Below are 230,490 nucleotides of genomic sequence, written 5' to 3'. Positions count from 1 at the left end.
TATGGGGCTGGGGTGAAAGGTCAACCCGGACTTAGTCTGCGTGTTCCTGTTCCCTCCCAAGTTTCAAGCAAGACATTTATAAGGGCTGAGCTCTGAGCCCCTCCTGGAACAGCACCGGGGAAGCCCCTGGTCTGGAACACACAAAAAACGATAGGCACCTACCTGGAGTGCGGGAAGGGTGTTGGCTGGGGCAATGCTGCTGCCACCCGGTGAGCAGACCCTGCCGCCAGCCTCGCGGCTGCTTGGCCCCGCCGGCCTTAGCCACTGGCTGTCCTGGCGCAGCGGCAGCCCGCGAGGGTGCGTAAGTGTGTGCGCGCCTCAAGCCACTGCAGCATCTCTGCATCAGGATGCGCTCCTCCCTCTCGCCGGCTCCGCTCACTGGCTGGCTCGGCTCCTCAGCCAACGCTCGGCCGGAGACGGCTTCCTCTGCCCCCTCCCACCCCGCCGTCCCCACCCTCCCGGCCCTACCTCATTTGCTGTCATTTAAGGACCAGGGAGCGGCCTGGAGCACCGCCGTCTTCCATCAAGCTTGGCCAGCTCAGTGCCCAGCCCAGAATTGACGGACTGCAGAGGGGTGCGCTAAGGAGGCACAAAGAAAAGTGTCTCTTGTTCCTGAAATCCTGGCGACACATGAGCACCCGGCTTCTTGCTTTGCTCCTTCCCTAATCCCTTGTTAAGAAAATGGAATCCAAATCAAACCTCCAATTTTCTGTGTGGGGCAGCTGGATGGAGTGGTCCGCCTCTGTCGCCCCTGTCCCCTCACCCATCACATTCCTCTTCCTTGTCTTTGCCCAGAAGTAACATGGGATTTTTTTTGTCTCAAATTGGTTAGACCATTAAAGAAATTAAAAATAGATAGTAAAAGTCCCCAAGCTCCATTCTTAATAAATTTGAGTACCAGCCTCTTTCTTTATATTTTCACTTGCATTACATGGGTTATTAGGATCAGTTTATGAAAACGGGATCACAAAATACATCAAAATTTGCAAACTATATTTGACTATGTAATTGAACTTGGTCCCCTTTGCACACCACTACACCTAGATCCAGCTCATTTTCAACCAGCTAATGGTGTGACTTCACGAAAAGCCAATGGGACTGGAGTCTGAGTACCTCTGAGTACAGGGTCCACTCTGGGCTTTGTTACGGATGGATGGTGTGTTTGGGTAAGTGCTTTGCTTCCTTGGAGCCTCACTGGTAACCTAAAAGTTAAAGATGACCAAGGCATCTGTTGGCTCTGAGATACCGGGGGCTCACCCTGGGTAGTAGTGTGCCTCTCCTGCCCTGTTCCTGTCGTGTGGGGACGTGCCCGGGAAGACTGAAGCCTGCAGGCAGAGGGACCTGCCATCTGCAGCACCAGTCAGCCCTGACAGGCTGTCTCTGTTGTCTCACCCCACTCTGGTCTGCCTGCTGTCCAGGGCAAAACTGGCTGGTGGCCCAGATGCTGCAACAGCTGGCAAGGCTAGCCAGCCTCTGAGTTTTAAATGCTATACCTGTCAACATGAACATGTCTCCATATCTTGCTGACCGGCCGGTGATTGTGGGCCTGGGGAGGAGAAGGGATCCAAATGTTTGTCAGAGAGACTCATGCCCCTCCTCTTTCGGTGCCCCTCCTGAGGGCGGGCACACCTAGGAAGCACAACTTTGTTCTGGTGCAGAGATGCCTAACCTCTACCAAGCTGTTTCTCACGTAATCTTAAATTTGTGATGAGACAGTCACATCCTCTCCCTCCAGTGTGTCCCACCAGTGATACTGTGGTACTACCTGTCTGTCTGGGGCAAGCGTGCTGGCGCCAAGGTCCCGAGGTACGTCACACAGCTAACACTCCCAAGTCAGCCTTGCTCTACCCAGGGTCTTGCAAGGTGTCTCTAGCAGAAGACAGTAGAACAGATCCTTGCCAAGCAGGTGATGTGTCTGTGGCTGTGGCCTGCTGAACCATGGTATGGAGCTGCTTACAGGATCGTTTTAGACAGAGACAGCTGTCTTTGCGACTCTATTTTAGGACAATTTTTGCCCTTGTGGTGGGGACCAGGTCTCTGGGAGAGGGTCATTAGTGTCAGCAAATTTGTTCTCAAAGACTCCCTCAGATCCCCTTACAGCCAGTCTGCCCCACCACAAGTGGGTCCTGACAGGCATAGTAGAAAGAAGAACATTTACCTAGTTAGGACCTCAGTTTATAAAGACAGCCCCCAAGTTTGCCTTCTCCCTTGTATAGGGTGCTCAGCTGAGCCTGGTCCAGACAAGTTGGAGGTGGGCACTAGGGACCTTCAGTAACAGCTTCCGAAATTCTTTTATTCTGGGGAGTGCCTGAGGTAGGCATGCGAGGATTCAGGCAGAGCTTTGTCATGGGCTCCATTAGTTTGATAAGAACAGAAGTGTTGTATGTCTCCAGGAGGCTAGGAGCGCTGCTAAGAGCTTGACCCGACATCTAGGAGGTGCTCGCATTACCCTCCCCTTGTCCCTCCTCCTCCTTTCACCTAAGATGCTGGCCATATGCAGCTACAGCAGCAGAGTGGCTGACTTAGAGCTCCTGGCTTAACTCTGCTGAGCATGCCAGTCGCCTGCTCTTGATGGGATGGAGGATGTAGAATAGAGGACAGGGTCGCAATGACTGGGGTGCCTGTTGTTGTGTCATTGCCTGGAATCCCCACTGCGGCTGGCTGTCAAGGCAACTTTTTTTTTCGTGGAGAATCAAATTCTGATATGTCCAGAGCATCTGAAGCTGAGTCTCCACAGACTCTCAGATGGGGTGAAAAGGGCCAGAGGATGATAGCCAAGTAGCCACCGTTTTGACTGTAAACATTGGAGCCCCCTGGGAAGACTCAGGAGGCACTCCGAGGACCATTCAATCCTTCCAAGACCATCTGCTCTTCTCTGCTTTAGCCCCACCAGATCAATAGCATTGGAGTCCGAGGACTCCCTCAGTTCACAAGGGTCTGTGTCCATGACAAGGAACATTTTTTGTTTCTCCCTCTCTGCTGTAATGAATAGGGCGGCTGCAGCTCCGCCATTGAGAGAACAGCCTGTCCTAGCTCAGCGACTCCGACCTTGAGACCTTGATGATATTAGGCAAGCCACTGAATAAGACTTGATTGCTCTAGGAATCTATTCTCCTGAAAAAGCAAATAAACAAATTAAAAACAAAAGCTAGGGTCTCTAAGCAGCCCAGACTAGCCTTGAACTGGTTAAGTGACTCAGGATGACCTTGCAATTGTGATTCTCCTTCCTCTACCTTCCCAGTGCCGGAATTACAGCTGTGAAACGCCACTTCTGGCTTTATTTGGTCCTGGAGATGGAACCCAGTTGTGCAGACTAGGCAAGCACTCCCTCAATGGGCATGCATTTCCAGTTTCCATCCCCATAACCCATTCTGTAAAGTGGAAATGATGTTGCTTCTGTTTAGGACAGTCGTGTGGCCATGTGGGCTAACCAGTAAATTTCTAAAGGATTCCAAGAATTGCCCGGGGCTCTCCGAGTTCCCATTGCTATTCTATTGCTATATTGGCCATGCAGTATCTGGAGGAAGAGGTCGTCTTAGCACAGTGCCCAGTACGTGGCAGAAACCCAGTAAAACAAGCTGACTGGGTGAAGAGTGGACAGTGCCCAGGTACCTGTCAGAGGGTGAGGATGGGGTGGGCAGAGGTAGATGAAGGCTTCTGTGGGACAGAGAGAAGTGGCTCCTTGATCAGACTGGACAGACGAGGGGAAAGTCAGGGATGCTTTTCTGGCACAGGGCATGGGGGTGGGAGGAGCCGGACTATGCAGGGAGTAGGAGTTAGGTAGTGTCAGGAGGAGTTAGGTTGACCTGAGTAGGGGTCCAGACAGAAAATCTTCATATTCTATCCTTCTTGCATTTGCCTTCCTAATTTCACTTAAGGGCCTGGAGGGGTCTATGGCCCAGAGGGGCCTAATTATTCTGTTTGCCATTTCAACCCTGGGCTCCCGAAGCTTTTTTTTTTTAAGGCTTATAATAGACAATGCTAATGTCATTATTAATATTTAATGGTAATGATGCTAATAATGCCTGCATTTATGTGGCCTCTCCACTACCTCAAAGAACCCTGAGTTCTTCTTCTTCTTTTTTTGAAACAATTTGGCAGAGGACAGGGACAAGGGAGTGGAGAGGGATCAAGGCACCAGGAAGCTGGAGCCAGAAAAGCGCAGTGACCAGGCCAGGGCAGCTGAGCAGTGGGACGAGGCTGGACGAGGGCTGGTGCTAGTGTACCCTGCCTGAGTTCTGCCTTGCACTGAGAGCTGGGGGGCACAGGTCTGGTACAGGCACCTTCTGGTTCTGGCGAGAAGCATGCTCTCCCGGGCACGGGTGGAGATGAGGTATCAAGTTTAGGGGTAGTGGTGATTCTGAAGTAGGCAGGTGGCCTTTGAATGTTCTTTCTTTTTAAGCCCTTATTATCTATCTTAGTTATTTTCGTACATGTGCATGATGGAGTTTGCTCACTCCTTCCTGCTAATCTTCTACTTCTCAACTAGCCTCCCTTCTACTTTAATGTCATTTATTTATTTATTTATTGTGGTGATTCAGTGTATTTTGTTAGGGTTATTTACAGGCACATGGTGAGAGTTTGTTTACAGGGGGATCTTATAAGTCGCTATGCTAATGAAGATGTGCTTCTCCTCCCATCTCATCAACCATTAACTAATCTATAAATTTGAGGAGGAGCGGGGTCCCCTGAGCTCATCCCCCTTCCATAAAAGGATGTTGTTGGGCCCAATCTCATGCAGATCAGGTTATCAGAGATGCTGTGAGTTCAAGAATACCACAGCCGTGTCATTCCCGGGAAGTCCGGGTCCCACATGACTTCCCCTATTTCTTCAACTCTTATATTCTTTCCTCCCCTTCTTCTGGGATCTTCTCTGAGCCTCGGAGGGGTGACAGAGATGTCCCAATATGCTTGGGTGGTCATCATTTAGCCTTAGGACTTTGACTTTGGAGCCGAATGGTGGTGGCACACGCCTTTAATCCCAGCACCCAGGAAGCAGAGGCATGTGGATCTCTGTGAGTTTGAGGTCTGGTCTGCAGGAGTGAGTTCCAGGACAGGCTCCAAAGCTACAGAGAAACCCTGTCTTGAAAAAAGAGAACTTTGACTTTGGCAATCTTATGACTACATTATGTCCTTTAGCAAAACAGCAGTAGTAGCTTCCACCCTAGGACCTATAACTTTGGACTGGGCCTATTATAGCATATGTGAATTTCTTCTGTGGAGCCTGCATCAGAACCAATCAGAATGCAATTGTTAACTCACGTAACAGACTTGCCACTAAGGCACCGATGGGATCATTTTGCTTGTCAGTTGGCATTGTTGCACAGAGTCTGCAGCTAACTGAGACTATTGATGGCAACTGTCCCTCAGCAGACTCATAGCCCTTTCTGGCAGTGTGAGGGCTAGCCAAGAGGGAGGAGGCTTCCAGGCCAGTTCCAGCTTGAGTTCTTTCTGTACTGCAAGCAGTGCCGGTGGCGTCTTCAGCAATTGGGTCTTACCACCTAGTTCTGATTGGCAACCAAAAGCTAGGGTGATTGCCTATGTTGTTTTAGGGACCTCAGGGGATTTCTGGACCAACAACTTGTAGGCACTAGGATTTTCGTTTAATAACCTGTGGTTTCTGATCAACTTTATCCACCCACTCAGAGTACTTCTGTCAAACTCTTTTGTTTTGTTTTGTTTTTAATGCCTAGGTGGATTAGTTGGAATTGGCCAGCTCCATGTTCAACATTAGACCCCGATTCAACACAAAAGAGTGGCGAGCTGGAACCAGAGAGATGGATCAGTGGGTAAAGACACTTGCTGCCAAGCCACATGACCTGAGCTTGAACCCTAGCACCCGCATGCTAGAAGGTGAGAATTGACCCCATTAAGTGCCCACACATACATACACACAGGCACATAGACATACAAATAAATGAATTTAATTTTAAAATTCGTTTTTGTTTGTTTGTTTGCTTGTTTTTCTTTTTTTTTCAGCTACAAGAATTTTTATTTTCAAATTTAATTTTTCAAGGTATAATGGATAATGGGTATAAAACATTATTTGGTTGCTAGTTTCTTTTTTTTTTCATTTTTTTTTTATTGAGAATAAGAAAAAAAAAAGTTTCCGCCTCCTCCCAGCCTCCCTGTTTGCTTGTTTTTCAAGACAGGGTTTCTCTGTGGCTTTGGAGCCTGTCCTGGAACTAGCTCTGTAGACTAGGCTGGTATCGAACTCACAGTGATCTGCCTGCCTCTGCCTCCTGAGTGCTGGGATTAAAGGTGTGCGCCACCATCGCCCGGTCTAAAATTCTTTTAAAATGGAGAACAATAGAGGAAGACCCCAACACAAACTTTGGCCTCCACACATATACACACACATGTGCATCTTCATGCCCACATTCATGTGTGTCAATAAATGTAAGAATATGAGTACATACATGCAGACCACGTACTCATAATATTATTTTTATTGGCTCATCAAATATCAGATTTCCTTATGGCCTGTTCATACTTTCTTAACTTTGGCTGACCCTCATTCTCTCTATTGTCCCTCACTGCACAGACCTTTGTACACCTGCGTCCCCTTCAACTTTTGTATTACACGTGTTCTGCCACCCTCCTCCTTTAAAGCACCGTTTCTCTTCTTGTGGCCCCTTTCTTGATTTCTTGCTCTACACATACTTGTTCCCACACAACCACTCGCATAGCCAGTCAGGAGCTGGGATCTACAGATGAGAGAATGCTTGCATAGCCAGTCAGCTGCTAGGATCTACAGATGAGAGAAATATCTGCTCTTTGTTTTGGAGGACTTGGGTTATTTAATATTTTCCAGTTTCATCCAGTTTCCTGAAAATTTCATTTTTCTTTATAGCTGAATAAAACTGCACTGCCCATGTCTACCACATTTTCATTTTTCCTTCATCAGTTGGTAGACATTTAAGCTGTTTGCAACAGTATACATGGATGTGTGAGGGTCTGTGGTAGGAGGCGGAGTCCTTCCCGCATATGCTCTGGAGTAGTACAGCTGAGTTACATGGAAGTTCTGTTGTTACTTTTCTGAGAAACCTCCATGCTGATTTCCACAGTTGCTGCACAGGTCAGCACTCCCACCAACAGTGAATTTGCCTTCCACTTTTCCACCTTCCCCAGCCTTTGCTGTCTTTGCATTTCACTGGGGTAAGGTGGAATCTCAAGGTCAATTTAATTTCCCTGATGGTGAAGGATGAACATCTAAAGACTATTTATTGGCCATTGTACTTCTTCCTTTGAGAGGTCTGTGTTCAGTTTGTTATTCCATTGGTTCACGGGGTTCTTTGTTTCTTGTTTATTTAGTTAGTTCTTTGTAAAGTCTGGATACTAATCCTACGGCAGATGGATAGCTGGCGAAGACTGCCTCCCTCTCTGCTGGCACTTTCTTCACCTGATTAGCTGTTTGCTGTACAGAGCTTTTGAATCTTGTGACGTACCTTATTTGTGGATGGCTGGTCTTTTCCCTGAGTGACTCCGGTACTCTTCAGGAGCGCCTCACCGATGACTGTGTCTTCCTTATTTCTGGAGTTTCAGGTCTTACTTTAAGGTCTCTGATCCATTTGGAGTTGATTTTCATGCAGAGTGAGAGATGAGACTCTTGTTTCATTCTTCTACTTGTCGTGATCCAGTTTCCCCAGAAGTGTTTGTTAAAGACACTGCCTTCTCTCTAACGTGTGCTTCCAACACCTTTGTGGACAGCCAAGGGAAGGTGCGGAGTGACTTATACCTGGGCCCTCTATTCTATCCCGTTTGTTCTGTATGTCTGTCCTTGTGCTAGTACTGTGCACTTTTTCTTCCTGTTTTCTGTACTTCAGTACAATTACTTGATTCTTTTTTTTTTTTTTTTTGGCATTCATCTTTTTGCTCAGGATTACTTTGGCTATGCGGAATCTTTTGTACTTTCACATGGATTAATTTTTTTTCTATATTTTGAAGGATGACACAGAAATTTGAATGGGGATTACACTGTATCTGCAGATGCTTTTGGTAGGATGGTTATTTCACAATATTAATCCTCCCAAACTATGAGCCTGGCTCTTTGAATCCTTCGTTATCTTCCTCACCCTCCTCCTGCAGTGTCTTAAACTTATCACTGTAGAGCTCTCTCATACCCTTGGTGAGATTGATTTGGGAGACTACTGTGAATGGGACTGTTTCCTTGATTTCTTCTTCAGCAAGCTGACATAGGAAGACACTGTGCTTGTTTGAATGAGAATGACCCACCTCATATATTTGAATGCTTAAACTGTCCAACCCCACCTCGCTTAAGATAAATTGTTTGAGAAGGACTAGGAGGCGTGGCCTTGTTGGAGGAAGTGTGTCACTGGAAGTGGGTTTTTAGGTTTTAAAAAGCCAGGCCCAGTTTTTCTTTCTTTGCCTGGGGATGAGGTTGTAAAGCTCTCTGCTACTGCCCCAGCACCAGCCTTTCTGTCCACCACCTCTCTGCCCTGAGGATAATGAGCTAAGCCTCACTTAAATGCTTTCCCTTTTAAGAGTTGTTTTGGTCATGGTGTCTCTGCACAGCAATAGAATGCTGAGACAGCCACTGTCGTTTGTATGCTAATTTTGTGTACTGCTGACAGTGTTTATCAGCTCTAAGAGTTTTCTGGTGGCGTCTTAGGGTTGCTTATGTATATAGAACCAATACTTTGACTTCTTTCCTTATTTGTGTGCTTTTTATCCCTTTTCTCTAGCTAAAGACTTAAAAGTCATATATGACTAGGAGTGGAGAAAGAGGACATTGTTGTTTTGTTTGTAACCTTAGTGGAGATACTTTGAGTTTTTCTCCACTTGGCATGATATTGGCTATAGGTTTTTCATACATATTGTGTCTTTTTTGTGTTGAAATATGTTCCCTCCATTTCTATTCTCTTCAGGGTTTTTAATAATCAAGGGATGTTTAGATTTTCCATTTTAATAGAATGTATGTTTGAGGATCTGTCCTTAGGATGATCTGAATTTCACTGGTATCTGTTGTGATGTCTCATTATTGAAGCTCTAATTTATTTCTTAGGGTCTTCTCTTTCATTTGGTTAGTTTGGGAAAGGGTTTGTCAGTTTCGTTTATCTTTTCAAAGAACCAATTCATCCTTTTATTGATTTTTTATGTTTGCTTTTATTTTATTGATTTATAATCCTAATCTTAATTATGCTTTTAATTATGTCTAAATATATCTATAGCTTTTGAGTTTGATTTGTTTTTTTTCCTAAGACCCTAAGATAAACCATTAAGTTATTCACTTGAAACTTCTCTAATTTTGTAAATGTAGGTACTTTCAGCTATGAGGGTCCCTCTTGGGATTGCTTTCATCATGTTCCATATGTTTTGGTATGCTCTATCTTCATTTTTCATTCAATTATGACAATCCTTTTTTCTTGATATCTTCAATGACTCACTTATCATTTGATAGTTTGTTATTTAATCTCCATGAGTTTGTGTGAATTATCTGTACTTTCTTTTGCTATTGGTTTCTATATTTATCACATTGATATCAGATAAAATGCAAATGGTTACTCTAATTTTTCTATATTTTTCAGACTTGCTCTGTATCTTAATACAGGAAACATTTTTTGAGAAAGTTCCCTGGGCTGCAAAGAATGCATATTCCACAATATTAGGATAGAATGTTCTATAGAAGTCTGTTAAGTCTATTGGGTCTATGATGTCATTCAACTTTAATGTTTATTTTTTTAATCAGGATGATCTATCTATGAGGAAGAATGGGGTATTGAAGCCACTTATATTATAGATTAATCTGTGATTTTAGACTCATCTGTGTTTGATGTGTAGAACTGTAATGTCCTGTTGAGGGACTGTTCACCCAATCAGCATGAAATGACCTTCTTCATCTCTTCTAATTTGCCTTGGTTTGAAATCTATTTTGTCAGCTATTAGAACATAGACACCTGCATGTTTTTTAACTTTAATTCATTTGAAATATTCCTTTTTATTCGTTCAACAAATATATGTATCTTACGTTTTGATTCAGTCTGTTTTCCATGCCTTTCATTAGGAAAATGAGATCACTATTATTCAGAGTTATTATTGACAGGTTTGCATTAATTTCTGTCATTTGGTTGATTTTTAGTGTTAGGTGTTTTCCTAGTCCTCGTTTAATTACTGCTCAACTATCTGCCCTCCCAAAGCCTACTTGATGTGTTAATTACTCTCTCCAGTCTGAAGAGCTCCTTCTGGTATCCTCTATAGAGTTATTTTCTTGGCCATCAGCTTCTTTAGCCTGCTTGTATCATTATACGCTTTTCTTTCTCCATAGATTATGACATATAGTTTTTCTGGTTATTTTCTTAGTCTAGATTTGTAGCTGTGATCTTTTGGAACTCGAAACACATGATTATGTACCTTTCTGGCTTTTAAAGTTTCTGTTGAGAAGTCAGTTTCTGTTGTTTCTCTCTTGCTGCTCTCAAGACACCTTCCCCCCCCCCCCTCTGTATATTTAGTGCTTTAATTGTTAATATGATGAGGGAGTTTCTTTTTGGTTCTGCTTTATTTGGTGTTTTACGTGTTTCTTTTTAAAAAATACTTCTTATGGTTTATTTAACTTTATTTTATGTGCATTGGTGTGAAGGTGTCAGATCCCCTGGAACTGGATTTTCAGAAAGTTGTAAACTGCCATGTGGGTGCTGGGAATTGAACCCGGATCCTCTGACAGGGCAGTCAGTGCTCTTAACCACTGAGCCATATCTCCAGCCCCTTCTACATGTTTCTTTAGCTAGGTGTGACTCTCTTTCCTTCGATTTAGGAAATTTTCTGTGATTATTGTATTGAAAATGTTTCCTATGCCTTTAGCATGGTAATCTTCTTCATGCCCATAATTCATAGATTTGTTCTTATACTGGTATTCCAAAAACTTGCATTTTTGCAGCCATAGGTTTAAAAGATACTGTTGCCTTGACTGAATTACCAATTCCTCTACCTTGTCCACGGGCCTTGATATTCTGGCTTCCCCTTGATCTATTCTGTTGGGGATACTTTCCAGTGCACTTTAAGTAATTTTTTCCATTATTTATTTTGTGTTATAGGGTGCATACCATGGCCTATGTGTGGAGGCTGGAGGTCCACGTGCAGGAGTCAGCTCTCTCCTTTCACCACGCGGGTCCTAGAGATTGAACTCAGGTCGTTAAGTTTGGTGACAATGACCTTTACCCACTGAGTCATCTTGTCAGACCTTCCTCTGTGCTTATTGACATTTTCATTTCCTGCATCTTTTCAATTTGTTTTCTTTCTTACTATTTCTATCTTGCTATTGATTACATTTTCATACCCTGCATTGATTTCCTTCCCTTTTCAGCTGTTTGAGTTTCTCCATGTCCCATTTCATTTCTTTGAGCAGATTCAGCATCGTTCTTTCGAATTCTTTGGGCTTTCATCTCAATCACTCTCACTGGGGGCCGTTAGCTTCTGGAGGAGACATGTTCTCTTGGTTTTTCATATTACGTGTGCTTTTGTGTTGAGACTTGCCCATCAGGAGTTAGATCATTCGTTGATTTTCTTTTTGAAAATTTAGGTCACTTCTCTTCTTTCAGTGTGTTTGTTCTATTCACGAGGGAGTGGGTTATAGCAGGACTGAAGTCCTCTGATGTTCTCCAGCCCATCTCCCCCAGTGAGCAGAATACATCTGCATCAAAAGCTACTATCCAGGAGTAGACCCCTCACGAAAACAAAGTAGTAATCAACCATAAAAATTGATAAGGACCCTGTAAATGCTAACTATTTTATGGAGCAAAGAGACCTAGCCAATCCTATATGTGGTAACGCATTAGTTGTTATGGGTATGGGTAGAAAGAAAGGATAGCAAGGAACAGTAAGGCTACTGATTTTCATTGGGATGGCAGAGAGCAAGTAAAAGGGGGGATGTAAATAGAGGAAATTGAAGGACCAACAAAGTGGAGGATGGCGATAAGGAAATTTTGGTTAAAGACCAAAGAGAGAGTGGTGGAGATTCTACCAGATGGTACAGAACAGTCCCATCTCTCTGGAGACCGAGGTACAAAGACCCGCAAACCAGGCCATTGTTAGGGAAGATTATTTTAAGGTATGTTGCTTTTGTTTGTGCTGCATTTGTTTAACTCTGTGAATCCGTGATTCTTTGCCTGTCTAAAACACCTGATGGTCTCCTAATAAAGACCTGAACGGCCAATAACGAGGCAGGAGCAAGGAGAGGCAGGGCTGGCAGGCAGAGAGAATAAACAGAAGGAGAACAAGAAGAGATGGGAGGATGCTAGGGGCCAGTCACCCAGCCACACAGCCAGCCACGGAGCGAGAGTGAAAGTAAGATGTATAGAAGTCAGAAAAGAGTTACAAAAAAAAAAAAAAAAAAAAAAAAAAGGGAAAAAGCCCAGAGGCAAAAGGTCAGGATAATTTAAGAAAACCTGGCAAGTAAAGCCAAGATAAGGCTGGGAATTTATAACTAAGAATAAGCCTCCGTGTGTGATTTATTTGGGAACTGGGTGGCAGGCCACTCAAAAATCCAAACGAGTAAAATAAACAACAACAGGCCACAATGTTTTCTGTGGAAGAGGAGAGGAGTAAAGAGAAAAGACAAGAAGAAAACAGGAAAAAACACAGGGCAAGAACAGAGCAAGGCCGATCTGGGCTACTAAAATCACACTGAGAATTAACAAAGATGGAACATACTTAGAGGGAGAGAGTCTGGTGGAGGAGATACGGGGCACGGGCAGGAGAGAGTCTGATGGAGACACCAGACATTGAAACTGGCCTGTGGACCGACTTTCATCTGGACTCCCAGGCTCCTTCTTCACTGTCTCTGTGGGGTCACCCACGATTTTATTTCGAGGATCTTTTATTTCAGAGGCTCCCTTTTACATCTGGAGTGAGTATCAGGACCTGGCAAGGCCTTATCAGACACTGTATTACCTTTGGTGCCTCTTTAAGAGGCAGCAGAGCCACACTGATCCTGAAGGAAGGCTGGAGCTGGAGCCTTGGCAGGACAGGAGGCTCCGATTGGCAGACTCCTTGGCCACACCCACCTCCTCGAAGTTCTATGGCTGTGGGCTGGTGGAAAACCCCAGGGAACACAAACCCTGAGCTATAATGGTCACTTTTAAGGGCCCATGTGCTTGGGTTTGCTTATTCAAAACCCCACAAATTCTGGTGGGTCTGTGAGGCATTTGGTAGATGTGACCAATGTCTGCAATCAATCAACTTCAGTAAGGACGTGACCTTTGACAAGGGGACAGGGCTTTATCCAGTGAATTAATAGGCTTTAAGACCAAGACTGCTCTATACCTGAGAAATACCTGATGGAGACACCAGACATTGAAACTGGCCTGTGGACCACCTGACAGAACTCTGCGACATTCATTATTATTTTGTTTTGTTTATTTTGTTTTCGGACATAGGGTCTCATGAAGCTGAGGCTGGCCTTGAACTCTTGATCTCATGTCTCCTACTGCATGTCTTTGTACTGCTTCTGGCTTGGAATAGTGGTCTCCTTTGTGTTCACTGGCTGTTTCCCTCGCTTTCATGCACTAGGCCCACATCAACCCTACCGGTTCTGCCCTTATCACACCGTAGGCTACTACTGTATTGTGATGAATGTCTTCACTGCATCTTGTATCATTGCCCTCTTGGTTTAGTGTCTGATGCTCAGCATATATTTGACGTCCATTTCTCTTTAGGGGACCAGGATGGAGGTAGATAGCATCATGTTTGCAAATAGGGGTATTTCTTTTCCTATACTGGCACTGGTGCCCTGAACAAGCTATATTGTACAATGCCCTCCGAGCAAGCGCAGCTGGTACATGGGTGCAGGACCAAGTCCAGAATGAGGTTGAGGGCAGAGAGAGGATAAAGAAGATGGGAAAGCTTAAAGCATGCCGTTTGTGAAGTCAGAATGTTGTAGTCTTCACAGCTTGGCAAGAGGAGCAGGGCGCAACTTAGTAGCCCATTCAGCATCTCAGCCTGCTGCAGGATGTCACAGCGTAGCCTAAAGGGACATGAAGGACTGTCCTCCAGGGTCACAGCCAGCTGGATGCACCACCAGGTCCTTGTCTGCTGGAAGGCTGTGGCGATATAGGCCTCTCTGGGAGGAAGGCCAAGGTTGGAGTGGATTTCATGGGTGCAGCCTGGCTTGAACCTCTTCTATTTCCATCTTGGCATTCAGAATAAGTTTTAGACAAGGACCTCACTTTGCAGTGGGTGCTGGAAGTGTGTTGTTCCTGAGATCAGTGGGGCTAGAAACAGTACCTGGGTCAAATTAGGAGCAAGAAATCCTGTTTCCACCCCTAGAGGACCAGGCCTCCTCAGCAACTTCAATCTCCGTCCTTGACCTTATGACAGTCCCCAAAAGGTCTGCCAGAGATCTCTGAGGTCTTTAATACCAGGGCTATCGTCCTTGTGCTAGGGATGCATTGTGATTTTTAAATGCTGGAAAAAATCGGAACGCTTCATGACAGTGAAAATAGCATTCATTTGACATCGGGTGCTCAGAAACGAGGTGGACTGGCTCACAGCCACATGCCCACATGTTTGTTTCATGCCGCTCTAGCTGATAAGTGCTTACAATGGAGGCTGTGTGGTTGCAAAAAAGAAATATTAATTACCTGGTCCCTTATAGGAAACGCTTGCCAACACTTGCATCAAGACATTTCTCTGTCATTTGGAACTTAGATCCAAAACTACAGAGTGCCAGTCTCTGACACTTAGGAGCTGGGTCTCTTTTGATTTCGCTTAGTGGTTGTCAACCAGAGAACATTTGGCAATGTCTAGAGACATTTGGGGTTGTCATGATAGGGTGTGTGTGTCAGGGGATGGGGAGTATGTTGGCATCTCTGGAGTGGAGTCAGGATGTTGCTAGGCACCCTCCACTCCAAGGAGGGTCCTTTATATCCAGTTCCCTGACCCCAAATGTCCCCAGTGCTGGGCTGAGATGTTCTGTGGCACAGCAGGGGGCAGGGTCAGACAGACCCTTGCAGGTTATCTGGGCTGGGGTCCAGCCTTAACTTCCCCTATCCCGGAACTTAACAGAAGGAAGATGATGATCATGGAGGGGTAATAGGAAGCCCTGTGGCTCCTAGACCTGCTAGGACCCAGGGTGAATCTCAGATGGGGAAAGAGCATATTTTCTCAGTCCCCGAAGGACCCAGCCCAGGTGCTCATGGGCTTGGTCAGGTGAGCTTGATGAAGGAAGACTTTAGTCGTGGACACAGATGTAGGGAGAGCTGCGGAGGCTCTTACTTAGACAAGGAGGGTAGGGGGCCTGGATTCAGATCCGCATGGAAGGAGTGTGAGGCTGGGGTAACTGTGGGGAGGAGGCTGGCACGGATCCCACCAGGCTTCTGGGAAGTGTGAGGAACAGATGCTGTGGCTGTCAGACGAGAGGCTCCTGGCACTTTCGAAAATTGCAGAATGAACAAAAGGATGGTTGCTTTGAGGGAACACAAGCAGGGGGCACAGGGGGCACAGCTGGGATGGCCTCTGGGACTCCCTTCCCTTGTAGGCGAAGAACAGGGCTTCTCCTGCCTAGCCTCTGGGCTGCTTATGGATAGAGTTGGGGGAGGGAGGGCAGAGGTGGCTGAGTCATCGGGCTTGGGGCCAGAACAAGGTCAGGCTAGAGCCAGAGCCAGGGCCAAGGCTGCCAATAGCTTGGAGTCTTGAAAGTGACAGGGCTGTCTGGAGGTCATCTCATCTATCTTTCTGCTTTTGGCCTCGGCCCCAGCAGATGGCTTCTTGCCGACCAGGACCCAGGCAGAGGGGCCCTCAGCAGGAATGAGAATTCACCAGCTGTTCTTTGCAAAGGACCCAGAAGCGGCAGCCAGATCTTTGGAAGCTTTGTGGATGAAAGGGCGCGTGTCTGAGGGCCTGCAGGGAACCTGCATTATTTTGGTGGAGGTGAGGGGAGTGGGCAGCCAAAACAGCTTCATTGAGGATGTTGGTCTGCCTTGCAAAAACAGCAGCCTTGCACTGCTGCAGGATCTGGAGAGAGGTGGGGCGGATCTGGTTGGCTGGGTTCTCCTGAGAGTTGGGGAGGTTGGCGTCTGTGAGCTTAAAATCCATTAAAGGTATAGGAAAAGAGAAAGGTGATAAGCAATTTCTTGTGTGGATAGCTCTAATGCAATTTAGAATTAACTTAGCTCCAAAGAAAGCTCTTCCCGATCTGAGGTGTGAGACAGAGATATGCATGAGGGCTGTTGCGTTCTTCCCAGGTGTCAGGAACAGTCTGATCCGGTGGTAGAGGACTAGATAGAGGTCCCCCAGCCCAGTGGCCTGTCATCTCTTTGTCCACTCCATTTAACCCTAGTGATTTCTTGCCCTAAGAACTACAGCAGCTGAAGTATAGGGCAGTCAATGAGGGCAAGAAAGCCCTGGATGCCTAACACTCTTAATGTCGCCGGGAAGTGGGTGAGCCCTTAGCCAAGCAGACTGCCTGTCCATCCAGGCAGTGAACCGGCTATTGCTTACGTCGATGACTGGGATGGTGAACCAGGCCAGAGGGCAAGGAGCAGCAGACAGATGCAAGAGATCATGCCCCTCATTTGCTGAGTGCCATTCCTCTCTGTCAAGCCTCTCCAGGGGTAACTGACAGATGCGCCGCGGTGGAGGGCAGGGGAGCCTCTTCCTTATTGGACTGCACCCTGGCCTCTTCCCCCTTTCCTGCCAGATTCCCCTAAGCCGCCTGCATTGTTAGCTGGAGGCCCTGGGGGACAGACTTCGAAGCAAGGAAGCCCGATGTGTGTGTTGGTTTTGTGGAGAGAGTCTCTGAACCAAGAACCTATTTGGCTAATGAAGTCTTAATTACTCCCGGCTCACTAATAGGATGAAAGCTGGGGGCTCAGTTAAAAGCCACTGATGGACCCCCGAGAGTCATCTGCTGGCTCTAGAAAGGGGCTGGAGAATCGGAAGTGGAAAGGGGTGGGGGTGGGGAGAGGAGGAGTCCAGGAGCTGCCCATGGTGCATTGCTCTGAGGCCCTGGACTAGTTTAGTCCAGTTAGCTTTGACTACCTGGCTGTGCCAGGCAGGGCCCTGCAGAGAACTAGGGAAAGAGTCCGAGGCTATGGCTCAGAAGGACTTTGGTTTTGTTGTTCATGGATGTTATGCTGGAACCTGATAGTTCGGCAGTGGTTAGCCTCCCTCTCTTCTGTCTGTTTAAAGCAGGCATTTGGTGTATAGCTCAGGCTGACCTTGAACTCCTAGGTAGGAAAGGCTGGCTGAATTGACAATGGTCTTTGTCAGTCTCCCTGAGGACAGGTGTTAGATGGGAGGGACCCTCAGTCCCATGTCCATGGTCTGTAAGTAGCTACCAGCCTGAGAGTTATGCTCCAAGACTCAGTGTACAGTCCCCAGGGGAGTAGCTACTCTAATTGCATCAAAGCCAGTGTTGTTATACCTTGTGGAAGGAGTGCTGGCTGAGTCCTACCCTGTGGTCAGTTACCCGGGACAGGCCCAGGCCTTCTACTTGTCCTGGGTAACTGACCACAGGACAGGACATCTAGCCATATTTCCTTTAACCACGCAGGCTCTATTTGTAGGGAACCAAAGTCAGCTCAAGACTCCCAAGACAAAGTTTTCAGCATAACAGAGATTTATTTGTCCCAGGGGCAAAGAGTAGGGATAAGGGACAAAGACAGGAGATAGAGGATGAGGGAGACGGGAGAGGGGAGAAAGAGGGCAAGGGAGAAGGGAAAGGGCTATTTGCCCCAGAGGGACAAAGGACTGCTTCTGGACAGATAGGAGACAGATGTGGTCCATTGAAAAAAAAAGGCAGTTTATAAAGGTAAAAGGGGAAACCTGTGTTAGGATGAAGGGTTTAATTTAAATGGGTATGTTAACCAGGTGAGCCAAAGAGGGCTTTTGATTGCTTCAATACTCTGGTAGCTGGACCTTGATAGTCAGTCTCAGGAGGAGGAATTGTATATATATATATCTTGGGGGTCTAGCTTTAAGAACATAATCTAGTGGTTTTTAGCAAGGCGGAGGGATGGGGGAGAAGGGCAAGGGCTGCCAGAGCCACACACTCTAATGGGCTGGAGTTCCTTCATTACCCAGCCAGACCAGTACTGGACACAGTGGGGAGCAGAGGTGAAAAATGAATGGTGCCTTTGGATAAATGAGTGTGAGTTCCTAGGCCTGGACGAGAGACAAGATGCTTGGGGGACTCTGGGAGAGTTAATTAATGGGGCTGCAGGACAAGCCTTCGACTCCGGACAGTCGTCACTACTCCCACCCCACTGGAACTGCTGAATTTTAGTCAGAAAGGCACACTTCTTCCCCAACCCACAGTGACTAAACCACACAGGCGGTATGGACGCTCACGCTGACAGCTTAAACAGCAACAGCTCCTGGTAGCTTTGGGGACCACTGGTCTCAAAGATCAGTCAACGTGAGCTTATGGATCATCCAGTGTCCCTAGTGAGGAGCAGGCTGGGAACCACGCTGGGGTAGGAGGCACGGGGCACTGGCTGTGCTCTCCAGGGGCTTGCAGCCTGGCTAGGCATGGAAGAGATGCATTGCTGTAGACCATGGGGTTTGTGCTGAAAGCCAAGGGCAGTGGGGAGCGAGAGAGGAGAAAGCCCCCGGGACAGGCAGGACTGGGGTTGTTGTAAACAATTGGATTTGAGCATGCTATAAAGGGCAGGAAGGGCTTCTGAAGGCAGAGTTCAGGCCGGGAAGGACATTTTCTTTTTTTAGGTAGGAGCGACAAAAAGTGTAATTGCACATTGTAATCCTCACTGACCTGACCCTTATGACTGCCTGTGCTGTAGTTACAAAGACTGTCCCTGTTTTGTGCATGAGAAAATTCAGCCAAAGAGAGGGTAAGTGACTTGTCAGAGGCCACACAGCTAGAGCCCGATCTAGCTGCAGGAGCTCAGCTCTTCCTGGAGCTCATGGTAGGTTAGAGAAGGACAGGACCTACTGCTTCGCTGCCTTGTTGGCTACTGCCCAGGTCTTCTCTTGGACACCCTCGGCTCTGCAGGGTGAAGATGGGTGGATTGCTGCTGGAGCAGACTGAAAGGTTTGCAGGATCACCCTGGCACAATGCCCTGAACTGTCCATTTCGGGGTGATCTTTCAGATGACCATTCATGCCCCAAGTGTAGTGGGCTGGCCTGGCACCTTCTTCTGGCATTTTCCTTTACCCTGGGTACACTATCCTGCTGTTTGGGAGCAGTTCTTGCACATGGACTAGGATATAGCTGCCTGCCTCAAAGGTCTGTGGGAAAGTTAAAAGGGACCCCTTAGGGTTGAGGATATAGTTTAGTGTTAGAGTGCTTGCCTAGCATGAGAAACGCCTTGATTTTGATCCCCAGCCCTGCCAGAAAGCAAAAGAATAGGGGCCATGCACATAAAGTGCACATCACAGTGGTAGCTGTCTGCATTATTGGTTCCCCTTTTCTTAACGTGACCGTACTGTCACCCAAAGCCCATCTGGTACCCTCTTGCCTCTTCGTCATCAGTATTACAAATAGCTCAATTCTCTGCAAGTTGCACGCCTTGAGAAAGCCAAAGGGTCTCCCATATTTTCTGGGCACTCTTGAGGGCTCCAGCCCAGACTCCTTCTTCACAACCTTCCTTTCTTTCTGGAGGCAGAATTCACCAATTTGGCTAAAACTTACTCAAAGCAAATTCACGAACGGAGTAGGATGCCTGTCAGTGTGGAGGGTAGGAGAGGTGCTGGCTTCTCGCTCTCCCCTCTCCTTCAAGCCGCAGCCAGTATCCCCTGCATGAGGAAGGTTTTTATAGCATGTACCAGAGCTTCTGATATGCTAGACCTGGGAATTTTTAATGTCTCCCTGTTCCCAAGAGATCCTGGTATGCCTTGGGCTGGGAACAACACATGGACAGCGTTGTTCTGATCTTTCCTCTGCCTGTCTCAACTATTCCAATGCTGGTATTTAGACTGCCTAATCTCCCTTCTATTAAACAGGACCACCACCATCACACACACCCACACACCCACACACCCACACCCACACACACACAGAGAGAGAGAGAGAGAGAGAGAGAGAGAGAGAGAGAGAGAGAGAGAGAGAGAGAGCTGCTATTTGTCAGCTCCCAGTCAATCCTGGGAGCTTTTAAATCCATACTGAGAGTCCTTTGTCTTAGAGTGAAGTCAGCCCACTCTCTGACTGCTGCTGGCTCCCTGCAGTCAGGATGGCTGTTTGGGTTTCATTGTGGTGAATTCCTAATAAGTCAAAGCTAGGGATCAAGGCTCATGTGTCCTGAGTCTGGGTCAACCGTGTCCTGTTTCTCTGTGCTGGGGTCTAGACAGATCAGTAGCCAATTATGGGGTAGGGATGGAGATGAGGGTTGGGGCTGGGCTGTCGGGCCGCAGCTGTGGCTCCAAATTGCTATGAGGCCCACGGCCTAGTCCTTATTCCAGTAGGAACTGGCATCAAACAAATGGGCCCTGATGCGTTAAGTTGTGTGTATGGGGGAGGAGGGTTCGCAGTGGCTGTGCCGGCTTTTCTGCATGTAATATACTGCTGAGCAGTGGGGGCAGAATGAATTCCCTGATTGCAGGATTGGGGGCAGCTGGGAAATAGCTGGTACAGACTTTGCTCTTAATAAACATCCGAAGATGGCTCTGTCTCCTCCCTACTGGGTCTGTTAAACCAACTCCAAGCTGGAGATTAGCATTTTTAATGGGCTGGGAGGCACAGCCTTCAGGAGACAGGGATGAAGGATGACATATTCAGGGGTCCCCTGGGGTCCCAAGAGAGGCAGGTGCTTTGTCTGGCCTCCATCAAATGGAGGTTAGCTTTCTTCAAAAATCCTTTTGTCTCTTCCTTTCTCTCTCCTTGGATGGTTCTGCACAATGGCCAATGGACTTCACATCCTGAGGTCCACTCTGAAATGCCATTGCTTGTTCAATATTTATCTATCCAGTACCGGCAGAGAAGAAAACAGATGCTTATATTTACCCAGCTACTTTTTTTTTCCCCACAGGAATGGCGGTCTTACTCATCAACGAACTCACTCATCTAGTCCAGTGCCAGGCATTGGTCTCTGGAAGCAGCGATGGGGGGAAAAGATCTTTTGTACTTAGGATATTCACAGTTTAGTCAAAGAAAGAGACAATCTCATACATCAAACCCCGTTATGCATAAAGTAAATGCTAGGGAGGCAGCAGAGGGGATGGGAACCCTGAATGCAGAGCTGTTGGGGAAGACTCCTTGAGATGGTGTCACCAGAGCTGATGGCTGAAGATGCGTGAAGGAGGACTGCCTGGGCCCCAGAGTTGCAGACCAGCATAGTGAGAACCAGTGTGTGTGTGTGTGTGTGTGTGTGTGTGTGTGTGTGTGAGAGAGAGAGAGAGAGAGAGAGAGAGAGAGAGAGAGCCTAGAACTATGGCTACAGCTGCCTTCAGAGAGTCTGAGAGGAATGATCTAGAAGGTTTAACAAGAAAAGCATTTAGAATGGCCTAAGGAAGAGGCAGGGTCTGGAATCAAGTGAACGAGGCCACAAGTGGGGGTGGGGTGGGGAGGGAGGTCATGTGCAGAGCTTTGGGCTATAGTCTGCACTGTGAACTCTCCTCTTGGGACTCTATCGGCTTGCACCAAGGGCGAGACAGATGCAAACCCACATAAGAAACCAATTCTAGAGAGATTTTGTTCATTTGGGAGTGACAAGAAGGTTCAGAGGTGTGACAAGCCAGTGAGCTACCTCACCTGGAAATAAAGGTCACAGTCCAGTGAGACAGCGGCCCCTCAAGTCAGTGATCCACTGGGCAGCCCCTCGGAAGGAAGGAGGGGAAGCCAGGGAGTTGAAGCTTACTTGCTGATTCTTTGCTCAGGAGAGTTGGGTCTACATTTTGTGGGGGTCCTTTGGCCTTTGTTTCTCATTTCTACCTATGAACTACCAGTTCTCTTTCCTCCGAGCAGATTGTCCTGGCAGCTGCTTACACCAGGCTAAGGACAAAGGGGGATATGCTAGTGTCTCCCCGCGCACAGAGTGTGGGAAGAGTATGAAGAGGAGACAGGGTGCCGGCGCCGATTCCTTCCCCAGCACGAGGCTTTTTAGGTGGAGTGTGCACACAGTTACACCTAATCAGAAGGTGTCTCCTTGACCATACTCAACCCCATCTCAGTCACTCTATGTTTAAAACACAAAATCGTGCAAATGAGTTTTCCAAATAGACTAGCTTCTAGATGGGGCTGGAATGGCAGAATTCTATAACAGAAAATGCTGCCTGGTGCCTGTGGAAAATCCTTCGATTCCTCTTTGTTGTTGTTTTCGGTTCTTGCTACGTAGCCCAGGTTGACTTTGGTTCTTGCAATGTAGCCCAGGTTGACCTTGAATTTACGAACTATATAGCTCAATTCCTTGAGCCTCTTGCTTCAGCCTCCTGAGTGCTGGGATTATTTGCATGCGTCAAATTTGACATCAAAATAATCCTTATGTCTAACTCTTAGATTCACTTCTGTCATTAATCTTTTGACATCTCTCTTACTTTCAAAGAAAAGAAACAAATCACATGACTAAAGTCCATTTTGAACAACTTTTATTATACGTTTAGTGTTCTCTATACAAAAGAAATCAGTTTTTTTTTACAGTGATTCAAAAAAAATCTGTATATTTTGGCCTTTTCATTGCTCATGCAGTCAGTTTATAAGTCCATGTATTAGACAGTCCTCCATGGCCCAGAAGTCCCTGCTGAAGGTCGTGCGCGCGTGACACCCTCAGATACACATCTGTCGCTGACAAGGTTGGTTAATGACAAGTAACTCACAAGAAGGGGAGGAGGCAATGTGAGAGGGATTAACGTGGGCTTGCCATGGAGAGTTAAATGTGTAACCAAAGGAGAAAAAGTTAGACCAACTCGCGTGTGTAGGAGCGTGGGGGCAGGATGGAGACACGGGGAACACCATGGTGGAAGGCAGAGATGTGTATGTGGTTGGGGGCAGAGCAAGAGGTCCTCCAAGATCCAGCATGGTTGAGGTGGGGACCAGGACGGAAAGCGGCATGTGACAGACAGGTGACTGATAACAGCTCAGAAGGAGTTGGCAAAGAGCTGGGAAGCTGGGCAGAGGGGAAACACTGACTTAGGATATCACATCTGAGACCCAGAAGAGCAAGCAGGTCAGGTCATCTGATCTGCAGCCACTTTGAAAGAAAAAACAAAACAGGAGTGCACAAAATTCTGGATATCCACTCCCAGACTTTTGTGTTTATTGCTTCATGGAAGTCTTTACATCTGCTGAACTCCAACTCTGCAGATCCCAGGGTGGTAAGCTTGCCTGGGTCCCCCCCCCCCACCCGCTATCCTCAGCACCTGCAGACTCTGCGGTCAAGGGCAGAATGGACAGAGACCCCCTCCATGCCCTCACTTCTGGGGAATACCGTTAGCTGATGAAGCAAGAGACACCATTCTGGGGCCCAGTCCGGGTTTCACCGGAGCAAACACAGTGGGCTGGCTCGTCATCCCCCCTTCTGGCCGGGGCTGCTTGTAACTCCCTGGCTGAGTTAACCATGGGCTGGCTGAGCTCGGACTAAGGAGAAGCCTTTTTGTTGTCCACTGGGAGGTTCTGGGAGCAGAAGAATAATGGTAGAGAGAGGTGGCAGGGTGATAAACAGGACAGATCTCAAGCGACACCTACCGAGGCAGCTGCGGTGGGGATGAAAGAACACTGGACACGGAGTCAGAAGGCCCTAAAGTACCCTCGCTCACCAGCTCTCCTCCCTGCACGTCTGCACCATGAGTCATTTCAATTAGATCAGCTCTGAGGTTCCTTCACAAGGGGAATCCGATTCTGTCCTAAGCAAGATGCCTTGGATCTACTTCATCGCCGTCTCCCGTCTCATGGCAGCGGCTGCTCTTATCAGCATATTAGGATTAAAAGGCATTTGGCCACTGAGTTGAAGGGAAGCTCTGCCCAGTCCACCTGTGTCCCCCCAGGGCATTGAGGCTCCTGACACGCCACATTCTCTGTTGCTGGACTGCCGGCATGGACTTCCTAGGCTACCTTGGGAAATTCTCATGAGGACTTTTGCTTCGGGGAAAAAAGGGAGCACTGTGGCCCAGCTGGGTGAACCCAACCCTGGCCATTGGCTTGTGCTTGACAGAGGCTGCTGCTGCTGAAGGACTTGGTTGGAGGACAGACATCCCACCCCGAGGTGACAGAAATGAGGAATGGGCTCTGGGGTGACACCTGAGCAACCTACTATCCTCCTGCTGAGAAGTGAACCTTGGCCTCAGCCACAGACCATGGAGGGACCAAGCTGTTTTACCTCTGCAGAGCAACAATGAAACCGCTTCATAAATAGCAAGGAGACCTTGCTTTCCCCATCATGTCGGGGGGCGAGGGGGCTCTAGGACAGCCAGGCTTAACCAGGAGCTCTCAGGAGGGGCCAGGAAATGTCTCTCTTCCTGATCTCTTCTCTACATTCTGCTCACAGGAGTCGCAAAAATAAGGCCCAACCCAGAGAATCTCTCCCTTCCCAAAGTCCCCCTCCCCCAGGCCTTAGTAGCTCATGTCATGTGAGCCAGACACGGACTCACATCCTGTGAGATGATGCATGATCTGGGCTGTTCCCTGCTGGAAACAGTGCTCTGCAACAGGGTGTGTGCCTGCTGTGTGCGTGTGTGCGTGTGCACAGGTGTGTGGTGGGTGGGGAGGCTGTCCGGAAACTCTACAAATACCCATGGATGTTTCTATCCCCTTCTGAACACTGACTGTGTTCAGGGAAACCGGGGACACACTCTCTTATTCCCTGTTAGCTGAGTCACTGGCTGATTCTAGGCTCATCGATCATTCCAGATCTCATAGGGAGGAAGTGGTCCCTCCTACCCTGACCTCTGGGGGCAGAGGAAATAGGCATGGGCAGGAGCCAGCCGGGTTTTCCCTCTATCAACTCAGCTCTCTGCCCAAGCAGAGACCCATGTATCCTGTTTACCATATCCCAGGCGGCAGCGGGGGGTGGGGGGTGGGGGTGGGAGGGAGGACAGCTGATCCTGACATGTACATCCAATCCACCTCTGAACAGGAGTATTCAAAGAGGGGCTAAATGGGGGAGACAGACACCCCAAGGAAGCACAATACTGGCTGCTGAACCCTGCTCATCTTGACTGCCACGTCCCACCCAGATTTGCCGGCCCAAAGGACCAGGTTTTCCCTTGGAAGCTTCTCTTTTCTGACTTGAAGCATTCGGTAGTCTAAGCAAACAAGAACACTATGCTTCCAACAGAATGGTCACTGTGTCCCAGTAATTCATCTACGCATTTCCAATAACATCAGCCCTGTGTGGGCAGGGGCCACATCTGACCTCACTGGTTAACATGGTACTCAGGGCTCAAGCCTTGGCCCAGACTCAATGAGCATTCAATAAACACTCAGCATCGCTGCAAGATGACTGCATTCTTCCCCTGCTCCCACCAGACAGGTGAAGCCCTAGCAGGACTAGGTATCGCTTTGGGATGGCTGCTTGGGATCCAGGCGCAGGGAGGGGGCAATACTGCTCTCCTGCTGAGTTGGGGTACACTCCGGCAGGCTGTGTGGAAAGTGGCCTCTCCCCTCCCTGGAAGGAGCTGCCTCCTCTACCTTGCACCCCCACATCGCTGAGCCTGGTCTGTGGGCACCTGCCATCTCTACTTGAGAGAAACTGGTTCTTCAGCCCAGATCTGTCCCTCCTACGAGAGCTATATGATCAGTGGCAGTGGGGGCCCCTATCAGCACCCACAAAGCAGTTTGAGAGAAAGGTTCATAACCTTCTCTTTATATACAGAGGAGGAGGGTACTGAGCATGCCAGCACTCCAGAACGGGGCACAAAGAAGTCTAAGGATTCACTTCTCCCCCCAGACCCCTAAGACCAAAGCAGCCCTCTCCGGGTTGTCTGTGGCAGGGACATCTAAGAGTCTCTTCCTCTAAAAGCCTGCTGTCGGTGCAACGGGTTCACTATCCGGTGGTGCCACGTGAATGAGGTCTGAGAAACTGACCACTCTGCCCAGATCCAAAGTGTTTTCTGGAAAGGGTGGTGCTTCACTTAGGCTGACAGGCACATTTCCCCAGCCCTCCCTCCAGGGACGGTGGCCTACACCGCAGCAATGCCCTGCTGCATTCAAGAAGAGCTAGACTGGAACCGGGGAAGGGGACCCTGAGCACATCCCCGTCCCCAGCCTTCTGCTGTTTACCCTGTCCCCTTTCACCATGAGAGCTGTCCCTCGGGCCTCCAGGCAGCAGTGCTGGCCATGGGTTGAGCCAAAGAACCAAGACACACTCTCAGGCTCAAACATTATTGGCTCATCTCTGGGATGTGGTTCCTTACCTGCAGAGAGTGTGTGCCTATGGGCTTGACCTTCAATCGGATGCTTATCAAGGTATGGAAGCATTGCTAATACCTCTGCGGCTTAAACATATGGCAAATGACGCTTTTGAAAAGTCTCTGAAGGGCGCAGCCCTGGTCCTGCCTAGGCCCCTAATTGCTAAAGTTGGAGGCCGTGCCAATGGCAGCTGATCCATTTGCAGTGGTCGACCTTTCCCTCCCACAGCTGCCAGGGCGACACTCTGGCTCAAGATCTCCCATCTCTTTGTGTCGTTGAGGCAAGGTACCTTTGGTTTCAAAAGTGGATTAGGTGGGGATGAAGGCAGCACCTTCAGGCTGAGAACTTCAGGCCTGTGAGTGTCTCCATTCGGGTGGTGGGGGGAAGGGCAAGTGTGGAGTGGCTGCTTCTGGTCCCAAGGGGACGCTTGCATAGGCTGCCCTGGTCCCGAGACATACATCACTGGAGGCATCAAGGCTTGCAGAGTAGGGCTAGGGATCTGGGAACTGCAGGGTTAGATCAGAGCTGCGTAAGGCATACGAAGAGCTTTGTCCTTCCAGTCAGGGGCGTCACAGCACTGTTAGCACGGTGCACCTCATGGTCCCCTGGTATGTATGTGTACCCTAATGAAAGGACAGATAGGCTCAGTCTGGGGGCAGCAGGTCCCCATTCATATACCATGTCAGACACAACTGAGCAAGGACTGGATGGGAGGGGGAGCAGCATTGTTACCCCCAGATACACCAGCCACGCCTCTGTATCACAGGGATTCAGCTCGTCTGGGTAGCAGCGTAGACCCTGGCTGGGTGGGCAGCTGTGGACCTCTCTCTTCCACTCTGGGTTTCACTACCAGAGACAAAAGAGGTCCAGACCCAGCCCTTTCTTTCCAGAGGTTTGCTCTGTCACCCGGGAATCACACTCTCACTTGTTTCGGCACGGGGCTCAGCCCTTCTCATCGGTACCTATTCTTCATCCTCATCTTCTGTGCAGCTCACTCTCAGACTCTCTGGCAGCAGGGGCAGAGTAAGAATGAGTAGCAAGAGGTAAACCCCACTCCCAACCAAACCAGAGTGCGGCAAGGAGTCCTGTCCACCCTCTCCCTGCCAAAAAAAAAAACACTGTCATTTTCCAGAAAGGAGCCAAACCCAGCTCAGCACGGACAAGGCCGAGGCAGATGGGTGGGGAGTGGGGGTGGGGGAGGCATATGGCGAAAGGCATCCTTCGGAAACACACTGGCCTGGTGGCAGCTTGAATACTGCAGCTTTTCTGCATGTTGTGTTACGGATCAATCCTTTTTGCCCATCTTTTCGGTTCCTGGGGGAGAGCCCACTTAGTCTTTTTCCAGGGACTTTTTTTTTTTTTCAAAAAAGTAAAAGAAAATGGAGACAATGGATTGGAAGGAGAAGATACACAAAGCAAAAAAAAAAAAAAAAAAATGAAGACAGTGAAAAGATTGTAAGCAATAGGAATGGATGAGTGTGTGCCGAGATCAAGGCTGGCCATTGTGGTGGAGTGCTCAGGGTGGCCATGAGATAGGGCAAGAAACTAGCGCTCCCTCCAACGAGTGTAGCTCTAGCTTTCCCATCTAGTGACACCCACTGGCGTTGGGGTATCACTGGGAGGGGGTTGTGAATAGCCGGGTCGCCACTGGTCCTCACAGCTTGGCAGACCCCATGTTGAACCCTTGTCCCTGAAGGTGGTTGTGGCTTTGTGGTAGGTCTGCGGTCTTTTTCTCCCCTTCTCCCCTCCTACTTGCAAAGTAGTGTGCTGTGCCTGGGGCGCTCCGTCAGGCCAGAGAGTAGATGGCATTGACCGGCGATGTGGCCTCGGAGCTCTCATTGCCCTCTGTCTCCTCCTTGTCCTTTTTGACCGTGTACTGGCCGATGAAGGAGCCGTCTTCATTGAACTGGCCCTCGCCACCTTCACCGTAGTCCACCAGGCTGTCATCACTCTCCTGCTGCTTGATGGTGCCGTCCAGGGATGTCTGGCTGCCCTGCAGGGGCTTGTTGTCCTCATCGCTGGCCAGAAAGAGACAGAGTCAGACCCACATGGCTGGCACAGCCTAAACCGTGTGTGTGTGTGTGTGTGTGTGTGTGTGTGTGTGTGTGCGCGCGCGCGCGTGTGTGGGAGAGGGTAGCGGGCTTCCTACCAATGCAGGAGGATGAGAATTGGAGATCACCCAGTGTCACCCTCTCTTGCTTAGAAGACTCTACCAAAGGGAAACTGAGGCACAGAGAGGACCGGCATCTTCCCCAAAGCAGATGACATGCTGGGAAAGATCAGGTGTTAGAGCAACGCTAATGCTTTGTACCTTGCAAGTAAAAGAGGCAGGAAGTGGGAGGGAGGAGCATCAGGGAAGCATGTGAGTCCTGATGATTTGAGAAGACACTAGCAAGGCCATTAGCCCCTTCTAAGCCCTGTCCTTAAGGCCCTCCTGGGTGACAAGAGTTCTGGGCCTTGGAGATATAGTGGCAACAGCCTTCAAGCCCATATATCAGCTAGGGCAGAGGTTCTCAACTGGGGTCATGACCCATGAGTCACAACCATCAGAAAACACATATTTCCAACAGTCTTAGGAACCCCCATCCATGAACTTGCTTTCGTTGCCACTTTGTAACTGTAATTTTGCTACTGAGCGGTGTCTCTGTTCTTAAGACCATTGGTACTATGTATTTGCCAATGGTTGCGACCCACAGGTTGAGAACTACTTCTCTAGGACACTAAGGGGCTGCTCCTCCAAGCTGGTGGGGCACCCTTCCTCCTGATAAAGAGACCAGGTGCTGCTGGTCACATGTCACAGGTGACACAGGCTCCCAGGCAGGAAGCAGCTTTGGGTCAGCTGTGGAGGCCTGGAGGCCTGCAGAAGGAACCACGGTGGTGCCAGGGAGTCTGAGCAGGTACACCACACCCTCTGCACCCCTAGGCATTCGTCCTTCCCTGGCTAAGCTGCCATTTGAACAGTCGGTGAGTTCTAACAGTAGCCTCGGGTAGGTGGCAACCAGGAAGGGGCCTTAGATGGAGCTGGAACGGAGCATGAACAGATGGGGCCAGCCTGCCAGGCAGCTGGCTCGCCCGGGCACTCTTCCATTCAAGTCTCCGGAAGAAAGTCCCATTCTTCTAGACCACGGTCCCTTTCCTCTCAAGAGCCTCACATGCTGACTCTGGGGGTCTGTGTCTGCCCAGGGCTGCATTTAGTTGAGGTACCTGGACCCTGTACAGGAATCCCCAGACCACCTGACGCAGCTCTCTTGCCCTGAAGTGGCATGTGGGGTGAACATTCACCCCTTTTACTTGCTAGCCCCAAAGCATTAGCATTGCTTTGCCCAGGCAAGCAATGCCAAGATAGAAGTGGAAAGGCAGGGGCAGTTTCCTTGACATGCTCACTTCTTGTCAAAGACAGGTCCTGTAGTCAGAGGCCATGGGTGCTCCAGCTCCTCTTGATGGACAGGTCCCAAAGCCACAGGTCCACACCTACCATATGCTGGGTGATTGTGACCTGCTATGGTGGACTATCTATGTGCTCTGATGGCCATGCCACAGCAGGGACGGTGGGGACAGAGTGGGGCAAGTGAATCTGAATTCAGGCTGGGCTGAGTTTGGGCAGGAGGTGGATTACAGTCAGGCTTCTTCCCCAGCATGCCACTTCAGGGCATGAAGGCTCCATTAGGTGCTCTAGAGGTCCCTGTACAGGGTCCAGGAACTTCAGCTTAGTATAGCGCTGGGCAGAGACAGCCCTGCAGAGTCAGTATGTGGGGCTCTTGAGAGGAAAGGGACCTTGGTCTAGAGGAATGGGACTTTCCTCAGGAGGTTTGAGTGGAAGGACTCCTCGCCTAACCAACTGCCTGCCTGTCTGCCTGTCTGCCTGTGTGCCTCCCTATGTCTCAGACCTGCAAGGCCCAAGAGGACAGACATGGGAAGAGGCAGGCCTCATGAGAAGGGAATCCAGCTACAGGCCAAGAGCAGAGCAAGAGAGCCTTGTTCCCAGGCACATTCCCTTAGAAACTTAGCTCCTCTGACGTCCTAATTTTAGCCTTTCCCCAGCAGGATTCTTGAACTCATTCAATGCAGGTTCTAGGAGCAGAGCCTGCAGAACCAATGCTGGCCCTGAGGAGGAGAGGTGAAGGTGGAAACAGCTTATCCTGTGTTCACCCCCACTCCGTCGGGCTGCACAGAGGGCATGGAGGAAAAAAAATGCCCACAGTCTTTTAACTGGGGGCCGGAGGTAGCTCTCAGCCCACAGCGAGGCTCAACCCTGCCAGGTGATCCCAGGCCAGCCAGAGATGGGGGAGGAGACGCTCACAGGGATGTCAGGCTGGATGGGCAGCTGCGGCCGTAAGCTGCCAGATGGCTTCTGGGCAGGCAGCAGCTCCTACCCATTGACCTGGTGCTGTTTGCCAGGCTCCTGAAGAGCAGGTAACAGAGGTGAGGGAGGAGGAGAGGTCAGAGGACAATGGCTTGACCTGAGCAGAGTTAACAGGGTCGGATGGGGCAGGACAGCTGTTTTCTGATATTTTCTCCCACCCCAAATGGTCTTGGATGAGATTCCATGACCTACCCTGACCCATTCCTGAGCTCAGAATACACTGGCCATCCAGATGGGCCAGGGACAACCTGGCAAAACCTTGCCTGAAATGTCTGTTCAGATCTGAGAGGGAGCGCCGGCGCAGGGCAGAAGCACCAGCTGGCAGCCCAGCCCCGGCTCCTTCAGCACTGCCACCGGCTCACAGAGGGGTGAGACTTCCTGGGCCACTCATTCTCTTGGGGGTTAGGAGTGGGATGTCGGCTGGAAGGAGGCCTGATGGCCAAGCTCACTTCATGATAAAGGGTCCCAGGGCTGGACGTCCTGTCCAGTAGGGGGTACCAGGGCTTCTTAGCCTCTCAGAGTGCATACACACAGCCAAATGGCTGCCACAGAGGTAAAGCAGCAGTTCCGTGGGCTGGAGGGATGTGGACATAGTGATCCTGTGGCTGCTATAAGGGAGCCACCTTGGGCAGCAAGGCCAATGCCCTGGGGAGGGAGGGAGATCAGTCACCTGTAGTCAAATGAGCCATCTTCTTCTTTAGGGTCTTCAGGGCCCAGAGGGACATCCTTCTTTTCTCGCACTGGTTGGTAAGAGAAAGGAAGACAGACAGACGGACAGAATGATTAAGGAGGACATCTATTCTCCAGGGTGCTTCTGAACACACGGCCCAAAGACATCACCCCGGGGGCTGGAGAGGTGGCTCGGTGGCTGAGAGCGCTTGCTGAGTTTGAGACGATAGCACCCATGTGAAAAGCCAGGTGTTGCTGTGTGTGCCTGTAACCCTGGAGCTGTGGGGTGGACACATAGGATTGCTGGGACTAGCCTAGCTCCAGGCTCAGTGAGAGACCCTGTCTCACAGGAGTAAGGCAGAGGATGACGGAGCAGAGCGACCAATACCCTCTTTTGGTATCTGTGTACAAGTGCACACACCCACCCACACCACACCCCAGACACCATCTTGGGCTCAGTGACAAGCTTCCTTTTAATAAGGCACTATTAGTGCCCCCAGGCTCAATCAGTTGCTAAGAAGATTCTGCCTCCTTCACACCCCAAGGAGTCTTTACACCCCAGCTGACAAACCTCTCAACTCCCTGCCATTTCTCCATCAAGTTGTTCCCATATATCAGAGATGTCATCCCTTTCTCTGCCAAAGGCAAATACTCCCTTGTCTGCCCCTTTCTCAGTTGGTTCTGCATTATACTTTTATATATTTCGTCACTGATGACAGAAGTTAGCTTTCTTCTTTCTGGTGGGGGATTGTGCTTCTCCAAAGCTCCAAGCAGAGTTGGAGGGGGGCTGCCCCTTTTGTCTGTGGGATGGAGCTGCTCTCCTATGAGCCTCTCTCGTTGACTCCCTCTCCCTATATGGCTCTCTGGGACCATGGCGTAACCAAGGCCTTTCCTGCTATGATGTGGTCGGTCCCTCTGAGCTAACTGAATGTTGAAGCCAGTTATCTTTCCCACTGTATTCTCAGTACCCAGCCCAGAACCTGGCATACAGCAGGTGCTTGCATGAGGGGTTTGTTGATGTTTGAACGGGATGATCAGCTCACGTGAGAGCCGAGAATAGGCCACAAAACCAGTAGTTGCAGGAAGAGCCCTGGCTCCTTGGTTGCCTGTCTTCTTACTGTATGAGGTGCTTATCCCATAGTTGGAGGGAAGGGGGCTGCCTTTAGAGAACTTTCTGGAAGAGCAAAGGCAGACTCTGCGTTTGTATGGTGGGTTCCTCAGGGGTCCAGGTGCCCCTGACTCAGTAGGACCTCCGTGTCTGGACCTCTATCCAGCTCTGACTTTCTCTCTTGCAGAAGAAAAAGTCTAGATATGGTGGAACAAAGTCAAAGAGTTCCCTGCTCACTGAGGAATGGCATCCCTACTCTCCCTCACCTAGCGGGGGCAGAGCTTCAGGACCCAAGGATCTGTGGGCACTGGGCAGGGAACGAGGGAGACTCCATCGTTCCTCCTCCTACTTGCTTCATCTAAGTTTGCCTGTCCGTGCCCCAAGAGAAAGGAGCATTGGGACTGTGTCTGGTGCTGGGGCTCTCAGGCAGAAGGAGGTTCAGCCTCGGCTTACACAGGATGGCTTACTCTCAGGCTGTCTGTCCTTCTGGTTATTGGCCTTTGTCGCCTGATCCACCCTGCCACAGCCCGATGGCTCTCTTGCTCATTTGAAAAACAAATCATTATTTTCTGAAACAGGAATGGAGGGGTCCTCCCCTTTGGCACTTAAGACCCTTGGGGTACAGAAGAGACGTGTTTCTGTGGGACTTGAAGGGCCAGGGTGCCATTAGCACAGCCTGTCTCCAGCCTCTCCCTGCTTGTCCCCAGAGCTGCTAAATCTGTCGTGACAGGCGCTGAGACAAGCCTCAGCAGGGTGTGGCCCACTATGTGGATTCTCTCGGGATTAGGCTGCTTCTCCCGAGCCCCCTGCTCTCCATCTCTAACATGGTCACCCCACTTCCTTATCTCTGCCCTGGCAGGGTGTCTTAATGATTCTCAAGCCAAAGAACGCCACTTTGCCAAGAAGATAAGAGGTAAACCAAGGGAAGGCAGGTCATCTCAGTAGGAGCCAGGGTTCCTTCCTTGCCTCTCTGGAGCTGCCTAGACTGCACCATCCATTCACCCGGCGCAAATATAATTAACTCACTTTTTTTTTTTTCTGGTAGCTTCTAAGAAGTAGGTCAAATTTGCCACAGGCCTGAAGTTCTAACACTAAAAGAGCAGAGGCCAGAGCCCTGGATCTGGTTGGAAGGGCCTTCCCACCTGCCCATCTCACCTGGGTACTTGCCGCCACGGCTCCTCTTGATGAAGCAGACGATGAGCAGGATCAGAACCAGAAGGGCGATGGCACACATGAGCCCAATGAACCAGCCCTGGGTGGCGATGTCTGCCTGGTTATTGGTGTAAGCTGGCGGGGAGGGTGGGAGGCAAACCATGAGCCATTGCTTGGGGAGCAGGTGAAGACGAAGGTGGGGGAGGCACACAGCAATTGGGCAGATTTGTCCTAGGGCCTGTTGCTACCGCCTAGCAGCTCTCTGGCTCGAGCTACTCCGCTCAAAGGGATGAAAGAAAAATGGTTAAGGAACCAAGGGCCAAAAGATCGGAAAAGAGGCAAAGAAAAGGGTGCAGGGAGCAGAGAAGCAGCAGGCTGAGCAGGCCCTGGAGGATGGAAACATTCACTATAGAGAAGGTGTGGTGTTGCTATGGACTGCACGCGCTGGGACGGCCTGGCGGGACTGCGTGGTGCAGCGTGGCAGCAGGGTCCTGGTGAACGGGCCTGCGCGGTACCTGTCAGGAGGCTGAGCGTTTTCACACTGCCTAATCCTGCTGGAGAACACCTTGCAGGCACAGCCTCTTTGTCCACCAGGCTTTGGCAGTGGCTCCTGGGCCAGATGGAAGTTCAGGTGGCCCAGCTGGACTGTGTGCTTTCTGACAGCAGGCAGATAATTCAGGCCCAGGTGCCCAGGTCACGCAGGCAGTGACTCTGAGTCACCTCACAGGGGATGCTCCTGGTGGGCTGTGACAAGCCAACTTGCCTTTTTTTCTGTGGAGATCATCTCACAGATCCCTTTGCGGTCTGAAGGGAATCCATGTGTGTCTACGAGCAGGAGCCCAAGAGTTTTCTGATGGTGTTTATGCTGTCCAGGGGCTGGGGATTTGGTTTTTGGGAGAGTCTGCTAAGTACCCACTACCCCTTCTTTCTGTGGACTACAGGACAAAGGGGGTAGTTCCTGAAACACAGCCATCATGGGACCTGAGCCTCAAGAAGGGAAGGCTCCAGGGACTGCCTTCCCAGGGCAATACCCAGAGAAGCCCAGAGGGGGCAGCCCGTGGAGTAAGTCATAGCATCAAGCCTCCTCCTAGGAGACACACGGATGGGATCTGTGACACCCTGTGTACATGTTACCCTTTGCCTATATAGGATGCAGAATCAGTTTCATCGTCTTCTCAGGGCCAAGCCAAACACACTATGACAGGAAGGCCCTCTCCATCAGCACTAAGGAGTGATGAGCAGGCCCTCGGTGGCACCCCAGTCCTAGCTGCCCTGCTGTAAAGATGCCTTGCCCACAGGACCCGTGACTGTTAGCACCTTGATCTGTGTATGCCGGGGGGGGGGGGAAGGCCCCTCCCTGTTTCCATCCCTGCTCCTGTCTGGTGTTCCCTACACAGCGACCCCAGGCCCCACAAAGTGTTAAATATTCCCTTGCTTCAACATCTCCAAAACTCCTCATTGCCGTGGGAGGACACCCTGCATTCCTCATCAGGAGGCTCTGACAGACAGCTGGCCCCATCACCTATAGCTCTGCATCCCTCTCCATACTCCAATCCCTCCTCCACTTGCATTCCTGCCCCAGGCCTTTGCACCAACTGTTCTTTCTACTGGAAAAGATCAGAGAGTCTCTCGCAATGACTTCACTGCTTAGCCCTTGTCCCTGCACTAGAGGAAGACATAGACTATCTCATCACAACGTCACGTCATCATTTTGCTGGACTTTGCTGCTCAAGGTCAAGGATTCCCCTCATCCCTCCCCCATTGCCCTCTAGACCGCCCACCCTTCCCTTGATCCTTCCTGGGACCTGGAGAGCCCGAACCTACACAGCCTCTGCAGCTGTCCCTTCCTTAGGTGTCAAAGGTCTTTTCTCCTCTCTCCCCCGCCAAGTTTACTTGGGATGCAACACCTTGGTCCTTCATTCCTGTAAGGTCCTCTGGACTCCCAGCATGTTCCATTTATTCATCTTTGCTCGTTTCTTTGTGTGTCTTAAAACACAAACCTGGAGGAACCTGTCGGACCTTCTGAGATGTCCCATGCCCTGTTCTGATCAGATGGTCCTATCATCTCTCATGGCTTCCAGGTCCTGCCCTGTTCTGATCAAGTAGATCCACCATCTCTCACGGCCTCCAAGTCCTGCCAAGTCGGCTCCTCACAGGAAGCTGGCTTCACGATGCTGTAACAGCCATGTCTCAGTTACTGTTTCGAGCGAGCTGACCTCTCCCACATCTTCCTCCCCACCCTGACTCTGACCTCAGGCAAGCCTTAACTTTGAGTTGGCAATCCTTTGTCCCCACAGCCAACTCCACAGCTGTGAGTTCAACACTCTTCCCTAACCTGTTGGCCTGAATTTCCATGCATGTTCTACATTTAAGGGCTGTTGCCAAGCCCTCCAAAGCAACTCTGATACTGATGTACTGCACCCATGCATGTCAGTACCCGGGGTGCAGCAAGGCTAGTAGGACCACTCCCACATGCCATTCAGACAATGCTTCTCTCATTTCCTGCCTGTCTGGCCTTCTTTGTGCCTTGTTCCCACACCACCTAAGACTGTAGACTGGCACCTGGCACCCTTCACATTCTCTCCTCCCTCCAGATCTTCAATGAGGGCCCCAGTCTCTGGACTAGACTCTCACTCTTCCTATTCCACACAAATGAACATTTAATTGTTTCATTTCCAATTGTGTTACTCCAGTCTTGAGAGCAGGGTGTCGGGACCCTCCCAGTATGCAGGATAATGAGATCACGTAATGAGTGAGCAGTGACTACTTACAGATTAACACAGTCACTTAATCCTAAGGTAAGCAAGATAAACTGAGACCCCACTGGGTTTTCCCCACACCAGCCAGTGGCCACGTGGCTCCTCCTTTCTACGTACCATGCCTAGGCAGTAGGTGAGGGGATTACTTCACTTGTGTTTGGACAGTGGCACCCATATTTTGCAGAGAGGTTGGTTTGCATCTCTGCAACGACCCGTTTGCACCCCCATCTTCCTTGTGTTTGTTCTGATACTCTGGCAGACATCTCCACGACATGCCCTTTCTCTTCAGAAAGAAGGTCATGAGGCCTGGGGAAAGTGGTTACAGGGGCAGTTTAGAAAGCAAAGGCAGAGTTCCCCTCCTGACAGTACCAGGCAAAGTTGAAATGTAGCTTCAGAGTTGATAGGAAAATGTAAAAATAAAAATAAAAATTCTTGCAAACCTCAGACACAAAACCAAGTGGGGCCAACTGACAACACCTTACTACGAAGTAAGTTGGTTCCTCAAGAATAGAAAGCAGTAGAACAATAGAACGATCTCAGCTTAGACTGAGAGCAGGTCATTTTAGTGGGGCTCCAGAGGTACTATACTTGACCACCAACGCCACACTCATTGATCTGCGGAACTGGCCTGGAGATGCCAACACTATCAACCTCCAGAGACAGCATTCATACTTCCCACCTCCAACCAGAAACGACAGCAGCTTCTCTTTTTTCCTAGTAAGTCCAAGTCCAAATGCCGCCTTCTAAGCCATACCTGAAGCAAGACTAGTCTTCCCTATGGCAGCCAGAGGGACTGCCTTGGAGCAAGCTTCCATCTAACTATTCTATATACCACACTTTGCAAAATTAGCCAGCCTTCCCAGGGTTGGGCTATGTTTTTGAGACTGGAACGGATTATATTAGAAACATAACTTTCTCAGTCTGCTTTTGTCTGTGCCTTACGTTGACTGAGCCTATAGTCACCTATACTGCCTTAACCCTGGGCGGTGCACCAAAACCACATTTGTGTCAGTCCTGCTGGAGACTCAGAGTCAAATCAAGTATTAGGCTTGGTACTAGGGGAAGTTGGCAACTTGGAGAAAATGCATTTGTCCATAGTTGTTAACCTCTCTTCAAATGGTTGCTAACAAACTCATTTTATTCAAACATAATACGAATGAGTCATTCCATGGGCCTTGGTGCCAATTCCAATTTGGACAGATGTTAATTTTACTTCTCCCTGGAAAACTTCATGAAACCTCCAACCTGCTTTTAAGAGATGGGAGGTTCACTAGCTAACCAGACAGTTCCACTGGACTCCCATGTGTGGCTAGAGGAATCTGGCTTGGCCATACACAACAGGCTCATCATTGAAAATCACTCTATAAATGGATGAGCCACTACTATAACAGCGATGACTTTTCCTCACACACAGTGAGGTTGTCCTTCCTCAAGTCCCATGTCACCTTTCCCCATACACCCTGTCCATCCTACAGTGTCTCTGGTCTCCATTAGGTCCGCGTTGTCTGCTGCCTGATTCCAATGCTTATGCCAGCTCCAACGTCCCAGTGGGGAAGCATGGATGGGCCTGTTAGCATCTAGGGTCATGTATTTGTATCTGGCTTCAGATGCTTTAACAAGGGGTGATTGAGTTCCCAGTGTGATCTTTCTGCTGAGGGTTAGAAATCCTGCCAGCATCCCCAGAAGTCCTTTCTCCTTCCTTCCTGAACCACGGCAGCATGTCATCTCCAGACTAAAGTGACGGCCTGTGGTGGTGGGGGCCCAGCAACGTTCAGAAAGCTCTGCTTTGATGAAACACAGAGAGGGTTTGTGTGGACTTGCCTCTGGAGTCCACCTACAGGAAACTGTTTTGACACAGGTTTGCAGGCACACGCAGACTTTAGAGACTTAAAACATTTTCTTTTCTGTGTGTGGTTTGCACACAGTTTTAGCTGGCCTAGGAGGAAGCAAGAAGCCTGAAATCAGAGACAGGGGACTGAGTGTGGATGCTCCAGCTTGCCTGAGAAGGGGTCTGGGAGGACTTGTGAATGCTACCCGCTTCTGTGGATCTTAAGGCAGGGAAGCAGACAGGGCCTCTCCAGATTCAGCGCAGGGAAAGAAACACAGGTATTGATGACAATATTCAGAACCAAGTATCAGCGGCCATTATTCAACCCCCAGCCTCTAATACTGCATGCTTAATACTTGAAAAAGATTGGGCCAAACCCAAAGGGAGGGTCTGGTCCTTTTCTCCCTGGCTCTCTCTGGTCCTTATCCACAGCACCAGAGAGGCAGAGCTCTCAAGACAGGTGGTGCTGGCCTCGCCAGCCTTTCTAGGATGGAGTTCTACCCTCAGGTATCATCTCTGCTTCTTACCCATGAGCTAGACTCAAGTCTATAAAGAAACAAAATCCAACACATCCAAGAGTTTGGGATCTCCAACCAGGTCAGAGTCCAGCTACCTGTTCTACTTCGTCAGCTGCCTAGACGCATGGCTTCCCATGTAACAAAACGGCCTGGTTGGTCACTCAGATGCCCTGCCCGAGTGCACCTGGCTCATCTTAAGCAAGGAGCTGCACACTCAGATTCTGTGGGCTGGACTGGTAGAGGCACAGCAGGGAAGACACACCAGGAGGGGCCAGGCCAGCAGAGGCAGAGCGAGCGGGATGCAGATGGACAGTGGCTCCCTACAGACAAGTTCCCAGCATTGGCCTCATGTGGCTGGCCGAGGGAACGGTCATGAATATTCAAGCCAGCATTCAGAAATTCACATAAATCATTGTGGGGCTCCCCCATCCTGTGCGTCTAATAACCCGCATCTGACTAGGCCATCCCTAGAGGCGAAGGCTGATCCTTTTCTCTCTTAATCCCTTTCCCTACCTCCGCTTAGCCCCAGGGCTTCAACTTGGCTGTGTCTCTGATAGGAAAGATACACACAAACCCACACCCGCAGACAAACAAGAGCCTCTGTGCTCTGCAGATTCCCAGCTACCCCCACCAGAAAAGAAATGTCTAAGCCCGGCCCCTTCTAGGTCCCTAGGGCTCCAGGTCACCTAGCCATTTGCTCTAAAGATGATGCTTCTCTCTCCAGGCTGAAGCTCCTACAGAGCCAGACTGTCATCCTGTCCTAACATGATTAAAAATCAGAAACAACAGCCCAAACCCACTTACTTTTAGGCAGGACAAACTTGGAGGGACATTAAATAAAAACAAAACACACTGATGTCGGCAAGGCAACAACACACACATTGGTCCCAGGTTTGGATACTGGGGAGACTTATGAACCCAGACCCCGGGCTGCCCTCTTTCCCTCATTCTGTCTGGAGAGAGCAAGCTCCCAAACAGTGGTGCAGACCCTCCGGCATTCCCCGGGGCCCACACACACAGTGCATGCACTGAGTTCTTTGTTAGACATAGTGAGGAACCAGGCATCCCCTGTCCTCATTATTCCGTCCTTTGTTTCCCACTTAGCCCCCCCCTGGCCCAGAGTCTGCCTTGCTTTCCACCGAGGCATGCACACCGGACTCTTCTGACTTCCTGCAGGCCAGAGGCACGCCATGCAAGGCAAGGAATGGGGTGGAGATGAGACCTGTTCCCAAGAAGAGACAAGCAGGAAGCTGGGGATGAGGATGAGATGCCCATGCTTGCGGGGGATGGCAAGGCCAGATCCCCTCTCACCTGTACTGGTCATAAAGGTGATGACGGTACTGCTGATGCCCTCGTTGTCCCGGGAATACACCCGCAACGTGTACGTCATCCCGGGATAGAGGTCTGTCAGCTGTATAGGCTGGGCCTGGGCCTTAACAGGGACAGTTTTTTTCGTATGGTTGCCTGGGGAACAGAAACCTAGGTCAGCTTACAGCCAGGCACCAGGAGCTGGAGAGAGTGTTTAGGTCCCTGTTCACCTGTCAAAAGCAGAGAGGTGGGGTAAGGGGGCTAAGGCTCCCAGAGTTTTCAGTCCACCACACAGAACAGGCAGCTCCCTGGCGTCCCAGCATGCAACTCTCTTATGTGAAGTCTCCCCCTGAAGTCTTCCTTCCTCACCAGTCTTAGCACTAGGCATATCAAGACTGGCTGCTTTGGCCTTGACGTATGTCAGCTGCTTTGGAAGTGGCTCGCTTTCTGTGTGAGGGCTTCCTGGAGAGCCAGCATGCTGGCGAACGCATCACATGGTTAGTGTCTCGCACGGAGGCGAGACGGGATCCTTGGCTTTCACCTCATTCTCTTGGTTTCACCTCTAACTCTTTGCCACATCGCAAAGTCACACATCAGACAACATAGCTATATTGCTGGGTTGTGGGAGGGAAGGATGGTGGCAGGAAGTGGAAACCATCCAGACCTAAGTAGGGACTGCAGACCCTGAGGATCTGAAGCCCTCCTCCGATCACAGAACCCAGCATCGGGGTCTTGTTTCCTGAGAGTTCTTGGGGAGAGGGACTACTTCAGCTGTGTTCTCTGGTTGGAAGCTTATTGGCTTCACTGCTTCTAGCACAGGTTAGAAAGGTGTGGGCTTCACCCTGCAGAACCAGGTGCCCTTGCCACCTTCTGCATTCCATTCAGTGTTTGTGTGTTTGTTTGTCTGAATCCCAAGCTCTGAGAGAGTGCCCAGCTCATCTTGAACCACTGGCTGTCTGGTCTGTGTCTGCTGCTTCCCACTACTCTGTGAACAGAGAGCCGCTGCAGCTCAGGTCTGTGCCCGGGACCATGTAGCGAAGGCATCAGAACACCCAGAGTCTCAGGCAGGAGAGTAACTCAGAAACAAGAACCAGCTCACTTTCGGATACTCAGAATCCTCATTCTGGACAAGAGTGGATGCAGGTCACAGTCCACAGGCCCTCTACAACACATGCATTCGCTAATGGCTTTGGAAGTCCCTTCCTGTGCAAGTCTGCTCCTTCCACCTCTGCTCTCTCTGGCGAGATCGATTTCACGAGACCACAATGAAGCCAGACTAAAAGGCTTCTACGCCTGGGGGACTTCAACAGGATCTCCTTAATGGGCATCTACCACTTCCCGCCACTGCTGCACCATTGCCGCCACCCCCACCCCACATAGCAATGCTTACTGTCGATGTACTCAACCACAAAGTCAGTTCCAGGCCTGAAATTGTGCTTCCAGGTGATGTTGGCCCATTTACTGTTGGGGAGCACCGTGACGTTCCAAATGGACTGTTCATCGGGGGCTGGCGGACGGGTTAGAAGAGGAGTTAGTGGTGAGGAGAGAGGCACGCAGCCCAGGCGACTCAGAGAGGCACGTTTGTTCACATGCGTGCATACTCTCACACCCAGAGTCTGCTGGGAAAGGGAGGAGTCAGGAACAGCTGTGCTACACCGGGCCCAACAGAGCTACAGGCTGTGGTCTTGACTGCCAGGCCAAAGGTACCCAGTGATGCCCAGGAGCAGCAGCCAGGGAACCTGTCTGCAGGTGACGGGGGATCAGGAAGTTGTCTCTCACTCCTCACAGGAAGGGGTTAGGAACAAGGGCGGGTTTTCAGTCCTACCACCTGAAACTCTAATCTGGGTTTATTCCCTCGTTGGATCCCTTGTCAGAGTTTGAACCCGTGCAAGGAAAGAGGCAAAGAAATTGCCCCATGGTCAGGATGCTGGTGGGGGGTGATGGTGGTGGAGGGGGGAGGCTTTCCTCATTCAACTGGAAGGAGGGGAGCTGCAGGCATATGGCTCAGTACAGGATGCTTCCTGGGCATGCGGGTTCCATTCCCAGCACCACCAGAAGAAAATCATGTAAGAATGGGTTAGTATGAGTGACTAAACACAGGGAAACCCTCCTGGCTTTCTGATCCTAGAGAATACTCATCGGGTAACTTTGATCTGAGGCCCTCGGGTTAATGAGAGCCTGGATGACCTGTATTGTGCCCTAGACCCTCAGGGTCCCTGGTACAGTCAGAGCCGATGTCCCTGACACAGGCTAGATGGGACCAAAAGAGGATGAGCTTTCCTTGGCATCCAGCCCTTTAGTGTCCTCTATATGAGGAGAATCCTGCTTGTTGAGAGCCGTCGTTGAGGCTTGATTGCCTCATAACAGAGAGGACGTTAATTATCAGGCCCCCCAGGGGGCTGGGAGCCACTTTATCAAAGCCAAGGTGCTGTCTGCAACCGTAGCCCACATGCAGGAGAATGGCAGTAGCCTTCAGATGCCAGAGTCCCAGAAGCCTGATTACCACATTTCCCAGCAAAGATGGAGCAGCAAAGGAATTGCAAGGATGCTTGTAGTTCGAGGGCTTTACAAACGTGGCTCCTGCAAATTTAATTAGAATGCAAGGGGGGCACTGTCACCAACTGGGTTGTCAGGCCTAAATGAATAGAGTATATTGGCGATGCATTTATTCATTATCTAGCTGACATGTGATTGAGTCTGCAGGGCTGAGGAAGTGATAAAAGATTTCCCGATTTTCACTTCAAAGAAGTGTTTTTTTTTTTTTTTTTCCTACTGCAACCCTGTCAGGTGTTGTTTGCCCCAGGTGAACACAATGTGCGGCAAGTGAGGGGCTGAGAAAAAGGCTCTACTAGTGGCAAGAAGGCCTGCTGCCTGGGAGGGAGGGAGCCAGGCTTCTTTTCTGCTGCGTGTTCCGTTTTGATCACACTGGCTGCTTTAGTAATTCACTCGTCCTGCAAGTTCAAGGATCTTGTAATAGTCACAAAGTTGATTGGTCCTGATTTGGGGGATCTTTCTTGCTCCTTACCTCTGGACCCTGTACCTCGAGACTTTGCACCTAAACAGCCTGACCCCTAGGGTAATACTGAGCCAAACCGAGGGAATGAGGAGCAGGTGATGCTAGGGAGAGACAGAAGTGAGTAAAATGCTTGGCGTGCCAGCCTGTCAGACTGAGTGTGGATCTCCACGCTCAAATAAAAGCTGAGCACAGGAGCACACGTGTCTGTTACCGCAGACCAAGAGATGGGATGTGGATACTCGCAGGCTAGCGTGTGCAGCAAGCAGCAAAGGGCCAGAGACCCTGCCTCAAATCCAGATAGTTGGAAAGCCAGCGCCTACTCTCAAGGTTGTTCTCTCGTCTTCATGTATGGTCCTGCATTCACACATACTAACATACATGCAGTAACACGCAGGCATGCACACTCATGCATGCATACGTGCAGGCAAGCACACACACACATCATACACACACAGAGAAAAGAAAAGCCCAAGCAATAGGAGACCGAGATGATTTTGGGGTGGGAACCATACAGAAGGGTCCGGATGATGACTGCTAAAGAACTGGGGTGCTCAGAGGAGGGGACCGTGAAGGTGAGCACTCAGCACTTTTGAAACCAAAAGGAGGCTATGATTAACATGCACTGTTCCACGGATTCCTAGCACACCAAAACTAGGGAGTAGCACCCAAATCTAAAAACAACACAAAGGACGACACCCTGAAAAGGTGTTATGAAACACTGCATGTTAAGATTTAAGACAAGATGAAGATGAATTTCATCTAAAAGATTCCTGGGGAGCTGAGAAACCTCACAGCTGTCCCCAAGCTCTCAGGGCTGTGGCCAGGCCCTCTGCAACTTCAGACGGGGTCTAAACCTGAGCTGTGAGTCATAGGGCCAGTCCTGCCTGGTTTAAGAGTGATGTTTCTAGGTCAGGAATTGCCAGGGAGCAAGACTCATTGTTTCTGAATTCTTGGCTCACTTCTGTGAATTCAAAGCACTTTAAGGATTCAAAGGCCTGAAAAAGATGCTTCACTATGCCCTAGAGGGCAGCAGCCCCTAAGGCACTGACAGCATCTGATTGTGCAGAAGGCATCTCCTGAGTTGACTTCCCCCCGAATTTCATGTTTATGTTCTAGCATTGTGCCTGTAAAACACATCAGCATTTCCGAGTGCTGAGGAACACATTGGCTGTGAATCACTGCCTCTGCCTGAGGTTCCCTTAACACCACATCGTTGAGCTAGAGCGAATACTAACAGGGACATCATCTACATCCAGAGGCTGAGAAGTGAGTGTTGGGAGGCAGTGAGGCTGGGGGAATGGGAGCATCCCAGGCATTTCCTGGCAGTCTTTTTCCAGCTGCCCTCTGGGCCCAGGAAGGTCGAGACCCTCTGCTCTACGATAATAGGAGACTGATGCTTGATATTCAGAAATGACTGAATTCTCCAAGGCTCTTCTATTCTCAAAGTCCAGGGACCCTAAAGGCCATCCCAGAACTCCTGCAGTTCTTCCTCCAGGTATACATTTTAGCGGTGTATGGAAAAGAAATGGAGCATTGTTGGGCACTAAGACAAGACCTGGGAACACCGTTTCCTGCATGCTCTAACTTTCGAAAAGAAATATCTGCAAGAATTCCTTGAGGACAGAGGTGCAAGGAAGGGGCAGGGGCTCCAGGGCGAAGCAGCATGGCGTGACAGCCACTCCCTCCTCCTCTTCTAGTCTCTGGCCCTAGAGGTGGACAAACACGGTGCAGCCAGAAGCTCTCTGGGCCAGGCGCACAACCACTAGATCCTTCCCTTCTCACCACATCTGTTCCTGAGTACCCATCCCTAAACTGACGATTTGGCATACGATTGAGGTTCTCTCTGTCGAAGAACGGCAGGATCTGACTAACATAAGAAGTGCTGAGTGGTGGGCGACCGCCCCTGTGTGCTCAGGGTGGGGACTCTGGGCCCCGTGTACAAAGTAAAGCATAGGTGGGACTAGTCAACATCACCCCAGAGCCCACCGCTCAGCTGGAGAAGTCTGGGGTTGTCTGGAGAAACTAGGAGGTGGGCTCAGAGGGGCCAGGAGCATGGACGATGCACCATACCGGTTTCGTGAATCTTAGTCCCAATGGTGGTAGTGAGAGGACTCTCCGTGGTAGTGGTGGTGGTGGTGGTGGTGGTAGTGGTGTTTGCGACAGTGGTTGTAGTAGTTGTGGCGACAGTGGTGGCGATGGTGGTAGGTACGGCAGTTGGGATGATGGGGACTGTAGTGGCTTCACTGGTGGCAGCAAGGGCAGTAGCATCAGTACTGCTCACTAGGCCTGTGGCACCCACAGTAGTCGGGGGCAACGTGGGAGGAGCTAAGAGGGAAATGGGAAATAACCGAGTCTGGTTGGTCTGGTAGCCCCCAGCTAGCACATCCGGCCCCCACGTGCAAGGCAGGCAGCCCAGTGGGAAGATGGGTTCAGAAGTCAGAAGCCTCCCCAAGCATCCGCACTGGTCCAGGAGGACCCCAGCAACTGATATACAGCCATGGAGGGGAAGAGAATGAAGCCGGTGTGGGCTTCATTTTCTTCTCATGGTCTGTGTAGTTTGAAGCACCCAGCATGCATCCAACCAGGGACCAGGATAGTGGCCGAAGAACACACTCACTGAATCACTTGAATCCCAAGGATGGCACAGAGTATGGGCCCCCACACCACCCAGAAATACTATGTGGGTCCAGTCCTGGAGCCTCAACTCAGAGGAGATGTGGGCAGGTGACTGGGATCTGCCCAGCAGCATGCCTCTTCTAACCCTTCACTCCAAAGTCCCTCTTTTATCATCATTGTGGTTTCTGTCCGCCTCTCTCATCTCCCCCTTCTTTGTCTATTGGCAGCTGCCCCCACCCCTGCACCGAAACTTCTAGTGCTGCCTTTCTGTCTAGGATGCTTAGGGTCCATGCACCCCAAGTCCTTCCTGTTCACATTAGAACCTAGAGACAACCTTAGTCTCCCAGCCACACAAAGACACACAAATCATAGCAACAAAGGACTTGAGTGCCAGGCTCCCTCTCTGTGGAAGTCTTCATCTGGGTCACAGCCAGGCTCCTATGTGGCCTGACTTGCTCATTCTCCACCTCCATCGAAAGTTGACTTTTCATATTAGTTGGCCCTGGGGCCTAGTCCACAGATGCAGGCACTTTTCCATACTGTTCCTCTTCTACAGAACTGTCAGGGAAACTAGCGAGGGGACTGCTCTCCATATGTTCAGGGTCAGGACTTGTTCAGTCTCATAGTGTGAGGGTGACCAGGCTCTCTCTTGTGATGTCACTGCTAATGATCTGACCTCTGTTTACTCTGTGGCGTTGGCAGTAGGCAGGGACTTAGACATAAACAGTAACCCAAACTTCTGAGGAATCGTGATGTCTCACTCTGCCTCAGATCTCCAGAAATACTGAAAAATAATCCCCCCATGCATCTCCCATCCTAACAGAAGAGGGCTAGGCCAGGGATGGAAGGGGGAGAACTTTCCCCAGAAGAGTCAGGCTCCTGAGCCTAAGCCGTTTCAACTAGAACCTGACATATTGAACTTCCCTGGGGTCTGGTGTTATAAGCCCTTACTGGGAAGAAGGACACATTTTCAAGGCCCCTGAAGCTTCCCTACTTGCAAAATCAGAGCTATTAATGGCCCTAAGTGTGGGGACCACAACATCACACTGGGAAGATGACTGTCCATTACATCTCAGCGAATTCAAGGAACGTTCAGGGTCAATAACACTGCATCCCCCACCTCTAGCAACTTCCAGGCATCAAGAAGGCACAGGGAGGAGAGGGCAGAGTGGGGGACAGGGGGCGGAGAGAAGCCTTCCTCCCTTAACTTTTTTTTTCCAGGAGTTGTGTTCAGCCCTAGGCCAGAAAGTCACCTCAGCATGAAGGGACTGACTTATCCTACCCACCTACATGCTTGGAGAAGCAGGGATTCACGACCAGAAAAGCGGACAGACTGGGAAGTTCATGAAGCTTAGCTGCCTCAGGGCTGGCCCCATATCCACCATGACCTTGGTCATAAGCGACAGACAGGAAGAGATTTTGTCCCTCTGAGCAAAGCAGCTCTCATTTAGCTCTTTATGAATGATGTGTTTTCTAGTACCTTCTGCCAGATGAAATGTTCACCAGGCCCTCTTCTCTCTGGCTATCCATAAGGTGTCATGAGAAAATACTCCTAGTCATGGGAGCCACTTGCCCTGTCCCATCACACAGCCCGGGGACCTGCGTTTCCTTTCCCTCAGGTACAATAGCTGCTTGTTTCCCAGGGCCCATGAGTGCAAGTCCATTTTCCTCTGGGTCCTCCTGTGACCGCATCCTTTAACACACAGGGATGCACGCTCGCATCTCTCCTATTCCCTCTGAGCCACGTTTCCCAGGGCAGTCCAGCAAATGTCCTGGGACAGAGATGCTGAGAGGTTAGAACAGGCTTCCAACTTTGTTCTGCAGCTTGGAGACAAGGGTGAGAGGGGACTATGTGGACGCTCCTACCAAGTATAAAGTATATTCTCTGTGGTGATAGTACCTGGGTACTTTCCCCTGGGCTCTGAGGCAAGCGTCAGGGTGTAAGTGAGAAGGAGAGTTGGGGAGGGAGGGCAGGAGCTACTGGCAGCCTCGAGGGGTGCCCCCAGCGAGGTTCTATAAGAAGGAGATCCTTAGAGACCACAGCTGGCAATTCAGCATGCCCTGGCGCACTCACTGCTGGGTCCATTATCTCCAGGATGGAGGGCTATAGGATACAGGGAGGGCAGAGGCCAAGGGGAAGGCACTGGAGCCAGAGAGAGAATGGTCCAAAGCTTGGGACAGGTACGAAGCCTGAAACAGGTAGGAAGGAAGGGATGAACTTTACACAAAGAAACTGGGATAGCCCAGGCCATTCAGAGCATTTGAATCCTGGACTGAGCTGGAGAGACAGTGGAAGACTGGTGAGCCCTGAAACAGGGCTGGCATAAACGGAAGGGACTACAGGATAGGCAGACATATTCCTATGCTAGAATGTCATTTTTAGTCACAGAAGGAACTGTGAGTTTGGTACTGATTGGTGGTCACAGCAGGCCAGCAACTAGAGGGAGCAGTGAGTGTCAAGTCCCTAAGATGGTTTTAGGGCAGTCTAGATCTAGAAGCCAGGAGTCGGCCAAAATAGGATGGGCCAACCTTATAGACCATCTAAGGTCCCAAGGAAGTTACAGGGCTAAGGACCTGAGTACTGGGGGGAGAACTGTGCAGAGATGGAGAGATGGCATATCTTGCTCCTTTTCTCGTCCTCCTAAACCTGCCACGGAGCCGAGTTTCTATCAGCTACCCACCCACCATTTGCAGATCTGCGTCAAAGACAAGAACAGCTCCCAGACATTCCAAGATGGAATGTTCGCTCCCAGATTGTCCACATGGTATGAAGACTACCCCAGCCAAGTCACAGATTGTTAGACAGATGGGCCGCAACCCTAGCAGACTGAAGATACAGGTGGACGAGAGGGATTATCTTCACTGGGCAATATAAGAACCGATCAATCTCGGGGGAAGCGCCGAGGTTTGGTGAGGATGAGAGGGAAGAGGATGGTGTGCTGGACGCTGCTGCTCCTTTGGAAAACGTACCCAAGCTCTACTGCCCCCTGAAGGCGTTGTGTACACAAAACTGAGAACATCTGATATTACTGGCATGGCTCCGCTACAGAAAGGTACAATCTGCCCTTCCCAGAGCTTCATGTGGAAACGGAGCCTGGGAAACATTCTTGATTGACAGCAGAGACCCTGGGCCCACTCTGCATGGTGTGATGAGTTTAGATCTTTTAAAATTGGAAGGAAGAAGTGGAAGGGGGGTTGGAATGGCACCTCTCATTCGCCCTGCGTTGGCAGCTCACAGAAGGACTGCAGAGACTGCCCTCTGCACGTGGCAGACTTCTTGCTACTGGATCCGGTACATTGGGTCTGGAGTGCCAGAATGGGGAGGGAGGCAGAAAGATGCTTTGAGTTGACTTGTCCCAAGTATCTGCTGTCACAATTGTGGAAGAGATTCACACAGGAAGACAGGGCATTCGTCCCTCTAGTGTGGCAAGAATTGTTTGCTCTATGGTCCCCAGACCTCAGACAACTCTGTATCTCACATCCTGGAAGAGGGCTTTAGGTCTTGTGGGGAAGCACTGACCTGGGTGGCTGGCCTAGTTGCTGGTGGGGGAGTAGGGTTGAGGGAAGGAAGCTTGGTGGTGTTTTTTTAATTACTGGCAGATCTAGCTGGCAAACCATGAAAACATAAGGAGGGTATGCAACAGAAGCAGAACCAACTTAGGAAGGAGCGGGGGTGGGGGAATAAATGGGCATAGGTAGGAAAAAAACCCAAGAGGACTAAGCAATACATAGCAAACTCAGATTCCTACCTGGCTCTTGATTCCCTCACCCAAAGCTTGTGTCTTTCCAAAGCTTGTATCTTCCTAGAGCTTGCTTCTGCAGGTACCAGTGTGTCCTGGCTTCTAGCCTTTGTAATATCCTAGGCATTCTGTCCTCAGCTCCCAACTCATGGAAAAATTCAAGCTCAGAGGACCAGGAAAGGATCCCTGGCGTCCCTCGCCTAGTTCTCTGGCTTGAGGCCTGCCCTCTACAGTAGAGCCCTTTGACCAACGACATGAGGACTGAAGGGTGACATTGTTAGCAGGTGCCCAGCTCCTGACCCCAAAAGGAGAGGTCTCTCTCTACACCACATACTGAGGAGCTGAGTTTCTGGGTCAAGGAAATCTTCAGTCCCTGACACCCAGTGAGACTCCAGGCCCTGGAGCCTGCTTCACTCACAGACATGCTTGCTTATTCTCACTGAGCAGAACATATGCTAGCTGGTGGAATGGCGCTGGGTCCCCTCCCCTCCCATGCAGCATGCAAGGCTAGCATGCAGCGTGTGCTCACCCTTTCAGGGGACTGTGGCACCATCAGGGCCAGGAGCCAGCTGTTCCCGCTATAGTACGTCTTCTAGAGCTATCTATATGCTCAGAGATGGCAGGTCCAGCAAGACTCGGGTGGCCACAATAGGTAATCTACACACGAGACTCCTTCCAAGCCAGTCTCCAAAGTAGGGGCATGCATTATGTGAAAGGAGGGGGCATGGTCACCTCCTCCAGCCACCTTACTTCCCAGTCTGGCTTCTCCACTGAAAGGGTGAGCCTGGAGCATGCTTTCAGCCCGAGTCACTGTCTCTTGCTGGGCTCTGGCCAGCATGGGCTCCACCTGCACTGCCCCATGCCGTGCCCGTTACCTCTGTTGCTGGTACAATACCTGCAGTTGGAGTAGCTTCAGATACAGCACCCAAGATGGCCAGAGAGAGAGAGAGAGGGAGAGAGAGGGAGGGAGGGGAGAGGATGAGAGGGAAGAGAAAACATAGGTGAAACCACAGAAGACAGCAGAAAGGGTCTGGCTCAAACCTGACTCCAGCGCTATTACTATGGATGCTAAATGGTGCTCTGGGAGTCATGCTCAACCCCGCTGGAGTTGGGTGGGTTCATTATCATTTGTCTGGGGCTTAGAGACCTTTCTGATACATCACATCTCTGCCCATATTCAAGGATTTGCCACGTAAGAGGTAGCTGGAGGCACAGGTCAGGCAAAATGTTGTATTTACAGCTCCTTTTCCAAGGGTGTGTCCTGTGCTGGCTGGGTTAAGTGACCCCCTAAGATGCTAGGAATTGAGGATGTAGATGTAGGTGGTGCACGAGCAACCGGCTAGGCACAACGATAGCCTCTGCACCTTCACAGTAAGTGCTGGGCAGCAGCAGGGGAGGGGTCATCTGTAGTGACATTACATTTGTATTGTAATAAATAGAGCTTATCTGAAGTTCAGAGAGCAAAACAGCCACCCCGGTCAGCCTTACAGACCAGGCAGTGGTGACACACACTTTTAATCCCAGTTTTAATTGGGCACACTAGTTTGCCACAAAAACCAGGCAGTAGTGTTGTACGCCTTTAATCCCAGGACTAGAGAGGAATATAATATGGGAGGAGACAGCTCTCACTCTCAGTTTCATTCTGAGATTCCTGGAGGCAGGATCGCCATTTCGGACTGAGGTAGAGGTAAGAGCCAGTGGCTGGATGTTTTGCTTTTCTGAACTTCAGGTTGAACCCCATTATCTGTCTCTGGGTTTTTATTAATTGTGCTACAGCCACCCCCATCTCAGACTTTCAAAGTATATTGGAGCTCTGCAAGCACCTGGCCTGGTTCCCCACGACCTCAGTCTCCCCCAGTAATTCTACTTCATGAAAATAGGAGCCAAATATGACCAAGAGTTCTGGAACAAATCTCTAAAGAGTTCCACAAATTCCAAAACATCTGTTTTCTTGCTCCCTGAAGTTGCAGGATTCTCCCTATCATGGTCACTGAAGTTGGGCAAAGACTTTGTCTTCTGTCCTGTGCTGGGCAGAGAGGCTTTCTGCATCTCTAGAACTATAAAGAATGTGCCATAGCCTGGCAGTCTCTGGCAACAGATCCAACCAGATACTTACCTGAAGTCCACCAGCACTAACCAACTTCCTGTGTGTCAGGAGGCTGGAAGAGGACACCAGGATTGGGAGGAGACCAGAGAGGGACACTGGGGACCGGCAGTCTTCTAGCTTCTGCTAGGTGCTGGCCTGCTGGCCAGAGGAACTCAGGGCTGCTGAGGCAGCATGGCCTGGTGGCCCCCTTGGGAAGCACAATGCTTGCCTTCGATCAGAAGACCCTATCTGGACCGGAACCAGACCACAGGACCCGAGCCTCTCGGGAGGCAAGTATGAGTCTGGATCATGCAGCAATCGCAGGCATATTACCTCTTTTTTATCTCTCCCTTGCATATTAAATCCCCTAAACTTCCTGCCCAAGGCAGCACCTTCATTAGGGCAGAAAGACAACCAGACATTCTTGTAGATGTCTCTAGACTTTATGAAATTTTATTACCTTTATGTCCCTTGCTTCTAGTGCAGTGTCCGACGTGGTACATGTGGGTGGGTGCTCGAGAAATGGTTGTTGCATAGACCACTGTGCCTCTGGAAAGGCAGCGAGCGGGTCCCCACCATTTTAGAAGACGCTGCCAAAGTTTTAAGGCTTCTGCAGGTTACACTGAAGCCAGCATTCATGCAAGTGAGCCAAGAGCGCCCTCTAGTGTACGATTAAGTCAGGTGCAGCTCTTGAGAGGGATCTTAGCAGTGGGGACTTGCCATGACTTAGGGTATCAGTTCACTTGCTCTTTGTGAAGCTGGCTTGGCAAAGGGTTGTCCCAGCTTCTACTCCTCTGTAGCCAGACACCTCACCTTATTCAGGCTGCGAAGGGATAACATATTTCCCGATCTACTCTTAATCTAGTAAAGCAACTTTGATCACTGCCCTTCGTCCTGTCTCCTTGGCCCTTGGCAAAAGGCAGGATGTCCGCAGAGCCCTCAGGGAGGACTCTCAGTTACATTCTTGCCTCCCTCAGTGGATGAGCTGTTTGCCTCTTCGGAGTTGATCAGAACAGTTATTTCTCATGTTTCCCCTGACCTCTTCCCACGTCCTTCCTTATTCCCCTATGAGGACAGACGTTGATGCTAAGCAGCTGAGCAAGTCATGGCATAGTGGAGGGCAAGGTCTGCCTGCATGTCTAAGAGTGATGACTTTTTCAGATACAATACTGGTACCCATCTCTCAGCAACCAAGACAGGCCACCTCTTGCGGTGGGCGAGGCTGAAGATTTGTGGCCTCACTTCCTCTCCATCCTGGAAGGCCAAACCCAGCTTCTGGTGTTTCTCTAGGGTCTTTCCCTCCAAGGGCTGTTACCATGGACCTACCTTCATTCGGAGGTGCTGGGGTCTCCTCTGTGGCTGCTTCTCCAGAGCCCACCTGCGTCCTGGCACTGAGGGAGAAGCGGTAGCGGGACACAGGGTCTGCCCTCTGCACCGAGAACTTAGTCTGGTTGGGAGAGAAGTTTTCCACCAGCTGCTTTCCCAGTTTGGTTCCGTTAACTGGAGAGAGAGGCAAGTGGAAGGTTTAGTACCTACATGGGTTCTAGAAGCGGTGGCCTGAGAAGTTTCTGGAGTTTCTGTCAGGGGACTGGGCACAGGCTCCCTCCCTGTGGAAGCACTGAGGTACTTCCGTTGTTTCCCCCCACCCCAGTCCCTGTCTCTAGCTTCCTGAAAGTCACGTGGTCAGTTCTGAAAGACCCGTTTACACTTCCCAAGCCCTCCGACAAGGTCAAATCTCTGGAATTCTTCTTTTCAAACAGGACTGGGAAAAGTTCCCAGGGCTTTTGAATGCTATTGCCTCATTTGTAAAAGGCCGCCTTCTTCAAAAGGGTCAGTCCAGAGATCGATCAGAGCAGCAGGGAGGGTCCAGGGAGGGCCTGTGGTTGGTTGTTAAAGTGTCAACAACACGTCACCTGGCCCTTTGGTCTTCCCTGTGAGGGGCAGCACTGTCTACACGCTAACAATCTTGAAGTGTGGAGACATTCCTGTTCCACCTGGAGATCCTGAGCTCTGTGGTAAGGACTTCCTGGCCCAGGCCCCCAGTTCAAATCATCCCACAGTAGTCTGCCAGACTACTTTACCAAAGTATGCCTGCTTACAGTGTCTCTGAGCATCCTTGGATGCCTGTGCACACACTGTCTGCCCATAAGATGAAAGTGCCAGTGGGGGAGGGACTCTCCTCCTTAGACTTGTTGATGCTGGAGACTACAAGCTCTCTGAGGGTTGGGATGGTCTCTCTCAATGGACCAGAGGATGCTTTGTCTCCCTCCTGCAGAAGGAGCTGTGTAAGAAGAGCAGGGATTGGGTCTTGCCTGCCCCCTTTAATGACCAGGAACTTTTCCTTGGTACTATTCCCTATGCCATGCCTTCTGCACCCATCCAATGGATGGAGGCTTCCAATCTCCAGCCCTCAAGAAAATGGTGAGAAAGGGTTTGCGATTACATCTGATTGAGAAAAAAAAAAAAAAGCAAAAGGGCAGAACATACAGGCCACGTATTTGAGAGTGTATCCAATCAGGATTCCATTGGGGTGTTCCGGGTGATCCCACTCCAGGTTGATGGTCTCCAGGTTGGGCTGTCGGACTCTGAAACGCCTTGGGGCACTGGGTACTTGGGTAAGGAGTAGGGAGCCAGGAGATGAGGGCAGGGAGGATGAGGAGAACACAGAAAACAAAACACAGGCATGAAGGCATGACCTCAGGTATCCTGAGCTGGACCACTGCTGAAACAGGCCCTAGAACCTTGAGGGCAGAGCCTGCTGCCTGCCTGGTAGGTATTTTCACCTGGTATGAAGCCAAGGGGGCTCGGATACTGCTGATGAGGTGGGGGAAGATGTCAAATGAGTTTTCCTTTAGCAACTACCCTGGACTTAGCACACACTAGGCTGCTTCAACCCTGCAAATATAACTCCAAATCATAGAGCAGCTCCCAGGCGGGGAGCCAACCATAACTGTCTGGTGGCAAGGGTGCAGTTCTCAGTCCCCAGCCAAGGGCTCTCACCACTGGGTGCAGCAGCAGGCTCCAGCTTCTGAGCTGGGAAATATGGATTCTCTGGGGGAGGAGAGAGTGACTCAGGATGGAGCACCTGGAAAAGGGTGGGGGTGAGGGGGAGAGGTTGATGATGGGAACCAAACTGAGGAAGGAGAGACAGGGATAAAGAAAACAAGAGGGAAGAACAAAGGAGAAGAGAAAGAGAAGAGAAGAAGAAAAATGGAACCAGTTAAGGAGGGAGGGAGGCGAAACAGAAGGCAAAGCTCACGCTAAGTGGATAAAAGAAGCTATGGGGAACCAGGATGTGACTAGAACTTTGTAGATGTTTGAGCCACAGGGTTAGCTCAAACCATAAACCCACAGGAGGACGGGTGACACTTGGCAGTACTCCGTACACACAGGCCAACTTCCTGGGAGTGTTTCTTGATGCCGAGGGGAGGCTTGTGCAAGTCTTGGGTGCTGGTACGCAGGACATTGAGGTGGCCAGATGCACGTGTGACCTTCGCCTCAGAGAAGGTGCTGAGGTCAGTCTGAACATCCTGTGTCTGGAACGCATTGGCACACCACACGGATCTCTTCAGACACAAGTTTTGGTAAGGATGGGCCACCTTGGTGATGGTCATCAGCTTGCTGAGGTCACCCCGGCTGTCGTGCCAAACCATGCTGGCGCTGCTCCAGGCACTACCCTCATCCTACCCCACCTTGAAGAGCTGCAGGTCAGACCTACCTCCTTCCGGGGTGGTGAATTCCTTGGTCTCACTGCGAGGCCCATCACCTCTCCCGTTGACCACAACCATCTCCAGCTTGTAGTTACTGTAGGGGAAGAGATGAGCCACCACGCCCCGGGGGCGGTCACCAGGGAAGCTGGCCTGCTGTCTCTTCTGAGACACCCACAGGTTCTTCAGCAAGCTGCTTTCCCTCCAGTAGTAAGCCTTTGAGACAGAGGCAGGCTGGTGAGGAGCCAGGCAGCAAGGCCAGGTTAGTGGTTAGTGGTGGTAGTGACTGGTCCTCCCTTTGCTTACTACAGTGTCCCAGTCTCAAAAGACCTCATCCGCCCCATGCAGGCTGGGGGGACAGCCTTACAGTCCTCACTCACTAGCCACTCATGAAGAGAATGATGCTGACCCTGAAACAGGAGTGTGGTTTCACTCATTTTTGGAGCCATGCCACCTCTTTGGAGATTATGTCCCAGCCGGGTAACGTGCTGAGTGGGGAGAGTCCAGGCCAGAACCACAAATGCGAATCAGGGATCCTGGCGCTGAAAACTCAAAGGCCACCTCGGTTTCAGTTGGATTAGTACAGTGTAGGGAGGCTGCAGGTGGGCATGCAAGGAGCAGGCTGTTCCCAACAGTCGGAGTACGGGCAGCAGTTGGTTTAATTCTCCGAAGCCAAATGATTTCTGTATGGTTGAAGATCTTTAGAGACGGCAGACACATGTCCAGGTAAGTTGGGGCACAGGGCTGTGCAGCAGCAGAGCTTGGATGGGCAGGGTGGCCTCGGAGGGTGGCAGAGGCGAAGGGTATAATGAAGGTCATATTAGCAGTGGGTGAGAAACCACAGGGCAGTTTGCCCCAGCGGCGTCACCAGCGGAGTGGCGAGGAAGTCCAGACTTGCGCAGCTTTGGTAAGTACTTCAGTAAGAAAACTTTCCAGGTTGGTAGGTTAAGGGTTAAAAGTTAACGGTTGGGGAGGAGCTAGGTCAGGGGCACTCAGCCTTCTTTTCTTTCCTTCACTGCCAAGTCCCAATAAGGGACTGACCCCTTCTGTCTGTCCCCAGCTGTCCATCAGCCAACTCTTGATGACCTCAGAAGTCACAGACCCAGTGGAACCCATGGCTACACCCTCCTCACTGCCAGCCAGCTGAAATGCAGCTACCCTCCTGAGGGAAAATCCTACCATTGCTCCCCCCAACCTCAGCCCAGCCCTCTGAGGACACACTACTTGACAGAAACTGCTCCCAGGCCGAAAGCACAAGAGGCCAGGGCCTTCGGAATCTGTGTCGGGTAGCAGAGTTGGCTGCGGCCAAAGGGAGACAGCTTAGAGCCCTTCAGTGGCTTTTCCTGTTAGTGTGGCTTTCTGAAACCAGGTCGGGGAAGCAAACAGCTCAGCAGGAGTCTCTGAGGGCAAGGCAGTAGCTCAGAGGTGCTTCAGTGAGGCACACGAAGATACACATGTTTGTTCAAACGTGCACACCAAACACATGTGTTCTACAGTACCAGCTCAAAGCCAGCACCCTCCTAAGGAGTTCTAGCTGGACTGGACCTTCAGTACACCACGTGTGCTCATGACTGCATGAACATGAGTGTGATGCTCTTCCCAGCAAGGGACCGTGAATAAGATTCTTTCACTAGTGATGGTGCTGCAGCCACCATGATGTCACATTACCCTATATGTGTAGTGATGCTGCGTAAACAGGTCTACTGGGCTGCCAGTGACAAAATCAAAGCAATATGATTGGACTGCTCAGTAAGGAACATCACCAGGTTACTGCTTTACACATTTATAATAAATATTCTCTACGCTTCGTATTTACTCAATACTCTCATTTTCCTGTGTAGTGCCGGGAACTGAACCCAGGTTCATGAATGTGAGGCGAGCACTCTACCACTGAGCTACGCCCCTAGGCCTAACTTTATACTTTATCTTATTTTAAAATGCAGCCTACTGTAAAAACAGTTTTCAGTGTTACATTGGCAACGGCCTCACACAGCTTAAGCTTGCTGTGTGTGTTGACTGCGGTAAGCAGCCATGCTGAGGCACTGGCTTATATCACCTAGGTTTGTCTCAGTACACAGCACGATGCTGGCACTGAGACAAAATTGCCTAATGATGCATTTCTCAGAATATGCCCCTGTTGCTAGGTGAAACATGAACATTTGAATAATATTCATAATTATATGTATGCATGCATATGTGTGCCCCACTGGGTAATTTTGAACTCCAGAAAGCATCTTGAATCAACTTGAGACCCATGAGCGTTCCTAGGGTCCCTCCCAGATCCCCTACACACGCGGCTGCTGCCCCGTGCCCTGGTTAGCGAGCAGGTGGTTAGGCGGGGCTGGGGGCTGGCCTCCTCACTCGGTACTCTCTGAGCTGGCCTTGGACCGTGTCAGAGTAGACCCGGTTCCACTGAAGGCTGATGGCTGTGCTGTTCAAGACTCGGATTTTAACTTCAGTGGGTGCAGCTCTGGGATCTGCAATATGTAGGGACAGAGAGCTGGTTATACAGGTGAGGCTGGTGCTCGGATTCTCGCATCCCCTCTGATGTATTCTGATGGCCTGTTCCTCCACTTTCCTGCAGATGGGCCACTCCAGACAACAGGGACGTCTCAGGACAAGAGGGTGACAATCCAGGCGACCAGAACGAGCATTTGTGGCACCTAGGTGCTGGGCATCTACCTTCCCTTTCATTCTTTAGCTGCTCCCGCTGCTCTGCAGCCTAAGACGCTGCTCTCTTAGCAGCCAAGTACCCTTTCCTCAGGCCTCTTGAGGAGCTTGGCCAATAGGAGGTGCCAACATGAGGGGCCAAGGTGAGAGTAAAGTGGGCATGGCCATTGCCTCCCCTGGCTTCCTCTGCAGGGCTGCAGCCTGACACTGCTGTGCCCCTCTACCCACAGCCACAGCTCCTAGGGCGATGCCCACAAGTGGTGGTGATTCACGTGATCCCCTGCCCCTTTGAGGTTCAAAGGGAAATCACAGGTTCCGGGTGCCCTCAAGAGGCCCAGAGACCTTAGTGTTTTCCTCCAATACTCTTCATATATTTTCAGTAATCAATTCGGCATGCACCAACAGAAACACTATCTGCAGACAGGAGGTGCCCCAGTTTTGTTCAGAAAAGAAGCATGGCTCTGGACCCCTGCTCCGCAACCAGAACAAAGCTTCCACAGTGACGCACAGGTCCCAGGGTGGACAGATGCAGTGGAAACTATGGGGTCATCCAGGAAGCAGGAAATCACACTTACTGACAGACTCCCGTAGGGAATCATCTTCTACCTTAGAGGTGGGCTGGGATAGGCCCCTCTGCTCATTCCCAGTGAGCCCAATCCATGACTGCTCCTGGGCCTTGGTCCTCCCTGCATCCCACTTCACCATCCCTGGACCACACGTGGAGCCCAGTCTTGCCTCCTGCATTCACGCCTACTAAGATCTGCCCTGGCCCTTCCCTCTGCTCATCCCACCACTGCCTTCATCTCTTCTTGGATCAGACACAGACCCAGCTGTTGAGTCTGTATTTTGCTCAGGAGCTGTGGGGCTGACGATGCACCAGGCAGAGGCCATGCATACGCTTTCACGTAGAGGTCTAGAATGTTGGTTTGCTCATACTCAGCCCCCTAAGAAAAGCCAATTGCATGTTCAATTCCAAGGACTGGGAGCAGTTCTGGAATGCTGGGAGATGTGGTGGGTCAGGAAGACTCTGGCTGGTGTTCACTGCCTACCAATCCCCTGCTGTGGGAGTCTAGCCTATGTCCATCTTCCTTGGAGCATCTAAATGGCCCTTTTGAACAGTAGTTCTGATGCCTTCCTTAGTGCCAGCAAGACTTAGCAGTAAAGCAACCTGTCTGGGGACCTGGGAACCTGGGGATCTGGGTTCTATTTTCAAGTGTGACCATTTGTTTGAAATCCTGGACAGGGCTGTTCTAGACTCAGTTTTTACAGCTGTAAAGCTTCAGTTCTGAGCTAAGTGGGGATGTGTTCAAAGACAATTCTCTCCCTGGTGTTACCAGTGATACACGGTCTAGGCCACAGTAGCGTAGTCCTGTCTCCATGGCTGCCCTCCCATGACATATCCTGAGGTTCTCGACCCATGAGAGTGGCCACGTAATAGTTGGCAGTGAGGGTCCTGTTGGGGAAGGGACGTGGGCAGATACTCACAATCTTCTCCTGAGTACCCAATGACGGTGTCAGGCTCGGGACCCTTCCCAAAGTCATTTTCAGCCTGGACTCGGATCTCATAGGGCACGTAGACAGGGGTCTGCCCCACCACGTAGCGAGAGCCCCACACTGTGACATTGTTCCAGGTTTCTCGGGTCTCTCTCCGCCGCCACTTGACAATGTAGCGCAGGTTGGGGCCAAAGGCGGAGGTAGCATTCATGGGCTGTGCAGGGTGAGACAGACAGGCAGACAGGGTAGACGGGGTATTGGCAGAGCCACCCATAGTTTGCCCTCTCCATCTGTACCAAACTCTCTACTCTGCTGCCCTGCTACCGGCCAGCTCCGTTCCAGTATAGATGATGGTATCCTGCATCTGCTGAGCCCCAAAGAGCCTAACATCCCAGGAACTGTGGAGCACTCAGATTTTCTATGACAATAGGTTCACCAGAGACTTAATCACTTTGACTGCGAGCACCACCCACACTGCAGGTGCACCGGGAACAAATGCTTTACTTAGGGCAAACTTCCTCCTACGACAGAAAGAGCAGCGAGCCAAAGGCTGACAGTCATGATCTCCAGAGTCAGAGAGGGGACCCCCAGCTAATCAAGCTACTCCCCTGCTAATGAGCTCAAAATTCCCGAACTGACTTCAGTTCTACCAAAGCTGCAAATCAGTCTTGCCCTTCTCCATGGGAGCTTGTTAAAGAGGACTGGAGCTCATTCACCCTAAGGACCTGGCTCAGGAACCAGGCTCCCAGAGCTGGCCACACAGCGCCCATAGACCAGCTGTCCAGATTTCAAGTTCAGTCCAAAGCCGTTGGCCTAGGATGCTGGAGGGCCAGGCTTCAGAGAGACAGAGCCGACGGGGACTCTGAGGAGCACTGCGTCTCTGAGTGTTACCACTTCAGTGACCTAGTTTTCAGCTTTTAGAAGTGGTCTAAAAAAAGTCAGTTTCTAAGCATATATCCCAGTTATAATTTGGAAAGTGTAGTCAGGGAACCAGGGTGAAGAGGAGAACTGACGGTCCCAGCCCGAAGGAAGCCTCTCAGCTCATCTAGCCCAGGCTGTAGAAAGACCTGAACTTTGTAATGGTCCAGCGCCTCCGACAGACACCACACAGAGCCAGTACACGCTACACTCAGCATCGATGTTCTGCACGTCTCTCTTTCCTGAAGCCTGAGTCCCTCCTTCAACATCAGAATATCTATTTTGGTGGCTTTCTTGATGAATTTTGCTAAACTGGCAGTCTGTGGAATTGGATGACCTCCGCTCCCCTCTCTGTTCTGAACTCCTGCTCCCAGGACGTTGTCCTGTTTGGTTTCTGAATGCCCAGCTCTGAGACTAGCTTGTTTCTCAGAGGTCAGTGGTCCCAATCAGTTACATAGTCTGTAACATACCATGGCCCCAGAGGGTAAGGAATGGGGGCTCCTGGGTGCCTGCTCCTAGGTGAGCGTGGGGTAGGGAGGTCCTCTTACCGTCCACGTGATCTCCATATTATTCTTTCTTGTCCCTTCTCCCTTCACATCGCTGGGATTGGACTCAGGAGCTGGAACCCAAACAGATAAAGCTGAAGTCAAACCCGAACCTGTTCAGAGCACCCTGTTTATTGCCCACCTAGCTGCCCTCTTGTGTACTCTGGCTCTTCGCAGCTCCCGACTCTCTTTTCCTCCCATGCATGATACATCTTCCTTGCTAAGATTTAAACCCCAAAGTAGACCTAGTTTCTTTAATCCTCTATCAGTTAACCCCTATTATAGACCTTTCCACACTGCAGGTGGCCATTGTGCTAACGCCGTGCGCTGTTCCCTTCACAGACCATCCGCCAGTGTGTTTTGTGACATGCTTATCCTGGTATTTAATATTTTGGGGCAAGCATTTCTGCCTCCATGAGCTGGTGTGATCTCATAAACTTAAACATTATTAGGAAGAGAAATCCGACATAAGCCCAGATTATCTATCTTTATGTGCGCCTCTGCCACCGCTCTGCCCCTTCCAGCAGACAATAAAGAATCATTAACAGTAATAAAAATGTCAGTTAAGATTAATTATGTGCTTATCACACGACAGGCACCACAGTAAGTGCATGGCAATGCATTTTCTCTTTTCCTTCACGTGCATCGGTGTGTGCACACGTGTGGAGGCCGGGGGTCAACACTGGGTGTGGTCCTTAATCACTCTCCATTTTAGCTTTTGAGACAGGGTCTCTCGCTGTACCTGGAGATCAGTGATTCAGCTCCAGTGGCTGACCAGCAAGTCCCAGGCATCCTCCTGTCCCCACTTCCCCAGTGCTGGTGTTACAGACGAGTGCCACTGTACCCAGCTTTTCCATAGGTTCTGGGGATTGGATTTAGGTCTTCATGCTTCACGACAAGCAGTATACAAACTGAACTATCTTCCTGGCTTCCAGGAAGACACATTTTCTTCTTAAAATCTTTATCTATCTATCTATCTATCTATCTATCTATCTATCTATCTATCTATCTGGTGGTGTATGTGTGAGTTCACACGTACCATAGCTCATGTGCGAAGGCCAGAGGAGAACTTTTGGGAGTCAATCATCTCCACCCACCATTTGGTAGCAGGGATCAAACTCAGGTCACCAGACTTGGCAGCTAGTGCCACACCCTAAGCTATCTCTCTGGCTTTTTCTAGCAGGTGTCCTCACCATCGCCTTGAGAAGTCTGTGTTATTGTGTAAGGTGAGGACAGGTCTCGGACAGGCAAGTGACCTGCCTAAGTTCCCGTGGCTGGGAGCTGGGAGGGGTTCAGTGCACACAGGGCCCCTGGAGCTCAAGTACTCACGGGCCCCACTGGTTCTGTAGCGCTCAGACGGAAGGCTGGGATGGCTGCTCCCAACCTCTTTGACAGCGATGACCCGGAACTGGTAGTTGACATATGGGGACAGTTGGAGGACAGCAGAGTTGACACTGCCTGGGAACTTGGAGTGGTCGTGCCAGACCCCCGGTTGGAACTGGTCCTCTTCAAACTGGATGACGTAGTCTGAGTGGACAAGGAGGACAGGGCTGTTCTGGGAGTCACAAAGCCCTGCTTTAGAAGCACATCCTTCTCGGCTTCCGTTTATCTCCACCATCTCCCCAGGATAGACAGTGGCCCGTGAAGAAGTCTTCCCAAGATACGGGAGGGAATCAGGGCCGTGTCCCGAGGCAGGGGTGGGAGCAGACTCCGAGGGGCCCTAGTCCAAGGCTGTTATGTCCCCAGCTCTCTCTGGCTTTGGACCACAGGGCCCTGGGCTGACCTGTGATGGGGCTGTTGTTATCATCCCCTGGGATCCAGGTCAGCCTCACGCTCCTCTCAGCCAGGTCAGTGAGCTCCAGGTCCCTGGGTCGGTCTGGCCGTCCTGGCAGCAGAGGTAAAAGACATTACTCTGAGCTCGCAAGCGAGAGTCCGTCCCTCTCCTTGGGGTGGGTGGTGCTCACCCTTACAGGTCCCTGAAGGAGTTGGGTCTCTACTGCCAGCAGATCAAACCCAACCTACTCTGGAGGGCTAATGCAGGGACCACCCCCTTCCCTCCAGGAGACGAGGAAGAACCAAGAATCCTACAGACTGTGGAACAAGGAAATAAAGAGCATCAGGTGGGGCGGAGTGAACAGGAGCCGAGTCTTCCTGTTTCTTCTGCTCTTTTAGAACACACACTTTGGGAAAGGCTGTTGCTCCCAGAAGAGAGACTGCAGGGAGGTGTGGAACATCTCATTTCTCAGGATTACTACTTGTTTCTCTGGCTGCCAGGACCCTCAGGACCAGAGCCCAGGAGAGTGCCGCAGTACTGAGCAGGGCAGACAGATGAGGGCAGTGGGGAGGGTCCAGAGGAAGACCAGGCACATCAGGAGGAGACTTAGTTTGGATTCAGTGAGGGAGTAGAATAGAGGGGCCCAGAGGTATCTACACAGGAGTAAGGGAAGTGCCTTTGAGGGACGGTGGTTTCTACTCTCCTGGCTTTGGAAGGGAGCCATCCAGCCACAGAATACAGGTAGACAAGTTCCCCCACATCTTACCTCCTGAACCAGCTATTATGTTTTGGGTGGTTGGGAGGACCTAGACAGTGAGTCTCTTAAGTTCATATTAGTGGTGTGCATGTGTGTGTGTGTGTGTGTGTGTGTGTGTGTGTGTGTGTGTGTGCGTGTTTATGTGTGTTGGGGGAGGGAGGACCTAGATGAATAGCAGTAGGTGTGTGGTGGTCTATAAATTGATGAGCCTGGAAGGGATAATCTGAGGAAGCAGCCTTCCTGACTGGCCATTAGGCACTTCTGAGGTGTAGCAAGGGGCAGACAGCAGGAACCTCAAGTGAGGGCTAAGTGGAGCCCGAGGAAAAGAGATAAAGTGCAGTCCAGGCTTCAGAGTCTAGCCTGCAGAAGGAGCCCAGGGCAGGGTTGTGAGATGGTCTGGGGAGGCAGGTGGCTATGGATTCCTGAGGGCCAGGGGTCATGTGGGGCAGGCAGAGTGTTGTCCACCGGTTTGTAATGTGCAGTCATCTCCTGAGACACATTCCTCCTCAAGAACCCACCCCTGGGCACCAGAGCTCCCATTAGTACAAATTACCTTTGGGCAGGTCAGCAAAATGGTTAGTTGGAGTGGCCTGATCAGCTGCAACAGTAAGACGGGTTATCCAGGTTAGCAGGTTAGCAGGGTTAAAGGGTTCTAGAAGGATGAGGCTTTCACAGCTGTCCCTGTGCTGGGGGCCCCAAGCTCGGCTACACTCTCCCTTCCACGGACGGTCCCGCCTCCCAGGCAACTCCTTGGGTTTTTTCACGGCCTAAGAGTGGTGTCTCTGGCGTCTTCCTGTCCAGATATATTGGCACATCTAGGCCGTTCATGGCCAGCGAGCTGTGACCTCCACTGCAGGAGTTCAGAGAGAGAAAGCAGAGGACCTGCTTCACTGGAGAGGCGTAGCTGCCTCCCCTTCTGTTTAGGGTGCTTTGGTATTTGCAGTCCAGCTTGGACATCTGGACAAGAAGGGGTAGAGTCATTTTGTTCAGTGCGTGGCACAATGTGAAATGCCACTAAAACCCAGGACAGCATGGGAGGAAAAGAAAGCTGGAGGAAGTATTGGAAGCAGGCACAAACACACACATACCACATATACACCACACACATAATACCACACCACATATACATATATACACATACCACAACATACATACACATACCAAACACATACCACATACATGCTATACACACATGCATACACATACACACCACATCACATAATATTACCACATATACTACACCACATATACACACACATACGCACACCACACATATACATACACATGCCAAACACATACCACATACATGCTATACACACATACACACATACCACATACATGCTATACACACATACACCACACACACACCAAACACATACACACATCACACACACCCCCAAACACATACACAAACACCACGTATACAACACACACCACACACAATACCACATACACACCGATACACACCACACCCCCAACACCAAATACATACATAGACCACAAACATCACATATAAAACACACACACACTTGCTCCAGCATTGCTGGGGGTGGCTTTAGTCAGCTTGGCGGTGTGGAAGGCGCTGTAAGAGAGAGCAGAAGAGGCAGAAGTCGCTCCGCTTTCTGCATTCCACACCTTTCAGCTGGGGTTGGGAGGTCAAGAACTTCACTCAGGCCAAATTGTCCTCCTCAGCTGACTGGAGAGTGGCAGCTTCCTAATCCAGAGACCTGAGGAGGTCATGACCCCTGACTGCTGCTTACTGGGCATTGCCCTGGGGCCCACCCAGCACTCACAGCCGCTTTGGCTGCTGGGAAGCAGGGAGAAGGGTGGTTAGTGCTGACGTAGGTGGCAGCCGTTACCTAGAACAGTGAGGTAGGCCTTGGCCAGGTCTTGGTCCAGCTCGGTGCTGGCCATGCACGTGTAACTGCCTTGGTCCCGCTCTGCCACACCAAAGATGGTCAGGGAGTCATCTTCCTTCTTCATCCTGCAAGGTGCCGGACTGCGGTTAGCAGGAGGGTGGCTCCCCTATGGTACATATCTGCTACTCTCGTCCCATAAGGGGTCAGTGAGAAGATAAAGGAGGTGGCAGGGCCCGGGGAGAGCTACAACTCCTTGGAGGGGTGTGAGGCGCCATCTCAACACTCTGATGTAGGAGAAGAGAAAGCAGAGGGGATGCTCCTCAGCATCCACACTGCACTGTGCATCTCTGAGACTTTCTCGTGTTGCACACACTTCCCAAATTAGGGCACCATCACCCCGACACACCTAAGACAGGCTGGTGTTGTTTCTCTTCCCCTGCACGTGTTTTGTCCTGTGTACCAGTTTGGGTGTTCTGTCTCTGGGCTCCTCTGACCTGTGTCCACCAGAGGGAGGAGCGTCCCAGAGAAATGCAAGATCGTAGTAGAACTGTCAGCACCAATGAGTGCTGGATGCCCATGCACTGAGGCAGGGTGCGGCCCTGCACGAAGCTGGGTGAGACTGGGAGTGGATGATGCCTTACTGCCTAGAAGAGAGATAGCAAAGAGAGTCCCAGGAAGGGGGATGGGGATCAGTGGCTCTCAATCCTAACTGCCCGTTACAAAACACCCAGGGCACCTTCCAGTACCATCAGCGCCCTTACACAAATAAAGCCTGAACTGGTGTGGGAGGGGTAGGCGGGGCACCAGCAAAGCACCCAGAAGATCTAGGAGCTGAGAACCACCAGGCATTGCAAGGGATGTGATAGCTGGGGTCAGTCCTGCCCTCTACTGGGGAAGAAGGGTACTACAAGCAGAGTTGAGAGGATTGGAATGTGGACGGCAGGAGACGTGTGGAGGGGGTAGGGAGGAAAATGAGATATAAAAGATGGGAGGAAGGAAAGCGAGAGGGGGGTGAAGGAGAGAGCGACAGAGAAAAGAGAAGAGAGAAGAGTGGTTCCTGAGGCTGTCCCCGAGGAAAGGGCCACCAGGGCCATCACCACTAGTAGCCCCCTAGTGGCACGCATGACCCTGAAAGGAAGAGCAAACTGCTTCTTCAATGTGCGTCAGGAATTGAGATGAGAGCAGACACCTGTTCCCAATGTACAGCGGCTCATCGTCCTTCAGCCAGGAGACCGTGAGCTTCAAGGAGGGGTCATGCTTCACACGACATTCCAGCTGCACCGTCGTGCCCCTCTTGACCACCTGGTCCTCGGGCATCCTGTAGATCCTGGTGGGATCTGTGACAACAATTGGAAAGCTGGCACGGACCCCTCTTCTGCCCACCAGCCCCAATGTGGCCATGTAGTGTGACACCCCTGACCTTGAGGTGTCAAACACAGTACAGCCAGCTGGAAGAATGGCGAGGAGGTTCTGTGTGTGTGTGTGTGTGGGCGGGGATAATCGAAATCTTAAAGAGTTCTCAGGCTCAGAAGTCCAGCATGTGCGTGGTGGTGAGGGGAAGCGGGTGAGTTTCTGGATCAGGCTGATAAGGGGCCTCAGCGTTCCCACATTTAGGTTAGCTAGAGCCACTGAGAGGACGTGGTGTCCACCAGACCTCGGGCAGGGGCGTCTCTGGAGAACCCCCTTGCTTACCTTTTACCTCCAGGCGGACTTGATTTTCAGCTTTGCCCAGGATGTTGGTGGCCACACAGGTGTAGATGCCTTGGTCCTCTTTGCGGATCATCTTGATTTCCAGGCTGCCGTTTTCGTAGACGTGGTAGTTACCACCATCCAGGTTGCTTCCTTGCCCATTCTTAAACCTCACAATAGAGCAGCGAACACAGCATACTGAGAAAGGACTGGCCCAAGGGAGCTAGGAAGCAGCAAAGTCCACGGTGGGGTGGGGGGTTGGGGAGCGTGAGGTAGACACATGGAGTCCTGAGTTTTGCAAGCTCTGCCTATAACTACTAGCTGGCTCTGGAGAGACACGGCTCCTGGGAGACATAGCTCTGGGAGTTCACCCAGATGGCCAGCTTGGACTGTTTAAGGATCCCATTTGGGCAGATGGGAGTAAAATAACAAATGACTTCCGCTGGGGAGACCTGGTCTTCTGGGACTTACCATCGGAGTGTTGGAATAGGAGACCCGAAGAATGGACAGTCCAACCGTGTCCGATTGTAAAGGATTACCCTGATGAGCTGGTTCCGGGGAGACAGCATCCGAGGAGGCACATCTGAAAGCCCAGAGGGTCGGTTTGCCATTATGGGTGTGGCGCACAACCCTTCCCCTCCCTGGTGTCACCACAGTATGCTTCCAGCTTCCGGCCACTTTCCAGACATCTGGATACCCGCCCCTTTCTTTTGCAAGCCTCGTCTAAGGGAAACTGTTCAAACTACAGCCCCTGCGGTTCAGGTGTCCCAGGATCATCGCAAATGCTTTGTAGACCACAGTCATGTTACAATGTCAAGGGATGAGACATCCTTGCTGGAAGGTTTAGGTGAGGAAGGGGTATATTTATCCATCTGCCTCACATCCAAACAAGCTTTCTGCAAAGGGTTTCCCCAAATTATCCCATAAGTTCTGGAGCTGATCCCCTGTAGCTCTGAGACACCTTGTATCTACCGGTTCCCACGGCCCTCTCCTTGCTCAAGAAATGGGTCCTGTGGTCACCTGCTTGGTGGGGTTCAAATCCTCTATTCTCCCCACAAACCCCACCTCCATGCTCCACGCCTACCCAAGTCTGCCTAGTGTGCCTGGGCTCCAGAGAAGAGAATGTACCCAATGGTATCACTACACCCCAGGAAGACCCCACTGCCAGCGGGCAGAGTCGGCTATGAGGGTGTGCTCACCCAACACACTGACGAAGGCATTGGCCAGCAGGTAGCCATGTTCATTGGATGTATTGCATTGGTACACTGCCCTGCTGCTGATCTGAGTGTCCCGGAAGATGATAGTGTCCCCGGCCACCTCACGGTTGGGGTTGGGCGGTGCCGCTACAGGTAAGAAAAAGAGATTTCCCATAAGAAATGGAACCAGGTAGAGTGAGGGGCAAGCAGGGCTCTGGATAGGGTCCCAAACATGCTTAGCATTCTATGGAAGAGGCAGCAGGGTGGACCCAGGTAGACCCAGCTTTCAGTTTCAGCACCGCATGACCCTGTGACCTGGGCCCTCCGGGAGTTTGTTTCTCAATCCATCATCTGGTCAGAATCCGAATCTTTGCTTTATCCAAGCAATAGCTGGGGAGCTATGGATGAAGACATGAGCTATGGAAAGACTAACTTTGAAAACAGGAATCGAGCTGCATCTCCAGTCAGCATTATTCGCCGTCTGCTTCAGATCCTGGTCTGTGGGACAAGCCGTGACCATCTCATGACAATATCCTGAGACTTTCCATATAGGTACAAAGTTAACGGTGGAAGGCCCAGCAACATTGCTACTGTTTTCACTCGATTTATTTAGTTAGTTAATTTTCCAAGACAGGGTCTCATTATGTAGCTCTTGCTGACCTTGAACTTCCCATGTGGCCCAGATTGGCCTTAAACACGTGGCAATCCTCCTGCCTTAGCCTCCCAATTTACAGACATGAGTAAGTCATTGTCCAGACACCCATTCATTATGATTTTAACCCAATGTGCACTGACAAAAATATGGCAACATATGAATAGCCCAAACACGCAGTTCTCCCATCCTCTGGGCAGAACCTCACTCACAAAAAAGCTACCCACCAACCAGAGCTTCAAGTCAACTGAAGTAGCCTACAAGAGAGGCCATTCTTGCCTATATTTCTCCTGATATTACTGGCCTTGGGGAGCTGCAGGCCCTGCTCATAACTCTGAGACTTGGGGCAAATCAATACATCTGGGAGAGCATCATTCCCATCTTCCCTCTGAGAAGGAAGAATGAGGAGAGAAAGAGAGAAGGGGTTATAAAACAAAAACTTTCCAGAAAAGTGAAGAACAGCCACTTCTCTCGTTTGCAGCCAATGGAAATATCTGGACTTGGGAGCAAATGCTTTGGCAGAGGCCATGTGTTCACTGGGATTGCTCAGACCTGCAAGGCGAACGGTAGTCTGGCCCTATGGCGCCACTCAACAGATAGAGAATCTGGGGACTCAGCAGAAGGTAAATTAAGGCATGCATAGTCAGTGTCCTATCATCTACCCTGGGACCTACTCAGCAAAAAGGTACCTGGAGCGTGGCACCACCAACCTGAACACCTCCTAGTCTGGCCACTTTCCTGAAGCCAATTTCCACTTCTCTTAGGCTTCCTGCAGGGGCTGACAGATGAGCTCAGAGCCAAGGCTCAGCTGCCAGCCCTCGGCTGCTGCTACAGCACAGTGCTACCAAGTGCACCACCACTGCCTGCTTCCCCCAAAGTCTACAAAGACGGAAGACTGTGGCCAGAGGGCTGCGACTACATCTCTGCTCATGGTGGGATAATGAGTCCTCTGGGACAGCCACAGACTGTTCTAGCCCTCTGCAGTTCAATGCAGGCCGCAGTTCCCGCCTCCGGTGGCCTCCTGCAATCCAGAACCTACTTTCCTCACCTTCTGGGGTTTAAAGAGCACAGACACAGCGCCTAGCCAGCTGCCTCCCCTTCACCTGTCTCCAATTCTGCACCTGTTCCTTTCCTTAACTACTTTTAAAATGATTTTTCTACTTAGCATATGAAAATTACGGGATGATATTCTCATGTAAAAAAAAAAAACAAACCAATGAGCTTGGATCATCTTCTCCCAACTACACTCCCATTCCCCCCTGCTCCCCTTGTTCCCAGCCCCACAACCTCCTTTCTGCTTTTCATATCACATAGACTTGTGTTTATATTCAACTATGTGAGATTTTTATCTTTCTCCCCCTCCTATTGCCTTCTCTTATCTCCCCTCCCTTCCTTTTAAATATTCCTCCCCTTTTACAGACTTCTACCTACCTATGTGATCTTCACACATGTATGTATGTAAGTCCAGATTCCACACATGAGAACACACAGGACACCTGTGTGAGTATGACTTATTTCACTTAGCATGATGCCAAGAGCTGGAATAAAACAGCTGGTTTTATTCTTTATGTCAGGATAAGACACCACTGTGTCTCTGTACTGTTATTCCGTCTGCTCGTCTGCGGATGTGCAAAGCGGCTGCTTCTGTCTCCTGGCTACTGTGAATAGTGCAGCGAAAGCATGGGTCTTCAAGAATCTCCGTGGTGTGCTGACTCGGATTCCTCTGAGCACATATGTGATCAGGAATGGTGTCGCTTATTATGCGGTAGTTTTATTTCTAGTTTTCTAAAGGTATTTTATTTTGTGCGTATCTGCTTGGGTGTATACGTGCCACAGTGCAGGTGTAGAGGTCAGAGGGCAACTTCTGGGAGTTGGTTCTCTCCTCCTACCATGTGAGCCTTAGGGTTCACACTCAAGCTCTCGGGCTGGGCAGCAGGTTCTGAATCTTCTGAGCCACCTCACCAGCCAAGTACAAGATGTTAGAAAGAGACGAAGGCTGCTTTATCTGTGATGTGTGTGGGGACAGGTCTGCCACCACACGGGTGGTCAGAGGACAACTTTGTGGATTTGGTTCTCCCCTTCCATTATTTTAACTATTTAATTATTTATTATGTATACAATATTCTGTCTGTGTGTATGCCTGCAGGCCAGAAGAGGACACCAGACCCCATTACAGATGGTTGTGAGCCACCATGTGGTGCAGGCCAGAAGAGGACACCAGACCCCATTACAGATGGTTGTGAGCCACCATGTGGTTGCTGGGAATTGAACTCAGGACCTTTGGAAGAGCAGGCAATGCTCTTAACCTCTGAGCCATCTCTTCAGCCCCTCTCCTTCCATTTTTATCTGGGTTCTAGGGATGTAACCCAGGCTTGTGCAGCAAGTACCTTCACCTGCTGAGTCACCTCAACAACTCCATTTTCAGGGTGTGTGTGTGTGTAGACAAAGATCTCAATATGTAACAACTCTGTTCTCAGTGTGTGTGTGTGTGTGTGTGTGTGTACACAAAGATCTCATTATGTAGCCTGAATTGGCTTGGAACTCACTCAGTAGCCCAGGCTGCCCTCAAACTCACAGAGATCTTCCTGCCTCTGCCTCCCGAGTACGTGCACCACCCCCAGCACCTATTTTAGTTTTTTTTTTTTTTTTTTTTTGGTTTTTCTTGACAGGGTTTCTCTGTAGCTTTTGGTTCCTGTCCTGGAACTAGCTCTTGTAGACCAGGCTGGCCTCAAACTCACAGAGATCCGCCTGCCTCTGCCTCCCGAGTGCTGGGATTAAAGGCGTGCGCCACCACCGCCCGTCCCTACTTTAGTTTTCTGAGGAACTTCCACGGCTGATTTCTCAGCGGCAGCCCAGCTGACAGTGCCGCCAGCAGCGCATATGCGGGTTCCTCCTTCCTCACACTCTAACCTGCATTGTTTTTTGTCTCATTCTGGTTGTTGTTTTAATTTGCATCTTCTTGATGGATGGGGGTGTTAAATGTGTTTTCCATGTATTTGTTGGTCATTCATATTTTTTTGAGAACTACCTGTTCAGTTAGTTTGCCTGTTTGTTGATTGGATGGCTTGTTTTCCTGGTGCTAAATCTTGGAGTTCTTTACAGAGTTTAGATATTAATCCTGTTAGATGTACAGTTGGCGGATACAGTCCCCCATTATGTGTCTGTCTCTCCACTCTGCCTGCCCCCCCCAGCATTTCTTAGTTATGTTCCTACTCAGCTGGTCCCCCTCCCCACTCTGCTACCTCTACCCCCATTCTGCAGGCCATCTCTCCACTCTGCTCCCCCCATTCTGCAGGCTGTCTCTCCACTCTGCCTGTCCCCCCATTCCGTGGTTATGTCTCCACTCGTCTGGTTGTCCCACCACTGTACAGAAGCTTTTATCCTACACACACCTGATCTGTCAGTTCCTGGAATGATTTCCCGAGATGCTGAGAACTTTTGCAGAAGGCCCTTGCCTATGGCCACATCTTCAAAACCACGAAACACTGTTTTCCTCTAACAGTTTTAGGCTTTACATGAAGATCTTTGAACTATTTTGCATTAAATTTTGTACAAGAGATGGATCTAGGATCATTCGTTTACATCCAGGGTCTCCAGGACCATTAGTTAAAGAGGCTGTCTTCTTGACAATGAACGTTTGTGCCAACTTTGTCAAAAATTAGGTGGCTGTGGTTGAGAGTTTATATCAGGGTTATGTATGCTAATTCATTGGTCTATTTACATTTTGTTCCAGAACCATGCTTTTTTTTTATTACTATAACTCTGTAGTATAGTTTGAGATCAGGTATAGTGATGTCTCCAGCCCCTCCCCCTCCTATTTGGGATCTTTTTTCCCCACATGATTTTAAAGACTCCCCTCCAATTCTGTCATTAAGATTTAGGTGAGGAAGCAGTAGACTTGTCATTGATTTTGGTATTAATATTCATGGTATTACTCTTGCCAAACCATGAACATGGGAGGTTGAGATGGTTAGTGTTATACACTTGACAGGTTCTAGAATTCATAGGCGACAAGACTTAAGGCATGCCTGTGAGTGAGTATACAGACCAGATGGGTGGAGGTTGGGAAGACCAACCTTAACTGTGAATCCTTCCACAGCTGGGGTTCTGGCCTGAACAAAAAGTAGAAAGAGAGCTGACACCATCGGCCATCTCTCTGTCGACTGCAAATGCAGCCGCCTCCAGTTCGGACTGCCACGAACTCCCAGCTAAGGTGGACCATATCCTCGAACTGTGAACCAAGCAAACCTCCCTTAGATTGCCTCTGTCTGGTCGCTGCAGTGACAAAACAAGGAACTACCCCAAAGGTCCTCCCGATTGTTAGGGTCGTCTTTAATGACTTTCTTCAGAGTTCTGAGTTTAGTCGTGGCAGCTTTCACCTTCCTGGTTAGAATTATCACTGGGGTTTTGTTTTGTTGTTTGTTTGTTTTGGGCTTCGTTTTGTTTTTGTTTATTTTTGCTTCTTTTGTTGTTTGTTTTTCTTTGTTTATTGTTTCATTGTTGGTTTTCTTTCCTTCTCAGAAAGTTTGCTATTAGAATGATTTTAGCTTGCAATTGTTTTACTGAAAATTGATAACTCTTCCTTCTATGTTTATCAGGGAAACGCGTGCGGCGTGTGTGTGTGTGTGTGTGTGTGTGTGTGTGTGTGTGTGGTGTGTGTGTGTTCTTTTCAAGCTCGATAACAGAGTTAATGAGTCTGGTAGTATCCCTTTCTTTTTTGTTTCACGAACAGTTTGAGAAGCACTGGTCTTAGCGCTCCTTAAAGTTCTGGTAAATTCTGCAGCAGTGAATCTTGCCTGGTCCAGGCTTTCAGTCTTGTGGCTTCTTTGGGGTTTGTTTAACTTGCTTATACATTCTTGATTTAATTTAGGTAGGTCATATGCATCTAGACTTTATCCATTTCTTCTAGGTTTTTCAAAATATATATGTTTTTCCTAAACATTCTCTAGATTTCATTGAAACCTGTGGTAATGTCCCCCTTTTATTTGTAATTTTATTAATTTTGGTATCCTCTCTTTCCTTCGGTTCATTTGGACAACAAATTGTCATTTGTTTTTCAAGAGAACCAACTCTTCGTTTCACCGAGTTTCTTTCCTGACTTTTCACTACTCCTTTCCATCCTCCAGTTTTGGGTGTGAATTGTTCTGATTTCCCCAAGACCTGGAGGTTCATCTGTGGGTGATTTAGGTGAGATCTTTCAGAAAAGGAGTCATAGCTATGAGTGTTCCTCTTAGAACGGCCTTTGTTATGGCTCAAAGGTTCTGATAAGTTGTGCTTTTTTTCTCATTCGATTCTCAGAATTTATTTTTTTTTCTCCAAGATTTCTTCAATGACCCACTGCTCGCTCAAGAGTGCACTTGTGAGCTCCTGCCTTTTTTCTCTTTATTGATTTCTGGTCATATTTCACTGCACTCTGAAAAGATACAGAAGCTGTTTCAATTACTTTATATTGTTATAACTTTCTGATGGCATAAAATATGATCTAAATGTGATCAACTTTAGTGGAAGTTTCATGGATTGCAGAGACGAATGTGTTTTTGCAGTGTTGAGAGGAATGTTCTGTAAATGCCTGCCAAGTCCATTCGATCTTGGGTGTGGATTAACCCTGAAGTTTCTTTAGTGACTTCAGGTCTGGATGGCCTACCTATTGCTGAGATGGGACATTATGGTCACCCACCACTGTATTTGAACCAGCTGTTGCTTTATATTCGTGGTGTTTGTTCTATGAAACTGGAAGTCCCAGCATTCAATGCATATGTATTTACAACATGCTCTCTTCTTGATGGAATGTTCCTTTTACTACTATGTAGTGGCGTCCTTTATTGTCCTCACCAATTTTGATAGAGAGTGTACTTTAACAGCTTTGAGAACAGCTGTACCAGCTTGTTTTCAGCTTCTGTTTGTTTGTCAAATTCCTATCTTTCACTTTCACACTAAGTGTGTCTTTGTCAGTGGTCTGTGTTTTGTTTTGGTTTGTTTTTGAGAAAACAGAGAGTTGAATCTTTTTTCTTTTTTTAACCCAGCCAATTAATCTGTGACTTTTTATTGATGAGTTCAGGCCACTTGCATTTAGTGTTATTAAGGAGACTTTGCTAATTCCTGAAACTGTTGGTTATTTTTCTGGTTACGGAATTATTGTTTGCTCTTTTTTTCTTTTCTCCATTCATATTAGGGGTTTGTTAGTTGACTGTGTTGGACACGGTGGATTCTTTCTGAGTTTCCCTTATTCAACTATTCTAGATGATAAAGTTGCATTCTTTTATGGGCTCTCTTAGTTGAGACTTTATTCTTCATGTTGAAGATGTCCTCAAGCATTTTTGCAGTGGTCAAGAAGTGCTTTAATTTGTGTTTGTCTTGAAATGTCCTTACGTCTCCATGAACTTATTTTTGTAAATATTTTTTACATTTATTTAGTGCGTGTGGAGGGAGGGTATGCGTGTGTCGTGTATATATCTGGAGGTCAGATGAGAACTTGTAGGAGTTGGTACTCTCCTTCCACCATGTGTTATCAAATTTAGGTTGTCAAATTCATATTGCCAGTTCCTCTCCATGAATTTTATAAGATAATTTGATGTATATAGTAATTTTGGTTGACAGTTTCAATGATAGAAACAGATTAACCTACATTTTCCTGGTCATTTTTAAGGTTTGTGTTGAAGTCGAATGTTACTCTCATGTGTTTGTGAGTTGATATTTTTCTCTTACAGCTTTTAATTTCATTGAATAGATTCTCTATACTTTAGTTTTATTTATTTATTTATTTACTTATTTTAAATCTCAGCTCTTTCTGTTGCATCTGGATTCTTAGTTTTATCTCTTGGTTGGATCTCAGGATTTTAGAAAGCTGTTGTCAGGCTATTTTTTTTTTTAGTTTTAGGATGATGATTTCCTTGATGTTCCCTTCTATTCCTGGTAGTCTTTCTTCTTGGTGCGGTCTGTTGATGATTTTCACTGTGCTACTTTACTTGACTTGTTGAGTTTTCATTTCAGCATTTCTATTTTATTGAAACGCTCTCCCTTCCCTTGCTCTTCCCTGGTGCTGGCTTTCCTGTGTCTCCGACTTTCTCATCTATCCTGCTGGCTCCCGTCTCTTGATCTGGCCTGATTTCCTCACTTCGTACAGCTGCTTGTATCAGTTCCCCTTGAGGCCACGGATCGTTTCACATGTAAACATTTGAATTTTTCACCTGCCATTTACTAATTTCACGTCTTTGAGTTCAGTAGCTGAGGAATCAAGATCTTTTGCAGGAGTCGGGCTGACATGGTTTTTGTTTTGCTTTGATTGTTTTTTATGTTTCTCGTGTCTGAGCCACGATTTACGCATCTGTTGGCTTTGGTTTTGATAGCTCCTCCAGTTCTATTTGGGCATCTTCTTACTGAGCTTGTTTGTTTGTTTGTTTGTTTTGGTTTTTCAAGACAAGGTTTCTCTGTGCAACCATGACTTTTTCTGGAACTCGCTCTGTAGACCAGATCCACCTGCCTCTGCCTCCCCAGTGCTGGGACTAAAGGTGTGCGCCACCACCGCTCTGCTTGTATTGAGTTTTTAAGGCACAATTCCCAGTACCATTCAGAGAGGAGATAACAAGCTGCCGTGGGAGCAACAACACCAAGCCAGCACCTGGTACAGAAATATACTTAACATTGGGTAAAAGTCCACAGATACATCCCCAATGACTGTCAAACAGAAAATGGTAAAATAATGTAACTTGTGCTATGAAGTTGAAAATTAGAGTACATACAGAAATAGCAAATAAATGACATAAAGAAAGGGAAAATACAAGAAAGCAAGGTTAGACAGGAGAAATTAGAAAGAAATGGAGTACAGCAGGATGTTGTGAAGAGGAAGGGGAAAGGAAAGATTAAATAAAGATCACTGATGAAAACGTCTGAAAAAAATAAGACCGATGTAAGGACGGGAATAAAACATAACATAAAAGACTTCGTTTAGGGCTGAGAAAACTGCTTGGCTAGTAAATTGCTTGTTTGATCTCAGAGTACACGTAAAAAGGCCAGACAGAGTGACGTAGAGCATGCTTATAATCCCAGCACCGCGAAGGCAGAGGCAGGCGCACCTCTGGGGCTCCCCAGCTGGCTAGCCTACTCTACTTGGCAGTTCTGGCCAGTGAAAGACCTTGTCTCAAATAACACGATAATGGCTCCTGATGAAGAACACTCAAAGTTGTTTTCTAGCCTTTACCGGCAGGCACATATGTGAATCTGCGTGCATACACACACACACACACACACACACACACACACACACACACACACGCACGCACAGTCTTTATTTGAAAACTAAGATAAAGTCTAGTAAAGGTAGAAGAAAAATGAAAAAGTGGAAATACAAGATGTCAATAAACATAAAATATTAACAATGAAAAATACATAAGTGCAAGTAGTTAAGAACAGAATATTAAAACATAAAAGTTTAAAGAAATAAACTGAACTAAATAAACTGCTAAAAGTACAGTAAAAAGACAGACAAATTCCCCCAAGCACTTAAGGAGAAGTTCCACCTCATGTTCAGCTACAGCCTTCACACTGTCACGTGACCCTGTCTTTTCACTGGCCCTTGCTAGAGAGTAAGACTTAGATTCATCACTGGTTAACGACAGTCGGGATTTCTATCTTCTAAGCCCCCACCACCACTTGAAGCCAAACCTGAGATGAAGTGAAGTGCCCAGGCTCTAAACTGGGCTCGAGAATTTATTGGGCAGAAAGCAAAGGTTAAGAAAACCACAAAGAAGCAGAAATCCCTAAACAGAGGACCGTAACCATAGGCTCTAGGCTACTTATCCTCCTGTTCTCTCAGAAAAATAAGGAAGGCTTCCTTTACCCCTGAGATGCCTGCAGAGGAAGGCTGCTGGAAGTACCACCAATGAGCCATCCATTCCTGTCACTTTGGGGACATATGACCCACCAACACAGCCTCTGGGGAGTGGAGGGAACAAGCGGAGGAGGACTCACACTGCAAAGGCTCCCCATTCACCATCCACTGGACAGTTGGCTTTGGGTTCCCGTTGGCTCTGCATACCAGCCTCCCGTCCTCACCAGGAGCCAGGATCAGGTTCTTGGGCTCATCCAGCCAGTATGGAGCAGCTGAAAGACAAGGCAGGCAGAGGTAGATGGCACAGGCTAGGCATGAGAAGTCAGGTGGGTTCCTGTGTGAGGGTGACCCCACATCAAAGCCCCTATCTTTCACCCTTAGGGTGATGACTCAACCCAGTCCGCAGGTGGCTAGTTGGTCGAGCCCACGGAACAGAGGTGACTTGTTAGAATTCCCCATTGGGCTTTTAAAATACAGGGATGCCGGGGCTCATCTACACCTACTGCATCTGAGCTGCCAAGGGACCAAGAGGCTGAAGCCTAAAGAGGTCATAGGCATTGCTGGAGCCCTTGGATGCACCCCTTAGGATTCCCTTGTTATAAGAACAGAGGTCTAGGAAAGATCTGAACTGTTTTCTTTTTGGCACTGAACTTTAGGTAAGAGCAGTTCTTGGCTATTCACCCCTTCCCATTATTTGGACAATTTTGCAAACACATGAATTTTTCTGAGAAAAGAAACTTCTGGATCGAAGTATCAAAAAATCTCGTTATTCACCCCAAAGGATCAGAACCCACTCATGTGTGTATCGTGCTGGAGGCAAGGGCATCCGATCAGTCAACTGTATGCTTAGAAAGTTCTTGTTCTCAGCCTTCAGCCCTCGACCTCCCAGTCTGCAAGGAGCCCTGGGCTGAGAAGCGATTCACACAGCCCATCCCATAGCCAAGAACCACAGTGACAGGAACTCTAGTGTCGCAACGGCTCATGTGGGCCGTGTCTGCTTTGAGGGGACGGAAGTGGCTTAAAAATAGCTTGGTCCATGATGATTTCCATCCTCTAGAAGAAGTAGCGCCATGCACACAACACAGACAGCACAGGCTAAGACGACATACCACAGATGGGAATGCAAAATGAAAGAGAAGGCTCTGGGAGGAATGCCGCTTGCAGAGAGAGCCCGAAGCTGGGCAAACGTTAAGGTGAGTATCCTTTCCTCAGTGTACACGCTCATGAGTGCATACAGTCACACGTGCAAGGGTGACACCACCATGTCACACAGGATGTTCCCCACTCCCTCTGTCTCCTCGCCACACGGGGAAGGTGGTCTTATTTGTGTTCAGGGCCAGCAACATAATCATAATGAGAAATACACACAACGTACCCTTTACTCTCACCGAGATCGTGTGCCGGATGCTGCCCATCTTGTTGGAGGCCAGGCAGAAGTATTCCCCGGAGTCTTCTTCAGAGACATTGGTGATGCGCAGGGCCTTGTTAAAGTTCTCAAACTTGGTCTTGTCAGATGGGAGGTCCCCACCTTTCTTGTACCATGCAATGTCTGGTGTTGGGCTAGTCAAGGGGCCAAGGAGGAAACAGAGGGTTTGTTACTGAATGTAGCTCTTGTCTTCGAAAGAGCCCAATACCCAGATACCCTAAAAGTGAACTTGGGCCCACGAGGGAGGTGCATACTCTCTAAAATATGGGCTTTCCTAAACAGAGGAAGCTGTTTGGCTACAGGGTCTCCACAGAAAGACAGAGCTAAGATTCTGTGTGATCAGTATTCCCAGCCCTTGCCTTTTCTCTTTTCCCAAAGCAGGGACGGCCATAGTGGGATGCGGATGACAGACACGCAGTGTTCTGCTCACGGAGCTGCTTGCTTCCCTCTCACTGTGTCCTGCTGTGCCTGCAAATGTGCGGACTGATGCCCACCCCCTCCAACAGCAGGGCTAGAAGATGGTGCAGACCTTACGTACACCCCAGAGGCAATGCAGTCCAGCAGCAGGTCCATACCACGAAGCACCATCTTGCTGCTCGAGGTTCCCTGCGGATACATGAAGCTAGGCGTTCTTTCGGCCACCCCTCGGGCTGAAACAGGACAGAACAAACTTCTATGAGCCTCCTGCCCAGACGTCCCAGAACTGTTGGGTTAGAGAGAAATGTCATTATGTCCCATTCCTGAGTCCTTTGAGCGCAAGCCACCCCCAGGATCTGGGCATCTTTAAGAGATGTATTTGAAAGATGGAGACTCTGCCCCACCAGCACATGTATGCACCAGCTCCAGGTTCTGTTGAGAAGAGCCCAGAGTCCTATCTGGGACAGGGAGGGGTTGTCAAGCAGTGAGAGGTCCATTCTCTGTCATCTGTGTTGGGATGGAGGGGCCACTGAGGTAGCCCCCAGGGCAGGCCATCTCCGCATCAGTCTATCCCCCCCTGATAGGGACATGGAAGGAAGAAAAGGGGTAGGCTGGGGACACAGGACAAGCAACCTGCTCTTAGTGACTTGATAAGGAGCTGGGATGAAGCAATACATTCCCAGATAAACAATGGACATGCTGGGAGAATTATTAATGGCGTAGCAAAGACACGAAGAGAATGAACAAGAGATGACTGGCGAGCTCTCTGGGGCCAAGGTGCTTTACCTCCTAACTCTTGACTAACGGCACGAGAGATGGGGGTGGGTGTCGGTGGGAGGAATGGCAGCCAAGGTGGAGGGGGATGATCAACAGTCAACTGGGCTGGAACAGCCGTGAGAGAGGCAGAAATCTCCCATAGAGGTTTTAGAGGCTAGGTGGTCCACACACCGATGCTGACATCAGGCTGTTCCCAATGGAAGGCGCCATGCCAATCAGGGTGCAACCTTGGACAGTGGTCCTCACTTTGCCCAAGTCTTACTTCTTTCCTACACTCTTTGCATAACTCTACAGAAATGGGTAAAGGAAAAAAATCAAAGATGGTCCACCAGAAACCCCAGGTCAAAAGGGAAACTGGAGGAGGCACTACCGCAGACAGACACATGAAGACGGAAAGACGGCCAGAAGCTGAGGCTGCCACGGGTCTTAGGCTCAGTTGGACAGGTGGGAAGTAGAGGGGAGGCAGAGCTGCCAGGAGCTAGGAGCCCTTGGAGATGCCTGGAGTGGGGAGGAGGGCATTCTTCTGGGTTTAGCTGGTGCTGGTGGGGTGAGGACTGGCTGGTGGGGATCCAAACTGTGTTACTGTGCTTCCTACGGGAGCTGGCTGCATCTGCAGCTGTCTGGCTGGATCAGGAAGGCTCCTGTCTGGGGATGCTCAGTTTCTCTTCATTAGGCACTGGGAAGCATCCCACAGAGTTCACCTGTCTTTTATCTTTTTGTCAGGGGAAGAAAGGTTAAAACATATACTGGCTCCTGGCACATTACAATGTATGACATATGGCATGCGTTCAGTAGATATTTGTGGGATAAACAAGTTAAAGAAGGAGAAGAAACAGAAAAGGAATCAACGGTTTACCCCCAAACACTGTGGTTATCCTCACAGCACACCAGCGCACAGACATAGAGCAGTGGCAAATGCAGGGTTAATCTATTAAGTGATTAGTTGGTTACGGTCTATCCCTGTGGACCTAGCAGCACCCAGCTCTCAGTATCCAGGAAGCTGTAGCTTCCTCCCACCCTCATCACACAGTCACGGGCACCAAAGGTTAGGGAGCTTCCAAGGCAGAGGGTTCGTATCAAGTGGGTGAGTCTGTCCAGCGTAGCAAACCCCACAAACGAGGTGGAAAAGATCCCCTCTCAGTCATCATACTCATTCCACACAAGAAAGTAAGCCTGCAGGGGCCAGCCTGTGACCCTCCGGACTCTTAAGTCATCCACAGCATGCAGCACAAAACCCAGGGCAAGGGAAGCCGGAAGGATGTGGAGCAGGAAGATTAGCACAGAGTCCTGCTCGGGGCATCAGGGCACACTGGAACACGACCAGAGAGAAGCTACACAGCACCACATTTGTAGGATGTGGGCTACCAACCCACAGAGGCATCTTAGGGAGGAAGCAGCAGCTGGAAAGGAGGCACGTTCAAAGGAAGGGAAAGACTACCCTGCCAGTCAGAGGGCACCATCACCTCTCAGTGTGGAGCTAATGGGGCCAAGTGCTGTGATTGGTTGGCCCGCAGCACCTCGTGCTTAAGCCTCAAAACATATTCTGTCAGGGTCACTTCTGTGTGTTTAGCAGAGGAAAGAAACTGAGTTTCTATGACGTCAACAGGCTTGCCCAAGCTCACAGGTTCACTCTGTTTTGGATTTTGAGCTGTGCTGTGAGGTTTCTCTCAACTGACTCTGCCTGAAGCTGAAGATGCCAGTTGTCCCCATTTGGGCCAGGCAATTTCAGAATAGATTTCTAATAACCCCAGTCAAATAAACCCAAAATCCAAAGGTCAAGAGGTGAAGCAGAAAGGCATTTTGTCCTTGTGAACTGCTCTGGTCTTTTTTATGCTTCTCACCATCTAAGATCCCAGCTCTCCTTGGTGGCAACCGATAAAGCCGGGGAGGGAAAGAGGAGGCTCCAGGCCTCTCAACTAGATTCTTAGGCTATGTGACTCTGGCAGGAGGAACATGGTAACTAGTGGCTGGACAGAGCAGCGAGAAGGCTGGCGCTGAAGGGAGGTTATGAAGAAATGCCGGGAGGGACTGCATGAACACTTAAGGACCTGGCCCGTGACTTTGGGAGCCCCTGTTCCTGAGGAAGGGTGGGTACCTAGTTGCTTTCCCTGGAGGAGACACAGAAACCAGTAACTTCAAAGATGAAGGTAACTATTTCAGGAAGCTCTGTGTAGTGAAAGATGTCCCTTTAGATAGGACCACTCTTTTCACTTGGAGATAGGGTTGCTTCTGTCCATTTCCAGTCTTCAAGTTGGGGTCTATCCTGATACCGAGAAGCTCCAGGATCCAGAAGCCAGGCTCAAACCTGCATACATTCAAGAAGAGCTGCCCAAGGGTGGCTCAGAGAGGAGTCACGGACCTCCAGAGCCAGATGGTCGGTCAGGGGACCTTAGGGCATGACCCCACTTTAGCCAGATTGGCTTTGAGGGTCAAATGAGAAACAGTTTCTGGCTGTCTTCTATTGAGAAAAGGTCAGAAGTGCTGACAAACTTAGCTGTTCCCTTCACTCAGCGCCGCCTGCCAGCAGAACAATGGTTCAATACAGCAGATGCATCTGGGAACCTTTGCCAAATGCAGCTCTCTACGGCAGCTGGACCCTACACCCCATCCTCTCTGCTGCCTTCAGTTCTCAGAACTGAGAACCAGAAACCTGAGAGGCAGGTTTCCGGGCACCTTGTTTATCTTTCTGGCCCTAGGAATGACTGAGCAAAAGGTATTGGAGGGGTGGGTGGGGTCTCTTGCTCTAGAAACATTTGTTGTGCCTTGCTGTTAGGAAAATTCTTCTATAAATTTAACTCAAATCCTGCCTGCAATAGATGCAGCTTTTCTTCTTACCCAGTTCTTAGCAGAGCTAGCAATCTGGGCAGCTTTCACCCCTCCAGCGTACTCTCTCTCGCTCTCTCTCTCTCTCTCCCTCCCTCCCCCACCCACCCCTCTCTCTCTCTGTGTGGAGTACTTCTCCTCCTATAACCGTGCCTGCCTTTCTCTCTCGGGCTTCTCTTCCAATTCTCTGCATCTCCCTTAATTTAGAAACAGATGGCCTATATACAATCTAGTCCACATAAACCTTCCCCTTTAAGTCCAATAACGGGTTATATATTAACACTGCCAATGTGTACAGCAGCTTAGCAGGCTATGGGCACACGATCCTCTTTAACCTTCACAACCATCTTGGAGGCGAGGCATCTGCCTGTTTGTGGAAGAGGAAATCAAAGTTCTAAGGCATTAAATGACTTGCCCCGTGTTACCCGGTAGTGTGTGCTAGCGACTGGATTTGACTTGAGGCAGTGCACCTCCATGTACACACTATATAAAACCCCTGATTTCTGGCCTGGATGAAACCAAAGTCGCTTTCTCTGCCAATCAGAGGGGAGGTGGCTTCTGGCCCATCTCCAGTGGATGCCAACTCTGTGCAAAACAAAACAAAAGGACTGGGTGGCCCTGCTGCTGGAAAAGAGATGTCAGATTTCAGAGCCAAACAGAGGTGTATACCGGACATTTATGGCTGACGATTTTCCTTGGCTGGCAGCTCTGTGCACCCAGGAAGAACTTCCTTGCTTTCTTATTTTTCCCTTCTTTCTAAAACCATCAGCCTGGTTATTCTTTGTTCGATATGTGCCTTGTTTGAATGTTGTGTCCTTCCCAGCAGCTTCTGGCTATGTCAGCCATGTCCAGCTGTGGATTGAGTGTTCAGGGCTCAGTCTCAATATGAGCTCTGTAGCTTTCAAAGTCCTGAGCGATTCTCACAAATCTCACTTATTTTCTTCTTAAAAAAAATCCTGACCTCTGGAGATAAGCTGGGCTATATATGGCTGAAGTCACGCAGTCATCTTCCATGGATCAAACAACTACATTTCCCTGATTTACATAAAGAAATTGAGCCAGGTGACCTCTAAGGGCTCAGACACATTCTGGATTTCAGAACACTTCCTACAATAGATTTCTGGGGTTCATTTTAGAAAAAGACACATTCCACAGCAGTGCTGTGGGACTTTTGACACAACAGTGGCTAGCCCCATTATCTTGAAAACAAATAATCCCCAGAACTTAACAAAGGCCCCAGCTTCCTTGGGCAGTAAATCTCTTTGGCAGATTCTCAGCATGGTTTTCACTGCTGGTGCCAAGTTGGAACCTTTGTTTTCCCTTGGCTCTCATTTCTTGTCCCATCCTCCACTCCAGACACTGATCGTTGCTTATATTAGCAATCTCAGCAAAGACATTCCTACCTATTTGAGCTCCCAACGATCCCCTCAGGGACCTGAACTCAGCTCAGAAGCATAGCTGATGACGGGACCAGCTGCCTTGCCAAAGCCAGCGAATGCTGAATCCTATGGCTGCTGAAGGAACACCAAGCATTCTGAAGCCACAGTGAGGGGGAGCCTCAGGTGTGGGAATAGCCAGTTTCCCTATTAACCAGACCTAGCAGCCAGCTGTGGTTTGTTAGAATGCAGCTCTCATTGTGATCATTCCATGACTTGCAGACGTGGCTGGTGGCCACTGGATTTGCAGGAGCAGCCAGAAAGGTGGAAAGGCACAGGCGTCAGGGACAGGGAGGGACAACTTTATTCACAGCCTGGGAAGAGAACTCTGACCTGGGATCTTAATACCATTTTCTGGGGAAACCATATATCTTTTTTAAAAAGATTTACTTATTTGTGTTTTATGTATATGCATATTTTGCCTGCATGTATGTAAGAGCACCATGTGCTAATACCTGTGGAGACCAGAAGAGGGTGTCAGATTTTCTGAAACTGGGGTTACAGACGGTCCTAAGTCAGCATGTAGGTGCTGGGAAATTAAACCTGGATCCTGTGCAATAGCGGTCAGAGCTCTTAACTGCATGAGCCATCTCTCCAGTGCATTAGGAAAACTTTAAAGAGAGATGGGCCTGGGCTGTACCAATACTCTCAGGAAGTAAAGCGCAGTTACAGAACAGGCAATTCATATCCAGACACTGAAGAGTTAATCAGTTAAAGCTGTCTGTGCTCTTTATACTACCAGAAGGAACTGGTATTTCCTGTTTCCTCCTAACTGGGCCCTCTCACCTATTATCAAATGTCCTTTGTTAAGGCTGAAACTGAAAGGGACCCCTGCCCGTGTTCATGCCTGTTCCTCATCCTTAACACGATTAAGGGCAGGTGTAATGTCCAGGAGGTGAGGTCCAGCTGATAGAGGCAAGTAGCTAGAGGTGGGCCTTTGAAGGACATCTGACCCTTGGTTATTTTTTTTAACAACCCCCTTTTTAAAATTTATTTATTATGTATACAATATTCTGTCTGTGTGTATGCTTGAAGGCCAGAAGAGGGCACCAGACTTCTTTACAGATGGTTGTGAGCTACCATGTGGTTGCCGGGAATTGAACTCAGGACCTTTGGAAGAGCAGGCAATGCTCTTAACCACTGAGCCATCTCTCCAGCCCCTGACCTTTGGCTATTGCCTTGCTCTCTGCTTCCTAGTCTGTTGTGATGTGAACAGTCTGCATATATGCCTGCCAATCTTGAACGAAGCTACCGCACCTGCGTCCCTGCTGTGAAGGACCAAAAATGCTCTGAAACCGTAAGCCGACAAATCTCTGATCTCTCAAGTCGTTTCTCAGATAATTCGGACAGAGTGATGCCAAAGTCCATTTTCCATCATCTGCCACTGATCTTTGAGTCTCTGCTGAGTCCCCTGTGGAGCTCCACCCTGTTGGAAACTACCTTCTAAGAGTTTAGCAAATGGAGACTCCCACATTGGAGGAGCAAGGAGGAAACACTTCCAATATGAGCCATCCCGCACTGGCCACCTTGCTCCATGTGGGCAGTGTCCTGAGGTGTCCCTTTGGCACCTTGCCTGACCAGCTGTCCACTCTGCCACCCCGCAGGAGTTAATGTCACGGTATCAGTCAAGTTAGCCAAAGTGGATTAGGACAGGAGCAGTCACTCCCCGGACTCACCACTATACATGTCAGGGTGGTTTCTTAAGGACGAGTCATTATAAGGGTTGTCTGCAATAAACAAAAGAGGGTGAGCAAACAGGGAGGCCCTGAGCAGCTGTGGGCGCAAACAGGAGGAGGATGAGAACAGAAATGCAAAGCCGCATTGCAACCGAGGAGAGCGCCAGTGGGGTTTTGTGAAAGGAAACGGTGCAAAAAAGGAATGCGCTCGGGAGAGAACAGCCAACACAAAACAACTCAAAAGGGAACAAAAACGGTTAACTCCTGCGAAAGAAGGCAATAATAAAATGAGATTATTTTGAAAATAAAGAAATTAGGCTTGAACTCTGCTTGGTCCATCTAGATTTTGAACAAATGAGGTAAGGAAGGATTAGTGTCTTGTAGCATCTTGTGGCTGATTCTGAACCAGCTTCTCCCCGGGGCCCAGGACTCCACATCAGACCAGCTAGAGAAAAAGGAGTGTTAGTGAGTCCTATGGAGGACAGCAAAGCCCTGCCTGGCAGTAGCGAGACTGCAGGGGTAGGTGTGTGTGTGTGTGTGTGTGTGTGTGTGTGTGTGTGTACGCATATACACAGGGGGCCCTTTGCAGGGCCCAGCAGCAAGAGCATCCTAATTTGACCAGGTGGGCATCACTGTAGACCCTGTCAGACATCTTCTGGGAGACCCTGGTGGAGGTTCCTGCAGGGGAGTTGGGGTCAGGGCAGCAAGATGAAGGGATGACTCCTACACCTGAGACCTGGATCTCTCTGGACAGCATGGGTACAGGGACTTTCTTTAAAAAGCAAGTTCACTGGCTGCCATTTCAGTGTAAGGCGGCTGAAGCCCTGGGTCCTCTAGTCTTCAGTGAAGCCATTTTAGAACAGGACACATAAACATACCACTCTCCTTAGGTAGCTTTTTACTCCCTACCCATACCCTTGAGGGCTCAAATTCTGACAGTGCCCACAGGGGACAGAAGCCAAGGAGACAACCTCCAAGAAGCCAGGACACAGTCCAACTTCCAGGAGAAATAGTGGCTGTGTTAGAACATTTGCATTCTTAAAAGCAGATCAAATCCCATCACAAGTAATTATAAGAGGTTATGCAAATTCTTTTCTGGGCCTGGCATTGAACTGCACCCCCAAACTGTTTTACAGGCAGCAATGGAATGATTTTGACTCCCAGAACTGCTTCTCGCTATGGGGCTGGTTGAGACAGACCTAGCTGCTTTGGAAGTCAGTTTGGATGGACCTGGCTGGAAGGTGGGAACTGGTCCACAGTGGGATGAAGGGATAGGTGGTACCAGGGAGAGGGTGCTGAGGCAGTGCTTGGGAGAGGGCGTCTGTCCCCCAGGGGAGCAAAGTGCCATGCTCAGCCAAAGGGGGTCCTTCTCTTTCACTCCCATGGTACCAGGTGGAACAGGGGCTTTCTCTCTTCTACGAAAAGACCAATGTGCATATCCATCCTCACTGTAGCTTTGGCAACATGCGGAAGAGATCTAGGGAGATTCTGTCCTCGAAATGCCATCTGAACGCTAGCAGGAAGTGTAGCGTGCCCTCCATTGTCCGCCTTGGCAGACCCCCTCCTCTCTAACCAGGGTGTCTCTAACAGTAGCAATGGAGACCTTGTGCCTGTCACACTATGGACAAAGATGTCACAGATGTGTCTTTATTGGCTTGATTCTCCTGCTTATCTTTTACTTCATCCTAAAGCAAGTTAAAAATGATTTTTAGGTTGCTTGATATTTTGTTATATGCATGTAAATATATGTATATATCTTTCTCCCCTTCGTTGGATGCAACTAACAAAACAGTGTAAGGAGACCAATTTTGTCCCCAAAGGCAGAATACAGGCAGACTGCTTGGCTTCCCATCCAGACCTGGTTCTGAAGACGGCAGAGAAAGCCTGTGCCCTTTCTAGACAGGAAAGTCAACAGAGCCCAACTGTGCTATTTTAAGAAACTATGCCCAATGCTAGGCTGGCTCAGATGCCCAGGACTTGCTTCCAGCCAAAGTTGCTCTTGGGAGGACTCCAGGAAGCTGGCAGGACTCTGTTCGGGTCACCATGAGGGGTTCTTGTCATTAGGAGGAGAGCGCTTCCAACAGGACAGGCAACTCAGGATGAGGCAAAAGCAAGCATCCCTTCCGTACTCTAGAAAAAAGATTGTTCTGGAAAGTTCCATTGCTAAGTGTCATTTAACCTGAACCTGCTCCCAGACTCTGTCCAGAACAGCATGAAGCCTGGCTCAGACCCTGGAGCTGCAGGCTGATTCCAGGATACCCTTTCCAGGTGGATGTGAAGGCTGTTCAAGGTCATCCTCTTGACAGCACTGTTCTTCCTCATTGCAAGCTGGCTGAGGGTACTCAGAGGACCTGGGCAGGCCACCTCATCCTCCTTCATTCAGCCAATTGGCAGATAGCCACCTGAAGTCACCTAGGGAGGCCCAGCAGGTGAATCAATTTCCTGTCCCAGGGGTCTCCTGGGGTTGGTTCAGGAGTCAGAAAGCCAGCACCTCTGCAGCAGCAGGCAGGGCTCTTTGCTGGGGTCTGAGCAATCCCATGGGCTGTCTGTCCTGTCATGGGTGACAAAACCCATGGGCAAAGGCATATCACAGACCAGGAGGCAGGTGACCAGAGGGAGTGGTCAGAGGGAAAGACTAGCAAGAAAAGAAAGCTAGGAAGAGGGAGAAAGAACAGAGAAAGGAAATGAAAAGAAGAAAATGAAAAAAAAAAAAAGGAGGAAGAAACCATGAGAAGCAAACAAGAGAAAGTTTCTCCATATGGGTGGGCGTTCCGGAACGTCCCTGAGGAGAAGGATAGAGAGAGGTCTCTGTCGGTGCCTAACAAGCCTACCCAGGCTTTCCCCAGGGGACTGTGCAGGGCAGCATCAGTCCGTGGAGGTAACCTTGGGACGTCAAGGCTCAGCCTCAGTGTGACCTGGGGTCCTCCCTTTTCTCACCATCCACAGCACAGCACTGACAATGACATTCACAACACGAGCCAGACAGATTAGACTCTTTAGAAGGTCCTCTTCCAGCTATGTCACATGTCCATGGTGTAAACAAACCCAGGCGACATCTTGAAGAAGCTGAGGGCTGTAGCTGAAAACTCTGCCTGACTTGTGCTTGCATGACCACTGTAGTGGGTCAGGGAATGCTAATTTGCTTCAGTTTTAGCCCGAAACAATCAGGGGGTAAAAACTAACCCCTACAAAGCAAAACATAAATCTGCAGTTTGTGATACAACACATCCATTACTTTACAGAACGAAACACAATTTGTTCTGTGTGTCCGCTGGTCCTGGCATCTTATGCACTGGCTTTCTGGAAACACATAACCAATGACTAGAAACAAAAGGAATAAGCTGACTGTACCATAGGGATCCTGATTTGATGGTCATCTCAAACTCCAGGAGTATTTGAATGAGAACTGAGGGCCCCAGACAGCCCAAGCCTGCCGAGGTAAGACAGGGCTGGACCTTGGTATGTGACTCTGATTCCAACCGAAGAGCAAGCGCTGGTTTAGCACAGGACCAAGTCTGACTCAAGACTTCTGCATCCAGAGATGCTGCATAAGGCAGCCACAGTGGCTCAGGCATAATGAGCCAGAGAAGAATTCTGGGTGAGCCGTGGGTATGCACGATGTGGGGGCTTAGGGCCTGTTTCCTGTGGCCCCCAGCCCTGAGCAGGGCCCACACTTACTGGTAAGGACCTTGAGGGTGAACGGATTCTTCTGCTGGATGGTGTGGGTGAAATGGAAGCGTGCATTGCAGCTGTAGTCGGTCTGCATGTCCTGCAGCATGACGTTGGAGAAGTAGAGGTCCCCATTGTGGCCCTGGGAGACACGCTTGTCCTGAGTGATGGGCTCCATGGCTGTGGGGAAGCAGAGGGATGACGGGAAGTTAGCAGACCGACTCAGTGATAATCAGCTCTTCTGATGAGGAGACCAGATGCAGGCTGGAGCTTGCTACCATTTAGTCAGCTCCTCCCAATCCTGCAGCAGGGTGTGTCCACTCCTTATAGCAAAGGGAAGGACTGAATCCATCCAAGGGGTACATTTAAACCCAGATGGTCATGTTCCCTTTGCCCAGGCTCTGTGGCCACACTTTTCTGATCTCAGTTCATACCACAGCCTGACTGACCTCAAGGCCAGAGGGAGAGAACACAAGCCACCTGTGATTGTTCCTCGAGTCAGGAGCCAAGTGCACACACAGGGAACACTGTGCGGGCAACAGCCAATGCTCCTTCATCCTCATAATCAGTACCCCGCTGGGGCCAGAGCACACAAGAGCTCCCAATAGTGTGTTATGGATATCTGATCTTGGCCTTGTTGCATTTAAGCAAAATTCATAATCATCAATTATAGTATGGACTTTTATTTTGTTGACAAAGATAGCGATTCTCAATTATAGTTGTCAGATGTATGCCGACTGATGGTGTGCACTGCTGATTTTAAGAGGTCTTCTGGTTATAGAGATAGTGAAGTCCAGGATTGAGAATGAATGGTATCCCGGGTGGCCGAGGATGTGATATCCCTATATTTTTCAGGACCTAGTGTTGATATACAACGTCGGCTCTCCAGCCCATCAGGAGTGACCTACACTTCAGCTAATCTACTTCCTGTTCCCACAACTGCTTCTTCATGTCAGTGACGCTAACTGTCCCCCAACAGGTGCTTGGTCCTTCAAATCTCTCCTCAAAGATATGCTGAAGGCCTACTGCGTGCCAGGTCACATGTTCTGGGGTTGGTGAAAGAAAAACAAACCCTCAGTATAGCAGGAGAGAAGGAAGGGGTGGTGTGGAGAGGACAGGGCACCGGGGAGGGAGGGCGGGGCAGCAGAAGGGACCCTGTCCTCTGGGGAGTCCTGACAGAAGCCTGTCATGTCTGTGTCAGGCACAGAAGACAGAGATGCTACAATGTCCCGAGAAGCTAGATGAGTGTGTCTGAGACTGAAATGTCATGGCCTAGCCCAGAGCTGAGGTGCATAAGGATGAGGGAGAAGGGCTGGAGAAGGACTGGGTCATGAAGGAGGCCTCTCCAAGTCAAGGAGTCCAGGCTTGTCCTGAAGTGAGAGAGGAGCCGGAGAAAGCAGGCAATCGAGGCTACCTGAGGCTGTGTTTAAGGCTATGAATGAGATTGTAAAGCAGGGGAAGGCACACAGGGCTCTGGGCTGGGGAGATAATAGTGAGGACAGGAAAAAGAGGGCCATGAGATCTGCTCAAGAGAGGGCATGAACCTAACTCAGTGATAAATATGGTGTTATAGATGCCCACCAGCGACAGCCTGGCATCGTTCCCCACACAGGTAAGAAAAAAGGGAGTGACAGGGTCTGTGTACAAAGCCATCCTCTCCTGTGAAACGGCTCACAGTACTGCCTTCCCGCACAGCCCCGCTGGGAACAGGCTGGGCAATTAAGGGTAGATGGACTGATGGACGGCAGGCAGGTAGGTGGACGGATTTACAGGATAATGGATGGGTGACTAGATGGATAGGTGGATGGATGGATGGACAGTGGAGGGAGGGGCAAAATGAGGGAGAGCAGAGGCAGGCAGGTGGGCATGAAGGGAGAGGGGTGGGAAATCCAGGGAGATGGGCAGGGGTGAGAGCCAGAGAGCGGGAGCAGGGCCAGGGTGGAGGGCAGGGAATGTTCATCTCTTCTTTATTAGTGTTTCCCTATTATCTTAACTGAGAATGGGGGAAACACCGAAGCCTTTCCAGAGCTAGGTGAGCATCAGTGCACAACTGATTCACAACAATCTCTGGGTGTTGTTACCTGGCTCCTGCTCCAAATTCTGTCTCCCTTCAGCACCTATGGAAAGCGTCACTCTGGAACTCACGTCCTGACTTAAGTGTGGGGACTGGAGTAAAGCCAGACAGACCAAGGATGAAACAAGACTGTTACCACTGGTTATCCTCTGGGAAACATTCACTTCCTTCTTCTGTTATTCTTTATCTTCATCAGTGCAGTTACCAAGGACGTCCTGCGTGTGTGGTCCGGCTCCGAACCCTTCTTCCCTTCACATCCCTGCCCCCTGCCCTGCACACAGTTCTGTTTTTTTTTTGTTTTTTTTTTGTTTTTTTTTTAGATTTATTTATTTATTATGTATACAACATTCTGCCTCGATGTATGCCCGCACACCAGAGGAGGGCGCCAGATATCAATACAGATGGTTGTGAGCCACCATGTGGTTGCTGGGAATTGAACTCTGAACCTCTGGAAGAGCAGCCAGTGCTCTTAACCTCTGAGCCATCTCTCCAGCCCCCAAAAGATGCTTGTGAGCCACCATGTGGTTGCCGGGAATTGAACTCAGGACCTTTGGAAGAGCAGGCAATACTCTTAACCACTGAGCCATCTCTCCAGCCACAGTTCTGTTTTATTTTCAGAAGAGGGAACAGAGGCTCAGAGATTTTTTTAAAAAATTTTTTTTGGTTTGTTTTCGTTTTTGATAGCCCTGGCTATCCTGGAACTCACTCTGTAGACCAGACTGGCCTCAGACTCACAGAGATCAGCCTGCCTCTGCCTCCTGAGTGCTGGAATCAAAGGTGCGTGCCACCTTCACCCAGCTAGAGGCTCGGAGCTCTGAAGCAACTTGCTCGTGACCACACGGCAATAGCAGCTGATGTGGGAGTGATTTCTTTCTAATCTGTTGCTTTCATTGGTTAATTAATAAAGAAACTGCCTAGGCCCATTTGATAGGCCAACCCTTAGGTGGGTGGAGTAAACAGAACAGAATGCTGGGAGAAAGAAAGCTGAGTCAGTGAGTTGCCATGATTTTCCCGCTCAAGACAGAAGCAGGTTAAGATCTTTCCTGGTAAGCCACCTCGTGTGCTACACAGAATATTAGAAATGGGTTAGATCAATATGTAAGAGCTAGCCAATAAGAGGCTGGAACTAATGGGCCAGGTAGTGTTTAAAAGAATACAGTTTCCGTGTAATTATTTCGGGGCATAAGCTAGCCATGCGGGCGGCTGGGTGCCGGGGGCGCAGCCTGCCGCTTCCCCTTACAACAAGCAGCCCCTGTGCACAGATGTTTTGTACCACGTGGCCACTTCACATCTGCTTCTCACAAGTTGGTCTCCCCACCCACTGAGCCCTCGTGTTAGTTTCCATAGTGGCAGCATCTCTCTTGACCAAACTTAAAGCAGGGTTTTGTTGCTGTTGCTTTTATTGTGTTTTTGTTTTGGCTTAAAGATTCAGGGGTAGCCTACCATGGTGGGGAGGACATGGTGGCAGAAGCATGAAGCGGTTGGTCACACAGCATTCACAGCTAGTGAGCAGAGGTGCAGGCTACTTCTTGGCTTGATATCTCCTTTTTATTTAATCTAGGATCCCAGCCCATGAAATGGTCACCATCCATAATTTAGGGTGGCCTTGTTTGTTTGTTTCAATTAACCTACCTAGAAACCCCTTACAGACAGGGATTTGTCTCCACGAAGATTCTAGAGCCCCACAAGTTCACATTTAACAGTGACCATCACATCTTCCACTCAACCGACCCACCACACCCCCTGGCACTGGGCTCTTGGTGAGGCCAGGCTTCCGCACTCACAGCTGCTCATCCAGAAGATGACTGGAGATGGGAGGCCGGGTGGGGGGTTGCACTGCAGCGTCAAGGGGGCACCCTCTTGAACCACGACGGGGTCTAGGTTTTCCTTGGGCCACAGAGGAGACTCTAAAGAGAAACGGGAGGGGGAAGTGAAGCTGATGGCCAGAACTGGGCAGGCTCAAGAGAAGGGGAAGTGGGAGAAAAGGGGAGGCAAGAGAGAGGATGCGGAGGGTGGATCCTGAAAGGAGGGAGGCGTTTTTTGTGACAGTGGACGCTCGTCTCCAGCTGGCCCCCCTCTCCCCTTCTCTGGTTCTGGAGTGGGAGAGACCCATGGAGGGCAGGGCCTCCTGCATGCCCCCCACCCACCAGGGAGCCAGCAGCAGCCCTGTTCCTGGCACTCACTGGACACCTGGAGGCGGATTCGGTTGCTGAGCGCCGTGCCGAATTTGTTTCGGGCGAAGCACTGGTACTCCCCTTCGTACTCCTCAGGCCGGCCGCCACTGCGGAAGTCAATCACCAAGGTCCCAGATCGCCTCCTCATGGACACCCGGGGGTCCTTGGCAATGTTGAAGAATCTGCTGTTTCGAGTCCAGTGAAAGCTGCGGATGATAAGGGCCAGACCACTCATATGTACGGGGCTGGAATGGGTCAGTTCCTCGGCCCCAGCTCAGTGGCAGGTTTCTACTCCACCACCCTACCTCTGTGCCAATGGACCCAGCCCTGGCTGGAAAGAGCCACCGGATAAGCTTGGGAGAATGCAAAGGCCCAGGTCATGTCTACTGCGACTGCACCTCTGTGAGCGCTGCCACTAGCTAAGGCTGGTGACGGGTATCATGTGTCCAGCTTCCCCAGCAGGTTCTGGTCTATGAGAACATAACTCAGGGGTAAACAATGGTGTCTTCAAAAACCAAGACAAAACAAAAACAGAGCCAGCCACTTTCCTGACCTTGTGACATTCCTAGTCTCCTCCTAGGAATGCAGACTCCTTAGTTCACCAACCCACATGTGCCACGGGGCCAGCTCGGCTCTGCCACGCTTTAGTAGTATAATCTGCTCTGAAGACATGCGTGGCAGAGGCTGCCTGCTCCTTGATTGACAATTGCTTCATGAAGACCACGAAACAGCAGCATGGGGACCACGGCAGGGTAGCTTTGGAGGAACTGGCAGGCTAATGCAATAGAGCTTCAAAGAGCCTAAAATGTACCCCGACTCCGGGCTTGGGGGTGGGGGCTCAGAAGCAGAGCACTTGTCTAGCATGGCAAAGGTGGCATCACCACCACCACCATGTCCCTCAGCTTGTCCTGGGAGAAGGCTGCAGCCAGCCACACACATTCTTGGCTCCCTGTGCTGATGTGGTACAGCAATGGCTGCTTAGAGTCGTTGTCCCCACAGAGGTCCCAAGTGGAAATGACCAATCTTAGAGGCATGCTCACTAGCGCCCTGACTGGCCTTACAGGGTGACTCCCACTTGGGATGAGGGAATTCCTGCTGGTTCTGGGCTCATCAATCTTGGTCTGATTGTCTCACACAAACCCAGAGGCAGAGCAAACCTCCACCTTGCATGGTCCCCCGATGCCGGACACACTCTGCCACTTTAAAAATGGAACATATTATTTAAATCTTCACTTTGCCAGAATATGTCGTTCAGCAGAAACAGATCTGGCCTTGGCGGTCAAGGAGTAGGTCTAAACCCTGGTTCAATCAAGCTGGAGACTGGGGGGGGGCATTTAAAATCACCACCTCTCCTCAGGAAGACACTGGCCCTGCCACAGAGGAAGAGGGGCGGATGAATAAGACCAGCTAACAGCACGTCACAGTCTGGATAGGACAGGCTTTTTCTTCCTGTCTACTGACTTCACATCTGAGACAAACACAAGCTCAGAATGAAAGCCTTGAGTTAGCTAGGTAGAGGGACTTCCCATAAACTGAGCATGGCTGGAGGATGGCCACACAGGACAGCAAAGCACATTACACCAAAAGTCTGAAAATAACATCGAGTTGAGTCTAGGGCACACACCTAGTACTTAGGAGGGGAGACTGAGACAGGAGAGTGATGAGTTTGAGGCCAGCCTGGGATGCACACTGAGACTGCAGGGTTTCATTGCAACAGAAACAGCCTTCTAATATCTTCATTCTGATTTCCTAGTGAGGTAAATTCCCTGCTTTGCTGAATCTGTTAAAAGCCCCATAATACAAGAGCAGTTCTGTTATTCCCAGAGGTGGCAATGGAGGCTCGGAGCTATGAAGCAACTTTCTCATGAGCCTCTGTGCACAGCTGTTTTGAGCCACGTGGCCACTTCACATCTGTTTCTCACAAGCCGGCCCTCCTGTGTGGCACCTGGTGAATGTCAGTGGAGAGTTTCTGTGTGGATGAACCAGACATTTTAGAAAGGATTTGTTTTACTTTTAAGTATGTGTGGGTGTGTGGGGGGTATGTTTATGGGGGGTGTGGGTATGTGTAGATGGGCGGGGGTATGTGTGTGTGGGTAGGGGTATGTGTGTGTGGGTATATGTGGGTGTGTGAGGGGGTATGTGTGGTTGGGTGTGGATGGGCGGGGCTATGTGTGTATGTGTGGGTGTGGGTATGTGTGTGTACGGGTGTGTGTCCAGGTATGTGGGTATGTGTGGGTGTGTGTGCATGTGATTGCCTAAGAGGTCAGGAGCAGCTCATGCTCCTGGAGCTGGAGTGACAGGTGATTGTGCGCATCCTAACAAGGATGCTTGGAACTGAGCTCAGGTCCTCTGCAAGGGCAGCACTCACTAGTAACCATCGAGCCATCTCTCAAGCTCTGTGCCAAACTTCTCAGTTTGCTTGCCTTACTTCTGACCAAGAAGTGGGTCATTTCAACAGTGACTTCCAGGCCCCTCCCCCTGCACTCACCTGGGGGCGGGGTTCCCTTTAGCTTCACATTCAATCAGGATGTTATCACGGGGGTCCACGATGTGGTCCTTCACCGACTGCTTGGTGATAGTCGGGGGCTGGGTCACTGCAACAGGACACGTGGCAAGGGTCAGAACTTCAGGGACCTACCCTGGACTTGGTTTAGGGTGTGGCTAAAGACAAGAGCACCAGGAGTCACCTGGGCAAGCAGGTATGAATAGTACCCTATTCTAAAGATGCAGCATCTTAAACAGGGCCGCAGGATAGGGGTGGATATCGCAGGTGGAGCACAGGAACCCTTTAAAGAAGATCCAGGCTCCCTCTGATCACCCAGGATCACATCCCAGTGCCCAGTACATTGCACAGGGTACCACAGTCCCCGCTGAATGTGTGCTGAGTGGATACAGGAACGAAACCAGCCATGACTGCAGAACTTAGGACTGTGATGGTTCTGAGCCACGAGTCTCAACAGATGGCCAGACTGCTGAGGCAAGAGCCAAAAGAGGATTCAGTCCCTTGTAGCTTCACAAGGGCTTCCCTGTGGACCAGCAGGCTGGTGTTCTGCCCAGGGGTGCAGTGCCAGTCACCATAGTAGCTGTGGCAATCCCAGCTGCCATCTGTAGACCATCTTCTGCCCACTTACCCATCCTCCCTGCTCTGGGCACATTATCTTCCATTGGCAGAGGACTCACTATAGGGCTCTAGGCTTGAGCAGCACCCACAGGCAATAAAGAGGCCAGGCCTTCCACCCTCCCTCCAACCTCCCAGAGGCTCCAGGGCATGGAGACACACGAGGCACTTACGCTCATTCTGAATGCTTGCTGTTAGTTCCAGTGGGTTAGCATTGGGAGGGGGGAGAGAAGGAGAACACTGTTAATGCACACGATTGACCAGATAACTGCTGGCCATCCTCCTGTCCTAGCACACAGGGTTGGGGTGAGGAGACGCGGGAACAGCACTGGGTGTGGGGATTTCTCCCAGATGCAGAGTTTGACAGAAGAGCCAGGCCAGGTTGGAGAACAGACCTACATATACTTCATGGAAAAGGTGTATCACTGGGAAGATGGAGACTCCACAGTAGGGCAGGACCAGTAACCACCAGAGATGTTACCAGGGAAATCCAAATGTCCTTAAATGACAAGGCTGTCTGAAAGGGACCCTTCAGATGGTGCCTGGCACCTGACACCATTGAGAGAGGAGGGAGTCTTGGTGCACAGGGTCAGCATGGAGGTACTGGGGAGCGAGGAGAAGAGTGGACTTTAATCACTTCTGCAGGACAAAGGCCTAACATATAAGCACTGAGGACCCAGCACTCCGGTCCCTCATACACTGTTTGTCTCTTACAGAAAAGCATGTTCTATGGAAGTTCCTGGGGTGACAGTATCCCAGCATGTGGCCAGCCCACCATTCTTTGTGTCTTCCACAAAGACGACAGAGAGGCACACATCCTCACCAGCCCCGTCTGCACACACTGCACACTTGGGCCATGCACAGGTGTGCTCCTGCTTCTCACACTCTAACCAGCAGGCTGCTCACTGCAGCTAGAGAAGATGCAGGCTGTGGCTCCGAGTGCCTGCTGAGAGCCTGGATTCTCCCCCGTTACTTTCTTTTAATGCTGGAAGTAGAACCGGGCTGGTGCTCAACTACGGAACCCTACCCTTTCCAAGTCCCACATTTCCAACAAATCCCTCTGTGGGGCTGAGGCCTACAAACTGTGCCTTGGATAGTAAGGTTTCAGACATGGAAAGCAAGGCTCGGCTCCAACAGATGTGGAGAAAAGACAAAGCATGTCTCTAGTACTCTCCAATTTCTTCTCTTAGGATGGCATGAGGAAGCAACATGACATCGTCACGTCACGCTGGTGTGGAGGTCAGGCATGCACGGGCACTGTGGGCTGCCTCTTCAGAGCGAGCGCTGTTGGGGAGAGCAGGAGGTAGGGGCTTTGGAGCAGAGCCACGGAGACTTGATGTCTTCCCACCAGTGTGAAGAGACTCAGAGGAGGTGCAGGCTCAGAAAGGGCAGCCTTCAGGGAGCCAGGGCTCACCTAGGCCCAAGAGAGTCGGGGAGGCAGAGAAAAGGACATGAAGAAGGGATGGTATGTGGCAGGAATGAGCAGGGCATGCAGGCTGTTAGCAAAAGAGTCTCCATGGTATGGCTTTTAAAAAGGTTCCGTGAACAAGGTGGTGTGGCCTTCAGAGCAATCAAGAGATATTCTGCTTTTTACTTGTCCGGGTCTGCCTGGGCTGGAAACAAAGGAACGAAAAGCCCGAGAGCAAAGGCAGGAGGCTCCATGGAGCTCCCCGCCACGGCACTTTCCTCTGTATGTGATCTCTCTGCCAAGACCAGTAATTCTGAAAAGACTGAAAGCCAGTGGGGCTGGGACAGGAGTCCAGGGAGGGAGGGGCCAGTCTCCAGACAGGTAGGGCTGGCCCTTGAGTACTTTTGACCACCAGCAGGGCTCCGGCTTCATTTCAGGACACAATGATGCCTCTTGGTCCTGATGCACCCTGCTTCCAGGCTCTGACCCCCTTCTACGACATCTTGAATTCAAGGGTGGATGATCTCACGGCTACAGTCGCGTGGACGCTGGCTTCGGAGACAGAATATGACTAGCGTCCCCAGAGGTTGTTGCAGAGCTTTCAAAATCCATCCTTAGTGAGCGAGCTGGAGGCAGGCCTCGTGACATCACTGTCCTTGACATTGCGGACAACGGGGATCCTTCAGTGAGTGGAGATTCCAAGTCGCCTTAGAGCGGGCTGGCTGCTGATGCTACAGGCTGCCTGCCTGGCTAAGGGCCTATTGAGCATCTACTTGCCTAGTGGGACAATGACATCTCAGTCACCACTCTGCTCCCAAGGGATTTATTGCAGGGACAGAATCAAGCCAGAAGACAAACCATGACGGAGAGAAGGTAATGGGGACAACCTGTCTGAGGGCAAGGACAATGGTGCTCCTCTTTGTCACCCCACCACGCGCTCCTCCTTCCTTTCACAGAACTTGCTGTCTGATGATGTCGGATAGAGGATGAATTTATGCTTTTGGTTTCCAAGGGGGGAGAAAATGGGCCCCTACTCCATCTCTGTCCTGGCTCCAGGGCTCGACCTTCATGCCTCTCTTTTCTTCCTGGGCTCTATCCCGGGATGATGGAGGATGCGGGGCGGGCGTGTTACTGAGGCCACCTCATATGGGGGTGGGAAGGAGCATCTCTCCACTTTGCTGTTCACTTCTGTGGGCTCCGAGGGGGGGATGCTGAATCCTCTTGAGTGGAAGGAGGATGGAGGTAAATGCCAGCAAGCCTCCAGGAGACTCACTGTTTGGCAAGGCCATTCTGACTGAGGAGGTGACCCATTACTTTTTTTTTTTTTTTAAGGTCATTCTGTTCTCCACTGGGCTAATGGGAGGGAGGTGGCGTGTGACTTCACTGGCAAGGCAATTGGAGCCAGAGGCTGGGCGCGTCAATAAGGGATTGTACAGCCATCCAGGGTGCTGCTCCAGAAAGCTGCCGTGCCAAGCGCCAGAGTGGAAGCAGTGTCCCTGCCCTAGAGGCACAGAGAATGCCCTGAAGGGACAAGTGAGTAAGCACCCGGCAGGATGGTCTCTCTTCCGATATCCCCAGCCCCACCCTCCCAGCAAAGGGGTAAGTTAGGAACACCTGACTGGTCCTAAGCCCGGATGGCAGGGTTGTGGTTAAGTCAGGGGAGGAACCTGCTGAGGAAATCCGTGTCCTTGCTATGTCCTTGTTCTGAGGTCAGCTTCTATAGACGAGTCATTGAAATGGGTCCACAGCAACCAGAAGGCACGATGCTTTGTGGGGTGTCCATCCTGACATATCTGGAACCAACTACAGCCATGTGGTAGAGGCTCCTCTCAGAGAGGTGCAGCTGTCAGGCGCCAGCTCTGCCTCTTCCCTGCTTCCTAACCCGTCAGCTAAAGGGTGGCATCGACATTTAGACTTCCTGTGAGAACCACACACACTGAGATCATCACTGCTCTTGGGTCTTTGGCCTAGGGCAGCTGCAATTCTAGTGAGGTCCACGGACTAAAAGAAAGCAGGACCAACGTTCCATAGCACAGGCAAGAGACCCAGATTCCATTCTGCTTTTATCACCACGACAGCTGTGACCCTAAGCAAGGAAGGGCTTGATCTGCATAGACAACATAAAAGGATCGGTCCCCAATCCCCTCCTGGATGCTGGGATGGAGAATCATTGGTGAGGAAGTTAGGGCCCTCAGCCTTAAGTACATGGGTTTCCTATTGTATTCCCGTCTCCAGTAGAGCTTAGAAATCCGTATTTTCAGTATAGAAGCCCAAACCATCTATTTCTAGGTTCACGCTGCAGGAGCCCCTCCCCCACCAGACCCGCGTATCTAACGGCAGCTGAGTGAGAAGTGGCAGAAGGGAAATGAGCCTTCACCATGTTCTCGATAACCTGATTTCCTCCGCGCCCTCCTCTCCAGGGACACGCCCTTATCAAGCCTATTAAGACTGTCTGCCTGGCTGTTAATGAGAATCTCCTTGAGCCGGCCACAGACGGTCACCATGGGAACGCTGGTCTCATAGCTCTCCTCTCTTCCCCCTTCCCCGTATAGATGCTCGGGCAGGAGTGGTCTTGGCCAGCTTGCTTCTGGGATCAATTCATAGTTATCACTGGTCTCTGCCATCCAGAAGTGCAGACTCCTTTGGGGTAGCTGTTACTGGAGGTCTGGCTTTAGAGCTCCGTGGGGCCTTCTTGGAGGCCATCGTCACCTCCCATCTCCTTCGTCCATCTGTTAACTGGAGAGAGTCCAAGTCTATCTTGGCATCACATGGACTCCATGAATTCCTTGAGCCTGAGAATAGGGGGCAGAGGGGCTATGCCTATATGTTAGTGCTAGGATGCAAAGATATCCGGCACGTGTCCAAACGGTGTATGCTTACACACAGGGCCAGGAAATAAGGAGCCAGTCAATAGCCACCAGGGAACACAGTACCAGAGAGGGTGGATAGAGAAGCAGACATCAGCGTGGCAGGTCAGGTTCAGACAGGCACTACCACCATGAACAGAAATGAGCCCCATATTTTGATAGTTCCGAGGGAATCCTGGGATAGAAAGAACCTGTGCCTGGCTCTCCCATGGTAACACGTTATGGCTCATGTCTTACTTGGCTGTGTCTTTTACAAAGAAAACGCCCTGGCCAATCCTCTCCCAGGCTATCCACCAGCATCCTTATTACTCCAGCCAAGCCTGGGCATTGGCTCTGGGTGGATCAAGTCAGAGAGACTAGTAAGGACACCCTACCACACCTGATCCTGGAAACTGCTTTTAGAAGGGGTAAGTCAAGGCTAAGGCCAGGTGGGTAAGTACGAGGAGCGAGGAGAACTCCAGGTGGCTCTCTGAATTCCCAACTGTGTCACCCTCCGTTCCACTTAGCAGGTTCCAGGCAACACAGAGCCCAGCTTATCCACAGCCCTAAGAAGAGGCCTGCATCTTAGTTTCCAGTTTCCCAGTGGGAGCCTACATCAAGTCTTTGGAGAAAAGCCCAGTTCCGAAGCTTGGAATCCACTGTTACCCCTCTTCCTCTCATCTCCCTGACCTCCCTCCCCAACGCCGACTCCTCCAATATCAGGAGTAAGATGAAAAGAGGGCACAGAACTCACGATCCATTGGAATCTCAATGGCCCCTCCGGGGCTGAGGAGGAAGAGGATGAGGGCTGTGTGGACCCAGGGTAGTGCCTGCTGCCTGTCCATCCTCAGCACCGGGCCTTGCTCCCAGCTGCCCAGCCCGCGGGCTCTCGACGCCTTGTGCCACTCCACGGGGGGCTTTTCAGACAGTGCTCAGCTAGAAAAAGAAAACAACAGCAAGTGAGTTTCTCTTGAACTCGTGTTTTGCTCTACTCCCCCACACACACCAGGGTCTCAAAAGACTTGAGTCTCCCGGCCACAGAGTTTGAGAATCTCCTGGACCACAGTTTCTAACCTTGGAATCCATGGCTTTCCTATATACTGTAGGGTTTGGAAGCACCACTGGTCTCTACCTACCCCATGTCAGTAGACCCAGCCAGCCCTGTCGCCAATCAGAAACATTTCTGGACATTGCTGCTTGTGCCAGATATCTCGAATGCTGCAGGTGGCATCTCCAGAGGACAAATCCACCAGTGATTAAGACCCAGTATGGAATAAAGGTAACTGCATAGAGGAATCGTTAGAACACACACTGGCCTAGAGGTCCCCAACAGATAGATGTACCCAGCTCAAAGTTTCCCTGGACTTGGCCCTACTCTCCCTGCGAGTCTCAAAAACAAAAAACAAAACAAAACAAAAACAAAAACAAAAAAAAACTCAAGGGGCCTGGAGCAAAATGTGTTTGGGTGAGGACACAGGAATAAAATCTTGTTGATGTTCTTCAACCCTACGGGGAGGCAGGAGCATTGTCCAAGGAGAAGGGATGGGCTGGGACTCAAGTCCAGTACTCTGAGACTGCCTGGAGCTCCGACTACTCCAGCCTGCCAGCATTATGGGGCCACGTCAAGGGGGAAGGCCGCAGATGGAGACGCCAGAATCCCTTCAGCTTGCCTCAGCAAACATCTACATAGGCTCAACACACAGCTCCACTCCTGCTTTATGTGGCTGGAGCCACAGTCAGCTACACCCACCCACCCATCCATCTAAGAAGGTAGAGGACAGAGCCCAGGCAAGAGCTCCTCGGAGGTGAGGCCATCGTTCTGGAGTCCTGTAGTAGGAAGCATCACCAGTCACTACTTCCCTATGCCAGAATGAGGGATCTGACTCATATTTCAGCAGCTGAGCACAAAACTAGCCTCTCCCCGCCATGTGTGTGTGCATGCGTGCGTGCACGTGGTGTGTGTGTGTGTGCATGAGTGTGTGCATGCGTGTGTGTGGTGTGTGTGTGTGTTGTCTGGCCTCCATCTACTTGCCTCCCTTCCCATGTCCACCTCCTTGGCTTGGACCACCAGGGTTCCAGGCCAGAGTGACTGCAATGGCTCCCTGTGTATCCCTGCTGCTCCCACCTCTGCCCCCACTCGTCCTCTGTCCACGACCAGAACTGTTATTTCTAAAGCAGAAACACAAACATGCCACTCCTCGTCACCTCTCTCTCTTGTCCCCAAGTTAACGCTAACTTCCTTTACTGGCTTGACACCCCAAATCATGTGTCCCCTTGGCCTCTCCCACTCTCCCCTGGCATGCTGGTCCTAAGGGCCTCTGTGTATGCTGTTCTGACCCCTGGGAAAGAGCAACCTGTGTGCAGGACAGTCTGTGCTCTTGGCTCTCTCGTTAGGATTTGCTAAGTGTTACTTAGGAGTTCCCTGAATATCTACTTCAACTCCCATGATGGTATCCTTGGCTTTGTATTCATCCCAAAATGTCACTTGAAGGCTCAACAAATGGGAAAGTTTCATTATTATCCAGTCATAGGAATTTACCACAGGACCATATAGTCCCTCAAAATGTGTGACAGATGGACATAAGGGTGGGTAAGAAAAAAAAATGAACAAGTAAATGTATAATTGAAATAAGTTGCCTAGATGACATTATTTTAAAATATATTTTATTATTTGAGAATTCTATAAAATGTATTTTGAACATCTTCATCCTCTTCCCCACCTACTCCCATATCTCATCTCCATTCCTTACCTACACAAGGCAGAGTTTTCTTCTTTTATTAATCCCACCCAGTCCAGTTTGTGCTGCCCAGTTACTTCTGGGAGTGGAGCTGCCCTGGCCTTACTGAGGGGTGCATCATTAAAGAAAACTGGCCCTTTCTCCCAGCAGCTAACAAATGCCAATCACTCCTCAGCTAGTAGTGCTTTTGTGCTCACCTCCCCCACTCCATGTGGGATTTTGTCTGGCTGGAGCTTGCATGGGTCTAGTGCCTGTTATCACAGCCATGATGCATGAGTGATTGCAATTGCGCTGCTGTGCCCGGAAAACACTGCTTCATGGGGTTGTCGGCCACTTCTGGCTCTTACAATCCTTCAGTCCCTCTTCTGTGAAGATCCCTGAGTCCGTGTGTGTGTGTGTGTGTGTGTGTGTGTGTGTGTGTGTGTGATCCTCTAGAAAACCACTAGGTGGCACAAGAAAGCACAAGTTGGAGAGTGACTTAGGTGGGAAGAACCTCCTCTCTACAGGTCAGATGCCAGGAGTTCAGTGAGCTGGAAGAAGACAGAGTAGGAAATCTTCCAAGGATGGGGCCCTGTGGCTAGAAGGCATCACAAGGGTTAACTCTCCGGGATGGTCCTTACACTGTCCTTCAGAAAGGCCACTAACACTTCACCTTGCCTTACCCATCTCCAAAGATCAGCCTGAGTTTCTGGTTGAAGCCCCAGTGTGGAGGGAGCTTGCACCAGGGAAGGCATGGCCTTCTTTCCGGGGAGGGGTAGAAGGGCATGGTTTGGGCTCACTGACCACTGTTTGGCTCAGGACCTGCCAAGTGGTAGAGTGACGGGAAAGAGACAGGTGTTCATCCTGGGAATCTTGATCAACTAGGAAGCCAGAAATTAGTCATTAATCAGAAACACATTGGCAGGGAAAAGCCCAGCTGTTGGGGATGTTTGGAATTCACAGTTTAACAGCAGGGTAGATAAACGACATCAGGATAACCACGTTCTGCTCCTGATAAATCCCTTCTTTGTTCTCAGGAACCCATCCCCCTCCCCCACAACCAAATGTTGGAAGAAAAAAAGCTCAGAGGTTATTTTAGTTTATACAGGCTACTTAATTTTAAACAACTCCCTCACTTTTTAGATGAAGAATTAGTAGCAAAGGAGGGCAAGAGGCTTGCTTAGGATCACCCAGCTGGTTAGTGCAAAGCTAGGAAAAGAATCCCGGAATCCTGCGGTCTAGACCAGGACTTTTCTATCCAGCTTCCTTGTCTTTGTTACACAGCAAAGTCCCAAAGTAAAGATGTTATTTTAAAAGTCAGTATAATTTGTCAGTTTTCCCGAAACTTAAACAGAAAACTATCCATGACCCTTCAATTTTACTAGGTATATGTGCCAAGGATTTAAAACAGGTTCTTAAGCAAGTACATGTGAACAGCTGTTCACCAGAGCATCACCTACAATGGCCAAACAGTGGAAAGAGCCCAAACATCCGTCCGAGGGGGATGGAGAAGTGGATGGGTGGATTTTTGGACGATTATCCATCCACAGAAAAGAATGAAATATTGACATAAGCTATTCTGTGAATGTGTTTAGTGAAAGAGCCCACACTGTCACATACAAATGACCCCATGTATAGATTTCCTATAAATACCCAGAATCAGTAATTGCAGAGACAGACACCACTGGTGCCAGCCAGACCCTGGGGGATGCCACAGGGAGTGACTGCTAGTGGCATGGGTTTCCTCTGAGAAATAAAGGTGGTTTGGAACTAGACTAGAGGCATACGCTGTGGATGTACTGATTGTCAGTAACTTGTGTACTTAAGGTGGTTTTCTTTTTAGATAAATTTCATACCAATAAAAGAAGGGTATAACATTGGTCTCTGTAACATTCTCATGGAGATGGAAAGAGGCAGAGGAAGGTGGGTGACTGGAAATAGAGACATAGCAGCCACCCCACCCCCCTCAGCACAGAAGACAGGCACAGAGTGTGTGTGTGTGTGACCCTTCCCACACACTCTGTCCACCAGAGTCAAGGGGATGGGAGCTTAGAGTTCTAGCTTTGAGAATAGAAGACCAGAGCACAGTGAGGCAGAGCGGTCTGCCACAGTCCTCACATCAGCATGGCCCACGGTTCCCCCAGCCTGATAACCAGGGAAAAGGAGGCAAGAGGACGGGGCTCCAGGCCTACAGCAACGACATCCACATCTCTAAAGACTGCCTGATTTAATGTCAACCACAGTGGCACAGCCTTCAGTCCATGGCCAAGGCATGTCATCTCCTAGGTCCCTTTGCAGGCCTTCCCAGTAACATAACGGGTGTATTCACTTAGCTTCCTATTGCTATAATAAGCACCCCCCTCCTGACAAAAGAGTTTGTTTCATCTCACAGTTACAGATTACAGTTTCTCTCTAGAGGAAGTCACAGCAACAGGAGCTTTGAGGAACTAGTCACATCCATAGTCAAGAGCAATTCAAAACCCCCTGCCCAGAGGAGGTGTCACAGTGGGCGGGTCTTCCCACCTACATTGACCAAGGTAATCCCTGACAGACACGTCTACAGGCCAATCTAATCTAGACATCCATCACTTCGACTCTCTTCCCAGGCTATTCTAGACTGTATCCAGTTGACAACAGAAACCAACCATCACAAGGATTAATGCATTAGGGAGATGATGGGTGTGTGGGCTCTGGTAAGAGCCCCTAGGTGGGATGAGGAAGTCTCATTCCTGGTTCCCTGTAGGGAAATTAAAGAGTGAGGGAAGGTGGAGGCTGAAGACCACCCACTGGCCACCGGAGTCTTTCAATGTTGGAATACAGAACAAAACGTTTTTGTTTAGCATCACAGGGGTACAACCAGGACCAGGAAGGAGGAAGTGTCAGAGAGGAGGTTGCAAGGAGAAGCCACCCATCAGCCATAGCCACCACATACCATCCACGAAGAATAACCCATCTGAGCAGAACGGCAGGTACCACTCAAAAGTCTTAAACGTCTTAAACGTCTGGGGGAGGGGCCAAATCAAGTTTCAGATTTTTTTTTTCACCTTGTGAACATGGATGCCGAAGAACTTCTGTGACCTTGTTCAGAAACAGTCCGCACCCTTGAGCGACCTGCCTGAGCATCTGTGAGCCTCCTGAGCGACTTAGATTTGAAATGTGAATTTGGTCCTGATGGGCCACCAGGGAGGATGCCGGCATGGTGGCTCTTGGTCTAGTTCAAGGTCACTAGCCACACATTCGGACTGCCTGCTTTAATGTCATATCCCCACTCTCAAGGCAGAGGCCCCGGCCTCACAGCTTTTTGCTTCTCTTCTGATAGGTGGAGATAATCCTACCCCAGAAGCACGTCCCCAGAGAACCACGCAGCATTCACTGTGCACACAGCAAAAGCATCCCATATGCTTGCTGCTGCCATGGATCAGGCCTTCTCCTCCCAGGGATGAAGGGTGTGCACACACTGGCAGCCTGTGTGACTATCCACAAGGGCTGAGCAGCTACACGAATTATCCACTTATTGTCACAGCTTGCTTTCCTATTCCCCCCTTTTGTTTTTCTGGGTCCCGGTGGCTCCCCCCGCCCCCATATTGAAGGCCCCTGGTGTTGATCCTACAAGCTGTCTCTGGCAGATGGAATAGGTGCCCACAACTCCCTCCTTCAAGCTGTTGCCTTCAGGAGCAACATCCCCACAGCCCTGTCTCAGGCAGGCTATGACAGAGGTACAATATGTCTGACGTGACAGAGAAAGACAGGCAGCCTGGAGATATGGCTCAGCTGGTGGCTCTGGTCCCCTGAGCAGCGGCTGCCACAGGCTTTCGGGCAGCAGACATTCATCCACGCTGCAGCCCCACCTGGGGCACGCACTGAGCTAGGGAGCTCACACGTGGGTGGAAACAAGGTTTGTCCACTCTCGCGTAGTGGGGACACTTCCAAGGCGATCACAGGAAATGGCCCAAATGAAGTGACCAGGAGGCTTAAGTTCAAGGATGAAAACGCCATCCACGCACACATGCTGTAGCAGCTCTATCGAGCAGGCGCAGAAGCGTGAGGGTGCCTTCCCGTAGGCAAAGGAAATCCATTAACTGTGGCACAGGAGGGTGGTGGCGCATTGTTCAAAACTGAATGGAAATGAGCTACCAAGACATGACAAGATGGAGAAGATGCTTGGATGGATAGTACAAAGTGAACGAGTCCAACTGCACGTCATTCCGAAAAGGGCAGGAAATGCAGTCAGTGAGATCAGAGGGCGCCAGGAGGTGAGAGACATAAATCTGGATCACACCATACTTGCGGACTGTAGACTGGCACCATTACAAAAATTTCAGACCCAAGAAATACACGATAGCAAGTTTGGTTCCTGCTCTACTGAGGGCTCTGGTGATAATGGTACATGGCTCCAGGACTATCATGGGATCCAGCAAAGGACAGCACTGATGGAAAGCCTCTGCCGTGGGGTCAGCAAGTGTCGGGGAGTTCTCTGTACCAACTCAGTTCTGCCAGGAAGCTAAAACTGCTCTTTAAAAATTTATTTAAGGAGGAGGAGAAGAAGGAGGAGGAGAGGAAGAGGAAGAGGAAGAATAGAAGAGGAGGAGGAAGAGGAGGAAGAGGAGGAGGAGGAGGAAGAGGAGGAGGAGGAGGAGGAGGAAGAGGAGGAGGAGGAGGAGGAAGCCACAATAGGATGATGTTGGGAAAGCCTGGGTTGAGGAAGGCCTTTGGAAGAAGGTGATATCTGGCCAAGCCCTGATGTGGCATCCTGAGTGTCAAGAAGGAGCCAATCTTGTAAAGGTGGGTCAGAAAAAGCATCCTATGGAGGGAGAATTACTTGTGCCAAGGCCCCGTGTCGACCAGGAGATTGGACATGCAAGGGATCGAAAGAAGACAATGTGGCCGAAGTGTGCACAAGGACAGGGACACGACACTGTCAGGAAGACGAACGTCTACTCAGAGGCTCTGATGGCCAGCATCAGGACCTGAAACTATATCCCAGGCATCCCAGGTTTTCAGCAGGAATGACGCCCTGGTGAGATCTGTGTGCAAAGGCCACCCTGGTTGTAGTGTGGAGGGACCAGATGGAAACACAGAGTCACTTTGGCTCCGCAGTCTCTGGGCGAGGCCAGTCTTCAGTTCCTACCCTCACATCACCCAAACCTGGTGCAGCCCACTTCCCAGCCCTGAGGGACTTTGCACCAAGTGTTCAGGGGTGAGGATGGAGCTGACATTTTCTCAAGACCCTTAGGTCCAAGTCTCACATCAGGCAAGTGGAGCATTCTTTGGAAGATCTTCAGGAGCCTGTTCCGAGGGAGGTACAGGAGGATGCTGGGTGTCCGGTTTCCACAGCTACTCCTCAGGCAGAATGCCACTGGGATGGGCACTTAATGACTGGGTTTTGTCCCCAAAGCCTAGTTCACTAAGAGATCAGCAGCTCTGCTCCGTCCCCTTCCCCACATTGGTCTACTTCTCAGTCTCAGAAATACTGGAACCAGGTGACCACAGACTTCATCCTCAGAAACTGGGAGCTGAAATAAATCTTTCTTGCTTCAAGTCAAGTTTCTCGGCATTTGTCACAACAATGGAAAAAATGATTAACTTCATTAGTGACTTCGGTTTCCCTCTTCAGACCTCTGGTCCCATTTTAGGACCAAGCAGGGAAGCTGTGCATATTCTTCAGTCTCCCAAGACTGCAGGGATGTCCTCCAGCTTTCCCACCCACCCGGAGCCTTCCTTTTCCCATGCTGAAGCCTGCCCTCTCCTAGTCTGGCCTAGGCCCTGCCACATGCAAGGGATGGAAGCTGGCTCCCGATCCAGCTCGGAATCCATAGGTTCTCCTGTTTGCCCTCCCTCTGGGTGGTCACTGATGGCTCCACACTCTTTTTACACAAATCGCTGTCTTCCAAGTTTGCCTGGATCAGCTTTCCTTCTCACTTTACTCATCACTGATCACCCAGGCTTAGGTCCCAGGGCAACCTCTCTACCCAGAAGGCTTCCTTAGCCTTCCCTGGCCACTCCCTCCCGCCAAGTCTGCAGGAGGGCCTCACCTTCTATGCTCTAAAAGCATTCTGGGATAGTCTCACTGTAATGAATGTGACTTCTTGGTGCCAGCGAAATGCCTGTCTCCCCAGCTGTACCCCGAGTTTCTTGTGGTTGCAGGCAGCATCTTGTCCAACCAGAAGGATGCCTGCAAGCACGTACGAGGTGCTCACTCATATCCAGGCTCTTCACTCATCCACAACACTGCTCCCTTCCTCGGAGAATTTCCCACCCTTCCTAAGAGGGGCTTACTCCACCCCAGTTCCAGAGCTGGGCCCAAGATTCGACACAATCAGCACTGCCCAACACACCCCAACTATTTAGGAACAGACACCTGCTGGTCCTTGGTGACGTTCACCAAGACAGCTGGGGAAGACACGTTCCCTCTCTCTTGGGAGAGACCTTTCAGGGTCTCACGAGGGTATATGTAGACTGCAGGTAGATAGCTGGGTGGGGCTTAGTGGCAGACTGTTTGTCCTAATGGATCCCCCTACTCTGTGGGTGCAGCCCGGGAGGGATGCTGCTCAGAGGTCTCCTCTCCTTGTGTGACCACTTCCTGTCAGCTCCAGATCCGCAGGGGACCTGGGAAGGGTGGGAGGGGGGAATGTCATATTCCAGGATGTCTGTCCCATCTCCAAGGCCTTCCTGAGATTTGAGGGTTCCCAGGTCATGACGGGCAGGCTCTGATGACTGACTGGCGGGGGACAGAAGCTTGCATGGAGAATCCCAGGATGGAAAGTGTGGATTAGCTGCTGCTGTTAACTGGCACCGAGAACACAGAAGGAGGAGCAAGCAGGCTCAGGGTCGGGGGTGCAGAGAGACTGGGCTTGGCGCAGGGGGTAAGTTCCACTGGAAATGCCTCAGAGCCATGAATAACAGTCTTGTAAGCTCTCCCAGGCTGTATGTGAATTGATGTCTAGGGATATACTAACAGAGAGAGCTGGGGCCACATGCCAGCAATTAACTCTTGGAATAAGCTAATCAAGGGACTAGAATAGTACTACAAGAACCAACTAAGGAACACATTCGCACATCACTACCACGGGAAACTGTGGGGGAGCAGAGAGATAATAAAAGCCCCCAGTGCCAACGCAAACCCCAGCTACTCCCATTAACAAGACAGGCAGCAAGGCTGATCACGACAGCTGCCTGGAAACAACCTGCTTAGGAATCAGAAAGGAGCCGGATAGGGGGAATCAGAGACGCATCTGAGCATGGGGTAGGAGTTTTGTCAGGGCTCAGATTCATCCCACGAGGCTGGAGAGTCCTGTGTGGACTAGCAAGCCCTCCCCTGCTGGAACAGAGGACACCGGCAAACCACTCCTAATACGAACCCACGCCATTCTCAGACGGTTTAGACATAAAAACAAACCCCAGGGCTCAGGCCATCACCAGAATCACATTCTCACCCAACTTTTTTTTTCCTCTCCCCTCCTTGAAGGACAAAGAGCCATGTGTGCTGGTCTGCGAGAAAAAAAGCTGAAGGGCTAAGCCCACTTTCCCATCCACAGTCAACCCCCCATACTCAGAGCACCGTGTCCCCCTGTCCAGCCTACTCACACCTACCCTTTCCAAGCCCCAAATCCATGCCGGTATTCACTGTGCTGACTTACTCCGGTGTTCAGGGTCCTCACTGACTCCTCCGAGTCTCTGCCATTTCCCCTGCTCCCCAGGGTACCCTATGCTCATCCCTGTGGTGGTCACGGCCTCCTGCACTGTGGGAAGAGCTATTACTGTGTCAGTGCCCTAAAGACTCCGAGTCCTGGTTGGCCTGCGTCTTGTCTCCCTCTGCGGTGAGACAGTGGTAACTTCTCACGAGCTGGTTGAGCAGCCATTGTTTCTGATGCTTCCTATTACTGGGAGGTATTTGGCTTATCAATAAGTCTGCCTAATAAATCCCCAATTAATAAAAGGCCTGGTGAACCTGCTATTAGTGGCTGTGTGGAGCAGCAAGGCACCAGCAATCACTGGGCAGTGTTGACTTGGCAGCCTCAGAGGAGAGCCTGGTCCTGCCTAGCAGACACCCTAGATGTATTTGTTTCCCAGAATGCTTCCCTTCTCCTTTCTCAGCGTTCTGTCTGAACTCAGGTAAGACTATCCTCAGAGCCATCTTCACAGGCTTTCAGAATGAGGTTGTGCAGGTGTCCTGTCCAGTCACCCACCATTCACTCTAGGACATCAGCACTAGGTTTTGAAGATGCCCTGAAGTAAGGGGGTCAGCCTGGGACACCTGAGGTCCCACTCTGTGAGTCCAGGGACACACATTCCAATCTGGCACTGCAAGGAAACCCAATGGATACAGGGGGCCGCATCCCTTAGTCCAATAAGCCAACCAAGAGTCACTAGGCCTTATCTATGCTACGATCCAGCCAGCCATCAAGAGTTCTTTGGGAATGCATTTTTTTGCCATTGCTGCTTCTCTTGTCCTTTGAAGGACAGAACTAGAAAAGACATGATGGTAGCCATCAGTGTCCATCCTCGTAGCCGATGTTAGTCAGCCAGACCCTATGTCCCCAAAGTTCCACACACTTATAGACCAGTATCACCAGCTGGAGACCAGCACAAGCCCCAGGGTAAACATTTCACACTCAGACCATAACCTGGGGTTACGGGAAGCCTATCCCAGGGAGACGGAGCAGCAAGTATGGAGAAGAAAGGCGGAGAAACTTCTGAAAGAGCAGGCAGGGTTCCAGCTGTCTCCCCAGCACGCCGTCGTTAAAGGGAGTGGCTCGGAGGAATGCTAGGGAGACAGTGATAATAATCCGGTGTGACAGACTTGAGGGTGAGCGGGGCTCAACAGTTACATCTGATAAGGAGGGACCCAGATGGGATAGAAGGTGGAGTTAGAACACCATAAAGAAAGGGATCCCTGGAATTACTATTAGAAGACTTGGGGCTCCTCATAGAGAGATGTGTAGAGTTCCCACACGAGGTGGTCGTCATGCAAACAAAGCACAGTCTGGACTCAGCCAGTGACTGGAATGCAGGGCATATGCATTGCAGCTTGGAGAAGTCTCAGTAACCAGACACAAGGACTACCTAGTGCATGGTTTCATATATATGAAATCTCCAGAACCATGGTGGAGTCAAGGACATGGAAAGCAGACTAGTGACTGCTCAGGCTTGGGGACAGAGTGGGGACAGAACCCGGCTGCTAATGAAATGTATGACTTTGGGGAGAGGGGTGTACTGGGAATACAATTACAAAAATTCAATGGTTGGGAGCTGTCCAACACTAGACCCCAGCAAAACACTGTGTACATGAACCAGCATTGAGCTGTATTGTTATATGGATACATTTCTAGTATGTGAATTACACCTCACTAAAGCAGTTAATAAAAGCATTAACAAGAGAACTTAGAGGCCTTTGCTTTAGAAAAATGTGATACTTCATAAAGGAAAATGATTAAATTTACAAATCAGGTTTCAAATGTTGGAAGGAATTAAATCGACTGTATATTAACAGCACCAAAAATAATGTTAAGGAGAAAATTATAAAATTGGAAATAAAAGGTTAAGAGAGCATGAGATTTTGAGATAAAAGGAAGAAGACTCTTGGACAGCCACTCCTTTAAGGAAGTCAGCCGAGCAAGTCCCCTTGCCCTCTCTGTTCCAAAGCTCGGTGCCCCACTCCCAACACTGCATGGTAGATTCTCAGGCTTGCCCAGTGGTGTCCTCTTGAGGTCCAGACCATGGTCCACCTGAGGACACCTCTGTTGATGACACACACACACACACACACACACACACACACACACTATGTGGGGGAATCCAAGCCTAGTGTGGCAGGCCCTGTTCTAAAGCCAGTTGGAAACCAGGCTGATCCTAGCAGAGACAAAATTATAGAAGAACGTGGGGTGGGGGAAGAGAGGTGACCTTCACTTCCGTAACCAGATTATGAGCTTTCTGTGAGCAAGAGAGATGTCTTCTATGTCCCCAGCCCATGGCAGAGTTAAATGTCAGTGCAGAACTGAACAGAATTGAGCTTAATAACTAGCCAGGAGCCGTACAGAAAAGAGGGCTATGCCAGATTCCGACTTGGAGATTTAACGTTAAGAAGTGATATGTGATCTCCATGGCACACGAAGGGCCTGGGCTTAGAGTTGCAGGCTCACCCCAGCCGGGCAGACACTTGCTGTTTCCTCTCAGAGTCACGGTCCCCCTGTCTGTAGGAGAGGGGCTATACACTCATTTATTGCAGGGTCGCTATGACGGTTATTAAATCCATCCGTGAGCTTCTAACCCAAGCCTCTATCTAACTCCAGCACACCTTATTTTCAGGAAATGCCAGATTTTTATCCTTTCCGCCAAGTCACAACTGAACCTGACGTACTTCATTACCTGGTTTTGGGCTTTCAAATCTATTCATACACCTGTCAGTGAGACAGTGCCTGTGCCAACACTGTCTGGCCTGATGCCCAAGGAGCCACCATTCACTCTCAGGACCAGCACCAGTCTATTGGCACAAATAGTACCTGGTCCACTCAATAAGAACAGGATGCCCCTGAAGGCTCCCAGACTGGCCACTACAACCTTGCTCTCCTCCTTCCTGCTCTGACACACCTGTCTCCAAAGCAGCCCATACTCCTCTTCCCCCAGCTCCTTTGGCCATCAAGAGAGAGTGGAGTCGGTTCTGACGGGACTCCATTCAGAGCCAATAGCGGGTTTGCTAATGATATTCCATTGCATTTTTTAAATTCCTGTCTGCTGTGACAACTGGGGCACAGAAGGAAAGGATGGAGCCAGCGGGAGGGAGCTACAACTGCCCATCCTCCTCCCTCTGGCTTTCCTCCCTCTGCCTTCTGCATTTACATCCCGGGCAGACAGCAGCCTGAATCCAACTGCCATTCCCTCAAGCAAGCAGGCTCCTACAGACAGGAAGAATGTGAAAACAGGAGGTGGGGAGGGGGTTGCAAAAGTGGGGGGAGGCAACGGAAAGGGGGAGATTTTTCCCAAGTTAAGTCGCACCATTTGGCCAGGAGTCTGGTTGTGAGAAGGCTGTGTGTGCCACCAGACATCGGAGAGAAGCTTCGCCACAATCTCTGGCTGTCTTATTAGAAACCAGAACTCAGGGTGGACACAGTATCTCTAGGCTCTGTTAGTGAGATGGGCTTGGGTTAGCAGAAAGGGCCAAGGAGAAGCCAGGTGAGCCTGTTATCTCAGCGCTTGGGAAGAAGAGGCAAGAAGACTGTGAGGTCGAAGCCAGCCTGGACTACAGGTGAAACCGGCTTAAAAGAAAAAAGAGGAGAAAATTTGTAAAGAGCTAAAAAAGGAGCCTAGATGTGACCACAACGTTTTTGCTAAAAGAAGGTAGAAACAGGAGCTCCTAGGCCCCAGCTGTCACTGCTGCCAACCATACATGATATCTATTCCTGTCTGTCTCAGCACCCATGGGCAAAGGTGGCTAAATGCTGATAGCCTGGAATCAATTTTGGGAAGTCAAATCGTCCCCAGTGAAGTGTTTACAGCCCTGGTCCCGTATATCCACAGCTGTGGGTCCTGCGCATGCTCTGTGTCTGTGCAGCCTGGGGTGAGGAGGCCGTCTGTGGCTGACAGGCAGTGGGGCTTAGGGATAGGAGTGCAATTAACCAAATGGATCCATTTGTGAAATCGAAGGCCTGGGGAAGCTGGGTGGTTTCCCTGCATGAGTCAGAAGACAGGTGTCTGCTCTGAGTGACCCCAGATGACAATGAGTTGGGGCACTGGGCACAGGAAGGGTTCCTCCTGCTGGGAGGGGAGGAGAAGGGAAAGGGCAAAGCGCAAGAGCAGATGCCTGGGGCAGCTCCAGATGGCAGGGGGCTGAGAACAAAGAGAGAAGAGACAGAGAAGACCTGAAGGGCAGGGCTCTTTCCTGAGAAGGCTTTCCAGCTGGAGCCACCACGTCGGAGTCACATCTGGGACCTGGAGGACACCGCTCAGGATCACCATGCAGTGTTCTCAGGAACCTGGACAAACCAAGCTGGGAACACCCTTAGCCCCAAACCTAAAGTGAGCTGCTGAGAACTAGAGTCGGACTGTGGGGACCCAGCCGCGGGTGTGGCGCTGTCTCAGGTCCTTAACCTCTGTGACTTTGATTTCGTCATCAGAGAAAGCTGAGTACTAAGGATTTTTGTCTCAAAAGGGCTGCTGCGAGAGAACACGGAAGCTGCATGCGTGTGCAAAGCACGGGCCCCACATACAGAAGCACTCCAATATACACTGTGATAAGTATGACCATTGCCACTGGCCAAACACCCGAGCAAGCGGGTCCTGGTCTCGCAACAGTCACGTGTCTGTCTACATACAGTCTCCGCACTCTTTCAGCTTCTGTCCGTCCGTCTTCGTAAGATGTTTCCTCCTCATTACATCTGGCTGTGCAGTGTGACGTCATGACGATAAAACCAGCCCTAGACGGCGCACTTAACGAATGTGATGAAAGGGAAACTGAGGCAGGACTGAGGACTGCCGGCTAGGCAGACACATCTGAGACACAGCTGGACTGAGCATCCTCTGATCAGGATCTCACAGACAGTGGGCTCCAGGCTCCAGGGTGTTTGTGTCCCAAGGAGGCCAGGAAGGGGTGCTAAAGAGAGGAGATTAGAGAGTGGGACTGGCTATTGAAAAGGTGCCCGAAGAGGACCACGGAGGCTGAAAGATGAACCAAGTCTTCGGCGCTGCTGAATCTTGGAGAACTGTCCCCATACCCTGTTCTGCCCAACTCCGAGAAACCAGCATGGCTTTTGCTGTCAGTCTTCCACATGTAGTAGAGGGAAAAGGGAAAGGGGGTATCGTTCATGTTCCGTTCTTAACAATGGTGGGTGAAAAAGACCCCATCAGCTGGGTTTTCCTGGGGGTTCCCTAAGCCGGTAGTTCTGAAGCTCAAAGGGGGCCCTCCTGGAGACCGCTGGGACCCCCGCACCATGTCACTTTCACGTTCTGTCTTTGACATCTCTTTCTCTGCCTCCTCAGCCGCTGGTAAGGCAGAAACTCCTGGGAGGCTGGGGTAAAAAAGACATGAGGCAGAGAGGACCAAACTCAAAAAGAAAAGACCTTTCTCTGAGCAGGTGTCTGGGCCGCTCTCCCCCACAGCCTCCTGGTAGTGGGCTGTCGTCTTCCATCAGTTGCGCTGACAAAAGGGAAGCCCTCACTTCTTGTGTGTTAGCCTCTACCCTCTGTGGGGAAGGCAGGTGCTGCCAATGCAGAAGACACTCTACTCCAGAAGGGAACAATGCAGACCCTGGATACAGGGCGTGGCCGCAGTGCTGTGAGCTTCCTTGCTCTTTGCACCCTGGACAGCCATCCATCTGCCAAGGCCTTGATCCCCACCCAGAGGAGGGGCTCTCGGACTGCCCCCCATATGCCAGGGCTGTCGCTCAGGAAGTAGCCAGGGTGTGGGGGCCCAGGCAAAGAGGTAAGAGCCATTAACAAAGTTGTTTTCCAATGTTTCAACTAAAGTGGACAGGAGAGACAATGACAGCAACTAATGTCAGCCAACTGCCCCTCCTAGAGCAGGAGCCAGGGCTGCCCCAGCATAGCCTCCGTGGAGGGCAGGCCTCATCAGGGCTGTGGCTCTGCAGCGGACTCCTGGGGAGAAGGAAGGAGCTGTGTTCTTGAAGATTCCTGGTTAGGTAAAGAGCTTGGGAGAGGGGGCGACAATGTCCACTCCTACCCCACCCTCCAACTCATGCTCAGGCGGGAGCCCCATGCGTACCTTCTCTGCCTCATTCGGCCTGCTTTTTGTAACACCGGTGGAGGCTCTGCTCCAGTCTGCAGAGGGCGAGGAAACTCCAGGCTCCCAATCTGCACATAAGTCAATCAACCTGTTTCAAAGCAAACACAAGCAAAAGGCCCAGGGTTACTCCAGGTATGTGTGTGGGAAGGCTGCGGGTTTTGAACTTGTTAATTTACTCAGGAAATGGCATCTCTGCCCACATCCATTTGCAGTTTCGGAGGATGTAATGGCATCTTTGTTCACTCTGCAAGAAATGGACAGAGTGCACAAGGCTCTTAAGCCGGCCTTGGGATTGGCAATTAGCTCTACCATCCACGAATTCAACTCTTTATGTTCTTACACCACAATCCAATTGCTAATTCCCCAATCTCCTAGCAGAGTTAAGTTATGGACAGAAGAAGTGTGTCTCTCTCTTTCCTACACTCAAGGGAGAATTTACCCATAAATACCGCATTAATGTCTTAACTTCCTTAGGGGAACCACTGTGTTTTTCTCCCCTACCTACTGAAAAGCAAACAGGCTCATCACAAACAAATCCATAGCACGTTGGAAAGAGATCACACTTTATGGCTGGGAGCCAGAGGTTCTCAGTTCTAGCACGCGGCATATCTCTCAACAAGAGTGGGTCTTTGCCTATGTGTTTGCTAGCTTTTCATCTGCAAGATGGGGAGAGGATATGGTACTGTGAACCAGTGAGATCACTGGGTCACTAGTTCGCATCAGAGGCTCAAGTCCCTAAAAATGAAAATAAGATGTCACACCTAGAGAAATTAAAACATGGTAATTTGACTATATTTTATTTGGCAGATGTGTCTTCAGGAAGCCCCTCCCCCTCCATGAACGGGTTTCCATTAATGGTTATTGATGCACCTCCTTTTTTTTTTTTTTTTTTTACACCCAAAGAAATGGTGCAAAACATCCATTAAAAATCCGACATGGTGGTGCTTGCCTGTAATGCCAGGACTCAGAAGAGTGGAGAGTTCCAGGCCAGCCTGGCAGCACAGTCAAACCCCATCTCAATAAAGCGAATAAACACCAAATGAGAGAATCCATTGGTTAAGGATTGAGACCCTCTTGTTTGCATCTGCAGTTGGCTCTTTAGAGAGGACCACGGTATACCTTTCCCTTGCGGGTCTGAAGGCAGGAGACAATTTACAGGAAAGTACTTGGGGAATAAATCTGCACATAAATATTTGCTGCTGGTTCAAAACTAGAGATCAGTTCTTCTTCATGGAACTGTAGTGAGATCTTCCCAGTGCCCTTAGTCTGGTTCTCCCACCTAACCTGATCCTGTCCAGCTATCGGCCAGCCAGGTTCTTTATTAAACCAATCACAGCAACATGTATTTATGCAGTGTAAAGAAACAGTGTACATTTTATTTCAGTTATTGTTTGAGTAGCTAAACCTATATACTCAAATACAAAAGAGTACATTGTAAAAATAGATTTTATTAGCAAATCTCCTTGCCAAGCCTGCCTCCATCCAGCTTCCTAAGCCCTACTCACTCGGCTGTTGCTGGTCAACTGCTGTCACCAGATGTGTGCATCCTTCAAGAGTGAGTGTGTGCACACATAAACGGAGATAAACAGAGTAGCCGGCTACAGGATCACAGTCTCAATCCTGGCACTCAGGAGGTGGAGGAAGAAAGCCAGATGGAAGGTCAGCTTGAGATACATGGGGAGTTTGAGGCCATCTTAGGCTAGCCACACAATGAGACTTAAGTCTCAAAAAAAAAAAAAAAACCAATATTGGGTCTGGAGATATGGCTCAGCGTTTAAGAGCATTGCAGAGGACCTGGGTTTAGTTTCCAGCACCCACAACTGTCCTTAACTTGAGTTCTAGGTGACTTAGCACCTTCTTTTGGCATCTCCAGGTATCAGGTATATACGTACACAGATGTGCACGCATGTGCACACGTGTACACATTCAGGCAAAAATTCACATATAAAACCAGAATAATAATTCTTTAAATAAAATAAATATGAAGCATGGTTTTCCTACTTTGTTCTCCAACCCCAGTAAATAAATATCCTGAGTATTATTCTGTATTAGTTCACATAAAACTACCACATTAATAGAAGCCGAGTGTTACAAGATGTGAGCGTATCAGGTGCTTACCCTGTCCTCTCTTGAGCGACAATCGGATGGCTTATAATCATTTGACATGGAAAGTGGCTTTGACACTTGTCTTTGGGTAAATGTGAATTCTTGCCTTTGCAAGATTACATTTAGGATCAAATCACTGACACAATGTTTTTATTTTATTTATTATTGGGTCTCTGCGTGTACACGAAGTGTGTGAGTGTGTGCACACAGGTGCCATGGTAACTGTGTGGAGGACACCTCTGGTGAGTTTGAAACCCAAGGATCAAACTCAATTGCTAAGTTTGCACAGCTTGACCCACTGAGTCATCTCACCTGCTCTTCAGGATCAAATCATGAATGCAGACTTTTGAATAGCAGAGAATTTGGCTAAATTATTCTCCATGAGTCACATATAAAGAATCACACTTATTCCCCCACAGCAGTGGAAAGGAGGGGTTCCTGATTCTACATCGTTAGCTTTTGTCTTTTTGTTTCTAGCAGTCTGACACATATAAATTGGTATCTGTTTTATGGTTTTCTTCCTATGATGAGATGGGGTGGACATCTTCATTTCCTTTAAATTGTCCCTGTTCTATTTGTTCTTACAGGTTTGCAGGAATCTTATGATGAAAATTACCACTTTGTAAGGGAGATAAAAATCACTATATCATGCACTGTTTTGCTGTGAAAAATGTTTTCCTAGTTCATTGGATCTTTCATTTTGTCACTATTTTGTGTCATACACAGGCTTTCTTTATTTCAAAGCTATCTTTAAGCAGTTCCATGTTTTTTGCTAAGATTTAGATCCTGTCATTTTCTGTGATTAATCTTTTATCCATCTGAAACCTCCTTTGAACTTACATGAGAGAATAAGCTAATGGTATCAAGACTGTTTTCCCAGCACTGGGCACTGAAGAGTTCACCTTTTACATTCTGGTTTAAGTGATATCTTTGGGTCAGTAAAGGTAGCTCAATGGGTAAAGTTACTTGCCATACCAGTATTAGAAACCAAGTCCAGATCCCCAGGACCCATGTAAAGCTGGACCTGGAAGCACACTCCTCTCATTCCAGCACTCTTACAGAGAGATGGGAGGCAGAGATCGAAGAATTCTTGAAAGTCACAGGCCAGCTAGCCTAGGGTACATAGCAGTGAGTGGAAAGACCCTGTCTCAAACAAGGTGGGAGGTGAGGATCAAACCAAAGCTGTCCTCTGACCTTATGTGTGCCATGGATGTGCCTGCTTATACTCACACACTCAAACATGCACACAGTCACACATGTCTCTCACACTACACACACATGGGTAAAAGGAAAGCAATACATAAGTAGAATAATGTCTTTAAAACCTTAAGGGACATTATATAGGACATATATTAGTTAATTAATATTATAAGATTATAGGACGGAGTACTAGGGGTGGAAAAGGGTTAAGCAGGGATGGGGAGAAAAGGAGATGGGGGAAAAGCTAACCCAAAATGAAGGACATATGGAAAAGTCATTTGTAAACCTACCATTTTTAAAAGCCAATTAAAAACTACAATTATCTTTAAAAGAACTTGAGGGAGATATCCTGAAGAGGTGGATAATGTAGCTTCCATAAACCACAGGTGATTAAGTGAAAACCCAGTGTAAGACACCTTCCTATGAGCTGTTTGCTGGGGAGACCTAGAGCCTCCAAAGCAACATGGGCTATCTCCATGGATGCCTGGGGCTGGGTTGAAGCCTGAACCCAAACATCCCAAACTCGTTGGATATATGGATGCCAGGAACTGAGGTGAGGCTTCCACCCAAACAATACTATGTAATTTTCTTTTAAGAATTAGGGAATGTGGATGCTCTGGAGGTAGCTCACCCAGTGATGTGCTTGCGTGAAAAGAGCTAACTCAATCCTGTTCCAAATCCTGTTGTGGGATTCCTTTCTGAATGCTGTGAATACCATTGGTTAATAAAGAAACTGGTTTGGCCTGATAGGTCTGCATAGAGTGAGGCAGGGAAAACTAAACTGAATGCTGGGAGAAAGAAGGCAGAGTCAGTGAGAAGCCATATAGCCCTGCCAGAGATAGACACTGGAACTTTGCCCAGTAAACCACAGCCTCATGGCAATACACAGATTAATGGAGATGGGTTAATTTAAGATATGAGTTAGCCAGAGATATGCTTAAGCTATTGGCCAAAAAGCATTAAAAATAATATAGTTTCTGTGTGATTAGTTCATGGGTCGGAGCAATCAGGAATGAACAAGCAACTCCTACAACAAATTGGTACTCCAAAGTGGTCGACTATATCCATGTAAAACCTGAGAAAGCTTGGAAAGGAACTCTAGACACACACAAAAAACAAAGTTTAGCCATATTTTTTTCAGCTGGTGGCATGCCAGCTGAAAGAGAGATCTTTCTGATTCATCAGTAGCAGAAAACAAAAAACACGGTTTCAAAATGGTTCTTCCTGGGCCATGCTGCCAGCACTAACTCTGGCTCTGTCAGGAGGTCTAGCACCTGAATGGGGTTTGTAAGTAGCAGGTTACAATCTACCTAATGGTGCAACATAGACCCACTGCATACCTAGAACTGGGGCAATGTGCATGGCTCTTAGAGACAGCAAACATGTCTCCGCCATGTCAGACTGGGCAGAGCCAAAAGGCAAAGCAGCCTTAGTACTAGTCAAGCCATTTAACATTTTAAGAAGTGATTCTGGTCATAAAAGGATTACGGACGCACAATAAAGACTAATTCAGATGAAAAAAGATCTCTAAATGGGTCACAGTGTTGGATAAATGTACAGAGGCTTGGGGGAGAGAAAAAAAGAGTAAAAAGAAGCAAATTGTTTTTAAAAAATAAAGCTAAGTCTTCAAAGAGACAGAATAAACTTGTAGAAAAAGTAATAGTAAGAAAAATAAGCCACATAAAGATGGAAAATACAGAGAGTCTGGATTGTGTACACTATTATGTTTTCTTTGAATTTTTTTGACTGTGAATGAGCTAAATACAGAAAGACATTTCATTGCACAGACTGTTAAACTAAACCAGAATATACACTCTAAAGATATCTTGACTTCAAAATTTGAATCTAAGGATATATTGCTTTGGAAAAGAGGTTCTTGTTTTGTTTCTACAAAGGATGGAAACCTGTAAAATCCTTCCAGAGTAATGTGCTTTGATAGACTAAGACCCCCTGAAAGGTTGCCTTAAACACCCCTAAAAAATTACTTCACCCAATAAACAGCAGGGATCAGTTTGGAGAGAACTACGCCCATATTCCCCAAAATTGTTTGTAAATGTTTCTTTACATTTAAAGGAGGATATGCTCTAGAGATTTGCATTGTTATGGATCTTGGTCTATTGATACAAATTTAAGGTCAATTTTGTTACATGTACGTTTCTGCTCTTGATTAAGGTATTATGTTTGTGTACCTCATTTAAAAATGTAATGCGTAATTAAGAAATATAGCTTAACAGCTAATCATCTATAATAGTCAAACTTCTAGTCATGTTAGTTAGGTTTTTTAGATATATAAAGATATATTTCGGTTAGATTGGTATGCTTCAAATCTTTCAGAGATCTTCAGAATATGGCATTTAAAATGTTTTAAAAACTTGAGAATTTTTCATGACAGTGGGACTCATCTGCTCCTGGCAGCACCAATTTACTTCAAGAGGATGATGGGCATTGAAGAGGCTCCTTATGAAGTTTGTTAGCCCTTTAGGCAAGAAACTGTTTTTGTCTGGATTGCTTGATGGTATGCTGTATGAACTGAACATATAAGACCCACAGAGAAATGACTGTTGAACTTGCCTAAATGTAAGACCATCCTTCAGGATTCCTGGTTCATGAAAGAACAAAAGGAGTCTGCTAGACATTCTACAGGACACAAAAGAAAGCAACTGATGGACTTTGCCATTACAAGGCAGAACAGATCTTCAAATTTCCTGCTTCATGGAAAAGTCTACTGGATACTATGGGCCTGTAGGTTGAAGATGGGTGCCCCAAAGATATAGAAGAACTTTGCGTGACTGTCCAGGCAATGAGTTGTTTCTGTCATTTCTAGAGTTTTGGAAGTTGCTTACAATACACTTCCTGTTTACTTAGGTAATATTATATCCTTCTGGAGTCTTTGATGGAGTTGAAGAATAGATGGTTAAAATTATAGTTTTCCTTAGTTATGATAAGACCCAGTAGATATAAATATTGTAACTATAATTCTTATTTGATAACTGTTTTATGTAATTTTACTATGTTAAAGTTAAAACCTTCCTTTTTATTTATACAGAAATGGGGAGGCGATATGGGATTTCCCTCTGTATGCTGTGAATACCATTGGTTAATAAAGAAACTGGCTTGGCCTGATAGAGCAGAGTAGAGCCAGGCAGGGGAAACTAGACTGAATGCTGGGAGAAAGAAGACAGAGTCAGTGAGAAACCATGAGACAGATGCCAGAACTTTACCTGGTAATCCACAGCTTCGTGGCAATACACAGATTAATGGAGATGGGTTAATTTAAGATATGAGTTAGCCAGAAATATGCTTAAGCTATTGGCCAAACAGTATTGAAAATAATATGGTTTCTGTTTGATTATTTCAGGGGTCTGAGCAACTAGGAACAAACAAGCAACCTCCTGCAACAATCTCCTTCAGATTGAAAAAGAAAAAGTTCACTTTCCAACCAATTCTATGAAACTAGTGTGACCCTGAGACTAAAACCAGGCGTCTAAAACAAAAGAAGCCAAAGAATACAGACCAAATAATACTTTTCAAAAATAGGTTAAAAAATCCATAATAAAATACTAGCAAACAGGAATCAGTGGTACCTAAAAACAATTCTTCACCACGGACAAATAAGGTTCACTCTAGTGAGGCAAGTCAATATTTTTAAATGAACTAGTTCAATCCATCACATTAATGGACTAAAGGAAAAAATCAGGGGCCCATATCAATCAATACAGAATCAACCCCTGACAAAATTCAGCAGCATTCATAGTGAGAACCACAGACACTGAAAGAAACTTCCTAAACTTGGTTTTCTCTTTGTTTGTTTTTACAAACATCTGCGAAAATCCACAGCTAAGATCATAGTGGGTGGTGAAAACGTGACTCCTGTCCTGTTAGTGGGGACAGGCAAGTGTGCCTTCCAACACTGTCGCTAAGCACAGGATTGCTGTCCCAGCCAGTGATAATTCAAGAAGAGAAAATGCATGGCACAAAACTCATAAAGGAAAACATAAAACTATTTCTAATTTCATATGATAGTGTACAATCCCACTATTAAAGCATTCTTCGAACTAATAAATAAATTCATCAAGATTGTGTGATAATGGATAAACATATAAAATTAATTGCATTTCTACATGAAAGTCATAACCGTAAGGAAACAAACATTTAACATACAGTATCATTTACAATCCCTCAAATATCCTTAGGTATAAAATAAACTGAACATGTAAATGACTCAAGCTGGGCATAGTGGTGTCCACCTCTAATCCTAGCACTTGAGGCACTTAGGCAGGAAGACTGCCATGGTTCGAGGCCAGCCTGGGCTACAGAGCGAGTTCTAGGACAGCCTGGGCTACAGAGCGAAACCTTGCCTCAAATGACAACATCAACAGCAAAATATGCACAAGACCTATGTGAACATTTTAGAAAATTTATAAAAAATTAAAAATAATAGGAATAAATAAATACCATACTCATGGATTTGACTCAACACAGCAAAGAGGCAAATTAATCCCAAATTGACATACTAGTTTTATGTAATCCTTCAAATTTTTCTACATGATTGTCAGTAGAAATAGACAAGATTATCCTTAAACTTACACAGAAAAATTAAAGTAATTGGAATTGCTTAAACAATTTGAAAAAAATCAAGAAGCAGAATCAATTAATCCAGGTAAGAGACTAACTATGTAGATATAGAAGTAAGCATTATGTATGAAGGACAAAGGAACAGATCAAGAAGATTAACAAAAAGGGGAGCACGAGAACTTTCTGCAATGATGAACACTCTCTGTATCTTAATTATAGTGGTGCTACCAAATCACGTGGGCATGGCAAAATCCACTGGACTGTAGATCCAACAAAGGAGAATGTCATTCTCTATAAATTATAACTCAACACACCTTCAGGTACATGCATTGTGATGCATCAGAACCTGGCAGGGCACCTTACAGAGAGAGGGCACACATGCACAGAGAAGATAGACACCCCACTCTATAACTAACCCTTTCCCCAAATAACAACATCGCCTGCCTATGAAGCAGAGCTATTGTGACTTAAGCACCTTGTGTTAGTACCACAGTACTTTATGTTGGCAGATAAATTTCAACACCAGAGGACAAAACCAGTGACCTCAGTGTGCTTAATGAGATGGTGATTGACCAGTCCCCTAGTCACCATCTTTCTTGAGCTAATAGGGATGGTCACTGTGTCCTCTTTGTCACATCTTCCCTTGTCAACTTTAAATACCGCCTTTAAGTCTCCTTTTCTTTCTCAATCCTCTATTCTCTCAATTTCCTGGTGCTGAGAGCATAGGCTGCACCCCAGGAACTCCTCTTACACACACACACACACACACACACACACACACACACACACACACCCTGCTCCGGTGTCCTGAATGCAGTCACACCCCGAGTTCCACCCTTATGTTGCAAACCTCCAACTTTAAATCTAACTCAAACTTCTTCACTTTCAAACCTACACAGCCACCTGTCCATATGACAGCTTTGGTGGTCTTTCTAACAAGTCTCTGGGAGCCAACAAATCTCAGGTTCTTCTCTAGCGCCCTGTCAAACACAGTCTGTGCTGTGATACCCTGAGAGTCCAGTCCTCTCCGTCTCTGCTCTCACAACTGAACTAGAGCAAATTCTGCCACCTCAGAGCCTCAGAGCCCCACACTCCTCCATCCTCCTCTCCTGCTACCCTTCACCCCAATAATCCCGAACCCCAACCTGCTTTATTTTATAACCAGTTCCTTAGCACTTAGCTAACACATCCCCATCTTTTACTGTGTCTTTCCCCATGAAAATATAGGATGCTTGAAAGACAGAGGTTTTATCTGTTTTATTCACGTCTGTATTGCTGAAATCTGAAACAATGCTAACACTATAGAAAGTGTAATCTGTGATGATTAATCCTCATGATCAAGTTGATTTGATTTGCCTTAGAGCCACCTAGACACACCTCTGGCTTATCTGAGGAGGGAAGACCCACCCAGAATGTGGATGGCATCACCCCATGAACTGGGGGTCCAGACGTAATACAACAGAAAAAACAAGTTGAGCAGCGGCATTTACCTCTCTGCCTCCTGACCACGGAGGCTTTGTGCGCTTACCACACCTTTCACACCCTGAGGGACTGTGTTCCCTCAGTGAGACAATAAATCCCCGTAAGGTGCTTTTATCAAGCATTTTGTCCCATCAATGAGTGAAGTAACTGTTACAGATACAGTGGTCCAAATCATCTGTTGTAAAATAAGTGCATCACACTTCAGCAAAGACCAAACTTCCTGTATGTACTCAGGTTTCCTCAGTCTCTCTGGAGTTCCCAGCACTTAGGGTTTCAAGTATGGCCTTCCATACGAGGCAGTACTGGTACCAAGCTAAGCTCTCATTGTCCTGAGGGGTTCTGAGTCTTCCAAAGCTTAGCTCTTGAGTCTACTAGTTTATTTGTGTGTGTTGTGCATGTGTGTGTGTGTGTGCGCACATACGCGCACATGCTTGTTTGTAGGTCAGAGAACAACTTTTGGAAGTCAGTTCTCTTTTCCGCCCACCATGTGGGTTCTAGGAATTAATCTCAGTTCATCCAGCTTGCTGGCAAGGGCTTTATTCCACGAGCCCCCTCGCTGCCCCCATTTATTTATCTTTCATAGCCCCTTCACCCCAAGCACATGAGTTGGCTGTTCCTACAACTCAAGTTCTGACAGACTATTCAGTTTGGCTAGTATGAATCTCATATTTACTAAACACGTTTTTTACACCTGATCCCCCTCCTTTTCAATGTTATCAGCATAACACCCCGTGAGGACAAGGATGGGTATCTGTCTCCTCTTCATGAGCTCTGAACAATCCCACTTTCTGAAACATTCCAGCATGTTCACAGTAGCTGGGTTCAGTGTACATCACCCTCATACGGTAGCGAGATTTCGTGTACCATCACCCTCATACGGTAGCGGGATTTCGTGTACCATCACCCTCATACGGTAGCGGGATTTCGTGTACCATCACCCTCATACGGTATCCAGGTTCAGTGTACATCACTCCCACTTGGTAGCTGGATTTAGTGTACATCACACTCCCATGTCATAACTAATACTAAAGCTCAAACAATTTTCAAAACCTTTTCTCTGAGGAAAAACAGAATCACCTCGCCTGAGATCACACACTCAGGGGGGAGCCAGGAGCTGAAGTGGGGCACACTGATTTAGGTCAGATGACCGTCCCTCTTTGCCATCCTTCTTATTTTAACACTGACTGGAAAGCAGAGGACTTGCTCAAGGTGGCATGGGAGTCACTTGTGGGATGAAGAAAGAGGCTGGTTGATCAACAGCCTTCTCGGCAGACTTCGGGTTCTCTTTCTTGTTCCCACAACTGCAGTCATAGTTCCAAGAAGAGGTGTCAAGGAGGAAGGGTGCTGAGACAGGAGAATGCCATTTTGCCAAAGCCAACAAATACACCACATGCTAGACAGTGCTTTGGAAGGCCCAGCTGTTCTCCACAGGTGGGAACCAACAGCTGTGCCAGAGACTGGCACCACCAGCCTTGGCTTTAAGATGGACAGGAAGAGAGACGGCCAAGTGTTGCCAGCTACCCACCTCAGTCTCAAGAGGGTCCCCTGGTTCTGGCTTACGGCAGAGGACCCCCTCATCATTAATAGCAGCATCTCTGCTCCAATTCCTCCCCCCCCATGCCTGCGCTTTCTGTTTCTCCCATTGGCCTGGAAGTCTCCGGCAGCAGTCTGGACTTTGTGGGGATGGACACAATTCCTCCCTCATTCTACTTAGAGCTGTCTGAAAATAAGGGCAAGGCTTATACCATGATGAAAGTTTCCATCATGGCCAAAGGTAGCCAAAGGTAGCTTCAGAATCACCTGAGCTCTTTTATCTCCCTCTCCACCGAGGACACGTGCGCTTTCATCCCTCCCTGCAGAGACCACAATGGCCAGTTTGACCGTGAGAGACCTGGTGACTGTGGTCAGCAAAGGTATCTCGGTGTTGAGTCTGAGCAGGTGCCAGTGCTCAAGCCTCACATATCTGCACCGAGACGCAGAGAGATGAGGTCTGGGTCTCTCAGAGAGCTGGGTCTCTCATCCTATCTGTATTCCTGCCGTTAGAGCTGCTGCATACCCCCCATCGGCAAACAGACAGAAAGAAATGGTAGAAGAACTGGCCCAGGCCACAGCACAGAAGCAAAGAGCCCCCCCCCCAAAGCCACAAAGTGATCTGCCTTCCCAGTGGCTTGGTCCAAGCTGCTTACAGAACAACGGCAGGGAACAGGATTCCTGGGAAGAAGTCTACACTTGTGAATGGCAAATACTATTCTCCTTTAATACCACAAATAGACTTATGACTTTTCTTGGTCCGTGGGAATAATAATCTTGTGTTAGTTAAGCTATTTTATTATAAAATTCATCAAATGTTAAGCAATAAAGATGAACAATGATATCATGTGGAGTTGGAGAGATGGCTCATTGGTAAGAGCACACACTGTTCTTTCCAGAGGACCGGGGCTCGCTCCCTGAACCCATGTGGCAGCTCACAACTATCTGTAACTCCAGTTTCAGGGGATCCCACACCCTCTTCTGGCCTCTTAGGACACCAGACAAACATGATGCACATGGACATACATGTAGGTAAAAATTCCCATACACATAAATATTAACAAAAATGAAATCATGTTTATATTTTGTCTCCTTATGGCCTTAGTGTAGAGAATCTGGAAATGGGCTTTGAGATTACAGATCAAGGTAAAAATTCCAGTTTGTGTCTGATTATCTGCAAGTGACCATCTACATGATTTTGGGTGAATTACTCAACCTATTGGTGTTTTGGTGTCCCTGTTTCTAAATGAGGGGCACTATTCCTTTTCGGTCCCACACGTATCTAAACTCTTTGGCCAACACAGCCTTTCCCAGCTGGCCCTGCCTCAGCTGTCATTGCCTGGGGCTCTGCAGCCCCAGCCTGTCCATACCCCCATTCACCTGGCATTATCTCTTCCACAGGCCTCCCGCTCACTCCTCACACAGCAACAGGGAAGGCACTTCCATGGAGAGGCCTTCCCTTGTCCCCTCAACTAGTCCTGGTTAAATCAGTCTTCCCAGCAGAGCCCCGGAGAAGTCAGTGTGCAAACCAACGGATGGCCTCTTGTAACCTTGTCAAAATGAGCAGGTGATAGTTTCTGATGAGCTAGGGTGTGGTCCCGCTAGTGTGACTATTTCTAACAAGTTCTGGGTGATCTGATGCTCCCGGAAGGAGAATGACCCCTTAGACACCCACAATTGGTTCGTCAACATTATTTGTATTTCCTGCCTGACTCAGGCCCTGGATATCCCTCTGCCCTGCTCAGCCTTTGCTGCCTGGTTGAGAAAGATTCCAGAAAGATCTAATGACTCAATGGAGCAACAGCCGCAATGCGGGCAGCCTGGTTTCTGGTCAGAGTTAAAGAGAGGCTATCACAATATACATGCTACATGCTGCAGATAGATCTTAAAGCAAGGGCCACATCTTCTGCCTCTTCCCCACTCCAACTCATTCCTGGGATGTCTTGGGCCCATCGCTCAGTTCTTGGAAGCGTTTTTGCTGAGTGGACGACTAATCAAGCACACACATCAGAGGCTCTGTGGCCCATGGTCCTTTAGGGGCAGGCAACACATGCAGAATGGGGCAGTTTGCCCATCACTGTCTCTCCCTATAGCCCAAACCTGGCCTTTACCAGAGGGGTCAAGAACACAGAATTTAAATATAGGTCCCAAAGACCAAAGAGTCACCAAGCATTCCTCAGGCAAACAAACAAGTAACAGAGCCCAGGAAGGAGGGTTATTGTTTTAAAAATTATTTCCGTAGTCCTCAAAGAACTGGAACAAAGCGGAATTGTCGTGGCTGCCTCCCCTGCAAGAATTCACATTCTAGACTCTTCTAAATGCCAGTGCAAATGCTGCTCAGAACACGATTATTAAACCCAGCAAGCAGCTGACACCCCGAGGGCGGGGGCTGGGAGTCTCCCTCCTTCCATTCTGCAGCGGCTTTGAGCAAAGAATCTTCTCTGCTTTCAGTGTTTCTACTGCCCAGCCCCAGTTCCCTTCCTCGTTATCGTTCCCTCTGGCCTACTCCATGCTGCCTCCCCCAAGGTAGAGAGTGGGTGAGCTATGTGTGCAGTGTGGAGGCTTCTGGGAGAAAAATGATCTCATGGAAGCTAGTAGACTGGGCTGGTTCTGGGATATCAAACCCATTGGCAAAGCCCATTCCCTCCCTTCTCAACCTCCAGGAGACCCGGAAGAAAGCAAAAACCAGGAGATTTTATCTGAGATTTAAGATTCTTCAAGGGGATCACGGAGTTAGAGGAGCTACTCATACAAAAGGGGGTTGGGAACTTCCACACTCAAACTCAAATGTTGGGTCTTGAATACTTAAAAGTGAAAAATTACAGCATGGTATTGAAGTGGTACCCCAGGCTACACTATCAGAGGTATTACATGCAGAGGTCACGTGACTCATGCAGCTGTCCTGGTTAACTGGCAGCATGCAGCTGTACTCTTATCCAGATGAAGCACTCTGGGCCAGCACCCTACCACTGAGCTACATCTCCAACCCCTTGTGCATTTTAAACTCTGAGACAGGTTCTTACAAAGTCACCCAGACTGGCCTTAACCTCTATTAGTAGCTCAGGCAGACTTTGAACTTGTGATTCTCCTGCCTCAGCCTACTGAGTAGCTGGGATTACAGATCTGTACCATCAGCTTGGAGACCAAAGGCAGATACCCCGGTTGCCTGCCATTCTGTTGATTCTGGCCACATCGAGTGTCATCGCTGAATGGACAAGGGTGGCGAGAATGAATGCACGCCCTCTAAACAGCTCCCAAAGAGCAGAGGTGAATGATACAAAAGGGCCAGCCATGTCCACCGCCTGCCAGATCCCTGATGACTGGCAGACAAAGGGACAGCTCTACGTTCATTCAAAAGAGGTAGAGACCGGGGGAGGTTTCCAGGCAATGCAGGCCATTGGGTATATTAGACCGTTTAGGTTCAAAATGCTTGAAGAAGGAGTAGGAATTGGGTAAGCCGGGGGTGGGGGTGGGGAGATCATGTGACATTAGGAGGCGGTTTCAGCAACAGCTCAGCTCTGGTCTGAGGGCAAGAGGGACACAGTTTGAGCAGAGAAACAAGTTTGCACGGCAGATAAGTGGGAGAACTGGAGAGAATGTGGGAAGCTTTGAATGCCAGGCCAGGGTGTTCTCTGTTATCAACTGTGTGAACAACATGAGGTGTTCCTACAGCAAGAGGCCTGGGTGAGCCAGCAAAGCTAATACTCCTTCAACACTCTCCTCTCTCACCCAAGTCCCTTCTCAAGCCATTATTGCTATTAGCCTAGAAGCTGTCTTTCTGGCAGACAGAAGAACTCAAGCTATAGGACATGTGAACCTCCGGAAGTTCCTGAACCAAGGCTTGTGTTCAAGAGGGAAACCGACGGTAGAAATGACAGGTAAATCTTGAGAAGCGAGTCCAACAAGGCATGAGATGGAGGTGAGCTAATGAGATGGAGGAGCATGAAGGATGGAGGAAGAAAGCTAATAGGCTTGCAGTGGTACCCAAACTGACCAGTGGGAATTCATGCTGTGGGTGTTGCTTGGAGATAGAAGAAGAGAAGGGGCATTTTTGAAAGGTAAGAATTGAGGAGAGTCAGCTGAGTGATGGTGTCACACACCTTTAATCCCAGCACTTGGGAGGCAGAAACAGGCAAATCTCTGAGTTTGAGGCCAGCCTGGTCTACAGAGCAAGTTTCAGGACAGGCTCCAAAGGTACAGAGAAACCCTGTCAAAAAAATAAAAAACAAAAAATAAATAAAAAAATAAAAAATAATTGAAGGAGAGTCTAAGGCAGTGATTCTCAACCTTCCTGATGCTGAAGTCCCTTAACACAGTTCTCCATGGTGTGATGAACCCACACCCTTAAAATTATTTTGTTGCTACTTCATAACAGTGATTTTGCTACTGTTATGAATCATAAGTATCTGACATGCCTGATATCTGATATGCAATCCCCAAGGGGGTTGTGACTCACGGTTGAGAACCACTGATCTAGAAGTGCAGAGGCAAGGAACAGTTTCTATTATAAATGGAACAAAGATGGTTGGATTTAGGGTTTTCAAAGAATTTATCACACCAACCAAGAGAGTAAGAGAGCTCTCCCTGGGGCTCAGGACATAGCTCAGTGGCAGAGGACGTGCCTAGCAGACACAGTGACCTGGGATCTATCCCTACCTAGCACCTACAAAAAAAGAATCAGCAATAATACCAGTTCAGAACTGAATAGAACCTGGAGAACTGCCCCAGTAGCTCAATCAGGAAAAATCTCTAGGAACAAGAATGGCCAAGAAGAGGTGGTAGGAAGGACTACTCCAAATTTTAAAATCTGAAAGCTGGGCCAGGTGGTCACTGTGCATGCCTTTAAACCTAGCACCCATGAGGCAGAGGCAGGCAGATCTCTGAGTTCGAGGCCAGCCTGGTCTACAGAGTGAGTTTCAGGACAGCTAGGGTTACACAGAGAAACTCTGTCTTGAAAAACCAAAATAATGATCATGATGACAACACTACTACTACTACTACTACTACTACTACTACTACTACTACTAATAATAATAATAATAAATATCTGAGAGCTGGGCAGAATGGCACAAGCCTGTTTTCCCAGATTCTCAGAAGAGAAGGCCACAGATAGCATTGGCCCAGAAGTTTGAAGTCAGCCATGGAAGCACAGTGAGACCTTATGTCAAAGAAAGGAGAACATAAAACTATGTGCTGCTGTCTTCCTCAGTGGCAAAATAATGGTTCTTGATGCACAGTTATGTACTAGGAGCTGAAAGCTTTCAATCTAAATTAAAAAGACTAAAGTTAAAAACAAACAAAACTAGGCATAGGAAACTGGCTTCCAAATCCTCAGGCCTCCCTTCTCCTTCCCTGGCTCCAAGAAAGGAGGTGGTTTGACCAAGCCAAGCAAACAGTGATGCCACTTCCCCTTGCTAGTCGTTGGCTTAGGGACAGGCACGTGGCTCAGCTGGTCAATGAAACACAAACTAGTAAACTGAGGAAACTTCTGACAAGTATTTTGTCTCCATAAAGCATGCAGCAGAGGCATGGCATTTTATTCCCACCAGAACTTAGCTGTTTTAGGATATATGTTTAGGATAAGGCATCCATTTTGTAACTATGAGGTCTGGGCACTAAGAAGCATCAAGTCAAAGATATCAAAGCAGAAAAAAAAAAAAAAGCCAGTTCCTAAAACCTAAGTCTTACTCCAAACTGGAGTGCAACTCTCTTGAGGCCAGAAGGCAATTAATGGTCGCTTGTTGAGTACACACTGCTTGGGTGCTCTGTTAAGTCGTGTAAGGCAGGCAAGTGAGAACTGTACGGTATCTTCACCTGCTTTCCCCGAGACTCTAAAATACGTGACAGATGGTGAAGTTTCTCCTGCGTCCTGCACTTAGTGAGCAGGAGAGGTGAACGGAGCAGCTAGGCGGAGTCAGGAAAAGCCTGACCCTGCAAAAGCAACCCAGGAAGCTGCAAGGTTGACTGACTGGCTCAATTCAGCCCAGCAGAACACAGTGCAATTTACTCTGTCTAGCTCAACGAACACTAACTGCACAATCTCTGTGTCCAAGTCCCTTAGGAGGAGAAAATGGCGCACAACTGTGAAGGTCAGTCTTCACGGTCAATTGTATGTAACTTAGAATCACCGAATAAACAAATCTGGGAGACCTCACCTTTGAGGGATTATCTAGATTGGTTAATTAGACCCTCCCAATATGTGTGGTCATATTCCTTGGGCAAGACGGAATAAAAAGAGAGTTGAGTGCAAACATCCATCACTCTGGTTCCTGATTGCGGATGCAGCTTGACCAGCTGCCTGAGACTCATGCCATTAAGACTTCAGGGACTTGATGGACATAAATCATTCCTTCCTGAAGTTGCTTCTGTCAGGTGTTTTGATACAATAGCAAGTCACACGGAACAAGTAAGTTCTAAGAACTAAGTGCTAAGACGTGAGAGCATTCTTAGGCCTTTGGAACTAGCTTGTGGGGGGAACATAGAAAAGTTTAGATCTGACTGCTGTAAGCCAAGGTTAAGGGACCATTCTGGTGGGGACTTGGAAGACAAGAAAATGCCAAGAGAAATGTGGACAGTGGAGGCTTGGTTCAAGATGTTTAAAAGTGGAACACGAACTCTCCCAGGAATTAGGCTAGAGTTCAACCTTGCGACATTCTAGTGGAGAATGTCTTCCTTCAGTCTGTATCCTGAGAACGAACATGTGTCAGGCTGAATACAGAAGTAATGAGCTAATTTGTTTGGAGGGGGAGATTTCAAGACGAGACAGCATTTAAGCTGCACAGGGATGGCTACAGCTATCTGCTCTCATCCAGATCTACAGTGAGAGATAGCAGGAAGATATTTAAAATGTGCAGTCTGTTGAGGGAACTGCAAGTTAGTTTAACCTTCCAGCCAAGCAAGGTTTGGGAGCAGCTATCATTGTTAAAGAGATTAGCACTGTTAACGAGAAACCTGGAACTTGTCCCTGGAGCCACAAGAAAGGTATCCTGAGGTCAAGCCCCCAGGAGAATCAAAGGATCTGGGAAAAAGTGAACTCGTTTGTAAGTGGAGAGGGTAAACTAAGAATGCCACCGAATGGGTTCTGTGAGGGTTAACTTCTAATTACCAACTCCACCCAAGCTAGACTCTCGGGGAAGGAGTCTCATGGAGTGTTGCCTGGATTAGAATGGCCTGTGGCATGTCTGAAGAGAATAATCTTGATTGCATTAATTGAAATGAGGAGACCCGTCCACCGTTGATGGCACCATTCCCTGGGTAGGGGATTTGGGGTCACACTAAAATATGGAAACGAGCCAAGCACTAGCATGTCTATGTTAACCCACTGCTCTCTGCCCTTGGCTGCGGATGCAAGCTGATTTGCTGCTTCAAGTTTCCGCTGCCTTGACTTTCCCACTGATGGACTGTAAGCTGGAATTATGAGCCAAATAAACTCTTCCTCCCTTCAGTTGCTCTTGTTTTTTATCACAGCTAAACCCCCTACTTAAAAATGGCCTCTTAGGAAGCTGTTTCCTCAAGGCCAATGCAGCTGTGGCCAGGTGCAGGGTGGGCTCCATCCCAAGCTGGCAGCAGAACTTGGTAGCATCATCATCATCTACGTGCTACTGGTTTTGCAGGCATGAGGATGGAGGACTGAGGAGGTCATCGACTCTTGCATCACAGTTCCAGGGAGTTGCTATATGGGGTCTCACATAGCGGTAGAGCCCAGGTTACTGCCAACTCCAGCCCAGCTCTGTAGCAGCTCCTGGATGAATGGGTGGAGGAAGGAGTTGTTACCAAGGAGACATCTCACAACCGCCATCCCAGGGATCTCAAGTAATGGAGTAACTGTGGGTCTTACAGGAAAGCCAGACAGTTTACCCCTGCGCTTGCCTCTTCCTCAGCAGACCTGGGGAGCCCTCAGGCCTTTCCACCCTCACCTGATGATTCTGTTAGACTTGCCTCCTTTCTCTTTCGCACACAGAAACCCAGGATGGGTGAGGCAGCTGTCAGTGCCGGGAAATTGCTCTTTCAAGCTCGGTGCTGAGAAAAGGTAGATTCTGGTTACAATCAGCAACACATCTTAATGGATTCTACAAATTTGTCGTCTGAAGACCCGATGACAGCTCCCAGCCGCCAGATAAATGTCACCAATTACCACCTTGTGGATTTGCCTTCCCTGATTATTCCTGGGACCTGGGAACTGCCTGGAGTCTCCAGTTTAACCTGAGGGAAAGGAAGGGGGCTTATGCCCACGAGCGTGTGTGGGGAGATGTCTGGCTGCCTTGATCTGGAAAAGATGATGCATAGGAAAAGAAACACAGAAGCAGAAACAAGAGGCCTTTTTAGGGTTTGCTTCCCAACGGATTCTGGTTTATCTCAGGAGGAAGGCCAGCCCCAAGATCCCAATCAACCTGAGGCTGGTAATAAGAAATGTATCAGGCTTCAACCCTAAAAGGACAGTAACTTTGGAACAACTGATTTTATATATATATATATATATATATATATATATATATATACACACACACACACACACACACACACACACACACACACACACAGAGTTATGTGTATGTTTTGTCTGTGCACCATATTTATACAGAGCCTGCCCAGGCCACAGAGGGTATTGGATCCTGGGAATGTAGGAATGTAGTTATGGACAATTGCTAGCTGCCATGTGGTTGCTGGGAATTGAACCTGGGTCCTCTGGAAGCACAGTCAGTGCTCTTAACCAGTGAGCCATCTCTCCCCTTCCTGTTTCCTGTCCCCCCTCCACTTCTTTTCTGCTATCTGATTTTACAGTCACAAATAAAAGCTTTTAAACTAAATTCCCGAATTTTTGCCTTTTGATCCCGTTTCGTTCTGCTCTTCAGTGAAAAGAATTTGTGGCACTGGCTGGAGAGGACGGACAGAAATACAATAGATTAATGCCCAAAGGCACAAACAAGACAAATGTGAACAGAGAAAATCCAAGTGACCATTTGCAAGCCCTGGTTGTGGACTGTGGATAACAAGGTCACTCTATGGCGAGGCCTTAGGGTGGTCAAAGCCCATTTAGCAGCAGCAGATGGGGAGGAGCTCCGGTCTTTTCCAGGCTGCTTCCCCATCATTTATTATTTGCAGATAATATTTCCAACCTCAAACTTCCAGAATCCAAAGCAAATAAAACCTAAGCAGATTTATTCCATGATCCAGCAAGCCTGTTTCCACATTTGTACTCAAAAGACTTGTGAACAGGACCTTGAGAGGTACTGCACAGAGTGAACTTCTATGTGCTCGGTGTGTGTTTGTGTAGGCATGTGTGTGAGCACAGGTGTGAGCACGTGTATGTGCAGGTCCAAGGTTGATATCAGGAGTTATTGATTTCTCTCTATGTTGTTCATGAGGACACGGTTTCTTTTTTTTTTGTTTGTTTGTTTGTTTATTTGTTCATTTATGAGTCAGGGTCTCAATGGATATCCATGACAGGAGACCAGACTGGCTTGGAACTCTCAGAGACCTACAGGCCTTTGCCTCCCAAGGGCTAGTATTAGAGGGGTGTTCTACCATACTCTGCATCAGGCAGGGGCTCTTAACTGAACCCCGAGCTTGCTCATAGGCCTGGTCTGGCTAACCAGCTTGTTCTAGGGATCCTCACTGCCATCTTCTGAGGGCTGGAATTATAGGCAGGCCACCACATCCACGAGGCCTTTACGTGGGCTCTGGGGGTGGGAACCTGACTCTGATCCTCACACTTGCATAGCAAACTGCTTTCCCAACTGAGCCATCTCTCCAGCCCACAGAAGGATTTTTCATGAGCGCTCAAAGATGGAAACAACCCAGATGCCCACCGAGCAGCGATGGGTAGAGGTGAGGCAATGCATTCAAGCCCCCACTAGACAGTCGCAGGAGTGGCAAGCTAAGGCGTGTGTCGACAGGGGTAAACGTCCAGGTCGTGCTAAGTTAAACCACTCACTGAATGCACTGTGCGGCTCCACTTACGTGAGCTTCCTAGAGTGTTCGCATTCATCAAGTAGGAACACAAAACAGTGGCTGCCAAGGACGGTGGGAGGAGGAGCGGGAGTTATTATACAGTGGGTAGAGTTTCAGTTTGGGAAGTCGAGGAGGCTCTGGCGGCTGGGGCAGGAGGATGGGGAGTTTCAGGTCAGCTGGGGCTACGTGGCAATACGCCATTTCAGAAAACCAACCAACCAAACTGAACTGAGAACAGGCTGGATGGTGACTACGATGATGTAATGACAGAGTGTGCTTCCCAACACAGCTGCCTGCCTTAAAGTTCGGGAAATGTTAGATTACGAATATGACATTATAATTTAAAAAAATCAACACAGGCTTTGCCCTGATGAAATAAAGACAGGGCAAGGAGATAATAAGAGACCAGTGTATCTGAAGCCAAAAAAGCCCCACAAGATGGTCAAAACCTGTAGTCGTATAAACACTTCCTCAGTAGTTTAGACTCTGCATGAGGACTGTCTGGGCTCCCGGCTGTATCATTACCAATTATGTGATACCGAGAGAATCATTTTTCCCCTGGGCCTCAGTTTGTTGAGTTGTACAAGGGGTTGGACTAGATGACCAAAGGCCCTTCTAGTTAGGCCGAGGGATCTAAACCCAGGATGCTGGAGTGGCACCTGGGAGCGTAGTAAAATGCAAGTCACTGCATCTCATTCCAGACTTTGAGTCAGAACCCCTGTGTGGACACAGCAGTTTGGGTCCCATAACCTGCATTCTGTTTGAAAACCACAGGGATAAGATATTTTGTTTTTATAAAGACCCGGGTAAAGAAGCTTTAGGAAAATAAAGAAGACGAAACTCTAAAGAAATGCATTGCCGCGTGAATAGCATTAAATGGTTCCCTTTTCAAAAGTCAGCTCTAGAGACAAAGCAGCAAATAATTTAAAAACTTAATTAATAGACACAAAAGACTGCTGTCCTTAGACGTTAGAGTCTGCCACCTGCCGCTCTAACCCTGTGGCCATTGCTCAAAACATTTCGAAATTTTATTTACACCTTATAGCCTCATTTGTTTGGAACTAAGTCTCTTCATTCTGTTTGATACACTGACTCAATTAGCAGCTTCTAAAAACCAAATCTCCCCTCAAGGGTCCTCCTGAGGTTAATCAAAGACACACGAGGGCTAGGGTGGCTGAGCGGTTCATCTAAATCTAACCCAAGAGGAAATAGAAGTTTACTTCCTAAGAACCTGCCCAGGCCAACTGCTTGTGGACCTGGGACCAGGGAACAGGACCAGACGAAATCCCCACCCACCAGGCTGTGATGTCAAATCAGAAGATGAAGCTCCCAGTCTGGCTACTTTCTTTGTAAACAAGGCTCTTTTGAATTTACTGAATATTTTGGCACCAGCTTTGGTCAATTCTTTCTCCTTTAGTGGGCTGAAAACTATTTCTAGCAACCCACATAACCCAGCGAGGACAGCGGGTGGAGGATTCTTTATCCACCCAGCCATACAGAGCTTCTGGTCTCTGGTAAAGGGGTGCCCAGCAGATGGTGCCTGGGGAGAAAAAGAGCGGGGAGGCTCCAGAGCTTCTGCCTGGCTCTGGCTGGCAGGCTCCCTGCTCGTTACCTTGGCATGTAAGATCTTCGTGTGGCAACACACAGGGACATTTTTATAATCCTACCCTCACTGCTCCTACCGCCTTTGAAGTCACCTCCCGCAGCATCCTCACAGGTGACCCCACGCATCGGTGGGTCATGTATAGCCAGCCCTCTTCTTTTCTATGTCATAGAATGACCCTGGGAAATCAAGGACTGGAATGTGACTCTCTTTATTTTTCATGCCACCAACCGTAGTGGCAGACACTGTAAGGACATTCAACCGTTGTGCTGATGAGGAGGACAAAGCCCATTTTCATGCATACCTACCGTGTGCCGGGCACATAGGTGAGGGCCCTCCTTAGCGCGTCATCTCGGTTAACTGAGTATTAGTACTACGCGAGACTAATTCCCCCAAACCATGGTTCCAAAAGGTCAAATAAAGAGCCTATTCCAGGCCAAGGGAAAGAGTTCAGGGGCAATCCCTGAACATTGACTACCCTGCTCCCATAGTCAAAGGCTAGACCGGTGCCTAGATTCTGCCTGAAGTTCCTTCTCCATCCTACTGCCATTTTGCTCACCTCCCTGCCAAATCCTCTGAGGGTGAGGACAGGATGGAGCTCAATACACATGGGTAGGTGATGTATGCCTGTCACTTCAACATTTAGGAGGCTGAAGCAGGAGGATGGTAAGTTTCTAAGCCTGCCTGGACCACATAGAGATACTGCCTCAAAACAAGCAAGACCAAAACTTTACAAGGATGAATGTGATTTTAAGAACCACCACGAGCTCACTGGGCATGGAGAGTGGGAGCTGACAGATAAAGCAGGTAGGGCCTTAAGTGACACAGGCCTCCCTCATCCTCAGGCCAACTGCCTATCATTCCAGGTCATGTTACACGTGGGTGTTACCCTTTGGCCTCAATGTTCTTAGAACACAGTGCTGACTGGAGCCCAGCGCCATCTACCACCCCTGAAGCGCCCGGAAGTGAGATGGTGAAGGAGCCACATCGATACCGCTGTGCAGAAGAGCTGTCTCTCTGCTACCAAGCCCTGATTGCAATCCAAACCAAGCTTACTGCTTTCAGGGAGGCGCAACAGGATCCTAAGGTGCTGGGGGCACTGCAGCCATGCTTGCTGCCAAGCTCTCCTGGACCCTAAAGGAGCAAGGCATCAGGACACCAGGTTCAGCTAGCTCTTCCAGAAGCTGGTCTTCAGGTCCTTCATCCTTAGAATGAGGTTCCAGTGTGGCTTCTGGAAAGCCTCTTCAGTGCTCAGATACATAGCCCTGGAACCAGGTTGCAGAAGCTGCAATGCCAGACACACGCCGACACTGGCCAGACTATATGCAGTGAAGAAATGATGGCGATAGGACCTTATCCCAGTCAGCTCTCTGGAAACCTGACCCTGCCCTCCCACCACCCCCACCAACCACAGCAAGCTCTGATATCTAGCAGGGAAAATGCTGACCTCTGACCTGACAGGTTCCCAACTAAACAAAGAACTGCAAGCTGCGGAGGCGAGAGCCGTCCTCCTGAGGGCTGGGTCATCCTCCACCTGCCAGCTGACTCTTGTGCACACAGATGCCCTACAACCCAGCTGTAGAGGCTGTGGGAGGAGGCTCAGTGCTCCCCAGAGGGGCCATCATGCTAACATAACTTCAAAGGGACATAAATGACTGGGAAGGGGCCAGAGAGCAGAGTTCATGGGTCACCGCCCTGGTGCAGTCCCAGCCCCATACAGCCTGTCACTCAAATGCAGGCCTTCAGAGCCCTCAACCTCTTTACCTTGTTCCAGCCAAGCTCAGTCTCCATCTGGGCCAGGCAGATCTGTTCCCCGGTGCGCACAAGGGCTTGCAAGATACACGTGGCTCCTCAACGTTTGCATAAGCCAAGGTCCCTGCTGTACACTGCCCAGAACGCTTCCTGTCTTGTACTAAACTGCTCAAGATCTGCTTTCCAGAAGAGCCTCTGGTGGCTGTCTCCAGTGCACCCTGTCTCAAGCTCTTACATGTGCCAGTTTTCTACGTGGACTGATGTGCGGATACCCACCGAAGGAACAAACCCTGTGATCACCTCAGGGAGTCCCCCCCTCTCCCTCCCACCAGGGGTCTACATAATGCAATGTGAGTGACATTAACTTTAACCTGAATTTCCTTTCATGAAAAAACATCTTTCAATTGCAGATTCGAATTGCAAATGAGAAGTATTGCCTTTATTATGGGGAAGACAATAGAAAAACATATTGCAAACCTTCTCCTGGAATTCGATGAACATGCACTGAGCTACAGTTTGTCACTCATTCATTAGTTACTGAGTAGCTCCTGTGTGCCAGGCAGAGGCCTTGGCAATGAGATCCAGGGGCAAGCGAGACATTACCTCAGGACTCAGGGAACTTACGGTTTGAGTGGGTGTCATAGGCAATAAACCAGTGATACATAAACAACCCAAGTACAGGTAACAGGAATATTAAACCAAGCAGAGATCTGTCTAAAGTGAAGGCTGAGAGGCAATGGGAAGATAGATCAAGGCAGAGTAGCAAAGAAAAACCCCAGGGCTGACATCAGCCCGAAGACTAGTGCGGTGTGCAGAATGAGGCCGATGGGGAGAGACGAGTGGGGTGGGCCAGGTCATGTGGCCATGGGGATGAGTCTGATCACCCTGCTGAGGCACAAAGAGACATCACTGGGGTTTGAAATCTGGGACACTTGTTAAAACGAAGAAGATGGAGTTTACTCAGGACCGCTAAGATGAGAAGACAGATCACTGCGGCAGGATGGTGCGGTAGGGGAGAGACTGGGCTCCTTTCTAATAGAGAGCTTGGACAGTGGTGGGAGGGGCTGTGCATGGGGGCTGCCAAAAGAAAGCTTGAGCTAGACTGACCTAGTATGTTTCTTGCCGCAGACAGGCCAGGGAGAACAGACATTACTACGGAGACGATGGACACTGAGGACCCGGTCAGGTAAGAAGCAAGGTGGTCAGATACTGAAATGGAGGGTCTTACAAAGAACTCAGCAGGCCCCATGCTAAAACAGAATTTTCCAAGGAAATACATAGGTAGGCCTGGGAAGAGGCCCTGGAACCTGACTAAGGTCTGATACAGCAAAGAAACTTTAGAGGGTGGAGGCTGTGATTGGATACAATCCTGTTACGTGGCCTTGTGTTATTGGTCCTTCTACCTCAACTTGAGCAACCTTCTACAAACTTGAGCAACCGCACCCAGCAAATAAAGAATCTTTATCCCACACAGAGAAGCCATCTGTTTCTCTGCCTCTCGTTGTCTATTCTCCCGTGTATTTTACTCAAGTGCCCCTGGTTGTGCCACCAGAGAGGCAGTTCGCTGTGGGCCGGATCTGTGTCCCTTCTATGGGCACTCCCCGATGACACGAACTGTACCTCCCCTGGCTTCCAGGACAGAGTCCCACTCACAGAAAGCTAACTTGTGTCCCTCAGTTCAGGGACGCACTCCAGGGAACACTGTCTCAGTTCTGTTGCCTCCAGAACAAGAAAGGCAGAGTGGCCACTGATGGACAGGTCTCCCTAACCTGGCAGCCCACTCCTGCTCAGGCACACACCCTCCTGGGTGGCTTGGCTGTGGGTTAGGTTCCCGGGGGCTAAGGTGGTGTGCATGCAAAGCCAGCCCCGCGTCTGTGAAGTTGTATTTCTGCAGCCACAACAGCTTGCCTGGCTTCCACCACAGCCATGCTGCCATAACCCCAGGAGAGCCTCAGTTGCCTGTATCCATAGCAACCAGCATTTGTGAGCTACAGCCCCAGGAGGGAGGGCAGGAGGGCTGCTGCTCTGGAGTTAGCTTATGTGGTGAGGAGACATAATTTCTCAGGCCAGTAGGAAAGCCCGTGGTTCTTGAAAGAGATGCCCTCTTCCCTTTTTTAGCTACTTCCTCTCCCAGTAGCAAGGATCACGTGGGCATGATGGGTGTGTGGGTTCGAACCTCCTCCTAAGTTCGTTTTGAAGGTGAGCCTCTTGCTTGGCCAACACTTGGAAACTCTGGGTAAGGGAGGACAACTAGGAAAACTACAGAAATCCGAATCACACAGCTGGAAGGATCTGGAAAGGAGCCGCTACCCTATCCCGGAGTCAGGCTATCTCACCCTATCAGTGAAGGACCTCGAGCCTTTGCTTGCAAAAGTAAGTGCTAAAATGAGACAAAGCAAATGAAGATACTAAAAACCAAACTGCTTAGAGATACCAGCTATTCCTAGGGCTCCCACTGTGACGGTTCACCCCATTCCCACCCCCTAGGCCTGCAGCAGCACCCTAAGTTTAACCCTGTGCTCTCCCCCTTGAAAGCTTAGGTTTAAATGTGGGCAGGAAAGTAGCTGCCTGCAACAATTGGGAAGAAAGCCCAGAGGTTTTGCTTTGATCATTTACTTCTGTATCTGCCAGAGTAGCTGAGTCTGTCTTCTGTCCCCTAAGACACTGAAACTCAGAAGGTAGGCCTCAGGAAAAACTGGGCACGCATCCCCAGCTTCTCATCCCGCCACCACCCCAAACCAGCTGATCCCAGGACAGAAACTGCCCCTGCTTTGCCCCTCTCACTCTCTCTATCCTCACTATTCACCTTGGACAAAAGCTAAACCTATTAAATAAACCGGAGCAAAGCCAGTTGGATTCCCTCCTCTTCACCCGTTTCAGGCACTGGTCTCCATTCTTTCCCTCTCCCCAAAGAACTACTCTGTTTTCTAAATAAGAATAAGCACCTCGGTCCTTTATTTGGTCAAGAAATATGTGTCGTTTGGTTGCTCCCCGACTCCGCAAGGGCACACACATCTGGTGGGGGCTTGCGGAATCACATTCCTGCCACTTGACGTGCCTGTCACCTCTCCTCTCCTTCCCATCTTCCCTTCCCTGTACCTCAGACCTGCGCTGCATAAGGGGAGCAAGAAGCCACCATCCCAGTTCTCTCTGAAGGAGCCGAGAGCACCCTGAGCCGGTTCCTCCTGTGAAATGGACTTTGCTATTTTACCAATTGCTGGGATCAGGTGGGGTGAATAGAAACTGTCAGATGTCCGCAACATTCCCTGTCGCACTATTGCTACTAGCCATTCCTCCCGTGGACCACAGACTTTCTGAGAAGGGATTACTGACTTGTGTTCTCAGTTTTCTGTCACTACTTGGCACACTGTCAATACTTCCAGGTTATTTCCTCTGTTTTATCAAATCAGTACAGATGGATGTGGAGGCTTACCCCTGTAATCCCAACACTCAGGAAGCTGAGGATCTCAAGTATGAGACCAGTTTGGGTCACACGGGCAAGGCCTGATCTCAGAAACAAACAAATATATATTTTGCTGAGTATAGCTGGCTTCCTGCTGGTCCATAAAACCAGCAGCTCCACCATATTCCCGTAGAGTGAAGGTTGTCCTCACTTGAACTCTTCCCACTCAAAAAAATCTCCAATAAAATCTATCTACAGGGAGAGAATGCTTTAAAAAAGGGAAACGTCTCTGCAAACCAGCCCAGCAGGGCCGGCTGGCCTCTCAGATCCGCTCCCCCACCCCAGCCTCCTGGACAGTGGTCAAGAACCGGGCGAAAGAAGCAGGGACTCTGGCCTGGAGCAATCAACACTCTGCCAGCTGGGGAGGGTCTTGCTGCAGGATACCCAGATTTGTCCATTTTCCTGCCCTCATCCAGAAAACACCAACTGCTACCCCATGATTTGGGACCCCAGATCAAAGAAGAGACTCAGAGAGGAAAGGAGATGGGCCAAGCAGAGATTACTGTTGGCACCAGGTACTGGGCACATGAGGAATCAGGGTTCTGCTCTCCCTACCTTTTATATATTATAAAACAAAACAAACCCTTAATTATAAGTCTATATTTTGCAAGAAGTAGGACAAGGAAGCCCCACAAGTTTTTCTTTCAAGTCATAGAGGGAATCCCAGGCTTGAGTTCCTATCCGAAAAGAGAAGCTCAGGAAATTTCCCTGGTTCACTTGCCTTGGGAACCCAGGGAGTTACTTAGGAATGCAGAGGAAGAATGTCAGCCTGTGTGAACTGGAGCTCTGAAACTCTCCTCAGATCTGCTGGTGAGACCCAGGCTCCCACCCTACGTCGCAAAACCACCATATGAAAGATGGCACTCGTAGGACCGTGCGTCACTGCTAGTAACTGCAGGGGACGCTTGATGACGTATACGCTCATTTCCTTTCTGGATAAAGTAATGATGGTCTCTCATAGTCTTGTTTGTAATCACACCCCAGAAGTCAGTTGGTAGCCGAGACAATGGGGAAGGAAGCTTCTAGAAAAAGAATCACAAACCCCCATTGCCTAAAACCCAGAGTCCCCATTATCCACCAAGGCTGATGAATCTATCTCAGATCATCTGCTGGAGGCACTGGCCAGAGGCACAGAGCAGGTGTGGGCATGAATGCACAGCGCTCAAGGCCATTGAGTTTCCGAAGACTGAAACAGAAGGAGAGGCCAGGAGGGAGCTGAACATCGGTGGCTGCAGTGACCTGAACAGATACATGGACGCCAATGTCCGCCGGAGCGGCAGATTTCCGAAAGCAACTTAGCCGTCTGTCCACCAACAGATGGAAAACCAAAAGTGACATGCACATTGTTGTGGTCGGATATTAAATGTCCTCCACTGGTGCACATGGAGGGTGTGTTGTCCCCAGAAGGAAGCACTATTTCAGGAAGTGAGAAACTTCAGGAGCTGGAGAAAGCATGAGACCGTGGGGTGTGCCCTTGAAGAGTCCACCGGTATCTACTTTCTCCTCACTTCCCCGCAGTTTCCTGGCTACTGTGATGCTCTTGGTGGCTTTGCTCCACCACATCTCGCCTGCCGTGATGGACTGAGGCCTCTGAAAATGAGAGCTACTCCTTCCTTCCTTAAGTGGCTTCTCTTAGGGCGTTTGTCAGAACATAAAGACTAGCACAGAGGTGCAAGGCAGCGCTAGCACACTTTAGAAAGAATTCTGACACTAGCTGAAACCCACGGAGCTGAACACGATGTGAAGGGAAACTGAGGAAGAAGAAACACAAAGTCACGGAACTGATGTTACAAAGGATTTACCGATAGGTCTGCTTAGAGACGTTAAATCACACAAAATAGAGCTTTGCTAAGGGCATGCCGCTTCCAAAACACCCAAAAGGTAACTGGTATGCTAGGTATAGTTGCTAGAGATAAGCAACATTTATCAACACTAGGATGTAAATGTTTGACCATCAGGATTGACCAATTATTAGGCCCATCCGCAAAGAACATACTTCTAGCAGGAAGTGCAAGACAGCAGCACAGGGGCACAGCCACTGGTAAGTCCTGGCCTGCCACAAAGGTCTCAGCTCTCTTCTTGAGAAAAGCAAAATTCTGCCAATGGGCAAGATGACCCCAGGTGATAATTATTCCGAAAGAACAACACTGGTGTGTTTAAGAGATAATTCTGGGAATATCTTTGCTGTGTAAATCTCCCATCTAACCAAGAGTCCAGACTCAGAATCTCTTGTCTCTTTTTAAGCTGTTTAAAGTGTGACCTGGGGTTGGGACCTAAGAGATGTAAGGGCGGCAGCAGATGTCAATGCATAAGCCTAACTGTATATAAGTTAGCAAAATCTCCTGCTCAAGGCCGCCTCCCGTCTGAGCCTCAGCCAGAGCTGCATATGCGCTATGAAAGAGCCTTTACTTGATTTCTCACTGGAAAGGATATTATTTCTTTTTTTTTATTTATTAAAAATTTTCACCTCCTCTCCTCCTCCCATTTCCCTCCCACTCCCCCTACTCCCACTCCCCCTCCCTCTCCAGTCCTAAGAGCAGTCAGGGTTCCCTGCCCTGTGGGAAGTCCAAGGTCCTCCCTGCTTCAACCAGTTCTAGGAAGGTGAGCATCCAAACAGACTAGGCTCCCACAAAGTCAGTCTACGCAGTAGAATCAAAACCCAGTGCCATTGTCCTTGGCTTCTCAGTCAGCCCCCATTGTCAGTCACACTCAGAGAGTCCGGTTTGATCACATGCTCCTTCAGTCCCAGTCCAGCTGGCCTTGGTGAGCTCCCATTAGAGCAGTCCCACTGTCTCCGTGGGTGGACGCACCCCTCGCGGTCCTGACTTCTTTGCTCATGTTCTCCCTCCTTCTGCTCTTCATCTGGACCTTGGGAGCTCAGTCCAGTGCTCCAATGTGGGTCTCTGTCTCTATCTCCATCCATCGCCAAATGAGGGTTCTGTCTGGATGGAACTCCTCAGCCATGGATATTATTTCTATAACAAAATAAGCCAAACGCAAAAGGACAAATATCGTCTGACTGAGTTCCTGATATTAATTAATTAATTTTATTCACAGAGGCAGAATGAAGAATGGTGGTTGCCGGGAGATGGGAGGAAGGAAAATAGTTAATGTCTGATGAGCCTGGTTTCAACTTGGGGGTGAGACAGTGAGAGACGGGGAAAATTGAAAAGACACAGGAAGAGAAGAACCGCTTTACTGTTAGATCCGCTGAGCAGCCAGAACTTCAGCCTAACTGATAAGGTCCGGGATTACGTGCAGAGACCAGCTGTCTGAGAGATAGCTCAAGGATATTAAAAACAACTAACTATGCCTAGTCAAGTCAAGGCATCTCTCTCATCCCTACCCCTAAACAATGTGTCTCATACAACTGCCTTACAATGCATGTATAAAAGGAAGTCATGAAAGAAAAATGGGTATGCCAGCTCTTACTTAATTTTAAAATTCTATTTCAGTTTTACACTTTGAACTTTAAACTTTCTTATAAATTATATCCTTTAAGTGTTAATGTAACTTAGTAAGCCACAGAATTACACGCACTTGTGTGTACACCCACGCGCGCGCTTGCACACACACACACACACACACACACAAGTCCTCTCTCTTGGGAAGCTGACCCCCATGTTTGGGGCGCACTGACTTTTCTTATTCTAATCTCTAATGACCTAATGCACTCACTTTGCTCCACTGCTGATCCTAAAGATATTTCCAGATACTGATGTGACTTTACCTGAGATGAGGTCTCTGAGGGGAATAAGAAGTAACACAAAGAACCGTCTTTTTTATTGGACACTGAATCCATTTATATGAAAGAAACATCTTCAGTAACAAAGCCATCAGTTTATCTGGGGCCAGGAACTGTGGGAAGGAAAACTGACTGCTCGTGGGATGGGGGAACTAAACACTGTTTTCACTGGGATGGTGGGCATTTCAGCTTGATATATATGTGTGTGTGTACACACACACACACATCCATCCATATATATATATATCAAGTCTACCTGACTCCTCATCTATAAAATAAGGACTATGGTATCTACCTCACCATGCTGCTGAAGGGACTACTGGAGATAAATATATATTTGATATATATTTATATATGTCAAAGCTCACCTACTGTGATCTTAACAAACGCCCATTTTCCTGAGAGTTACAGTAACTCAGTACAGTTGACTTTGAAAGTGAAGAGAAGGGTGTAGCTGAGAGGAAGAGGGAGTGCTTAGTGTCTGAGAGGCTCCAACACCAAAGAGTCAACAACAAAACAACAACAACAACTAAAGTACACCTGGCACTGCTTAGCCAGCCCATTATCAGTCTTTGACCTCACAGTAGCCACAGCAGGGGGGCTGAGGGGTGTGTGGAGGGATGAGCTAGCACCCCGGTGTCCCACCCCACTGTAGGCCAAAGCCGTCAGCCACTCAGGATCGCACAAGTTCCCGGCCCTATGGCCTCTTGGATAATCTGCAAGCATTTTGCTGAATGCTCCCTCCCAGCCTGCTTTTGAAGAAAGAAATACCTTATCTGTTAATACTATATTTGTATTACTTGGCCACCTCCAGATTCCCATCTCTGTCCTCAGCCAGTTTCCCTACCCCACCCCCACCCCCAACAACCGCTTACTGAGAGGTGAACAGCCTTTCCTCCCCATCCTTGTCTGACCTTAAGACCTCCAGGGACCCTGGAAAGCTCCATCCTCCCCTCCGTCTTCAGGCTAGTCTGTGTGAGAAAGGGACCTGTGGCCATGGGTCTAGGCGTCTGGAGGAAGGACCACAGCAAAAGGTTTGGATTTGCTCACTTAGAAACCCAGTGCCTGTGTAACAGAAATTCAGATGTGTTGATATTAATCTTCTTTAATCCACACCTTCTAGAGGCCCAGTGGTTCCCAGGGAAACGCAAAGACCCATGCTTAAGTCCTTGCTCTCCCACCTAATCACTGTGTGGCAGGCCATAGGCAAGTCAGTCAGTCCACCTGCCTCCTCGTCTATAAAATAAGGACTGTGGCACCTACCTCACCGGGCTGCTGACGGGACTACTGGAGAATGTATGTCGAAAGAATACAGCAGTGGAAATTTCCTTGACCAGCGTGAGGGACACACACTGTGTTCACGCCGTGAATCTCCCAGACCAGCTGAGTTCACACCAGCACACAGATGTGGGTCCTCACAAATTTTTTAAGTTGAGAGAAGATCTTTTGAGGGATGGAAAGGATGCTTGAGTCTCGGGAAAGTGCACACTGGGGTGAGGGTCAAACCAGGTGGGAGGCTGCAGAAGAAAGGGAGAGGAGAAGGTACAGGCTGAGAAGGACAGGAGGTGGGGCAGGTGCCATCAGGACAAGAGCCAGGGGGTGGAGAGGGGGCGGAGGATCCAGAATGACTGCTGGGGATGCAAGACCTGGAGGCGGGGCCCCAGGGAGCCTGTCATAGCACAAAAAGGGTATGGAATAAAGCCAGGTCCCCAGGCAGTGGAGACACTGCTGAGCTGTGAGGAAGACAGGGGAAGTCAGAACTGGCACCAAAGGCAAGAGAGCTCACCTCCAGAGACCCCAAAGAGGATCGAAGACATTCTGGGCAGAACTAGCCCACAGTGGGCATGTGGCCCAGCGCTTTCTCCCCCAACTATGGGGTGCGGCAGGAAGCAGGTAAGTGGGCTGGAGTTAGGAGCCTGAGCCAGGCTTGGCTGTGGGCATGTGTTGGTACATGAGGGCACATCTACAGAGTCTGTACTCTAGTATGAAGTGGCTTGGGGCTGAGGAAGCCATGGGCACACGGATGGGAGCACTCCCTCCTCCTCCTTCCTCCTGTGCTCCTGGTTTCAGGAATCAGTTTATCAGCCATGGCAAAGTTCAAGAGGCAGGTAATATCACCCTCATCAGAGAGGAGACTGGGGATCACACAGCTGTCAGGAAGCTGGAGAGAGGAGAAAAACACCTCCTTGGAGCTGCTGGCTTACCTCTGCAGCAGCAGAGAGGAAGAAGCCATTAGAGGAGCCCCAGAGCCACCTGGACCGCTCTCAGGTCCCAGTCAAGGCCTTTTCCTCTCACTTTTCAGACCACAGCAGCTTCCCTAGCACATGCAATAGGGCGCTGGGTTCTCCTTACAGACGCAGAGCACAGCCGTAGCTTTATGATGGGAATCAGGGGAACAGAGGGAGGCAGAAGCCTAGGGCTTCTTTCTATGTAATAGACACACCCTGCTGAAGGTGTAATGACCATCAAGTCCAGGCTACTCTCCAGTTCCTCAGGGGTGGTTTCCCCCTCTCTAGGAATTCTCCAGCAACTGTGGCCTTTCTCTAGATCCAACATCCCAGCATGGGTCTTAGAATGTCCTATATTTACTGACCCACAGTCAGGCATCTCATATAGACACTTAACTGCTGGTATAAAGTCCAGAACACAGCGGCCGTGATGCTCAGAAAGAAAACCTCTGAGTGGTCGTCAATCCAGAGTCAAGCCTGCGGCAGTGCCTAAAGAAGAATCGTTCTCCAAGCTCCCTAAGGAAGAACACTCCACACAGCCCCCTCGCTGGCAGGAAGTATTTCTTCGCATCAGACTTAGTCTTATTAGTGGTCACCAAGATAATCCACTCTGTTGCCCAGCCCTGAGAAGTCAGGATAAGAGGTTCTAGAATGTATGCTCCTGTGCCTGGTCACCGGCTGCGACATCAGGCAGTATGCTAACTTTTCTGGGTTTCTGTTTCCTTGATTCTAAGTTGTTGGGAGCACTGTAAAAATATGGATATCAGTGCTCAGGGAAAGGCCTGTCCTGGGGTAAAACCTCAGGGGAGCAAAAACAGTGGCTAAAGTCATCATGACTCACTCCTGACTTTGTTTCCACCATGGGGAAATAGACTTCCCTGGTTCCTTCCAGTATACCATGAGCCTCGACCTCAGAGAAAGAACTGACCAGCAACTTGACCTACTTCAGCCTCTATGCAGAAGGTCTTGTCTGGGTTCCTAATCCTTCCTGTAACTTCCCACAATAACTGGCAAGCATATGACAGAGCCAATAGTTCCCACTCTTGCCCCTGAAAGGCACGTCAGAGGTCACTGGGTCATTCCTCCAAGCCAGGTGTCTTCCAGGCAGCCTGTGGTTGATTGACAACACAGGCCACATCGTCTCTAGACAGAAACTCAGATGTCCTGGCATGTACATCAGAGAAAGAGCCTGTTCCCAGAACCGGCAGGTGCTTTCTCGGACTGTGGGGGCTGGGAGAACTGTGATTCTGTGGATGTCTCTTCCTTAGGCCCCGTGGAAGCTGGGTAAGGGTGTGCTGGGCCCTACTTTGTTCTTCATGGTGAGAGAGCATCCTAGGTGTCCCCATTTCCTGACACTGCCCTTGGGGAAGGATGCAAATGCCTTTAGGGAGGCTGAGCCTTCAGGCTTCAGTGAGTGACAGGAATGTTCCTCCAGGACTTGGGGTCTATTCCTTCTGGACCTAACACAGCCTTTCTGAGTTAGACAAGGTCACTGAGTCTTCAACCCAAAGGCAACTTTCAAATCACTGTATCTAAACTTCTGCCTCAAAAAGCCTGTCCCCATGAGGTTAAGACAGACTGCCCTCCTGCAGTCTTCACAAACACACACACACACACACACACACACACACACACACACACACACCACCTCCTCTTAGACAATGCTGTCCTGGGAATGAGGTTTTTCACCCCAGAAGAATGACAGGCAAGAGCTGACCCATAGGACAAGGACCAGGTGATGGCCATCGGGTTCCAACAGAGTCACATGACTTAATCTGGTTCCCTGTTCTCATTCAAAACTGACAGGAATCAAGGTTTCTCAGATTCAGCACTTGTTCTCTTCACAAGGAATCAACCAACAAAACACACAATCCCCAGCTCTTCCCAACTGCAGCCCTGCAGCTCTGCCCTGACATCCAGAGGCACCAACACTGAGTCAGCCTTGGCTGGAGGGAGAGGTGGCTTGGGATCCGAATGCCCAGAGTAGAGGGTGGAGAACTGTGGCAGAGGATGTTCCCCAGAGTGAAAGAGCCAGAGCCAACCCAGTCCTTGTAACAGGGTGTGCACCCTCAAATCGTTCCCTGACAGCTCTCCAGCGGTTCTCTTTCCTGGACGGCCCTCATTCACAGACCAAGTTGCCTCTGCCCACCCTCCTCAGGGCTTTCAGACTCGACCCTTGCCTTGTTCCTTATGAAATTTTAGCTTGTTAAGAACACAAGACCCTCATCATCGTTCTCTGCCTGTCTGCTAACCCTGATCAAACCACCCCTGGGTTAGGAGGTCCCACCATACACCTCCAGGGAGCCTCGGAAGGTCAGAGCAGAATGGGGGAGGAATGGGCAGGAGGCCAAGTGTAGAGGGGAGCTTACCATTCACCGCTCCTGGCTTGTCTGGCGGCGTCTCGTCAGGAGCTGTCCTTGTGGACAGTTTGACACAGAAAGCTGACTTTTCTTAGGCCCTGGGCAAACTGAAGCCTGAATAAAATCCCAGCTAGACCCTCTCCCCTGAGTGCTGGCCTTCTGTAGAGAAGCAAAGACAGCAGCCCTACCCCCAGGAGGAATCAAAATCATTCCTGGTGCCCCTGCTCCCTGCCAGCCCCCACTTGCCACCTCCCAGGCCTGTGTAACATAAACAGAGCTTTATTATCTCAAGCCCACCACGTCCTCTGAGAGTGCTGTAAATGGAACACCACACAATAACTTGTTTATTAATAATGGCCTGTCCTCTCCCTCAGCCTGGCTCACTTGCTCACCGCTGGGTCCCCCCTCATGCATAATGGAGGAGCTGTGTGGCCTGTGACACAAGCCAGGCTGTGCTCTTCAGGCTGAGCGGATAGATGGGGAGAGGTACCAGGCTGGGCCAGGCTCCCTAAGGTGGGGGCAGTGGGGAGCAGACCCCCCCAGTTATAATTCAAAGCCGTAATGTTAGTGGGGGAGGGAGTGCTGAGTGGTGGCTCTGGGGCCAGCCCTGCCCGATACGCACATCCTACGTAAACCCATGCTAGGGCTACCCAACATCAATCCTGTTCTACCCAGGGCACACAAGGCTCTCTGCAGCCTCCACACACCGGCTCACTTCTGTATAAAGGTCTGGGGACAGACTTCTCTCTTCCATTCAACACTCCATGACACTTTAGATTCGAGTGAGACCGCCTCACCAGCCCCTTTTGTGGACTGAGCAACTCCCATCCCAGCAGTGACCCTTCAGGAACCAACTTCCTCCCCCACCACCCTGCTTTCCCTCTGATGGGCAAGCTGGAGTGAGTCGTAGTTTCTGGAGAGTAGATCTCAGCAACAGCCTCCTGGAGGAAGTCTAGAACATCTAAACATCTTTAAAATGTTTACACTCTTTGTCCTGAGCTTCATTTCTGGAAGTGAATCTTAAATGAAAAATATCAAGGGTGATAGGAATATTTAAATCAGAGCTCATGCAAAGGCAGACACCCTCAGAGTCTGTGGGAGCAATGTTCTAAGCCCTGCAGACACCCAGACCAACAGACACATAAGCTCCAACAGACACGCAAGCGCCCTTCATGTTCGATGCTGTCTGCATAGCACCTGTGCCTGCTATTACTCATTCCCACAGTACTTATAATTCCTAGAACAATCTAAACAACGTGTTAATCATTGCTCTACCATACTGTTTAAGGAACTATGGCAAGAAAAAAGTCCACACATGTTCATACAGACAGATTTTTTGAACATTAGTTGGACCCATAATTTCAAACCTATATACATGAAAGGATATTTTCATAAAGGCAAAAAATGGAAGTAATAGAACACAGCTATTGCTAGGGAAAATGACAATTACAGTATGTCCGCAGTTTGAAAGGAAATAGAAATGGAAATTCTGAAACCAAAGAACCTGGGTTCAAAATTTGTCTCTGTCTTTTATAGGCTGTGTTACTGTGGAAAAGGTACTTAGCTTCTCTGGGCCTTCATTATTTCCTTATTTACATGTCAAATTATAAGTACTCAATGAATGACAGGGCCTGAGGTACATGGCGAATATTTTATAAGTTTAAACTATCATCATAAGCAATGAAACATGATGATGAAATAATATCAGACACTATCTTAACGAAATAGAAAACTAAGAGGAAAATGTAAATGATGAAAGCAGAATGTTGTCGCTGAGAGTGAAGTTATGGATAATGTGCAGGCTCCCCTTGTGTCCACAGTTTCTACACTTTCTGGAATGGAAACAGCTGTCAACAAGAAAAACTGTCCACAGGAGTATGGTGGTTGGAGCACTGGAGATGGTGGCCTCAGTTTGGATATGGCCGTCCCTGAGGGACATGCTTATCCTGGGTGACCTGTCTGTCCACCACACCGGGCACCTATCAGGTCAACAGCTCTTGCCTCTGGATTCTCCAAGCCCGTGTCCTACCCCAAGCCCTGCTTCTCTCCAGGGCTGGTGACGAGCCATTCCTCTGGCCTACAGCAAACACAGCCAGTGACATTTGAAGAACACAGCCAGGGACAGATGGAGAAGAGTACATGGGGAGGGGACTTAGGGCTCAGAGTCGGAACAGAGCAGGTGCCCTGGGTGTGGCTGGGTGGCTGAGTCTGTCTCTCTCTTCCAGATGAATGGGGGGAGGGGGAATAATGCCAAACCCAGACTTAGCCCACAGTCAAGAGAAACAGACATGGAGGTGGGCTTCTGAGGAGCTGTGTGTACAATCAGGTGAGTTCCCCTGGTGGCTGCGGAGTGGGGGGGGGACCCAGAAAGTACCTGCTCCCCTCACTACCTCCCACTTCCCCGCTGCAGGAGTTCAGCTCAGCCATGTTTTGCCATTCCCCTGGCTTTTGTCCGGCAGCCTACTAGCCCCCTCTCAAGACCTCCTGGAGGTACGTCTCCTTTCCCAGCCCAGGGAGCTGACTCCCCAGAAGGTAAGCGGGGAGGGGGAGAGCGGGAGTGGAGAGGAATAGCAGGCAGCAGAGGAATGCGGGCAAAGGAGAGAGCTGCCAGTCCACCTGAATGTGGGTCACATTTGCAGAGGACAGCAGGCAAGCCAGTTCAGGATGGCTGTGGTGACAGCTGGCGGGCCTGGAGGAACACTCATGCTATCCTGGCCAGGCAGCTGAGTCACACTCTCTACTGCTTCCCATCCTCAGGGTCACTTGCCTGCTGGCCATACCCTCCCCCTCCAGGTAACCTCATGCACCAAGTCCAACCTGCTGGTTCCCTCTGTGGGATCGGAGCTACAATACCATGACTTAGGGGGTTGCTGGCTTTTGTGGCTAAAGACTGCCAGACAGAGGGAACAGGGGTAGGCTGAGCAAGCCAGAAGCCTCCACCCATTCCTGTTAGCTGATGGCTGACTTCATCTCTGGGTACAAACTCTGGTCCAGATTGGAAGTCAAATGTTATTACAATGGGGAATCTGAAATCACAAAAAGTTCTGTCTGAAGAGCTTAGGCAGAAGGTGGGTAGCCCTCTCAGAGCTGCAGAAAGCTTGGCACTGAGGGGCAGGTGGGGGCAGGTGGGCCACAACCGTCCCTGAGGTCTTGTCCCGGACTGAACTAGTGTGCACAGGGCTCGCAGTGGCTGTGGGGAAGTCCGTCACTGAAGCCAGCCAAGTCAATGTGCTGTCGTGACTGTCTACTTGATAGGAATGGGAAAGCCCTAGGAGAGTGATGAAACACATCTCTGGGAATGTCTTGGAACGTGTTTATGGAGGGGATGAACCAAGGGGAAGGCCCAGCCTGAGCCCATTCGCTGGGCTGTGTTCCTGGCTGGAATCAAGGGTAAAGGGAAAAAGTTCCTGCAGACATCATGTTTCCTGGTTGCTGTGAGAACTGTTCTGCTCTGCCATGTTTCCATGCTGGACCTACATCTCTGGAGCCACAGGCAAAACAAGCAAGTCCTCTCTTGAGCTGTGTCCCGGTCTTGTGAAGATCTGACTAGCACAAGCTTCTTGAGCTGTCATGGCCAAGAAGGGACCACATGTACCTGTCCCTGTCTCTGCTCAGGTGTGGTCATATGGGTCGGTCTGCGGCTGTGTCAATGTGTGGCTGCGCAATTGTGAGTCTGTGGGAGGCATGGTGTGTGTCTCTGGGGAAATGTTTCAGTCTTTCTGCGTGTATGCATGGGTGCTCCAGTGGATGTGTGCATGTGTGGCCCAGGGAGTAAAGTGTCTGTGTGCACCTGGCTGGTGTGTGGGTACATCTGTTCTAGGATATCTGACTGTCTTGTTGTAAGTATGCGTCTTAGTATGACTCAGTATACATGGGTTCAAGTCTGTCTCAGGTGTATACAAACATTTCGGTAGACGTGTATGCAGCTGGGTTTACAGGCTACTCTTGCTAGTGTTAGTGGTATATATGTGTGTGTCTGGTGTGGTGTGCTGGATAAACCTGTGTTCTAAAATTGAGTCTTCCACATTTTCTTTATCCATTCTTCGGTTGAGGGGCATCTAGGTTGTTTCCAGGTTCTGGCTATGACAAATAATGCTGCAATGAACATAGCTGAACAGATGCCTTTATAGTATGATTGAGTATCTTTTGGACATATGCCCAAGAGTGGTATCGCTGTATCCTGAGGTAGGTTGATTTCCAATTTTCTGAGAAACCGCCAAAGTGGTTGTACAAGTTTGCATTCCCACCAGCAATGGATGAGTGTTCCCCTTACTCCACATCCTCTCGAGTATAATGAGCTATCATTGGTGTTTTTGATCTTAGTCATTCTGACAGGTGTAAGATGGTATCTCAGTGTTATTTTGATTTGTATTTCCCTGATGGCTAAGGATGTGAACATTTCCTTAAGTGTCTTTTGGCCATTTGAGATTCGTCTGTTGAGAATTATCTGTTTAGTTCTGTACCCAATTTTTAAATTGGGTTATTTAGAATTTTAATGTCTAAACTAGTCCCTCTGGATGTGGTTGACAGTTGAATTGCTGGGGCACACTAAGGGGGCACTGGCAGTAGCACCAGGCTTTATCCCTATTGTATGCACTGGCTTTTGGGGATCCTTTTCTCTTTGGATGTATACCTTGATCAGCCTAGATATAGTAGGGAGGGCCTTGTACCTTCCCCAAAGCAATGTGCCTTACCCTCTCTGAGGATTGGATGGGGTGGGGTGAGAGGGTATGTGGAGGGAATGGGAGGAGGGGAGGGAGTGGGAACTTGGATTGGTAGTTTTTAAAAATCTAATAAATAAAATAAAATTGAGTCTTCCAGTCTTGATATGATTTCCATTCTAGTTCCTGTATATGTGCTTGTTGGATGCATGTCTACCTTGACCTATGTCTCCATGTGTGCATGGTGCATGTGTGTGTGTGCATGTGTATGTGGCCCATGGTATATGTGCGTATATGTACCCATGGTATCTGTAGAGGCAGAAGCTAAGGATGGGAGGACTCGCAGCTCCACAGTCTCCCTGTTATTACCAGGATGTTCTCCAGTTGAAAACAGAACAGCACTGAGAAACTCTTCGACAGGTGACCCCTAGGGACCTCCTGTTCTGCAGATTACAACCCACCTGCCCCAAGTAAACATCCAGAGGTCTCACTGCCAACAACAGTAATCAAATGTGCTGTTTTCTCCCAGAGGCAGAGGAAGGCCATGTCCACACCTTGTCCTTTTCTGATCCTAAGTCTCTCACTTCATCTCTTCTAGGAGAGCCCTGACTGGGCCCGTCCTGTAGGGCCAAGTGCTGTGCTCCCTCCTCCATGAGGTCTGTCCAGCCCTTCAGTTGGAGGTGAGCAGCCTCACTCTTGGTTCCCAGAGCAAGTCCTTTATGTCCTCTCTAAGCACAGGCTCCACTCTCCTTCTGTTGTGGTAATTAGCAGCCCACCATAATTGCCGTCAGGAAGCCTGCCTTATCTTTGCTGTTTCTTGGCGACCTCAGCTGATGTCTTGTACTGACCTACGATGTCAACAAGCTGGAGAGGGAAGAGCAGGTACCATCTGAAGCTATGAAAGCTGGTAGGGACAAGGTGAGAGCCGGAAAGTCACCAGGTCAGACATACTGCAGGGCCAGGAAAGGCCTTTCTATGTCTCTGGACTCAAACTCTGCATGTGAAGAAGGCAGCTTCTTCATTCTCAAGAGACATGACTACCTGAGAACTGACCTCCCTCATGGACTTGGCATGGCTCCAAGGTCCCATCCATACTGGAATTTACTTCTGTCTCCTGCCACCAACATGGCTGCCTCACCAGACGCACTCACCAAGGCTGAGGTTCTCCTGCATGGGCTGAGCTTCATCTCTGCAAAGGTGGGCTTGGCTGGTCTCCATCCACGACCATTTAGACATGACAGTTTCCAGAGCAGAGCAAACCCTGACAGTCGCTGGCAGAGAGGGGACAGGAAGTCCTTTCTAAGGCCTGGTGCTAGAAACAGTTTCTTGACAAACTAAATAGAGAGGTACCATGTAACAAGCAGTTTTACCCCTAGATGTGTATACCCCAAAGAACTGGAAACAGGAATCTGGATATTTACACACAAATGCTCATTTCACCTTGATTCATAACAGCAACAGGTGAAAACAACTGGACTATCCTCAAGAACAAGAGGAAAATACGATATTCTATCTATCTATCTATCTATCTATCTATCTATCAGCAGAATATTACCTAGTCATAAAAAAGATAAAGGGGCTGGGCATGTGGCTCAGTCGATACGGCACTTGCCTACTTGGATTTGGTCCCCCACTAGCATAGATAAATGAAGAGAGAATGAAGTTCAGATACATGCTATAATGTGGATGAACCCTAAAAACATTATGTCGGGATTAGAGAGATAGTTTAGGGTTAAGAGTGCTGGCTGCTCTTCCAAGAGACCCAGGGTGGATTCCCAGCACCCACATGGTACCTTACAACTGTCTGTAACTCCAGCTCCAGGGATCCAATGTCTTCTGTTCTACCGGATCCTGCACGCATGTGGAACACAGAGCTCATACAGCCCCATGCGTATATATAAAAATAAAAGATAAACACTTCAAAAAATAAAATCTTAAAAAAAATTATGCCAAGTGAAAAAAAAAACAAAACAGACACAAAGGGACAAAGCTGGTATGATTTTCCCGACCATGGATGAGCCAAAATAAGCGATCCCTAGAGACGAGAACTGGGCTAAAAAGGAGGGTGGGGAAAGGGTAGCTACTGCTTGATGGCTCGGGTGTCTAGCTGCAGAACTTTGGAAGGTGAGGGTGGCAACTGCTGCCAGGTGCTCTGGATATAAAAAATGCCAGTCTATTATAAACTTGAAATGACTAAAATCATTTAAGTGTCTGTATAGCCATAATTTCAAACTTAGAAAGAAAAGGCTGCAGCATCCTGCCCTGCTTTGCCAGCCAGCACTAATATGTGACCCCAAAGAAATGACTCCTGGGAAAGCATTTTCCGAGGAGCTACTTCCCCTGGGGGCAGGATTCTTCAAACCTTGGAGTGAGTTACCGTGGTGACGAGTAGCAAGGGGACCTATACTTGGCTCTGAAATTCCCCTGACCTTGTCATCTACTTTCAGTCCTGGTTGCAAATGAGGACAGTGTCACCATCCTCCGGTGCCTCTGACATTTCCTAAGAAGCTGACAGAGCCTCTTTAGACATCCCCCCTCCCCCAGGCCACTCCCTGGACCCCCATCCGCCATCTCTGTCTTTGCCAGCTTTGGGCTTCCAACAAGGAGGAGATTCACTCCACCCACTTGGTCAAACATCCTGGCACACTGGCTTAGGTGCTTTGCCCAACGTTACTTTTCCAGAACATCCCAAAGCTGGCTAAAATGCTTCCCTTTTGAAGGTCATCCCTGACAGTCCAGGTATAAGGTAGGAGGCATGCTATCTAAAAACATTCAGAACTTAACTCACCAGCCTCCCTTCTCTTCACATTGCCCCCCTACACACCCAAAGGCAGAAGGACAAATGCAGCAGTGTTTTTTGTACAGTCCCCTCCCAGGCGGCCTCCTTAGGTTCCCTTGCATCCTTAGTAAGATGGGCACACCTGTTCTAAGTCTGGGTCCCTCGCTGGCTCTTTCCAGAGAACCCAGTGTTGGTATCAACCATATCAACCACACTTCTTGGTTCTATTTTAGACTTCATTCCCTTAAAACTCCTGAAACTCAAATCTTCCTTTCATTTCCTAAAGGCGTACATAATTCAATAACCATTCATAGCAGCTTTTATTATAAACCTAGAAAGCTGTCTGACTCGTCTCTCAAATGAATTGGAATTTATACATTTAAATGAGTGTTGTCTTCTTCAGAGAGGTCCCCGGGGAGCCTCTCTACACAGCTGACAATGTGCTGTTCAAGCTTAGAGCAGGAGTTTCCTTTTCTTTCCTTCTTTCTTTGCTTTTCTTTTTTAGCTCTCTCTGTGGCACCGCCTTCAAAGCCTACTGCACACTTTGTAGCGGGCCCCATGGAGGAGGTATGATTGCATCCCACAGAGTACACGCGATTTCTTTTCCTTGGGCAGAAAGATGGAGCTGAGGATAGGAGAGACGGAGAGGGGTGGTGCAGCCAGCAATGGCGTTCACTGCCAAAAGCAAAGGAAGACAGGGGAAGCTTTCAAGGCTACGGCCCGAGAAGATGAAATTATATTCTGCGTGCTGGCTTCGATAAAGAAACAACGTGCAGCTTCAGGTGGTGGCAGCGCGTAAGTGAATCAGTTCCCATGGCTATGAAAAGTGGCGAGAAAGAACTCCACCACTGTCCCGACATTTCCCAAGAGTGCTTCAGCCATGGTATTTGGTTTTGACCAGGGACTCGGAACCAGAAACTTCTCTCAAGTGGCCCCCAGTCATGAGCCTGAGGGCAGCACAGGGAGCAGCAGATGGTCTCCAAAACAGACGTGAAAAGGTAAGCTAGAATTGCCCGTCCTTCTGGAATTAAACACTGAACCACCACGTGACCCGGCCCTGCTGCTGAGTGCGCCCCCAAAGAGTTGAAAACGGTACCCAAAGGAAGCTTGCACACGGAAGTGCTCACGAAAGTGGCTTTTCCATCAGTCAGGAGGGTAGAAATGGCCAAACCGCCTGTCAACAGACGAGTGGATAAGTGGGCCATTTGGACGAGGGCATCAAGTATGATTCTCACCAGATCAATGGTTTAAGCCGTGCAAACACAATGAGTGGAAGAGGCCAGACACCCAAAGTCACATTAATGATTCTAGTTACACATGTCCAGAGCAGCAGAGTGTGCAGAGGCAGAACAAGAGGCTGCCAGGGACTAGCAACCAGAAAGGAAAATGACTGCTTAACTGGCAGGGGGTTTCCTCTGGAGGCAGTTGAGGTCCTGGGACTAAACGTCAATGAATTATAGACTTGTATACACTTGAGCTCGGCACTAGAAGGCTGGCATGTGAAAGGCCCCGGGTTCAAACCCCAACAGTGAAGAGAAAAACAAGACAAATGTAAACTCTATGTATATGTTTTTCTACAAGAAAGAAAGGGATAGAGTCTGTTCCGCATACTATCAGAAGATGTCTGCAAACAGGAGAACAGTAACTGTGGAACCCAGTTAGCAACTCTCCCAGGCAGGAGGACTGAGACCCTCAAAAGCAGCAAAGTGGACAGGGCAATTTAGAGGATGCTGCCCAGCAACAATCAGCACCACACCCCGCCATTTCCCGCCTCAAACCATCAGGCCTGTCATAAACACTGTTTGAAGAGGACTGTGGGGCCATGTGTGGGAGAAGATCTCCAGGAGAGGGGGAGGCAGGGGGAGCCCCTGAGCAAAGTGAGCAGAGACCTCTGTAGTATACCTGTGGCTCCCACTCGCCCTAAACCTGCCTGAGCATCATGGCCGTCAGATTACCAACTGCAAACTGCAGTGGGGGAGGGAAGGGACTGGCAGCAATGCCATTCTGCCCGCCAGCCGCTGGTGGTCACCAGAGCCACCCAGCCTCACTCTCCTGCTGCCATTCCTTCCTATCCCGCCCCCGCCAATGCCCACAGAAGATCCTGGTGTGTATCCACATCCCAGCTCTGGCCTTAGCAGGAGCGGACCATCACAGCAGCGGCTGAGCCTACTCGCCAGCCTGCCAGCTTTTATGGCAGCGTCTAGCCCAGAGTATCTCTCCCTAATCTTTATGCAGCAGGTTTACCAAGACAAGACCCTTAGCAGTAATTACAAGACTAATAATGTGAAGTCCTACGTGATTATTATGGGTCCAAGTCTCTTATTAGTTATGAAAACCAACGTATCAAGGGAGCAGCGAATTCTAAAGGTTGAGACAATACCTTGAAATTTCCAATGGTCTCGTTTAGTAGAGCTAAGGGAGCCCCTGGAAATAGTGGCAGAGAAGCTCAGGAACAAGCCCGCTCAAGGGCTTCTGTCCCCCTACTCCATAACCACACAGACATTTCCGGGGCTCCTACTGTGTGGCACTAAGGCAAAGTCCCTGTCACAGCAATTACTGGGGCAGAGTGTGGGACCCAGGGACTGGTGAGCTGCATGCTGACCATCCATAGGAACCAGGGAGTAATGAAGGACTGGCTGCCGTAGTCAGCAGTGGGATTATGCCCTGCTCATAAGTCACGATGAGCCCAAGGGAACCTGTCACAGGGAGCCAAGTGTGGCTAGAGTCAGTACAGTCAGTTAGGGGAGGCCACCAGACTACCCAGGGTTCCTGTGTTAAGGCTAGAGGCCTGGGGGTCAGCCAGTGAAAGCACCCCTTACTTTTTAGAAACAGAAGTAAAGGTCATAGCCCTAGTGGAGACAGTTGTCACAACCACTGAGGGCCCAAAAGTCCCTGCAGTGACGGATGTGTAATGAAGTGGGCCCATGTGCAGGCAGGCTGGACTTCACAAAAAGATTCTGAAGACAGAAGAAAACTGAACCGGGGGGAGGGGAGGGGGAGGATGTCAACTAGAAAGCAAGGCAAGAGAGAAAGAGAGAGAGAGGGAGGGAGGAAGCTGAGTAGAGAAGGGCTGCTCCAAGAGGTAACAGTCAAGAAGGCCTGTTGCCATGGCAACACCCTCCTGCCTGGTACCCAGGAATAAATTATTGATTGGGATAGTGGTTCTCTCCCCTTCACAAAGCCCCCAGTGCCCTCTTCAAGGCCATCATCTTCTCGCCCCCACTCCACTTGCTCTGCATTTGCCTGCATGAGTCACTCTGAGACCCAACAGGAGTCCAGAGCATCACAAGGTCTTTTCCACAAGCCCCAGGCTGTCTCTGGCCACCACGCAGCTTTGCTGTTGCCGCCGCCTGTTAGAGATGAATTGTGTGGTCTTCAAACTCACACTGAAATGCTAACACACTGGCCCTTAGACTGAGAGGCAAGCTAGGTAATAGGCAGTCACTATTGTGGACTCATCTAATAATAGCCTGGTAGGACAGGGGACACAGACAGGCACAGAAAGAAAAGGGTGTGAAGACACACAGAGGAGGTAGCCACCTATAGCCACAGGAAGAGCTCTCAGAGGAAATCATCCCTGGGGACATCGTCACCTCACACGCTAGCTTCGAACTGGGAGGAAATGAGTGTCTGTCACTGAAGCCACCTGCTCTATAATACTTGGTTTGGGTAGCCCTAGAAAATCAGTACACCACCATCTACAGGCTCTGCAGGACTGAAAACTATCTCAGCATGGGGTCAGAGGACAGTGAGATGCCTTGAGCTCCAGGAGAGAGGCCACCAGAAAGGCAGGACAACTAGGCCTGAACCCAGTCACAGTCCGGGCAGCAGGTGGGCAGGGCTGACAGGGCAGGAGACAGCGTCTGTCCTACATCACAAACCATCCAGTTTCTGGGGGGCGAGGGTTCCATCCTCTGGCCTACGAAGGCAGAGCAGAGTGAGACACAACAGCATGGGGAAGAGGAAGAACAGTCAAGGCCCAGGCCCCTGCAGATGAGCTAGGGCTTGTTTTCAGGAAGACGGAGAGCCCACTGTCCAACTCTAGTGGCAGAAGTGGTGGGGAGACCTTAGCTCAAGAGATAAGCATCAGGCAGCAAGAACGCACAGGTCAGAGTTCCACACAAGGCCAGTGTGGCTATAAAGTAGCCACAGCATGATGGATGGCAGGATTGCCATGTGACCCTCAGTTCATCCCCAGCAGTATCCCCTCTAGAACCAGAAATGGGCACGCTACTCGCACAAGCACCGTGCCTCTGCTCACAACAGCATCGTTCATGCAGCCAAAGGTCCACCAGCTGGTGACCGGCGAAGGAAGCTGCGTGCAAAACCCAATGCAAAAATCCCAGCCCTCGGAGGAAGTATGGATGCACGCCATAGCGCTGGTGACCCTCAGGGGTATCAGCAAAAAGTGAGCAAAACCAGACACAAGGAGTGTGTTCTCTGTGCTTTTGCTAGGGTGAAATACCCATCTCTTAAATCTGTGCAGAGAAAGCACACAAATGGCCACCGGGGACTGAGAACAAGGGTAGGGATGCTGCTCACTGGGCATAAGACATCCTCTGCAGTAAGGAAGGTTTGAAACTAGAAAGGGACGAAGGTGTGTAGCACAGCAAATCTACAGAGTGTCAATTAATTGTTCACTTTTAAATTATTGGCTTTTTTGGAAGGGTGCACCAAGAATTGAACCAAGGGCCTCATGCATGTGAGGCTCGTTTTTAATCACTGCACTATAGCCACGCGTTTTTGTTTTGTTCTTGTTTTTGAAACAAGGTCTCAAGACTGGCTTTCAGCTTATTCTGTCCAGTCAGGTCCTGAACTTCTAATGTCCCTCCCTGAATCTCCCCTTAGTGGGCCTGACTAGACATGGCAGAAATTGGTGCATATAAGGCGTGAGAACTTAGCCTCAGCACTGTGTATGTGGGAGACCGTCATCATCCTTCTGTCTTTGCCTATGCTTCGAAGGGTCCTGTGTACACACCCTTGCCCTTCCCCTTACAAACAGAGAGGCAGCAAAGCCCTGGAGCCATGTACAGGTTGGACACCCCTAATGAAAGTGTTCTGGAATCGGAAACTCTTGCATGCGGCTCTGGTACACTCATCTGTCATCAAGCTGCAGCTCGGACAGTGAGAAGAGCACTGTGCCAATTATGTGGGCGGATTTTGCTTCTATCCCTCATTTAATGACTGAGCCTAAGTCCCAGGAATCCTGCTTGAGTGCTCCCAATCTGAGCACCTGGCGGTACCATTAAGAGGTTGAGATGAGGGTCTCTATGCAGGTAAAGGGACACTGGACACCATAAGGCACAAGGGGAAATAAGGTGGCATTGGGAAATTACTGACACTCTGTGTGCTGATAACCGTGTCTGGCACGGTACCTTCAGGACCTCAGCATCCTTGCCGTAGTGGGTCTAAAGATCAGTTGCCTGGCTACCCAGAAAAGACTCAGCAAGAACTTCCCAGGGGACTGACCTGCTCCTGCCAAGACAGGGCTGGAATAGGACCTTAGCTAGATAGACCGATCTCTTGGTGCCAGGCAAAAGGAAGAATCCTCCTGTCCAGGTGCTAGGCTGAGCTGCCTGACTGTCTCCGGGATGTATGCCTGGCTGGCGGGGGGGGGGGGGGGGGGGGGGGGGGGGGGGGGGGGGGGGGGGGGGGGGGGGGGGGGGGGGGGGGGGGGGGGGAGCACTGGCAGGCTGGAAGGCTCCAGAGGGGTTCACACTCACAAGGACAGGCAGCCTAGTGAAAGGAGGCAGAACCAGAGGGTTAATCCCAGGGTATGAACGACTGTCTAAGGGTCCCCTCTCTGCTTACGCTGCAGCATCTGCTGGGAAGCCACAGGTAATTAGGACAGCTTAGAGGATTGCCCAGGTCAGGAGGTTGGGAGGAGGTGACCTAACTGGGCTCTGTCAGGGCTGAGCTGGACTGGGTTGAATGCCATCCGAAAAGGAAGGGACCCCATGTCCCAAAAATAGAGGTAGGCAAGGCTACTCACCCGCAGCCCCACGTATACATCCCCTCAATGAACTCAAGGCCCAGAGGAGAAGTGGGGGAGGGGCACAGGAGCTATCCAGGAATTCAGCTTCTGCTGAGTGTTCGAGATCAGACAGGAAGGCTGGGTGGGAGAGGACAGCAAAGTGACAGCCGCAGAGGTTAGGCTGGTCAAAGAAGTTAGGCTAGTGGCCGAGGTTAGACTAGTGGCTGAGGTTAGGCCAGTGGCCGAGGTTAGGCCAGTGGCCGAGGTTAGGCCGGTGGTAGAGGTTAGGCTAGTGGTCGAGGTTAGGCCGGTGGCCGATGTTAGGCCAGTGGTAGAGGTTAGGCCGGTGGTCGAAATCAGGCTAGCGGGCAAGTCTAGGATTATGAGACAAGTCAGAAAGTTCACCACCTAGAATTCCCCTAAAAGAAGAACAGAAAAAGACCGTGTAGAAACTCCTGCAGCTGATTCTCCTGAGTCCTCTCTTTCCTCTGCTCCCCACAGGCAAGCTATCTCCTGCCAGGAGAGACCCAAAAGAATATGGGACTGGCCCAAGGGGTGGGAGCCAAAGAAAGAGAGTTGTAAGAAGCCCAGCTGAGAAATTCATTCACACCCACACCACGGGGATTCCCTTCCCCAAGTGAGGCAAGCCAAGGCCATCAGAGACTTCTCTCGACTTGTCAGGACACAGAGAGTGCTGGTAGAGACGTGTCATGAGACCAAGAGCCATGTGACCAGCCGAGCTCAGGGCACACACAGCATAGGTCTCCCACAGACAGGGGCAGAACGCAAGGAATCTGTTCACTGAACGTGTCCAATCTCACTCACAACAACAAATCCTGAGGTCCTGCTGCTTCACGACAACACCCCAAAATACTCAGGAAGCCTAAGACAGGCCTAGTAATAGAGGGTGCAGAAAGAAGGCTCTAGACTGGTGCTTAAGAGGCGCTCAGGCTAAGTGGGACACATGCAGCCTCTCACACAGAGATAGGGAGGGTGGGGATGACCAAAACTGCTGATTAACATATAAAACTGCAAGCTAATGCGATCATGGAAACTAAAAGCTATCCTCAACTATCTGCAGCAAATGTCAGCCCCAGGCCAGCTTACCCCAGAGCCTAAATGTAGTCCAAGCCGGCCACTTTCAGTGCAGATTCCAAGTACATAAAAGCATTTGTTTTTTAGTCTTAACCAAAGAAAAAGTAGAAAGGATAATCCAGGTACATTAACAAAATTGTATCAAGTCATTTGCTCCTAAAATGTGAGCTATGGAATATCCGGGATGGGCTTCCCCCAGCCTGCTGCCCATCTGTCACTGCAGCCATGAAAACACCAAGCCAGGATGGTAGGAAGCCACCCGGGGACCGGACTTGTGGCAGAGCTGAAGATATTCTGGGCTCAGTGAGACCTAGGTGTGTCCTGAAATCAGACCCATGAGAAATTCTCGGGCCCTCACCTGAACACAGACCCAGTCTTCTTCCAGAGGTCTCTGCAGCCACCCCCCAAAGTACCTAAAATTTCTTTCTGTTTATATGTTTTTCATTTGTTATTTTCCTTTGTTTTGAGACAGGACCTTGCTATATAGCCCAGTTATCTTGGAGCTCACTGTGCAGCCCAGGCTGACCTCACACTCACAAGTGCCAGGATTACAGGTGTGTAGCTCCATGCCGGCTTCCTTAGATCAGGCATGTCCAGGAAGGTGGCAAGAGCCACTTGGCACTATATCCAGTGCTCCTGGGAAACCCAGTGCCAGGCCCCATCTAAGGACTAAATTTCACTGAAGAAATTGTAGCCTCAGGGAGAGAGGGCTCCACTCTGGTCTGAGCTTTTGGCGGCTCCAACGTTGGAGCCACATCATCCCAGGCTCAAGGTTGACAGCCCCAGCTGCAGCACTGCCAAGATGCAGAAGTGGCCGGCCATTTCAGCTTTCTCTCCACCTGTCCGGGGACAGCTCTGCTAGATCTGCTCTCAAAAGTTTCCTCCAGTCAAGCAGCCGATGCTCTAGTGGTGAGAAAGCTGTCTGCTAGTCTGGAGAGGAAATCGCTCTCTGGCAAGTGAGTTCTCCCATCTCACTCATGACAACAGTTCAGGGCTAACAATGTGCCCCTGTTCCTGTCCAAAACACTACACTTGGGGTTTCCAGGCTCTTCTGTATTTTAGGATCCAGAATGGTAGAGCCAGGAGGATCCCAGAGATTGCTCATCTTCTCATCTTTGACTCGTCCTGGAAACTGTGTGCATCTGCTTGAGTTTTGTCTGTTAAATACTTATTTATGTATGTGTATGTATCTATGTGTATTTATGTGCGCATGTGTGGCCAGGGAGGGTCCTTTGTTGCTGGAGTTACAGGCATTTGTGAGTCTCTCTACATGGGTGCTAAGAACCAAAGTCATCTTCATGACTGAGGAGCAAGCACTCTTAACCTGAGCCAGCTCTCCAACCCTGCTTGTTTTTGAGATAGGGCCTCACTATGTAGCTAGTCCATGCCAAGCATGGTCTCACTGTGTAGCTCAGGCTAACCTTAAACATATAATCTTCCTGCCTCATCTTCCTGAGTGCTGGCATTACAGGCATGAAGTGCCATTCTTAGACTTAAAAATATAAATACGTCGATAACTTTGGTTATTCTATGTTTAAAATATGCTGTTTTAGATCAGTTTGTTTTTAATTTTTATGAGGTATGATTTTAACATGATATTGACTAGTAATTATTATACTCATAAAAGCAAATTTCAACTTTTCTCCCATTTAGTAAAGGCAAATCCCATTTAATTTGTCTCAGATTAATTAGATAAGAAAAAAAGCAAAACATTTTTGGATGCCTTATCACACCAGGCTCAGGGGTCAAACTGCATTCTAATGGCTTTATCAGGTGTTAATGGATAAAAATAATCCAAGACAAAAAATAATCCAAGATTTCTCTCAGACCCACACCTGGGAAAGTGCATATTTGCTGCCGTGTATGTTTTCAGGCGTGTTTCTAAAAGCGGCCGGCTTGAAGCTGTCTACACGCACATCTGTATTATAGATATTTACTTGCAAGAAAACCCACTTTTGACATAACTGTCATCTTTTAAAGCACTGGCAACATTCTAATGCTAACATAATAACTGCCACTTAGTGAATACAATCTGGTAAGCACCATCTTAAAACACATTTGTGGGAGCCGTCGGGTGTGCTCCTCCTTAACTCCAAGAAGTCCCATTTGATCCGCAGGAATGGCCATGCCAGGGGCAGTGGGGCTGTGCACACCCCTCCGACCCTCCTCAGGTGAACAAGAAAACAGGGTTAAAAGTGTTCGTTGAGGGGCTGGAGAAATGGCTCAGAGGTTAAGAGCATCTGACACTTTTCTAGAATCAGTTTTGGTTCCCAGCACCCACATGAAGATTCACAACTGTCTGTAACTCCAATTCCAGGGGATTCAGTGTCCTTCTCTGTCCTCCCTGGGCACACACATGATGCACAGACATATATGCAGGCAACACACATGCACATACACACACACAAATTAATTAATAATTTTTGAGGTTTTCATTGCTTACGAGTGGAAATGAAGTCAAACACTGTCACAAGCAGTTTGATAGCCCAGTTCCAGAGTCACAGGCTGGGAAAGGAGTGTTGGTAACTACTCTTCATTCATTACCACACTGAAGTTTCTAGAAGAAATTGAGTGAGCTGGCTGAAGCCACCTGGTGTCAGCAGCACAGGCATTAGTACCGGGTTTCCCAGCTGTGAATTCTCTCTCCTCAAGATGTCTGCTAGGGAAAGAAGGGCTCCAAAGCCCCATTGGAGGGTGGGGAGTGGGGCACCAAGGCAGTGTCACAAGGTCAGACAGGGAACACGTGCACAGGCACCTCAGAACTCAAAACAATGCCTGTATGCCTAGGGGCTCTTGGGGCCGGGCACCTTTTCCCCATAGAAGGCACTTGGTAAATGTTTCCTGGATAAATAAATGGACGCGTGAACAAATCCCGGGAAAGATGTCTGTCATCCGGAGCAGAATCTGGCGCCTGGTCCCAGAATCTTGCTGTGACGGCTTGTGTCCACTTTTCTGAGTTGGGACAGTTTCAAGTTCAGGAAAAGAGATCCCCACCCTCTGCTGCTGGCCCTTCTGAGAGCAGAGGCCAGAAAAGAGCTGGGAGTTGGGGAACCCCGGCTTGGTCCTAGCTCTGGACCCGCAGCCTGAGCATCACCTGGGACTGTGACAGAAAGGCAGTCTTGTGTTGGACTCAAACCTTAGAGACTGGGGTGGGCATATTTGAGCTCTAACAAGCCCCACAGGTAATTCAGATGCAAGTTAAAGCTATGGTCATAGACAACCTGCTGAGGCGTCTCTTGCGCAGTTTTGACACTGTCTACCCCAGCCTGGCCAGTAAGAGGAAAATGCCCTTGATGATGACCGGAATCACCAGCCACATGACACATCAGGTCTCACATCAAGGTGACGAGCACACATGCTAGCATAGCTTGTAAGAGAATTAGAGAGTCCTGAAGATGCTGATATCAGAATCAGGAACAGGCAGAGTCTCTAACAATGGGCTGCATCACCCCACTTGGGATACCCACCCTGTAAGCTTTGATCAGAACTTCCAAAAAGGTTGCCCGAAAAGAGCAGGTCACAGGCACGGGCATCAGCACAAACATACCTAAGCATACACTTGCCTGGATCTCCCTGTCCCGGCCCCGCACTCTCTTCTCCACAAGTCACACCTGACTTTTATATTTTGAACACAATACTCTTCTGCAGTTAACTGCTGCTGAGGTGATGTGTGTTAGCTTTAGTGAGAGTGGATCCTACTTCCAAGGTGCAGTTGGAAGCCAGAAGATGGAGGTGTTGGAGGAGTCGTGGGGGGCTGCATTCGGGGGCTGGAGAGTATGGTGGCGTATGGACTGAGCATGCTCAAGTTCTGGGTCCCAGCGCTGTAAAACACAGCGAAGGAAGCCATGGCTAGGAACACTGGTGTGTGAGCCAGGCCGGCTGTGGTTGCTCCTGGCTTGGCTCTTAGGTTAGTCCACAATTTTGAGCAAGCCCCTTCCTCATGCTCACTTCCTCCCAGGTAAAATGAAGGACTTAAACCCAAAGTGTCCTGAGCTCAGGACCTGTAATTTCCATAAGCTATCGGCAGCCTACCACTAGCACAGCAAGGACAGTCAAACCTGCATCTTCCTTCTACTGAGACTCAGCAGGAAGAGATGGATATAGGGGTGGTCATGGTGGGTCCCCTGCCTGGGAAGGCTCTTCTCAGGATATCTCCACCAAACTGGATGAAAAGATCTGATTCAAGCCCCTGTGTTTGTTTCCTCGCTCAATTACACAGGGGGAAACCACTCAAGTGCCCTGCACTTTCGTTATGCGACACTCAAGCAGTGCTGACCGCACGTCAGAGGTGGAGTGGGGTGCCATGACATAGACCTAGCACGCAGGAAGCTCTAAACACCTGCAGCTCATTCTTCGGTCTCACTGCTATTACTGTTGCTTCTGCTTTAATACAGTTCAGGAACGGCGAGGTAAAAGGTCATGACCTCAGCATACCCCATCCCTAATCACAGTGTTCAGACTAAGTTGTCGTGGCCAGTTATCTAAGTCTAGAATCACACAACTGAAGACTACTTTCCAGTTGACTTAATGCTTTCATTTCTCCTTCTTCGACACACACACACAGAGAGAGAGAGAGAGAGAGAGAGAGAGAGAGAGAGAGAGAGAGAGGAGAGAGACAGAGACAGAGACAGAGACAAACAGAGAGAAAGACAGAGAGAGAAGCCTTCTACAAGTACCACTGGAAATTCTATAGTAAAAGTTGAACAAGTGCCAACCGCCCAGCTGTGGCTGAATATATGGCTCATAGCTCCCTTCATCAAGGCAACAATGAACAAGCCAGCCAGCCTGTAGCCACATAGCCAGGAGCGAGGCACGGAAACAATGGGTTCTTCCTAGGCTTGGCTACCAAGTCCCGTGGCTGCTGAGACCAGGCCTTGGGACCCTGCCAGCACTAGGAGAGTACAGTGCTGGTCACATGGTGTTCTGGGTCTTATTCACTTGAAGGGGTCTGTCACTGGGTGATTGTTCTCCACCCCCACGTAGGAACCAAGGTCCTGCTTCACACTAGACAGACAGACATCCACAGGCCAAGATCCGGGCTCACCTCACCTTGCCTTACATGCTGGATGCTCAACAGATCAACATTCTGGACTGCACGTTCACAATAATAATTACACCATGGCTTGGTGGACCAAGCTGGCATGGAATAAGGATAGCTTCAGATCACAGGGAATGGCTTGCTATGGGAAGTGGACCCCAAACCCACGTCCTGAAACATGCACCTCACTTCTGCTTCAGTTTTGTTGATTGACATTCTAGGATCATTTTTTTCTCATCCTCTCGGTCTCTGTTTAAAATCAGAAAAGTCATTCCATCTTCCTCTCCAGCCTCTGACCCTGTGAGTGCGGCCAGCAAGAAAGAAATGTAGGCTTGATTTTTGTCACCTCACTGGGAGCAGAGCCAGAACTCCACCTTTCACGGTTCCACTCTAAGTGTCCCTCGGAGTCTTTCCAGACGCCGCCGATCAAAATGTTCCCAGTCGCTGTTCAGCGGAGGGAGTTCTTGGGGAGGGGCCGCTCATTTGCATTTATATTTTATTATTTTGCGTAGTGAGCCATCTGCACCATATGCCAGGGCTGCCGGGAAAGCTTCCTCAGCTAGGGTACAAAGTTGTTTAAGTGAAAACTGCCTATTGTCTCCTCTGCAATTCTCAAAGTGCCTGGCATACAACTGAACACCTACCCAAGGCTCAAAGATGTTTTGATTGCTGCATTGCTGACCACAGCCATCTGGGTGCTGTCGGGAAGCAGTGTGGGGAAGTGGAGGCAACAGCTGGCTTTCACTGTGCACGGGGGTTTCTGGGCCTTCTGGGCTGTAATCCTAACGACTCCTTGCAGGGTAAGCAGCATTTAACTCCCTGGTTTGTAGACGAAACTAGAAAAGATGGAAGTCATTTGCCAAAGGCCACACCAGCGACTCAGGCACCAGCACAGGCCCAGGCAGCCTGACTCTGAGGCCCTGCTCCCACACTGGGTGCTCTCAGGCATTTCCCACTGTGAGCTTGGAACAACAAACCTGAGGAGACAACAGAGGAGAGGCAGAGAAACCATGTGGTGCCATATCTGCCTGAGAAACACATGGGGAAAGGGGGTAAGAAGGACGGCAAAGCCGAAGTGGGAGAGGCGGTACCAGCGCCGACATCCTGGCTGTGGGAGCGTATGAGAGCTTTGCGAGTTGTGACCACTGGGGAACTGTAAAGGCCTTCATTCCACTCCACCATTTCCTACAAGTGCATGAGGGTCAATTATCTCCGTAAAAATGTTTCAATAGTAAAACTAATAAAGGAACCACAGTCCTAACAAACAGAATGTCCCCTCTCCTCGGAGGGGTCGCCGATACTGATTTGTCCCCAGATACTGACTGGCATCTGGGGACCCCAGGTGACGTTAAAAAATAAGAATGAGTATTCTAGGTCTGAAGAGCTCTAGTCAAAACTTTTTCTAGTATCATCTAAAAGCTCCCTCTTTTTTTTCACAAAGAACATAAAAGAACCATGGGAAATGTGCAGAGATGGTTTTCCCAGTCTGGATCCAGAATGAGGCCCAGCTTTGGCCCCAACCCTGACCCGATCCTATAGCAGCCTTCCAAACCTCTCCTGGGGGACCCATACACAAAACACTCACAGCTGGATGATACAGACCTCTTTTAGGCCCCAGCGTCTCTACTTGTGCACGCCCAATGTCAGGGCAGCACAACAACACACTGATGGCCTTAAGACTGAAGGCCATCAGATTGAAGATGGCATGAGGCAGCCCTGGATGTCACGAGCCCATCTCATTGCAATTCCCGAGTCCAGTAGGCTCAACATGGCTCCCCACAATATTCAGAGCAGGTGATAAAAGGGCAGCGCAGGACATGGGTAGCAGAAAAGGTCAGCATCAAAACTTCCACCATTAAACTGCCCTTCGTGGTCTTGTATGCCATGAATCATGGGTGGCCAGGCTATGGGTAACACGGTACCCATTTGTACCCCAGCCTACCTGGAAATCTACTTCTGCTGGGGATAGCATAGTCCAGGACAGAGAAGAGAGTTCTAAGACACAGAAGACTCTGGGGACACCATAGGAATGGAGCTCTGGCAGAAAATCTACTGAAGCAGAATAGCGTGTGACCCTCTGCGCGGAAAATCACACAGAAACAAATCACAAGCAAAACTTCAGGAAGCCCAGGTGTCATCATACTGATCCTGATACAAGAATCAGCATCCCAGCACACGACACAAGAGAAAAGCCAGCCGAGGCAGAAGCTGGACAGAGAACAAACACAACTGGCTGCACCTCAGCCAGAACGCTAGAGTGATTAAGCTTAGCCTCAGCATGGTACTAACCCTGTTTGGTCATTGTCCCAGGTATAAAGGAGTTGGAATCTGGACTAGGCAGCTCCTCCCTCTAACAGACCATGCAAACTGGTCCTCCTGCCCCCTTTTACTGACCAGCCTGGCCAAGGTAACTTCTGCTAGGATGTATTCTATGACACAGGCATGGGCATGGCAGCGGAAGCAAGGAGGGTGAGCAACAGGTGGGCAGACATTATGGCCTCCGCTCAGTACTGGAGATGGGTAACCTGATACCTCTACCAGGGAGAGACTCCAGCAACACATGGAGAAACCGCCCAAAGATGTCACACTTGGAAGTAGGGTGGACAAGGGAGCCCAAGGGACTGTCTCCCCTTCAAGTTCCCGCTTTCTTTTACTACCAGAATAGAAAGTGAAACGAGACAAACAGAACACACCAGGCAGGTTCAGGGGTTCTGTTGAGCAGAGAGGGATCTCTGGGGCAGGTGGTGACGCTCTGAGGAAGGTGTACAGCCTCAGACTCAGAGTTTGGAAAGGGCTGAGGACCGATCAGTGGCTGGATGATGTGGCAACAGCTAGGCCTCAGACAACGCCGATGTTCAGACTCTCACACTCTCCACAGACTGGACTTTCTGGGGTCCCCAGGCCTCACCTCACTTGCACAAAAGGGATCATTAGCAAGGCCAGAGCCCACAGCTGTTGGGAGCTGATAATTATGGTTAGGGGACTTCCGAACGAGAAAGACCCAGATCTTGTCCAGCTCTGACACAGATGGGCAAGGGCTCACTCTAATGGAGACCGAGTGTCTGACTCAAGGGCTGTCACTCAGTAAGACGGCATGAACATTTAATAGGTCTCTGATGTGGATACTGATAGCCCCGACCTTAATCTGAGAGAATGAAAGCCAGAGAGGGTCAAATGGCTTGCTCTACGCATTTGCCTTGATTGACAGCACCCTAGTCATTGGCTTTTCTGCCACCCTACACTGGAATCATCCTCGCTCACTGATAGACACAGGATGCTTACTAAGTTCCTGGCTCTGAAACATCCACTGTGAGCTGCTGTTCCCCAAGCAGAATGAGCCTGCTCTAAGTAACCAGACTCTGTGATCCCACTTGACTAACAGCCACGGGAGCTAAGACCAGAGCCACCGGTGCACATGGGCTGTGGCACCAAGTGACAGCATTTAAGCATCCTGTAACCAGCTGAGCCTTGCTCTGTTGACTGCGAACTTCTGTAAGCCAAGCATCAGCGATATGCTTCAGGACACCTTGCCTCTGAGCCACTCACAGTGTCCTGGGGTAAGGAAGGGAGAGGCAGATGGAAGAGAAAACCAACCAACCAGCAAAGTAGGTTGCATATTAGACTAGCCTGGGGGTGGGGAGCTTCGTGCACACCAGAACATGGCCCACCCTGCAGAAGCTGGGATTGACGGTGGGGGTTAGGACTCAGTCTTGATGTCTTGTAAACCGCCCCCCAAACCCAGAAGAGGTTTTCTAACATCTTGGCAGGATTCCCTCCAGTGCCCTCGGCACGAAGACGTGAGCTCTGGATAGCACCGCCTTGCTTAGCCTTAGTGACACGACACTGCCTGATCACCCATAAAGACAGCACTGTCGCATCAGGCATGGAGCTGGCTGGTACCAGCCCAGCTCGTGAAGGAGGGAATCCTCTGAGATGGCCAGACAGAGGCACATACATCATTCACCCTCCTCCAGCATCCTGCACTCCAGCCCCGATGCCACATCCCAGCGTCTTTGTCTCTCTCTGTCATCACTGTGTGTGTCATTGCTCACACGTGCCGGCCTTTGCACTCCCACGAGACTGGGAGCGACCACGCTCAGCTCCTCTTTTGTCCACAGTACCGAGCACGGAGACTCACACCCGGCAGAGGCTCGATAAATACCGTGTGTATTCACGTGCACTCTCGGGGGTTGAACCCCTCGCTCCAGGCTAACAAAGAGTTACTCACAAGAAAGCATTTGTTAAGGATGGCTCACAGCACACTGGGTTTCTGTAAGAGAAACAGGATGGCGTTGAGGTGTCCCGAGAAAAGGCGTGCACTCTGGCTTGAAAGAACACACACACACACACACACACACACACACACACACACTGTGGTAAGCCAAGGCTAGAGACCCAAGGAGGTCAGGAGGCCAACCATATCTGATCACAGATAAGACAGGCAGTCTGACCCACCACAGAGGAAGTTTCCTTTGATAGTGGTTGGCATTTGTTAACTTTTCTCCACAGTACCTTTCCCACTCACCCTCCACCACCCTAAGCCACGCCCACTATAGCATGTGACCAGGATGGGAATAAAGATCCCTAGAGTCAGAATCAGGGTTACAGGAAGACCAGAACCTTGTCACCAGAACCAGCTGGTGCTGGGAATGTGATACAGGTGCACCTCATCTGTGCTCACTTTCCCCAGGACCAGGATCCCAGGGCTAGACACACTGCGGCATTTCCCTATCCAAAGCTCCAGAAAGACCTTGGATTGGGCCCTGCATATCGAGCCAGAGTTTAAGGTACCCTCATTCTGGGTTTTGTGAGCAGGAGTGCAGGGCAATGGTCAGCCTGCTCCCACTGTAAGACAGTTGTAAAGGGGACCCGTGCAGCCACCCACTGCTGTGGTTTCAGCATGAATCAGTCTCCAGCAGCATCAAATGCCTGCTTTGCCCTGTGCCAAAGAAATCAAGGAACATGAGACCAAAAAGCAAGGATTGGTGGCCTTACCCAAGGATTCTGACTATTCCGAAAGCTCTACCCACACATGCTTACTTACATTTGACTCAATTCAAAATTCAAATCTTTCAGTTTTTAAAACACACATTTGGGGTGGCGTCTGTGGCAAAACGCACATGCAGCCTTTAGAGGCCTTGTGGATCCCGGGATTCGACGCAGGACATCAGGCGTGGAGACAAGCACCTTCAATTAGTTCATCCCCCTCCAAAATTTAAACCTTGAGCATACGTGTCATTTCGGAATTTAAGAGACACGGGGAGGAGGACTGTGATTTCAAAACCAGGGTGGGCTACATAGCGAGACCCTGTCTCAAAAGGAAAAGGTCTGGTCAAACCTTCAGTCCCACGAGTCACTTTTCAAGTGATTGGCAGTCACTCAGCACCAGCAGCCACCATTCTGGACGTTACGGGCACAGAGCACTTCCAGCAGGCGTGGAAGCGGAAAGTTCTGCCAGACAGTTGCGTGCACCAAGCATGCGCGCATGGCCTTAGGGAATTCCCGTTTTGCCTGGATCTGCCAGAGGGATATTGGGCGTTGTGGTGGAAACTGAGGCAAGGTGGTACATCTTCTCAGCTACTCTCACACGAAGACTCTAAAGTGAAACTTGCGGGCTCACTTTTGGGTGATCTTAGAGCATGTGGATGCGCATGCACCTGGCACTCACAGTGTCCTTCAAGGGACACGTCCTTTCGCTTTCATCACAAGGGCTGTGAAGCTGCTGTGACTAGCTGGATTCTATATAAAATCACTTTCTGAGTGCTTTGGATGATTCTAAGCACCCCTGACTTTCCTTCAGCCTGGCCTCACAGGGGAGCAGATAATAAAAACCTCAGGTCAGCACTGAGGACAGCGACACACTCCCTTTGAGTGAAGCAGAAACTTTCAGCAGAGCTCCCAACACTTTCTAACTCTCCTGAGAAACCACTAGAAGTGTGTGTTTCCTACCCATCCTCAAGCCACGCCCTTGCTGTCTTCAAGGCAAGACCAGGTCATTTAAGAAGCTTCAAAAGTTGCTCCCCACAAGGCCTCGGGCTGAAAGGTAGGTTTCTCGCCAGTGCTGCCCTAACTGTACCTTCCACTGCCCTGCAGCCCAGCTCACCATGATGGCCACAGTACTGCTTCCTCCTGCTTTCATGGCTACGCTTTTGTTCCTGGAAGGACCACTGCTCTACCTCTGCCTCTCAAGAGACACAAGCCAGCCCCAGCGCTCTTCAAAACCTCCCCAAGGGCTGCAATCTTCACCAATTTCTTCCCTTCTCTGACACCCCAAGGCATACCTAGTTCACATGGTACTTTAGGGGCTTAATTATGCATCATCTGGCATAAGTACGAGGTTAGCATGCAGCTTTTAAGGTTACAGGCGGGCCCAAATGCAGAAGAACTAGCTTTGCCAGCAACCAGCGGCACGGCCACATAGAAGTCACCCCACAGTTTCAAGACTCCACTGCTCGACCAGAAGAATGATGACCTTGGACTAAGACATCTCTAACACTCATGACGCATGCGTTCTCCCAAAACAAGTTGCCTATGAAATTGCTATGCACATAACAGGGGCTACAAAGAAGACTTCAGATGCCACAAACAGTACATAAAAGCAAAGGCGGAGGCCAAGCTGGACTTAGTCAGAGAATCCTGAGTAAATTCCCACCTCAGGTTTCAAAGGCTTCAGTTCCACTCTGTCCGTGATGACGACCGGAAAGAGATCTGTTTCTGTTCTTTCCTACTCCAGGATTGGAAAACTGCTGATGTCCTCAGAGGCATTTTCCTAAAGAAGTCACCAGCAAATGGAAAGATACCCACACATAGTGGGTTCTTCAACGATGTCTCACACATGGATATTTCCCTCACCGGAGTGGATGGGCAGCCTGCGGTAGAGTACCGACTCCATTGCTGCCTCTGCAGAAGCCAAGCAGGTGTGACCTAAAGCCTAAATGTTAGCAGTGCCCCCATAAAGCTGGCTGGTCTCCTAAGTCAAGGCATTGCAAGAACGAGGGAGATGCTGGCTTCAGATGCCAGCTCAATGGTCTGGTCCCTGTCAAAACGAGAGTTCTAAACCTCCTCCTATTTACACCCTGTTCTCAGAGTACTCACTCTATCTACACACAGTGAGGTATAGGGTGATTGTTTTCCACTTGCGTGAAGAGAAATTACTGCCAGGAATTTTTGATGATATTTATACAGCAAATGAAGACCAAACTAGAAGTCTAATCGAGCTGGAGTCATTTCATCAACATAAGCAGTACATGCACACATGTGCACACACATGCACATATGCACACATACACTAACATATTCACAACTAATATAGAACTTGTAGTAACAAAACGAAGTGAGTTCTAAAACTCACTGAACTCAGAACTGGAAATTTCCATTAAATGCTTGGTTTTTTTTTTTTAAATTGCTCCTGGAGTCAACTAGCCAGCCATCAGTGGTTAGGAATTCTCATCACTGGGGAAAGTCCTCAGAATTGGCCTGCCAGCCATTCACTCTCATCCCAGAAAGTCACAAGATCTGAGCACCAAACTTAGCACCAAGCATCCCAGCTGGCCTGATCTGCATCCAGGAAAGTTAGTTCTACATGAAGCCAGAACTTTTCTATTCCAGGAGGCTTGCCCCAAGATGGCTAAGCTATGTGCTCAGAGAAACAAGGTGGGGAGACCCCAATATGACTGGGGAAGAGGAAGAGAGAGACTCCTGTATTTGGGGTTCCTGTATCTTTTCTCCTAGCAGCTCTGATCAGTGAATTTTCAGGTGTTCCTACCTTAAGACCCACAGCAGGTACTGCCTCTCAGGTGACGAAGGCCAATACCACAGTCCATAAATCATATCGTCTGAAATTAGCCACTGTCCCTTAGATCTGAACCTACGGGATACAGACAGGGTCTGAGAAGCCTCCGTGTTGCTGTAGGGAGATGGTTAACCCTGAACCAGCAGCAAGAGTCTCAGACTAGTCAGGCACTGCTGCTCAGAATGCTCACACGTCATTTAAGGCAGAAGGAGGCAAGAAACTAAGGATATGGTGCTGGGGGGTGGGTGGGTTAAACAGTGCCAAGATGGAGACCCCACGGAGGGCAAGAGCCCCTGCAGCCTTCCTCCATCTCCAGGTGCCCAGGTCTTATCCTAAGAGCGACAGAGAAACACCCCCACCCCCAGCTGATCGAGGGCGTTTTATCTTGCTAACTTTGTTTATGGTGATCCTGTAAGAGGTTCTGAAGCCCTCCAAGCCCCTCTCTAATTAAATTCATTAGAACAGATTGGGGCTTTCTTTCTGGGTCTCAGAAAAATTAACAACACAATTAGCATCATAATGATGAGAGAGAGGGGGGCCACCAGGGAGGCCCATGGCAGGGGTGGGGTGGGGGTGGGAGGCGCCTGGGCCAAAGGGAGGGAAGAGGAGAGGAGCAGGTGAAGGAAGGGAGGCAGACAGCCGACGTGGCAGCTGCTTCTCCGAGGACAGAGCTGCAGGAGTAGAGGGGATGTCCCCACAGTGTCCCCAGCCCTCCAGGTCTTTTCTTTTGAGACAGTAAGGACAGCAAGAGATTAATCAATGACGTAAACCCCAGAGACGAGAACTCACAGGAATCTTCCAATTTTACAGAGAAAAGAAACACAGTTAAGTTCTATCAGTGATGGAACCAGCACAGGCCTTTTATGGCACTGCCCCACCCCCACCCCCATGCTGGTCTGCGTGTCAGAAAGTCCCTGGAGAGCAGGCATAGGGAGCCAGGTCACTCCTTTCACCGAGAACCTAAAGCTGCCAAGTGTCCATCGGATGGCTGGCCTGCTTGACCTCAAGGCTGACCTCCCTAAGTCCCCTGGTGTCCCTTTAGCCTGACTGAGAGATCACACCTTTCTGAGAATCAACAGTCTAGGCTAGGTTCTGAGCAGCAAAGAAAGCTTAATCACTGTACACAGTGCTGCTCACAGGTGTTTCCTGTGTCCCCCAGCTTCTGTCTCTGAGGAAAAAGGAGGTACACAAAGTGCACTCTGAGTCACTTTGTCTTTATTGCTCTGCCAGGGCTTGGAAGCTCAGTCTCGTATGTAAAAGAGAGATAGAGATAGGCTTTTAGTGTAAACCACATAGATCAAAATTCTAGTTCTGCAAACTAACCCGTTCTGTAATCTTCAACCAGCAACAATCTCTGGGGGAGTCTGTTGTTATCTGCAAACCGGAATCCTGAAAACCACCTGTTTGGGCAAATTCTCATGAGGACCAGGTGAGAGGGTGCAGATAAAGCACACAGTGGGATGTCCAGCACACAGTGAGCATTCAACTCTGAAGACTCTGCTACTATGCTGCTGGCCCCGAGACCTAAGGTAAGGAGAGCGCTCCAGAGTTCTCAGGCGATGCCTTGGATCAGCATCACTGTGGAAGTGCCTACTTAAGCTTTTAGGGCAGCCAATGGCTTCCAGGATTCCCTGATGTCACAGAAGCCAATCATAAGCGTTCAACCTCTACCCTGTGGTAAAATCCCGGCCTTCGCTGGCCACTGAGTCACTGCTCAAAGGTTTGCCATCCAACTCTTTTAGCCAAGTCAGGGGTCCAGCCAAAGAGTGCTGCCATCACCACAGGTTCTGTCTACTGGGACCCCCACCCCCAGTCATGCTGCTACAATACCAGGAACTCTCCAACCTCTGTCACGGCATTTCTTAGGAAAAGATTTGGATGAATTTCACTCCTTTCCAACTGATCACCCAACACCTTGCACAGATCCTGACACGGGTTCGAAGGTTCAGGGCACACTACCGAAACGAATGGCATTGGATGTGTGGGAGCCCGGGGGGCTACCCACGTGAAAGTGGGTTCTCTACTCTGGATCTTTTGCCAGAGCATCTATGGAGGATCGTGACAACCTGCTCAGGTACATAACTTTGAAGGATCTCCCTGCTCATCACCTCTCCTCCCTATGGACAGCCATGATCCTGGTGCCTGATTCTGGCCTCCTTATGCCCCTAAGACCCTCCCACCCCACCTCATGCATCAACTCACTGTTTTCCGACCGTGTGCAATACTCAGACTACTCCTTTGTCAGACTGGGGACCCCCTCTGACATTCCAAGCACTTATGAACCATGGACCATACTTTGGCCGTAAAATACATGTTCGTGGGAGATGGGCTTGGGAAAGCTAACTAGCCTCCATCTTGTCCCAGAATTCTTAGAGGCGTTTCCCCCTCAAACTGCAGCAGCTCCACTCAGAACAACCACCGTCTTGCTGCTTAAGCTGGGGATCAGATAGCACCTTGAATCTCACCTCCACCCCCACCCTTTCCTAGGCAGTAAATGTCAAGATCAGCTCTGAGCTACCATTCCAGATGGCTGTGGGCAAGAAGGACTGGCACCAGGAATTGGGGATCCTGTGGTTCAGCGTCCTCATCTGCACATACTCACTCAGGCTCCTCTGTGCGATTTATCTGACGACCTGTCTCCCTCCTCCATTATACCAGGGCACTGAAGCACCTGGCCCTGGCCTCGCTTTTCCTCTCTGGTCTCAGTGACGGCACATCACAGGGCTTAGTGAGCGTTTGTGACAAGAGCCACTGTACACCCAGTCTAACTCAAGTTTCTCTGCTTTGCCCGCCACGGCCTCCCTCCAGCCAAACAAAGTAAGGACAGGCGATTCTGCCCCTTCCCTTATGACTTTCTAAATAGTCTCTTAAAGTCAGAGAGAGAGAGAGAGAGAGAGAGAGAGAGAGAGAGAGAGAGAGAGAGAGAGAGAGAGANAGAGAGAGAGAGAGAGAGAGAGAGAGAGAGAGAGAGAGAGAGAGAGAGAGAGAGAGAGATGTTCACACTGCCAACGGTTGGGTGATCTCAGAGATCTCTGACCTCCACACCAGCCAGGGAGAGAATTATGTCTCCAGAAGTGGGAGTGGATTGTGACAGATGATCAGGGGCATCCTGTCCCCACGTCACGGCAAAAGCAGGACCCTCCTGCGATCTGCCCCAACTGAAAGCCTAAAGTGAACCTCCGGATCTCAGCCACCTCCTCAACGTGCCGCTGAGAGGATAGGCCGTTGTAAGCCAAGCCTGCTCCAGTCCACAGGGAGTCACTCCTGCATGCGATTCCACCTGAGCCAGTCAGCAAAGCCCAATCGGCAGGTCCTGCCCCAGCTCTCCGGGGAACTGGCTCTGCTGTTGGTGTGCCTGGATTTAACTCTCTGTAGCTTTTGTGATGCCAAACAAGGGAGTGAGGGCTGAGAGATTTGTTGCACAAAACTAGGAAATATGTAGGCTGTTATCAGAACCCCCCCCCCGTTTGACCTGAGCCCCAATCAAGCCTTTCAACGTCAGAGCCTTGATCCAATCAGCTCCCGACAACAGCTGCAGGTGATGCTTCTCCGATAGCAGGAAAAGCTGGCAGCCTGGAGGCCCTGATGCCAGGGGAAGCTTCCAGCCCTGCCCCCACTGGTGCTGGGAGGGGACAGAGAAGGGCGACAAAGCCGGGGTAGTCAGTTTTCCAACAGCATGCCCCTGACTGAGTACAATCTGAAGGCCACAGAGAACTACCACATCCCACATATCAGTCAGCGGTGTCCAGTACCTCAGTATTCCAACCAGGGCCAAGCTGCGGTTTGTACCTACCCACCTCCATGAAGCCTCTGGCTTTCAGAGGAGGCTCTAAGACGGGGGAGTGGGAGGCCAGGCCCTTATTTTACAAAAGTAAACACAATTCCTGGGGTTGTGTCTTTTTCCTCAGCGATTCATATTCTCTCTCTCTCTCTCTCTCTCTCTCTCTCTCTCTCTCACACACACACACACACACACACACTTACACACACACACACCTTCAGCCTAATCCAAAGACTGAAGGTAGAATTTTTTTCTCTCTGAAGAGCCGGCTTCGTCGGGAAAGAAGGTAGAATGCACTAGATGGGAAGCAACTCCGTCTCTCTCTCTTTTGCCTCCCCTCCTCCATGCAATTTCCCCTGATCTAGCATCCTTGTCCAAAGGGAGGACAGAGATCTTCCCCCTTTCCTCTGTCTACCCCACAGCCACATCTGGTAGGATTCTGATCGCCAGGGTCTTCCTGGCTCCACACATTTCCCCAGGGCAGCTCCCACGTAGGCTTAAGTGCTTTGGGATCTGAACCTACCAGGCTCTGGCCCTGTTCAGACCACACATCTCCTGCCCACCCAGGTCTCAATGGCTGTGGCCTGCCCTTGCCTTGCTGGAGATTGGATCTGGGCCCAGCAGGGCTCACCTCAGTTCCAAGGTTAGAGGAGACTCACCAGGGCCTCCTAACAAGGAAAGAGAAAGGCAAGGGGAGGAATATTGTCATCCCCTCCTCTAGACTTAGAGGAGGCATCTTTGTCCAACACCACACACAGAAAGACCCTGACAGAAGCCAAGGAAGGACCCAAAGCAGACTCTGGCTCAGGGAGTTAGATGGGCTGTTGTAGGGACCAGAATCTCGGTGATTCAGCACTCTGCCCACTCCCGGTCCAGCCATGAACCACACTCATGACTACTCCTGGTGCCAGAGTGCTGACTTGGAAGCTGAGGGAGAATCTTTGCTAAGACCCCCAGTTCTCAGGCCCTCCATTCAGCCTCCTCTGCCAGGCCTTGCAGCCCAGGGCTCCAATTCTCAGGAGCCTGCGGTCCATTCCCCTGGACCTGCCTCTTCCCCCAGCCTCCGGCCCACCCTTAGCCCATCTAGGAAACAAACTTGAACAGTTTCAGGAGAGGAGAGGACCACACAGAGGCCTGCTAACCCAAATATCTCTCTCTCTCTCACTCTGCAAGCTATGAACAGGTTCAAACAGACAGCAAAAAGCTTTAAGGGTATTGCACCCACAGCAGTGAGTACCTGGCCAGCAGAGCCCTAGGCCTCTGTGGCAGAGTGGGACGATACATGAGTGGGTAGGCTGAGTACAAGCCTCATCAGCACAGGTCTACACCACGGGGAAGGGCAGGTGGAGAATGTGATGGGTCGTAGGCCAGCTAGGAGCCAAGGAGAGGAGGAGAGCTGCTCCAGAGGGAGTGTACCGCGTGAGGAAACAAGGTAGCCGCTGAGAAAGGATCTGGACAGGGTATGCAGAGGGGGAGTCACGGAGGATAAACTGGAAGGAGCTAATGGAGACCAGCAGGACACAAGGCGACTGAGTCAGGAGATAGAAAAGGATGAAGGAGGGCAAGCAGAGGGACCACGGGTGGGGCAGGAAAACAGAGATGTTATGGGGATCTGAAAAGGTGTGGAGAGAAGAAGCATGGGGGAGGGCAGGACTCAAAAGATGAGGCTGAGGCAGAGAGGAACGTTGGGAGAGGGAGGAAGAAGGATGGAATATAGGAGGTTGCCAACTGAGTCTGAAAAGATGTTGGGGTAGAGAGGGATGAGAGCTGAGGTGGGAGAGATATCGCCAGAATCCGGTGGATTCCGGGCAGGTGGCTGTGCAGAGGGAAAAAGGCATAGGGATGTAGATAGAGGGGGGATGGGGCAGGTCGGGGGATGCAGATGCAGAGAGGAGGGCTGGATCGAGGGGGTGCCGCTCCATGGGCTTCCACGACCCTGTTCTGCTACCTACCCTACCGGGTGCCCGCGCTCACCTTACCTCCAGGAGCTCCGGCTCCAGCCCTGGGCGCAGTCCCAGATGTCCGCTGCCGTCGCCGCCACTTCCCCCGCGTCCCCTGCAGCGCCTCTCGCTGCCAGCCGCCGCATTAGGGCAGAGACTAGTCCGTGCGCGCCCCCGGGCGGCCGGCGCGTCCCCGACGGTCTGCGTGCGCGCCCCCGAACCCCTCCCAGCGCGCGAGGACCTGGGACTAGGACCCAGTAGCCCGGAAAGATGCTCAGGTGCCACCACCCGACCAGCGCGCTAAAGAGCAATTCGCAGAGCCAGAGTCTGGGAAGCCTGTTTTCTCACTTGATCTTGGATGTTCCTTCCGGAGAGTGGCACTCAGTGTTGCAGGACCTGGAGCCAGAACTGTGGTGGATCTCTCCGGTAAATGACCCCTTTATCTATGACTTTTTAGGGTCAGGAATTTGTCCACGGCTTTGGGGGGCCTAGCTCGGCAATGTTCATGACTTACCCTCCAAGAACATCTCATCTGTTGATGGACGAGTTGCCCATCCGAAACTGACAAGGGAAAAACCTTGAGAGAACTGCACTCGGGTCTTGTCTTAAAACTGGAAGATTTGTTTTGCCCAGGGGAAACTGTCCCAGATTTGAGTTACAGTGGAAAAGCTTTGAACCTGGAGACCACACATTTAAATGTTAGCTCTGCCTCAGTCACTGAGCAGGTATGAGCTCGCAAGTGGGCTGCTTCTTCGTGGAGATCCCTCCTCCTCCTCGTTAAGGAGAATCGATTAGGCCTCAGCTAGTGTGCACCGCCTCAAAACAGTAAGAAGGCCAATCAGAATCTTAGTCTTGAAAGAGTCCCCTCTTTCAACTCCCCATTCAAAACTACAACCGCCTAGGTAGCACCCCCTGAGACCCTTTCTGTGCTCACACCCGGGTACCACCTTCTCTTGGACCTGACCCCACCTGCCTGCCTCAGCCCCGCCCCCAACCTGTGGGTTCAGGGGGAAAAAAAAAACAGAATGAGATCCTTCCTGCCCCACACAAAGCCTGTGCTCAGTAAAGGCTCACCTGCCCACTGACCCGCTGACGAATCGCCCTTCTCTTCAGCTAGGGTTTCCAACCCCTCAGTTACAGATATGGGACAAAGACTATACCAGAGGGAAGGGAGGGGGGCCGACTTGGAAAGGTTGGACGCAAGACTGCCCCTAGCTGTCAGAATCCTGGGCAATTTTTTTTTTCAAGGCTCTCATACATACAAATCATCAACTCTTTCAAAATCAGCATTTCAGGCGGTGGTGGCGCACACTTTTAATTCCCAGCACTCTGGAGGCAGAGGCAGGTGGATATCTGTGAGTTTGAGGCCAGCCTGGACTAGAGAGTGAGTTCCAGGACAGGCTCCAAAACCTGTACAGTGTGTGTGTGTGTGTGTGTGTGTGTGTGTGTGTGTGTGTGTGTGTGTCTGTCTGTATGTATGTATGTATGTATGTATGTATATATACATATATGAAACCCTATCTTGAAAAATAAAACAAACAAAAAAATCAGCACCCTGGTATGAGTCCTGAGAATGAGTCTCCATCCCACCAGAGCCAGGTGACATTAAGGAGCCAGTCAATCCAACCAAGGGACAGGGGAGTCAAGGTCTGGAAAAGTCGGAAGGGGAGAACTCGGACTATGTGGGTGCTGTTCCTAGCCCCTGGTGAGCCCCAGCCCCTGATGAACTCTCAGAAGACTTGGAGGAAGACACTTAAAACACTTGGGTAACTCAGGTCTGTCTGCAGGGCAAGATAGATCCCTACCACCTTTACTGCTGTGTCCAGTGGTGGCTGGTCCATGAAATAGAGAATTCATCCATCCTAGGAGCCCCAGTTCTGGAACTCGTCTTACTGTATAAAGGAGGCAGCCTTCTTTAGGTGGTAATGCATAGCGGTTATGGCATCTACTCCCAAGGCCCCTGCTGGACTCCAAACATCATCATCACCACACCGACCTGGAAAATGAGTAATTTACTTATTTTCTTCTTATTGTTTTTGTGAAGATTGGTTTATTTTATTTCATATGCATAGGTTTTTGCCTATCTTTCAGTCTGGACACCAAGTGAGTCCTGCACCCAATGAGGCCAGAACAGAGTCTCCCTTTTCCATAAGCAACCCTCTCCCCAGACTTCCGAGGAGGAGGAAGGTTTGCCCATTATGATGGAGAATTAACTTGCCTTTGGAAAAGCAACTTGGTAGCATCACTGAGATTCTAACTGTCCCTACCACCGGCTCTACTTTTAAGAATCTGACTGGAAAGATGGCTTAGAAGTTAAGAGCACTTTCTGCTCTTGTAGAGGACCAGAGTTCAGACTCTGTTGGAAGTCTAACAACAACCTATAACTCCAACCCCAAGGCATCTGACACCTTTGGCATCTGTGGGAAGTTGCACACACACACACACTCACACACTCATATACTCTTACACACACTCACATATACTCTCTGTCTCACACACACATACACACACGTACACTAACCATAATTAAAAATAATACAAATAAATATTTTAAAAAGAATCTGACCTGAAGAAACATGGGCACAAGCTACAGAGGTGTGTAAACGCAGATACTGAGTGCAGTATGGGAAAGCCGTGACTTGACGCTGTGATAGCACACAAAGGGGGTGGGGGCAGGAGATGGGGCAGCCAGCAGCTTTAGATGCATGACACTCATCTCAGATTAAAAGTGACAGGCCGGGTGGAGGTGGCGCACCCAGCACTCTTTAATCCCAGCACTCTGGAAGCAGAGGCAGGTGGATCTCTATGAATTCAAGGCCAGCCTGGTCTATAGAGCAAGTTCCAGGACAGGCTCCAAAGCTCAGAGAGAAACTCTGTCTTGAAAAACCAAAATAAATAAATAAATAAATAAATGTTAGTGATTGCTGGCAGAGCGGTTTCTCTTGTTGACAGAAAAATAAAAGCAGATTGGGACAAGGATAGGAACAAGAGGAAGCGATGGCCTGGTCCAGATGAGGAAACTAGATCAGAGAGGTAAGGGGACCAGGAGGGACCCAGTCTTCTGTCACTTAATCCACAGAAGAAGCCAGCAAGGTGCAAATCATTTTTACCCACTCACTATTGAGGAAAGAGGCCTGAGGGGTTCTAGGGGGTTGCTACAGGGGAGAAAGAGGCAGAGGATTGACTTGGAGGCCCTTGCTTTGTTTGTTCTTGGTTCCTCTGGACCTTCTAGGCCATCAGAATGCACTGCCTTATAGACCACGGGCATCTCCTGGGGTCCTTGGGCCATACTCAGTGGTCTGTGCTAGCAAAGTTGAAGCATGATAGGTGGGAGTCCAGCACCACTCCAGAAGAACAGTACCAACATCCCTGCCAGCAAAACCAAAGGGACCAAGTCCCTTAAAAACAGACAGACAGACAAACAAACAAAAAAAACTCTAACATCACAGAGGCTGAAGCCTCACATAGGGTCCCTGGACAAACGGGAGCTGTTCAGACCCTTTGAGACGGGATAGTTGGATGTTGCTCCTGAGGCTTTCTGGATGCGACAACACCTGTTACCTCTCTGTGCCCTTTCACAGTGACAGACCACAGTCACACACTAGCTCTCATGAGCACCTCGAGTCCTGCAGCAAACTGCTGGCGTGAGCATGATTTGTTGGCTACCCCCTAAATTTGTTCACTGTGCTAAGGAAGCAGAGGTAGGGGAGTCAAGGTCTCCTAGGCTACAGTGAGCTCCATTCCCATGCACCGCATCCAATTGTGCCATGGCTCACCAGGGCAAATTTGCTGACGTCATGAGGAAGAACCGGAGCAGAGTGACAGCCACACAGAGCTGCCATAGTGCTTGGCTGAAGGTGTGGGAAAACAAGCCAAGGAGCGGCTTGTTCGGGGGACACAAAAGGGCAGGTCTGTTGACATTCCAGAAAAGCAGGGGGAGTCACAAGACAATGATACCGTCACTCCCACCCCACCCCAAGGATCTTGGAATCCCCCCCCCCCAGCTTCTGTTCCTGACTCTCCTCAGAACCTCCTACCTTGAGCCAGGAGGAAGCGTCACAGCCCAGCTTGTGTGTGGAACGCAGGAGAGAAGGGTGGGAAAACAGGACTGGGTTCTGAGATGTCCCCTAGTTAGCCAGGCAACCGCTGACCTGTCCCCATCGCCCCCTCACCCAGGGCAGCAGCATGCAAGCAGAGCCTGGCTTTTCACATCAGCACCTCCCTCGCTGAGACATTTCAGAGGTGCTCTGACTTCTCCACTATCACTGTAGGGAGGGCAGAGCTCAGGGTATCTTTCTGACTGAATGCTTTCCTATTTCCTGCTTCGACAGGAAGAAAGAAAGAGAGAGAGAGAGTGAGAGAGAGAGAGAGAGAGAGAGAGAGAGAGGAAAGAAAGAAAGAAAGAAAGAAAGAAAGAAAGAAAGAAAGAAAGAAAGAAAGAAAGAAAGAAACCAAGATATGCTTAGGGATATGGCTCCGGCCTACCACTGCTAGGGGCAAGCATGTTGCTGAGCTCATGAGTCACTTCCCAAGCATATGCCCAGACTCCCAGAGGCAGAGTCCTCTGCAGGCATGTGGAGTAGGTGAAATATCACTCCTGGTGGGGCCTGGCAGTGAAGTGGGAGGAGAGGGAAAGAAAGGGAGGGGAGCTGGGGAGAGGGGTAGAAGTCAGGGAACAGGGGTGAAGAGGAGAAGAGGGAGAAAGAGGAGAGAAGGCAGTGAACATGGGGGGGGGTACTCGAAACAGCCTTCCCTGCGCTGACTCCAGCCTGTGCCCGTATTCCTAGGGCAAGGCGCTGTGCGACACTGCCCTGCATCTCTGACGGGATATAACTGCATTGTGGAGAACTGCCCTGGCTACTGTCCTGCAGGAGGGCATGGAATGTGAGAAACATGTACATCTCTGTCAACAGTGGTTTCAGGTGACCCACCCCACCAAAAGAAGCCTGGCAGCAAGCTACACTCTCTAAGTACACATGGCCTGACTTTCTGAAGGCTTTGGAGCATGGATGTCTTGGCAGGTTACCTCACACATCCGACCCTGGACAGAGGTTGAGCAAGGGCTCTCCCTAGCTGGGAATCCTGGTGTTAACCCCTATCAAAGGAACTTTTCCTAGACCTCCCACTAAGGCTAACACAGGCAGGCTGACTTGGGAGGATGGCAGGTTTGAGGCCAGCCTAAGCTCTAAAGTGGGACTCCGGCTCAAAGGACAGAGCGAGGTCCTCTTGCTAAAGCCATCTGCCATTCAGCCGTGCTGGTGGACTTCACACAGCCGCGCATTGCCAACCACAAAGATAGCTATTGCGTCAAAACCAAGCGGTTAAAATCCAGAAAAGCTTCCGGAATCTCTTGCCCACTTTATCTTTATGGATCTGTCCTATTTTAAGACACAGCCCAAGCATCTCTTAGGGAAAATCTCTTGCCCTGCCAGCCCCACCCTCTTCTGTGCTGCAGCAAGAGGGAACACAGTTAGCAACCCCCCTAGCATTTGGCATGGTGGGTGTCTAGATTGTGAGTTCTGGGAGCTGGGGACTAACTCCCTGTCTGTATCCATAGGGCCGAACTCAGCACACTGATCATAGTGGTGCCTCTGGGTGATAAATGGAGCCATGAATGAGCTCAGAGCTGCTACAATATTGGTGACCACAGCTTAAATGTAGACAAACTCAAATAAAAAAAACTCACTTCTCCAGTCACAGCTGACACACCGCCAGCGTGCACAAAAGCCACGCGCGGCTGTTGGCTATTATACTGGACAACCCAGACTGAAGAATGCCACAGAAAGCACTGGACTCCGTATGACAAGCATCACTTGGAGCTTTCCAGTGCCCAACTTCACAGCTGTTCACACGGGGCCTGTGAGAGTGAGGGTCTCCCTTGTGTTTGCTGTCAAGTTAGTTCTTGGTCAAAGACTATACCACCTGTAATCTAAGATGGACACCTTAAACAGATTATTTGAAAGTTCCTACCAGTAAATAAATTCTAAATGTGGTCAAAGTTTTGTTTTTTCAAGTTTGTGCTTGTGTGTGTGTGTGCACGCGCGCACATGTGTGCACTTGTGCATGCACTCATGTGAGCGTGCACGTGAACACAGGTACCTTTGGAATTTAGAAGAGGTGTTGCATCCTCGGGGGCTAGAGGTAGAGGCAGTTAGGAGCCACCGATGGAGGCGCTGGAAATGAAACTTGCGTCCCCTGCAAGAACAGTATGTTCTCTTAACCACCGAGCTATCCCTCCAGGCCCTGGAAGTAAAGAGGTTTTGATTAGGTGTCATCAGTTAGATAATGATCCAAGCAGAGGAAGGAAATAGAAAGAGATTGGACTGGCCTCTTCACCCGAAAATTAATGGTCGTTTCTCTTGCATGTGAGACCTGCGTCGCTTTGCTGGAATTATCTTCCAAAGAAGTAAACATAGTAGACAAAACCTACTGGAGAAGGAAACACGGCAAAACAGAGTGTGTTTCCCGAGCAGCCATAGGATTTTCCAGAAAGGTGAAGCTTACAAGGCCCTTGCCTATGGCTTTCCAGAAACCACAGAAATGGGATGTGTCCCCATCCCAGACACACATCACGCATCCCAGTGGCAAGGTCCCTCCTTCTCTATGCCAGACTCCACATGCTGGGGCAAGGAGAGGCCTCCTTTCACTCTGCGGGGCTAGGGTACAGGCCAACCAGCTGTAGCTCCAGCCCCTCTGCTAATACCATTCGCTCCCGGCCTGTTTGTACTGGCTTCCGGGATTGGAAGAGTGGGGCCGGGAGCTAAGAGGAGCAGCTAGGCTGACCTGTGGACCAGTTTACAACTAGTGCTGATCTAGTAATGCAGAAACCCTGGGGGTAGGGATGGGGTGACAGAAGAAGGAGCCTGTTTGAAATGCTGGATTTCACTTATGTTAGCTGAACACCTGATCTCAGTGGCTTCAGCATGCGGGTGGCCTGTCCTTCCCCATGGATGCCCCCCCCCACACACACACACACACGCACACACGCCAGAGCAGCTCCGCCCAGCAGGTGGGATGCTGTGGGCTTCTAGTACGTGGGAATTTTTCACAACTGTGAACTGTTTGCTCAGGCTTCTCTTTAAAGGCCCCCCAAGAAGTAACTAGCAACTAAGAATTCTCTCTTAAGTGACATGGCTTTGTAAATAACAACCTCTATCTATCCATCTTACCCCAGTGAGCCAGCTTCTTCCTCCCCAGAAGTCGGGACTGGGAAAAGTTATCGGTCTGCTAGATAACGCAGACTCAGATTGGGTTTTCATCCTCCTTTATTGGAGCCGGGACCAAGCTAAGCTGGGCCAATCCTTTTAGCCAAGGCGGCGTTTTTAATGAACTAATGAACAGCCACGAGCTAAGGAGCATAGGCAAAGCTTCAAGGGCCGTTGGGTGCCTCTGCTTTTTAAGTTCCAAGTACGGCGAGCAGGTGGGACGGAGTTAGGGAGAGGAAGGAATCCCAGCTGGTGTTTCCTCCTGTCCTGACAGAGATCAGATTTAAAACTCTAAGAATGAACAAGGGCTTCTCACTAGTTCCCCTGGTGTGTGTGTCTGTCTGCGTGTGTGTGCCTGTGTGCATGTCTGTGTGTGTGTCTATGAGTCTGTATCTGTTTGTGAGTGTGTGCCTGTATGTATGTCTGTGTGTATGTTTCTGTGTGTGTCTGTTTGTATGTCTGTCTGTTTGTGTGTCTGTATCTGTTTGTATGTGTACTTCTGTGTGTATGTCTGTGTGTGTCTGTCTGTGTGTCTGTGTGTGTCTGTATCTGTTTGTGTGTGTATGTCTGTGTGTGTCTGTGTGTTTGTATGCATGTCTGTGTGTGTGTCTCTGTGTATATGTCTGTGTGTCTGTGTGCATGTATGTCTGTGTCTGTGTGTGCGTGTGTTGTGTATACTCATTATGAGAAACAGTCCACAGAGGATATTTAATAGCTCATTTTTTTTGGATACAAAGAAGCCTGTTTTCCACATTGTCTTCCAGTTTCTGTGGTGTGAATTCTCCCGAAGAGACCACTTTCAAAGACCTACCTTGATGTCACTCTCTGTCAAATGGGGAGGTCCGAGTCTCACTGCCCTTCTGCATTTCTACCAGTCAGACACCAAAGACAGAAAGAACACTGAGATCATAGCCGGGAGCAAAATGGAAAATAACTTGAAAATGCTGAGTTAAACGATTTCTACCTTTTGAAGTGTTAGTGATCTAACTCGAGGCTTCATGTATGCCAGGCAAAGGTTAGACCCCAGCATCGCTACTTTTTAATACATGCTTGTTTAACTTGAAGGCTCTGCAGTTTAGTTTCTAGTCAGGGCTCTGTTTCCTGAAGCCTCCCAAAGCCCTGTGTTCAGTGATTGGTTCTGTAAGCTAGTTTGAGCTAGGTCCCTCACACACTTACCCCTAGTCACTCATTCACACATGTAAGGCACAGCATGCTTTAGGAAAACGAGAGACAGAGTTACTAAACATAGCTGGTGACCCACACCTACCCACGTTGTGGCTGCTGCTGCTACCTCCCAGATGCTGTTCTTTCTAGAACCTGCCCTGGTTGCCAACATCAGTGTCTCCTCCAGATGCTAGTAACAGCTCAGTCTCTGCTAGACCCTTTACACACTGTCCTGTGCGGCATGCTGACTCAGTAGCCCTGTGGGTCAGGCCATGTGTCTGGATGGCAGCTTCCTCTCCAACCCACATTCCATCCTTCCTTTCCTGGGATGAGCTTTTCTGCTGCTCTATCCTGGGAGAGGACAGCCCCAAGGCTGACTTGTCTATGCCCAGCAGCAACAGAAAAGGCCATCGAAGCCTGGGGCCCAGTGAGCTTGGGAGCAGGGCTTTGCCGCTAGGCAGAGGGTAGGGTGATGGGAGAGAACGGAAGGGAATGAGGTTGTGCTCTGGCCCAGGCTTTCCTCCTCTGTGCCTTCCAGTGTGTGGTTGTCGGTACTGTCAACACGTGACACGTGTCTGTGGATCATCATATTCACCAGGGGCAGGAGTGAGATGGAGAGAGGTTTATAATCTGACTCGTGAGTAATTATATATTCTTACGCTAAAATAAAAACAGATGCTGCACACCTTTAGTCCCAGCACTCAGGAGGCAGAGGCAGACAGATCGCTGAGTTTGAGGCCAGCCTGATCTACAGAGTGAGCTCCAGGACAGCCTAGGCTACATGGAGAAACTCTGTGTCAAAAGCAAACAAGCAAGCTAGCTAGCAGCATAGTACTTACTGTGCCTGTCTCTGGTTCTAGAACCAGATGCACGGGAGGATGCACGCTGAGTCACAATGACACCCCATAATGAAAGCTCATGAACAGAGGGTAGAAGTTTTGCTTGAGCTCTCTCAGCTGTAAAGATGAAGCAGAATTGAAACCCCTTGGGCAAGGCTCTGGTGTCTTGTCTTCAACCACAAATGGTATGTCCTCCAGCACGTGCACACTGTGTATGCGGCAGAGAACAGTGCGTGCTTTGAGGGTCTGGAGAACTGTTTCTTTTTCTGCACTAAGCGGCAGGGGCAGAGAACTGACCTGGAGTGGCTGGTGAAAGGTTTTTCTGTCCCTCCACATAGGGAGCAAGTAGAAGGATTGAGGCTGTTTTGGGCAGAAGCGATGAAGATGGACTTCGATCTTGGGGAAGCCACCAGCATATTCAGAAGTACCCTTTCCTGACTTCTTGAGAGGCAAGGGGAGGATCTGCTTTTCCACACCCTGGCCTGGACAAACTCTCCAACACTGCATGTGGCGTTCAGGGGTCACTCAAGTCATGGACAAGGGGATGGGAGTGTCCTAGATGGAGGTCTCCATGAAAGTGTAAGCCACAGCCGAGGCGGACGTGCTTTGACTTTGATGGGAAGAGAGAGGGGCTGGTGAGAGAATACGCAGAAGGCAGCATATCTCTGCAGCCCTTGCCAATGGAACCAGGGCAGGGAGTGCACTCTCTCCTGCCCTACATCCTGCCTTTGAAGGTTTCCTGAGGTTATTTTAGTTTGCCAGTAATAAAAGGAAATCTCCTCCAAGAAAAGCAGAGCTGCAGGAATGGCCCACACTTCCCTCCCTCAAAGCAATTCAGGACAGACTGCATTGTGCTCTCTCTGGGGGTCCTTCCCTGCAGCTGGAGACCACTCATCAGCTTGCAGACCACTCCCTGGGTTGGGAGGCATTTGTTCAGCCTTCAAAAGCTATGGAGTTGGCAGGGTGTGGATTTTCACTCCCATTTTATAGGTAGGGAACTGATACCTGGAGCTGAGATGGGACTTGCTAGGGTTTCAGTGTCCCGTGCTGCTCCTCCGTGGGGTGGCTTCAGAGCATTGTGTACCTGGGATCTCATGAACTCATTACCAAGTAACTAGTATGACAAGTCCCAGCTTCTAGAACCATAATTTGCTTTGAGGCTAGGGGATGATCACAAGTTATCACTGACCGTTCAATTTCTGTCTCTGTGATAAAACACTGACAAAAAGCAAAGCAATGGATAAAGGGTTTAGTTCAGCTGACAATTCCAGGTTACAGCTCACATAGCAGGAAGATCAAGGGAGCAGAAACTTAGAACACTTACACACTTCATATGCACAGTCGATGGCACAGAGAAACAATGCATGCTTGCTTGCTTGCTTTATTGATTGATTGGTTGGTTGGTTGGTTGGTTGGTTGGTTGGCTGGCTGGTTGGTTGGTTGAATTCTTCACTCTTATACAGATCAATCATCCCTGTCTGGGGAATGTAATACCCATGTTGAACTGGGTCTCTGCACATCAGTGATCTTTATTAAGGCATGCATCCCCATAGACCAACTCAATGTAGACAATCTCTCTTTGAGACTCCCTTCCAGGGTTTCTTTACGTTATGTCAAGTTGATTTTTAAAACTAATTATCACACAAATGGAACTAGGATTCTCTGGTTGTATGAGACACTCCATAAGCTGTGATGACCCACACACGGGGACGAGCAGAGACTGGAAACGCCAGCACACTGCTTTGATCAGCTGTTTATGAATGTGCTTACGCAGGTAGCATCAAACCTAAGAGAAACAGATGTGAGCTCTAGCTGCCCTCTCTCAGTGACAGTGAACAATCTTCTCGTCATGACATGTGGTCACACAGAAAGCTCTGCCTCTTGTGGGAGAGAGGCTCCCCCACGCCTTGGTGTCATGATTTCCTATTGGGGGCAAAATGTATAGGCATGACTGACTGCCGAAAATGCTGACCTTGAACTTCAATCCCTCCAAGGGCAATTTTATATCATTTAATCTAGGGGCCTACTGTATATCATCTAGTCACACTGTTAGAATTCCTGGTGTGGCCCCAAACCTTGTGGTAAATGAAGACATACTTTTTTTTATTTTAATTGAGTTCTACATTTTTCTCTGTTCCTCTCCCTGCCTCTCTCCTCCCCTTCAACCTTATCCCATGGTCCCCATGCTCCCAATTTACTCAGGAGATTTTGGAAGACATACTTCTTAACCCAAATGTTGCCAAAGTTTGGATGTCATCTCCCAGGAGCTGGGCAAGACCTAATCCCAGCTTTAGGGAAGTCAATCCTCTGCTTCACAAGGACCAACCCAGTCACCAAGAGCCTTAGGTAGGGGCTCTGTTGCTGTGAAGAGACACTGAAGCTACTCTTATAATGGAAACTCTTATAAAGGAAAATATTTAATTGGACAACTTACAGTTTCAGAGGGTTAGACCATTATTGTCACCGTGAGAAGCATGGCAGCATGCAGTCAGACATGGTGCTAAAGAAGGAGCTGAGAGTTTTGCATCTTGATCCTCAGGCAGCAGGAGACTGCATATTACCCAGGGCATAGCTTGAGCATGAGACCTCAAAGCCGGCCTCCATAGTGACACACTTCCTCCAACAAGGCTACACCTACTCCAAGGCCACACTTTCTAATAGTGCCACTCCTTGTGGGCCAAATATTCAAACACATGAGTCTTTGGGGATCATTTCTATTCAAACCACCACACTATTGTATTCTATACTGAAAAAAAAAAATCAGGATTTCTCTTCATTGTGGCCCCTTCCTTTATAGCTCCAGGCTGTGCCATTGAGAGATCTATTCTAAAATCCAGTCTGCAGGTCCTCCAGACCTCAGGAAGGATGCAAGCTGTCCTTGGTGCATAGTGTATCTCACAGCATTTAAGTGGCCTTGCTATGGAGCAGGTTGGACTCATTTCTGAGTACCAGGCCTTGCCTTAGTCCCAGGCAGGAACTGGTTTCTCATCCTTGTCCACAGGTTGAGCTCTTTCCTGGTTGGTCTCCGGCATCAACACCATATTTGTCATAACTGTCACTTCCTCTGGGACTGTTGGGTCTGATCCTTGCTGACTACCTCTTGGCTTGGACTCTGCAGGATCTCTGGACTTCCCATTCTTCGAATGCCCTCCACTGCTGCTTCCCTCTGCCTACCCAGCCCTGCAGAGCACTCTATGACTCCTTCTGGTCATCACTTGTCAAAGGCAGTCAATGTCACACCCTAGGCTATGTCACGGTGCTGTGGAGGGGCCACCAGCCAGGTTGTGTTCAGTGCTCTCCAACAGCAGTTCAGGAAGGGCCTACAGCTCTGGTGATCCACCGAGAAATGCTGTAGAAAGAACATCTCAGTGACCAATCAGAGGCTCTTTATGGGATCTGATCATCAGTGACCAATCAGAGGCTCTTTATGGGACTTGATCATCAGTGACCAATCAGAGGCTCTTTATGGGACTTGATCATCAGTGACCAATCAGAAGCTCTTTATGGGACCTGATCATAAGAGCCTGGGAGTAAATTCTTCCTGGGTCTAGAGGGACCTAAGAAAATATGGGTACCAACCCTTATGAAGAGCCTTTAGGCAAGATGTGTCTGCCGTGAAATCTGTGAATCTACACAGGAAAGCTGAGATCATCCCCCATTCACTCCTCAGCTCAGCTCAGCCTTCACCACTGGTAACTTATGAAAAGTATTCAGTTTCCAAATAGCCTAAACATTCCCGTGTGTTCTTTCCTTGCATCTCCATGTGCATCTCGTTCACTTAATCACTTCTAATGCCTTCCGTAGTCCCCGCCACACACCAAACCTTAGCACTGTTGAATTAGCACATGCACTGCCCTTTGGTTCCCGCCATCCTTTCCTCACAGGTAATGGAGGCAGTCAGTGGTGGTTTGAACAAGAATGGCTCTCATAGGCTCATGCATTTGAGTGCTTGGTCATCAGGGAGTGGCACTGTTTGAGAGGGACTAGGAGGTGTGGCCTTGGAGCAAGTGTGGCCTTGTTGGAGGAAGTAAGTCACTGGGAGTGGGCTTTAGGATTTCAAAGGTCCACACTAGTCCCAGTCTCTCTCTTCCTCTGCCTGAGACCCGGAGGCAGAACTCTCAACCGCTTCTCCAGTACCACGTCTCTCTGTGTGCTGCCATGCTTCCCGCCATGATGATAATGAGTCAAACCCCTGAAACCGTTAGCAAGCCCTAGTTAAATGCTTTCTGCTGTAAGAATTGCTGTGGTAACAGTGTCTCTTCACAGCGATAGAATACTGCTTAAGACAGTTGGCCCCTCAAATGTCCAGAGGGTTCAAAGCATTTCTTCCCTTCTTAATCCACTTTTCTTCTCTGAGGAGCCCAAAGCAGGCAGCTGACACAGAAGACACGGGGAAGTCATGGAAGTACACAGTCCAGCTTGTGGGGAAGAGAACAGAGATGCGGGGATCAGCTTCTGTTGGAGTGGACTGTTATTACATCTTTGCTCCCCAATCCTCAGCTTTAGGAAAGGGGAGATCTCTAGTCTGCTGACCCTCAAATCACCTGGGAGCTTTTAGAAAATACAGATTTTGATGTTGAAAGTCTGGGATGCAGTCCAGAAATCATGTCCTTTTTAAAAACCCTCACTCTGGCAGCAAACTGCAGGAAAGAGAGGAGGGGCCAGAGCTAGAGAGGGGTGACATCTCTGCACAGCTCCGGCAGGAAGCAGTCTAGATCCAATGCTGACTCCAATGAGTTAAGATGTGCACAAAATGATCCAGACCAGTGTTTCTCAACCTATGGGTCACAACCCCTTTGGGGTCGCATATTGGGTATTTATATTATTATTCATAGCAGTAGCAAAATTACAGTTATGAAGTACGGTTGGGCAGTCACCACAACATGAGGAACTGTATTAAGGGTTGCAGTGTTAGGAGGGTTGAGAACCACTGCTCTAGAGTAAAACAACAGCTCAGAAATTAGGAAGCTCTTCGAGAAACTAAGTGCTGAGAGTAGGTGTGGTTCAGCGATGGACGAGTGTTGTAGGCATCAGGGCCCGGGCTTCATCCCTAGCATTGCCCTCCCACATTAAAATCTGTTAGATGGATGTGCTTAACCCGAAAGATTCAATAAAGAAGGAAAAGAGGGGGAAGAAAGACATGAAATACCCAGAGGACAAAATGTAAGCCAGCGGATGGAAATCCAGCTGGCTCAACTAAACACTAAACATGTGTAGATTAAATGCTCCAAAGACAAAGGCTGGACACAAAGAATGTGGCCTGGCCCCATATGCTGTCTACAGGAAACACATTTGATGCTAAATAGGCAAACAGACTGAAAGGCAAGCGAAGGCAGGACGCCAAGCAGGCAGCTACAGCCGAGTGGCAGTGGTACCCGACAAAAGAGACTAGAGCAAAAAAGTCAGCAATGTTCCACGACCTCCATGTGGAGGAGCCAGTGCAGGGGTGCTGTGCCCACCCGCGCTACCACATGGCTCAGCAGCCATCTCATGCCAATTCAGGGCAGGTGAGGCATAGGGAGAGGAGGGTCTTGTCACCAGCATTCCTCAAAACCTCAAAACCTGTGAGGGCTTTGGATGTCTCTCAGTGCCTGAGAACAAAAAACTGAGTCTTTCTTTCCAGGTGGTTCCTGGGCCCGGGCAGATAAAGCAGCGGCAACACTCATTTTGTGCCCAGGATCTGTGAACATGTTTTAAGATTTATTTTTATTATTTTTAATTTGTGTGTGTATATGTGTGTGTGTGTGTGTGTGTGTGTGAGAGAGAGAGAGAGAGAGAGAGAGAGAGAGAGAGAGAGAGAGAGAGAGAGAAGGGAGTATGTGCACCTGAATGCGAGTGTGCTGGGATTGTGAGCCTTCTGATGTGGATGCTGGGAACTGAACTTGGGTCCTCTCAGAGAGCAGGAAGTGCTCTGAACTACTGAGCTTCTAGTCCTTGGAATGTGCAGCCTAGGCTGGGGTTGAGGTTGTGATCCTCCTCTTCTGCTTCTTCAGTACATCCGACTGGTGTGTACGACCACGCCACAACCAGCAGATAGTTTAATATATAGCATTAGAGACCCAAAGAGTTGTGCGTGTGTGCGTGTGTATATGTGTATGTGTGTGTGCGTGTGTGTTTGTGTGCACGTGTGTGTGCGTGTGTGTGCGTGTTGCTGAGGGCTGAACTCAGGGATTTGTGCGTACTAGACAAGTGCTCTACTACTGAGCTGCATCTCAGCCCGAGCGGTGTCTTATGACTTGAAAAGTCAGTTAGTCATGAAGACACTACCATTTTTAACACTATGTACCTAATAACAGTCATAAAACATACAGAGCAAAATGTGACAGAAGTGAAACGGGCAACTTAACAGCAACAGATGAAGACTTCAATGCCCAAAACAAAGAGAACTGGAGAGAATGACGCAGGAATAGACAGATGATCCACACTGCTCACCAGGCAGACCTAAGAGATGTCTACAAACACTTTCTCTCAATGGAATGCATGCTCTTCTCACGCTCACATGGAGCTCTCCCCAGGATCACCCCTATCCTGAGCCAGGTGACAGACTTCAATTGCACGCATGAGTATTTATGTCAGAAGATGCGAACTCATGTTCAGACCAAGACCTGTCCACCAGCGTTCATGGAAGCTTTGTCCACAATAGACAGAAGCTTAGGACAACCTTTGATAGGTGAATAGTTAAGCAAATCACATTTTATAAATATTATTTTGAAGCTGGGAGGTGGTGGAGCATGGCTTTAATCCCAGCACTCGGGAGGCAGAGGCAAGAGAATCTCTGTGAGTTCAAAGCCAGCTTGGTCTACAACAGCTAGTTCCAGGACAGGCACCAAAGCTACAGAGAAACCCTGTCTCGAAAAACCAATATATATATATATTATTTTGAAACACCTGAACAATTTCACCACCCAGAGACCACTCTTGTAAGCATCCCACCAGCAGCCCACATGCATCTACGCACAGATAAGCGTGTACTTCCAGCATTTTCTCTCTTCTCCTCAAAATTATTATTGGAGGGGGGCAGCGAAGGTTCCTGGTGGAGGGTTGGGGAACAGTGGTGGCATAAAAGCTCCCAGGTGAATCTGAACGACCCCTTCTTTGGGGAAGCAGGTGGTGTTCACTCCAGTACTGGGAAGTGGGCACTTCACAGCGGCTCTTTTCACCCATTCCTCTGCATTGGAATACGGAATGGCCCACAATATTACATTTTTGTTATTGTGGTAATACCAGAAAATTAAAACTAATTTCATATTGATATTATTTGGAATATCTCATTAAAACTTTAAAACTTGGGGACTGAAAATATGGCTCAACAAGTAAGATCAACTGCTTTCTCAGAGGACCTGGGTTCTATTCCCAGCACCCACAGAGAGGCTCACAGCTGTCTGTAACTCCAGTTCCAGGGGACCCAACACCCTCTTCCAGCATGGGCATCAGGCACACGTATGTTCTACAGACATACATGCAGGCCAAACATCCATGCATATAAAAAAGAAAATATTTTTCAAAAGCAGAATTTTGTGCTGTCCATTTTTGTACATATAATCTTTAGCGCTGCACATTAAATCCCTATCAATAGAGTGTCGGGGTTAGTGGGCTTGGGCATTTAAACTATTTCATTTTGTTTTATTTATTTTAAAACAGGGCCTTGGCTATCCTAGGACTGCTTTAAACTTGCTGTAGCTGAAGATGACCCAGAACTTTTGATCCCCTGCCTCTAGCTCCTAGGCGGCATCACACCCAGATCCATGTGAGGGATGCTGCCAGGCCCCTAGCAAGCTCTCTGTCCACCGAGCTGTATCTCCAGCTCCATTAATTTCAAATGTCAATTATTAAAAAAGCCAAAGTGCCGCTGGGAAAATCGTGTGCATTTATCTTCCCAGCACTGTTCACCCAATAACACCGCACCAGGAATCCTTCGGGGTTTTAAGGATCTTCCAAGATCATTAAACTTTGTGAGTTCCAGGGCCGGAAAGATGACTCAGTGCTACCTGTTGCATAGACCTGAAGGTCTGCATTTGAACCCCAGAACCTGTGTTAGAAGGAAAGAACAGGCTCTGGACCCTCAAAGTTGTCCTCTGTTCTTTCATGCACACAGGCATGTGTATACCTGTGCATGCATGCACACCCCCACTCCGCACACATGTGCGCGCGCACACACACACAGAGAATGAAAATTTGAAAGAAAGTCAGTTGCAAGGATGAGATGTCCATCTGAGGACAGCCTGGACTACAGAATGAGACAGCATCTAAAAAATAAAACTATAGCCAGCCAGGCAGGCAGGCAGGCAGGCAGACAGACAGACAGACAATCCAAAGGCCGCTTTGAGGCCTGTGAACTGGAGTGAGAATGCTGATACCACCTGCTGACCTGCCATGCCTTTGTCCTCCCCAGTAGCAAGCCCACCTGATGCTGCAGACAGAAGTTCCTCTCCAGAAGATGGTGAACCTTGGCCCCTGGAGCTCTGAAGGGCCTGCACACATCCAGGTGGCCTTCGTGTCTAGACCAGGGACAGTGGCGCCTGTGGGACTCTGTGCAAAGGGATCAGGGCAGAATCCAGAAAAGGTCAGAGATTAAGGGAGTGCAGGGCCACCTGGACCTCTATGGATCTGCCCCTGGTTCTCTGGGAGAGCACCTTCTTTCTTTGCCCTTCTCTCAGTGAGCTGATGGGTTAGTCTAGACTAGCAGCTTGCAAACAGCAGGTAATGACCAATCAATGAATGAGTTGTTCTCTTTATTAAAATTGTGGCTGGCTTCCCACCACCACCACAGGGAGGGGGACAAGTAACAATAGAGGTGTCCAAATTTATTATACATGATAAGGGTAGGCAAGGCGTCTCGAACCTTCTCTACACAGGATGCCCTGGACTGCTTATCCACCATAAATGTATTTCTCACAGATGGTCTTGGGCTTTAAAGCTACCGCCTGAGGGGAACTCCAGGGTCATCCTGGTTGAAGCTGTCAGCTATGATCCAGACCGCTGTCTGCGGTGAGAAGGACAGGAAAGGCTGGTGTCGTGCCTCCCTCCTGGCCTGCTCTGTGACAGGAAACCCGGTCTGGCAGATAGATGTCTGGAGAGACTTTCTATGCTACCTCCAACCAAACAGCATAGCACACACTATATACAGTCAAAATTTAGAGGTCAAGCTTTGGGTGCCAGAGAGGGGCTGGGGAGCGGGTGCACAGGCAATGTCCCGTCATAGACACTAGATGGCGCTACAGTTCCAAGTAAAGCCAAGTGTTTGCTTCCCCCCCTTTCTCTCCCCCCCCCCCCCCCCCCCCCCCCCCCCCCCCGCAGGAGTGGTTGAGCACAGAGAGGACTCACGCCCTGGTGGGTGCAGAGACTCCCTGGGAGGTGGTGGAGGTCGAACCTTCTCTATCTGTGCCCAAGGCACAAACCGGGGCTAAGAAATAGACTTGAATTAATAGGAAAACCCTCACTGAGCCCTTCAAATGCAGAATGAGATGATAAACGCGTGAGTGTTACCTCCTGCCCAAGTGAAGGGGCTCATTACTGCCGGAGTTGAAGAGCCACACAAAAAGGCTGCGGACAGGGACGGCTCCGTTTGCCGCTGGGGTATCCAAGTCTATCAGAGAAAGTAGTTCCCAGGTACTTGCAGAAGACCCGTGTCGCCGATAGGGGGTAGCAGAGCACTGATGCTGGCAGAGTGACCGCTGCTGGGAGCCAGAGTCTCAAACGCTCTGACTGAAGAAGCCTCCAAGGCTTGTCTGTCCTTGAGGAGAGATTTGAATTGTCAAAGTAGAAGCCCAAAAGAACCAGCTGGAACTTGCTCAGTCAGGCTCTCAGGAGAGCAGATTTGTTGCTAAATATAGTCTTCCTTAAAAATTTACAACTGAATACATTAAAAATACAACAAGACCTAAAACGTCTAATTTCCTAATGATTATGCTACTATCTCTTGTCACCGGGGGATTTTTACATTTACTGTCTCTGTTGCTTGGGGCTGCTGTAACTGTTTCCGCGTGCAGTGATGGGATGGGGGGGGGCAGGAAATTGTTGGTAGGGGGAGAATTTGCATCACAGAAAAAGCCAGTGTTAGATATCAGGGCTGCTGTTCTGCTATGGAAAGCCTGTTAAACACCTGCCAGCTCACCCCTGGGGCCTTCGTCCTCTACCCAGTTCTCCCCTTTCAGTACCCACCCTGTTAGTCTGGAGCCTTCTTTAGAGACTTGGGGGCTGGAGGCTTGGCTGAAAACACTTCATGACCTTACTTGGGCAGGCAAGCATGGGAAGAACTTAGGTTAGAGATGAGTTTCAAAGGAAAAAGTTCCTCCTTGCCCTCCCAGGGCATCTGCAACACAGGTAGAGAAAGGGAAGACGTGAAGACTGTCTAGCAAAATGCTGAAGCTTTGGCACATAAGCGAGGCTTGTGCTCAGGAGGCAGAACTGGGGTTTAGAAATAATTTGTCTTAGTGGGAAAGCCTTCAGAGCTCCAGTCCTTCGAAGGCAGAACTGGGTGGCTTGTGAGTGCTACCTCCTCCCTAAGTGACATCATACGAGACCTGGGAACCCATTGCAGATGCTGGACCTCAGGTTCCCCTGGATGTATTGGACTGGAATCTGAATTTTTAACCTGATCGCTCAGTGGCATGTAAGCAATATTAACTGCATGAGCATTGTCTGTATTGGACACTGAAAGACCCTACAGACCCCCCCCCCAAACCTGCAGCTAGCCGGCTCTCATGAGAACATCCTGTTTGCTTGAGACCCTCAGGACCCTCTCAGGACCTGCAGCTAGCCACTTTCATGAGAACATCCCGTGTTTGCCTAGGGAAACAGGATACATGTGCCAAACTTAAAATATCAGCAGTTTACAAAAGAAACAATCCCCCCTATGAAGGACCCCAGCTTAACTGCTGTAACATCATTTTACAAGGCTCTTGACAAACAATTGTAAGTGCAGAGTGAGGTCAGGGCCTCTGGCTGCAAAGCAGGATATTTATGACAGGATGTCTGTCGCCATACCATTTATGCCCCCTGCCCCATTCTAATCAGACCACTATAATTTGCTTTTTGGCCGCCCTCTTTCCTATAAAAAGACCTTCCCCCAGTCTGCAGGCGCGCAAGTCCTCCGAAAGACTTTGTCGCTCGCAGGTACCTGTGTTTACCCAATAAACCTCTTGCTATTTGCATCCAAGTGGTCTCGGCCTGTTCCTTGGCTTCGGGGGAGTCTCCTCTTGAGGGAAGTCCTCTCCAAGGGTCTTTCAGACACCACTGAAATGGGCACTCCTGGCATTATTACTTTTAATATCATGCTATATAGAACCAATCTGTATTGGGGGAGCTGGTTAATAGAGTATAATAAGGAGATGACTTTTAGAAACAGGTAAATGGGAAATCTAAGCTATGGTGTTAAGGGAGAAGATAGTCATTACCAAACCCAAAATTTGTTGTAGACCAACTAAATATTTCGAATAAAATTAGACCCATACAAAAGAAAATATGCATGTATATTTATAATCTTGAAGTGTGCAAGAGATAAACTTGGACAAACCCATAGTAATAAAAGAAAAGACCAATAGTGTGTGTGTGAGCCTCACGCTCCTACCTAGCAGAAGTTACTAGTGAAGACGTTTAAGCAGGCTAATGAGATGAGCCAATGGTTAAGAGTTCTCATGAGGAGCTGAGTTCAGACCCCACACACCCATAACAAGCTGCGTGTTCAGAGTGTGCCTGAAACACTTGCTCTGTGTAGGGCAGAGATAGGAGGATCTCTGGAGATTGTTGGCTTCCAGCCTCGCCCAGAAAAAGTGAGCCCTAGGATCAGAGAGAGACGCTACCTCAAAGGAATAGACAGAGAATATTAGAGAATAGGGAGAAGAGGACGCCTGAGGCTTTCATCTGGACATACGCGCGTATGCGCACACACGCGCACACACACATACACACACACGCACACATGTACACACCACATAACACACATACACACACATACACACATACACATGCACGCACACAAGGCATCCCTACACTCATACAGACATGCATACACAAATGATGCATGCATAAATGCTCAAAATAAGAACACAAATTACAGACTGGAAAACATATGCAGCAGTATAAAAAAAGTTACTATATTAAATAAAAATTTCCTGCAAGTCACTAAGAAAATGCCAACAAATTAGTAGAAGTAGACAAAGGAAATGAGAATAAAGAATGTAAACATCTGAAAAGAACATCGACTCACACAGAATGCAGATTTGCACCATGCTGAAACAGCACCGTCATTAGGAGGCAAAGGTTGAGTTTAATCTTGCTGAGAGGTGGAGGCAGAGGCAGGAGGATCTCTATGAGTCTGAGGCCAGTCTGGTCTACAAAGTGAGTTCCAGGACAGCCAGGGCTATTACACAGAAAAACCCAGTCTTGAGACCCACATTGGAGCACCGGACAGAAATCTCAAGGTCCAAATCAGGAGCAGAAGGAGAGAGAGCACGAGCAAGGAACTCAGGACCGCGAGGGGTGCACCCACACACTGAGACAATGGGGATGTTCTATCTGGAACTCACCAAGGCCAGCTGGCCTGGGTCTGAAAAAGCCTGGGTCAAAACCGGTCTCGCTGAACATAGCGGACAAGGAGGACTACTGAGAACTCAAGAACAATGGCAATGGGTTTTTGATCCTACTGCACTTACTGGCTTTGTGGGAGCCTAGGCAGTTTGGATGCTCACCTTACTAGACCTGGATGGAGGTGGGTGGTCCTTGGACTTCCCACAGAGCAGGGAACCCTGATTGCTCTTTGGGCTGATGAGGGAGGGGGACTTGATGGGGGAGGAGGAAAGAAATGGTAGGCAGTGGTGGGGAGGAGGCAGAAATCTTAAATAAATAAATAAATTGAAAAACCCTGTCTCAAAAAGAAAAAACTTAACTCTTCTGAGAAGGAGCCAGGTGCTCTCACACAAAGGCATTGCTATGGAGCAATTTTGAGACTCCTGTCCTACCCTGAACCCAGATATTCTTATAGGTTGCATGCGTTCATGGATGGCTATGCAAGAATATCATTTCAACACAAATTATAATAATAAAAATCCTTTCTGTTCATGAATATTACCTAGTTAAATAAATTTGTCACAATGCACAAAGAAATTGGTCAAATATTACAAAACCGTAAAAAATGAAGACAGCTCTGAGGGACTCATATCAGACGCTTTGCTCAGTACTAAGCACTGGGCGGGCACTAAAGGAAAGAAGTCCTCCTGTAGCTCGCTGCTCCTGGTAGAGCTGGTAGAGCTCGTCATTGTCCTCTCAGATTTCATTCTGTCTGGGCTCCTGACCCTATGGGAAGGCACAGGGTCTTCCCTCCCCAGTCACATTCCTCTGGTGACCAGAGGTGTGCCTCCTGGGTGCTTCCAAATCAGGCCAAGCTGACAATGAAGATGAAATGTCACAAGCCTGCCTTTGCCATCTGGACAACGGTTACACACACCTCTGAGTGTGCAAGGGCAGCACCTCTGAGCTACAGAGGTCCCCACAGCACTTCTGAAACCTGACATTCATTCCACGCTTGCCCTGTAGCTGTAAGTGGGTTCACATTCCTTTCTTTGCCCAGCTGCACCTTTTTTCTTTTTGTTTTGTTTGTATTTTCCTAGTCTGCTTCTGCTTCCCCCCACTGTGAATCTGGGTAAATGCACAGCCTGTATCTTATGCTGTCCTGAAATCTCCTCCTGCCTGGCCTTTGGATTCAATCTCTGTCACATTCTCAGGACACAGGGAGACTGTAGTCCTTGTCAGAATGCAGCGGGAATGGCAGGGAAAGCATGCAACAGGAGCGTGTGGGGAGGGGGGGCTGCTGGCTCATGTGGAGGGATGGAAGGAGCAAAGCTCATGCTCAGCTGGATTTTTCCTTTCCCCTTTTAAATATTGCTTTTTTAAAAAAAAATAAGATAAATTTATGAGACAGGTATGGTAGCAATTTCAGTACTAGGGAGGCAGAGGCAGAAGGATCTCTATGAGTTGAAGTCCAGTCTGGTCTACATACATAGTAAGCTCCAAGCCAGTCAAGGGTGCATAGTGAGACACTGCTCAAAATAAATAATAAATAAATTAAAAATTGCTTCTTTAATTTTCATCTTATGTATATGGATGAGTGTACGTGCATGTACGTATGTGCGCCACGTGCACGCCCACTGTCTGGTATCAGATCCCCTGGAGCTGGAGTTACAGGTGGTTGGGAGCTACCCCATGTGAGTAGTAGGTGCTGGAGCCACCAGGTCCTCTTCGTGAGCAGCAAGTGCTGTAACTGCCGAGTCGTCACTCCAGCGCGTCCTTTTCTCCTTTTTATTTAATCTGCAGTCCTTGCCTTCCACCTTGTTGCTTCCCCGCTATGTCTGCCCGACTGGCTGAGGATTCTGCTACCTCTGCCTCTCATCCCATAGTAAGAGCCCTGGAATCCGAGGCACACAGCACCGCTCCCAGCTTAGGGTTATAGAGATTCGAACTTGGGTTCTCATGACCAAGCATTTGCTCCACTGAGCAACCTCCCCAGGACCCCAAGGTGCGTCTCAATCCAACCAAGCTGACAATTGAAATTAGTCATTATGAGTCTGAAAGGGAATGATCATTTGTATATTTTGATTGGAAAAAAAAAACAAGCAGTATCCAGAATATTGTATGTCATATGTTGTCATTCATGTGAAAATCCATGCGTTGGAGCCTCATGAATTTCTGGAATGAGAGACTGAAATGGTTGTAGTGGGAACTGAGGAGAGAATAGTCTGTCTTTTGTAAGGTTAAAATTTTTTACATGTATATGTATGCATCGTGTGTGTATGCATGTTTGCATGTGTAAGGGCACACATACATGTAGGTACATGTGTAGATTATGTGCGTGTGTATAGAGGCCCAAGGTTGATGTTTGATGCCTTCCTTGGTCCTCTCAAGCTTATTTATTGAAGAAGTTTCTCTTCATTGAACCTGCAGCTCACTGATTCCAGTAAGTCTAGCAATCTGGTTAGCCAGGGATCCCCTGTCTGTACCTCCTGAGTCCTAGGAGTGCAGAAGGCCATCTTGCGTGCCTTACCATAGGTTCTAGGACTCTAAACCCAGTCTCCACATTTGCACGGCAAACACATTATTCACTGAGCAATTCCAATAGCCCAATTTTAAATAAAAAAAAAAATGAGGAGAAGAAGGACTCCATTTTCCACTAGGCACAAACTTGCCATGGCACTCCAAATGGAGTATTTTGGGGTGCACTCAGTTGCTTTCATCTTCTTGTCCTAACAGTGAACTGCCTTCTTATCTTCAAGGCACATTCTGGCCCATGGAACTGACCTGCCTTCCCCTGCACTCACCATCCAGCACACGGGGTCTGGAACTTCTTGATGGCCACACTGGCCCCAGTTGCTTTTCTCCACCTACCTTTAGCATTGCCTCATCCTGCATGCCCCAGAGAATGCCACCAGCCTTTGGTCGTGAGTCATGCCTCTCCCCCCAACCCCTGAGACACCTACAGTCACGCCACACAGTGCAGTCCATAATTGTACCCTGACTGAGCTTCTTAGCAGTACATTAGAGGGCACATGTGCTCAGTCGCACAGGCAGCCCTAGAATGTGGAGTCCTTGCCAGAATGCAGCGTGAATGGCCCGGAAAGCAAGCATCAGGAGCGTGGAGCTGCTGGCTCACGTGGAGGCATGGAAGGGGCAAAGCTCGTGCTCCGCTGGATTTTTCCTTTTCCCTGTTAAATATTATTATTTTTTAAAAAGATTAATTTATGGGCCATAATTGTACCCTGGGTGCCCCTTATCTCCACACACGCCTTTCAGTGGCAGCCCAGAGTTGTGCCTCCTCTTCTCTCCTGTTCTCGGGTGATGCGTACCACCGACAGGGTGAAGGGTTACCGTTGTCTTTACTGGGTAGCCTGCTCACACCGCACTCATTCTGGGTGACTCTGTTTCTCTGCTGCAAGAACAGGGGTCCTCTCCTGCTGTGCCAATGACACACCTGCAGGAAGTGGCAGGCAGCTGGCCTTGCACCAAGTGCTTAGAATCGCGGCTGCAGCAACAGACCCCGGAAATCCCTGGGAGCAGGGTCTTTCCGCTCCAGTCCCGCTCCTGGCCTTGCCTTTGTGAATGCAGAAGTCTGGAGAGCTTTCACCAAGGGCTTATGAAGTGCCTGTTCTGTCCTGGACACCGGTGGGCAGCTGAGTTCAAAAACACGAACAAAGCACAGATTCCGCTCTCAAGGAGTTTATGGTCTTTAGGGGACAACAGTCACGTGAGCAAAATCAATGCGGTGCTGTTAGCACAGGGACAAGGAGCTGGCCAGGTGTTAGCAGGAAGCAGGAGAAATTGATGCTGGTCATGAGGCCCTGGGTGGTGGTGAAGGACTAGCTCCATGCTCGCCCATGCTCACCACCCCCACCGCTACCCCCACCCCCACCGCTACCCCCACCCCCACCGCTACCCCCACCCCCACCGCTACCCCCACCCCTACCGGTTCCTTCCTCACCCCCTCAGCAGAAGTGTCTAAGGTTAGGGAAAGGACACTGGTTTGGCTAAAGGAACAGGTGGGGAGCTTAGACCCTGGAGGAACACAGTCCCGACTGTGCCGGGAGTGGGGGTGGCTTAGGAGCTGTTCCTGGAGGCAGGAGTGGGAGTTCTCAGGTGTTTCAATCTTTTTGTGTGGGAGGTCAACTGTAAGGCCCTCCTTCTGCTAAAGGAGCATTCTCCTCCCCAGTCAGAGTTGGACAGGTCAGGTTTGGCCACTGCTCTTGCCTTCAGGAAAAGGCCCACAGGGCAGGAGCACCTCTCCAGGCCCAGGCCTGACTTCCCTGCAGAAAGCCTCCTGTCCCAGGACTTTGCTTACCACTCTTTATCCGCTCCCTCAGGACCTCTGAAAAGCCATGTCAAGAGTGTTAGGAGACGGTCTCAGCAAGGGTGCTGATGGCCAGAGGGAAGGAATTGACTCAGATGTGTGCGAACCTTTGGTATGTCGTTGAAAGGTTGAGGTGTCTGCATTTCCTTTCTTTTTTGATACAGGGTCCTTCTATGTAACATCAGTTTAGCCTTGGCTGGCGTCAAACCTTACGCTCCTCCTGCCTCTGCCTCCTGGGTGCTAGGATTACAGGTGTGCACCGCTACGGTTGTCTTGATACTTGTATGTCTTGCTGTGGGGGAGATGCTGGGAATGTGGTCAAATCGCCCTATGGAAGGCTTTGGGAGGAGTGGACGAAGTCATCCTTGGTTTCAACTCTGAGAGTCACCTAGAAATTTGTGATGGTGAGAACAGGAGCCCTCTCCTCTACCCACCTCCCCCTCAGCTTCCAGATGGGTGGGTAGGCGCGTGGCTAAGGGATGTTTTTCATCTTTTTATCTTATATTATTTTATTTTTGTGGGTATCCAGCAGGGCTGGGGCGGGGCTTCTGAAGAGCATACTTCAAAGGCTGACAGAATGTCAGTGCATGGTGGCAGCTGCCAGCCAAGCTTCCCCGAAAATGGAAACACTCAAGCTGCCGCAGCGAAGGGCAGCCTTCCAGAACACTCTAAGAGGCCAAGATCCCCCTCTCTGCTTGCACACACTGCTCTCCTACTCAGGACCCCCTCCTCACATAAAATGCTTCCTGTGCAAAGAGAGCCCACTTGAAGATCCAGGAATCCTATAAGCCACCGCATTAGTTGCTCGTCATAAATATGTATGCCCTGGTGGTGTGTGCTGAGTGTGTTTCTGTACTGGGCAGGACTGCTGAGGGACAGAGGGGGTCCAGCTCTCAGGCAGTGAGAGGCCGGGCTTCCGCACCCTGTGTCCTGTCTGGACACCAGGATGTGGTCAGTCAGCTTTAGTTCTAGCTGGGCCAGCTGTTGGGTGGCCAGCACCTGCAATGCGTGAAGCAGGAGTTTGGGCAGGTGGGAAGGAGTCTGAGGCACATAAGCCCACCCCAATACCCAGTTCTGGGGCCTAGAAATGCCAGCATGGCTCACACAGAGGCCCAGGATTTAAGCCTGTATGCCCAGCTCCAAGAAAGTGTGTGCATAGCTGCATAGGCAAAGCGGGAAAAGTCAACTGTCAGCTGCCACCTTGGTAGCTGGTGACAACCTTTCCCCATCACACACAGGGGAGATTTACCCATCTGTGGATCTACAGCCATGGGCGAGTGAGCTGGGATTCAAACTCGAGTTCTTGGCCCAGGGACTTGTGCTCTTTCCCTGACAAGCTGTCTGCCTTATGAACTCCACATACTCCAGACATTGTTGACAAGGCTTCGAGGCCTGAAGTCAAGGCCTCTTTCTCAGCCTGGTTACCTGAGAGCTTTGAAGGTGGGGGGGGGGCACTGCCATCTGTGTGTGCAGTACAGGAACCTGGAGAGAGCGTCACAGGGTCTGCCACCCTGGCTGGGATCAGAGGCTCAGACGGAGGGCTCTGTGTCAGATGGACTGAGTCCTAGACCAAGGGCCACGGACTCTGTGGCAGCTCCGCAGGGGTTGTTCCAGGTAGCCTGCCCACACCTGGCACTCCTAGCTTTTTCCTTCTTTCCTCCTCCCTGTCTCTCTTGGCAAAGCCTTGCTATATAGCCCAAGCTAGGCTCAAACTCGTGATGGCATAACTCCCTGAACTGTTTCGAGGTGAGGAAATGGGGTGCACACAGATGCCAGGCACACCGTGCTATGCCCAGGTAGAATCAGCAAACGCTGGCTTGCTCACTGCCAACAGGTTCACTGCTGGCAGCAGGTTGCCCAGCTACCACCTACCCATCCTCCCACGTTTGCCCGCTGTCTTAAGTGTGGTCACTAGAGGGCAGAAGAGAGTGCTAGGAGCTTCAGCACATAGCTGCTCTTCCCAGATGACCTGGATTTGATTCAGAACTCCCAGAGGCCAGCTAATAACTGGTTGTAACTCCGGTTCCAGGGAACTCACTGCCCTCTTCTGGCATTTGTGAGTACTGCATGCACATGATGCACAGGCATAAATGCAGGGGAAACACACATACTGTACAGGCCTCCAGACCTCAGCACAACTCAGAGCCATCGTGGTCAGACTGGGTCACGGCCAACAGCCTTCAAGGTGTCTTTGCTCAGTCCTCAAACACTACAGGCATGGAGCTGAGGCAGGCACACCGTTCTTCTGTGCAACCAGAAATCAGAGGCACACAGGTGCCATAGAACCAGCCAGACAATACAGAAGACAGTGGTCAGGGACCTTTGCTTCATTTACCAGTGTAGCTCAGACACCTAGAATAGAGGCTCAGTCCACAGTAGGTGTCCAGTGGACATCCGATAAAGGAACAAGTGAATGGGTGTGGTCTGAGACCCTTGCAGGAAACAGCACACTCAAATGTGGTGCACTAGCTCCAGGGGTCCTTTATCTCCACCTCCCCAGCACTGGGGTTACAAGTGTGTTGCTACACCTGTCTTTGTTTGTTTGTTTTTTTGAGACAGGATTTCTCTGTGTAGCCCTGGCTATCCTGGAACTCACCTTGTAGACCAGGCTAGCCTCGAAATCAGAGATCTGCCTGCTACTGTCTCCTTTGGGATTAAAGATTTGTGGCACCACCACCCAGAAGATTTATTTTATTTTTGCATGTGTGTGTCTGTACATCTGCCATGTGTGTGCTGGTGTCCAGGGAGGTCAAATGCAGGTGTCAGATCCCCAGGAGCTGGAGTTGCAAGTGGTTGTGACCTACCTGATGTAGGCGCTGGAGAACAGATTTGGGTCCTTCTGCAGGATCAGCAAATGCTCCTAACTACACAGCCATCTCTCCAGTCCTCATACCGGGCTTTTACATGGGTGCTAGGGACCCAAATCCAGGCCCTCATACTTTCACAGAGAGCGCTTTAGACATTGAGCCACCTCTCCAACTCCTACTTATTGATTATTAAAATATTTCATTAAAATATTCTTTATCTTGATTTTTAAATTGTAGAAGCATCCCTTAAGTGCATGCCTTTCCTTGGTCTCGCCCCAGCCGTGATGAGTGGGAGTAGGGGGGCGGGTATACAGGCTACATGAGTGCCCAGGGAGCTGACACAGATCACCCACAATGCACTATTGGATTCTGCCCATAGTCTGATTGCCCAAGTGGGCTGGAGTGCAGAGCTCTTCCCCAGCCCTCCCACCATGCCTCTTTCTAGAAGTCAGGGCTGGCATAAGAACCAGGGGGAGAGGAGGCTGGAGTAACTGGAATTCATCCTCTCTCTCTCTCTCTCTCTCTCTCTCTCTCTCTCTCTCTCTCTCCTTCTCAAGACAGAGTTTCTCTGTGTAGCCCTGGCTGTCCTGGAGCTAGCTATGTAGACCAGGCTGATCTTGAACAAAGATCTGCCTGCCTCTGCTTCCCAAGTGCTGGGATTAAAGGTGCGCACCACCTTCGCTCAGCATGGAACCAGATGAGACAGAGGCTGGTGAGGGAACAGCCACACTTCATGCATGTCAACTATCATCACCTGGGTCTTTAGTCTCCACCACGCTGCATCAGTAAGGGTGATCATCCCATTTAACTGGTAGAGAAACTGGGTCATTTTCTCAGTCCAGAGGGTGCCCCACATCCTGCCTTGTCCTTGGTCCTGGGCTCCTAATGTCTGAGGACCCCAGTGGGCTGTCTCTTGTTCCTAGTCTCCGTCTACAGCCTACTCTCCCAGAAGCCCAAGAAAAGGTTGGGAAATCCAGTCGCATCCCGTCATAGGGAGATCCCATGGGCTCAGCAGAGAAAACAGACCTTGTGTGAGTTGTTAAGACAATTTGATGTTTCTCTCTCCACCAACCTTGATCTTAACAAGGTAGCAAGTTCTCACAGTCTGCCTTTAAGTAATTTTGGAAAGGCATTTGAAATTCCCATCTGCCCTACTCCCCAGCCAACAGTGTTTCTTGTCACCAGCCAACAACATTTCAAATATTTACAGCCCCTTCTTTGCCCTGGGGGTATATCAGAATAAATCATTGTTACCGCCAATAAATCAAAAATTAATCTCCGGAAAGCTCAATGCCTGTCTTACCCCTCAGATAACAAGCAGCAGACTCTGTGCAAGGGACGTGACATCAGCTCATTTCAGGGTTTCCCTTGCCGAGGGAGCAAGAGCTCTGCACTGCCCCCTGGTGGACCTGACCCTGTGCCAGTGCAGCCACGCCTGGGATGCCAATCCAGCCCTAATCACCATACTAAGTCTAGTTACACTCTTTTGTCCTAGAAAAAGCACCTCTTCCTATTCATTTCACGTCTTTTCTTTCCCTACATTTAAACACCTTTTCATCTCCCCAGTCTCTCCTTTCCCTCTGGTCTCTTTAAAGTCTAAATATTTTCTTTTCTGTTCCTTCTCCCTTTTTTTAAAAAAAGCCCCTCACTCCACTTCCTTCTCCTTCTACCTGCACAAGGCTGAGCCCATCCACATGCCGTCACGAGGCAGGGAGGTTCACTGAGAAACAGCTCTCCTGAGTGTAATGGTCTGTTCTGTTCCTTTAAGAGACAAGCCCCACTGACTCCCTCCTCTGTCCACTACCAAGGCAGACAGATCGTCCTTCTGTTTCCAGCCTGCGAGCCTTTCCCTTTCTATCTCTTTCCCAAAGATGCAGCTTCTGCCCCCTCCCTTCTCCCCACTTCTCCTCTCTCTGCCTCTCTGTCTCTCTGTCTCTCTGTCTCTCTTTCTCTCTCTCTGCCTCTCTCTGCTCTTCCCCCTTCTCCCCTTTCCCCTTCCCTTCCATAACCCACTAAATAAACACCCACTCTCTCTGCATGGCCTGCCTATCCATCTGTCTCTCATGGGACTGGCTGCCCCGCCGAGATCTCTTAACCTCTGTGCTGCTCCCTGACTGGGGCCAGCTGCCTTCATGACCCACCATGGTCTTGTGGCCCACTGCCCACTCAGGGACCTGCAACATTTCTGCCACTGTGCCCCTTGAGGAACCACAGCATTGTATTATTACAGTTTGTGGTAGCAGCAGGCTGCGGGCCACAAGGAGCAGCAAGTCCCAGGCAGGGAGCCATGTGGTGGGTAAGAGACAGAGAAGGATAGTCATGCCATACCCAGTGAGGTTGGATATTTATTTAGTGGGTTATGGAAGGGAAGGGGAAAGGGGAGAGGGAAGGAAAAGGGGGATGAGGAGAAAGAGGCAGAGAAAGAAAGAGAAACAGAGAGAGAGGGAAGAGATAGAGAGAGGGGGAAGGGAAGAAGTGGGAAGAAGGGAGAGAGGCACTTTGGGAGAGAGATGGAAAAGAAAGTAGGAGGAAGATCTGCATGCCTCAGCAAAAGGGAGGAGTGGGCAGGGCTTGTCTCTTAAAGGGACAGGACAGACCATTACACTGAGGACTTTGGGACAGTTAAGGGTCACAAAGGGAAGGGCAGTCTGATGTGGTGTAACCACTTAGACTTGCTGATGTTCAGGTAATAATCCTTGTTCTGACAGGTAACCCTAATAATATGCAGGGATCCACAGACAAATAAAAACCCCAGGAAAATGGATGGGGGACTTTAGGGGAGGCTGTTCAGCGAGAGGGGGAAGGAGGATAATACAGGAAAATGGGGAGGAGTATGATCAAAGTTTGCATGGATGTAATTGCAGAAGTAAATGTTTCAGGGGTTGTTAAGGAAGAAATGAATTAAGCAATCCAGCATGAGGACTGTGTGCTGGGTGCTGTGTCAGGTAACTAATATAACAGCCATGACGTCATCTATGGTGGACATGCCTATAGGGCAGGGTGGCATGAACAAAGACCATGGCTGTGCAGATGAAATACATGAGGTTGGCGAAGCCACCTGGAGTGACAGATCTGGGCAACCTGTCGGAGGACTAGGACAAGGCTGGGATGCTCTGGACTTGGAATTGGAGGGCCGTGGTGAGGCAGACTGCTGGACAGGGTAGCAAGCGGTTGGCTTCAGCTGTGAGTCCGACCATCTTTGGAGCCCACCTGAAGGATAGACAGGGAGCTGTTGGTGAGGATGAGATAGTTTCGGGAAGAGTGTGGCATGAGAAGAAACCTAAGGAGAGGCCCAGAAGGAATCGAGAAGACACGTTGTCCTAGCAGTCAGAGGGGCAGAAAGGCAGGAATTTAAGTTTTCCTGAAGGCCCAAGAGGAAGTAAACTTAAGAAAGGAAGGGGGGCAGTGTGTGCACCATCTCCATCCACTGGGTCCCCCTTTGTACACCTGACTGCCTTTTCCATTTTTTCCGAGTCTTTTTTTTTTTTAATTTTTATTTTTCCATTCAATTATTTACACTTCCTTCCTTCCTCCCAATCCCCTCTGGCTCCCCCACACCCTCTCCTCCCTCTCCCGCCCTGCTTGAGAGAGGGCAGGGAACCCTGCCCCCTACATCCAAGCTTAGGAAGCTGTGCATCCATATAGACTAGGGTCCCAGAAAGCCAAAACATGCCGTAAAAACAAGTCCCAGTGCCTTTAGCAACGTCTTCTCAGTCAGCCCCCATTGTCAGCCACAATTAGAGTCCGGTTTGATCACATGCTCCTTCAGACCCCGTCTAGCTTGATTTGGTGAGCTCCCATTAGAACAGGCACACTGCCTCAGTTGGTGGACCAACCCCTCGTGGTCCTGACTTCCTTGCTTGTCTTCTCCCTCCTTCTGCCTTTCAACTGGAGCTTGGGAACTCAGTCCGTTGCTCTGTTGAGGGTCTCTGTCTCTATCTCCATCCATGGCTGAATGAAGATTCTATGGTGATATTCGAGATAATCATCAGCATGATAGTGGGGCAAGGACAGTTCAGGCACCCTCTCCTCTACTGCCCAAGGACCTAGCTGGGGACATCCCATGGACACCTAGGATCCCCTCTAGAGCCAAGTCTTTTGCTAACCCTAAAATGGATCCCTTACTGTAGGTATCTTCTTCCCTGCTCCTATATCCGCCCTTCCTCCATCTCCACCCTCCCACTCCCCCAAGCTCTTGCCAGTCCTTCCTTTCTCCCTTCCCTCTCCCCTTCTCCCCTTCCCCCAGCCCTTTACCATCTTCTGATCTTTCTTGGTGTATTTCACCTGTTCAAGGGAGGAAAATATGAAGCTACGTTAATACCTTTCTCTTTTATGTGACAAAATGTCTGACAGAAACACCTTAAAGGAAGAGGGAAAGCTTCATTTGGCTTATGACTTCAGAAGTGACCAGTCCATCATGGGGATGGTCACTGGCTGCAGGAGTGGCTTCGTCCATGGCAGCCAGAACTTGAGAGAATACGTTCTCATGGAGGTCTGCCAGGAAGCAAAGAAAGCAGGAGAAAATCCCAGAGTGGGTATAATCTTCATATACCCACCTCTAGTGACCTGCTTCCACACATCTTGAAGGTTCCACAGCTTTCAGAAGTGTGCGCAGGCTCAGAGGGATGACTTGGTGGGTAAGGTGCTTGCAGCCAAGCCTGATGACCCAAGTTTGATTCCCCAGAACTCTCATAGAGAAAGAAGTGATTCCCTGCAAATTGTCCTCTGACCTTTACACAGGGTGTCATGACACGTGCACAGACAAGAGAGGGAGGGAGGGCAGGGGAAGGAGCAGAGGAGGGAGGAGAATGCCACAAGCTGGAGGTCAAGCTTTCAAAACAGCCTGTGAGAGACACGGGCATCACGAGGCAGAGTGGCCCCAGGCTGGGCTGTAGAGGAGGAATCCAGTGGAGCTAAGTGATGCCGGCGAATCACAGTTGTGTCTTAGCTGAGTCTCTCCATGAGCCCGGAAGAGTGAGGGACTGAACCGTCTCTTGTTTTTCTTTCCTCTGTCCTCAACTCTGCGACGTGAGTAGACTTTCTCCGCACCACCTACTGATAAAGCTCTTTCTTAACCTGCCATTATCTCTGTATAACTACCTGAATTTAGAGAATTTATATTTGTCATGAATATAAAATAACACATGCTCACTGTAGCAAATCCGGAGACGGCAGACATGTTCAAAGAAAATTAAATTCACCCATAATTTTACCACCCACGGATAACCGCCATTATTAACAGCTTGGTATATTTTACTCCATTTTCTTTGCTCTACATATATGTATAATTTATAAACTTTCTACAAATGTACCTTAATCTGCATGCATTTACATAGAATAGGTTATGCTACAAGAATAAAAATGACCCCGAGTTTTCCACTGTTTAACACATCTGTTCATTTGTTGTTCCTGCAACAATGTCGTACAGGTGCTTGAGTTTGCAGAGTGGTTCTGCTCTACAGCACCACTCAGGACCCCAGACTCCTTCCATCTCTTGGCTCCATCCTTGGGACCTTGTTGTCTCTAATCAGTTGTCAAAGAGAGGAATAGCATGGGGGAGGCATGCTCACTTCCTGAGAAACCTTTCGTTCGGATGGGCCACACATCACTAATGCTCACATTCCATTGGGATAACTTATTCATGTGCTCCCCTTCCACAACAAGGGCTGCTGGAGATGTAGGCCAGTCATGTGGTTGGCTGTGATGCCCTTTCTGCTAACAGAGGGATGGGGATTTGAGCGGATATTTATGCACTGATGCGGCACAAAGGTAGTGCTATTCTTCAGCCCTGGGTGCTTCCTCAAGGTCCTTTAGCTAGCCCCACCCCACCCACTGCCTGAGATGAAGCATTCCCCGTGAATGACCTGACACCCACCCCCGCTTCACTTGTCCTAATACATTCCATGCCTACATGGAATACACTCACATCCTTTCCCCCAGACTGAGGCTCTCCTTCAGCAACCCCAGCTCCTTCAGCTGAATTAGGGTGATTTCGCTGTATTCCTGTTTATCACATGTGTTGACAGTGGCTCAGCACCTCACCAACCAGACCATAAGCTTCTTTTTAAAATCATTTATTTTTTGCCTGTGTACCACGTCTGTATCTGATGTCCAAGGAGACCAGTAGAGGTGGAAACCCTCAAAGCAGAGTTACAGATGTTCTAAGGAGAGAATAGTGTGTTGAAGATTTGGAAGTCATACATCCCAGAGTGGAGACAGTCCCTGTCAGCAGGATGCATCCGTCGGTCACGAGCATCTCAGTAGACGTTGGTGAGGTAGCGTGTGGATATGACTGTTATTGGACAGAGATGAAAAGCTGTCACTGGGAAGCAAGACTGCGGAGCCCAAGGAGAAGGTGGTCAGAGGGCATCCTTAGTCCCTGCCATTCAACTGCATAGCCCAGTCTCCATCCAGTCTCACCTCCAGCTCTGCCTCTTTGAATCAACCGTGTGGAAAATTTTGGACACCTGGAAGTTAGAACTTGACTTTGCATCTGGGCCTATTACTCTCCCAAAGACGTTACAGTGGAGTGGTAGAAGTAGCTAGAAGAAGGGATGAGGCTTTAGACGTAGGGAGAGTAAAGGAAGGGACATGATTGGTGTGGGCTGTGGGGTTCAATAAAGGGATTTTTGTCTGGTTAGGTTTTATAAGTTACTGGAAGAATTTGAGCATTTGATATGATGTCAGAAAGGAGCCAGAGGATATTAAACTTCAAGAAGAGGTGAATTGGACTATATCAAAAGTAAATAAGATATGCTCCTGAAACACTGACACTAGGGAAGAGGAGGCAGGGTCGCTGAAAGTCCCAGCCAGAACTACATAGCAAGACCCTGTCTCAAACGACAAAACAAAAAGGAAAGAAAAAGGAAAAACTGTTAAGAAAATAAAAACAAATTTATGATCTATACTGAGCATATTTATTATATTATATTTATAATAATTTAATATATTATATTTTCATGTTACTGTATATTTAGATGTAGGTACATCACTACTACAACTCAATAATAAAACAGACAAAAGATGGCAAAGACTTGATCAGTCATAAAACAAAAGAATATTCAAACAACCAGTAAGTAAGCTCATGAAAAAATTCTTACACTTTTAGTAATGGGCAAAGAAGACTAAAACCACGGTGAAACACATTTAACAGCCATCAGAATCCATCCATCACAATGAGACACAGTCAACATCCATCAAAATCCATCCATCACAATAAGATATACTCAACATCCATGAAAATCCATCACAATGAGACATACCTAACCTTCCCATTAACCACAATGAAACACACCCATCATCTCTCAATGCCCATCTATCACAAGACCCACCATCCATCAAAGTCCATCTATCACAGTGAGGCATACTTAACCTCAACAAAAATCCATTCATTACATGGAGACACACTCAACTTCCATCAAAATCCATCCATCACAAAGAAACACACCCAACATCCATCAAAATGGCAAAGAGTAAAAATAGTGGCAACACCATGTGTTGGTAGGGGTATGGAGCAACTAGAACTCTCCTTGCTGGAATAAGAATAAAATGGTCCAGCCACTTTGGAAAACAATTTCCATAAAGTAACCATATACTTCCCATACACTCAAAAGTCTCAGTTAACATAGAAACACATGAAATGAAACCATGAAGATGTACACACGTATGCAGAGCAATTCTGTTTATTTCAAGTGTTTACCTTTTGTCTGACCTTGGGGGATATAGTCCACCCAATGTCTGTCCATCAGCAGCGGAGTGAGGAAAGGCATTGTAGCATCCTGTACAGTGGAATGCCTGTCTGCCACTCTGCAGAAAAAGAGGTGAGATATGAGTAGTCATAGTACAAAGAATTTCAAAGACATGTTGGAGAAAGCAGCCAAATATGAGAGATTATATACCATACTATTTTATCTGTATAAATTCCATTACAATCTAATCAACTATGACTGAAGTGTATCTGCCATGTCTAGCAGTGGCTTCTGGGACAGGGGCAGAGTCGAGGGGCACTGGTGACAGGAGGTGGCTCTCCTGTTGAAGAATTACTATGGATGATGGTCACAAGGAGTATCCATTTATCAAAACTTACCTATTTACCAAAAATGGTTACATTTTATTGTATGTCAATTTACTCTTTCCACAAAGTTAAACAGTTTTTAAATATATAAGGAAAGGAGAATAATAGAGCTAAGTCCCAAATGTAAAATGGGATTAAAATAATAAACACAATAACTAACCTAAAATGCAAAATACCTTTTTTCTTTTTTTTTTGACTCCACAGGGTGCTGGAAGAGAAAATATACCCAAGACAATGCAGATACTCTGGGGAGCATGGACGAGGGGAGGCTAAAGGAGAGCTAGGGAGAGTCTCAGGGCAGCAAGGAATTTGGCTGACAGCTCACTGTGTCTGCTTCTAGTGGTGCAGAGGGGGCTGGACAGGCAGATATCAGAGGGTCCCAGCTAATGACACAGGGCTCTGGTCCAGCCTGAGTTTCTTTTCTGAGACCCCATCTCATCTGCCTAAAGATGGCTGCCTCCGGTCCCTAAGCCAGCCAGGAATCAGAGAGAGGCAGCAGCCTCTGGTCACACATCATGCAGCTAGAACTGCAGGCGCTTCTGTTTTTTTTTTTTTTGTTTGTTTGTTTTTAGTTTTTTTTTCCTTGAGTTTTAAGGCAGAGACAGCCCAGCGAAGTCTTACGCATGTTATTTGGAAGTATTGTGACAACCAAGAAATTGGGCTTGTGTCAAGAGAAACCACAGTGGCTGTTTCCTTTTTATTATTTTTAAAAGCAATTTTGATCTTTCAAGCCCTGTGAGGAAAAAGTTTACTAAATATACCTCTGTGGGGGCGTGTGTTGATTTTAGCTTTTCTCTTCTCTCTGATGTCAGGGACATCTTCCCGGTTCCTTGTCCTCTGCTTGCAATTGGCTTTCTTCCCCTGGGGCTTTGCCCCAGGCTTCTGAATCTTTGGGACAAAGGCTTTGAAGAAAGGTGAGCAGTCCCTCTCTTTCACTCATTTGCCTGTGATTACAGAAGACAGAAATCTGTCTGAGGCAAAGAAAGCAAATCTATAGCTTACTTAACGCAAAGTGCAGAGGACTGCTCAGGCTGGGTGTGGCTAGCTTAGGGCTCAAGCGCTTCTAGGCGGGGACTATGGTCATCTCCTAGTCTACCTTTCTTGGACACTGGCTTCCGTCCAGACTTCACTGGAGGAAATCTAGCCAATAAAAGATGTGCCCTAAATTTTTTTCATGTTCTTAGTTCCCTGATGATATTTGAGGTGTTGATCTGTTGGCTCCTTTTAGTCTGACTTTGGTCATATGCCCACTTCTATCACTAATAGAATGCAGTTTGCTGATTCACTGAGGGGCTCTCCCCAGAAGTCAAAGAGCCCTACACAGTGTCTAGAGAGGTGCCTTGGGGGTTAAGAGCCCTCGCTGCTCTTTCAGAGGACTTGATTCAGTTCCCAGCATGTACGTGGGGACTCAAATCTGTAATCCAGTTCCAGGGCATCTGATGCCCTCTCTCTTCTGACCTTCACAGCCTGAGGCACACACATGCAGGCAAAACACTCGTATGCATGAAATAAAATAAGCATGGGGGATCTCAGTACGAAACAAACGCCGCATGAAAGGAGGCCACTAAGAGAAGCCCACATGACTGTGTCCCCCACACTCAGGAACAGTAGGCAAGCGCTTCGAGGCTGATTGTGTTTCCAAGCTCTCGAGTCCTTGCTTTCTGAAGCAAGCAAGAACAGACACGATCCTTGTCCGCAATCAAAGAAAAGGGAACTAATGAGTTTCTTGGGCCAGCTCCCATGTTTTCCATACTTTGGCCCCAACCCCCTCCACCCTCCCAATCCCCCACCCCCACTCTCTCCCCCAACTGAACATGAAGCTGAACTAATCTCACTTAATGTGAAATCAAGTCCAAACTGCCCAGGTCAAGTAGAAGACCTGGTGTGTCCACTTCTAAGATCTGGAGCAAGCTGACATCTGTGCCTGCTCCTTGTTAGGCAGATTAAGATGGCGGTCGCGCATATCACATTGATACTGAGTTTAAAGGCTTGAACTTGCAAAATTTGAAGGGCTGGTGATTTTCTGGTTGCTCTCCTCCCCAGCCTCATCTGAAATCTGATTCACCCTGCCTGAGGCCTGGGATAGCCCTCAAGCATTGGGCCTCCCACTGGGCTCCTTTGCCTCTTGGCTTCCATTGAGTTTGACAATGGAGTTGGAGATTTCCTCCCCGCCCCTCCCTCACCCTTGCCACACCCCGGCAATGGCTGTGACCCCCCCACTCTGCAACTCTCATTACATATTCCTCCTTCACCGTTCCTAGTCTCTCTTCCTCCTTGGAGACATTATTTCTTGCCCCTACTTTCGCTCACATCTCTGTCACATGTCGTCATTAAGATGTCTTTCCCTACACAACTCAGTATAGTTGCTGCCTCCTGCCGAGGCGCCTTTTAATACAATAGTTGGTGACAGGAATGATGTCCTAAGAAACAACCTTTAAAGCGGTATTTCACCACCAGGTCTCCTATTCACAGCCTGAAGACGTAAGTGACATAATTGCCGAGGGAATTGGGACACTGGGGTGGCATAAAATAGCATTAAGATTATGCTCAAATTATTACCAGTGTTGATATGGAGTAGATGTCTAGATTTTAAGTGACTAGGTCAGTTGGTTGCTGTAGCAACTGTGGCAAATGCAGAAACACAGGCACTGCAACTGCCGAGTGGTCTGGTTCCTTTTGATTGTGCCGGAGGAAGCGGGTGAGTGGGCTGTGAGCCTTAGAGCCTCGAATGTCCAGCTTAAGACATGGGTGTAGGACCAGGAAATTTCCAAGGAGCTTCCCAAGAGCCCCTGAGTTGCAGCGGGTAGATTTGCAGTGCGGGTTATATGCACCTCCTCATCAAGTCTCTACCCTAATGCTAAGGCATGCATTGTGGAGGGGGAGCTTTCTGAGAGCGGAATGACTACATTCAGAAAGACACAAAGGAAACAGTCTCTCAGAGCCCTAACCGCACCCCCCCCCATCTCCCTCACCAGAGAAAGTAGTTTCTTGGGTAGAGATTTCACATACAACGTGGCCTCGTTAGACACTACGTATCAGGCCACTGAGGTAGCTCAGTGGGTAAGGATGCTTGCCATCAAGTCTGGTGACTTGAGTTCAGTCTCTGGAACCTACATGGTGAAAGGAGAGAACCTATTTGTGGTGATATTTTGTTTATGCTATAACAAATAAAGCTTGCCTCAAGATCAGAGTGCAGAGCTAAGCCACTAGTTAGCCATAGAGGCCCGACAGTGGTGGCTCACACCTTTAATCCTAGCACTCGGGAGACAGAGGCAGATGGATCTCCGTGAGTTCAAGGCCAGCCTGGGCTGCACAAGATTGAGCCTGTCTAAAAGAGAAACAGAGCTCCCACAAAAGTGATCCCAGCACTTGGGGTCACACACCTTCAAACCCAACATTAGTGAGGTAGAGTCAGGAGTGATAAGGCTGGGTGGGAGGAGACAGGCGCTCAGAGCAGTCTGAGCAGGCAGTCTGAGGACGGGATCGCCCCTTTGGTCTGAGCATTGGTAGAGATAAAAACTTTCTTGTGTCTTTCACCCCTTGTTAGCTGACTCCGAGTTTTTGTTATTAAGACCAATTAGAATTCGTGCTACACCTACTCCAAGTCCTCTGATCTCCACACACATGTCCGTGCACGCGCAAATGCGCACACTTACAGAGAAGAATGAGCAGCCCTTTAGGTCAGGACCACTTATTTTATTACCTTCAGGTTCATAATGGCTTACAGCTCAGGGGAAACGCGGCAAGCCCTTCCCAGAAGAAGATAGCCCCTCTTCCAAAGGAACTATCACACCTTCCATTTTTGTTGACTTGGAAACTCCACATATGAGTGGGAATAAAGCTTAACTAAGATCACTGGACCTAGAAGGATGAATCTAATTTGTCAACAGGATTGGATTCACCTGGAATCTAGGATGTACTATAGTCATTTAAGTGGTCGGGAATGGCTCTTAAAGCGTGCCTGGTTGAGAAATTAAACCCTTGTTGTCAAAGTGCTCTATGTCTAATGGGACTAGGTGCGCCACAGCTTCGCACATTATGGAAGCTTAGTGTGTCGGGCAAGTGAATGTATCTGGTATGTGTAACTTGTTAATTACCTCCACTAAGACGAGGCAACACTCCCCTCCCCTCTTAAGCAGCTTAAAGGCCAGCAAGAAGAACACTGGCATGCTTGGCTATTCTCTCCAAACCAGAGGGCACAGTGGAAGACGTGGCCAGTGAACTGGGGCTGCTGATATTAATGATGAAAATAGGAACCCAGAGTGACAGCTGGTGACAGGTACTGACTGTCAGAGTCAGTGGCTTCAGTGCCTTTAAGCCAGAAGGATGGAATATCAAATTGTCTTGTTCCGTGTAAAATTATGCTGTTAGCTGGCTAGCTATATCAGCAGTCCAACAGAAACACACTATGAGCTTCTCTGATACATTTAAATTTTCTAGTAGCCACTCTAGGAAAGTCAAAAGAAACAAGCTATAACCATTTTAGCAACATGTATCACTTGTTACATCTGAAGTATCATTTCAGTGGGAAGTTAATACACACATTGAGATATTTTATGTGGTTCTATCTTTAAATTCGGGGTGTATGTTTTATGTAAGCACATCTCATTGGCACTGGCTACAGTTCAGGTGATCAGTAGGTATATGTGACTGTGTTTGTTAGTAAAGACCTATTTAATTGGGAAAATTATAGCAAGTGTGGGGAATTCTTAACTTCTCATGAGTTCTCTGTGCCCAAATGGTTCACTAACTTGGAATCCTCTGAGAAGCCGGGTTCCTTCTAGGAAGACCCTGAAATGTGTCTCATGTGTTCTGTAATTGCCTTCCAAGTCTTCAACAGAAGTAACTAGAGGGTCACTTGTGAGGATGCCTGGACACAAAAGAAAGAAAATATCCAGGCTTGGCAGCGGTTGTTGGATCCCAACTGAACCGATGCTAACCTCTACAGGTGGGGAGGAAACCAAACAAACACCATGATCCATCAGCCAGAGTGAGGGCTTACAAAGATCTGGTGCTGCAGGGCATCCCATTGAGGCTGTCAGGCAACAGTCTAACAAGACCATGGAGCAAGTCTGTGTCTGCTTCCACAGTTCCTGAAAGCGGAACCTGTTAGGTCGTAAGTGGCAAATGGGAGAATCCTACTAAGGTCATGGAACAAAAACTCTCAGGGTAAGATAGGCCAAGAGGAGCCCTCTAGGAAGCTGTCATTGTTCGTTTACCCACTTGTCAAAAGCGGAAACCATTCTCCAGGGTTCAACCTAAGTTAGGGTCTAACAGACTAAGTTAGAGTCACTATGGAGATGTTGAAAGAAGAAGATGGTGGTTCTAAAAGTATCTCTGTTTAACGCCTACTTGATCAGGAGAAAAGCGCTAGCCATATAAGTAGCGGGAAGCAGAGGCAGAGTTTGAGGCCAGCCTGGCCTACTAATTTGGTTCTAGGACAGCCAGGGCTACACGGAGAAACCTTGTCTTAAAAAAGCAAAAACAAAACAACCATACAAGTCATAGAGTATGACTATGGATTGTCCAAACCTCGGTAGGTAGCTGCTGCTGGCCTAGTTGTTTTATCTGTTATAGCATTACAGTCTGTGAAGATAATTTTCCCTCCATCTTAATTAGTAAGAACAGTCTGAAGCCCTTTGCTTTCCCCTGGCTGAGGCAGGAGTTTACCCTCACAGTCTTCACCACTCCCTCTACTGCTATCATAATATCCATTTCATAATACAGTATCTCATAGGGCTTCATGATGGCCACTCATGTTGATCGTATTATGTCAGATAAACCTTGTGAACAAAATCCCCTGAAGCCTTTATGTGATAAAGATATAACAAAGGGGGGGGGGAGAAGAACCCTATAAGATGTGTTACAACTGTCCGCGGAGATGGCCCTAAAAATTGGTAACAGGGAACAGCCTCTCAGTGTGGGGACTGAGAGAAACTGGGACAAAACAATTGATTTGCTTGGAAAGGAAGGTGAGTTTACACACAGATTATTCAGTGTTGTGGGTAGTGGCTTAGCTTGAATGGTTAACGACACGGAAAGATGAGCCGTAGTAGACTGAGAGGATGGCTGGGTTCTCGGGAGGAGTATATGGATGAGACTTTTGTGATGGGTGAAAACATGAGGATATTGCTGGCCCGGTCAATTGTGAAGTCAACAGCACCCACTTCACAAGAATCTTCCCAAGAGAAAGCCGGTGAGATGAGCCACCTTGTTGCTATGGCCAGCTTCCTCCCCTAGCCAACAGCTGTTTGTTCCATGGGTACAAAGTAGCCATAGTGATAGAAATGGTTTTGCCAAGGCTTCTCTGCCAGTCACAGTAACTGAGTGCCTAATTTACCATCAACAGAAGACAACACCGAGCCCCAGAAAGGGCACGGTCACTTTGGGAATCAGGCAATCACCTACCTTTGAGTTCCTTCTTGCAAAGGTCTGAGCAGTGTCTTATTGGGGACACTCAAATATTCTGTATGAAGAAATGTTCTTTACCTAAGTGGGTCTCCTCTGTCAACATACTCATCAGAGACTCACAGGTGTCTTACACAAAAGGTTTCTGGCTTCTGACAAGGAGTTCCTTTTAATACGGAAATAGTACGGTGATAGGGTCATGTCAGCAGGACTCCCCTGCATCCTGCTATCTGAGGCCACTGGTCCAAGAGATAAGTGGAAGGGAGGAGAGGTTCACTTATGACCCTACCTGGATGAGAATGCCCTGAG

The 230,490-nt window shown here is 49.2% G+C and overlaps 1 protein-coding gene across 2 annotated transcripts; it reads right to left on the bottom strand.

Annotated features, from left to right (window-relative positions):
• Window positions 1–23,278: 23,278 nt before the first annotated feature.
• On the bottom strand, window positions 23,279–186,956 carry Nfasc (neurofascin). Of its 2 annotated transcripts, XM_050147841.1 has the most exons (31): window positions 186,890–186,956; window positions 117,775–117,883; window positions 102,098–102,279; window positions 96,460–96,565; window positions 93,981–94,177; window positions 93,582–93,704; window positions 89,733–89,903; window positions 79,464–79,575; window positions 78,875–79,059; window positions 77,640–77,771; window positions 68,024–68,167; window positions 67,296–67,407; window positions 66,828–66,994; window positions 66,325–66,472; window positions 65,136–65,260; window positions 63,830–63,874; window positions 62,529–62,630; window positions 62,075–62,272; window positions 60,749–60,819; window positions 59,274–59,496; window positions 57,480–57,595; window positions 55,130–55,334; window positions 53,899–54,021; window positions 52,738–52,911; window positions 50,221–50,235; window positions 45,040–45,294; window positions 41,344–41,460; window positions 39,957–40,109; window positions 33,544–33,675; window positions 31,282–31,351; window positions 23,279–28,266 (listed from the first exon to the last, which is right to left on the bottom strand). In XM_050147841.1, the coding sequence occupies exons 3-31, from the start codon at window positions 102,186–102,188 to the stop codon at window positions 28,035–28,037; spliced, it is 4,044 nt and encodes a 1,347-aa protein (XP_050003798.1). In that variant the 5' UTR covers window positions 102,189–102,279; window positions 117,775–117,883; window positions 186,890–186,956; the 3' UTR covers window positions 23,279–28,034. The 2 variants fall into 2 exon arrangements, with proteins under 2 accessions (XP_050003798.1, XP_050003797.1); XM_050147840.1 differs by lacking the exons at window positions 39,957–40,109; window positions 41,344–41,460; window positions 45,040–45,294; ... (2 more) ...; window positions 57,480–57,595; window positions 63,830–63,874.
• Between the last annotated feature and the right edge of the window lie 43,534 nt (window positions 186,957–230,490).

The sequence above is a fragment of the Alexandromys fortis genome, unplaced genomic scaffold (assembly GCF_014885135.2).
Source record: "Alexandromys fortis isolate MF-2015 unplaced genomic scaffold, M_Fortis_MF-2015_v1.1 scaffold_58, whole genome shotgun sequence".
NCBI classification, from domain to species: domain Eukaryota; kingdom Metazoa; phylum Chordata; class Mammalia; order Rodentia; family Cricetidae; genus Alexandromys; species Alexandromys fortis.
The sequence above is the reverse complement of the archived record's forward strand: the minus strand, read 5'-3'. Positions and strand labels throughout refer to the sequence as shown.

What these genes read in the sequence shown, in the direction of transcription:
- Nfasc (XM_050147841.1), bottom strand. Translation starts at nt 102,188, where the DNA reads ATGGACAGGCAGCAGGCACTACCCTGGGTCCACACAGCCCTCATCCTC. An exon ending in GACTGCATTGCCTCTGGGGT is followed by an intron (nt 79,060 to 79,463) that starts GTACGTAAGGTC and finishes CCCCTTGACTAG; the next exon opens with CCCAACACCAGACATTGCAT. An exon ending in TAACAACAGCCCCATCACAG is followed by an intron (nt 62,273 to 62,528) that starts GTCAGCCCAGGG and finishes TTGTCCACTCAG; the next exon opens with ACTACGTCATCCAGTTTGAA.